General features: G+C 39.8%; 1 protein-coding gene across 2 annotated transcripts; it reads right to left on the reverse strand.

Annotated features, from left to right (window-relative positions):
• Positions 1-2,476: 2,476 nt before the first annotated feature.
• On the reverse strand, positions 2,477-239,475 carry CPNE4 (copine 4). 2 transcript variants are annotated; one of them, XM_075083384.1, is made up of 16 exons: positions 239,329-239,475; positions 190,966-191,153; positions 118,162-118,341; positions 103,939-104,010; positions 100,316-100,390; positions 94,536-94,619; positions 93,518-93,607; positions 57,784-57,882; positions 49,402-49,488; positions 48,739-48,798; positions 42,086-42,219; positions 25,946-26,000; positions 16,682-16,733; positions 12,062-12,195; positions 9,599-9,835; positions 2,477-3,065 (listed from the first exon to the last, which is right to left on the reverse strand). In XM_075083384.1, the coding sequence occupies exons 2-16, from the start codon at positions 191,143-191,145 to the stop codon at positions 2,934-2,936; spliced, it is 1,671 nt and encodes a 556-aa protein (XP_074939485.1). In that variant the 5' UTR covers positions 191,146-191,153; positions 239,329-239,475; the 3' UTR covers positions 2,477-2,933. The 2 variants fall into 2 exon arrangements, with proteins under 2 accessions (XP_074939485.1, XP_074939484.1); XM_075083383.1 differs by having other exon boundaries at positions 239,312-239,475.
• Between the last annotated feature and the right edge of the window lie 14,305 nt (positions 239,476-253,780).

Genomic DNA, 253,780 nt, shown 5'->3' on the forward strand with positions numbered 1-253,780 from the left:
ACCCTAAGTAGATAAAACAGGAGGAAAAAAGCCATTTCAGAGATATATTCATATACTTAATGATATTACCGTGCACAAAGCCCATACTATCTTACTGCACTGAGTAACTTAGAGCAATGAAAATAACATTCAAAGCCTCATTAGAAAGCCTTTACCATATGGCTAGTTTTGCCTTCTGTGCATTCTCCTACACCAGCTTGCCACACTATTATGTGTTTATTTAACATGCTGGAATACATATAGATTGAAGGAGATTTCCAATTGATTTTTCAATACCATGAAGGTGTCTTTTCAAATACCTTGAGGGCCACTACAGAACTGCTGATCTATATTACCACTGATAATGATTTGTTTTTAAGTAGACAACATTTATAATCTGGATTGTGTGAAGTAAACAGAAAGATCTGCAGCAACTGTGATTCTTTGGAGACACTTATATAGACCCCTACATACATGAATGCGTAATGATATAAATCATCATGAAGGATGATTTCTATAGCTCAGCATATAATAACCACTCAACAACCGTGTGTCGATTTCTGCATTTTATGTGATGGTACCTTGTAGAAGCACCTTGTAACACCTCTGCTAACGAAGAGCTGTCACTGCCCAATTCCATGTAACCATGAACACTTAAAAAATTAGCTTAGGCAGAGAGTGTATGTGCCAGAAGAACAATTTATCTGATTCCTAATTTTTGTTACTGAAAGCTTTCTTTTACTTTCCTTCGGTCTGGCAAATAATAAAGAGGCTTAACCCCTCCTCAGCTGTATATTACACCCCTAAATCCATGCCCAGGGTAATACTCTTTATGCAGTGAGAGTACCATCATGCCTCTGAGGATCTCAAATCACTTTTCAAAGTCCCCCAGTACCATTGTGAGATATTTATGAATACATGGCGGTGACCTTCATTTTACCGATGAGGAATCTGAGGTACAGAAAAGTTAAGCAACTTGCCCAAGATTACAAAATAAGATACTGGAAGACCAAAGAGCATGAAGTCATTGATTTTTCAGTTATGTGCTTTAACAGCTCAAAAATGTTCCTTCTGAGAATAGGGAAGGAAAGAAAAAAGAGGGGTAAATGGAAATAAGAAACTACAGATGTTGTAGATAAGAATTAGGATACGCTGGTAGAGTGGTGTATGAGATATAAGGGAAAATTCACAGTAGGCTCCAGCTGAAATATGTCCACAGAGGGAGAGATGTGCAGCCTGCTGGGGTAAGCTCTCAAATGAACAGTCAACCATTAAATGGAAATGTGGATTTGAGATCTATCAGTTGGGACATCTTCAGACAATTTATACCTATGACCAAGTAATACTGGCTGCTGTTCAATATCTGATCAGCTGAAGGAATCTTTGCTAGCAACCGTGAACGATTGCACTGCAGGATATAGATGGAGCAGAACTGAATGTGCTGGGGAGACAGCCCCATGCATCTTGGCTATCCCACTGCCTTCATTTTATGGTACAAAATCATCAATCAAAGCTGATCCCATGGAAGTTACTTCTAATGGAGAATCAGGGAGCTAGAGTTCTATGTTACCTGCAAACTCATTTAAAATACATATTTCTAAAACTGAACACCCTTGCTCACAGCTGAGATTTTCCAAAATTTGGGCACTGGCCCAAGCCAGCTTCTTCTGGAACCAGCAACAGTAGTGTTTTCAATGCAGAGGGAGCACAACTTGTCCAAAGCCGTGCCCTTCGGACAATCCCACACAAACTAGTTTTGGTCAAATTTTATCCTTAACTTCTAACAAGTCACGTCTTTCACTATTGTCTTCTAGCAAATGAAGAAGCCAAAATTCAAATACTAAGAATAACAATGATCTAATTTCACTATTCATATACTAATGTATATGGATTTCATTGGAAAGATCAATCCACTGCCACTCTGTCCATGTGTGTCCTCTCTTATAAAAAATTATTTTGGTACAAAACCAATTTTTCTGTCACGCACAGCTGATCTGTCATGTGCATGAAGTTACAAATCACCAGTTGTCACAAAATCAGGTTGTGCAAAATTTCTTTCGGAAAACATGTCATACAAAGTCGGACATTGGGTGTGAGATGAAAAAAATACAAATGAAACAAAACAAGAATTCCCAAACGTAAGAGATTATCAATTTGGGTAGCCAACATACAACCCGTTCGAAAGCCAGCCAGATTGTTTGGATTAAGTAGGCATATTTTAAGACATGCACTCCTGATGGATCATGCCCTGCATGCCAGATCTGTTAACAGCTACGGTCTGAACCCTTCATAACAGCTGGATGTGTCAGGCTTTTGAAAAATTGCTACTCAGGCCACAGCCTGAGTGGGCATGGTCGGGTGCCCATGTTATAAACTGCTAACATTAGAAAAGCCCATGCATCAGGCCAGGTATCTCTTGAAACACTTTATTACCCTTTTCTTGGAATATGGAAGTTGAAAGCAGGCAGCCTTGTGGCAGAGAAATGAAGACGACAACTGCAAAACTGTGTTGTTTTTATTTTAAACATGCAAAATACAAGTTCATGCATCTGCCATTTTGAAAAATCTCTCAGTTCATAGCAGATTAAACCAAAGACATTTTGGCTATCGACTCTCAATAAATATTTCAAAATGCTTTACAGTGTAAAGATAAGAAATTTAGCAAAATTTCAACAAACCTGTATAAAAAACAGATACAGATAACTTTTTATTTCAAGGCGACATGCTGTAATGTAAAGAGTTCACTTTTTTTTCTGGAAGTTTTTTTCTCATAAAAAGTTTTCAACAATACAACCGCTTAACAGATTTAAGCCTTTAGGCTACACATGCAAAAAAAAAGGTTATTTTAGTTAAAAATCACCAAAACGTGCTATTTTTTTGTTTCATTTTTAAGTACAGTAGTTGTAGACAGTAGCATTTTTCTTTTTTAATTTTGTAAAAGAGTGCAGGCAGGTTCATGGAGCTAGTGTCCTGGAAGACTCGTACTCTGACATACATTTTGGTTTTATCCCTTTGCCATTGTAATAGTCCACGACTTGGTTTGGAACTTCAGCCAAAACACTTTTTGCTAGAGCAGCTGGGGATGCCTGCAGGAAATGGTAGAAAACACAAGTGTTAACCTGTCTCTCTGCTAGAAGTGCCATGGGTTTTAGAGCCACTGGTGCCACGAGATCAAGGTAGGAAGTACGGTACAGAAATGGAAGGCAAAAAAGACTCAAAGTGAGTGGCACTATTGCTGGAAACACATTTTGTGAGTCAGTTTGGGCTTGTAGCTGTAGCTGCCTGAAAGTACACTAAAGCCAAAAGTGTTCTGCATGTTTTTCAGGCCCCTTTGGACTATTTTAAGTTCAGGGTAACTGAACTTCCCTGCGCTCTAGGAGAGCACCATACCACAATGAAAAGCACTGCAAAGCCTTCATTCGTTAGTACTCAGCAAGGAACCCTGCAGAGCTTCAAGTTGAACATGAATGGACATCACTGTAAAAGGGAGGCCTTCATCACCGTTCTGCTCTTCAGGATCTGGGATGATGTTATAATGGCTGGGAAAGTTTTTAATTCAACAATAAATATTTTGTTTTCATTGGAATTAAACCATGGTCATGAGAAAGCTTCAATCCTAGGCTTTGTGGAGGCTTTAAAGCTCTTCCTGCAACGTATAAATGGTGAGCGTCAACCAGACCGAAGAAGTGATGATCCTGAAACGTAGAGTTGGATATAAAGATGGCCACTGGCTTTCACGCCAGGAGGGGAGGAGGGCTACCCCTCAGTGCAATGAGAAACTGTGCCCTCCATCGACAGCACACAGTTGCTGCTTCACACGCTGACAGTGCTTCATTTTAAACAGTGGGGCCTGTGGATGTTTTGTGGGCAACCGTTACCTGCATGTGCTGCAGGGTTTTTCCTCAGCCCCTGCGCTCAGCAACTCAGCGCTGACAAAACTGGACTCCTGTTCTCCCAGGCAGCCCAACAGCACCCTCCTGCCCTGTGTTTTGGATTTGCTTGTTTCTATGTATTAGGGTAGAGCTGATTCCAAGCCCCCTGGAGCCAGCCTGTCCGACCACGTTCCCTCTGAGCCAAACATAAAAATGCAGTAAAAATGCAAATGCTTAAACGTCAGTTTGAGAGGTTTAAAACTAATGTGTTTATCTCCAGTAGAGCACACATGGATCACACATTGCAGCTCAGATGATGTATAGGAACTCCTCAGCCGGTGGCTGGGTCACAGTTCTTCTGCACACCAAGTACTTTTTCCCACACTAACGAACACTTCCCTCCTCACCATCTGTAATACTGTCAGCCAGTTTCAAAAATACCATGTCACAAAGTAGTTGTATTGACTGTTTATTGCTCTACCTTATTTCATGGGGTGGGATCCTTATCCTTCCAGAGTCTTAATATAAGGCTTACATAGGATGTAAATGGTAAACTATTCATAGGCAAGCTAATCCAGGGGTTCAGAAAGCCCCATGGCTATTATAAATTCCAGTATTAAATGTTACAATACTACAAATACAATGATAATGCTAGCAAAACTAGATAAAAAACTATTTTTTTGTGTTTTGAGTTACATATGTGATCAGTAACAAAATGAACCGCTATTTCCCTACTGTGACATTTGTACTAAAATATTTGAGCAGGCAAAAAAGCCTGGAACATTCTGCAGGAGCAAACTGGCAAAGCAGAGCCCATACTTTGCATGACAGCGCAGCAACTGTTCTCAGGTGTTACACTGTAACAGAACCCATTTATTTTAATTCTTCAAAGTGAAATGCTTGGTTTTCCACAGTTGCCCTGTTCTTGCCTAAACCTGTTTTCATTGAAATCAGCAGAAAATACCCCTTGCAATCAGGCAAATGGTTGATTTCTATGCTGCTACTGAGAATTACTTGTTTTTTTGATCTTCCCAATGTGCCAAAACTGTATATACCTTAGCCTGCCTCTGTGCCATCTTACCAAAAATACAACCCTACATAGAAGGTAAAAACAGGGAGTAGGGGAAGAGTCCTGGGCCATCGCTGCACACACAAGCCCTAGCAATTGGGAAACTTTACTCTGCTCTATCTTTAAAAATGCTGGGCAGGAGCACTTGTAGTTCACATGTCTGAACATTGGGCCAGCGCTTATCTCTGCATCATCCTCCTGTTGCCACTTCTCTCTGTTCTGACACGACATCCATTCTTCCTGAATGAAGGGTCAGCATTTTGGAACAGGCTCTGGCAGGGCTCAGATGCACAGCTCAATCATCGCCACTCGAGGGGTCAGCTGAGCGCAGCGTGCATGTGAAGTAAAAAGCCTTTCAACTGAGGTTTAAGCTAACACATTTACGGTGCCCACAGGCTCACAGGCAACATGTACTCCCACACAGAGTTGCCCTGGGGTAGCTGGCTTGCCTCTGTGCTTCAGCCTGAACCTGGACAGCTGTTGCTTTACAGTGTTTCATCATGCTGGTGATGTCTGTTGGTCCTGGGGCTCTTTCTAAAAGGGAGCATCCCAAAACCAGGGTTAGAGGTGATTTCCTGTCTGACGATTTGGGCGACCTGTACCTTACGTACTTTTGTGGTGGTAAAGCACTCTCACTTTTAGACCAGACGGTGCAAAACAGCATTTGTGTAAATAAGAATCAGACCCAGTAACTTTGAGCTAAAAACCAGCCCCAGTTCAGCAGTGCTGTGTTAGGGATACCTTTGCTGGGGTTTTAACACAGATGGTACATTAAGATTTTACTGTAATGTTTTCTCCATTGTTTAACTGCTATGCTTGAAGAGTATCTTAGTAATAAACACCTCAAGATGAATAGTTCTCAACTGGTGGCTAATACACAACAATCAGATCAGCCAGCAGCAGGAAAATAATCCCCTATGATGGTAATTGGTATATATTACAAATGACTGTTGATTCGGTTCTATAGCTTCACCATGCTTAATCTTTAATTACAGTACACAGTTCAAAACATTCCTCCTTGCAGTGGTTAAGAGCTGTTCTTTCCACACTCATTTGTAATATATGTGTTATTAAGTCACAGTTGTTAGCCTTTATGATTAAATACAATGCAGAGTGAAATACAATCTAGCTGTGGCATCAGATTTGTGCACGGTGAATATATTCACGCATCCTAAAGGCAGACATTTTCAGCTCTTAAAATATGACTGTGAAGTGATTGAGACAGGTGATTTTCTTCACCTACATTTCAGTGATTGTGAGCATCACTGTTCTGCAGTTTCAGGTGAAGGACACACACATTGCTGGGCTGGTGATAATTATAGAGAGAAGAAATTCACTTGGGTTCAGGGAAAATATTTTCCCTTTGTTTGTTATGTTTCCCTGTAGAGAATTGCACCTGTCACCCACTATACAATGTGACATTTTTTTTAAACAGTGATGGTTACCTTGATTTTATCAAGCCACAGCAACTACAGGATTTGCCAAGGATCACTACAATTATTATTATTATTTTTATAGCTTCAAAGATATTCCTTAAAGAGAGAGTCAGAAAGGTAAGACATTTTACTGAAGTACTCCCGATACACTACATCATGTAGGAGATTAAAACCCTATAATAAAGCTTTCTTTCTATGTTGAATCTTGAGCCAGTAAAACACTAAAGTGGGTAAGAGGTTTTAGGTATGTGAATAATTGTAACTAACTGAAATGTGTTAAATGCCTGTGTGAGTGCCATGCAGGATCAGAACCTTCTCTGAAGTCAAACATAAAATGGATTCACTCTACAGGTTATTTTTACAACTTCCTTCTCCCTCCTTTCAGTTTTCTCACAGGAGCTGCTTTGGGATATATTATTTTTGGTCTTTTTGGATAGATATGAGATTTTGAGTTCCAGGCTGTCCTAAGAATTGAAGTAATGAAAAAAAATATCGTTTGGGTTGACTCCAAATGAATTTTGTTTTACTGTTCCAGCAAAACAAAAAATAATTGCTCACAAATAGAATTTTCTTCCCTCCTTCCACCAGTAGTATGGATAATATGGATTTAGGCATAAATAAATACTTGATCTATCAGAAAAATCTATAAACGTTATACAACATTTTGTAGTCTTTCTAAAAAGAACCTTAAAATTTTGTTTCTACTTAATAGCTGAACATCCTCAATACCAAAACTAAACACAAAGTCATTGACAAAGGGGACATGATTTTTAACTAAATACATCTTTTACTTCAAGCTGTCAAATGTAATATGTTGCTTTATGGTAATTCTTGTGTGTGATCAGAACTGATATGGCAAAAATCTCCCAAATGGGTTAAATCGCATTTTTCTGTGGGGAATAAAAGTTTGATTCAAAACATCACGCTTGTTTCTACCATGAAAAATTATTTCACTAGTTGATGCAAAAGGCATGGTCTTTTGTTTGTGTTGAGGATAAGTAAGCAAGATAGCTGTAAATGTCACTTTGTTCAGAGAGAGAGATTATTTGGGATATGACGATAAAGAAATTCTACCAGAAGTGGCTATTGTTATGGGCACTCATCCATTACACTGACATTTGTTGAAATGGTGAAAGATCACAATAAACAGACTAAATATAAAGTTCATAAGATATATTGTCTTTTCTGATATAGCAAACGCATTATCTATATCTATATTATCTCTGCTACTGAGAGAAGGGGGGGAGAAAAATATCACTATTTAACAAGAGCAATAAATTTTTAAGATTGCTATCCTCTCCCAGTACTGAGGAAGTTATCTAAAACAGCTAAAAATAATATATGCTTGTCATTTGACCAATGCTAGCAATTAAAATCACACATAGAATCACTCACAACTTAACACCAGGGGCACAATATATTCAGTGCCCAGAACTGCAACTGTCTCTGTTAATCTCTTCAATCAAGGATGATTTCAACTTTATTATAAAATCGCAAAATAAAACTAAAAATAACAAATGCAGCTGGCTTTGCCAGTTCCTCGCAGAAACGTATTTTCAACAAACTGAAAGTAGGTCTAGCACTAGCCCATAAATAACTTGCCTCTCGACACTTTTACAATAGACTACAGTGCAGCACTACATACTTGTGATTATCTGATGAAGGAGAATCACAATCTATGAGCCGCTCGTCCTCATAGTTTGTTCCAGCAGATACTTAATAGGTGACTGAGTGGCACCATCAACATAGAAATGTATGTATCTACAATTCAGTGACAGATCTGCAGTCGTTTGGTATGGTATCACTGAGCTAATAGCACAAGGTGAGTTTTACATCATATGAGGATCCATGGTTTACATAAATGTAAGGGGAAAAGAAGAACAAGTCTGTTTCTCTTACTCCTCACTAGAGTTTGTGAAAGAAGTGCATCTAGATCTAAGACAAACATGGCAAAATTGTATTTTGAAGTGAGAAAAATGAACAATTCCTGAGAAGAGGAAAATAAAACAAAGGTCATTTGGAAGTAGCAAAACAAAAAAACAAATCTCCTGTGGTAACAAAAAGCCTAGAAAAACTGAAGGGATGTAAGCACTGCAAACATATATGCAGACCAAAACCAACCCAGAGTTGAAAACTTCTGTGTGACAAATCCAGATCTAAGGATCAGTAGCGTATGAGAGCAGATGGGAAAAGGCAATCTTGTGAGGAGAATGAGTTAGTTACACTGTAGGGTAAAGAAATTTTCAAATCGAATACCAAGGATATCCTTCTTAGACACCAGGGTGAGCAAAAAAACACAGACTGGAAAACCACTTAAATATAGCAGAAGGAACAAAGGGAAGGAAGGAAGAGAAAGATGGAAAGGCAGAGGAAAAGGGATGTGATCAGCATTGCAGAGAAACACAGTGGCCAATCCATGCCTCCATATGGAGGAAAAGGGCCCTGAAAAATCTGGCTGTGTGTGGGAAAGCTCCTTCTGTGGGTGAACAGTCTCTACCCAGTTGCTGAAAAAGTCTCTGAGGCAGATGCTGCAATGTAGGGCAGGTGACTGAGGAGAGAAAAGTACATGGCCAAGGGATTATTTAAAATTTGGCAATTTAATGCTGGGTCTCTCCCTTTCTCTCCTACAGAGTGTATCCTACACCATGCTGGGCTCAGACAGGAACAGCTGGCTGAGGGCACAGGGAAGCTCTTAGTAAGAGCGCTTCCTTGCATTTGTTCTTGTACAGAATTTGAGTAAAGGGTTTGGAGGCATCCAGGATGCTGTGGGTGGATAGTCCTGCCTTTGAGAACATAGGGACCTAAATTTCAATAAGGAAACAGCCTCTTGGGGGACACTGTGAGTACAAATCCACAGCCATTTCAGCTGCCCATGGAAATGAAAGGACGGAAACCAGAATACAGTAGCCCTAATAAGACAGATGCAAAGAGAATGAAAAACAGATACCAGGAAAAATAAGTCAGGGAGGGCAACCAAACTGAAGTCGGGGAGAAAGTGAAGGTAAGGACCGGCACCACAAGAAGCACATGGATTCTGCCCCATCACTTCTTTCCCCCCCACCATCTCACTAATGGAGCACATTTCATTCTGTATTAATTCTTTTCTCCATTTCTGACACAATAATGCCACTGGTTTACTAAACACTTCATGCCCATCCAAAGTTAGGCCCAGCCCCAGGGCCCATTCACTATACGTTGTATACATTCACCCTTCTGTGGAATGGATGGAAAAGTCAGCTTACATGTTTGAAGTTCCTAAATGGCACAAACTGGACAATGTCTCGAAGCACAGGTTCGCCCTTGGGAGACCTCAGGATCCCGTCATCGCCATCCAGCATCTGCATGTCACTAAAATCAGCATTCCCCACCCCAACGATGATGACCGACATGGGAAGGTGAGAGGCATGGACAATGGCCTCTCTGGTGTCAGCCATGTCTGTGATGACGCCATCCGTCAGAATCAGCAAGATGAAATATTGCTGAAGTTGTTGGACAAGAAATGAAAAATTATATCATTATCATTATTAAAAATTAATCTTCCAAAGCTGCTTGCCCTTTCCTGGTATAAGGTGTTTCTGGTAACTCATTCAAGGTCTTTTTTAAATAGAGAAGAGCCTTTATAGTGACACATTTCCTATCCAAACCTTCTTAGCTACTAATTTCTCCTCTTCTGGAGTTTAGCTGTAGTTCAGGTAATTTCCAGGAGCTGGAGGGAGCCATGGGATGCACAGTGTAGAATAGGGGGTTTCTAGCTGCTAGGGCTGGGAGAGTCAGGACTTTGGCTGGGAAGTCTGGAATACCCCTGAGGTCCTCACTAGCGCTATTTTCCATCTGCTGCGCAATCACTTCTGCTGACAGTTTCCTATTACATTTTTTTCCCCTTTGGGAACCAGTGGGAGGCAGGGACGAATGGGGTATTGAAGCGTTACAAGTCTGTAGCAGAGCTGTCAGGGAGGTTATGACAGCACTTTGCAGAGGAGCTTTGCTAACAGGGAAGTGGGGTGGGTGCAGCTGTCTGCAAGCTGGAGGGTGGCCCACTGCTGGTTGTGGGAGAAGCACCACACCATGGCAGGTATACTGCATTCTGCAGAGTAATGGAGTCCCTGAGGAGAGCAAGGGCATGTTCAGGGAAGAATATATCCATCTTCAAACACTTCATACAGAGCCCTGAAGAGAGGTTTTCTCATTCTCTAAAGGAGAGCAAGCAATTTTGCGCACTTGTCATTTCTTTCCCAAAACTCCAAAGTCCACTGAACTGGGATCATGGGCTATGACGTATCTTCACTTGTTAATGGGGAAGAATGACTCTCACTTGGATCCTTTATGAATTGTTTGGCAGCTGGAGTCATTTAACAAACGTGCATTAATAGGCAAAATGAACAGGTCATGGAATCATAGAATTTGGTCACTCTGCATGAGCAATACCAACAACACATCATTAGAGTTTGTGTATACACAGCTATACAAACTCAAAGTGTTCTGTTCATCACCTTCTGCCATGAATAAAACAAAACATGCAGGGAGAAGACTTTACCTTGAAGACTCGTGCTAAAAATTAATTTGTTTTTCAAACAGAAAGAGGGGAAGCTTAGTTTTAGAAGAATGAGGCAACTTTTTCAATATGACATACTAGTTCAGGGGCAGCACTGGGAACAGAGTGAGCCACCTCAGGATTAGGTGGGTATGGAAATTCAAACATAGCAAATCCCCATTTTAGTACTAGGACCCTAGGTACTATCAAGACCCTGGAAACAGCAGTGGAGCGACAATCATAAGCCCAGACTCATGAATAGAAATGTTTGGGAACTGCTGCCTTAATAGGACTTAAAAAAAGGCTCAGCATGTGAAGAAAGCTTAGGGAAAGCTCTAGACCTGGTGATGAGATGCATGCCAATGTACCGCTCTATTCTGTTCCTATACATAGGTATTTTTCTTGCTGCAGTATACAAGTTCTCTTTTACATCCTTTACTCCCACAGCACAGCTCTTGTAAATATTTCAAGCCTACTCACTCACATATTCTTTCCAATTCTCTCATTCTCCCTTTCTCCCATTCTGTCTGGAAGGCAGGATAAAAATATGCCTAATGCATTTCAAAGACATATATTTAAAACATGATCTATGCTTAAGTCTTTTAGCCCAAGAAATCTGTCATGGGTTTTATATCAGATGCAGGCTAACAGACTTGTCTCCCCGTTTCTAAAAGGCACATGATACTCCATGTCAGTAATAGCAAATTGAAAACTGCATCACTACAGTTTTCAAATGAATGGTTGGAAAAATCTGCTAGTTGAACAATAAAGTTTTAGTACAGCCTTTCCTAGAGACTTGGAATTGGGTAGTCTATGTAGGGAAACATTTGAACTCATCTTGTATGATCAACACTTTAGGGCTTGGCCCCTAAATTTTTGTAACCTTAGTGGTGCCATTTATATTTCCACAGTGAAGAACTGGGTGTGTTACGGTAAAACAGCTCTAAAAGCAGGAAACAGAACAGTGGGGGAAGAGTTTAAAGTTATGACTATCAAAGGTATAAAGGCTAGATACACTGCTCCAGCTGACACAGACTCAAGCTGCTTTCTGTGAAGGCAGTTAGTGAAAACTGTGAAGGCATGATTCACATACATGAAAAGGCCTTGTTTTGATGGCCTACAAGAGATCCATTATAAGACAAGAAAAAAGCCAAACACAGCATTATGCCCTTACCGAGGCCTCCTTGGTATTGGTTTCCTCTGATGCTGATTTTGCCACCTTCTGGATGATGGGAGCAATGTTTGTTGGCCCATACAACTGCAGCTTGGGAAGGCAGCTCTGATAAGCCTCCACAACACCTTGTATTCCTGGCATGAAAAGCCACACAAAAGGCAAATAAATGTGGAGTGCATCACCAATATCATGCTTGTTTAAAATGTAAATAAAAGGCAGGTTCTTAATGAATAAATTCAAAATATCACATGATTAGCAAGGACTAACAACTTCATATAATTTCCAAGAAGCCGTCTCTAGCTGTCTTGAATCTAATTTGTAATATATAGTTCATTATACCATGCTTCTCCTTCCCAGCAGTTTTTAATGTTTATTTTCCAGGTATTAGCTTGCAATAGCTTCCATCCTTTTCAGTTCAAGGTGTAAATGACCACTTCCTGATCACTAGCTAAGATTCATGCTAAAAGGGTAAACATAAATTAAAAACACTTCAATGCTTCTCTCTCCTCCTCTTCAGATAAATATTTATTTCTGTTTATCACGGTAGTTACCAACAAATTTGCCCTTTGTACTTACAACATAGAGCTGTCAAGGAGTTCAAACATCTTTTCAAATACCTGATTCCCCTCTGCTAAGAAAATAATTTTTCAGGGTGGATTTGCATAATTGCTCACAGGTTGAATTCAACTATGACCAAAAGCTGTGAAATCTTGGAATAAACAGCAGGATGCTTTGCAGTCTACAGAAAAATGAGCTTTAGTCAAGAAGTTATGATGGAGAACTAGCTATTTTTGGCTTTTTCATTTAAGGATATATAGCCAGACCAGGGAGAACAGACTTCCGCTGACACACTTGACAGATCACAGAATTGAAATTGGTGTTTTCAATCATTGAGAAGAAGGATTTCTTGAAGTGATGCACATTAGCCTCTCCATTCAGAACTCCCAGCTTACCAGACCTAAAGGATTAGAGGTCTAAAGTTGGAAATAAAGTGATAGACTGAAGAGCTCTGTAGAGGATGCTGAAGAATGAAATGACTTCAGTAAGATCCTAAGCCAGTTTCAGCTTCCACTGAGACTAGTTCACTCGTGAGGTTTTACTCAACCATGTTTACAGGATATATGGGATATATGGGTGCAGACCTGTTACTAACAGATCACAGGGAGTTGCAATTGCTTTACAACAGTACATCTGAACCTCCTATGAAAAAATGTCGGAGAATGCAGGCTTCTCTCTTTATAGATAGTTATAAACATATTTTTCCATTGCAGTGTGCACAGACAAAAGAACATGCTCCAAATATAGCTATGATTGGCTAGAATGTAGAGTAATGCTACAAGATTTCCCTTGGTGATTCTAGGGACTAAATTACATATTGCAAAACTGACCTTTTGTTAACTCTCAATTTTAAACCTGCTAAGGATTTCATTACATATACTTAATGATCTTGCATAAATGCCTCATAAATCTTCCCTAAGATGATGACAAGATACACTGCAGTTTTTTTCTTATGCATTAAAATAGTATGGGATATGCATTCCACACAGATTTAGCATGGTTCATGTCAGAAAGTTGCTTTCGTCTTAGAAAGAAACATATTCTAGAAACATAATTTCTTGTTCTCTATGTCAGATTAATATCTTTTAGAAATATCTACTGTCCTTATATATTCAAATCCGACTGGGTATGTGAGTGGTTTATTTTGTAGGGAGAGCTGATGTGCCTTCATCCTCACTATTCAAATCTAAATTTTTAAATGGAATCCACTTTCAATATCTCTGATGAAATACATTGTATGCATATATATATACGGGTTTAAGATGCATGTAAAATATATGCAGGTGTAGAAGCACTCATACAGATTAGAGGTTGTCACTTATTTTCTTCCTCAGACAATAAAGACTAAATGCTAATTATAGGACTATAAACATAATGTATTATAAATATACTAAATATAAGGCTATAAATACTAAAATTTTCAATAATGGACATGATAATAGGGGAGGAAAGGTGAGGATATCTGTATTTTATGAATTCCAGTGACCTTCATATCAATACACAGTCCTTATTCAATGTAGCATGATGCTTCACACTACCTTGTGCCAGCAGAAGCTCACTACTTCCACAGAGAAAGGGATTTCATGCCTCAAAAGCAAATTAGACACATACTTTTTTATTTTAGATCCAACCTCTGTTTCTTGGTTTAAAGCAAGATAGTTTTCAGCAATCTTCCTTTGTTTTCTGGCAAGTATGCTCAATAGTACAAGGGGAAATAGTGTGGTCACTAAGCACTTTATCTCCCTCTCACTCTCACATCCTCCCTCCACATGAAATGCTAGTGTTACTGCTCTCTGTGTCACCTAATACAGTGAAAGCATCTAGAAAACATCACAGGTAGGAACTATTCAAGCATCCATGACAGGCAGGTGATGAGCAAGCTGCAGCAGATGATTAAATAACAAGTTTTCTGGTCTGTCTCCATTTCTTGCTTTCATCCAGATGGACATTATTTTAAATGGTATCATTTAGGACAAAGAAGTGCTTTTAATATCTTGTAGATGCATGTGCGAGTACTGCAGAATTTCTTCACTGGCCTTCTTTCATGCTGCAACCATCTTTTTACGTCTTCTTAGCCCTAAAACTCCTTTTAGGCGATAGGTTAACTTTTCAGATAACTGAGTCTTATGAAAAGAACTAAATAAAGTTTAAATACATAACAAATATTAAGTGACATAAGCCAATGCAAAGCTCATAGAGCAGGTCCTTCCTTTTTTTCTAATCTCCTCTCATTTCCATTGTTACACTTTATTTTGCATACATAATTTGGTATGGATACTAAGTTCTTTACTTGCAGGTTTGTCTGTCTGAATTCTGACCTGCTGCTGGCACTAAACAGAGACAGCCATTTCAAGTACCAGTCAATCAATACAAATCATTACATAACAATATCAGCGTGGTAAAAGAATTAGCCTTGGACTCAAAAGAGGCAGCAAAGGGTGATAAACAAATGTGTTCTTTGCATAGAGTGCTAGGGCTTTTTTTTTGTCCTGAGGTATGCAGAAGGTCAGAAATGTCCTGCATTTAGACTGGGAAACAAAGCTATATTCTAACACTTCATGCATAATATGTTATAACCTAGTACTGACCAGTGTTAACTGAGATGTTTTAAATAGATCAGGCCCTGTGTAGACACCAATGTGTCTGTGTTCAGAAGCAGTCAAGCTAACTACATTTTGTAATATGACGGTCCAGACAATATTCTGAGGTCTGTTTTTCTTCCCCACCTCAACCCCACACTCTCTGTGTGACTAAAATCTCAACTTCAAGCTGGCTCACAAGCTTACAGGCACATCTGGATGCATACATGTAATTTCAGCTTCTTTTAAATCCATAAAAGCAATGTAAAAAGCTGTGTGAACACATCAAGCAGCTGTAGAACTTATGCCCAATTACATTTCAAGCATGCGAACTGCAGAGGCTGGGGCAGTCCAACAATCTAAATGCAACAACAGAGCAGGAATGCCCACTGAACCGAAAATAGAGGTCCTGCATTTAAGATGTGTAAACTCTGAATTCTTTTAATATCTTTTTCCCTTCAATTCTTGTCCTCTCTTCTTTTCCTCACTTCATTTCTTGGCATCTTAATTCTCATCCTGAACATATTCTGCTGACCATACCTGAACTAATAAGCCTTAGAAGGGCTGAAAGGAGCAGCTAGAAAATTTGAACAGGAAGAGCATTTTGAAACACCCATTTTAGTGTTTGGAAGGTAGCAGAAGGATAAGGAATAATAACAGCCTGTGGGTTTTAGACAGCAATGATCATCTGACCAAGACACAAATAAAGCATTAGTCTGGGATTACTTGTTAAACTGTTTAGAGATTATTGGCCTGTTATTCTCATCTTTTACAAAATGTGTGAATTGTGGCAGGAGATTTTAGAAAGACAGCATCAGTCACTGCAGACCTCACTTACAAATACAAGACATACAGCGAAATCTGCTACATGAATCTGGCCGCCGACTACTGGGGATTAGCGATTGTTGCTAGAACGCACCAATATCTTACGCTGTGTTAAAACAGCCTCCTGCTGCATTCACTGTCATGAAAGTATGCTTCCTTCTATTGGAGCAGTCTTCAGCTGCTGCTCTGACCCTTTGGTGCTGGACATCGCTGGGCTGATTTGCAGCAGGCTACTGTTGATATAGGTTTGGCCAAAGAACTGGCTTTACAGAGAGGGAGTCTGTGATCACAGAGGTGCACAGCCTGTTTTTGCACGCCCTGCCCTTCTTAGCTGCACAACCTAGGATGTTGCTGTAGCTGAAGATCTGGAATGAATCTAGAAAACACGGCTTTAGTTTTCAGAAATGCTAGTGATTTGGAGAAGTTCAAGTGCTGAACGTCCAAAATGGCATACTTTCAAAAGGACCTATTTTTAAGGAAATTAATGTGTGGCAGTTTCTAAGGTTTCTAAAGCTAAGCTGATGGCTTGGAGTCTGTCAGGTTTTGAAACGCCTGGCTGCTTTCTTTAAAAAAACACTTTAAACAGTACTCAGGGGATACAATAAAAAATACAAGCACAGAGCAGAAATACGGCAATCTGTCCTAATGTGAGTTTTACCTGCACATTCTGGGTTGTCTTCATTGAAATTGATTGCAAAATCATGAGAGACCTGCAGACAAATGGAAGGAAGAGAAGGCTGCAGTCAGAAAAATTATTCCAAGAGGATTTGTGGTTAAACACTCTTTCTTTCTGTGTTAAACCAGAGATCTTTCAAGCTTTCAGCCATTAGTATGAAATACAGTCCCAGCTAGAACTCCCTGCAGAAACAAAGTAAGAAAACTGGAATCAAACTTATCAATAACAACAACAAAACCGAGAAAGAATAGCACAAAGAAAAACCACCAAAGTACATGAGAAATCACATAAATATGGTGTCAGGATTGGGCTGTCAATGCCAGCCACAGAAGAGGGATTTATTGCTGAGGAAATTTAAATGCCAGCTCTCCCTAATTCAGCATCTGAGATTGCAGGAGAGAGAAGGCAGGTTCTGATACAGCACTGACAGCAGAAGCTCAGCCCCCTTCTGAATCCTGCGTTCCCATGCATGAACAGTTCCTCATTTGAAGGCCACGGGATTACCTGGTCTCCAAAGAGATCAAGGAAGTCACCCAGACCCACTGTGGAGTAATAACGTAAGAAATGTAAAGAGTCTAAGCTGCTTAAGAAATTGGATTAGGCTGGGGGGAAATAAATAAGAAAAAACCTGAAGATTCTTGTTTTTCCTCAAATGTAGTGAATATGCCATTTTCTGTCCTCCCGGCCCCCCCCAACCTCTCTGCAACAAAATACCAGAGCCATTTTCTAGAAGAAATGACTGTGAATATAAAAAAGTTGCTGTTTTTCTAGTAAAACAATGTATTGTATCTTTAGTGGCTTGGGAAAATAATACAGGACTTCTGTATGCACAAATAATGTAAGGCAATGTAAGTCTCAGGTTCCAGGCTTCCTCTGTCTGTCTGTCTCTTAGAGATCTGCATCCACAGCACAAATCTGTTGGGACTGAAACTTCCTTCAGAGGCTTTTTTCTGGTTTTAAGGTTTGTGCTTGCCTGCATTTTTCCCAGATTCATTTTAGCTCCTTTCTTTGATCACTGAGAAGACTTGATTCCTTTTAATCTCTTCAGCTCTGAAGCTCAGTATCTTAATTCTCCTCTTTGTCTTCAGTTGTCTTGAATGAAGCCCAACTTTTGTCTTGCAATGCACAACATAATAGATATATATTGGTTTGCAAAAAGTGGATATGTCTGAGAGTTAAGCAGACAATTTGCATAATTTAAAGTTGAATTTAGTTATATCATCTCAGATGCATGAAGGCATTTATATAGCTAACTGCAATTACATGCCTTTGAGACTTTATAGATATCTGTAGGACCTTCAGAAGTGCCAACAGTTCTAGTTGTATGGAAAGCAACCTGTTTACTCCCTGTACAATGGAACCTGGATTATTTGCAGAAAGAGATTTGTTTGCTGGATATCACTGCTTTATTTGCTATTTTAGATGACTTCACAGCACAGCACAAAAATTGGTCTATGACTAATGGACCAATAAATCAAATATGTGATTACAGAGAAGGTTCTGTAAAAGCAAAGTGGTATAAGTTGGCTAATTACTGCCAAAGAGAGCTTCTCATAGAGAAACTGAATTTCCAAATCATATGCTGGCCTTGACACCACAGTGATGCCTACCATTACTTATTAAGAGGTTAAATAAAGTAGGACTTTCACCATGATGGGAAAGGACTGATGCAAAAACTCACTGAAGAGTCTGCACCCAGCTCAGCCCAGCCAGGAGTCTGCAGTGTCTACACCAAGCATTAATTGCCTTTTACAAAAGGTTTTGTGTGAGCCATTCAGGCTACCCTACTCAGTCATGGAAGATGATGCAGAAAGTCATGATATATGTTCCTTGCTGAGCAGGCACAGAAGAGCGGGGCTGTCAGATACACTTCAGAGGTGCTCCAGAGCCCTTCTGTCTGTCTGCTCTGTAAGTCTCTTGGCACTCTTTGCCCAGCTGGTACCTGCCAGTCTCGTGACCAGCTGCAGGCCAAAGGTAATTGCAGCTGTCAAGAATGGTTATGTGAGTTTTCACTCACTGATGATTTTTTTGTTGTTCAATAGCCTTTCTTCTTCCTTGAGGCTTTCTGTATTTTGTACTAACTGCATCGCAAAAGCAAGAAGGGTGGTGATGCATGTTTATGTATTGCAGGCTGATTCTTCCAACACTGTGCCTCTTCAGTGATTTTATTTCTTCATTCCAAATGTATTTGAAATTATAGCTAAAGGAGTCTCACAATTCTTTTCCAGACCTATGAATACAGTATTTTATTCTCACATGCAAGCATGGGCTGGATGCTTTTGTTGCTATACCTCTTTCAGGATCACACCATGCAAACAATTTATGTGGTTCAGAGCTATGGCACCCAGGCTATTATTTAAGAAAAATGTAGACAATGGTTCAGGCCAATAAGAAAAGCCCAAGTCTAGTAAGTGAGCACAATGATCCAAAAAATAATACTGTCTGAGCAATGGTTGCTATCCGCCCTCATACATTGTCAACCTGACTCACCAAGAACAGTGTTAAAATGTATCGTGAAGGCAGGACAGGAAACACAATGAATGTGCAGAAGTATTGGGTTGATTCCTATGCTCTCTGAACAATATATCACAATTTAAACAAGATTTAAGTATAATGTGAAGGAGGGAAGTTCTTTGAGCAGCTCAGAGATGGTTCACCAACAGGAAATCATCACTCGAGGCAAGTCAACAGCAGTTGTTTTTAAAGCAGAGTGTCTCCATATGCTCAGAACTCATTCCCCACTCAGGTAAGTAAAACCAGCTGTGCTTCAACCTGCCCCTGTGCTTTCTCCCCTGTGGTGGCTGGAATTCAAAATGGTCCAAACCAGCAGAGACTTCAGGCACATGACATGTACTGAAAGCCTTACTGAACTTGGGCTACTACCTGATAGGACTCCATGGAAAGCCCACACATGTTAAAAGGCGGTTTGGATCAAACATTCAGTGCTTTTGTTTTCAAAACAGTGCAAGGTAATGAGCTTCCCTCCTTTTTTTTTTTTTTAAATAAACATGCAACGGCTTTTGTGACTGAAAGGCTGGTGATAGAGGACCAAAAGCCGGTACACTAAATGGCACCTTTCTGATATTGAATGACACATCCCTCATGCAGTCCCAGAACTGATAATCCCATGGGGAAAAGGAGAAAAAAGCGTGAACATCTTAAGATGCTGAAGACTGGGAAATCCTCGGGGGAAACAAGAAGACACTTGGCTGTTCAGAAGCAAGTATGTTTATATAATCTACCAGCATGGTTTGTGTGACAAACATTTCCTAACAGTCAGGAAATCCTGGAATATGTCAAGCCATGCAAACACAGAATGACTGCTTTACATTAGTACGTGGCACAGAGAACTTTGCAAAGAACTGCAGATCATCGTCTGTGGCGGAAGTCAGCCGCATGATAAGGAATGTCCTTACAAAACCGTGATTGTGTCACGGACCCTGGATTAAGTTTCAAACATGTAGCTGACCCTCTGCTCAGCCTTCCTCCTCTCTCTTAACATAGATCCATAAAATAAATCCATAAAAGGAAAGGAGAGAGAAGTTCTGGAGTGCAGAGGTGATTACGTGTGATCGGCCTGGCATTACCTGGGTTGCTGTATAAAACACCACTTAAGGACTCTAAATAAGGACATTTACTTCCACTTGGCTATGTACTAATCTTTTCCCTCTGCAGGACTCCAGATAAATTATTTTTAAACCCCTTTTTCTCTGAAACTTCAATTTTTTAAATAAAAAGCTTTGACTCAGAAGCCATGTTTTTCAGTCTTTTTGCAAATGTTGAATCTGAATGCCTCAATTCTGAAAATTAGTAATCTCCTTTTTCCCTCTCTAGATTGTTGAACTCATTTAAATTAACCTCCCTGTCCCAAATAGCTTCAGATTTCCAGAAACCTCTCTGGTGATGGTACTGGGACTACTTGACAAACAATCCGACAAATTCAGCCATGTTTAGGAACACTTTCTTACTAATCTAGAGATTGTCAAAAATCCGTGAACAACAGATGCATACAAGCGTAAATGCTGAGATGCACAATGTTGAGCGCTTATCTGTGAATAAATTGAACACTATTAAGACACTGCCAGTCTGAAAATTAAATATGAATGCTTGCATATTTTGCAAAGCTTGAGACACTAACAAATTTAAAAGCCATTGCTCAAAAGCTATTATTTTCAGAATGCTCATTAATCAAATAGTTTGGGAGCTGGACAGCTTATGTCTCTGGCTAAGACCACATTGTAGACACTTCTGCTTGGCAAAGCTTGGCCATATATTTTCCTTTGTACTTGATTTTTGAGCATGCTGCCCAGTTTCCATGTCTAAGTCCAGGTTATGTGTACAAGGTGACAAATTCTGTTTTTTCCCTTGGTCTGTTACATGTGCTTGTGTTGGTTCTTTTTTGTCAGGTTTGCATATATTTTTGCCCACAAGCTCCTGCAAAGTGTGGGAATCACAAAGACCACCACACTTTCCAAGTCCGTTACCTGTCCAGTGCACTAGACAGTGCAGGTTAGGGTCATAAAGATGCTGTACTGTTTCTGTTATTGCAGTAAGGTTCTCTCCAGCAGCTCTTCCCAGCATAAGCAATGAATGAAGCTCTCATTAAAAATGCAGAAATAACCAAGATTGTTTTAAAACAAACAGCAAGTTGTTTTGTACCTATTTAGGTGTCAGCCTGCAATTCTTTAGGAAAGAACACTCCATTATTGACAATACAGCTGTCATGATGCTGACACAATTTTAATGTTCTTTTCAGTTTAGCAGTAAGTTTTGAGCTGCTGTGTGGTTCTTCAGCTCCTCTGAGCTCTGCCTGCTAAGAAATTAGTGCGTGTGGTTCAGCTTTCTTTCCTCCTCTTCACTGTGACCTTTTGCAGCAGTGTTTGAGTCCATATTATCTGCCAACTCTTCACTTCACATCAGACTTTTCGGATATTTCTTCTCATTGTGAAAAAGAAGTGATGGGTTGGAGACACTGCTGTGGAATAACCAGCATGTTCTGCAAGTATCATGTGTTAGAAACTCAAGTTGGGAATATTGCTTTCAGAGGTTTACTTAGATCAAGGAGCAGGGCAATGTGTTTGTCAGGCCATGGGGAAAAAAGATCATATTGCTGAATATTGGATGAAAGATCTCTAGACTGATGAAGAACGTTATAGATGGCATGTCTTGCTTCCTTCACTCCCACAAGATTACTTAAACACTAAGAAACTGCTGTTTTTCTGGTAACAGCTGAAGTGTTTCATTTGGAGCTGAAATGAGGGAAAATAAAGTCAGCATAACATTACGGTGTGCTCTTGAAATGGAAATTCTGCAGAAAACATATATAAAACGATGTTTTTAAAGGGGTTGACCCTCAAGAGATTAATGAAGAGCCTGCAGAGGTTGATGCTGACATTTTTCTGAAGTGCTAATGTAAAATGGGGCATGTATTTTTCCATGGGGAGTAATAGTTGGCATAGCAAACATTTCTTTTCTTGTAGTATGTAGAAGTATGTGAGGATGCTGGAATCTCACTAAATAGACAGGCGGATACTGCCCTTCAACACATCTCCCAGGCTATTGGCAGGAGATCAAGACAGTATGATACCAAGGCACTGGTCTGATCTAACACCACAAATGGACAGCTTTCTCCTGTGTGCTTTGGGTGCACCAAGGAAACATTAGCAAAAAAAATTTGAGTTTATGGCCAGCCTGAAAGCAGCAGCTTTCACTGGTCCTATGTAGCCATTGATCATTAACCAGAGACTTGTTCATTCGTGCTGAATAGTGAGTTACAGGCCTCATTCTTCTACAGTTTGTGACTGAGCATGACATAAATTAGACTTGAGCCACTGGATCCACCTACTTTGCGTGTGCTTTTTATCAGGCTGCTTACCTATGGCTTTTCCTCACTGTGTTATTGCCATGCATACATTGGTCAGCTTTCACTTAGACTTTAAGGAAGCTGTATAGTTTTAGTCACGTGGAGGCTCTCATGGTTACTTAGAAAGCCTTGGCAGTGGGAGCAATTTCTTCCACAGCCCTAGCAACTTCTTGTCTTCTGGAAGAAATAAAAGAGCAGCTGCTGGTGTGCAGAGACCAATGTGCTATGAGCAGGTTAGATCATCTCATTAAGACTGAAGATTTGAAAGCAGGCACCTTATATTAAAATGAAAAGCTGATTTATCCACATGATGGGGTCAGAACTTAGAACTTCTCATTGTGGTTCAACCTAAATTTGAAAATGTGAATTATTACAGTTATGACATTACTGTTCTTTAATAAAACAAAAGATATATATGACTTGTTACACCTTTGACTGGAAGGTTCAAAAGAAACTTTGAATAGCGTGAGATCTGCAGTGTTGCTGTGATGTCTATAGTGTTACCATATTTTTGCAGCAGAAGATAAGAAGTTAAGGGAGACAAGTTGGGAGCACTTTTTTCTACAGACTTTGCCACTTTTAATTATATCAGTTTCTTCACTGTTTCCTATGCATCATGGCTATGTTGCACATCAAACACTAATCATTGTTGGCTCTGAATTAACTTTATGATACCAGTGTCCACTGAATCACTGAAGGATTTTCAGGTTTATTGGTCTTGACTTATTAATGCATCACAATGAGGCTGACTCTTCACTCTCCTAGAGGGTGTATCTTTCAATTTAGAAGTGCAGCCAAAGCCAAGTGCTGACACAGTTTATTTTAAGAAGACAGATACTTGTATGGACTGTGTAGAGTATCGCAGGGATGGTCTGAACAATAGCGCAGATGACTGTTAATTCCTAATCCAGTTCCAGCTGGATGTGCCCATGATAGACACCACGCTGATTATGGTCCCCATCTGTTGCACAGAAGGGCTAGTCCCCCAGCAACACGGTTGTTCTCTTCTTCAAAGTTTTATTACATTGGTAAGCTGATGTCATGTCATTTTGCCTTCGCAATTTTCTGTCACAATTTTCCATAGTGGATATTAAAGATGTTGTTCTGGCTCTCACTTGCATCTTCATTTTGTTTTTTGGGGGGCCTTTTTTTTGCTTACTCACACATGTAATCTACAAGCAAGTAGCCCCATCCCATCTTCCTAAGTTTACCCTTACTTTTCCTGAGCTTCTCAAAATCTGAAGGTCCTGACTCATCCATTTTCTTGTCTGAGAGGTTAGTAACATACAGACTCTTCTGTGCAGCTCATGCTATTGGGCAAGACCCTTCATCCATGCATGGGCTATTAAGTTCAATGCAAGCCTCTGACTTGCTTAAGAGTACTTCTCAGGAAATTATCCAAACACCAGTACTGCCAAAGCAGAAAATCAATTGGTGTTGGTGATTGTAGGAATTTCTGGTTACAAAGTCCTCCTGAAATCACTTTCTGGCAAGACATGTTTTTCAGCTGACATCTGAGATATGCTCTCACAATCAGGTGAAGAGGCTGTTGCTTGGGACTACAAAACTGTTACGTTGCTACTATGCTCATCTGTCCTGAGGCATCAATGCCACCAGCTGATTATTTTGGCTGAGAAAGAAGCAGTCCTGTACTGTGAATTGTGCTTTACTGCCATTGCCAGCAAACCAGGGAAAAGGCTTCATCTGGCACAGTAACATCTTCCTTCAAGCAGTCCTTTGGTAAGTACGGTTCTCTGCAGCTGAAGGAATTGTAAGTTTTCCCCCATGCAATGATGGTCATAGATAGTGGAACAACCAGCACCTGGCACACCACCAGGCTGGTACTTTTGTTTAGGACAATCACAATAGTACATGGCATTGTCAGTGATGGCCAGTACTAGGCCAGAGCAGTCTGGTTGTGATCAACTCACCCAGTCAACACTGCTGTATAGCCACGGGTAGGGAGGCACATAACCATGGCAAAGGGATGAACATTTGAGAAGTAGCTACTGTGGATCACTAATGTGTCTGGTGGTGGAGGCTGCCCAGTATGGTTATTCTCTAAAGCACTCCCCCTTATATAGCAGAGATGGTTGTCAGCTGCTGCAGCTGGAACAGACACAAAGTTCTGTGTGCATTTGCTAGATTAAAATCTGTATCAAAGTTCTGGGAGCTGTCTCTGATTTTGGAAAGCATTAACACTGGTGTTACTTTTCAGGAACAGAGCACTGTGAAACCACTTGTCAGGCACAGTTCACTTTTTTATAGCAGTGCTTTTTAGCTTAGAAGCCAATGTTGTTAAGACAGAGGTTGACTTACCTTAGAGACCCGTTTGCAAGACACTTATCAAATTTGCAGTATATCACTACTGTTATTATGCAGGTCTCAAACCTACAAGCCACGAGGAACACAGTGGTACTTTTTTTTAATCTGCTGATCCATGCTTCATAATGCTGAGTGACACACGATCCTCGGCACAGAACTATTGCCACCTGGCCAGTGTTCACCTCCCTCTCAGCCACAGCTGAGAAACAACCCAGAGCAGGGGACATGGGGATATTGGATGAAGTCTGCATGATCAGAAATACAGTGCTGCTCTTTCCCAGATAGTATCTGAGTTGCAGAATCCCCAGCTAGTTTTTGGTTACTTATTGGTGCAGAACTACTATTCTGCCCACACTACCTCTGCATGTGCAACACAGGATTTGAATTTCTGCCTATTTCTTCTTAGGCCTTTCTCTGTTGGATGCTCCTTCTTTTACTCTGCTGTCTTCACTCCAGCCCTACCAGACTACATATTTATGCTCACAACCGCACCATCACCGTGGATCACTCTCATTTTGTTTTGTTTATAAATACTACTTCTCTCTAGCATTGATACATGTGCTTATATTTATCTTCCTGGTACTGAAGGTGTCCATTGTGACACAGAAATTTGCCACAAAGCAAAACTCTTCTAGGGTCTTTATTTTCAGGAAGATGTTCAATCTCATCATCATATAGCATAGACACTAGGCCACTCACTGAACCACATCTTCCAAAAATGGGTTCTATCAAACCAGGACTCAAAAGCTTCAAAATATGCTTAGCAAGTGTTGTTCAAAAATTCAGTTCTCCTCCTACTAGACTGTTCTCTTACTAGACCAGCATCCATTAACAAAGCTTAGCCAATACCATTAAATATTTTGGGTGCAACACTGCTATTTTAGGTCTAACCTTGAGTTCCAGTTTTAGTGAGGTTATCACTGGATGAGAAAGACAGATGAAAGAAAACAAGCAGTAGGAATTGATCCTCACAACCCTTGCCCTGCACTGAACCATCCTCCCTTGTTTTGTGCCTCACAAACCAAGGAAACTAAAAAAATTTTTTTTTATGCACCTACTTTGTATTCTGGGGGTATTCTTGCTCCAAATCCAAAGGCTGGGAACATTTTGTCACTGGAAAAGAATAAAAAAAAGAAGTGTTTCCACAGAGAAGTGCATTTTGTTACAATAAGCATTTATTCTTCTGTAAGCTTTCATCAAAAATGCAAAGCAGTGCAACAGTACAGAAAAGGCGTTTAGGTCAAGAGTGTTGCATGGCAGACTGAAAGCATATCAGATTAGAGAAGGAGGGGTGTGTGCTGACCGGGTGGAGAGTATGGGACAGTATATGGGAGATTTTTCAGATGAACCCCTAATATTTTTGGGAAGTTAAAATCATTTGGAGAATACTGAGGAATCAAGATATCTTGCACTTCTCCCACAAATGCAGTATCTGGTCTGTATTACCCACTCTTTTGTACTATATGGCTGCAGCATAAGGGTAGTTGTCTTAACAGCCTGTAATAACATTTATTTCATATAAATAGGGATGTGCTCCCCCTGTTCATAAAATGGGTGTAGTGAAGAGATGAGTCTGAAATTAAAAGTGTTTGTAAATTATGGTTCTTACGCTTGTCCAGGTGCTAAAGAGGCTTCCTAAAATATCCAAAAAGGGGCAGCTTCACACCCCCAAACCTGCAGGTTCTGTAAAGCTTTCCACCTGCATCATTAGTAGTCCCACTAAAACATAAGATTATTTTAATTAGGCAGAGGTTGACTCATAACCTAGCAAATGCTGTGGCATGGTCAATTTGCTTTCAAACACTACATTGAGGTTGTTCTTCCCCACTTAGATCTTTAGAGACAAAAATTCCTGGTTCAGAGGACCTGGAAAGTTCAAGGCTGTTAATACCCTTCCAGAAACACAATAATGTCTCACACAGCCCACGTGCTGTCAAGCTGCCTCTTCCCAGATGGCAAAGTGGAAAACAACAAGCTGTAAGGAATGTCTCGTCCCTGAGTCAGCAAAGCACTTGATCACACACTTGAGGTTAACAAATCACCCAAACATATGCTTAACTCTAAACATACCCTGTAGCCCTGGTGAAGTCACTGAACTGTACTCCAGTGCTCTGGTGAACCAAACCCTCATAGGTTTATCCGATTCTGCTTACAGGGTTCCAAGGCCCTTGGAAAAGTTGAGTTCCTACTACCATTATTGGCACTTTCAAAAATTCCCAAGAGAGGCCAGAAGATTCAATTTTCTTTGTGTAGTTCAAGACATTACCACTCCAAGTATCAAGTGAATAATTCGCTTCCCAGACATACTCAAGAAAGATAATAGCACCCATTAAAGTTGCTGCCTGGCATAGGCTGTGGAAGGCACCATGATAATTCTGGTATAAGCTGAAGAAAAATGGAAGGGTTTAAAAGAAAGCAGAAATAAGTGCCCTACCTGAAGTTAGATTTGCCACCATGGGATAGAGAAATAATCACAAGATCATTGGGAAGCAGTGATGACTGTCATCTGATAGCTTAGCTCTCACAATTGTTGTTCTGCTATGAAATTTAGTTGCCACATAAATCTTGGTAGCACAGTTCTGTTTACCGTGTGCTACACTGTGCGACAATGGATCTTGGAAAGGAAGACTAACATCATTTACATGTTAATGAAATACTTTTTCCAAAAGATGTCAGAAACGAAGTAGCTGCTGACATTTGGTGCTAACCACCTGCTGATAGCCTTCTCTTTGATTAAACACTTCTGGAAGCGGGGAAGCCCTTATAAATAGATGCAGAGAATTCAAGCACACACTTAGAAGGCAAGAAATAAAAAGCTATTAGAAAAGAGTCTGAGGGGAGAAAAATATCTTGGTTTACATCAATGATTAAGCATGGTTGGATTAGAAAATCAAACCCTGTGGAGCTGCAAGTTAATTGATTTAGGGCAAGAACAAACAAAGTCTAAAAAGGAATTTTACTTAGGTAGAACATAAGTGTCTAAGTTCAATAAAGCAATCCAAAAAGCTGATGTTGGCAGCAATTACCCAACCTGGGAGATGCCTAAACCCATACAGTGTCTGCATTTGTACTGCAATGTTTCTCAAATGTAAACAAGTGTAGGCACTCTTGTATCTGCAGCTCCATCTTCTGCTCTGCAGCAGTTCAGAGCCAGCACGAAGTGATACCTCCAGTAGCCTGAATTCTCCTCCCGGTGGCCAGACTTCCACATTCCCAGTCACACAGTGGCACAGCCCCCAGTGTTATTCTGCACCCAGAATACCCTACCACCACATTCAGGACACCTGCCTTTATATCTGAATCTCCCATATCTCCTTTTTGAGCAAGCGGTAGTTACTGCTACTATTGCCTTGTGAAAGAGTAAGGCTTGATCATGTACACCCTCAAGATGGGATTCCATGTAGCTGCTTTTTAGAGGGAAGTGCATGAACTCTAGAGAGGATGGGTATCCTGGGGTCTACTCCTGTGCTTAGTACTTTCTCTTGCCTCAGAATAGCTCCACACTCTCCTTAGGAAGCTCCTAATTTTCCAGAATTTAGGTACATACTTCTGGTATTCTGATTCAAGCTGCTGGGACACAGGAATTAACTTTCCAGTGCTCTCAAAGCTTGATCTTTACGGTAAGAACCTTTTGATTATCACTCGTGACATTCCTTGCATACAAAAGATGATCATGTTATTCCCCAACCACACCTCAAAATTTGTTGCTGACAGCTTTCAGAATAAAATAAAATTTTAATGTAAGCAATACTTTTCCTCCTATCACACAAAACAAGGTGTTTAGCTAATATAAAGTTCTCACTTTTTAGTAAGCATGCAGTTTAATGGCTTAGTGATATTTTTACAAAGTAACCCTCTCTAGCCTTCCCATCCACCCTCACTTTGTCATATGAGAAAAAACCCAGAAGCCTAGCCTGCTGCCCTTTTTCTGCTTATCCTGCGCTACTGAGACACAGCAGGGAAAAAAGTGACCCAGAAGGGCAGCCAAAGGTTCTCGTGCTTCCAGGATAATCCCTTATGGTATAGAGGCATGACAGAGCTGCTCTACTAGACCCTGGGCTATAGCAGCAGCTTGCAGCAGAAAGCAGAACAGCTTCCCAGCTTCTGTAAGCTGTGTCAAGGGTTAGGCCATCCAGGGACTGAAACTGCAGTCAGAAAATGAAAAGAAGGTTTCCCCCTGCCTCAAGGGTGAATTGCATGCATCAGAGACTCCAGCCCTGTTTCCTAACCTGGCATTTCAGTAGGAAAGGGATCTGCTCTAATGACTTTTTTCTTCCTTTGTAATTTAAACTCACTCCAGAGAAGAAAAGTGAGAACTAGTTTTCTTTTCCTTTGTGTTGCTTGCTCAGACATTTGAGCTCTATTTGTACCAGAAAATAGGCTTGGGATCCTGGCTGAAGCACTGGGACATGGTCTGTTAGCACCCTCCCTGGCATAGTGCTGGCCCCTGCCAACCAGCAGCCCCCAGAAACTTCCCCAGGATGGTGCTGGGGACAGCTGTGCCTGAGGTGGCTCCCAAATGGCAGTTCAGGCATCACCAGTTTGTGCTGGGAGGAAGAAAGCTGAGACACAAGGACATGGGCAGTGTCATGTCCTTGGCCTAAGGCCACAATAGGATCTTTGACTTGTTTTGTTTAGACCTAGCCAGAGAGGCCTTGGCACATGAAAGGAAACTGCCTGCACTGTCCTGCTGAAGACAGATTGCTAAAGGGACAGGAAAGAAACACAGAAGTGGAAAACCAAGCTTTTTCTGTAAAACCTGAAATTTACAATATCAAGCAAGAAAAAGAGGATTGTGGCTTGGCATGATCTTTACAAAATTACTCCATCACATCTACTTCACATTTTATATTGTTCTTTGTTTTACATAGGTTCCCTTGAAAATGAAAACTTGGCATAATTTTCAAAAAGCTGAAGTACTTGAAGAGAAGATCAAGCAACCAAAAGCACTGGACTTTGACTTTTACCTGGTTATATAAGGGCCATGAGTAGTCAGATAAGCATAGATGTATATGGCTTCTGGTACTTTTTCCAGTCAAACACGCATATATTACTGAAAGATACCAAAAACCAAGCAGATCTAGGTTATACCCTAAAGGTAAAATCAGGGAGAGCATTCAGGTTCAGTGTTCAGTGTTCAGATTGGTAAATGTAAATTAATGCACACAGAAAGGAATTGTCAGGACTCCAAGACTGCATGCAGTCTTCTGAACAGAAATACAACCAGTTAGAGAAAAGTCCCTCGGTAACCTCAGCTGTAACATAATGCATAGCAGAAAATAAATTCTGACAATCTCACAGAGTATCATTTTGGAACAACACTCAGTTTTAGTCAACCGTCCTTCAAGCTATCTAGTGGACACAGAGGAAGCGCAATCACAAATCAATACATTAATAGGGGCAGAGACGAGAGGGATTTCAGTGAGCTGTGCTGCACAGACAGGAAAAGAGATGAATAGAAGAAATAGTAAATTTTTGTAAATTGTGATACAGATAATGATACCTTTACTGGAGGGTAAGAAATATGTTTAAAATAAAGATGTGGAGGCAAAATAAAGAACATTTCAAAATCTTGTCTCATTAACCACTGGTGCCCCCTGACATGTGGTATCATCGAGACCTGGTGTTCAGCTTTATTCTGAGAAGGATTTGCTATTCCTAGGAGGAGAATTCAGATAAAACTCTTCCACTGGGTGAAATTAATTACTCAGCCATTAGAGAGTCATTTGCAACATCCTCTGAAGCTGCTGGCATAGACAATGCTGGAGACAGAGCTAGATATTCACCAGTGTGGCAATACTTGTATTCAGAAAGGAAAACAAGAGCTGCCAGGACTATGATGTCTGAAATTAGTTCCTTTTTAAAATCTAAATTGGGAATCTAAGTTCTTAATTGTATGGAGTAAATGTAGGGGGGAAAAAGACCTGAGTCATTCTATATCCCATTTATTCATTCTGAAAGATGAACTTCTAGCTAGCCACTCACACAGGTTGTTTGGGACTTATTTTACTGGGGCTCGTGAAAGCCCTTTTGTATGTAGCTACAGATGTACCTACCTGTAAGCTCCTGAACTCAATGCAGCAATTTGTATGGACGCCACTGAACTGACCTTGGAAAGCATAAGCATGAAAACCTGCTTCCTTTATGCTGGAACAACACAGAAGCAGTAGTGGTACTAATGATGCAGTGAGCGGGGGGAAAAGAAAGAAACATGGGACCGGGGGGCAGGGAGAGGGAAGAAACACTAAGAACCCATATTTGGTTTCACATGACCAAGAATCTTAAATTTACAGCTCTTTGAAATTATTGCAAGGAATATGACTGACTAGGATCCCTGGATATTAAGATGTCACTTGTAATTTTGGTTTTGGGTCAGATCAGAATTAGCAGGGAGTTACTTTTAAAGTACTATGCTGGATGCAGCAAAATCAATTACTGTGCCTTTCATTTTCAATTCCAATCTTATAAGAATAAACTGTGAATCTGCTCTGCTCTACATACTTTTCCTGTAATAAAATCAGGTATCTTTCCTCTGTTGGAACAAAGTTTCAAACTGCAAAAATAAAAAGGGGGTGTCTGTTACACATGTAATTGAAAAAAGTGAATGTGAAGAGGGGGAGAAGGAAGGGGATGGGGCAAGGGGAGAGGAAGAGGGAAAGGAGAGAGGGGAAGGGAAAGGAAAAGAAAAAGGAGAGAACAGTAAATGCCACCAACAAAATAGAGTCATCTCTAAACTCAATTAAAATTGTAATCTTTCATGTTCAAGGAGTGAACTAGAAGAATATGAGCTGAACTGTTTCTTTTCTAAAGCATATGAATGAATCATGTTCCTGAGTATATTATTTAGGACTTATCTGAGAAGGGCTTGATGCCAGTAAATTCTGAGTCATAACAGCTTACAGGGATTAACAGCAGTTCCAAAGAAAATACAGAAATAATCTGAAATATTTAAACATTTTCAGTTCCTGCTTTGCAAGCACAGCTAGGTAAATAAAGGACATGATCTGTGTGATGGAATAGGGCTAAATAAAACCATTATGTGGAAAGGACTAGAGCCCATCCACTTCACCCCTTGCAGTCTTGCGCAGCCACCTTTGCTCCTCCAGGATGGGCCAGGGGTAGAGCCGGGCTGTGGTCCAGCTCTCCACCTGCCCCAGTCAGAAAGAGTCAGAAAGACTGCAAGAGTTCAGCAGCAGCAGTGTTTTCTCCCCCTAATCTGTACTCTTCTCTGGGGAACCACTACGCTGTCACCACATATTCACTGTGCGGTTGTGCCTGGTTCGATACAACCACATCTCTGGTTTTGGCCAAGTTACCGCGTGTTTAATCAAACCTGCACTGTACGTAACAAGGTTTGGCATCCAGTCCACAAAGCACAGTGATTTTTAATGGAGCAGCAGGAATGAACTGATTATCATACATCTTGGTTACAAAAGAGAGGTGGGAGCATGCAAATCAATGGTAAATCACTGCAACAGCTACATTTTTTGGTCTGTTGCAGAGATGCTACACAATTATGCAAAATCCTGATATTAAGATTCATTCACTATCTTTAATTACAGCTTTTAGTCACCTTTGGGGAGCTGGATTCTGCTGAATACTGAGAAACAGATATTGTCATGTAATTGGGTTTCAAGAATATGAGGGAATGCCGGTCTCACCTGCGGGGGAAATAATTAATGAAGCAGGGGAATATAAATTCCCTGAAGCTAAGCACTGAAAAGCATCAACTCATGAAATAACTATCAAAGCCAAATCCAGGTACAATGGATTTAAACTTCCCCTTGTTAACATTAAAAGAATTGCAAAAGGAGCTCTACAGGGTAAAAATATCAAGTGAACTTGGAGATTCCTAGACTGGGGAAAGGTAAATACCCACAGAAAAAAAAAGTCATCGGAGCTTGGGGGAGGAGTAGGTTAAGCAAAATGAAATGGCAGTGAGATATATCACTTGCTAGAAGGCTAGCCTAATAAAATGGCATACTCAGGAAGGTGAGGCAAGATGTCAAGCTTCCCTGCAAGATGACAAATAAATTGCAATGACCTGATTTATGCCAACATGAATGACCCAATTCAGTAAAATGTATCTCAAAAAAGAAATGGGACTTTAAAGCTGGGAATAAACTAGGGAAGGGAATGCTGCCAGAGGCTACAGCAAGTTATATTTAATTTCTCAGCCAGGCAGTTTCCAGAAAGTCCTATGTGTTTTAAGGGGTTTCATATATGTCCCTGTACCTTCCAAAATGTTAACTCTATAGTGAATTGGCATATCTGTGGGATCATATATGTAAAACTGTACCATCACTGAAAAGGTCATTCTCACACAGTCTGTAATCTCAGATGTTTAAAACCTGATATGACTTGAAGATGACACTGCAGGCAGCAGGCTGAATTCCATCATGCAAGGTGCAGATCGTGAAGAACCTCAAAGCGAACAGTGGCGGGGCCCTGCCCTCTTGAAACACAAGTGTGGTTTTCAAGTTTCAGGGTGTACTGCACAAAGCAACCTCAAGAACAAAAGCTTTGCTACGTATGCACATAATTTTGTCTGTTTTTTACAAATTACAGTGGAAAGGGTTGGTCAGAGACCTTCCTTTGCGATAATTTTCTATCAGAAAATATCTATCTCTATGGGATAGATAAGAAGAGGGGGGATACAGGCAAGAGAGGAATACAGGACTGCATTGGCATATGTATGCAGGGACATGTTGGGAGAGGAATATCTCATCAAATGCTCTCAAGATACAAATGAGGTTTCTAGGATGAGCAGGATAAAACCGTTACAGAGATTATGTTGTGATTTAATGTGACCAAATGAGCTGTTGATGTAATTTTACCAAAATCAAAATGACATTAAGTCAAAATGAAGAACACTATGAAAACAAGTTAGAGTAAAATTGTAAGTGAAACATACTGATGACTAGACATTCAGCTAGGCATCACTGAATATGCAGGAGGAAATGGGATACTACCTTCCATTCATCTGCTGATTTGGAATCTCTGATCAACGTTAATTTCACTATAATTCGGAGGGGATAGTAACATAGTAAATGGAACCTAATTCTCGAGAATTGCCTAGCTTTAACTGAGAGCAATTTGACCTACAAACATCCTGTTAAGGTCAACTCAGGCAAAAGGTGTCCACTTTCTGTAAAGGAGGAAACTTGCATGAGAAGGTTTAGAACATGATGTTTATTTATGGATGGACAGGTTTCCACATGGGAATAATCTGCTTCCCAGCTATATGCTAATATAATGGAGTGGATGACTAGGATAGTTACATCCTTAACAATACAGGGAGGAAAGTCATGCTTCTGAAACTGTGGAAGTGGTTGCATTGAATAAAGATGTATCAGATCAGTATCAGGTGACATCAGTGAAAATAGCAAGATAAATTGCTACCTCCTTTATTTATGCTTATGTACTTATTAATACTTATTTATTTACACATATGTCTAGTCTCTACAGCAGTAGGTGGTATGCAATTTCACATACAGTTTGTAGGGTTTTATACTTCAAATCATTTTCCTCAGAAGGAAATGCTGACAGAGAAATCCCAATGCTACCAGTCTGCACAGTCCTGAAGAAGTGTCAACTACTGCACAGAACAAAGACCTTCCTCAGAGGAGATTTCAAGATGAATTGAAAAATAGTAAAGACTGCCGAGAAAAGCCCTGTAGAAGGTTCAGATTTTGATATATCTACCAGCTGACAGAATGCAGCAGAAGTCTCTGAAAAGCACGGGGAGGAAGCAGTTGTTTTGCTAAGAAACTTGGAAGGGACCCTTTGTGACTGATACACTGACATAGGAACTGAGTTCCTGGAAGAGGCAGCGTAAAGAAGACACAAAGATAAAAACTTGGTAAGGGAAAAGGCAGAACTGTAAGAATTGACAGTATCTGCCCAGATAAAAGGCATGCAGATATATACATATATATACAGACACACACATATAAATGTATGTATGTACACATGCAAAAGAAACTGTTACGAAGTCACGTTCCCAACACAGTTGTTGTACTAGACTAATTCTCCTATACTATTCTTGGGATAAAAAGTGGTGATTATAGAAGTCCCTGTGTGGCAGCAGTCTGCAAATACAGGTTCTGCAAAGGCAAATACTAAATATGTGTATGTATATATTAAGTAATTGTGCCAGCCTAGGTCCTCAACAGTTAGATCCAAGGATTTTCAGTCCAGTTTGGTGATTAAAAGTATTAGCAGTTCCTTTTTCCCACTGCAGTTCTAGTCCTGGGTTATCCAAACACTTCAGAGTATGTTTACCCACACCTGAGCTCACTGGTCAGCATAAGCTACAAGTTTTCCTGTATAGGTTACTGTTTTTCTATTTTTCTTCTGTTGTATGTCTATGCAAATTTGGTCCTATTAAAGCACTAAATAAAAAGATTCATGTCTTTTCCCCCATGGTTTTTAAACTTGTTTAGATATGCTAATCAGCTTTTTTGCTTAACAGGCTCCAGAAAGGTTGTTTCTGTAATTAAAGTGATAAAGAAAGATGCTTAATAATTAAACATATATTTATTTATTGATCTGCATGGGTAGATTAAATTTTAACATCTATAGCTCTGCATAGGGATTTAATGAACTATTTAATGTTGCATATAGTGCCAGTTATTCTAAGCATCATTCTTTCACCCCTGTTTTAATGAACTACTATCAAAGCAAGTTTCTGCTTTTCTCCTTGTGTCTGGCAAAATTACTGAAGGTATTTAATTCAGATCCCTCCAGTCAAGGTAACTCTCTGAGTCTTGCCCCACAAACCCAGACATAGTTTCAGGATGAAGGACCTGTTAAGTAATTCCTGGGGTGAGGCCCTGATTAATAAAGCAGAATGCAAGGTGTAAACTCTGGGATCTCTTCTCCACTTAAAAGCCTCAATCCAAACCACAGCATTTAGGTACATACTGACCTTTGTATTTGGGAATCGCACTGATTTATGTATGACTTCCATAACATGTACTGCTTTATAAATACCTTGTGCTCTTTCTCCTCCCTAACTGCCCTCTGCTGGGTACCTCAGGAAATGTGTTTCTGGGACAGATGGACCTTTCATCTGACTTAGTTTTTTCTTGGATCTACGCTGAAAGGGATGTGCTGGACTAGGAACCCTGGACTTTTTATTTTCTCCTTTCATTTTTTCCTTTCTTAATTTTCAAGTGCACTTTACTGCATAAGGGAAGGAAGGTTTTATATACGGTTTTCAATCAGAATGAACACACTTGCTCAGCCCTAAAATACTGAAGAAGAAGTCATAAAGAGGAATTTCTGCATCTAGTCAGCTACTGCTGCAATTAATTGATTGTAGAAGCTAATGTTGAAACTCAGACTGACTTCAGGACTTGTATCTTTTTTGTGGACTGTGGCCCAGTTTTTAAATTTTCACTCTTAAGTATTTTACAGAGCTAATTACAGAAGTAATTTCTGCACTTTGCAGGAATAATGTACTCTTTGCTCATTAGCGGCCTTCGGGGAGGTTGCTAGACAAGTGTGTTTTACACAAGCAGTTTATTTGTTAACATATGATCTCAGTGTGAATGTCAGTTTTAAGGAGCTACTTGAGTATTTAGAATTAAGGAGGCTATTTGCCTAAATGAAAAAGAACATTAGTGTCAGGAAACAGAATTTATCTTCCATGTGTTTCAAGGGCTCTTGGAAATAAAAAAAAAGTCTGCAGTATCTTTAAGAGTGAATAAAAAGGCAGAGATTTAAAATAATTAAGAACTGATTTTTGAAATAGATTTTGAATACAAATAATATGAAGACCAATTTTATGACATCATTTTACAAAACTATGGAATCATGAATTGGGTGCATAGATAGAATGGGGGTGGCCCATCAAAAATGGGAACTTCCACAAATATCCAATGCAACAAATGCTTAAAAGTATTTGATAAAACACATTTAACCTTTGTCTTTTTCAAGGTATGAGTATTGATTTGACCACACAAAAGCTGATTCTTACACATGTTTGTGAGCGCTTTTTATTAATCCAGTGAAAAACTCTGAATGTATGCACAAATATAAAACTGTGTAAAAATTAATCATAAAGATCATTAATTAATCATAAAGATCATATCTGGGAGGCACTGAACATTTGGGTGTGGGGTGAACAAGTAACAAGAAAGCTCAAATTCAGTAAAACTCTTAACTCCGTCTTAGTACCATCCATATTTTGCATAATACTTTGGTGTTTGCTTGAGTCAGACTGAATTCAGTGGGATCAGATAATAAGCTCTAGTGTCTTGCTGAATCAGAACAGAGGTTTTAATGCAAAGATAAATCTTTAATGTAATACAATGAGATTCTTAATAAGCAGAAGAGAAAGGAAAGCTACTAACTGCAGAAATCAGATTTCAAACTGTGGAGCAGATTTGCAAGTCCTGCCATGGCCTTCACTCACCAATAAAACCTGTAATAATGTAAGCTCATTTAGGAGTGATCTCAGCCTTTAGCGCTGTGTGCATGTAACAGCATTTATCCTTACAAACAAGATATTTACATTCCCATTCCAGCCCTTTTTCCTTTGTGAGAGACCGCAATCACTGCAGAATGAAAGATGAGCTACACTCATTGCTAGCTGGTTGTATTTCAGCACTAGTAAAACAAATCATTAAGATCAAAGGACCAGCCATTTTAATAAACTGCGTGAACTGTTATTATTGTGACTTACGACTTTGCTCTGCAGAGAGGGAAGCTATAAAACAGCCTAAAAAGAAATAATTTTTTTTACTGCATGGTTAAGTGTTAACAATACGTATCATATATATGTAAGTATATATAATACTGATATATTATATGCATACCTATATTTATACACACATGAGTAAAACTCTAGTTGTATATACATATATATATATATATATATATATTTGTGTGTGTCTAGGTATGTTGCTTTAGGTGCTTACATGAGAGATTCATAGCACACCTGCACCTATCTTGGGAAAAGTACTTGTTTTAACTATAGATACTAGTTTTCGCAGATGTTTCCAGATTATAATAATGGAAACAGACGTGTCAATGTTCATGTATATGTGCTGAGGGCACATCCCAGTACTATTTGGTTGCTGACTTTCACTTACACAAGGCAGCTGTGTTGCGCTGTGTGGCTTGCAGGCATGGTGTCCCTGCCGTTATTCAAATGGCACATTCTCCTGCAGAGCACTGGAGCTCCTCCCTGTCCACGTGCCTCAGTTTTTTTTTGATGGAAGCCAGGATGTGTGAAGGGGAAGGGAGAAGAGGTAGGGCACATCCTGACTTGCGGTCAGGACATGGCCAGACCTTATGCTGGGGCACAGGGGAAAGGAAACATTCCCTGATTTCCCAGTTTAGCCATAAGCTTCTCTGGCTTACAAAGTAGTGTTGTTCCATGCTGAGCAGGGGACAGTTTTGTGACACAAATGAAAAGTATTCAGGGAACAGTTGCCATGGAGAACAGGACATGTTCAAAATTATTACTATATAACTTAAAAAGTTTCATGGCTTTTATAAGATTCTGGTTCACAGGTATGATATTTCAACTGATGAATGAATTTGTCTTTCCTTATATCTGCATTTTCAACCAGTAAAGACACCTGCCATCTATCCTTTGAAAATAGAGTTCTCTTGAAGGGGTCTCTACTAGGCTCCAAAACAAAAGGGTGGCCAAAAACACTGTTCAGAGTTGGTGAAGGTTAGAAGTAGCGCACAGAGAGCTCATTCGCCTTAAGTACACTTGCTGACTCATTGTTCAAAACATGCAGAGGGAATATACACACATTTGGTAGTGATCAACTGATTTTTTGAGGATACTGGCTAGGCTGATATTGCTGGTTATCAGAAACCACTTGATTTGACTTCTGATCCAGAGAACTCAATGCTGAAATTACTGAAGTAAAGAATAACAATGGACTCAGGTCCTTTTAATATTAAAAACTTCAGTGCCCAATGATTTTTCATCATTTTCATTGGTTTCCCTATGCTACAAAAAGGTGGAGTAGACTTGCTCAATTTGAAGGTAAAATTATGCCAATGATATAATTCTTTATATAAGAGAAAGCTTATGAAATTGTTCAAATGGAAATATATATTTCTCACTTACTGCTTCATGAAGTCATCTTTAAACATCCATGACTCATTTATCTTAAAATAAATTCTTCTCCATTGAGCTGGCTGCTTATTTTACCAAATGTTTTCAATAATAAGTTTTTAATATGTTTTCCCCTTTCCAGTATTTCAAACTACATTTTAGAGCCTAATTCCTTAAAACTAATGAATGCTTCTCCTTTATGATCCATTGCTGCTGTTGCTTAGCTACTGATTATATCACACACAAACTTTATCTTCTGTCTTATGACAAATGTTGTTAAAGCCTGAAACAATTCCACCATATAGTTAAAGTATTAAGTCTTTTGTGCAGGTGAACAACTCTTCCATTTCCTATACCATTATCAGATTGGCCTATTCCTACAGGAGTGCAGCGTTTCTACAATCAGGATAATAATCAAAGTCTATTTCTCATTCTCTGAATATTGCTGATAAAAGAATGAATCTTATTCTTTCACGCTTAACTACGCAGAACAGTGCTATTCACTTAACTGTTTCAAGAATCTCTGAACCATACAGATAAATGGGCTTTTGGATGAACAGGGATTATTCCACTGTTTCAAGGGATGTGAGGCAGCACTTAATTTAGAGCATTAATTACTTAGGGATACATTATGTGAGGCTGATATGTACAGAAACCTAGATTATGAGAAGATTTGGCTTGATCAACAGAACTAGAGTACATAAAAGAAAATTTTGGCTTTTGAGTATAGTATCCTATATATTACTTGCCAATCCAATTCCTCCCAAATTACAAATAAATTTGAATGTCTCTAATTACAGAAGTATTTTAAGTAATAGCCATAGGTGCTTTCCCCCCCCCCAATATAAAAAAAGCTGTCTTTTGGTATATAAGTGTAGCAAAAGTACTTAGCATTCAACAGCTGTGATACTGGAATGCAAAAAGCATTGCAAACAACAGAGTTTTCTTTATACCAACTATTCTTTCATTTGATGTAAATACAATAATCCTGAGACTCAATGAAAACTACTTCATTTTCTGTGGTTTGGATTGAAATAATCCAGTTCTGCCTATTAGAGATAATTGCTGGGTACAAACTATGAAAGTTCAGGTAAGAGCACTGCCCTCTTTGTGGGCTTATATTTTAATCATATTAAAGACATGCCCCTATGCAAATGATGACACTGGCTCTAAACAGCCCTTAGGTTCAGCGGGTCCAACTCTTTTCACTTCTGCCTGATCTTAACCTGGAAACAGAAATCCTACTCCAGTATTTGAAGCACAACTGGGATCACTAGAGCAATTATGGATCTGTGCCACATTTTTATTTTTAACTGAATTTGAAACTCTCTTTTTTTAAAGTGTATATACAGAAGATTTGCTTTATAGGTCATATATGCTCATATGTCTCAAGGCTGCAATTAAACAGAAAAAGAACTCCTATACAGAACCTGTAGATTATTTTGTGAAAAGGTTTCCTCCTTGCAATTTCTTTTCTTCTTTAGAGAAATTATAAGTTTTCATTTCCAGTTTGCTGGATTCAAAACATGCAAGTATAAAGAAAAGGTCCTCCCTTGACATTTTGATCAGAAAGCATTGACCGTGTTGAATCAACTTGCCCATGCGAATGTATTTATAGTGTCACAACTTAAGAGCATGTATAGGTCAAACACATGCCAGAAAGGTGATGTTTCCCTGGAAAAAGAAATTCTGGTTTTTGTTCAGCCCTGGTCCATAGCTCATACAACCTTAGATGTGCTGATTAGCATCAATAGGCATTTTCTGCAGTACAATAGAACTGAATGATGCTGATGATTTCATTTAAAAAATGGCTGGCCACTATTTTTTGTACTGATTGGAATATGCTATAATGGGAGGAAAATCCTGATTTGGGATTAATATCTCCATACAGGAGGGCCTGTGCCTCTTTACTATTTCATTTTCTTAAAAAAAACACCTTAAGTGATAAAATAAAAAAAGCTGTGTTCATAACCCAGGTCTTTTTATTCCTTTCCCTTTTTGAAGGATATTTAACCACTGAATTATTGCTGGTCATTATTAAATCACTGGATTATCAAATCACTTAAAATATTCATTTTCTCAAACTCATTGACCAAGTTTGATCATCAAATTCTTACAGAAATTGTATTGGGGAAGTATTTTCCTCATTCTTCTTTGAGAAGACATTTCATTACTGAGCAAATGGAGGTGCCTCTGAGCAGGCTAATTGTTATACGCAACATGTGAACATGCCAACCACAGTATTAAGTCACTCCACAATTTATACAGAAAGTATAATTCAAATTTGACTGGAAATACCATTGGTTTTTTGAGATCTGGTATTTGCATATGCAAAGTGGTGGGTGGATGTCTATTACATGTGCAAAGATTAGAAAGAATAATTGTGTAAGATACTATGCCTCACCAACAAAGAAAGAACATTTAAAGTAAATGCACTTGGTAATTAGATTAAAATGGGCAATTAATTTGATAGAAGCAGGCAGCCTATTTGAAAGCAACAGAAGTACATAATGTAATCAAAGCATATTTGGCCTTATTTGTTTATTTATTTAAAGGCATGTTGTATACACACATTATCACTATATTTTAATATTTATTTTAGAAGAGACTGTAATAGACAACAGGCCGGGAGAACACTGAAAAGGACCACACATTTAGTTCTAAGAATAGACATGGCCACTAAACAGTTTAGGCAGCTACCAATTCCATTTCAAACAAGAAATATCGGGAACACTTCTCTGTAGGATGGGACAGAACCAGACTTCCAAGTGTATCAGAAAGGATACTATCAGCCTCTGCAAAACGGGCTTCAAATTTAACACAAATGAAAAATCCACTCAAACATGCAATTTTGGCATGTGAATACAAACCTGAAACTTAACACACATATCTGCCAAACAGCCAAGAACCGGGCCTTTCATTACCATGAAGGTAACTGAAACCCACCGTCACTCTCAAAAGCGTGTTAAGGTACACTAATCTTTGTGACGTGCAGTCATTTCTCTTAAATGACTAAACATGGAGCTACTGCAGCTGGCAGCAGGCAGTCATTGATTTCACACTGTGAAAACACTTTCTAAAGGCAACTCTGTTATCAAATGTGGTTATTTACCTGTCATAGTCTTGGCAAATCTCTCCAACAGCTACCAATGCTTTCAAGTACTCATTGGGTTGGTAGGGGTGGATGTAGTGCAGTGAGCAGCTGTTCCTAGGATCACCATTTGATGCAGTGAAATCTATAGCTACCTGGAAAAGAAGAAAAGTCAATGTGTTGTGGAGCTCTTCTGGGCACAAGTATACCCACGCCAAACAGAAACAGTTTTCTGCAGAGATTGCAGCCTTAAAGCAATGGTCATTTTATAGCATCCTGCTTCAAATTTGAATTAGGATAGTATTGATAAATATGTCTAAAAATAAATGACAGCTTATAAAATAAGAGATAATAAACCTAAAATGGCATCATTAGAAAAAAATGAACTGCATTATTATTCTGTGTGGAAATTTATGTTCTAATACAGATGAATCAAATTAACTATCTCTAGGTTCTCACACTTAATTAAATTATTCCAGCTCAGGTGATGTTTAGGACATAAAAGCTGTGCAGCAAAAATGTCCCAAGGCAGTTAAAAGCCCTACTAAAACTAAAAATTAAAGCTCCAGTTAGGAACATATCTCAGCTATTTTAAACCTTACTGTCACCGTAGTAATAGCAGTAGATATTGCCTGTCTGGTATTTTTTATCTTCAAAACACCTAAGGATTAAATAATTAACCCTCCCAATTTCATAGATACTAGCAAGTAGCAAGCTTAAAGGTGAGCTGCAGGGTAAAATAAAGCTTGAATCATGTACAGTTTTTTGTGTTGAAAAGGCTTAAAGAAGACTGTGGGAAGGATTCAATGCAAAAGCAAATATTAATGAATCATCTTAAAAGTCATTTCTCCCTTTTAAAATTCTCTTTATACTTCTCACTGAAGATATATTCTGGCATGCTTCTTAGAATCACAGAATGGTTGGGGTTGGAAGGGAACTTTAAAAGACATCTAGTCCAACCCCCCTGCAGTGAGCAGGGACATCTTCAACTAGATCAGGTTGCTCAGAGCCCCGTCCAACCAGACCTTGAATCGTTCCAAGGATGGAGCATCTACCAGCTCTCTAAGCAACATGTTTCAGTGTTTCATCACCCTCATTGTAAAAAAAGTCTTCCTCATATCTGGTCTAAATCTACCCTCTTTTAGTTTAAAACCATTACCCCTTGTCCTATTGCAACAGGCCCTGCTAAAAAGTTTGTCCCCATCTTTCTTATGAGCCCCCTTTAAGTACTGAAAGGCCACAATAAGGTCTCCCCACAGCCTTCTCTTCTCCAGGCTGATCAACCCCAACTCTCTCAGCCTGTCCTCATAGGAGAGGCATTCCATCCCTCAGATCATTTTTGTGGCCCTCCTCTTGACCCGTTCTAACAGGTCCATGTCCTTCCTGTGCTGAGGGCTCCAGAGCTGGACGCAGCACTCCAGGTGGGGTCTCACCAGAGCGGAGCAGAGGGGCAGGATCACCTCCCTCGACCTGCTGGCCACGCTGCTTTTGATGCAGCCCAGGATACGGTTGGCTTTCTGGGCTGCAAGCTCACATTGCTGGCTCATGTCCAGCTTTTCATCCACCAGTGCCCCCAAGTCCTTCTCCATAGAGCTGCTCTCAATTGCTTCATCCCCCAGCCTGTATTGGTACTGGGGGTTGCCCCGACCCAGGTGCAGGACCTTGCAGCACTTAGCCTTGTTGAACCTCATATCTCCCTATGGTATGACTGTCATGGAACAGAAAGCCCTCTTCAGAATTTCTGATGCTGCTTTCTAGGAATTCCTAAAAGTAGCAACAAGAAATCCAAAGGGTGTCATAGAGGGAACAAAGCCATTTATAAACTTCCTTGTGATTTTTTCCAATGACCTCTTCCTCTAAAACACCCTTTATACCTGGATCTTCAATATATTCAAATGCACAGAGTTCCATTTTCAGTTTTACAGTGCAGTTGACAGGTAAGGGCCTTGCTGAATGCTGCAAAAAGAACTTTGAAGTCCCAGCTTGCCTATGCGAATGTGTAGCTTCCCCAGCTGGAGCCTCTGCTTGGCACAGGGAAGACTATTTTATGCAGCTATAAATTGAAAACGAAATATGACATTTTAATTCTCCCTTAAGAAAATGATAGTCCTCCTGAAACTTATTTTTTGTTGCTAAAAACTAAAAGGGAAAAATCATACTGGGTCAGCCCAACATGGCTTTTCCCCACAATTTCTGATTTCCCACCTCTAACTCTTGGCTGAAGACAAATATTTTTTACTGGGCTCTAGATAGCTTGGAAAGCCCTTTGTCGCCTTGATCAACTATGAACCTCCCATACCTCACCACATTTCGGTCAGGAGATATGAGATTGATTTGGCTTGCAAATAAAGCAATCTTTTACCTCCACTTCCTTACTCACTGTTCATGCACTGAAGCAGTGAGTCTGTTTTCTACACCGAGCATTTTCCAAAAATGATAGCTTGATTTAACTTGAATAAATTAATGGGATAACCTCACATGTTCTCACTTGCATGCACATGCATAACTGAGGAAGAAAGAAACACTAGTGGTTTGTGAAACCTAAGTTAAATCCATAGACATTGATACGGAATAGCTTAGTTTTGGGACACTTATTTTTAAAAAATCTTAGTGTGCGTATTTTCCTAAAAATATGTATACTTTTTTTGATATTAATTTAGGGTTTTTTTGTTCAGATTATAAAAAGTGCAAAAATTTCACTGTATGATGGGGAAACAGAGGGCATTACTGTAAAATTATTAAAAGTAGGTGTTTTCACCGATAACCCCAAAGTAGACATTAATGGGGCTGGAGCGACACACGCGACAGAACTGGACAAATCTTCCTTCATGTCTGTTAGTCATGGCTAAATGCTTTTTAACTGAAAACAAAAGCACAGCGTAGGAATAAGCAGTGGGTTTCATGAGCTTGTAAAAAAAGTCTGGCTAGTTTTGAAAAAGAAAAAAACCCTCTGCAAAACAATCTTCCTTTTTTGGAAATGGTCCTTGTAGTAGAGATCTGCTGATAAACAAAAAATATCCTAATTTCCTATGATGATGCCTTTATGAATATTTGTACTTGGATGCACTGTACTTGACTTTGATCCAAATCTATGTCTGATTACCAAGGGAAGGACTTTTAAGATGTTTGCTGTTACTTGCCACGATTCAAGCTAACAATGCAGAGCATTTCTATTTTAGCATTACCTGGTAGTACCAAGGTCTTGTGTAAACGAGTAGGATAGGATTTGTAAAACTAACGTATCACAGAAGCTAGGCTAATATCACAACTGAGTTAATATGTGGGCAGCAAGTAGGAATCTTTCAAATCTTAAATGTATCAGTTTAAAGGTACCAGTCATCTTCCCACAGCTAAATAAGAACACAACATAGCAATAACTACACTTCTAGTACTTCTTTTTTCCTTAGCCTTTTAAAAGGGTAAGGAACTGAAAACATCCTATATAGCTTGGACCCCCTGCTAGATCTGTCAGCAACGAATCAGCCTGCCCAGCACTGTGACCTGCTTAAGAGAGAATCTGTCCAATATATCTTTCTATTACAGTTCCTTTTATGCATTTTACATATCCTTTCTGCTGTATTTCCTAAAGTGATGAAAATGTCTTCTGACTACAGACCCATTTGCACTGCCAACTTCTGAGCATTTCTTCTGCAGCAGGGATCTCTGTCTGATAAGAGATACAGCGTTTTGCAATAAGCAGTGCATAAAAGTAGGGAACTGGAATCAGCACTATTGATCTCTATGGATGAAAGCTTCTTAATAAATGGTTTTAAAGTGAAGGAAAAGTTTACTTTCATTTTTCTGAGACGTTCTTTCTAACTACAAACTCTATTCCTACAATAGATGTACAAAGTATCCCAAGAACACACAGCATGGTGTTACCAAAGCCTTCATTAGTGCCTTAAATTAGCAGATACATCATACTACAGCTTTTTGTTATCAAATATATGCTTAGCATCCCAGTTTCCCTCCCTCAGCAAGTGCTCTTTCAAATCACAATTGTGTCGTACTGCCTGTACACAGCATGAACTGAATAGAAATGCCATTAATATTAAGACAACAACAACAGTACATGTACCAGGAGAGTTTCAAACAATTCCAGATCCATTCCAGTTAAAAGAAATGGAGATCTGGGAAGGTAGAAGGAATAGGCCTCCTCTATTTCAGTGGTCTGAATTCGCCAGATTAGGACTATGTGGAAAGGAGAACGCATGATGTGTGCAGAAAGCAAGGGAGCATTGAATATTGCCCCTGTGGGCTGCACCCTTTTGCTTCAGTGCCCACTGGAGAATCTCTGACACATTTCTGGAAACAGCAACACATCTCACAACCAGTCTGTGCTGTCAGCACTGGGAACTGGTGCAACTGAGGTAGGAGGAAGTAAAATATGCAGACAGTCAGCTTGTGGTGATCATAAAGTAGAACCACTAGGATAGGCATGAACAGAGATATAGGCAGAGAGACATCCACAACAGCTTGCCCTGAGTCCATATAGGTTGAAAACTGGTATTGATGAGTTTACACAATTCTTTAGCTGGTGGATTTACCATTGAGGTCAGCAGTAATTCAGGGATCTCTGCAGTTCACAGTATAATGCATCTTTCATTTCCTTTATGCTGGTCCTTGCAGATGAGTTTACCTAAGTTTCCTACTATGAAAAGCTTTGTTTCGTTTCAGAAAAATAAAATATTAAAATATAGTAGAAGCAATACTATCAGTCATATATCAAGAAATCCATTTTAACACAGCAGTTTTCTATTTGTAGTTCACAGCGTGTTAACTAGGAAGTCTGCTAGAAGTAAATGAAAGGGAAGCAGACCGCTACGACCCTTCAGTGCACTGTATGAGGGCTTGCTCTTCCATTGGAAAACATTTGGGAGGAATCCAAAAGAGTTTGAAAAGCACAGCTATAACATAATAATATGTATATCCCTAGACACTTTCTTATTGTTACAATGCTCCTGTGCTTGTGCTAGACTTGTGGGAAATGTGTATTAACCAGTCTTTGCATATGCTTAAGCACCTGCCCTGGTTAGAAGAGGCTTTTAAATACTATTTTAAGACATTCTGCTAATGACCTTGAACACATTTGATAATTGAGTTCTTCCAGTCATATTTTTAGGGAGGAAATGTGAGGAAAGACAAATTAAAGGGGTTTCCAGGGATTAGCAAGTTCCAGGTTTGGAGCAGAAATGGGCACTGCAGGCATGTGGGGATAACAGAAGAAGAAACTGGGTAAGGCAGAGGTAGTTATACAGGATGCTTTGCTTGAGAGAAGACAACTATAAAGATCTTTGTCGACTACAGTAGGTATTTCCTTCAAAACCAGAAACAGGAACCCCAGTTCTGAGTGTTATCAAATGAGTTTGTGAGTTGTACTGGCAAATGCATGTTTTACACCTCAAAAAGCTGACTTGTACACAAGGAGACAATTCACTACTTTCTAAAGCTGCTGCTATTGCTGGAACTTTCTGTTGGGACAAAAGAAAAATATTTCTTTTTTTGTTAAATCTGTTTGGAAAATGAAGGCTTGTCTGGGAAAAGATAAATGGAACATTTCAGTAACATCCACTGTTTGACACCTGATACCTGGGAGCAGAAACAGGGCAGGGTGCTACAGGAAAAGAAAAGCCCTCCAGAAGAAGAATATTACCCTGTAGCTTTAGATTTTATCCTTGTAACTGGCATGAAATTAGAAGTCACATAAACCAGACTGGAAGTGAACCACAATCTGTACTCCTATGCTGTGGGAAATACTGATACTTTATTTTATTTTATTTTACTTTACTTCCCAGATTCAAAATACTCCCCCCAAAACAAAACAAAAAAAAAAGATTACATGCACAGAACATTAAATGTTTCTAAAAATGGTTATTTGGAAGTGCAAAATATTGTATTTCTGTTTATAGAGAGCTCTACAAATCACTTTATCCCCTGTTCCTTGAATTGGATAGCCTCTGAATTTGCTCTAAGTTATGACCTTGTCCCCCTGTAGTGCCACCTTACTGCTGGTAGTTATGGCTGAGGTACAAAACATCAGCATTTACCCTAGCATTTATGCCTGACTGACAGAGACAGGTCCCTGGCTGGACTATCTCTCTGCCTGTGACTTTATGTATGGCACCATTAGAGGGGAAACAGTTTGCTGTAATGGCAGATTCCTTCTGGAAAGGAAGACTGGCCCATAGGATTGATGAACAAGACATCTAACATTTAAGTAGCTAAAGGCAGATGTGATGTAATCCCACCCTGTGACACAGTCCCAGCAAGGAAATTTATTTGAAACTCTTGTGAACAAACTGAAGCTCAAAAGCCAAAGGCCAGTCAGCACTGTCACAGGGGCTAATTCAGTTCTCCAGCTTTTGGGACAGGGCATAGCTCAGGTGGAATCCATGGGACTACACCAGCTTAGCTTCTCATCCCTGTATGAAGTTTTCCTTACTTTTTGCAACATGATTGTCTTTGCTGCCAAACATAAAAGTAAATCAGCATGCGCAAGAAAAATCTTACTGCATTAGCATAGTTTTATTTTCCAGGCTTAATACATTTTGCAAGAAGACCTTAATAATTTACCAAGGAATGGCATGTAAGAATCATTTCTCTGTGGAAGTAATAAATCAGTATCTAAGGGGATTCCCTTTCTTCAAAACAACTTAGAGGAGTAAGACACTTACTGTAAACTGTATTTGGCAGCCTCCCATGATATAATCTAAGAAAGAATGCATCTTGTGGATCTGCAAACAAGAAAGCAAGACATTCAGATTAGCTGTGTACTGCTGAAACATCAGAGAACTGCCTGAAAAAAATAAATTGGAAGGAGGGGAGGGACCAACTGAAAACAAGGTAAAGGAAGAAAGCATTAAATATAGTTTAAGACAGAAACAAAAATGTAAACAGAGAAAATATCAAAATTCTAAAACTACAGAAAGGAAAATTCACATCAAAAGCAGAACCAAGCTCTGCTCCTTCTCAGTGGGAAGTCAGTGGAATTTTTGCTATTGGTTTAGGAGGAGGAAGAACAATTTTGTAGAAATGATGGGAGGATTAGAAGGGAAACACACAAAAGGCCAATTGACAAGCCTGTAGGTTTAAGAGTTTAGTACTGCCTACTCCATTGCACAACAGCAGGGACAGGGCAAGAGAAATGAAAAAGGAGAGTTGGGGACCGTCAGCTTACTTGTGGGGTTCAAATCCTTGTCTTTACTTTTTGTAGTGGATCAGTTTTCATCGCTATTCCACAGGCAGTTCCACTTTGTTGTCTACATTTCCAAACACCATTAAAACATATTGGTGAGAGGTTAGTAAAGAAACAGCCAAAGAACAAAACACCTATTTACCTTGCACTGGTTAAGGATGACAATGCCTGAGTTCTTGTAATTCTTCTTCTTTGCTTTGTACTTGGGGTTAATGCATTCCCATTGTACCTGTGAAAAATAGCAGTCACCGCTTGAAGGAAAAATTATGGACGAATTGAATACTTAACAAAAACGGCATTGTCTGATTTCCACGGTTGAATAAATCCTATCAAATAATGGTGCACACAGAAGAAAAAATGAAAACCATTCACTATGCAGAGAATGATCTTAATAGAAAAAGACCCAGGGCAAACATCTGTCTTCAAACATATACGTGTGGACACAGCACTGAGAGAGACATTCAGATTTGTGTGTTGTCGTCTTGTAGTCTTGTAGGTTCAGGTGTTACATAAGCAAGGTTGAGAATCTTTTGAGATCATTTAAGAGAAGAAAAAAAGAGGGGACTTAATACAAATGAAAATACTGGAGGGAGCAACCCAATGCATTGTATCAACTAAAAAACTGCTTACGCAGTAACAGTGGTGTTTTGTATTAAACTCATTAATAGAAAAGTCCTAATCAGAGATTGTCTCGCTCTCCCTTGGAAGACAGTCTGACAGTAAAATAAAAACTTATGAAAATACTAAAGTATGCATAAAGGTGCAGTTAACTAATTTCTGATATATTTGAAAAGTATCCCTAAGAATATATTAAAACTCCTTTTTGAAAATGTTGTGATTAATTTTATTTAAATAGTCAATTTTACAGCAAATAGTCCTACCTTGTTGTCTTTTTCCCATCATAACATCTCCTAGAGTCTTACTGATTTCCATTTGAAATGTTCTGCCCTCCTCCGGTTTCAATCAGATTGATAAGGCCAGGCTTTCAGACCCTGACCTCTAATGACTACACGTTATTCATGCATCTTACTGCAGGACTAAAATATATGTTTGTACATGCAAATGTCTACTGGCATTTCCAAATCCAGATTTGTACAGGTAATGTTATTAAATACGGTTAAGAACATTAGTATTTTCTTTCAGAGTGCTGTTTTCAAGCCGCTGGGAGAAAACACGTGAGCTGATCATGTTGTTGGGTAACATAAAGAATATATCTCCAAAGGGAACCAGGATGATCTATTATCTAAAAATCCCTGTTATGACATTTTGAAATGAAACATATCTGTCTTAATTGTTACAATACTTTGTCTGGAGTGAAGACCTTCATATAGGATCTGAGCAAAGTGTTTGAGCACATAAAATCATTTTTACTTTATGAACAGCCCCAGTAATATCATCAAGCTTTAAATCATTGCTTAACAGCAATTATTGGGATGTCTCTGAAGTATTTAAAACTTAGAGCTTTTGTCAAATATCAAAAAAGGGAAGGAAAACATATGGCTTTGGAGCAACATGAGACCTTTTCTGCACAGGAGAGGAGTATTTTTATCACTGTGTTACTGACACAGGTCACAGAGTGAAGAATGGGAAAAGACAAAAAAATGTTCCAACTGCAGGAAGCACATCTGCTTGCTTTCCCAGTTAGCCTACAGCTCAATTATTTGTCTTGTGAAATGAATTTTCCAACTGAGAAAACAGACAGACACAGGCCCACATGTTCAGGGGAAATCCTCCGTAAACATTTTTTCTCTACTCAAGAGAAGCAGTCAGGCTTAAGAAATAAAAGTCCTTCTCTCAATGTAAAGAGAGGCCTCTGTGACACAACACCAGAGCGCAATAAGCTCATATTTGGGGAAGCAATCTGACAGCGAGGCAAAAGCACTGCCCACTCACATCTTGATACGTTGCTCCTGGCAAAATGATTTAGCATACAGTTGTCTCCAAACTTACTGGAAGTGTTCCTACAGAGAAATTGTGCTGTCTGTATATATAACAAAACTGTAATATATCAAATAGTGAGAAAAAAATAGTCAGGATTTATATTCTTCCCTTTGACACTGAACTACACTGGAGAGACCTCACCGCTTTCCCCTGAACGTCTAAGGTGCACTTTCTTAATTTTATCATCCCCCAACATGAACACTTTTTAATGTGTATATTTAAACAAGGCCTGACCTATATGAATCCTCACACTATGCACATAATTCCTCTCTTCGGGAAAAGGATTATTTAAGCCTGATATATGTTCATGTAATTGGTTCCTGGAAGACGTTTACACTATATAAGGACCAAAGCAGCATAGAACACTACTTCAGGGGACAAAAATCTGTGCCCATGACCAGACTCCCAGCATCTCTATGCTAACTGTAAAATGCAGCTAGGAATGTTCACCTGCCTTTGCAATGCATTTTGAGATATACGGATAACAATTCTCAGCAACTATCTGAAGCTCATTAAAGTATTCCATGTGCAAGTCACTGTGCATGTGACATGTCCATGTGCATGTCACTGGCTGATGTGGATAATAAAGCAAAGGAAAGAACAGACTAGCAGGAAAACAGAAAGAAGGACAATTTTTCACCTATTAAATCTGTTGATGTGATAGTATAAAGAAGGGAAGGGAATAGGATAGGAGGAAGAAGTCCTTTCCCAATTTGTAGGTTTAAAAAACCAATAAGACTGTTTTACATAAAACTCTCAATCTTCACTTATCCACCAAGATCCAGTTCTGACCTTGGCAATTCCCACAGTTTGAGTGAAAGATGTGACAAGCATCATTTGAAGGAAATTCCCTATACAGGCCTTGTCATATCTCCAGCTCTTTTAAAGGGAACAGAGTTCAGAACACAGCTCTAAGCAAGTAAGTAACGATGAGAAACAATTTTCAAATATTTTGCTTGCACTGTGAGGCCAAGCTCAATTTTCAGTCTGTTCCTACATTTCCAGTATTGATTTGGTATCGACATTGTTTATTATTGATTCGTTTTTGTCTCTTAAATTAACTTTTCAGTGGAGAGGGAAACTAATGCAAGAGTCTGCAATCTGACACCAACAGTAAACATTGTGAAGTTTGAATTCATCATTCTAAAAGTGACTTAGCATTTCCTCCAAATGCCTGGCAGCTCTGAGCTATGCAAACTCTTTCCCTGTCAAACCACACAGTGAATCTGAAACAGAAAGCAACCTGGTTTTAACTATCTCCTGTTAATTTAATCTAAGTACTGTTGAAAATGTTGGCAACAGACTATACTGTTTTGGTGTTTCTTTCATACCCTGAAATTTAAACCACCGTGTGGAGAATTTCTGAATGTTAAACAAACTCCATCCACTTGTTCTTCAATGAAAGTCAACAGCTAATGCTGACACTTGTAAGGTCCTAATCCTTTCCTTGCTGTAAGGAGGAGACACAGATCCCTCAGTGGGAGATGTTACTCTCTGCAGTGAAGGTTGCTGCCTTCCCAAACATCCTTACCCCTTCTCTTACCAAACCTTCAGATGAGAAGAGCAAACAGTGCAACCACCCATGCCACACACCAGCAAAGGGAAGTGGAGGTGACTAAGTGTAGGTAACCGTTGTAGAACTTAAATTTGAGCAGTATTTGACTACCAATAGTGCAAGCTGTTATCTCAGAGAAAAAAATGAAGGTGTCAGTAGAGTTTAATGTACACTAAGGCAAGAAAAATCATGATACAGAGCAGTTGCTTCCTCTGGGACACTGTGCTTGCACATGAGGATGTCGGGTAGAACTGTAAGGAAAGGGCTAGAGAGCTTGGGTTATCATTAGCATGTTCGCTTGCCTCCCCTGCAATTCTTTTGTTTCTCTCTTGTTCCTTCACATACAGCTCTGCAACAAATTGCATAATTTGTAAATGACAAAGGAGGCATCATGGTCTAATGGACAGGGTGAAAGAAAATCCAGTCGATAGCAGGCAGCGTTATATCCTGCGTTATTTCTTTCTGATGCCTCAAGAAAATCAAGTCACATTTAGGTGAACTGTAACTCCTCCTGCCCGAAAGGCTAGTTTATTCCTGCCATCCCTTCAGGCAAGAGGACAGGATGTCGAGTTTTTTTCTCCTTCTGCCCCAGAGAGACATCCACCATGGGAGAAGAGCTGTTTTTAATCACTATCAGAGGTTTCCTCTGGAAACTTGCACCTGGGGAATGAAGTGAAAATCAAAGCGTTTCTTATTTCCCCAGCCAAGGCCCCCAGCCTCCTCCACACTCCTGAGGTTGCACCACTGGTTACCTAATCCCACGGATGTGGCAGGTGCCTGACATGGCTGCACCCTCCTCTGAGGCCTCTGTCGCCCTCCCTGGGGCCAGCAGCTGCTGATGTTGCAGACAGTCCTGGATGAACCTGCCTGTCTCCTCATAATACTAGACATGTCCACTGGTGTCAATAACGCCTTGGCCCATTACCAGAGGCTTAAAGGTCTCATCTATGCTCAGTTATTTGAAAAGCTACCTGATGCAAAGGCCCTGAGTTAGGATCATAGTCAAATATCTGCACAAACGGGGGAACCCAGCTCACATCCCCTCGGAATCCCATCCGATCTTGTGCACCTCAGCAGACCTCCTCACCCTGCTAAAGAAACCCTGAACTTGTGGGAATGTCAGTGGAAGTGGTAAGTAAAGTTTCTTCCTCCCCTTTCTGTTTTGTGTGTGTGTATACGCACCTGTCCATTTCTATGTAGTACAGGAACAGATTTTTCCCTTATGTAACTCCCATGCTGTATGGGGATCCAGGTGGTTTATGTTTCTATGACTTTTTCCCCCACAAATCCCTCTGGTTTTATTGCCTCCATTTAAAAAACATTGGGAATTTTCTAATGAGTGGAGGATTTCTCCTTTCAGCTACAAAAAGCTTTAATAGTCCTTAAATTTTTATCAAGCTTTTCTAATCTTAATTTCAAATGTTTGATAGATTAATATTAGAATACCTTATAAAACTGACACTGTACACACATATTAAAAATATATATTATACGTATATTTGGAACAAATCCTAAGATTATGGTGAAGGAGTAAATGATGAATTTTGGAATGGTGGAAAATTTTAAATAGAAAGTTTAGAAATGCCCACTTCAGACGTGCATTTGAACAACAGGATGCCTTTGTGCCATTTTTCATTGGTGGCCTGTATGAAACAGGCTGGGTGTCAGAATATGACAGTCTGTGACAACAAGGTAGTTATTATGGAACAGAAACAAACACCAAGCTATTACCCTGAGGTTGTTAATGATCAGGAAGTCTTCTTAAACAGTAAGAATTCATTTCACCTGTACTACCAGCCAAAGACCAGCAAACTTTCCCAGAATTCAGTCCTTTCAGTCACTGAGAAGCAACTGTCACTCTGAAGGAGTCATAATTCAAGACTTGTGAATCTCACCCGGGGTCTGCCACATTTAAGAAAGAAATTAATAAACTACTCATGCCATTCCTGATCAAAACAGGTGATGGATCATTCAAAGGAGGAATCTTCCCTCCTTCCTTCACACACTACTGGTTCAACCACCAGCAAGCTGCCATTGCTAGATTTACAACATTTATCTAAATGATGGCTGCTCTCAAACACAAAGTCCCAAGAAATCTTACAGTGGAGGCAAGCCAGCAAGGCAAATGTAAGCTCATCTGGTCAGAGGCTGACACTCAAAACTTGGGATAATCAGTACCCAGCCCAGGGATGGAACTGAAGCAGTCTTAGACGCACCACCACCTCCTTTAAGTAAGTAGGTGACACATATCCATTCTGACCATCTGAAGTGGTTCTATAGCAGTTGATAGACTGGCTACAAGATAAAAGTATCTGAGATGAAATTCCAGGTTTTGTTCCCCTTCTTCGACACTCACTCTTGTGATGCTATGTGAAAGAATGTTTAATGCCATGGGCTGAAGGATGTAGCTGGCAGTTTTAATCCTCTGACTGAATGCAGTACTACATGGAAAACAGAACATTTTCTGGTCTGAGGCTGTGAAAAAGTCTCTTCTACAAATGAAGGACTATGTCTAACCTACTCATCTCCTCACCCACATATAATTACATTTCTCTGATGCAGCCTTGCTTATTAGAAGTACTTAGCAACATATCCTCTTGAAGGCAAAACACCTTCCTTCACCTCTGCCATTCCTTCAAGGTTTACTAAAAGCCCCTTTATTCAGAGTAAACATAAATGCTCCATTGCACATGCTTTTTCTTTGGGGAGAATAAAACTAAGAAAAAACTGACAAATACTATTCACATTAATTAATGTTGCACAAAGGACGTTGAGATAAGCTATGCGCTAGGTTGTATTTATGGGGTCCACAACTAACACCATATGTTGCCTTTAGCAGCAGTGCTTATTTCCGAAGAATAGAGAAAAAGGAGAGAGGATGAGGGAGGGAGGGACAGAGAGAGAGCGCCAAAGAGAGAAAGGGAAATGGAAAGTGCTTTCTGGCTCCACCCAAGTGACAAGTGACATGGTCTCGTACACAAGCGACCTCTCATGTACCACGTGTTCACAATACTTTTTCCATAAAACCTATATAATTTTCACCAGGATTTGCTCAAACTCCCTACTGCTCGCTCTTGCCTATCATGCTATTAGTGCTCACTGAAGCCTGCAAGAGCCATCTAGCTTGTGCATGTATATTTTGGGGCAATATTTATTAGCCACTTAAATGACTATTACCTACTAAACTACCCACTAAATCTTGTTTTCCTCTAGAACAGACTACAAAACAAGGATTAGAAAAGAGATGGGGGAGAATGACTGATTCTCATTTTGGTGGCAAAACTGGCTATAACAACAGCATCAGGTTTTGCAGGTGCAAGCCCACAGACTAACTGAACAGTAACAACAGAATGAGAGCAACAAGAAAGAAATAATGCCACAATGCCTTAGGCATCTGGAGGAGAAAAGGTGCACTTTTGCAGTGAAAGGCAGAATGCATTGTTACAGGTGAAAGGCAGCCTGCCGAATGGCAAATGGCAAGTCCTTATCAAGACAAAAGTTCAGACACTTAAAGCATTGTGCAACATTAAAACATTCCTGGACTGCACTCCGATAATGCAATGTCAACCTAGAACAAGAATTGACAAATGGCTGTACTAACTTACGCCTCTGAAAGAGTAACCATCCTTTTTGCTAGCTGAGGATGAAAAGAGCACACTATTTCTCCATCATGATAAAAACCATATAGTTTATCCTTCACAGCCATTGCTGGCACTGCAGGTGTCTTGCTTGGCCAAGAAACTGTTTGTTTGGGAAGGGCTGTGATGCTTCTCTGAAGACATTGACATTGGAAGTATACACCGTTTACCACTCTCACACAGTCCCTTTCCCAGCCACAGGTATTTGTATACAAAATTGGAGTGTTGTCACATCACTGGCCTTGTTAATGTTATTTGCTCTGGAATCTGTTTACCTCTTTAGGTACCTCTTTAGGTACCTCTTTAGGTTTTATTTCTACTCCAATTCAGTTTGGTTTACATTTTCATCCTTTCACTTAATTTGAGAGAACAAAACAGGGTTTCATTTACACTCAGGTTCTGTTCAGAAGTTATTTATAATGGGTTAATATATGACTGATATATATCAACAGGATTTTACATACATGAGCAACATCTGCTAAACTCTATACTGTTCTAAGAACATCAGTAGAAAATATCGAGAAGAATCATTAAAATTTCTTGACCTATGGAATAGCTTGGCTGCTTACCATTAGTTAAACACCTTTTGACTCTCTGTTACCTCTCTATTAACACATTATAAACAGAACCTTAATATAAAGCCCAAATAAAGTTTATTAGGCGTTTGTGTTTGGTTTTGAGATCACCATGGAACAGTGAATATAAATTGTCAGCAGATTATAAAGTCAACATTTTTAACTCCCCCTCAGAGAGTTTATCAATACTAACACCTTTAGGAGTAAGTAAGAATAGGAAATGACAAATCATTTATCATGTTCAATAATTACCATCGACTTCAATTTGAAAAGATCAGGCTGACATAAAGAAGTTACATTATTAATAAGCTAACAATTTCATTTTCTCTTAGGACTGTAATTCATGAGATATTTAGCAAACGGATTAATTTCATCATGATGGTTCAAGCTAGAGCTGACAACATGAACGCAGCACATGAAAAACAGAGAAAGACAGAGAATGACCCTCACCCAATAAAGGCCTTTAGGCCAGTAGGGAAATGCTTTGGATATCCAGACCGGGCAACTGCTTTGCCATAACAGCACAGCACCTCATAGAAACCATTTACTTGGGCTCAAAGGAAATAAATGTTAGCAGAAAGAAATGCCCGTAGAATGTGAACTAGAAAAAGACTCTATGTATTTCAGGCATGGCTTCTTTTTGCATTTTCAGATTATTGTGTCCAGATAACAGTAAAATCAATGGGAGAGGACAACACAGCAACGAATTTCTGAGAGACAATGAGGCAATGCCACTTGCTTTATTACATTATTATCTAAGGAGCACTGCTCTACAAAGCTTACATATGGAGATTGCTTGGGTGGCTTCCACTTACCTGTCTTCCTTCCATAGCTCCTCGCATTTCCTTGAAAGTTGAGCTAAATTCTCCAATGAAGTCATGCTTTCCATTGGAATCCCAGTCCCAAACTATGCACTGGGGAGGCAAAGGGGAAAAGAACAAAAAAGCACTTTTTTTTTCTTCCAGATAGAAAACAGGTTTTATTGAAAAACACTACAGGAGAAATTATGATGTGCATTGGGTGGAGTGTTTTATCTAGAAGGAAATCACAAGACATATTAAAAACATATTCTTGTCCAGATCAAAATGAACTGACAAGTGGAATCTCAACACAGCTTGCTACTGACAGTTGTGCATTATGGAATTGGCTGATGAAAGCAAGTTCATGTATTTTGGAAAGAAAGGATTCCTTGACTCCATCTTTATGCTAGGTGTAAAAATACAGAATTATGTGCATTTGCATGTTCATGGTCAAATGGTGTCCCGAATTAAGGGTAACTTACCTCAGTGAAGTGCTTTACAAATATAGATTAATATTCAAACCACTACTTGCCATGGGCAAACATTACAATTCTAATTTTTATAGTCAGTGAAGGTGAGACGATAGTTACAGAGATTATTTTCTGAAATGGCTTTGGATTTATACATGTCAGTGTTTGGTGCCGTTTTGTCTGTTTTCCAGTGTTGTTCAACAGTGACTATTCAAACCAAACCTCGCTGGTAGTCATTCCTGAATTCATGCATAAACATGAATATTTCAATGAGTTTGAGCTGTAAGAATTTTATTTTACAGACATTGCTAAATACAGCTCAGCTAGCCAAGACTGAAGCACATAGCAATAACTAGATGCTTTGCTAAATGTTTATTTTAAAACTGGCCCAAAGACAACATAGAGGCTCAAATTTTAAAGAACAAAATCCCAAATTCAGCCTCATGGTCTCCCTAGATAAAGTTTGAGTACATTGACAGAATCAGGAGGCCTTTACTGGAAATGTCCTGCTACAAAATATCTCTTTTTCTTATTCTTTTTTAAGCAGAAATGCCTCAAAGCCATCTGCACTGTCACATGAGGAGTGCACTGACATTTGGCTATGAGATGTCTTTGAGGGTAACTTTGACTCTCTCCTGAGGGCCAGGGTCTTCTAGGTCTGTGTACGGGAGTGGGGTGAGGACTGGAGTGGTAGAAGTAGTAGAGGAGCTGCCTGCTGAGAAAGGCAGGAATGAAACATAACTGGGGGTGGTGGGGCAGCAGTAGTGGGGTATCAGGCTCAACAACAGCGGGTTTTATCAAGCCACTTTGTCTCAGTGAGGCTCAGTGCTTTTAACCCAGCACTGGTGCTCGGACAACACAAGAGGAAGAGAGAGGTTTGCTCCTCAGAGAGTCCTCAAGCCATTTGAAGGTTGCTTGATCCAAAGGGACACTTTGAGTTCACCCAGGAGGGAACTGAAATCACTGGATCTTGACTGTTAAATATTTCCACAAAAGCATTTTATTGAAACAGACTTCCATGTCCACCAGCTACGTTTTCTAACCAGCCTGAATAATCCAGTCAAAGCTGATATGTGAGCACTGTGGCCAATCCCTTTTCGCTGGACCACCAAACCAGCGGTTTGTAAATTCACTTTGAGGATAGGGGAAAGACTCTATAGAAAGCCTGAGATATGGGCAAAATGACTGAATTCTTTGAGTGAGCGCAAACCAACAAAAAAAGTTTCAGGAGAACAACTATGTAAAACAACATAACTCACTACAGGCAGGGTCTCTCACAAAGTCAGCCTTAATGGGTGTTCATCACCTAACATCCTCCCACCACAGCCATAAGTTAATAAACAGCCTCTTCCACACAAATGTTCGTCCATGTGAGGTCCGTTGACTTGAAGCATAGGTATGAAGATATTTGATCTCTGCATATAAGCCAATTACCTGAATTTATTATGCTGTTAAGTGCCCAGGCACCTTATTTGCCTGCAACATAGGTGGTGATTTCACTAAATTCATATCTAGGAGTACCCTAGGCAGTATACCACCACCCACATTATCATTTAGGTTCCTTTTTTTTTTAATAATGACTCTATCTTACTTTTGAACTTTCAACGCCATTCCACTTAGCCCCAGGAAAAGACTTCCCCTTCGATGCAAGGGGAATTCCTCTGATCCATACAGAAGATGTGCAGTAGATGTACAAAGGACTGCGCGTAGGGAAAGAGCATGAGCATATCTCGTATTGCTACAGACATTAATCAGTTGAAACAGTTCACTGGTCAGGAGAAGACCTGGTTCTTGTACCCTCTGTTACTTTTCCATCCTATAACCTGCAATTTTGCTTAATTTTTTAATGCAGAGATCTCAGACAAAAGGAAGATATCCTGATCACAAAGTAAAAATATTTTGTTCTAAGACTTGGAGATCCTTTTAGCAGCTTTGACACTGGAGGGGCAGGTAGAGGGAAAGCAGGGGGGGAATTCCTGTGTGTGTTTAGTTTATAGGCTAAATTTTATACAACAGTAATCAAACGAGAGTGGGCTTCTGGTTCTGAGAGTGGTAATGTTGCCTGTAACAAAACTAGACACAGTATTTTCATCACTAGCAGCCCTGGAGAATTCTTGATGATGAAATCTTCACTAATAATAATTCTGTGCTTATCTTCTACTGCAATTTTTAGATGAGCTGGTAACAAAAAAAAAAAAAAAGAAAAAAATAATTTTATTTACAAAACACCCCCTGAAACTGGTTTTGTTCCATAGAGCTTGAAAAAGCTTCATTTTCTTTTTCTGTGAAATTTCTTGTTAATATAAATTAGTCAGTTTTATTGAAATTACTTTCTAAATATTTTATGAATAAATGGATTTCACAGATGAAGCATGAATTAAACTGATTTTTTTCCTGTAATGACTGTGAAAATGATTTAAGATCCTAAAAGTAACACCAAGTAAAAAGATTTGTCAAAATGTCATGGCAAAATTGATATAAATATGCAAAAAGTATAGTTTTAGTAATGCTGGCAACTTTTCAAAAAATGCTTTTGAAAAAATGGCTGTTTCTCAAAGAAAAAAAACCAACCCTTATTGTGAAATTTTCCAACCAGGTTTACTTTTCAGGTTCTGTCTTTAAACTCTATTGGAGCATAAAAACAAGAACAGACACAAAGTTATCAGAGACCTCCAGCAAAAGGTACTTTGGAAAATTTCTGTTAGGATGCTAACTCTTATGAAGCGGGAAAAGATCCGAGTGCTGATTTGTGGTTAGAATTTTAGCTGGAGATGAGCAAAGTTAATTTACATTTAAAATGTCCACCCGACAGGGATCCAACTGCTTGTTTCTTTCAAGCTAGAGGTTTTCTAACTTGAGCTTTCAGAAAGCCAGATGGTACTTTAATCTTCATATTGCCTTCACGGACAAGACAAACAATTACAGTACACTCTCAGTGCTATTTGCACAATTAGAACTAAGGGAGAAAGGGGGTTCCTGCAAGTATATCCATTACAGCTTTTTTTTTTCAGAGTTTCACATGCGGCCATCAGAAATTAATTGTCACTCTCTGAAAAACACGTTGTACACAGTCACGATTCTGTATTTCAGCTGTATGTGGAAAGAACATCTGAAACATATAAATACTGGAGTCCAGAAGTTTTTATAAAAACCCACTCAGACAGATAAAATAAGCAGGGAAGGACCTTTGCAAATAATCCAGAATCAGGTGAAGGCCAGAGATGATAATGAAAGGATTATTTCCTTATGGAATACTTTAAAGTCGGGTTTCTTTTTAAGAAGGCCCTATGTGCTTTTCAAATCAAATTCTCCATAAATCATTCTTTATCTTTAGGCAAACCTTAATATGTTCTTTGGGTCTGTACTCTTAAAGGTTGCTTAAGCAGATGATTAACAATATACATTCACTCTATTAAAACTCTCATTAATTTAAGGAGGCTTTCCATATGCTTACTTTTAAACACTGGTAAGGCAGTGTTCAGATAACTGGTGAAAGAATTCAGTCTCCTAGCTATTGGTTACAAGCTTAAATGCAGGGAATAAAAAATTCTTTCTAATGCTGCATGGTGATGGAATAGCACTGACTGGAATGATGGAGAACACCTTCCACCCCTGCATGGTCCTTTCTCCCTCCCCAGAATACCTGCTGACTGCAGGGAGAAGGGACACTGCTTCAGGCCCTCTCAAGGAAGGGCACTTTGCCTGATAGATCTAACCAGCAGACTCAGTTAAGAGGACATCAGAGGGTCACTTCTGGGTATCCACATCTTCACTCCTCCAGCTTTTGTTGTAAATGCCACAAAATGAAAGATTTCCTTTCAGGCTGAAATTTAACTTTTCACTAGAGAAAGGAGGGAGAAATGTCCATTTTAAGAAGAAAAGGATATCTCAGGTGGATGCAGATGGAAATTTTCTATTATTTTATTTCTGTTCAGCTTTTTCACCAAACATAGGTTTTGACAATACTCTCACTACAAAGGGAACTTCTGAGCAGCATGCAAGAAAAAGTGCATTGGCATTGTAACTACAACAGCACAGGCTTCTCTGGCTGAATTTCCTAATGCTTCCCAGAAGATGACAGCCTGATTAATCTTGCTACCTCTGCATGAGCAAAAAACCTCACTTGCAAAATTTCTGATTTTAATTATATTTCACAGAAACATAATCTGGACCATCCTCCAGCCAATGCTGATGTTCTGTGATGTGATAATGCCTAGATAAGAAATAAACCAAATTTTCTATCCAGTGTCTCCCGTGGAGTGAGGCAGTTTTCTTGTTTGATAATCCAACAGCAAATAAAAGAATTCCTACCTCAGATACTGATCTTATGATCCAAAATCAAGCATTATTTTTTTTAAAGTTTAATTTTTGTGATCTGACTTGAGACAAGAAAGTGGTGTTCCAAGTCTCAATATGAGAGTCAAACTATGTTTTCACTGAGCAAAATTCTTGTACAATTGTTGAAAAATAATTCTTCCCATGCTCACCATCCTATCTAGGGAAAATACAGGGAAACTAAGTAAGAAAAAAGAAACTAAAGGGGAAACTATGTAAGAGAAAAGGCTGACTACTGTAGGTATGCATTTGTGTGGGGGTGTCTATAGGTACTGAGATTATTTTCCCTATATACCTTCAGGGAAATGCTTCAAGGGATTTGTCCCCATTAGTTTGTCATGATGAGAGAACAATTATATACAGCACCTTTGAGCAGGGGCAATGCAGAGACTTGTAACTTAACCTTGCAATTTATGAACCAGCCCAAAACATGCTCTGAAGGTTAGTTTTTAAAAGACTGGGATTGAGTCTCATGACTAAATCCTATCCTGAGGCAACTGACAGCCAGACCATGGAAATGTAGTTCTTGAAAATAATCCATTTAAGTTTCCCTCAGCTGGCCAGACACTGCAAATTATAGCATGCACAAAGCCAGCAAAAACTAGAAAACTCCCACTCTTGCCAGCCTGAGTTTCTCCAGCTCTGCATATGCTCAAAGTCCAATTATGAAATTTAGTATGGCTTGTGCTGGTACTACCTTGCCTCTTAGTTGGAGAAGTAGTGTTGGACGGCCCACCTGACAACATAAGAGCTTACTTAACTTAAAACACTTCACCAGCTTGCAACCAAAAGATACCAGCTTGGGTGGGAGAGAATACCAAATCCTTGGTCCACTGTCCAGCTTCTCTATGCTAGCAAAAGAGCAAAACAGCAGCCAGAGTAGTCCCTTGATTAGGAGGCTCCCTACTCTGATCTGGCTCTGATGCAGGTGAGATCCTAGTCCATATACTCCATAAAAAGGAGATTTCTCAGTGCGTTTTTACTTCAGTATCTATCCCTTGACACTGAATAAGGAGTCGAAGGGATACCTTTCAAGGAAAAGAATTATCTTTGTCCATTAATTGCCTGTATTCCCTAGCTAGATGTTAGGGGAACAGTTCTGAACAAGAGTGGCTTAAATTCTGAACAGAAACTGTCTTGGATGACTTTTCTTTACATTTCTGTGAAACAAGGTATCTTGTGGCTAGGCAAGAAGAACAACATTCATTTTTGGACTTTAATGTAATAAATTACAGCCCAGTCAGTTATAAAGTTCTCACCATTCAACTCTAAACCAAAAAAACACCACAATAATTTTTAGGTCAAGTTTACATGACACTTAGTATCTCTCAAAGAAATGAAGTCTTGAGGCAAATGTCAGTGACCTGCTCTGCTTCTAGAATCACTCTGAGCTGCAGGTGGCATGAGGTGGCAAAAGGCTACAAATAGAAACTCTTCTTTGGTTCATTCTATAGGATCAGTGACAACAGGGGGGGAACTCGGAAAAGCCAAACAGAGAAGGTGAAAAAAAATCTCAGAAAAAAATTTACTACTGGAACAATCTCTCATCAGGGTTATTATTACTTGATAATGAAGTAAACCTACTGTACCTCCCTAAAGTATATGTACCCCACTTGGAATACTTCAAAGAAGGTCTTTTTATAGGAAGGCCTTTGTCCACTACCTACCCATTCTCCCCTCTTGAGTATGACAAAAGCTATGCAAAACCTTCAGTACAAAAGCTAAAACACTTCAAGTTATCCTGTTTCTGTAGTCATGATGATTCAAGGCCAAATTCTATGTTGTACACATCACAACCCTGGGTTATGTGCTGGAGAATAACTGTAGAGAAATTTGGTCTTTCCTGCTGTATATGAAATCCTTCCCTCTGTTTTTTTTTTTTCATCCAAGCTGGGCATCAAAGTTTTCTTTTTTCACTAGCTGTGCTTCTCCAGAAAGTTAAAATAAACTTTTTATGAGTCATTTCAGATTTCCTTTGAAGGTGAGCTCCAGTGAGAATAGAGTGAACCAGCTGAAATGAACCCATGTTTCTTGCAAACCTCTCACTGGCTGAAGTAAAGCCTTCTTCAGAGCACTGTATGTAAAATATTTTAACTTCTTCCTCTCAGAAGGATTAACTCAATTCTTCAGTCTAAACTACTCAAAAAAACCTGGACTAATGGGGAAAAAAGAGGTCATACCCTACACTATTATGCTATGTGCAGCCTCTGCAAAGACAACCTAGAAGCAATTTCCAAAGTTTTCTTCTTGACTAGAGAGCCTCATTCTTTTTGAAAACTACATCTTCTGTTCCACTGATTTTGAATGGACCGATACTCATTAGTCCACCAGCACAGCTGAGTTTGCTCCATAAACATTAGGTGAAATCCCGGCTCCACTGCAGGCAATGAGGCTTTTCCTACTAACTCCAACAACTGCCGGAGTTTCATCAATACCTTTGTACCTCCTGTACATAGATAGTGGTAACTGATACATTAGAAGTTGACAGGGTTGTATTAGATTCAGGTCCTTTACCTACTGAAGGAGACTTGAGACAGACACACATTGATAGCTTCCTCTTGGTTAATGCTAAGTAGTTCAGCATTCCCTTCGACACACTGCAGTAAGGATAGCACCCAAGACACAGTAAAAACACAAATTAAAATAAACTTCCAGTGGATCTGAACACATGGGAAGTTTGGTTTTAAAATTATCTGCTTGGGAGAGAAGAGCGAAGGGAAGAAGAATTCTTATTTTTCTACAAAAAGTGGCAGGTCCTCTGATTCAAGATCCGAATGAGTCATATTTTATTGACGGCTGTGGTATGACACCAGCCCGAGCCTACTTCACTTCCTGCCAAATGAAAACAGGGACCATTTACAGAACCATCATCACCAATCCAGTCTCTCTACACCGCCACTGGAGATTCGAGCACATCGGCAGTGGCTCAGCAATGACGGGAAGCCTCACAGTTGGATGTTGCCTATTCTTGACAGCTCACAGCATGTAAGAACCATCAGGGTCATTTCAAAACCAATTACTAAAACCATAGCTTGTTTATTACCCTTATTTGTATTACAAGGGTGCCTAGGAGCCTCAGAAAAAGATCTTTCAACCCTGTTCAGTGCTAACAAATGAACCCCAGAGATATTCCTCTGAAACAGAGAAATATGCTATATAATAAGCACATCATTTGAGGGACAACTTACAACTGGTTTTTCAATGACTCTGTAGTTTGGTCATGACAACATAAATAAGCTTCTACTTTGCAGTCACAGGTTTATGCAACAAAATCCTCAGTACATATACAAGAAACTGTGCAGTTACTACAGATTCAGCATGGATGTGAATGCACACTTTCATTTGTACACTGGCCTAAAGTAGAGGTCTGTGTAGTTGTAATGCATGCCTATAAATTTATTAGAAACTACTTTCTTTATGTTGAGGGCAAAGAACTCCATGTCAATTACAACCTTTCTTTTTTTTTTTATTTCCTCACCCAAAAGGCCCCTAGCACCTTAATATGCAACAAAGAAATGGGAAAATTTTTCAGTATCCTGCTTGTGTTCTTGAAGACTTAGTTGTCCAACAAAGGAGAGCACAGGCAGGAACATTTTTAGAACAAATATAAAATGGTGATTTTCTACCTCAGTCAATGAGATTCCAGTTTTTGAGCCTATGTCTTTGGCCTAGTAGTCCATAACATGATGTGCAACTTTTTTTCACATATGATATGATAAACACAAAACCAATAGAAAAATATAATAACAGCAAAAACTTCTGCACGCACTACCCTAAAGCTCCTGTTGTGAGATTATCAATATGTCTCAGGTATTTTTCTCTATGTGTATCCCTCATTTTACTTCAGAGTCTGTTCTGCCCCTATGCAAAATAATCTGTCTTCCAAAACTTTTGTGAGAGGTGATAAGCTAGTGTACTGACCTATTACTGACCCTCTTGCTGCCAACAGGTATCTGATATTTCTGCTCATCTAACTAACTAACAATTTTCTGTGTACCAAAAAAAGAGGCATTGCTCATCGGCAGGCCTTTCTGATGTACCGACTGGAGAAGCTGCAGGCACAGCAGTGAAATTTATCATAATTCATGGGTGCGTATCAAAAAGCTCTCAGACAGAACAAGACTCTATCCAGTTCCCACTGTCTACTCTCAGTTCCTAAAAAAAGCTCAAGTTAACTTTATCTTGCACTCTGAAAGTCAGCAGATAAAAATCAACCATTGCCTTATATCTTGAGCAGGAAACGATGACGATGATACTTGGCAGAAAGAGTACAAAATGCTCTTCCCCACCAGAGTAGCATGAATCTGTCTCCAAACACCACTTGTAATAATGATAAGTGTTTATACAAAGTGACTGATGATACTGTTCTTTCTGTTGTCAATCAGTGGGGGAGTTAATTACATGCCTCTTGGATATCATTCCAAAAGAATGACCTGGCAAACAGCATTGGGTTTAATGGCCCTGAACCGGTCAGTCTATTCAGTGGATGATACCACAGCATAAACATCCGTGGAGGTGGATCTTCCCAATTATGGGTAATTTATAAAATTAAGACCAGCAGAGGTTTCAAACACAGAAACTTTTTAGTATAAAGTGGACAAAAAATCAATTAAAAAATGTGAAGCAATTTTAAATATTTATTAAAACAATATTCTAAACTGTGTTTCCTATGGAAAATGAAGAGAGGAAATATTTAGATTTCTAGATTAGGTAGAGACAGAGTACATAGGCCACTATAACTGAAATGACTAAAGCGGCATAAGAGGTAAAGTTTAAAGGTTAAACCTAAGCTTAATTTAAGGGTAAAGGTCTGAGAATAAAGGTCACAATTCCTTATCTGTTATTCACATAGTAGATTTTTAAAATCCATCCTTGTGAAGCTTCTACTGAATATTTTGCACTTGTTATAGCAGTCATCACTGGGTGTAAATGGTCTCATTTCTGGGTTTTTTTTTGTTTTTGTTCTGATCTTCACTTAATGCCTTCACACAGACACACTGTTGCTTCAAGGTGAACCCTCCATATATCTCATCTTGATTACTACACAGATTATGTACTTAAAAACAAAGCCTCCAGCCTTTTTCAGCACCGCTTTTAAGTTAGTCTTCTGGCCAGAGTCTTACTTTATCTCCTGTGTTGTGTTTAGTGTTGATTTCATCTCCTGCATGGATGCTGAAAGCATTTCCATGAAGAATCTAAAACCCTGCACTGCCACAAGCTCCCACGGCAATCTATTGTTGAAAATTTCCAGTAAGAGTTAAATTAAGATCATGACATGGTGTCTGGATCTTTCAAAAAAGATTACATATCAGCTAAATAGGAGATATTCCCCTGTTTCTTGGAAGCTTATGAACAAGCTAAAACTGTGAAACAGTAACGTTGTTGACATGTACTCTATTTTTTATGTAACTGCTCAGATCTTTTCTTTTTTGTACACGTACAGTAACCTAGTTTCTGGTTTTTGTTCTTGTACTGGGTAGAAAATAAGGCTTTAACAGATTACATTAACTGCCTGCCTAAATCTATACAGAATTCCTTCCTATTTGTATTCCCTTGGATCCATTCAAGTGTTTAATAAATGTTCTCCGTAATTATGAGTTCTCAGTAACTGCTCTATATTTCCCAGGTTTATCTCTTTTCATAACAACGGATGTGACACTTTGTATAAGCAAATATGCTGTGTGGTGGGATGGAAACTTGAGGGAGAGCTCACTGGGAAAGCTGGCACATGAACAGGGAACTCTTGCATTTGCCAATTAGGCTTGTTTCCAACATCTCTTGAAAATCAGGAAGGAACAGACTGGAAACCCAAGGTGCCAAGCACCACAGTTACCCTAGATGACTGGCAAATCTGAAGGTATGGGCATATATGGATGGGTTGAACACAGCAGCTTCTTCTGAAAGAACATTTTGTAAAGACAGGGGCATGGAAGAAAGGGAGAAAAAACTTAGCAGGAAATACACTCCGGAAAATAGAACCACTGAGGTTTCCACATGGGTGAAATGATCTGGAAACAAGATGAGAGCCTAAGCCTAAAGAGGTAATCGAGTGCTTTGCTAAAGCATCTAGTGAGGCCACATTCTTCCCCTGTGGAAAAGATGAGACACTGTGGAATATATGTATGTATATTTAATGTAGCATATTATAATTTTATATTAATGTAAAGAATACAGAATAAATTTCTAAAATATAGTATATGTAGTACCATATATAATATCACACAGATTATATAATATATATACAGTCCAAATCAACAATTAAAATAATATTGTAATCTTGCTTTTTATGAATCCTTCACTGCTCCTGAACAGGGAAACGTGATGTTATGCAAACATTGACTCATAAGGAAAGTCAGCTACATATACTGGAACTAAAAGAAGGAATCTGACAGCTTTCTGTGAGCATAACAATATTTCTAAAAGACAAATAGTCTGCTGCACACAGAATGCTCTAGAAAGTAATTGCCTTAAATCACTATTGTGACTTTTTCTTGCCAAATATGCAAAGCAAAGCATGTGCAAACAGTAATTTATTTGATTGATTTCGTCTCCTTCCATCTTCTGAACCATGTACGAAGAGAAGATGATTTTTGTGAAATGATATATTTATTCTGAAGAGTTTCTGTGCTTATCCTGTTTCTCGCCTGTGAGCAATTAGTTGTGACCAAGTGAAGATTCGAAGTTTGGTACTAAACAACCTCGACAAAATTCTGACATATTCGCAATGCAGCAAAATTAAGAGCCCGAAGTACCCAGAATCAGTGGTGAGAAGCCCAACGTTAAGATTTTCAGGAAGGATATACCCATTCAATTTCTGTTTCTTGGCATGTTTTCCAGTGACAATAAATGGTAGCATCGTTTAGTACCAAGTTTATCTTTGGTATTTCGGTTTCCATTGAATTATCACATTTCTAACAGATTTTAAAATAATCCGGTATCCAACCTCCTTTCCTCCTTCAAAATAAGCAAATAAAGATTAACGCCAAATGAAGAAACTGACACATGGCTATCATCAGTGGCATATGAATGAGGTGGCAGAGATACACCTTCACCCTACCCCAAAGATCCAAGATTTTGGCAAAAGATACTAGTGAAGACAGACACTCTGGGCTAGACTGTGGCTGGCACTGACGTTATTTGAGTGAACCCTTACGTAACAGGGTGGGTTTTTCAATACAGGGATGACTCTCCAGATTCAGGATGGGATCAAAGCTTGCTACAAAAAATTTCTGCTGCAACTCCAAGTGCTGCTGCTGCATCTGACATGTGCCAAAATACTTCTCCAAAGGACAAGAGAGCTGACCCTGTTTACTGGCCTGATTCCAGCACAAGCAATTAAATTTCTACCATCTCAACAACCCCTGCAGTGCAGACTGGAACAGTGTTATTTGCTGTTTCCTGCCCTGAAGTGTCGCAGAGTGTTTCTGTGTGCTCTTGAGGAGTTGCCACTGTTCACCCCCAGAGATGGCTGCCCAACAGCAGCGGATGAAGCCTCGCTCATAAGCAAGACTGCAATTACTGTGTTTAAAGCAACGAAGAGCTAAGACCTTCACTGCTTATTGTTTCACATCACCTCTCATCAGCTGAAGAAAACTTAAGTCTAGCCCCTTTTTGATACTGAAGTTACTAAGTTGTGAAGAGCAACTTAAACTACTTACACTTCATGGCATAACAGGATAGAAGAATAAAATGAAAACATTTGTACATATCTGCCCGTTTTCTGTTTCCTTCTCTGCACTTCAAATCAGTTCCCAGGGTATACAGGAGTGATGAGATTAAACAAAAGAAAATGGCTGATTGCCTGTGAACTTTCTGTAAAAATAAACCCCATACATTGCAGTATGCCTGCTCAGAATTTAAAACTACCCACTAACACACCCCAGATGAAGAATATTGCAAGGATGAATGGGAGGAAAATAGTATGATTATCATAGAATCATTAAGGTTGGGAAAGAGCTCTAAGATCATTAAGTCCAACTATCAACCCAACACCACCATGCCTCCTAAACCATGTCTCAAAGTGCCACATCTACACTTTTATCATGCTGGAGTATTTTATAGCATATAAAACTAGCAAACCGTTTTGGAAAAAAGCAGCAATGCCTCTTACCGTAGAGGGCTCAGGTGTTTTGGGAATGCAAAGAAATGCAGTGTTTTGGAAAAATGAGAACTTCAGTAAAGAATGTAGCGAGTACTCTAAAACCAGACTTTCAATAGCTGAGCTCTATGTTTTTACTCCAAATAAATGGTAGGAATTAACAGCGCTCAGATATCTAAGTACCTTCTTGAATATGCAATCAGGTAATTAGATTGCATAAATGACCAAAATTACGTCACAAATAACTGGAGGTGAATAACAAGAGGCCTAGTTAAAACTGATAATTCATTCCCTAATGTCAACATTTTGTCAGATTAATGCGCAATTTCCTTTGCGTTCAGGAAAATTACGTAGGTGTGGACATTCTTTCATTACTGTGCTAGGTAAATTACGGAGCTATCATTAAAATAATTACCAATGGAAGAAGAAGGAGAATCAAACATTTAATTCAATGTAATTATAAACCCTATTTCCTCCTAATGTGGGTGATTTATCTCACTATGATCAAAGGAAGTAAGGATACTTAAGTAAAACACATGCCTGTACCAATAGGCTAGCTATTAAACAATGTTCACATTTCAGTAAAAAAAAGACCCTACACAGAGAACAATAATCAGGCAGAATAAAGAGATTATTCTAATTGGTCAGCAGATATTCTCTGAAGACTACCCACAAAGAAAAGTAATTGAAAAAAAATCCAAGTCATAAGTACCAAGTTCATCCTATTAAACAACTGCAGCTGGAACTAACAGGATTTTTGAGTATCTTCTCTAATTCATCATGTTCCTTCTCCCAGTCTCCCAAACCATGTAGTATGTTGGCACATGGGCTCCGTACAGGCCATCACTTTTTAGAGATATATTTTCATACTTTTATGTAAAACACAAATGTACTCTAACAACTGTGAAAAGGAGATGAAAGAAAAAGCAATGAAAAGCATATAAAGATCCACATATTAACAGTAATAATAATAATAAAGAATTCATAGCAGAATACTTGTTTGTTGGGCACCCTTTGGCACTAGGAGACAGGTTTCCCTATTAAAAAAAAAAAAAAAGAGAAAACCCCACCAGACAGATGAGAAAGACCCAAAAGAAAAACGTGCATCAGTCAGTCATTCTGATTTTACCCTGCTAATAAAAAGAAAAATATCTCTCAGGTTCAAACACAGTTTACAGTGTACAAGCTTTCCTTATTTGTGATGGATGCGCTGGGACTGACATTTGCAATGAAGTATTTTAGCAGGCTGCAGCACATTTGATATCGTAAAGAGCTACAGAGAATAATGTTACTGAGCTTTATTGGATGCCCCTGACAAGTCAGCAGTGCAAAGATTTTAGTTTCATTGACTTCATTTTCAATGAAAATAAGAGAAATTTAAGCTCTTATTATGGTAACAGAAATAAAGCAGTTCTTAAAATGCAGTGACTTCTACAAATGACTGATTATTGTTATCCTTCCCATTACTGTGTTCAATGCTTTTATTATTGTGAACCACATTATCCGAAACCACTTGTGTAAGGCTCTGGACTGCAGGTGGCACCATTATGTCATTATGAAATGAAGCAGCATTATTCCTGAGACAAGTAGGCAGCACAGAGGACTCTAACCTACTTAGTGAAGTACTCTATGAATATAAAGTATGCAATCTAATACTAGTCATATACAGGAAAAACAGTTCTCTCTGCGACAAAGATTAGGAGGTATCATCTCATGCAAACTGCCAACATTAGCTGAAGTAAATGGAGCTGTATCATTTGCACCAACTGAAGATGTCCCATTGACCTTCAATGGCCTTTGGAGGGGGCCCTCAGAAGGAACACCTGAGAAAAAAAAAAATCTGCGAGCATAGTAGTGTAAGATCTCTATCTTTAAAACAACTGGTCAGGAGTAAAGCAGATGCCACAGTGCACTTAATTCTGCTCTACACTGTGATGAAATTAAAAGCAGATGTAATCATGGAAAAATCAAGCTGTAACATTTTCAGGAATGTTACTAAAGTGACAATGTTGCTTACAAAGTATCGGTGAAATTGTAGCAATATTATATTAATGTTTTACAAAAGCAGCAAGAAGTGTACCAGGAACACAACTACAATCCTCCCAAAAGCTGACCCTATCCTATGTACAGGTAACAAGATATTTGTGGTGGAGCTGGCAGGAACAGGATGCTGGCTTCGCAGAGCTGCTTGGAAAAAGAGGGAACTCTAACACCACTTACCTTATTTTGTTCTATGGTATATGTGAAAAAAACATTAGGCCTGTGTCTAAATCTAAATCACCCAACACAGCACGCTAACCACGGCAGCTCTGCAGTCAGCAACAGACTTTTCTCCGCCTTTTACATGCATACACAGAAATACTTCCAATTTGTGATGACTCTGCTATGTATAGAAACAGTGATTCCCAGGAGACTTCTGTGGAGCACTCAAAAGATGTACCTCTTGCTAGCAAGGAGACCAGCATGCAAGGTCTACAGCACACAAAAGCATTCTTTTCGACTAGGTGTGCACCAGCTTGTCAGCAATTAGCTTTGTTGTCTTTCAGGCTTTTACAGTACCATCGGGAGGAGTTTTGAAAGTCAATAATAGCTGTTGATCTTCCTGTAAGCTAGTGCCCACCTACCAGTTCGATCAGTTATTCCAGAGCTATGTGAACTGTCCCAGGGAGAACTCCTTTGGATATCGGCAAAATATTGCTGCTTAGCAGTCGGTCAGTTAACAGTCAAGATATTAGGTGAGGCTGAGTAGTCAGTGGGAACTCACAAGCAGAAAGATGAAACCCAGGGTAGAATCTCTCAGGAAATATAGAGAGAAATAGGTAAATAACCTTTTATAAGAATGGGCCTAAGAGTACTCAAGGGTCAGAGAAATCTGTATTCAGACAATATACAGGATAGAAATTTCTTCAATATTTGCCATACACTTTGCTTTCTGACTGCCCACAAAGCAGTGTTAGGCTTAATGCCAGTAGCGTATAAAGAGCTGGTATGGTCCTTAATGGAGATTCAAATCACTGAAAACGAGTCTCAGACTGGAATAGGATTGCTCATTTTGAAGACATAATTTCATTTCAGTATTGCACTATGCAAGTATGAGCTGACATAAACTATGAAATTCGCAGAAAGTTGTCAACTTGTTATGCATAATTAAATTCTTACCATCTTACTGCTGCATTCAGTCGGAAAATAATTGTACAAAATGCTTCATGACCTGTAGGTACTTAAGCACGAGATGCAGTGTCTGGAACTCCTAGAATAATTTGGGGCCAGGAGTTAACGTCTGTGCGCTTTTTTTTTACATGTCTGTTAAAAGGAGGTAACAATAATCAAGCTGGCTAAGTACTTTTTTTTCAGATAAGCCAATGCGGAGGTCTCCAAGAAGGAGGTGTTACTCCTTTTAAAGGGAATTGTTTTTGTTAAGCATCATTGGCTCCTTATGCTATATTCTAATTCCATTCCTTAGTCAACAGCCTGGCTATCCTGCATATCTCTAAGATCCTGCCTGATACACCTGTCCTCGATAGAATTTGTAAATAAGAAACCTTTTTCTAATGAGAGCATGGGGGGAAGTGTTTTCCTCTCCCTGGTGGACTTTCAGGATTCAGAAGCCTTCTTCCTTCTGTGTCAGGACAAACCCGAGACTGTTCATATTTCTCTTAGGGACTGAGGGAAGGAACAGAAAATAGTATTTCTGCCCTGTGGGTGGGGCACTTTTTGTTTTGACTTCCTGCTCCACCATTTTCCCCACTTTCCAGTAATGGGCTTAATCCACAGAGATAGGAGCTATTCTAGGCTTCTGCTCAGTGCCTCTCTCTTATTCTTCTCTGTTGGAGCTGCTTCGCGTTGCATAAATATTTAGTAAGGCAAGGTTTTGAACCTGGGTTTCCCACATCAAAAGAGAGCATTTAAATATCAGATGATAGCATCAGCCTTTAGCTTGTTCACTCCCCCCAGTTCAGTGATACAATGTGGATTTGCTTCAACAGAAAAGACTGGCAAAATCAGCTTGCAACTGGCCAATATACGAACGGTTTGTATTCAAATGGCTTTTCAACATCTCAGCCACCTGGTCTGGGCCATGGGCTCTTGCAGTGCTAATTGCTTACCCTCCTTCTTTCTCTCTGTCATTCTAACCTGAATTTCCCATCCTGTTTAAAATATTTCTCAAGGAAAATTTTTGTCACAATAGGTGCATTTCCATGAGTTTTCAGATGTAGTTAGATCAACCTCTTCTGGTGAACGATTATGTACGGAAAACATCTGCTGATGCTTAGTAGCTGTCTTACAGCACTGCTGAGTGTCAAAGATCAAGTGGCAGTGCGCCCTGGTTCTTACACTGATGGGATCTCAATCAAACAATTTACATACATGTTATTACCCTTCCCATCCACTAGTACCAGAAAAAAATGGATGTAAGGTGTAGAATTTCTTGGTTATGCTGCCTCTGGGATGATGGCTTTGCATTAAACCAGAAGTGTGTTGTGACTTGGCCCAGGTATCATAACACTTTTTAGCTTGACCTCCTGGAGTCCCATGCCTATATCTCAACTCACATATTAAAAAAGTGAGTCTTTGTACATATAAAAAAGTTTGAAAACCTGAACAGAAGGTAAGCAATAGTATTTAAAAATGTTACGCTTTTATTGCAGTTGTGTAACTTGCTGAGATCTGATTCATTATTTTGAACAATGGTGCTTGGCAGTATTATCTGAGGTAATGGCAGGGTCTAGGCTTTACTTTCTCTAGCTCTCTCCAGTGTAGTTGCATTGTTATTAACCAGCTTCACATCACAAGTATATGAAATAATTCATTGTAAACTATTTAAAAATCCTTGAAGGAAATGCTCTGAATAAATACCGATTATTAAATCTATTAAGTAAATGTATTAAGGAAAGATACATTAATTCCACACATTGAAACAGGGAAATAAATAAATGTATGCACAAGAAAGCAGGAAAGAAAAGGAATAGCTCCTTTCAGCGGTTATAACACTAATCTTTCATTCACTTGCATAAAAATGGCTATTTATTACAACAGCATACTGGCTGAAGTTACTAAATTAAATACAGTTATCACAAATGTCTTTTAGTGATGTGCTCTCACTGTGTTAGAAGGTCCTGTCTTTCAGAAGTTCTGAAAAATACCATAGAGTTCATCAAACACAAGAATTAGCTGGCCTCCACCAGGAACAATGATCTCTGCCTGTTTTGTAAAATTTAATAAGTCAGTTTAACAGACAGTTTAGTACAGAGGAGGCCTAGATGTATATCTAGACAGAATAATAAAGACAAGACACAGAAATAACTTCACAAGTGAAAATTTTTCATTGGAGACTTGTGATTTTGATTCCTCCAGCTTAAGACACTTAAGGAGATTTTTCAGAAAGTGCTGAGAACATACCCCTTTGAAAAGTCAGATCTTCCTAGACTGCCTCAGGTTAGGTGCGCAAAAATAATTAGTGCTTTTTGAAAATCCTAGCCAAAAATCTCCACTGTATTTGAGTTAAAAGCACTTCAATCAGACTTAGTTTTCAGTTTACTTTCAGTTTAGGGACAGGGCTTGGAAATAAAAACATCTTTCATTCTTATTCTCTAGTTCTACGTATTCATCTAAGAGAAATACTGTTAACAAGGTCATTTGAATTCAAAATGTTAAGGTCCCTTTGAGGCTAAATTATTCTATAATTTTGTAATCATCGATGGGTATCTAGATCTAAAATATTAGCAGAAGGCCATGCAATTAGTCTCATTTTCCCCAGGGGATGACTCCTGAAACTTAGGGAGGTCTATTATTCAATTACTTGGTACAGACCCAGGCCTGAAGAACACCTACAATCTCATCCCAGCCTTTCTATGGTTTTAGGCCACTTCACTGATATGCTTTATTTATGCTATTAATATAGTAGATATAATAAAATACTTATGGACTTTTGAAGGGGCTTTGGAAGTAAATGAAATGGTAAGGTACCATTCCTGAATATTACAATATATTATCCTTTTTGGATACGTGATTATCCTCCCTTGGTTATCAGTGAAGAGAAAAAAACAAACAAAAAACCCCAAAACAACAAAGAAGTGATGCTCAGACCTGTATCTGCTTTACAGTAGGTTTGATACAAAATTTAAGGTAATGTAGGACAAGGTCAGATAAAGAAATTAAAATCAAACACTTCTTGACAGATTGGGATCCACCTGTCTCATTAACTGAGATGTAATAGCCATTCTCAACAACTGAGAAATGTATGAAAGAATTAAGCCCCTTTCTGGAAATCACTAAGAAGCAATAGAGACTCCAAATGAAAAGAAGATTCACATCACCTGTCAAAAAAGCAACCTTGAAAAGAAGGAGTCTTACTGAAATGTCTCTGGTAGACGTTTCTGCCTCTCTGTGAAGTAAGTAGGGAGAGCAGAGGAGAAGCTGGGCTAAAAAGCACTGGAAAGCGAAAAAACCAAGAATATCATTCTGGCTCAGCAGAAAAGAACTTGAAAGCATGAGCAAAGAAACTGCCTGCTGCTTGACTGTTGTGTTCAGAGTAACAGGATTTTGCACATTTTCTGTTAAACAAACCAACCAAACAAGACTTAATCAGCAACATTTGAGTTCTGAAACAAATGCCCCTCTCTAAGATGCTGAAGTATAACATGGGCCAACAAGAACAACTTTTCATTACTTGTAGTGCACTGAAGATGGTCAAAAGCTAGAAAGAAATTAGAAAGCAAGCTAGTGGCCATTTTATTTCAGAGCAATTTTTTTTAATTGGGACTGAGAGGAAGGAGAGAAAGTAAGCTGATAGGCTTTTTTTCCCAGCTACTACTACCTCTTTTTATATATAAAATCACTGAGGTCTGGAACAGGAAAAAGCACTAAGCAGTTACTACTAGCATGGCAATGCCACATGAAAAATTGATTCTCAAGGAGAAGAAGCTTTAGGCAGCTTGTTCATCTTTTAAAAAATCGAAGTGGACTTTAAAAGAAGTCATGTATTAAGCTGTTTTTATAAACTCCATGCACAATTGATTTCAAAACACCATCCTGTTCGTGTTCATTGAATAAAAGTATCCATGCTCAAATATGGTTATGTTTCTCCATTGTAAGAAAAGACATTAAATGTAACATGCAGTTGGCCCCTTGCAGTGCTGTAACATTCATTTTAATAACACCATCTCTTGTAGATGAAAACAGTAGTTTATCACAAAGCCAATGGCAGTGTAACCTCTCAACTACCATTCCAAATTTACAAGGTATTTTAAGATCTCCAGAACATACTCAAGATACTTCATTTAAAAAATATACCAGGTAGAAAATTAAAATGACTGATCAGTGATCCCTTTTCTTACATGACAGCTGGGAAGTGCAGAACATCTCTATATGAAATGTATTTCTCCGAAATACACTTTTCTACAAATTGTGAGGGGGCTTGAATCAAGCACCTGAACAGCAAAGATGCTGGCTGCGTACTGCCTGTCCTCCAGGGACGTTGCCCTGCGTTCACCACTATCCTGTCTCCTTGCTCAGGACCAGAACTATGTGAACTGCTAACTTTACTGGAGGTGGTTTGGGGGGGTCACATTTGGTTTTGGGGGGGCTTCTTTTGATGAACAGTCTGGCAAAACTGTGACAGATTCAAATTGTTTCAGCTGAACCAAGCAGGAGGTTTCGGTGAAAAAAGTTGGGATGAAAATCCTGACAAACTTTGTTCAGCCCTTTTTATTTATGCTGGGTTTGGGAGATGTATGTGATGCATAATGGTGGTATGAGCAGAGGGACAGGTGAAAAAGGGAGCGAACACACTGCTATCCATAGGCTCTCCTTCAGCACAGCATTGTGTTGGCATAAATAGGCTATTCACTGGGTGGTCTTGTGGGATTGCTACTGTAGGACTCTATTGCAGACTTGCACAGATATTTGTCTCTCTCCAGAACATCAAGTGGAAGCACATATCTAAAAGTCACAAAAGGATCCTGGCATGATTGGATTTTGTGCAAACTTTCCTAAAAGATACAGAACAATAGTTTTCAAAAATGATCAGTAATTCTGGACGTTCCTGACAAGTAAAACTTGTACAATGTTGAGATACTGTAGCAATGGATATCCTGTGAGCAGCATAAATTGATGGACAGATAAAATATGGGAGGTGAAGGAAGGGGGGCAGGTCTTTCTTGGCAACTATTAACAGAATAGTGCTTACAAAATGTGCATCTTTTCATTTTTCTCAGTCCTGGCAAACAAGTAAGGGAAGCTTTCAGTACTAGAAATATACCCATGTTTTGCAGACATGCAGTCATATGGAATATGTAGTGTTTAGGGTTGTAAAGGATCACTGCATCTGCATCTGCAGTTGGGGGACACATAACCTACATCCAAAATATCACAAGATTCCAGTACTGGCCTCTGCTAATGCTGTACTCCCTGAAACACAAATATTTAAAAACCATATTAACCACAGGCAAACCTCTGCATGCCTTTTAAGGTGAAAGGGTGCTTAAAAGTAATGTCCTGTAAAGGAAACACTTGGTTTTACAGGAAACCTCATCTATTTCCCTTCAAAAGAACACTCACCTGCACAAGACTAACAAAGGAGAATCTTTCTTTGGCTTATTCCTCTTCCTCAAACTTCACCTTTATCTCTGAATATCTATTCTATAACATATCTTGATCTCAAACTCGGTGGCAAGTCTGTCCCTGTGCCCACAGCAATGACAGTTACATAGTGGTGATCAGAATGATGTGTTACTTTCTGTAGGAGGGCAGGAAATTAACAACCAAAGAAATCAGCACAAGATGATGTATATAAGACAGATCAGGCCCTTATTTCTGTATCATTAAAGATGGAAGAAAAAAACCTCAAATGTCAACAACTTTGCAAGTACATGCCTAATGCTTTGAACAGCCAGGAAAATGGGAGTAAGTCAGTCTAGGAGAGCATTTGATGAACATTACATTACCAGGATCCTATATTTTACTTTTGCAGGTCACCTTAAAGCTATGTAGTGTTGAAGATTTAAAGCTCTTAAGAAGATTAAGGGTTCAAGTGCTGTGAACAAACAAATTTAGGCTACTAAAATCACAATTCTAAATTCTTAAATGTGCATGAGATGATTAAAAGTATAAGTTAGTGATTTTTAATTATTTTGTGCAAGTTTTTACATATTCATAAGACTGCTTGGAGAAGCACGCACTGCATTCTGATGAGGAGTGCTATTATCTCATGCTCTTAATGCAGTTTTAGTATAGCACAAGACAAGGTTTCAGGGACAGAACATAAAATAACTTTGCAGCAGACTCACAGTTTCAAATGTCCATAGTATCACTGGGGGCTGATACTATCACAACCTCAAATCTAACCACAGGTGGCACCTTCTGCTGCCCAGCTCTTGCTCATCCACTCTGCTTCACCTCTGCCCTCCCCAGGGCTGGTAGGCTTTAATCTGCATGAATTGCTTGTAGACAGACTGGCACTAGGAATGGCTAGAGCCAGGCCATGCTTCTGCTTCCCCCATCTCGGCCAGCCCCCTGAGTGTGTCAGAGCTGGTGTCATCCAGGAATCCCAGGAGAGGAACAAGGGGTGGAGGAAGGGCCAAAGTGTAGAAGAGGGATCCCATGCTCGAAAGAAAGTGGAAAGTTGTATAGGTTTTCTTACCATGCTCAAGACAACTACAAGGTAGAGTTCCCCCCCGAGCAGATCCTGGCTCTTCCCAGACAGCTCAGACTGGTTGGAGAATGGGCACCTAGGGAGGAAGGAGACACTTTCCCCACAGGAACCTCTGTTAGATAATCTGATTGTGTCCTGCTACCTTTCTTTCTTAGTGACAGTATGACAAAACATTAAGTGATAACTTTCAGCACTGCTTGGATCAACACGACTTATTTATTAATAACATTCACCATTAGTCTGCAGCAATATTTTTCCCCCCAGGCTCCCTTTTATTCGTGAATGGTTGCTTGTAGTATTATGAAGAAAATACCCTTGAAATCTGACAATAGGCAAATTTTTTACTCCCACATTTTAGGTTGGTCATGAGTCGAAGACTCATTTTTGGCACAGCTCTAACAAAGTATTTTTTTCAATATTTTGAAGAGCAGGAGTCTGAAACATTGTTGTCTGTCTAAGAGAAGAATCGTGACTTCCTAATGTGAGTAGCCTACTTTTTAATTAGCCTGTAAAAATAGGCCTGCCTTTCCAGACATCTAGTCATCAGATTTTCAGATGTTTGGCTTGCAACTAAGAAATGGATTCATTAAAAAACAGAAATAGCTGATATCAAACAGGGCTTCTGTTGAAGGGTACTATTTTTCTGAAAGATATATAAGCTAACATATACAAGAAAGAAACGCAAGCAGACGGCTCTGTGTGTGTAACCAGGGTCAGGGTGAGTATTTGAAGGCATACACAGAATTCCCTATGCTCTGCTGCAGCTGCCACAGAATAGCAAAGGACTAGGCTGGCTTATCTATGTGTTTATACACAGCAAACTAGACACACTTCAGGTCTAAATAATCCATTTACCTTTCACCTTTCCATGAAGTTGCACTGGAGAAGAAACCTTGCACCATAAGCCCCTAGCAGTATGTGTATACCCTTGCTATGAATAGGCACAATTTCACAAATAATGAAACCCTAACCATTTAGAGCTTTTTCAGATGAAAATCAACACTTAAATTTCACCTTGAAAGCTACAAGCATTCACCATAAGAAAATATTAAAGGTACATGGCACCAGTATCATCTTTCTGTCAGATGCTAGTGAATACTTAGAGAAAGACTATGTAAGACAAGGAGAGGTAAATTCATCTTTACTTCACCATATTCTCCTAGTTACTGGCAGTCAACAACTTTACACTCTCCTACAGCTGGAGAAAGCATCTGATATATGCCTTTAATAGCCAGCCAATACAATATTAACTCATTAATTTGTCTAGTCCCATTTTTAGCATATTTACAGTTTCTGGCCTCCCAACATCCTTTGACAACATATCCCATCATTGAACTCTGTTGTATGGAAACAGAGCTAGCTTTTGTTTTAAGCATTGTGCTGGTTGTGGTGACTTACAAGTTCACGTACCCTGAGGACAAATAATCCATTCATTCCCTTATCATTTTCCCCAAGTCATTCATAACTTCAGAGCCACCTCTACAAGGTAATCTTTCTTTCCAGTCTCAATTTGATCTGTTCGCATAAAGAAGCCTTCCTATTATTATTTTTGTTGACTTTCTTTAGCATTAGCGTTAAGATCCTTTTATGACATTTTGAAGTCAAAACAATCCCAGATTATTTGGTCACCTACAAAGTTTGTAACCCTATTTGTCCCTTTCTCCAGGTCATTTATGACCATCTTAAACACTATCTGGTCCCAGCAGAGATAACCAGAAACCTTTCTGATAACTTCCTCCATTTCTTCCTGTCCTTTGTTTCTTTTGTTTTCTTCCATGAAATGCTGGTAACAGAAACTATGTTACTTAGTACACATTTAACTGCATTCTGCACAACTGTATGAATGGACCCAGCATTTTCCCTTTTTGGGGACCCAATACAATGGTCTAGTATCTTGGCTCCTGCACCTACGTAGGAGGTCTGATGTGATTCAAGGTCCCATACATACCTCATTTACATTAAAACTGCAAATGATACTACTCTGAGATGCTGGTCTGTAAAATGCCATGTTATTAATTCAAGAGATGGGCATGAATGACAGAACTTGTCCTGCTGTTGTTGTCATTGTTTAAGAGGTATCACAAAGTCCTTGCCTGTCCAATACTCCTTCTCTACTGCTGAACACTTGTTAAGTATTGGCAAGAGTGTGGAAAAGTGTGTGAGACTAAACAGACCTTGCTGGCATCCCATGAGAAGATTTCCTAGTATAGAAGAGAAACTGCTGTCAGTAAATCCTGGAATTTCTCAGAAAGAAAATAAAAGAGGAGACTCAATAGGAACTCTAGGCTAGTAATGCACTGGTCAACAATGTAACAGGTGATTAGTAGATCTGAACAAACCTTAGGCAGTTGATATCTAAAGATTCATCTAAGAGACCCATTGCTGACGTTGTTGCTGTTCATATATTGTAATCTCAGACCAAGGCAATTTAGAGTGTAGGGGGCAGGTCAGCCATAGTCGTCTTTATCATCTCTTTTGAAAACAGACTAGAAGACCTTATAGTCTGTAATACTGCCAATACTGAGAAATTATTGCTAACATTACTTGCATTCTCTTTCACTTAACGATGTACGGACAATCTATGCGCTTTTCAGAAGGGGAAGGATTAGTATGAAACACTATGCCTTTGTTGATCTCAGGCAAAGCAGACACAACAGCTGTCATGCTCAGGACACAAATCAGCTCCACGGTCACAGAGAAGTCTTACCCCCAGAACACCTTGCACATTCTTGGAGGTGTTCAGCAGCAGCAATGAACTGGATACACTAAGCTTGGCAGCCTCTTTGAACAATTCTGTTGAGCAAGACTTGTATGAGTAGTACAGTAGAAATAGCCACACGAAGAGGGGAAAGGATTGCTGCACTGCAGCTGGCCAGAGTCAGTGAGGACCCCTGAAAAGCGTAACAGCTGGGGCTGCCATACTGGCAGCTCAGAGTAGAGGGGGACAAAAAAACACCTTCCACCCAGGCTTCCTGAAAATACATTGGTGGCATTGCTCTTGGTGAGCAGACTATTGAAATAACTCCACTGTCTCTACTGTACAAGCAAGTCTTGATTTCTCATTGACTGAGGGGGACTGGGAAGAAGGTGTTGCACGCAAGTTTTATCCTAACACTAAATCTTGTCCAAAGCTCAGAGTTAGTGGTGGCCAATCCTATGGTAAAACTTCCCTGGCCTGTTTTAGCAGCTGTAGCACACAAACAGAACAAGTATACACAAAAACACTGAAGTCTCCAATCCCAAGAGCCTTGGTTTCTAGTGTTACCACAAGGAGGGCTGTGATCAGCTAAATGCTTTTTCTCAGGAGTCCTATAAAGTATAGCTATCGAGCATTTTCAAAACCATTTGGAGATCCAACACACATGATAAACAGCTTAATTTAGATTTGTAAGGCAGATAAAACATTTTTATTACAAAACACAGCTCCATTCATTATGTAAGATGCATATACATTATGCATGTGTATGTACACATTACAAAATGTGTATGTCATCTAGCTGGGAGGAAACATTTTTGGAAAATGGAAAATACAGACCTCCATTATTTTAACAGAATGTGTGGTAGGTGAGATCACTGTGTCTGAAAGGGCTCGATACATATTTCCAGTGTAAGATAAAGTTCAAACTTTTCAAGTAACCCCTATGGACTGAGACATCTTCTAAAATATTAAAGTTTAGACACACTTAATAGCTATTTCTGGAGTGTCACAAACATTAATTTATAATTAGGTCCCTGAAGATATTAACAGTAATTTTTTTAAAAAAATTATATATATTATTTTGCCTTAAATTTGACTTGGCTATGTTCCCTGAGAGTACTACTATTTAAAATACACATATTTTATTATCTGCGATGTGTAACCATTTTTGCATGGCAGTATGCTAGTGTATAAACTATAAAGATACAATTTATGAGTAGAATTTTAAGGCAAGCTTTCTATTTAAGTAACAAAAGTATATTGTTCATAGCAAAGAATACATTTATTACAAGATTTAACAACAAGAGAAGAATTTCCATGAGTGTGTAATTTTCAGTTTACCTAGTAAAAAAAGATACCCGAAAAGAAACTAAGCATCCCTATAAGTTGGTTATGTGTCAGCCAATGTGAGGCTTTGCTACTTTATGAGAGTCTGAAATGAGATTTTCTAGAAACTGTCTTCACTATTCTTTCCAGTCTCAACTGAAAGAAATGAAAAAAGAATATGAAAAACTGGTTACACTTTCATTTTCTCTCATTTTTAATATCATGAGATAGTGTAAGTCACACAGCAAAATGCCCTGTAGACACAAAGGTATGAGACTGATGGATTTTCTTTAAGATATGCAACACTAAAATACTCTCACTACAGCATTCAGCTGCTTTACAAAGTTACAGCTAAGCCTTAATCCTGATCTGTTTTAGTGACAGCAGAGCTTCATTTTAGTCTTTTAATTCACTGGTTTCTCAACTTCTACAGTAAGCAGCTCTGCAACTAATACTGGGCTCTGTAGGGTGTTCAGTGCATTATCAACACAGTGATCTGAAAATCGGGAATACTGCAGAGGTCACTGAATTCATCAGCACCCCCTATGCCCCACCCTCCAGTGTAGAACTGATCCTCATTACCAGAGCTTTGCTTTGTCTCATTTTAAATGGTCCCAGGGATGGACTTTATTACTTTATCAGCTACTGTCCTGTGAAAGAACCAGACACCTCTAATTTGGATTATAGTCAGCAGCACTTATAGGAGCCTCTGTTTCATTTCAGGGGATTAAAGCTCACTTTCAAAGACAGCTCAAGAGAGGTGAGAGCGAGCCCGTCACATTTCTCATACTGATGACTTGCATAGCAAAGCTGCGGAAGGCTGTATTTATTTGTCTTGGGATGGAACCACAGAGACAGTAAGCAATTGGAAGAACGCTCACAATAAATGCAATGTACAAATTATTTTGAGGCAATCCTCTCTTATTTGTAAAAGAGAAACAAAGAAAACACTCCTCGGATCCCCTAATCCAGGCAAACAAATTCACATACAACATTTTTGCTTGTTTGTTCAACAATATTGCTTGTTTGCACAGTAAATGCTCCTTGCAAAGTCAGGAGGAAGTTTCTTCATTTCTGCCCCAGGGCTCATGGAATCAGGGGCTCTGGTAAGGAATAGGAAGTAAAAATATCCTTTGACAGGGTCAACTCTGAAATTCTGTCTGTCAGAGTCACCCAATGGATAGGAGGAAGATTCCCGACTCTCACTATCCTGCCCATTTATATTCATATGTACCAGCTCTTCAGCCTTCTATGACCATCTTTATCAGCAGCCTGAGCCCTTGAAGATATATCAGCTCTTTTCTTTTTAACCACTGTATATCAGATGATCTCTCCCTTGTGCAATCCACTTGCGCCCCTAATTGTTGTGACAACACTTGTCATTTAGATAGCTCTTTCATCTTCAAAGCACTTCAAAAACATCAATTAACCCAAATCTAGATTAATTAATCTGACAATTAATTTGCTATATATCCAGCAGTTACAATAATGGAGAACTAGTGCCTATTAAAGTAATCAAAATTAGTTCCTTTGACTCTAACAAAACTAGCATCACACTCATTTCTTGAGTCTGTTTCTCTCTCCTAAACCTTCACTGTAATCTGGTATTTTCTTCCTTGGCATCTTCAACTGCTCTACCAAGCATACAGCCAAGGAAAGGGGAGAGAAGGAAAAGGAATCTGTGAGCTGAGATCACACACACCAGGAGTTAATCAGTTTTCTTTTGAGGATGATCTTAAACCTTGCACCCCACCTGCACACAGTTTATGAAGATTGATCAGATCAGTCCTTGACATGCTTCGATAAATCAGTGTTCCAAACACACTGCTGCGATTAATATATTCAGGAGGCACTCATATTATAAACCGATTTCTAAATTATAGATTAACACAGACTGACAAAACAGGGTGAGCAGTTGCAGCAAATTCCCCACAATCACTGTAGACCTTGTGAAGTAGGCCACTCGAGTTTTTAATAATCAGTGTAGTGTCTGCAGCCACAGGCATGTAGAGAGAACAATGGGAATATGAGAGACAAAGCAAGAGAAACATTTAAGAAATGTAGTATTCTAATGAATCATTTACTCGAAAAGTAGGTCCAATGGCATTTATGCAAGGAGGTCTCAGAAACTGGCTTTTATGGTGTCTAATTTGCTTTAATTCTATAATAATCATCAAAATAATGTATCATCCTCTCAGAAGACTTTTAAAACTCCTACTCTGGTTAAGCAGCATGCACTTATTCACATGTTTCTGTTATCTTACACCACATCCCAAATATTTAAGCCCAATTTTTTGTGGTTTTTTTTGACCACCAAGAAGGAACTTTTTATTATCTAAAGTTATCAGCTGCACAGTCAGTTTTACAAGAACTTATCTGGGAATTCATAACATGATAATATCCTTAAAATGACTAATAAATAAGTACTATTCAGATTATAAAGAAAGATCTGCTTCCAAGAGTGTGGCAATTATTCTAAAGATTCCAGGAAAATGTCCTGAGCTAATGAAAAAGAAATGACTTCTTGAAAAAAAGTTATTTGAAGTATTTGAAGGCATCTTTTTAGTCATATTAAAGACATTTCTTGTTTTCAAAGACTTTCCACAAGAAGGACTCCATATGCAAATACCTCTTCAGTAACATCAGGGTAAGCAAGCAGGGAATGACTGGCTCCACTGGCATTAATTTTGTGCGTAAATTGAAGGGGAAAATGTAGAACTGCATAGTTAATGAGGTATAACGGAAATCACCCAGTCAACTAAATAAACAGCAAGTCTAGCCTACGTTGTAATTCATGCTTGGCTCCAGTCTCTTTCTACATGGAATTAAAAGACCAAAGAAACAGCAACCACCAATGAGTCTTCTCTTATGGAACAGTGTGAAATCCTTCAGTTCATGCTTTCCTGATCATCAATTGACACTGCTTGAATTGCCCTTTGTGCCACATGCTTTTTAAAATCCTGCACAAATTATTGCTGTTGACCGTAAACCATATCTTTCCACATTAATGCTTCACTCTATGACAGCTAAACTGTGAAAGAATAAAAGCACTAATGGATTTGTTTGAATGTATTACTTATTGCTTGTCTCTTAAGCTTTACGTGGCCTTCTCAGGTTCTGCTTAGTTACTTTCACCACTGGCTTTCAGAGATACTGAGGGCTTATTGAAGGATTACAGTTTATAATATACCTGTATAAGCAGAGCTGTAGTAAAGTATTAAAGGTCACTGAAAGCTTATTGATCTAGAGAACACTGCAGTAATAACTCAGAGAATATCAAAACAACCACTGCTACTTGCTTTTCCTTAACTCAGAACGCAGCAACCAACACACTTACAGACCTTTAAGAAACCTTTTTTCCCCTAACGATTCATCCCTTTGCATAAAAGATTTGACACTTTGAAGAAATCAGAAGGAAACATGGTTACCACTGTTTGAGGAAGACCCAATCTTCCACACAGCAAAATGCCATAAGAGACCATGGGGAAGAGGTTATTAAATTAATAATAATTTTTAATGTAAATGTTCTAATTAATAAATTTAAAATAAAGTGATTGCCTATTTCCAACCAGTAAAACATCAAAATCTTTCTGTTAGGCTGTGGAGCTTCTTCTATTAATAATGTAAGCAAGGATCACATTATGTAACAGTAGCAACAAGGCAGAAGAGGCACTGCATAGATTATTAATTTAAGCAAGGTGCAGATCTGTCAAGAAGACCTTGTTAACAATGATCCACCACAAAAATGTAGAAAATTTGTGACCTATGAAAATTCACATTGGAACAGCTAATGTGTTGCTACTTATAAAGGTCTTTGTACAGAGATTAATTGAAAATCACATGACCTTTAAACTCCTGAATGAATCTCAGTAGCACTAGAGCATCATAAGATGTACTGGGGCCTACAAGTATATGCAGATAGACCCCTCAGCAGAAAACCAAACATATTATTGCGCTAAGGCACAGCTACTCCAACTGATCAGACGGACAGAGCCAAGGAAGTCAACTGGACATGAAAGAAAATGGGAAAGAATGGCAGAACGAGCTTTCAACCTCATTAGAAGTGCACGGGAAGAGGCAACCTTCTCATGATTACCCTAAGGTAAGCAACAGTAATGTCTCAGGACTTCATGCTGCAAAGAGCCATTCATACACACAGAGGTTTTATGACAACAATGATACAGTTGCAACATCCTAATTTCTGAGAGGTGGAAAAATATCTAACATTTCCCCTATGTGGGTAGAAGATGGTAAGGACTTTCTATATAGACATGACACATTCTTCCCTCTCTCTTTGCAGCTTATTACTTCACCTGCAGCAACAGTTTTCTACCAGGTTTGCTTTTTTTTTTTGCCTCTTTTCCTACTTTTCCTGTACATCCTCAGCAGAAGATATTCTTAGTCTATGCCATGTGCACTGTTTGGCCATGCCTCTACACCACTTTGTTAGGTGCTTATTTCCCAAGTATTACAATATCTAATACCAAAACAAAAAGAGATTATTTTTCAGTGTACATTACCAGCACTCCTCTAGAAAAAGAGGAATGTGGCAACTATTAGAATGGATGGACAGTAGATGACCCCTATGAGAGGATACTCACAATGCCTGCCTGGATTTCAGATGAAACTTTGATGGCAACATACTTCACATGCTGAAACTAAACTTGAATGCCAAAGTTCCACAATTTACAGGACCTTCAGCACAGCAGACTAGGATGAAAACAGCTCTCAAAAGGATTATATCCCTCACTCAGATTTGTCAGTAATTACCGTAGTGAACTGAATCTCTTTACGTATTAGAAAAGCAATGCACTACTTGTGAATCTAAGAGGTATTTCATTCACTTCAACGCATACACAAATTATCTGTACCGTTAGCACTAAAAGAAGTTATGACTGGCACTGAAGTGTGACCAGACTTCTCAGATGGTTTCAATGTCTGGGAAGTAAAGCTCAGTAGGTTCATGAATCTAATATATCTTGTTCATAATAAAACCTAGAGCAGCAATAATTGCAATAAAGTTTTACAAGGCGTCCTGAGAGGAATAAAAAAGTAACTGCTCTCTGCACCACTGCTAAATAAAGCAAAATTAGATTTTTTCTAAAAGCCAGTAAGGAATTCAAATTAACAGACTTTGTAAAGGATGCTAGCAAAAGACTTTTGAGGGAGACCCTAATTATTCATTGCTTTGATTTTAGTGAACTTGCTTATCTTATCTTTCTAAACAGACATTTTAAACAAGAAAGTTTCAAATGCCCAGACAATGTAAAGGCTGCTTTGGGTGCAAGACTTACAAAAGGCAAACTTTTGTAAGTTAAACTGAGTTGTTCTGGTGTATTTTTTCCATGTTAATCCCCATTCCTCATAACAGAAATCAGACTGCTAATCTCAATACCCATATAATTTCAGTGGCAGACATGAAAGGCCAAGACTTCAGAGCTCCAAAAAGCCTACAGAGGCAAGCCAAAGGGAGTGATGGTTGCAACGTGTCTGCTGTTAAGAAGTCTCCCTCCACTTGCAGAACTTCCACAAGCTGACGTTTCCCTCCAAGCATTTCTGGTGCCTCTGAAAGCCTTAACTTAGATTATGCCTTACAGAGTATGTAAAAGAGAAACAGCAAGTACAGGTACAAAACCACCCAGCCTTATGCAATTACTGTTCACAGTGATCAAGCAATCCTGGCGCGAAGCTGATGCTCCCCAAGGCAGCTGGAATACACTAAATCTCCCCACATTAAATATGGCACAGGGAATTGTTCCAATGCTTAGCAGTAACATATTGCTATATACTTTATGAAGTGAAACAAAGCAACTGAAGTCAAATGTTCCAAAACATGGTAGGGTGAAGACTGGAATGCTTAGTCAATGTAAATCAAAGTATAAACGTTCATACAGTGCTAAACCCATCACAGACACTTCACCTCTCTAATTCTTACAATTTCTGCTCTTCTGTCCTTGCTGCCATCAAATTCCTAAATTATAGTCCATACAGAAAGCAAACAGAATAGTCATCTGACAAGTACTATATGCTATCTGTCAAACACAAGTGATTTTAGGGGCTGCTCTACCATAGCAGCCTTATCTTACACCCACCAAAATGTATAAAGGGCCTGAATTTTAAAGAAGCTTCAAGCTTTTTTCTTCTTTTACAGCCACAATTAATTTTAAAATATTTCTGCACTCATGAACGGTCCGGTGCAAATCTTACTACTTTTAGCTTTTCTGCAAATGTCTGAACTGCAGCCTCAGGCAAATACTCAGATATCTAAATCAGGGTCTGCAAGCACTTGTATACACAAATAAAAATATGTATTCCCCAAAAAAAGAAAAAAACTCCCACATAATCAGGACTATTTTGAAAATTGTCAATAGGTTCATAAGATCCATCTTGCCCTGGTTCTCTTCTTCACCCATTCCTTCACTGACTTTCACCTGATCTTCTCTACAGGCAGTCCTTAAGGACTGTTCTTGTTCCTCTTCACTTCTCCCTCCTCAGCCTCTTTTGGCAGTATTACCTGCAAATAAGTTCAACTACTGTCTCTCTGTTCATAGCTCAAAGACACCCTTTATTCCCAGACCCATCTTCTTCCGCCCAGGCTGAAATCTCTGCCTTTCTCATACATTCTCACCTCAGTTTCAAAGAGATTAAAGCATGTTTCTCCCTCCAGAACCACACTTCTCTACCCTTACAGGCTTGCCACTTGCTCTGACATTGTACGCATCACATTTTGTTTGCATCTCTTCCTAGGTTTTTCTCGTCTGAGTGATTTAAAGGCGGCATATACACAATGTAGTGAAGGCAGTGCTGTGCAAATTCTGCTTTTCATCTGAGTGGCAGAAATCTGATCCATCTTGTCTCAATCCTATATAGTTGCATTACTGTGGGAGGTTACCCATTTCAGTTTAAGCTACCTCAGGAAGCAGATCCTATAAGGGCAGGCACAACTGCTTGCTCTAAATGACTGTCAGATATAAGCTGGACTAGGTTATCTGGACCCTGTGCCAAGGAAGAAGCAGGGTGCAACTTTCTGCATGTGGTTGTGGAAGGTGCACCCTCAGAAAGGCTGCATAACACAGATAATCTGTCACATTACATCTCTTCTCAGCATCTCACATTTAGAGTATACCATGTTCTCTAGCATTGCCCCCTTCCATTCTGCTCCCTTTCACCTTCACAGAATGCTGCTGCAGCTACAGTACTGTACCACCACTTTAACCATGTCGCCTCTGTCTATATGTCCCACCAGTGGCTCACCCTTCTCTAGTGCATCAAAGAACTGCTCACCCTCACTTTCCAAGCTTTTCTTAGCTCACTTCATGCAAAATCTGTGACACACATCCATGCCTAAGCTGTGATGTGAGCTCATTGTCCAAACAAGCACCTTCTGTGCTTTTTCCAGTGCTCCCTTCTGTCATTAAGTAGCAGCCCAGGCATCAGAGCCACCAATAGAGGCCCCAGCCATGGCAGTGCTTTTTGTCCTTGGCCATCCTTTCAATCAGTCATGTTACTACCTCTGGAGGGTAGCTGCATTTTGTTTTTCTTTTCCTCTCCTGGAGACCTATACTGCTTATACAACACAGAGTAATTTGCTTGTCTTTTGTGTTTCAGGTAACTAACTTATAGATATTTAATCTACCCAGGAAATTTATAAAATTGCAGCCTCCCAAGACAACAAAGTCATTATCCTGACACTTCACATTACTGTCATCCTACACATGCTACAATAAATAACTCTACATTTCTTCATTTGCATTGGAAATCCTCTTTAGCCAATACTGTTAATTTTGCTTGCAGTTTAAAATGGAGGCTGTTTTTTCCCTACACCTCATTCTCTATTTCATCTGCTACAATTCTGTTTCAATCCCATTGGACATGCCAAATACAACTGGTTTGACCATTTACCAGCTAAGGGGTAGATGGAAAGATCTTTCACAAGTGCTCCCCTGTACCACCTGAGGTACTTCTCAGATGTAGCTGTCACAAAGACATCCTCCACCTGCTTCACTTTTCCTTGCTATATACCTCATTGTTTTCTCTAACTTCCTCACTCTTTTGGTACTTCTTTTGCCCTTAGACTCATCTTGTTTGCCCAACAGTGCTACAAGGTAACAAAAAATATATAAAGACAACCATTCATACCTCTGTTTTCCTCGTGCATCCCCAATACCATACAAACACTGTGTCGGTACCACTGTTGTTCCATAACAACGGTGTTGATTTTGTGAAGTTATAAAACACAATTGGCATGACCAGTATCAATCCAAGTATTCATAAAACTCCTTTTTGCCTTTTCCATCCATTTGTCACACGCATTGTAACATGTAGACACCAGGCATTTTATTTTTTTCTATCTGCACAGCACACCCTGCAGTATGTAATGAGTGAAAAAAATGACAATACCGCTTCTGCAGGGTTGTGCAGCTATAATGATGAAAGAAGAAACGTTTGCCAGGACAAGGAAGAATTTTTATTAGACATTTTGGTATGGTAAGGAAAAAAAAAACCACATACTTTTGGGTCCAGTGCCTTTTCATCAGGTCCAAGAGGCTGAACAGACACTGGGGACAGTGCTCTTCATTTAACATTTTTTAATTTAGTATTAAGCTTAAACCTGATTAGCAGATATGAACAATTGATTTAACCCAAATTAGCCAAAAGAAGACTAATTTTTCTACACAAAGCTCCAAGTTCCCAACCATCAGTCTTTCTGCAGACTAGTAACACTGTCATTGCTATGGCACATGTCTTTTTGTGGCCACCCTATTCTTCATATAGAATAAGAGATCTCATAATTCAGTGTTTCTTTTACAGAGGGTCTCCGGACACAGAAGTGAGGAAACAGCAGTTAAAATGGTGACAGGGCTGCCACCTCCCTTGAGTATACTTCCACCAAGTAAATGATGCTGTGTTCAAATAATCCGATTGATTGGCAAAAACAGCCCCATAATTTTTTGAGGTTACTGTAAGAAGTATAGAGCATAATCTACTGATTACAGTGGATTACTTCTCTGCATCCTTAATTTGATTGTGGTAATCATAAAGCAGCTGTGTGATCACCTTTTCCATCAAAGAAGAGGGCAGTGCAGAGTAACAATCTTCAATTGAAAAAGGGAGACAAAGTTTTGTTTTCTATGAGTAAAACTATTCAAAAAGTAGGAGTGACTTCTGACCTTTAGCCTGCGGTCCTGGTCTCCACTGCACAGAGAATTTACAGACACTTTAAAGGTCTTCCAGGCTGGATTTAAGTTATTCATGACAACCTATGAGTGAAAAGAAAGGAAGGCAACCCTTAACATTTGCACATCTCCAAACAGAATGCTAACAAGAGCCACAATTTTCAATACAGTACAATGACCAGATACAGAAGAAAGCCAAGCTCAGCTGGAGGTTTGCAGAAAAACATGCATGGGATATGTGCCCTTGAATAACCTGCAGTTTGCAACACTCCTCTGCTGGAAAGCCCCAAAAAGGCGCACAGGTGGGAAGTGGACCCATACACAGATCATGCTACAGAGACTTCCCCAGCACTGCCATGCCTCAGTGGGGGTGTAACTTGCAAGGGAGAGGTTGTGGAATACATCACTGAACTGGAAGCCATTGAGGAGATGCAGCACTGGGCAATGGTGAAGGGCAGCATCAGTTTACAGACGCATGGTCTGCTTTGCCAAGAAGACTTCATGCAATCCATAAGAGACAGACTCATAGCCCCAAATACCTGCCACAGCTCCACCCTGTACACCTAAATGCTGCTTTTTAAGACAGTGCCAGTCATTACCATGAAAGCAGTAATGACGCTGGGACATAGGAAACAAATGTAAAGCACCCAGTTTACAAAACCCGTTATCACCAGCAACGTGGGTGGAGATGGAGAAGATGCAACATAGTATTAATGGTAAAATATGATACAGTCTGTAGCATGGTTTGGGCTAAATATAATATGTATAACTCCTGACCTTCAAATAGAAGATCTGCTAGTTTAATTAAATTTGGATCTTTGGCTTCAGTATCATCTTCCCTTACTCATGTGCATGTCAAGACCCAATACCCATTAGTCAATAATTACACAAGAGAGAGAAGTGTTTTTAAATGTGGGTGCTTACAATACCCTTTGTGACATGGGAAGAATAAACTATTCCTCCTGACAGCCCACCTGTGTCCTTGGAAAGTAAATCCAACCCGATTCCTTACCTCAGTCCTGTGAACAAGTTGTTGGGTTGCATCATCATTCATCCGGAAAATCTCCAGAAAAGGATCAGATTTGCTGAAGAAATCCTAAAATAAAATACAGGACAGGTTACTCCTGAGACTTCTTTTTCTTTGAGCTTTTCAGGCACAGTGCACTGGTGCTTCCCTGACTGCTAATGAAAAAGGAGAGTGAGTGTGGTTTTAGTGAGACCTCTTGGTGTCTCTCAGCAATATTTAATTCTTGTCCTTGTTCCACAAGCAATTCCATGGCACTGCTGCTGTTCTCAGTTTGGCTATTCAATCATGGCAGGCATAACGGTAAAATGTCATTTTACAGCCTTTTTCTTTCTTACACCCAGTCCAGATTCCTAAGCTTTAGCTCCTTCATCCACCTAGCTTGTTTTGTTCTGTCTCCATACCTGTTTGGTCTTTTGACGTCAGTTTTATCATGCAAAGCCCTTTGAAGCATATTCTACAGTGGGGTTGAATTTCACACGAAATCACCCACCCTCTCAAAACAGAAGTTAATTGGCCAACACACTGTGCTGCTACCAACTAACAAAAGTACTAGCAAGATGGATTAGAGAAGGTTAGAGAAGCAAGTCCTCTTTAGGATGTGACAACATGGCCCATGTTACGATGATAAACAGAGCAGGGGAATGCAGGAAATTACTTGATATTTCTTTGTACAAGCAAATCTGTGACAGACATTGAGGTTCATATACTCACTGCACTGCAGAACACCTTCCCCTAGTCTTGCAATCCAGCTAACAAGCTGAAGCATTCTTACACAAACCTGATTAAGTAACTTTCTATAGCATTGCTGCAGTCTGGCCACAGCCTCTTTTGGTTCCACAGCAACATCTCATTTCTTCTGGGGACAGGCTGGCTGGGGGGCAGAAGAGTAGCTGGGTGTTAACCCTCCACAACTGGAGGGGGAAAAGCTGACTAATTGAAATTTTTAACTGCAATGCTGCAAGAGCAGGATTCAAGTGGACTCAGCCCATTTGCTATAGTTTCAACACCTTTCTTCATTTTCTTCTTCAAAAGAGCCACCTGATTAACTTTATGCATATGAACGTCATTCTTCTCTATAGGCCATATCCAAAACCACAGACCTCCACATCAGTTTGGGGAAGTGAGGAATTCTGTTTGTTCTGCTGGTGTTTCTATGAAAATGTTAGTGTAAAAATGACAGTAATACGCATAGTTCTACATTTTTCTCCTCACCAAATGCTCAACATACCTATTTTTGGCTAGCTGGATAGCCGTTGGGATGGGAACAGCTTTGGATAAGATGCTAGCCAAAGTCTGGGCACATAATTTTGGTCAAGTTAGCCTTACGGCATTTTTACAATTCCACAACTGGAAAAAAAGCAAAGAAATCAGGACTTTCAAAAGGGACATCTGAACTTGAATGTCTGGAGGAGGAAGTGAGTTCCTAGGGACCGTGAAAAGCCTTGGGCAAGGCTCAAGCAACCTAAAGCCTTTCCCATGCCCTAAAGATTACACATATCAATGTTGTGTTCAGAGTGCTGTTCTGTGAATGATCTGTTTCTTTTCCTACTACAGAAAAGGTAATGGTATGTTTAGAAACTGATGCAAAGCATGTGCATATGTATTTGTGAAATCTTACCACGTGGAGTTCTAAACAACAAAGCTGTATGTTTGCCTATTTGTTCCAATGACAGGTCACAGGACACCAGCACAAAGCCCAACACAGTCTGTAACTAGCACTTGAAACTGCTAGTATACGGGGGACTTTGGTGATCACATTCTTCCAGATTACTACTGCGTAGCAAAAGAACAAGCAGAGAGTGAGGGTGCTGGTTTAATCATGGAAACACCAAATTCCAGAGTGCATAGGGTTTAAAAAGATTGATCTGCCTCTTCTCACACATAAGTACACTGATTGAAGCTGAGTAAAAGCTTAAGTAAAGTTAACAGATTCCTTATCAAACACAAGGTTTGATAAGAAAAGTTATCTGAAAGAAAACACCTCAAAATGATACATCTAAGAATGCCCCCTGGCATGCAGAAAAATTCAGAAGGGAAATCAGGATTTTGTATAAGACTCAAAATATAGTACCATTCCCTGTTGAGTATCATAAAAGCTGAAACAGCAGATCAGTACAAGGGAAGTAATTTTTAATATCTGTTTTTAACTACCAAGGCAATACCACCTAAAGGGAAAGATTGAAATGCTGGATGATAGCTTGTATCACACACCCCCCCCTTCAATGCAAAAGCAAAGCCTAATTCCTTTCAGAATGAAGGCATAAAGAAAACATCCTTCAATATTGAAGACGCTTCATAACAACTCAAAAATGATATGCTGAAGAAACATTTTATTTCATAGCTATTAAGGCTTCCAAAGCTTTTTAGTTGTTATGCTGAATCTAACAGCTTTGCATTATCACACAAAAACATCCTCTGAAAGAATAGCAGCAATAAAGGTTTAATGTTTTGATATTTTAATAATGTTTAAATGATTAATGTAATACATTTGCTAGTGGTATAATGCACACTGTTCTTTCAGTATATGCAGCAGTTACACAGTAATAACATAAGTACATAGCTTAAACTAAAAAAATTAACTACTTCCATTTCCAATAACCTAGTCTGACACATCTTTTAGTATATTCATTTTCAGAGCATGATACTTTTTAAAATTCAGGTTTGGGGGTCAAGTCAAAGGTTGATCACAAAAGGCCTGAAGTAGCCAAAAGACACTAATAATTTTGAAAACTCTTCAGCAGCCAGACAGGGCATTTAAGGATTTTTTTTAGTAGTTTAGTACCAGGTAAATATATAAAAAAGCAATATTAGCTTGTATTTTGCAGATATTTGCAGGCAAATCTTTCCCAAGCACTGATAACTGCCTCTCTCAAAACAGGAAAAGCAGTTTGTCTGCCTCAGTGCTCATAATTTATTATACCTATCATTGAAAAGTAGCTGCATGTTATGGTAATTGTGACACAGCTATTAATGCAATCGAACCTTTCAAAAAGATATTGTTCCACTGTGAAGTGTTCTCAGTGGATCTCCTGAGACAAACATGTGCCATCTGAGCTGACTGGGCTTCAATAAAACATGAAAATGCAGTTATACCTTCCCAACAAGCGCTGCAATAAAAACCTATAACCTTTATCTCTGCAAAGTCACTTAACTAAAGGAAACCTTCATACCTGTGACTTTCCTATAATTTTTACTGAATGTTTCAGCCACCACTTCAGGAAAAATTGAGTAGGCTTTACTTGTTTTATGGCCTCTCTAAAACTCTTGCAGTTTTATGTGGGGGGAGTAAAAAAAACACAACACACATATACTACCTGTTAAATTAGACCAACAAATTCTGTTTAACCTGCTAAAAATGTGTTGTTCAGACCTTTTTCCTTAGTGGAGAAAACTTATATGTTTAAGGACCAGAATCTGGATCCTCTTTCACGGAATTTTCCTTTAAAAGGTGGAGGAAGAAAATGCTTGTCCGTTCAAGATACTACTGATTGTAATGGATGGAAAGAAATTTTTTATATATATATATCCTTAAAGCATATCCAGAATCTCCCTCCACCCCTTTCTTCATCCCCAAGTTGTAAGACATTTGGATGCAACTCGCCTTCTGTCAGCCCTACAGCTACCAGTGCAGGAACCCCTAGGAATACAAAAGTAACCCTGTGTAGCAGAGTGTGAACAATTGGTCCCACAGGCTTCCTCTGTCTTTCAGGAGAACCCAAGGCCAGTTACAGCCCTCAGTCTGCTTCTCTGATGTTACATCTCTACTCAGTTCTTCTCTCCTCTGAGAGAATCCATGCTTAGGATTTCACAAGATGGGCTCTTCTCAATTCTCTGACCTTTTTTGGGGTCTTTATGTGACATCAGGGCACTCATGCTTTTTCTCCAAGGGCTGAACGATTCAATTTAAGTAATTTCAAATCTTAATAAGAATAATTACTAATAATGCCTTGCATCTACTGACATCAAAGTTCATTATAAGCCATACCAAAAGCCCTAGCCTTTTCTTATGAACGAGGTAAGCCAAGGTTCAGCCAGGTTTAGAGATCGCCTCTAGCTGGAGGAAACTGAAAGACTTGTTTCAACTGTAGTAGGCTTCCAGTGATTTTCATCAGCTGAAGACAGGAGTTTTGATTCAGGTAACATGCAATGAGTCATTGCATGAGTTGCACCACCCAGGAATTTTTTATTAGATGAAGCCCACCTTGACTGGACGTGTTAAAATGGTAAGAATGACAATGTTCTTGCAATATCTCAGAATGATCCTCCTTAATTTATCTCCGTGAAGTGTTTCAACCACTCTCTAAAGCTGTTGCCCAGACAACATTGACCTGGCTCAGAAGCACACACTGGTAGTATTCTTTTAATTTATACCAACAAGAGCCATAAGCAGTCATAATATCTACACCAGATTACATTTTACATTTGTGGAAAAGGAATGACCAAGTGAAGTCTTAGTATGTTATACATTTCCTCTCCTTTTTCTAGATGTGACAGCATGTGGAACAGGAAGAAACTTGTGTACAACTTTGGAAATCAGGCCCGAAGATGTCTGTCTGAAGAGAGGTTGTTAAATCTACATTTTGGCACTTAAATAAATTACGGGATTCAGCAACACTAAGACTCCAGCAACTCTGAAGGATGAGGTAATTCGTCTTTCAGATGAGAAGCAAATTAAGGTCCTGATCATTTATGATTGTTAATGATGCTGAGCACAGTAATGTTATTTACCTGTATATTCTAAATAAATTCTGGTACCATTAATTTTTCTGGGTACTTTCTGCTTGCCTGAGTTTTCCTCGCAGTTTCAGCTGAAAATATTATTCATCAGTTACAGCCTGATTTTGAAAATATGATATATATATCTAAAAATACTCTTACTGATTTGATTTTAAACTATTCTCAACAAATGTTCACAAGCACATGTTTAGAGCATTAGAGTCATAAACTTTTGTATAGTGTTACCATATAGCTCTAATTAGAAGTAGCTTTATTTATAGGAAGGGACTATATAGTAATGGTAGATATTGTGATGGAGTACAACTGTAAGCATCTGATCTTCAATTATATGTAAAGCCCTATTCTCTAAAAAGGGTCATAGTCTTACGACATCTATTAATTACGAAGATATTCCTCAGATTACTTCAAATAATTATGTCTTCTGTTACACTGAAATAACAGTATGCCTTACAAGCAGCCATCTCAATTTCTTGGGCTGTGTATTGCTTGAGGTGCTTATGATATATATATTGCTGAACAACAATGGATATTTTCAGAAAGAAGTAGTTCTGATAATTAAGAGCAGTGTTTAAGTCAGTGGAGAGTTTTCTTATTAAAGAGGGAAAAAGTTTTGGACAAATATGCAAGAGTCTTTCTCAGGTTCAAGCTACATTTTATTTAACAAAATGTATTTACGACTGAGTTATGAAGTTTTCTAGCTTTATTTTAAGACGCTTCTTTCAACTATAACATCTTTGACTACTTATAGAGAGCTCACTTCTCTAAGCAATTCTGATCTGTGGCATTTTAAATAATTAAATTGTCTCGGTTATAGTGTAATTAAATTGTCTTGGTTTTAATTAGATTCCCTTGAGGTTTTTTTTTTAATTACTTCGCAACTTGAGGAAAGCCTCATTGTGAACATTCATCTCAAATCTCTGATTTGTATAATAATATAAGGCAAAAAATATCTGTTGGGGAAAATCTAATCAAATTATATTTGCAAGCATTCTTATATCTTTCAGTAAGGTTAATATCAAGCAGCTTACCTTGTCATCCAATTTCCGTGCACTGAATGAAAGTTCAACATAGTCGTCATTGCCAGACAATTCCTCAGCAATCACCTAAATGGAAAGACACATTTAGTTTTGCATGGTGTAATGGAAGGGGAGAAAGATGCCATTTTCCAGCGTGAAGACTGTAGACCCCATTAGGATACTGAAGTGTAGTACAAGTTAATATGTTTCTCTTTGCAATCGGGAAGGGCTAAGAGCATTCAGTGAATCCCTTACTGGCATCTTGTTAAGCCTACAAACCTGAATCACTTTGTATCAAGCAACCATCCATTGTCAATTACTTGTCAATGGGTAGACCTCAAGTTCCATCAGGGATCCCTTTCCTCTGACCAAGTACTTTTCCTCAGATAGGACAATAGAGAATTCCACAGTGTCTCAGCATCCAAGGGGACAAAAAACCTATACAACGGTTGTATTATTTGGCTCTAAAGCTTAGATTATTTTTATGCTGCTTCAGCATCATTTGGCAAGCTAGATGGAAAAAGAAGTGAAGTCACCTGTCATTAGTTGCCATGAAAGGCACATTTACAGCAGGAAAGTTCTCCTGGTATAGTTTTTCTGCAATAGCTACATTGGCAAAACCATTTACTGTAGACTGCATCAGAGGAAAATAACACTAAAATAATGTAATGTGATTCTTTCAGATGGCGTAAGCTATGCTGATAATGATGCCTGTCACTGTGTTGTGCAATGTTGTTAAAAAAAACCCAACAAAACTGACCAAAACAGCCTTCCTGACTAGGCCATTAAAATGCTTCAGTGGAGAGAAGGTATTAACCAAACCCGGGATATTCACTGAAAAATGTTCTTTGAAACAAACCACATTATATTCTATCAGACAGTTATAAAATCTTTCCCTATTGTAAATATTCTCCCCAGAAATTAAATCACCCAAAAGAACCTATTTCCTGAGTGTTTTGTGCCCATGACCACATACCTGGCAGCCACAACAGCTCCCCAGCCAGGCTCAGACCATCTGCACCGCACAGATCCCAGGTCCTTGGGGAGCTGCTGGGACACCCCAACTATTCTTCAAACCAGCTGAAGGCTGCTGAGGTTAGAGCTGCAGTCGGAGCACTGCAGCGTGGGATGCTTTTACTGCCCACATGTGCAGCTCCCAGGAATTAACCAGGCTGTCTATAGCCTCAATAAAAATCAGTATCTTTGGGATTTTTTAAGACCTTTTTTCTTTCTTTGACAGAAACTAACAGATTCTGCACTGGGCGTAACTGGCAGGGTTTTGGTAGCCAGAGCTGCAGGGGTGACCTGTGTGTGGAGGCCATGAACTGCCCCATGCTGGTCACAGCTGGCTCCAGTTGGTTTGGCAGTGGGCAGCAGCAACTGCATCCCAAAACATCAACCCATCAGAGGTGCGTATGGCGCCTCTGTATGAATGCATTTAAGAAAAGTGTGGCAGCTGCTAAAGGCAGGCAGCACAAAGGGAGGTGCAGTAGGAAGCCCGCAAGGCCACCCTAAAGAAGATCCAGGAGGAGACACAGGGAAGGGGATGTTGCTGAGGGAATAGCTGGAGGTACATTCTTGGAAGGAGGTGCTCTATGCCAGAGGAGGTACCTATGAGGGTCTACAGCCTACGGGTAAGCCTACATTGGAAGAAGGACACCTCTGAAGTGACTGTGGGGTGTTAAGACTATTCTGGTTGTGACACCTCACAGCAGTGAACTGTGGGGTTTCCTCACACAAAATATTCACATGCAGCCATGTAGGGGCACAGATGCTTAACTGTGCCTGAAAGTACCATCACAAAAGCATGTATGTGGTGTTTCACATGATCCAGGCAAACATGAGCTTGCTGGAAACTTGGCTTATAGAGTCTGATACAACATTTCTCTTCCACGTAGTTTGATGGTTTAAAAGGTCATAAGCTGTATATGACAAACAGTGCTCTGGGATTTGCACACCAAGTTTCACTAATATTTTAAACTGAAAATAATGAACCTTCTCTTTGACAGATGTCCAACTGGAGAAGCTGATTGAGGTTCTGCTTATATCCTACAGTCATATAATAAAACTGTATTGATGAAACTTTACACAGACAAAGGGCTAATAAAATTCCAGCAAAACATGCTGAGACAGGAATTTTCAAAATCCTACAAAAACCTCATAATTCACTACACTGAACAAGTTAGGAAACTAGCATTTGTAATTTCCGTACTTGACAGACAACTGGTATGTACCCCAGGTCCAGAAATAATTATACGTATCAATTTTGACTTATTCTGTTGAGACAGATAATTCTCACACAGTATTTTTTGGTTCCCATTTGAGTACAGTCGACTTGCTTTTTAGTACCACTAGCTGGAAGCCAAAGCAAGTAATGAAGGTCCATGGTTCATGGTTATCATCCAATGTTAGGCCAGCAGGGACTATTAAATCATTCGCTCTCATCTTCTGTATATCACAGAGCATTATTTTTTGCCAGAACACTCTACTAGTGAGCCTAATGTTTTTAGTTGAGCTAGAGTATTTGTGTTTTCGCAAGACTAAACTCCTTTGTGTCCCTCACAGAGCAGGAGGGGAGTCCAGAGCACCATGGGGATGGACAAGATTAAGTATGCCCGGATAATCACAGCAGGTAAAGCATACCAAGTTCTTTAGGGAGCAAAACTCTCTGCTGGTTTTATTCAGCCAGAAAAGCAGGGAATTCCTTTCCAACCCCACACCAAAAATAAGTTTCACCTTATGCATTTAAGCAAATCCCTTCCCAGCCAGGCACCAAGGAAGACATCTAAGAAAGAAAATTCTCTGGGCTCTCAGAAAGCATTATTTCTTACAGTCTGCTGTCTCTTCTGTGGCTGAAGGCAGAAAAAAATTCCAAACAATTAAGCTAAAAGAAACCCATCTGGCTAATTGCACATCAAGGAACATAACCTTCTCAACCCCATGAGGCAACAGAGCAGAGATCCCCAAAGCAGAATATTTTATTATAGTCTTTGTCTTAATGCAGAGCTGCAAATGTCACAAGCTTGCCAGGTTCAGTGCAGACAAGCTTGATCTCACAAACAAGCCAGCAAAGAGAAAGATGAAAGATGAAAGAGAGGTAATACATTGATTTGCAGATTTCAAGATACACACAGGGCTGCTATAACAATTCAGTCTGTAATTGTATTACAACACAGCTAAAATACCTAATCTTATAAAACTTCTGCATTTGGTGTTGCTGGGTGCATGTGTGTGTTTTCTGAGTTGGGTTTTCTTTTTAAGAAACTGGAAAAAGCCCCAATGTTGAGAAACATCTGACTTCTTTGTGTGTCAAACAGGGTCAAAATGAATTTCTGAAGGTTCTAGAGCTTCAACTAAAAGTAATCACACAACACAACTTTCTTGCTGTCATCAAAGTACCTTAAAAGTGGTAGTAGTAAATATTGTAGCTTTTGTACAAATCATACACTACTTGTTCCCATTTCCTTAAAATAAGCATTTATCAGAAACAGTACAAGTAATCTGTTAAACAATTTAAATACATTTCTCAATCAAGGGTTGTTCTGGTTACTTAGCAGGATGCTTTTAGGGAGAATTACTCACATTAGATGTTTCTAAACAACAGGAAAATAAGAGTGTATTTAAGACTGACTTACTGTTATAGATGACTTTCCTGCTGTGTTTCCATGTTTGAGTAAGGACTTGGATAGTTTCCTCTGAGAAACAATCTGCACAAAAATAAAAACAAAGGCAAAAAATTATAACCTGTAGTAAATATATGGCTTATTGGGATTTCATTTTTTGGTGCCTTTTTTTTTTCATATCAAGGTAGTGTCTTAATGCATGATCACAGTTAGCACGATAAGACCATGACTGAGAAGAAATGTTCCCCAGCAAGCCTGCAGACAGGATGCAATAGAAGGACAAAGCAAGCAGATGGGGTCAAGTAAAATGGGAAGAACACAATTCACTCAGCTGAGCAGAATAGTGGAAACCACATCTCAGATTTTCCTCAACTATTGCCATGATGGTGACAACAGAACAGAGGTAAGCTTTAAATGGACTTAAAAGACAATAAGATGGGACTTCTACACAGCAGATGCATCAGAGATGCCTCAAAACCCCATTTATTTTTATAGGAAATTGGAGTCCATTTCAAAGAGGAGGCATTTATTTTATTCCAGAATAAATATTTTGAAATATTTTGAAGTATATTTCAAACTCTAAACTCAGAACAGAAGCAACCAATCTGCCCCATAGTTTTAGTTCCAAAATTGTCTCCTTTCCTTACCAGGTACCAGACCTCCCCTGGAACTCAGCATTGCAAATGAACTTGTCCATTGGCCAATTTATAAAAGTACTTCAAATAAATGTTATCAGAGTGACATTGACAAAAGATGTTATTTCCCAGAACAATAATCATTAACTTTCCCTAACCATCTTGAAAGATTTAAAACTAGACCAGTAAAAATATTAGAAAAGGAAAAAACCTTACAATAATGCATTAGTAAGCTACGGTGATGTCCCAGCATATTAGGTCCCTCTTTTCTGTGAAGTTAATGCTGTATTAATTTATTTATTTTTTAATTGGAAAACTTCAAAATGTAGACAAATGTAGAGGTAACTCCAAACACAGTTTAGGAATCACAAACGATACTATTTTTAATATGACAATACTGCAGCAGGATCATGCTGTGCAGATACTAAGCAAAAGATTGCTTCTGCCATAGAAAAAACCCTAACCTCTGGAATGTGGCTTTCATACTAGAAACTGTCCTTTCCCACATCCAACATGACTTGGAGAACTTCATCTGGATGGCTAATCTATAACACTTCAAATAAAATGATTCACAAATAGACATCTTGGGCAAAATATGCAGAAGAATTAGTTGTAAAAGAGAGGCAATCATCAAGGGAAAAGAATGGCTCCAGGCCCTTCATTAGAGTCCTGGGCATCCTACACATTTCAGCAATGAACCTCATCAGCAGTTAATAGCCAGAGCCAGGGCAGTGTGAGTTATGCAAAGTCATGGCCAGGCAAAAAAGTTGCTGTGAGACAGGACTGAATAGGGTGTAAATTTTGGTCTAACATCACCATGGGGAAACATATTTGTCCTGCCCATCAATTTGCTGAATTGAACAGAAAAGCAAAAGTAGCACCTCAGATTATCCTCAGCTACTGTCACGCAGAGGCAGCAGGACAGAATCAAGTTTTAAACGGTCTTTAAATGTGAGATAGGAGAGCCATCACAGGGCTGGACAGGACATCCAGAATCACTTTGTCCAGCTTCTTGGTCCTAATACAGGACCAGTTACACCTTGGTCAGCTATACCTGATAGATGGGTGTCTAATTAGTTCTTAAAGATATCCAGAGAGAAAATACCCTCCTCTGGCAATTTATTATGGTATTCGTTATCCTTACTGTAAATATATTTTCCTAACAGCTATCCCATTTCTCTGCAGTTTAAGCCCATTATTTCTGTCTAATGCACCATGACTAAATAAGACAATCTTTTCCCCTTCATCTTTCAGGCAATCTTTATATCTGAAGACTAATACCAACTCTCCACAGTCTTCTTTGGACTACAGAACCTAAGTTTGACCTATCTTTCCTTTTGACTAAATTTCCTAGCCCTCAAACTATTCTCACTGCTCTCTGCTGAGCCCTCATGGACTGGCCCATATTCTACTCTTAGAATAATACTTAAAATTGGACATAATACTCCAGGTCCTTCCTACATAAGAGCTTCTCATGTCTTGTGAACTATGCTGCTGATACACTCCAGAATTGCATCTGACTTGTTTAAAGAACACCATGATACTGTTAACTAATGTTAATTTTATGATCATTCAGATTCCCAGCTGTTTCTTACCCTGCAGTTTTGCAGCTGGCTATTACTTAAGTGAATAATTTAACACTTGTCCTTTTTGGACTGCCTTCTATAAACCAGCCTGCTGCCATCATCTCATTCACTTTTCCAAATTAACTTTTGGCTTTCACCACTAGTATTGGTCAGTGGCAACAACAGACAGGAGTACAGGTAAGATGACCGGTACTGCCAGGATTCAGATATCCCTTTTCTTCCCTAGAATCTTGGAAAGATTGTTTGCTGTGACCCCTTAAGTCACCCATATCTCTGTTTTCTTGCCACCTAAACAGCTCACTTGGCTGCTTTGAAAAGCGTCCCAGCTTCCAAGAGGCATTGGGCAGAAAGAAACCTGAAGCTTGGGAGCTCGCATGCAGGTGGCAGATAGATGGCTCGCAGTTCCAGAGAAGATAATTTATTCTGACATTCCCGTTAGTATATCACATTAATAAGACTCGCCCTCTAAGCCATTATAATTTGTGACACAGTAGCACTCTGCATATGTAAATACGTGTATTTGGGTGCAACCATTTACCAGTTGTTAATTAAATGGCCATTAAAATGAATCTTCCATCTGGCAATAATGTGCCAACATCATTGCCTCAAACTGTAATTAGTGATTTAGGATCATCAGACTGTCATTGCAACAACTGTCAAGGAACCTATTTTCTTAGCAGTAAATTGCCCTTTTGGTTCATGCACTGTACAAACCAGCTCTCATTGGTTAGAAGAAATAACTTCTAAAGAAGCTGCCATCAGTTATATATCATACTTTTTGTTTATATATCAGTGTAAATCTTCTGAATATTATAATGAAAAGCGCTTGCTTACCTGATTGCTAGACAGCAAGCCCTAAACAACAATAACACAAGGGCCAAAGCACTCATCTAAGCTCAGAGTTACAGAGATGGCTAAGCCTGCAAAATGGCTTACAAGAAGTTAATGAACTACAGGTCTTCCATTTGTCAGGAGACTTTGGTTTGACTCCTACTTCAAAAACTTGCAATTTAAAACTCTAACTTCAGAGAAAAAGGTGTTTTGTCCCAAAATAATGTGAAGAAGTACAGAAAGTAAATGTCTCTCTTCTTTCCAAAACGTAGATAGTAGAATCCAGTTCAGACCTAGTAAACCTCATTACATCTCCAGAACATGTTTTTTCATGAACATTTTATTAGAAGCATGACCTACTGGTGAATGAATGGATGTAGAAACCTCAGAGATTTAAGAGGTGAGGCTAAGAGAGACTTAGGAAGTGAAGTTAAGTTCATTTGCAGCTACAGCCACATATAAACTACTATCCAGTTCTGGTCTGACACAGCTGTGTTTCCAGTGATACGTGTCATACTGAATACGTTTGCAAGAGGTGGGAATAAGAACAGAATGTAAAAGCCACTGCTCTGTGTCACAGAGGGAGGATATGCACTTGAAGTTATTCCAACTTATCAAATATGCAATCGTCTCAACAGAACATCATCTTGGCTAGATTGCTGGTGTCCAGTGCTAAGGGGTATCAGCTCCATGGTAAGATGGCGGTAGGAAATTCCCTTGAAGATTATCTTAACTTGCCTTATTACATACAAGCCTGAATAAGTTAAGGATAGATCTGAACAGATGCTCTATATTGCTGTAATTAAATATGGATGCACATGTTGCCATTTGATTCTATTTACAATTTAAAATATATAAAAGGTGCTCTGCTTTTTTTCTTATTTTAAAACTATGAACAGATGCAACACTTTGGATAAAATCACCCAGGCACTGACACCAGCTGTATACAGTGCATTGCTCAGCAGTCACTCAGAGACAAGGACTCTGATGAAGGTTTGCTCTCTCCTGTGTCTGAGCCATGACTAATCAGCACTGTGTAAGATGAGGTGTGAAATACAATGACCTATTTTCCCTGGCTTGTTTAAGAACCTTTTAAAATATATTTCTCTATGTTGTCCTTCCTTAACCAAATATAGGGATAAGTTTCAATAATATCATAAGGAATTCCCAATGCTTATAAATCAAACTAACGAGAAAATTTCAATATGGCTTTTTAACCTAGTGATTTAGCATTGGCAGGAACAGATAAATTCCATCTATCATACTGAGAAGTCCTGTTTACATTGACAGCTGGGGCTTGTCCAAGTTCTTTCAGCAATATTGACTCAGTTTTGCAAGGTGCCACCCTGAGCCAGTGGCCTGGTGGTCACACTCCACATTTTCTCTGGGATCAGAAAGCTGTGTGGTTTTGTTTATTTACTTGCTTCAATTAAATTGATTTGTATAATATCTAGCTCTGGACATAACACTAATATCCTTTTGTTAAAGTCTTCTTGAAACATCCATGGATAATGGCCATAGGTCCTTTTCTATTTATGTGCCATGACACTTGGCTTCTGTTAACTCTTGTGACATGCGAACCACTGGCCTCTGATTTTGACAGAACTACGGACTGGGCAAATACTCTTCTTAGTGACATGTAAGAGTGTACGCAACTTAATTTCATGGTTGCAAAACTAAAAGATTAGTATAATTTTAAATAACTTCTTCAATGTCTCAAACTCTTTATTCAGAATGGCCTCTTCTGCCCATTGGACTTTCTTACAGGAACCCCAAATTTAGTTAGTTAGACAGCCAGGTTAAGCACAAATTTTCCTCCACAGTACATAACTTGAAGAAGTCAAGTCATCTTCCTTGCCAGCTCTGATAATCAGACAAATAGCTTCAGCTGAACAATCATTTCCCAGCATCTCTCTGTTAATTCTTCTCCCAGATGTGTTATACCTGTTATATGGACTTGCAGTTGCTTAACTTTGTTCTAGCAGACCCAACTATTTTCAGGACTGCAAAGAGCACCCAGTCACATTTTACTAGCATTTTTCCCTTGATCCAAGTGCCTTTTACACAGGCTTCAAATGCATTCACTTGCCCAGTGCAGAGCCTTTGGTGCCACACACAATTCAACCATGAGTTTGCATAAAGAGTCTCCCACCAAACAGCAGTGGTGCCTGTAGAAACAGAGTGTTTTTCTGACATCATCCCCTAGAAACGTGTTCATATATTAAGGAAAGAAAAGTAGCTATCATACTCTTTCCAAAAATGTCTGTCTTGAATCTTTCACCAACCCTTGCAAAAATCTGCAAATTCTTCTCTAGGCATCTAAGTGCCCTCCAGTGGATGTTGATCCCTGATCATCTCTGTGGCTTGACAGGGCTTCTAACTCAGCAAGCATTATTTTCCCCTCCTCCCCTAGGCACAACTTCGATTTGTATCTTTCCAAATTGCAGTTGAACTACCTCTCTAACTGCAGAATGACCACTGTAAGCTCTCAGGCTTGTCCACGGTTTTGGCATCACATTACCTTATGTACCAGTCTCCAACCTAAGCCTCATGAATATTCCAGTTGCTTTTGGACTGCTAACCCATGCTCCTTTAGCTGTGATGGTACCTACTGATCATCCACAGATGCTGTCTGAGCTAATCTCCTCATCTATGCTCACACTATGCATGCACTTCCCATGTGGTATACTTCACTCAGCTATCAGTACCTTTTATTTAAATATGGCACTACTTCATTTATAACAGTGTGTACACCTCCCTGTGGTGGTGTTTGTGAGGCCAACTAGGAAGCACATTCTGCCCAAGCTGCATTTCTCTGTGATATAATGATTTACATTTCACAGTACCACGGGTCTGCTTCCTCCTCCCTCCTTAAACTTCAGCAGGGCTAATTCTGTGCCCGAGCTCCTTTTCCAAGCATTTTGCCTCGGTTATTAGTTTTGATTTAGTGTCTGAAAGTGGGCTCAGTTAATACCCCAAACTAACAAGACTGAGTCTTCAACCTTACATCAGCCTTCCATATTTTAATTTTGTTTTTCTCAGTATAGAAAAGTGAACAAACATTCCTTTTCAAATGGTATTCTTAAAATTTTTGTAATGCAGTCAGTTGTCCTTCTCCAGTTAAATTAACTAATAGCTAGTAAAACACTGAATGCTTCAAACCCATGTTATAAGAAGTCTGTCTCTATCTTACTGTCATCCACTTTACTTGCACCCCACTACTTGTAGAGAGAGGATGAATGACATTTAAGCCTTCTTGGGCTGTCCTTGACATTTTGGGGGACAAATCACTGTGTTGGATCTTTCAGTCACTAGTTTGGGGTTTTTCCCTTGTACCATGTTGTGCTCAGCACTTCTTCGGTTCAAATAGTGAGACAAGTACTTGTGAAATTTCAGCCTCCAAGTTCAGACGGCTCGGCACTATACAACGACCTGCCTTTCTAAAGCAACAGTTGACTTAAATGAGTTTTTCAGAGCCTCCTGATGTCACAGCTTTTTGAATTGTATGCTAAAAAAGGTGCTAAAATGCACAGCTGGCCTAACCTAAAGCATCTTTTATCTGAGTTCTGTTCGTTTCTTGACAAGCAATTGCTATCTTGCCAAGTCAGGGCAGAGATTTTAACACATAAAATGACTCGACTGTGTTTCCAAAACCATTTTTACCCTCAGCGTCTAGCAAAAGAAGGATTCTGTGATATGTAAAACTCAGGACATAACCATATCAAAAGTATTCAATAGTTATGATGCACACCCTCTTAAGCTCTCCCCTTCTTGCATAAAAATAAGTACAACTCTTAAAGCACCTTTTTCACAGCTACAAAGTCTCCCAAAAGAAGGACTATAATACTTTCATGATATTGCTGTAAGTAGGAGGATACAGCCAGAGTAGCTAGACAAATTATTTAAGATTTAACATTTATAAAATGTATCTTGAAGCTTGTCAGTTAAAATATTAGTGTGCTCTTGGTCTAATCCATTTAAGTCAAATACTGTAAGCTTCTAAACACCCTCAAATAAAATGACAGACTTTACTGACATTTCACCTGTGTGGGTAAATGACTGATTTAAGCAAGGGCAGTAGAACTGGGGTAGCTCTGGCTCACAGCATAAAAAACTCTCTCCTTCATGCATTCATCTTTAGCCTGTTTTTTGACAAAGCATGATTTGTACAACTTTGATATGCTTTTGAACCCACCAAATAATTTCCATGAATGGTGGCCAATAGTCAAAGATGCATCAAAAGCATGCTACATGTCAACATGAGAAGAGACCAGATGGCAGGTAGATGCTAGTGACCTCACTCTGCTTTCATGAAAAAAAGGTTTGGGAGATGAGTTCACCTCTTCACAGATACCAAGAAATCCCTGCAAGAGAACAAGTTCAGATGTACATGTCCATAATGAAATTTCATTCTGTCTAACTGCTCACAGAATTCTTGTTTCTTGGAAGAGCCAGTTTTATTGCTACAATCATCATCTCCATACATATGATACTTTCTCTACCATGTCTTCATGTCTTTCTCTACCATTCTTCAAGATTTCTTGTTCCCTCTAGTATTGATCAGCTCACAGTCTATTTACAGCTGAATTACACCTCTCCCTGACTTTGTTAAAGACCTGCACCTGAAAGCAGTCAATCAAAACAGAACACTAGGAAAAAAAGATATCCCTATCACAAGAGACAATAATGTTATTACAGGAAATAGCTTATCAATAGTATAAAATACCTTTGAGTTTAATTACTATGTAGTGTAGCAGCCCTTTTAGGATTAGTCATAATAACAACTCATTATAATACAAACTAAATTTTAAATTACTTTTCTAGACACTGCTACAGTAATTAATACAAAAAGATAAAGTATTGAAAAACAAAGCAGTACAAGTTGTACAAGTAATTCCATTAACTTTGGCAAGATTTATCTAGAACTGAAAACCTTACAGCTACAGACACCACATTATAATGGCAAACCAAGAGTTTCCTGGGGATAACTGAAGTGTTTAAATGGTTAGGTAAAGTTAGGGAGAGTGCTGCATTGACGATTTGCTTGTGCTCTGAGTCAGCCCTGGTAAAAAATGACATTCATATCTAATAAAGTACATTATTCATCCCACTAATGAGTTGAGCAACTTCATTTGGAGGAGATCAAAGGCCAAGTATTTAATGGTATTTAGATACCTAAGGAGGCATACAGATATCTAATGAGATTTAGGAATTCAAATACCTTGAAATAACTGGTCCTATACCTTTTGTACCACATAAGCAGTCAACAGTCTATTAAACAAATATTCTCATGCAGGCTACTTCAGTTTAGTTAATTCAAGTGCAATCATCGCTCTTTTAGCCTTTCTCCAATTCAGGAGCAAGGGAATTTGCAATGGCTGAAACCGAACTAATAATCAGTCAGCATTTTCAAGTGCATAATCTGCTAATGGCATATATTATTAAAAGCACATAAGAAACAATAATACTTATTACTGAAAAGGAAGGTTTTCAATATAATTTGTACACTAATGCATGTATGGGAAATACTAAATCTGTAAATAATATGTGAAAAGGTTCTTGTCAGGAAAAGATTTACATCTCTGCAGTTTTCTTTACTTCTGCTAATAGTTAAGTAAGTAAGGAAGCAGTGAATTATAATAATATTTTAACACTTCTGTAAATTAAAAGAAACCAAACAAGGAATGGAATCACAAATTTGAAAATGGCAAAGACCAGCCATGGTAAGTAATGAAAGAAAAGCCACAAAGGCTATTCCCACTCTGCAGACCTGGGATGGTTCACAGCATTTAAGAAATAACTCTACTGGTTCCTATAATTTAATGATGTTGCAGGCACAGTTGAGCAGTAATCAAGAATGACTTGGCTATATTTGTTCAGTTCTTGCCAGAAAATAATTATTCATTGAAATAATTGTTGTGAGTTCTTAAAGATCAGGCTGAGAGTTCTGGGTAAACTTCAGAGGAAAAAAAGTGTTCCTAAGCCACCCTCCTGACACTTAATTCCTGCGTGGTTAAGAACTTTGGCTATTAGGAAGTTGGAGCCCTAACTGTACTAAATGATGCAATTTCAATGCTGTATAAAGTTTATGGAATGTAAAATCGAACAATTCCAATAAGAGAGCTTTAGAGAACCTCAGAACACATGAAGGCACTAACACATAAACAGAAAAGGACACGGACTTGGCTTTTGTTATCCCAGCTGAATACCATGAAAATTAGGCCATCAAATCTCTGACAGTGTTTGTCCATCTAAGGTTTTTTTTTTCCCATTGTTTTTTGATGGACAAGACTCCTCACCCACCAAATTAAAAAAAAAAAAACAAAAAACCACAAAATTATCTCTTTTCCATCGAAACAAACAAGCACAGTTTGGTGTGAGCAGCAGAAATACAAAACCTTCAGTGATTAGATGGAGACTCAGCTGGAAGTGATTAGTCTGGGTGAGGTGAGTGCCTGAACACTTTTCCTAGGGATGAGGAAGGCGAAAGGGAAAAAAAAAGGGGCCAGAGGATGGGAAGAATTTACCTTCCTTAGTTACAGATAACATCTGTAAAACCACAACCTAGGATAAATTGATTCATAACACCTAAAGCACCTATAAGAAAGCAAGAAGTCACCTTTATACAGTGGTGCCCCAAAAAGGCAGTTAAAATATTACTGCTTGTGATGTCACTGCTTCTCACTACAAAGATATAAGGGTGGCTCTGCTTGCCAGTGCCTATGCAAACAACAGCAACTATTTAGAGTGAATCAAAGAGCTAGAAGACTAGTGGGCAGATGCAGAGCCTCATGGAGCATCCCAAGCCATTTCTCTTCTAGTGGAAAGCACGGTGCCAAACCACTGCTCTACCTCAATAGTCCCACTCCAAAGGATTAGAGCTGTCATCTACAAAGGCAGCTTGAGAAGGCTTCTATTACTGCCTTCCTCCCAAAGTAAGACCACCTATGGCTAAGCCATCCCTGCTTGGTTTACTTTTGATTTGCCAATTCAGACTTTCTTTTGCCAGTTGAAGGCTACTATAAGTATTTGTAAAAGTTTGCACACAACATAAGAGTGAGGGTTCATTATGCTTATGCTTTTCTCTGGTCTTGCCAAAGGTAGGCAAACCCTAGGGACATGAAGCCATTGCTACAGTGAGGGTGGCAAAGCACTGGGCTGAAGTCCAGAGAGGCTGTGAGATCTCATCCTTGGAAACATTCAAAATGGGACTGGACAAGCCACTGAGCAACTTCCTCTAATCTGTACTGAGCAGCAGCTTGAACTAGAGGCTCCAGAGGTTCCTTCTGACTTAAATTAGTTTATGATTTCAACAGGAAGAGCACATGTTCCCAAATATCTATGTTACCACCTTACATGGCATTTCAAGAAAATTGTACTAAACTTTCCCTCCAATTTCAGCTTTTCATTAGGCTCAGTTGAAACACATCCACTATTCTGTTATGGTTTAGTCTCCACTTACAGCCTCACATGGGTGTCTCAAAACTCTTCCTAGAAGTTATTTCATGTGGGATGAAATTATCCAGACTCAGACTTGAAGTGAAGAATTAACAGATTTTGTCAGAACAAGCTGGCTGCATGCTCAAATTCTGATAAATGTATTCCAGGTAGGAATTCTGTGTAGATACCTAAAGTTAGGGTAAAAACTAGAAATATTAACTTTGCTAGAATTCATCTGCTCTTTCTATAGCTGTATTCCTAAACCAAGCCAAAGCCAAAGGTAAAACACAAACAATTTCTCTCACAAAAGTATCTGGATAAAGGATATTTCATGCTCCATTGTGTTTTAGAGAACACCTATTAAAAAAAACAAAAAGTGTCCCATAATTTCACAAATATGCTTCAGATTCCAAATAATATTTGTGAGGTTACAAGAGCAACCCAGTATAGTTTCCTTGCTTAAATAGCTACCATATGACTGTACAACTTACCTGTTAAAAAATTGTATTATTAGATATTGGTTTTATGCAGTTTCTTAGAAATGAACTGTAAAACGAAAAATAATAACGTTTTTAAAAAATGTGTAGTTTTTAATGATGCACCTTAACCTACCATTTAACAATGCCACTTTATTTAAATAATAGAGCATATACAGCTTAATTGTTTGGAGTATGGTACATTCTCTTGATGTAATGTTCATTAAGAAAATCCATTTTATAAAGCACATATAATTGCAGACCATATTTTAAGATTATGCTACTAACTGAAGAAAATTTGTTGGAACTTTCAACTCTAGTACCTTCTCTAATATTGTATGGTTTTCTTGATCTGACTATCATTCCAATTGTACAGAACAGATTTATTAGCATTCTGCAATTCAGCACATTATTGGGACACTGTGAAGAAGCTGTGGAACTGGAATTTAAAAAGAACCTTTCTGAGTGGAAGGAGCAGACTTTTAGTATTTAAAAACACACTAAAAATCCCTCCCAAAACCCTGCATTAAACCTCCTCCCCCTCAAAACCCTTCAAGAGATAATCTGCTATTGTTTTATTTGAAATGGCAACTCTTGAGCATGATGGACAAACCAAACCACTTTAAGGAAATGGCTCTATTTAGCACATTGACTTTTTCTTAATTACACTCAGCAGGTATCTATCCACAACCATTTGTTCTACTGTGTTTAAATACTGCGGCATATGAAATGCCTTTTGTAGTATCTACTCTTTGCACCCAGGTATAACTGACTGCATTCCAGGATGCTGCTAACCACAGTGTTTACCAGTAGAGGCACAGAATTGGCTTGCCCGCAAGGGCAGTAGAAATCAGTCTTGCTGAAAATCCAGTGGGATGTCACTAGACCATGTATGTTCAGGATCTAACGGCCTACAAGTCACTGCCCTTATCAGCATTTTGGGACACAGATTTATTACAGCATTTGGGAAGAGACTATTAATAATGACACCTCCCAAAGGAACGCATTTCTCCATCATTCGCATCTGAGACCCCAAATTTCCAGTAAGCTCGTATCTATGGGGTAGGTTGCATGTTAAGATTTAGATAGACCAGAAGAGAGAGAAACTCACTTCTGTCTGTCAGCTTACTGCATAACTACGCTATTGCCTTTCCTAGTATTTATTATTCCTACTAATTTTGCTTTAGGTAGGAATGTTACATGATTCAGGTGAAAAGGCATCTAAATTATGATCTACAAACAGGTATGGGTAGCAGTGAATCCCTTGTAGATTAACTATTACCTAGAAGAGTGCAATACAAGTTGGCACATTTATGGGGGGTGGGGAGGGAATCAGTCTTTCAGACCATGCCTAAAAATCTGGAGCTTGCCTGGATGTCTCAAATAAAACCTACTTGCAATGGGAAAGTGAATTGATAGGCAGGCATACACTCTCACACAAAATCATGTTTTACTGATGCATTAAAATTATGTAGAGCAACAGATTCATGTCAAAATTATCTCAAGAAAAGCCATGGCTCTATTATCATCACTAAAAAAATGCAGTAATTACACCAAACAGCTAAGCATGAGTGTAAGCTCTGTACGTACAGCCTGTGCTGCAGGATTTTCAATGCTGGACTCCTCATAACGGCTTTGCTTGGATAACAATTCCAGTGCTAACATTTTGGGGTTTTAAATCAGTTAGGGAATTATGTACAGTTAAAAAAATAGAAAGAGGGGCGGGAGGGGAGGGGAGGAACCCACCAAAAAAATCTAAATATGAGATCAGAGTCCTCAAGGCTACATTACTGTGAAGAGATTTCACACTGTTATTTTTTTCTTGGTTACCATTAAAATTAAACTGCAACTAACCCAGCTGTGTGCTATTTATAGAGATTAAATCTTTATAAAGATGTTTATACTATAGGCAGCAGCAATGACTTTTTTCCCCCTTCATTTTCAAGCCAATTAAGTGAGAACATTGTAATAACTTTTTCTTTGTTTCTTACTCTCCTTATAGGATAGCTAATTTTCATTGATTAAAGCCACAAAAAGTCTGTTGCAAGGAATAGACTTTATTGTGCACTGTAAAGATTCTAAACACCAATACCTTCATGCTGAGCTTTCAGGTAAGTAAATAGATATATTTCATATTAATTCTCTCACTGAGAGGAGTTTTCCTTTCTCAGCATGTTTGGCCAAATGGCTTTGGGAAGAAAAAACAAGGGATTAATGTGCAGTGGGGCTGAGGAAGCAAGAACAAAAGGTAAGAAACTAGGAAACAAAAGCTTTACAACATCTTCCGTGCCAAGCTACCACATTCAGGCTACAAACTTACATGAGAGCACTGCAGTGGATAATCTAAATGAAAGCACTGCTTGCTCTTGCACACAAGCTATCCCAGACCACAAAGTGGACAGCAATTTACTCAGCTCAGTGAAACTGAGCCCGTCCTCTGCATTGCCATTATGGACAGAGCTGAGATCTGTGTTATGAGACCCTGCATAACAAGAAGTCTGCCAGTTAGAAATAAACTGTGATACCTGAGATGCTGTAGCGTGCTACCAGTCAGCAATATAGGAATTTGCTGGACACCTGGCTCTGACGACCTCTAGATATTGATCCTGTGGGTAGGACTCATCACTCTTAAATTTAGTCATCTAAAAGGTTAGGTATCTACTCTATGCCAGCTGTCTAGACTCTCTTGATAACTGATGGGGAAAGACAGGTATCTCCTGAAGACAATTTATCCTAATCTATGATGGGTGTCTCAGGTGGAATGAATCAACTGTTGGAACTGTCTGTTTCTCTCCACTGAGCTAAAGCAGAAATCAGAAGAGTAACAGTCTAGACACCTAACTTTTGGATGACTGAGAGTCAGAGAAATAAATCCAACTCTATCTCTCTATTTGCCACATCACCAGGCACTGCCCTATGTGAATAAAGTTTATATTTAAGCATTCCTTGGACTTGGAACTTGCTTTAAATCCCATATAATATTAAGAACAGTAACTTTCTCCCAAATCAGTCTATTTCTCGACACTGGTTCTCTCACTATACAAGGCCAATCACTGATGCTCAGTTTCCTATAGCAATGGCTGACTTGAAGCTATACTACAGCAGTAAATCAAACCAGCAGAAGTTCTTAATTATCTTGTTCAAAGCACTGATTAAGAATTTTGTCATGACTGACAAATCTCACCCATCAGTCATTTAACAAAGCGATATATTTCATATGCATACAAAAGATGAGAGACGAGGGGGAAAAACGGCAGTGGTACCTACTTGTCCAAGAGTGCACTCCATGCCACCAAGAAAATCGGCTTCCTTCAGCCCATTGTGATTGCTGCTAATGTCATGGACTTCAAACCGCAACCGCTGCACCTCTTCAAAATAGAAGTCCACCGTGAACAGCTTGGAGAAGACAGGATTTATACAGGTTCGAATCACTTCTGTCCTGTCAACCTGACAAACAGAAAAGAGGTCAGATGAGTGGTTTCTCTACCAGTGACAGACTACGATGAGCTCCTCAAATACAGTTTGTTCATTTATTAGGACTTATCAACGTTCATGTGACTTTGGCCATGGACACTGCCATTTCGTATGGGCAGCAGCAGCTGCCATTTCTGTGCAGAAATGCACAAGATACGCCAACTTCCCTTGCTTCTCCCTTCTAGCATATTCTTGGGCAGATATTGGTAGGAACACGGGGCACAGTCTACAGCCTCCTTTGCAGGGTGAACAATGACTGCTCCCATTAGGTATACTAGATGAGTCAAAGGGAAAGCCAGGAGGTGTGCATAGGGAAAACAACTGTCTGTTGTGGTGGACTAATAACTGCGAAATTAATTATAGCATAACTATAGAATTTACATCTCCAGCAGTACACATCCATCACTACAAAACAGCAGCAGAGCAATACAGTTCTATCAAACTACATCGAAAACCAATAAAAAACTCCAGTAATTACTCATTTTGGACAATTTGCATGATTAAGGAGTGGAGAACTGGATCCACGGCAAACAACTTCCCTTAAAAATATATCCATTTTTCCACGTTGCTAAATTGCATTACAAGAATCTGATGGATTATATTCTGCTCATTCCTACCTCTGAGCTTACAACTGCTAAAGAAATACCATCAAATCTAAACTGCATTTCTTCAAAAAAGTGCTCATATAGTACTTTCTAGTTCTCTTCAAATGTAGCACTTGTATTGCCTATTTTGAAGTAGGCCTTTGCTACTTTTCATTATGATGCATTATTGGTGACACCATAAGCAATGAAGCAATTTCCTTTTTTCCACTCTCTTTGCTCTGGCACAGAAAACCCCCTAATAATTCTGTAAGATTAAAGAAACTGATCCTAAAATGAGTAAGACTTGGGCATGTCAGTCACTAGGCAGGAGGTAGCTCGTGTGCCATGGAAAAGACAAATTAAATTGCTCAGAGGAAGATTGATAAGATCCTCTGTCTGATTCCTGATCAGGAACATCTGTTGTGCAAAAAACTGACAGCTGCTTGCTTCACTTTTCAGAGTTTATAATGCATTAGCCTTGCTAGTAGTTATCGGCAAGGACACAAAGAGTCAAGTAAATCAAAAGCAGAGGGGGGGGGGGAAAAAAAGTTAAGTTCCTGGTAGCACAGATTTATTTTAGTGCACATCAAAGGTGTCAGACTGACAGCTCTAACAGCTGAAATTCTTTAGTTAATCATTAAAGAGATGCTACCAGTCATCAAACAGATGCAAACCAGTGCTACCATTGTTGTTTCCTCACACAGCTCTGTCAATGTGCTCTGACTATGCCAAGACAAGGCCATCACAAAAAAGATAGCAGCCTTACTTACAAATCCAATTCTTAATCTCTTTGCTTAGACTAGCTGAAAATGATGGTTCTGATAACACTGATGTAAAGCATAATAAAATTATGTAAGTGAGAAGGGATATCAGCTACCTTCATTCAGGTGCTTAGCCTATCTCAAAAATTTTTTGATCTCCACTTGCAATCAGTGTCACTTGAAATCACCATTACTGCTACAACATGAAATATTCCCTATGTCAGGTGACCAGTCAGTTCAATGGGATGTCTCTGAAATCTCTTCTGAGTGGAAAGTGATTTGATCCACTTGCAGAAGAGCTATCATCTCATGAAATAGTGCATCAGCAGATCCAATAATCAAAACATGTAAATGATCAGTTTTAAATCTTTCTTCATAGCCACAACAATCTCCTAAACTCATTTCCTATAAGTGCATAAACTGATAATTTAATGGCATCATTTTAATTGCTTCATTAATATGGCAATGGACTGTTTCTCCTCTTCTCTACTTTGCTTCTGGAATGTGGGGAAATGGTTCTCCATTGTCAAAAGCAGCAGGATTTACACTTGTGCTCAATACAGGTTAAACATGTGACTGTTTAAGGCAGTGAAGGGCCTGAAAATGGAGGCACAGCTCTGCACACAGGGACATTAAGAATTTTAGTCTCACATAGTGATAAGACACTGTTTGCTTCTTCCAGCCTGTGATTGACTGACATCCTTCCCTTGACAGGCACAGTACTGAAATACAGCCATTTTACTGAATTTCCCCAGTCTTCTCACATTATTGAGATGATACATCAAGCCAGCATGTCAGAGCATGGGATTATGTGAGAAAAATTTGTATTGAAAAAGCAATGCTAACAGACCCACAAGTGACATAATATTCTTCATGCCTCTCTCAGCAGTCAGCAGTGTGCAATAGCATTAGGCTTATTAGTCTACCTTGTCTCCAGTCTGCTTTGTCAGCATATTTCAGTTACCCTACTTTTTGGCTAGAAAATACGGTAGTGTCCTCAGCATGGGAAGCCCAGCTCCATTCCCTTGCTTTGATTATGGTGCAGCAGGGTCAAGCTCTGATAACCAGCTGGAGTGCCCCATGATGAAGAAGCAGTGGTGAACAGAACAGTTCAAGAAATTCCTGCTCTCGTATTCAATTGTAAAGCCTTAATGTTCCCTTAGAAATGCTGGATAAGCATGAAACCTTAATGAAAACTGGTGAGAAGACTATTGCTAGGTGCAGTTTCACGCTGATAATCATCAAGGAGGTCACGAACTACAGTGTCACAGACACTTAAAAAAAAATGCTGACTTGTTTTTGACCACAACTCCTCCCAGTACCTGCAGAACCTGTTTCATTTCAAGCAAAATCTCATAACGTGTTCCATGCTAATCCGAAACACAGGTCCATAGCAGTCTGACAAAATGTCGACCTCATGCCACATGTCCTTAATCCCACTGTCACCCCAAAATCAGTAACAGCACTTCCACTTGCAAGGACGATGAAGGCTCAAATGCTTAAAGAAAACACAGTTAGGTTTTGCCCAGCCTCATCAACTGAACATTCAGGAAGTTAGAACTCAGCTTGAATGCTCTCCAAAACACAACACCAGCAACCACATTAGATCTCCATTACTTTTGCGGAAGAGAGCTTTAAAGTCCAACAACAGCATATTATAAGCAAGAAGAACTTACGCTTTTGGTCTTGTTACAGAAACTAAACTCTTGGGCAACCTACTCCTGAAGGCAGGTAAATTTCTCCACAGGATATGGACAGAGGTCGTGCCCACAGCTTTAGGATTTGCTGACGCCTGACATATGAGCCATCTGTTATTTCTGGACTTTGCTAAAACAAGGAATTTCTCCAATTCATTAAAGCAGAACAAATTTACAAAAGAAACAATTGACAGCTACATGCACCTTTGGGCTGTGTCAACAGTTAAAACTGACCTTAAAAAGAGCAGTGCTTCAGCTGACATCACGATCTGAACATCTGCTTCACGGTACAGCTTTACCTGCACTTTCCCTTCAAGGACAATTTATACAGAGAAAAGGACTTCCATCTTCACCTCCTGGGATGGACTCATGCTGTTTCCCCCCTTCATCTCTTTTGGCCCTTGTCACTCCACAGAAGGCGGCATCCTGCTGAGCAGCCAGGATTACTTGGCAGGCCCATCTGGATGCACCCACCCTGTGAGCTTCCCCTTGGGGAGCTATGAATGACATACAAACACCAAAGTAGGCCTCCACAGCATAAAGCACCATCTTAACAGCAGGAATTCAATACAGACAAGAAAAGGACTTCTTGCTTTGGGCCTTCTGAATCCTCTCGTCAAAACCAGAGGAAGCTGGAAGCTGGGTTTGAAAGTTGTTTTCTCTTTGTACTGCTCACCGTGGGTGGACAGTTAGCAAAAATGTTTGCCTGCTTTCCTGTTGACCCACCATCACTGCTGAAGAACTCCAAAACCATCTTTGCAGTCATTCAGCATCAAATTAAAGGAAGCTCAATCACAGGCAAACAAATACTAAAATTCAGGCTGCTTATGCTGTTTGCATCTTTTGTCTGTGAGCTACTGAAAAGCAGTGAGGTTTACAGAACTATGATAAACATGGTAATTTCAGTGAGGAAACAATTCTTCATCCTAGCTAAAATTTCATTGACAAAGTAGTAATTCAATGGTTGAAGTATGGGCTGAGGATCTCCTCTCCATCTTCCACCATTAGTTGAAAAGTCAAGTTGAGGAAAAATAGCCAGCCGGAAGGGGATTTTTTTCTTCTTCTATCAAAATTAGAGGGAAATATAAGCTATTGCATATACAAGGATGAACAATGATTAGGTAGAATCTCACTGTCACCTGCTATCTAAGGCTTTCAAGTGACCATAAACACAGCTTTCTCAGCATGCCTTTGGGAAACAGGGAAATGGAGAATTACCTACAGGACCTGAAGCTCTGCACAGATTTAGCAGAGTTTAGCACAGATCGACAGTGTGGAGAACTCAGTGTCCCACACAGATAACTGGTACCTACCTGCTCTCCATTGGATTTCTAGCAAACGTGTAACTAGCCCAAAAGAAACAAATTTTCAGTGGTTATTACCTGACGTCTTTGCGGTGAAGAGCAGCCAAGAGTCAAAGGGCCATGGGGAATTCACTGACTTCTCACTAAAAGGACAATTCTTTGGTGGAAATTTTAATCAGACTTATGAAATAGCATAGCAATGATATAGTCAATATATATATATATAACTGTCTCATGAACTAAGGAAAATCTTTGGTCTACAGAACTATGGTCTGAAAATTTATATTGGTGCTGCATTTCCTTAAGTGTTTTTAAAAAACTTGTTGAAAAGCCATAAACACGCAAATTCCATTAAATACAGAGTGGGTGCTGCTATTCAGCCCAAAGCATGCTTTTTGTGGCTATTACATTTCTAGCAAGTTCTTAGATCCACAAATAAACCCACTGTTCCCTATACATTTTACAGGCCAACAAGGGAAAACCAATAGGCTGTATTTTCAGTAGAAGTCATTATAAAATATTGATTAAAACTAGAAAAATCACATTTGTCAGCTGAGATGACAAAACGTACAGAGGTGAAGGGGTAGCATTATTTTTAGGTCATCTGAATTTTAACAAGACTAAAAATTTCCATGATACAGTACCTTACATGAAAATTTGATACCAAGCAGAAAGCAATTTACACTTTGCTTGGCAGCTCCTGAGGAAGCTATTAATAATTTTTTTTATTATTAACAGTGCATTCACACCATCACATCTCTATCCCACAAATGAAAAGTCACTGCAAAGGTCACCATAATTTATAGCCCTTCTTTTCAGTTTAATTGATGTTTGAAAACAGTGAAAAGAAACCAATAGGCCTTTAACTCTTTAGGCTGTAGAGCTCAAAGCTAAGCACAATCTTGTCAATGTTAGCAAAAACCTTTTGGCCTCAAGTTAGCTGGAAGAGAAGCGTTTAATGCGAATGGTCTGGAAATTATCTGCAAGTAGTTTCCTTAATTTATGTGATATAAATATTAGATAACTTGTAAACCCCAAGTCACAACCACGAAGACCTGCTTTTAAGCACTGGAAAAACTGATACATAGAAACAGCCCAGGCCTCCAGGGGCTCCAGTCTAAACAACTGGAATTATAGTAAAAGACGCATTATTATTTCTTAGTTGAAAAACTCTTCATTTAGAAAGCCCACCTCCCTCTTCAGGGCCACTGACTGTCCTCTGCTTAATTACTTTTACTTTCTCAGTACCTTTTCATTGCTCTGAAGCAGGAAAGAGATAATTTATAATATATACTGTGTATAAATTCTTTGAGAAGATCCTGGATGGGGTTTGCCTTATACGCCCATAGCTTTTTAAAGGAGAGAAATATGATTGTTGACAGCTATTTGCATATAGTTTATCTCCTCACTTAGAAAAAAACCACAACATAGTTACAATAGCCACAGCACAGACAGGCACTCAGTATTTGCACTTGAGGACCTATACTGATCCTTGGCAGATTCCCAGCCAGTACAGATTTCAGAGTCTCATCTGAGCAATCCCAAATTCCCACAGTTAGAAAACCTGCAAATAACTGTGGGTGCAATATAATGCTAACTACTAGTGGCAGGCAAATCTTGGTAACATTATTCAGGAGCTGAACAGAGAGATTGTTTCAGCTGGGATGGGAAAGAGTGATGCTTAATCCCCAATATGAAGAAAGGAGGACCTGAACTGGTTGGGAACCCTTGTGCCAAGGGTATCCCAGTTTTCTGGAACAGAAGACATCACTGGGGAAGCTACAAAAAGCTGCCATTTAGCTTTAGAACCACGTGCAGTTGTTGTCATTGACCTCCTTGCTAAAGTCTAGGCTTTCTACATTGCATAAAGATACTGTAAAGTACAAAGATATCCCTCCTTCTCACTGTCATTTAGGAAAGCTCAGATATGAAAGAAAAAAAGCAAGTGCTCAACTAATGCATTAATGTGTCCTGGAATGCACTAGATACCCACTTTTAGTTCACTCTCCTCTAGAAAGAAATATTTTCATTTCATTCAAATAGTTCTGGGAGTTAGAGGACAGAGACTTCTCAGCCTAATGTCATGAAACCCAAATCTTTTGGGCTGGAGTGATAATTTTTAGTGACTGTATGGACCGTAATGAAAGCAAACAGATTAAAATTGTTACTTTTTTTGGGAGACTTGCATGTAAACCCTTTGGATTGCCAACTGCTTTCCTGATAACATTGCTGATGGGACTCCATCTGCATTTGTCAGTGCTGGGACACCTGTTATGCCGTGATTCTGTGACATTTTTAGTTGGATAACAGTGACATAATCTGGGTAGATTCTGACCCACTATTTCCTGCCAATAATATTTTAAAAAAAACTTTCCAAATAACAAAATAAAAAGCTTGTAAAATATGAAAAACTCCATATACAAAATATTAAATATTAACATGCTAGTATTAATGTTAATGAATATTAATATATAAGATTAAAATATTAGCATGCTTAAATATTAAATCACACTTCAAATATTTTCTAAATTTTTTTTTACAAAGGACTAAAAGGCTCATTTGGCCTAGTGGTAAACTGTAAAGCATCTAATTTATACACATCCAGTAAAAAAATACACAAAAATACATCTGGTTGTATCACAGGGGATGAGTCGTACTTGTTGTGTCCCTATAAGGACAGAGATGGTGTGCTGGTTTTGGCTGAGAAGGGGTTAATTCTCCTCACTGTGGGGGTCGGCTACCTTTCCAGCTTCCCGCGCTCTGCCGTGTGGCGGGGGAGGCTGGGAGGGGCAGGGCCGTGGTGGGGGCGGCTGACCCCGACTGGCCAATGGCAGGTTCATTCCATACCATGTGACACCATGACCAGTATATTGGGGGGGGGGGGGGGGGGGGGGGGCAGTGGCAGCGTAGAGGCGGCGCGGCGCCGAGCGGCTGCGGCGCGTGCGGTTTGTTTCGGCGGTTCGTTCCCCCTCTCCCCTCCCGTCCCCCTCCCCCCGGGGCTTTGCGCCTCTCGTTGTTCTCCTTTACATTGCATTTCTGTTGTTGTTTCTTTTAATTTTAATTATTAAACTGTTCTTATCCCAACCCACGAGCGTTACCCTTCTGATTCTCTCCCCCATCTACCGGTGGGGGAGTGAGCAAACGACTGTGTGGGGCTGAGCTGCCGCTAAACCACGACAGATGGTCAGGTATTTTCCAGTGAAAGAGTGTGTCACTGGAACATGAACTTAGATTAAACAAGAAGTTTGGAGGCTTTGTCAGCCACAGAGGTTTGATGAAACTTTTGCCTGGAAGGGTTTGAAAATAACCCAGCTGCTCCTCCTGGACATCACAGGTTCAGACCAAGGTCTCTGCTCTGTCTGATTCAGACAGAAATGCTGACTTGGCTCCCTCACACCACCAGGGAACATCTTAGCCACCAGCCTACTGGCTATTTCACATGGAACCCTCTGCGTTCTGTTTTGTAAAAATTATAAAAGACTCACTGTTCCAGAGAAGCAGACTACAACCACGGCCCGCCACATGACTTCACCTTTCCTGACCATAAGAAATGCCTTAAAATGACACAGTCTTCAGTTTGCTTGACACATGAATACAGTGCCATAGTGTTGGTGGCACGGGAACACTGGCCAACCCCCAACACCAACGCCGGTCCCATCACACCGTGTGTAACTCCAGGAAGGGTCACCAGGACCCTGGCACAGCAGTGCCTCTGGGTCACACTGTGCTCATGTAAAAGTGAGTCCCGGCTGCCAAATGCATGCACACACATCACTTGCTAATTCTCCACCCGTCCTGGCCTCTTGACCTAGTCACTGTCTCAGCTCAGCTACCAGTGCTGCACTGACCCTTCTCCATCTGCTGGCCCATCAGGGGGAAGCACCGACGGGCAGAGGGGTTGGTGAACTCCTGAACTGAGCCCAGCTCCCTGAGGAAGCTCCTTGCCTGGAAAGGAGGAAACCCCAGACTGTGTCATCTGCAAAGGCTTTCACTTACTGCCTGGCCAGTCCAGGCTATGAGATGGTAAGCAAAACATGATGGCAGTTTTAATTTGCCTCCTGTAAATTAAGATTTGGCATAAAGCACAGAAGAGCCAAGCAGTCCAGCCCTGAAATTTTAACTGAGGACAAATATAAACACTGCAGCTTCTCTGAGCCTAATTGCAGAACTACTTCTGTATGTAAAAACTGTAAAACATGAAGCTTTTTATATCTATTGGCCTTGGGTTATAAAGGACAATACTTCTTGCACCAGCTGCTGTACTGTGAATATTCAAGCCAGTTTTGAAAAGCCAGTTGCACAACATTTCAGTGAACCTAAAAAGCACAATGTCGCTTTAGAGCACATCATTAGCGCAGCGTAAATTAAGGTCTTTGCAATGAACAATGATTAACTGGGCTGAACAGAGAGAGGACCATGATAACTCAGCAAGACAGCAATAACTGCCTTTTGTAGAAGATATTTTACATTTTCTTACATTTAATATGGGAACAATTATAACTCTGAATTTTTGTGTGTTACATTTTGAGTCCTGCAGGAGATCAGAAGGACAAGTCTGAAGAGAGACCGTCACTTCAGGTACTCATAAGAAACTTGGGCAACTTCTTGACAAGCAACTGAACTTCCTGAAAAGTGGCACAAGGATTTCACCTCACCTGGAGGCTCCAAGGGTGGGTTCCCCCAGGTGCTCTGGGATATCTCATCATTTGGCCCTCACTGCCCTGGGTAGTGCTCAGCTTCAGCAGAGGATTGTGCAAACTGTTTCATCTGTATTCCTGCTTAAGCCATGAAGTTGTCCTCATAACTAGCTATGAGGTATCACTCAGAGGTGAGGTAACACAATACCCTCTTAGGCACCAAAAATTTAGGTTTCTATTTCCAAATAACTAGTTGCTTTAAAGCATTGACTTTTGTAACAATGTTTATTATTTTACCTAACTTGAGGTATGCATGGTACTTTGGAGTGTAATATCAGTCTGTGAGCCAGGGCCAGCACCCGCCAACATGAGCTACTGCTTAGTGTATATGCTGTGCCAGACCTTTGATGGTCTTCATCAGCTGAGGGGAGTGTATGGCTCCATCTTCATTTACGAGCCTCTATACTGATTACATGCTGTGATCATAGTGTCATTGACAGAAGATATTCCAAAGATGCCTGAGGACTCCTCCCTTTTTATCTCCAAAATTTGTATGCTCCCCTTCCAGAAGTGTTATGAGCATATTTCTGTCCAATGTGAATTATCACCGTCTCTCTGATTTTACTGCCAGCTGCCACATACAGCAAATTACAACAGCATAAGAGCTACCTTTTGGCATTGACACCTGGCTGAAATGGATGAACATGAGTTAAAGTTTTAAAAAAACATTGAGCAGCCCCACACACACTCTTCTACTGAGGGTGCCCAGCAAACTCCCCAAGGCTCCATTTGCACAAGGCCAGCAGCTGCAGGAGATGATGTTCTGGGGGAGCCACCCCTTCCAGTGTGGCTGTGTCCATGGACTGAGTTGCATTGTGGAGCAGGCAGCAATAAGAGTGCTGCGCTCTTGTCTGCACTAGTTTACCTCCTGCAGAGTCATTGAATAGAGAAAAGCAATGATCATGCTACTCCTGCTAGAGTGCTCATCCAGTAAATGGAATTACTCACGTCAAAGCCCTTTATCTTATTCTGGTTAGACCTTCAGAGTCTTAAAAACCATACCAAATTGGCAGCTGTAGAAACTTTGGTATTAAAGAGTGCTTCTTCTGAGGTATTCAACACATCCTGACCCAGCTGTAAGTACTGCAGAAGGACCTCACAGAAATTGCTCGGTGGCAGGAGATATCCATGTGCTGTGCTCCCTGCATATTTAACAAGCACTCAGCAAGCATCAACACAAGTGGATAATGACCCACAACATCTCATGGGATAAGGTGCTGTAACCCACTCAGATGTGATTACACTGGCATAAGAAAAAAGAGAAAGCTCTTGAATGCTACCTGAAAGCTGATCCCTGAAGCCTGGATGCTATATCTTCCTTTACTTTATACCCGAAATACATCCCAGACATTCAAAGACTATGACGACTGCCATTTATTATTCCCCAACCTTCATTTGATGTTGAGAGCTTCAATCCAATCTTCTTAATTTACATGTCCCTGAGGACACAGGCTTTTTGTAGAGGACAAGACTGGTCCTTCGAAGTGGCAACAAAAATATTCCCATATTATGCCATTTACCTCCACTTTCGACGAGCCACAAAATGCTAATAAGCAATGCAGTGCCTGCCAGCAGTCTGAAGTCAGAGCACTATGCAGCCATTTGAAAGCTCTTCAGTTATATATTCTCCACACAGTTTCCCCCACAGATTAGAAAGTGAACCTTGGGAATATGGGTCTTCACTGACGGACTTTCAATTTCATTGTTATTTGGTTGCTCATGTTTAGTCTACTTGTAGGGAGAATCACAGTTTTGTTGGTTATTCCTGTGCAAGAAGGGACAGGTTTTTATCAAGGCATGTGTCAATTACTTGACTATTTTTCCCCAAACAGATGATATTTTGATGCTCCTGGTCAGCTAAATTTTAAGTTCTTTACTTTCAAAGGAAATTTGGTTTTGAATATTCTTTTGACTCACAATGCAATACATGTCCTTGCCTGCACAACAGCTACAAAAAAATGCTACAACATTACTACATTTTGGGATATGTTTTAAAATGTGCCAGGTACCTGGAGGTTGCTTTTTTCAAATACTATCACTTAGGAATCCTCAGCTGATTACCAGAACACATACAATTAGATTCTGCTGCAGCATTGGACTACAAAGAAATTAATTTGAAGTTACTCTAATCAGGATGCGAAGTATTTATTTGCTAATCCCACTTTTCATTACTCCAAAACTGACTTCCAAAATTAATTTTCAGTATTGCCACCTTCAGATAGTCTCACATCCTGGGCATCGTGCTTCCACAGCAACTAAAAACATGTTTCTTCTTTGCCTCATGTCCTAGAAGGCAAAGGATTTAGAAGTTGGACAAATGTGTTGTAGTACCGGCCTGTTCAAACAAAAGTACAGATCTTTGCTGCTGCTGCTGAGCAGTAACGAAGCCTGCAAAGAGGCCTTTAGAAGAGTGCATGGTGGCACAGGATTGATCCAGGAGAGAAATCCAGCATCATACCATTTCTTAGGAACTTAGAGGTAATTGAGAACAGAGAAAAATGAAGTAATGTGATGATCCTTTGCTCACTGAATATCAGTGGAACTACATTATACTAAGTAGGAAATCTACCCTGCTTCACTAATTTGCTCTTTAATTAACTGACTATAAATAGTGATTTGATAATTTATACCGAGAAAGATCTCCTGCCTCATACACTCATGTAAGTTAAGCGTAACTAATATGGATTCTCATACGGGTTAATGAATTATGTCAATTGATACAGGCCTAGTCAAGTTGTTAGTTTAAGAAATTCATTTGCTATCAAAGTGCTCATAATTAAATATTTATTAATTTACTTTTAAATTTATAATTCAACTGCTAAATCAATTACATCATCGAGGCTTTAGCAGCAGGAAGGCAATGCACTATCACACAACATAGACACTGCTGTAGCAGGCTTTCCTGAATTCCTGGACTAGAAGTAACAATCTGCAAGGCCAGCTCCAGTCTTTGCACACAACTGGGGAATCTTGACCATGTTTTGGAATGACTGCTTAGAAAAATAACAGATTCCTTGTGACTCATGTCCATTATAAGTACTCACATTCTTTCTTTCATCTTGTTAAGCTTGTCAGTGGGGTTGCCATTGCTGAAATCATAGCAGCCCAACAGCCTGATCCACTACCCAGGAGCAACAGTGGAAGCCTTTCCATGAACTACCACAAAAAATGGGAAAATAGAATATGATATTATTTGGTTTTCAGCCCAATTACGCCACAAGCACACATTCTCGCATTGAATTGGTAAGTTAGTACACAACTAACTGGTAAGAAACGGAAAGCAAGTTCAGCTGAGCTGTATTACAGTTTTGCAGACAGCATCCTATCAGACTCCTAGCTTGGGGACTGTTTGGTTTGCACTGCTCTTGAAGGATCTCAGTGAGTTACAATTCCTGTATTTATCTGGAAATATCTATTCTGAAATGATTTCTGGAAAACAAAAGCCTTGTAATCTAGCCTGATATACATGCATGCTACCCAAAGGTATACAACCTTAATCTGAGATAACCATGATTTTCCCTTTTCTGAGAATGACTGCAGCCAGGGATATGCTACATATAGGGACCATTTTTCACTAAATCTGACTTGCTTGCCCAACCACTTTGGGCAATAGGCAGCCCAAAGCAGCTTCCTGCAATGGCTGCAGGCTCTCCTGGAAAGCGTTATGCCTTTCAGTTGCTCACAAACAATGTGCCCGACATGTCCACATACATCAGATATATACAGCACACATACACATCAGTCCCTCTTACATTCACAAGGATTTATAAAATCGGTTGAAATATGCACAGCTGTGAAGCAGGTTCAAATGTGCAGACTACACCAAATCCAGCCCTGGTACATCACTCAGCAACAGCAGGAATGTTAAATGTTGACTTTTTCAACTAGTGAGCACAAGATTTGATCATAAAAGACAAGTGTTAGTCTTGTGGGTACTTCAATTAAGGGAAAGTAGTCTACCTATCTACCTCTATTTCCTACTATAATGTTCTACATATTGCAAATACAGGCTTATTGGTGTAAGTTATACATGTTCCATAATGATTCAATATTACACTACTGATCGATTGTATTACTTTAGAGGTGGAATTTTCAAGGGAGTTGGGTGCCTAAAGCATATACATTTATCAAAAGTTTTAGCACCTTGTTATTTGAGGACATAGGGACAGAAAAAGTAGGAAGTTCCTTTGTGCACAGGAGAGCTCTGAGCTTAGAAAGGAGGTATTCCTCATCAGTGATATATACTTTTCAGCAGCTGATTTGCTATTTTATCAGATGCCTTACCAGATGCAAAGCAGTACACAGAGTTATGTCATGTCTTAGCAAAATAACTTTGAATTAATTCAAAAATTAATTTGCTGTAAAGAAAAAAAATACAATTCAGCACTTACACTTGTGCATTTACAAGAACACCCTAATTATATAAATTAATTAAATACATAATTCCATTTCAGAGGGTGTTCTCATTATTCTTGGTCTGGGAGAGAAGATTCTAACATTAATCAGCAATATTTTTACAGTGGTCCCTCAATTTTAAATTTTTTTCCCCAAACTTCATTTTACATCTATGTTGTTATAATTAACCCATTTCCCATCTCTGCACATTCTCTCTTTATTTCCCAACTAATCTCATTGTCCTTCAGATCCTGTCAGTCAGAGCCATTATTACTTCCCACTTTACGGCACAGACTTAAGATGTGCAATACAGAGGGAAATCAGGCCCCAGACCAGCAATGAGCTAATTAAACCTTTACTTACTAACTTAATCTGAAAAGGTGGCAATAATTCCATAGCTTGAAGAAAATTCACTTCAAGGCTTTCATGTCTTATTTAGGCAGCAAGCCTAAGAAAACACAAGTCTAATGGCATGAAGAGAAGAACCTGAGACAAGATATATTCAATCACATTGAAATTATACCTGCCAATTTCTTTCTTCACCTCCTTACAGCACACCATAAGGGAAAAGGAGTCTGGGATTTTTACACCCGAGTATGAAGGGTACATAAGAAGTCCCCAACTACTTTAAAGGAGAACCATTTCACAATGCAGAAGCTCTGTATTCCACCATGAGAAATTTCAGCCCTGGCACTTGGGGGTTTCAACTTACGACAAAACAGCCAACAGACAGAGCACAATGTCCTGTGGAAGGTACTGCCTATTAGGAGAGTGGTCAGTATGGTTATACAAGAAACCTAGGCCAAAAATATCACAGAAGAGCTAAATCTGAGCAACCTTGAGGTAAAACCCATGAAACTCATGGTAAACCCCATGAAGCAGAAGGCATTAATGGCCACAATCAATGAGCAGTGTCAACAGGATTTGGTCTTCTTGGTGGACTGTAAAATTTAGTTACAATTTAAACTGCGAAGAAGCAGCTTGTAGCAATGCAGATTTTGATGGAGACTTGCCCAGGCTTAGTTCAGGGCTGCCCTTCTGAGGCTCATATTAAGGCTGGATACAGGCACAGGCAGACACGTAGGCATGAGAAAACAGCTTCAAAATAAAAACACTGCCCAGGTTGCTCCGGCTTAGAGTAGAAGCAAAAAGTTCAGCACACTCAAGCAGTCCAGCATGCTGAGACCACGTAGCAAGGTCCCAGTTCCCACCCAGTTTGCATACACAGCCCAGCTGGGGTTACAGCCTGATCATTCAGGAGGAGACAGTCATGCCCAAAGCTGCTAACAGCCCTCACACTTCCCTGCCCCTGGCTCCAATACCACCTGCCCTGGGGGCCACTGCAATGGAACTTGCTTAATTAGTTACTAAGTAATTCGTAAGCTATTTTGTCTTTATATATGGGGTCCAAAAATTTAATGTTGCTGATACCGCTGAAAAGCTATGAGCTGCCTCTGGGATGAAACACATCACTGTGAGACATTTTGGCTAAGATGTCCTGCATTTTATCCACTTTAAAAGAACAGAACGCAACTAAAAATGATACAATAATTTCTTCTCCCAAGAGGCTGCCATGCTGGACTCACACAGAAGCACCACATTTGGCAGTAAGGCTCTCCCGCCTTCACCTTTCAGTGACTGTAAACCTGTTATGAGCCAAAGAAAACTTTGAGTGGATTTCAGTTCTCTCTCAGTGTATCTGAGGTCTTTGCCTAATACCAGTAATTTTGAAGTCAAGAAAACTCAAAGATACATTCATGTCTTGCTAAAAAACAGAAATAGAAAACAATGTAAACCAGTAGCCCTGTTACGCATTTGCAGTGTGAAACGTGTTCAAGTTTTTTGCATAAAAAAGATGATGTTTTCTAAACTGGCCTTTCAGCATAGTAATATGCTAATATATTTCAGGCATGCTGTTTTTCAGTTGATATATTCAGAAAGTTTATCCAATGCTTCCAACCAAAAAAATTAATTTGAATACCGGCTGTCCACATATCTCCTCTGAAATTCCCTTTGACAAGGCTTCTTTTCAAAACCTCCTCTGTGCACCTTGGCATTTTCTATGAACAAACTGATGCAAAAATGAAAAATGTAAATAATGCTTGATGGAAGTTTATCTTTAGACCTGGAATACTCTAGAAAATTGTCCCTGTTATGCAGGTTTGGGCAGAAGGGCAAACACATTCTGGCATTTTTTTCCAATTTAAGGGTCTTGCAGCAATGAACTTATTCTTTTCCTGTACCAACAGTCCAACCCCAAAACACATGACGGTTGAGAGAGGATGCTCTCAGTACTAGGTTCAGCTCCGAGCCTTGTGCTGACCACACACTGGGCTCATTGGGACTAAATTTAAACAAGGAAGAGATGGGTTCAGGCACACAACAAGTATCCTCAACGGAGGTGCACTTTTGTGAAAACCTCCATCAGGCTGCCACCTACTCAACCAATCCTGGTGTTAGACACTCTCTGGTATGGCACAGCAAATCCTTAAGCACTTTTCAGTGATTGACAAAGTCAAAAGAAAACTTTCCCTGTAGCGATCGAGTACAAGAGGGATCTTGGCTAAACCACACAGAGGAAAGCAGGAGCAGCATGTCAGGGCAGAACTTCAATTGATCTTATTACTCTAAGCATATTGCCTGCACGTAGGTAACGCTGACAGAGCCCTTAGGCCATTTGATCATTGATGGTGATCAAAAACTCCCAAACTACTAAAAACTGGTAGGTTGCTCTACATGTGTAAGAAGTCCAGCCTGTAATCCATTCCCTATCAGTCTGTTGTGTGCTTGGAGCTCCAGTTGCCAGCTCTGAAACACACTTAAACATACTGCACTAAATGACTCATCTCAACATGGTGCTTATGCCCAGGACATTTAGCCAACTCTCAGAGAAACAAAACCAGGACGTGGTTCCTGCTCAGTTGAAGAAGTGGCATTAGTGGTCTAGCAGGGTGAAGTGCAGAGAAGACAGGTGAAAGGCTAGCATGGCTAGAGGAGAATAAAGGCTAGGGAAAAGCAACAGCAGTAGGATGAAGCTCCCATGAAACAATCAGGAGTGGAACATTGTTCATCCTGCTAACTTACTGACATTCCTGCAGAATAAAAAGGCAGCGGTATGAAAGAATAATTATCACAGACACACTGCTCTCTTCAGCTTCAAATGGAGACAACCAGGTGAAGTAGATACCAACCATGACAAATCCTGTCAATATTGAGATACAATAGAGACATAACTGGCCTTCAAACAATCTGCATCTCCAGAAGGCCAACTTGTTTTAAATTAAGAGCTACCCATTCTAATAAATAACTTCTGTTCTTTTTTGATAGGGCAATCCTATCTAATCAGAAGAAAGCAGCTCAAGGAGAATTCCTTTATCTAGACATGTTGAAAATCAGGAAGAAAGTACAGGAAGAAGTACAATCAATTAGTTATTCATTGAGATTGAGTCCTATGGTCTTTACCCCTCTTTTCTTTATCTACTTCAATTTTCTACCTTTGCTTTTATTTTATTGATAGTAAAGGACGGCTTCATATTTCTACCAGTTAGCAGATTTTATTTTGTCTCTAATATCACTTCCTGCATTTGCACAATGCAAATCTCTTAGGACTAAATGTATTCAACAGTGGCCTTTCATTTCAGGCGTCTTTGTTTCAGGGTCTATGCATTGAGATATGTGCAGTTGGATTTTTAAGGCTGCTGTGCTCCCAGCGCTCCAACTAATTCCAATGAGGATTGTAAGCGCTCAGCATTTTTGAAGGTCACATCTAAACCAGTGAGTAGCAGGACAGCCACAACCCAGCTTGGAGGTTTCCCACAAGAGAATTCAGCTCCTCTGAGGTGTGGGTCAGCACAGAGGGAAAAAAAACAAAGAGGATTGCATGGAATTTATCCTGGGAGTTATGCAAAGTTGTGCTGGGATGCTGCTGAGAGTGATGGGAGGAAGGTAGGCCAGGGAATTGGCAAATACATTGATAACTTAGTTGCAACAACTTTTTCGATCCTTTCCAAGTGTCACCAATTGTCTTGGTTTTGCTGCAAGTATCATGAGTTTTGGCACATCTTGTAAAGAACCCGAATAACAATATACAAGTTTTCTAAACTAAAGTTCTTTTCTTCATGTTTTTAGGACAAATTCTGCCATATAAGGAGAACTATCTAGTAATGTGAAACCTGGATGACCGCAAAAACCTAAAATGGAGGTAGCATTGATTTTTCTTAATCTTTTTCTTTTTAATGATCTCACAAGCTGGGAGAGTTGATGCAGTGCCCTGAAATGTGTGCAGTTGGCCTTGTCAACCTTTGTAATCCCTGCTGTAATGACATGATTGGTTGGGTCACATGTAGGGAATGAGTCCAGGATTTCATGCTTTTAGATTTTAGTATCCTGGGTTTGAATCTCTGGCATAAACTGCCAAAGCATAGCATCCCACTTAGTCCTGTGAGCAACAATATCTAGGACGAGCATGAAACTATTAGTGAAAATTAAAACACAGAGCTGGCAGTCATTATAGCTACACAGTCCTGCTAATAAATGTTTATGTATTAGGGCCACCTCATTGTAATTCAAATGGAGTTAATGCTAGCTATCAACAGATCAGCTGGAAGTTGCATGCAACTATCAGGATGCCATTAGTGATCTGATCCAGAGCAGTTTGATGGTTAATGAGCCTTTTAGAATGTAAATCACTTATCTCAATTTCAGAATCCGTTTTGGTGCAGGGAGGGGCAATATTCTGCTAATCCAGCTCAGCAGTAGAAAAAGTTGGGGTTTTTTCCATGAACTATTTAAAGATACTGCAGAAAGACCCAAGTGTTAATCTAATATGTGAAAGCATGGATGTACAGGCTGCTGACACAAAATTTTTAAGGGACAGGTGTACCAAAACACAGAGGACAGGTCAGAAGAGAACATTTCAGCCATGATTCCATTAGGGATAATGAGCCATGTGATCTGCACAAAACAAACTGATTTGATGAATCAGATACAGAGAACCCACAACTTTGCAGAATGAATATAGGTAAATGTACTGTTTATGGAAAAAAAAGACAACTAACCAAACAAAAACCAGCCAAAAAACCAAACCCAAAACTAATTCTGCATTGAAAACCATAAAACAAGACACATGAATGATAAACCCAAGCAATCTGTTTTTCATTTCTCCCCATCATCCCAGTGTAGCCTGTATTTTGTCTTCGTAACCATAGACTCTTCAAGGCAAGAACTAGCTCTTCTAAGATACTGTGGGGATATTCCTATAATCTAATTTAGCAGCAGACTATTTCACCACAGTCACTGATATAACAGGGGTGGGAAGCTTTAAGGACATCTGTGCAGCTGCACCCATGTCAGCTGATGTGGAAGTGCAGATCACACAAACCAGTGATAATGTGGCCTAAAGCTGTTTAATACTGCTTCCCTGCCAGTAAATCCATGCTTGAAATATCAATATTCAGAATCCATGTAAATCCCCAATGCAGAGAGATGGTTTTCAACCATTGCTAAACTTTTCACTGTTTCTACAAATACTACAAGAACAGATTTGCTGTCATATGTTTTTTTCCAAAAATGTCCTTTATTCATGAGCTGCTCTATTTATTCTAGAGAAATTGTTTATCAGTATATATATGAAATCTTCCAGTCTTTGCAAGGCTTGTTAGAAATTAAGTTCTCATGGAATAGTAGGCAGTGCTGCTAGTTTAACCCTGATTCAATAAAGCATTTGCACATCTCCTTTCATGTAGGTACAGAAACCTCCCCAGGTTTAATGGATGACCAGACTACAAAAAAGTAATGAAGGACCTAAGTGTTTTGTGAATTGGAGCACTTCATAATACTTTAATTATATAGCAATGTAAGTCTTAAATTAATCTCTGCTAACAGTTACAATATTGCTGTTTAAATTGCACAGGCCTCCTGTTTTCATTAGTCATTGCTAGGTGGAATTTTAAAACCCTCTCTGAAATGACAAAGCCCTAACAATTATCTCAATAGTTCAAATCAAGCTTATTTTTGCTTGCTGCAGTTATAATTGGGCCTTCAGTTAGTAATGTTACAAACAACAAATATCTTCCTAAATGTTCAAGCATTATTCAGTCTAACAGGAAAGCTTTGCTGTTGCTTATTTTCAGACACACATTATCTGGGATGAAAACTACTGCAGAAAGGCAGGATGTGTGAACCCTGGCTTCAGCACTCCAACTAGTATGGTCTATGAGGCAGAGAAACTCAAAAAGACCTGGGCATCCCTGAGAGGTAGCAAGCCTGCCTTTTGTGGCATTTCTTTGAAGGACCACCATAAACATACTCAGTTATACAAGAAAGACAAAAACACAGATAAACCACCACAGTTTTCCTCAGCAACAGAAAGTTACGGTTCTTGACATCTGCTCCTACTCCGTATAGAGGCAACAGGATTTTTAATCTCAACCTTTGAAAAAACTTTTAAAATCTCTCACCTGTATTCTAGAAATACTGTAAAACCCTACATGGAATTGGCATCATGCAGAATATCTTTCAGCATCTGTCTGAATCATGACACCCACCTTAATGAAAAGGGGCAGCAATTTCATTCCTTTATCTTCTGCAGGGAACATTTGTATTTTAAAATGCAATTTCTTAATTGTAATGTGGCATGGAATTACTGTAAGGCAAAGGCAAAAACCCCACCTAATTACAAATTCCTCAAAGCATTATCTTGGAATTTTTCCACCTGCAATATAAAGCCACCGCACTGTACACCCAAATTCTTAATATATCACTGATCTTTTCACAACGTGACATAGCTATGTAAACAGCTAGTCTCAGAAAAAGAACTTGGAAGGCCTAGGTCAAGTTACTTTTTAGAAAGTAACTTATGTAAAAAGCTCCAAATGAAAGTGTACTTTGCACAATTTTCCTCCAATATAAAACCAATCACAGAATGAAAAAGAAAGGAAAAAAAGCCAATATCTCTAGAAATAATCAGCAAGTTTCTGGAGTGGGTGTTTTTCTCATGCGACTCAATTGCTGAGATGTTCCTGGGTTCAAACTGAAATCCAGACTTGTACTGCTGATGCTTGGATGAAGCACCAGATGCATTAGGGAAAAATGCACAGGGTCTGTCCACTCCAGATTTCAAAATCTGTGTTGAAACAGTGCTTAAATTCCAATTTCTGTGGATAAAAGCCACATAGGTGGTGATTGCTATGGTGAATCATCAAGAAGCTTGAGATTCAGAGGGAAGGGACTGCCTTGACGTTATCTGCAGAGATGGACTCCCTAGAGTCACAAAAATAAAAATGAAAAACTAATACAGTCCCCATCTTAGATAACATGCAGTCTCTTCTAAGAGACTTTTTTTCCTTCTGTAGTTACCGACAGAGAACAGCCAGAAGATCTAAGGGGGCAAAAAGACTAGAATGCATTGTTGGCTTGTGATAGTGGCAGACTATTTACTGTCTACTGTAGTAATCTGAAAATCTACACCTTCCTGGAAAGGCACTGCTCATCTCATGAGAAGGTCTGAATTTTTTGTGAAATATTCTGAAGGGCAAAATATTCCCACATGACACACTTTGTTACAAGAAGTGGGAGTTATTTCAAGGTGGTATAAAGTGCCATGGAAAGCTTGTCAGGTGGCATATGGAAAATTTAAGCAGTGTGTGCAGGAGTGCACATATGGTAGGGAGGCTCTCAGCAGCACTAGGAGAAGTGGCCAACAAGGCAGCAAGATGATATCTCTGACACTCCACCTATCAGTTACAAGAAAAGACTTGTTGAACCTGGCTTCAGATACATCCTATGACAAACAGCAAAACAAACCATCAGGCCTGTACAGCATTCTCTTGTTCACAGCAGATGTACATTACAACAGAGGTAGCTCAGCAGATGCATATCCAATCCAGCATACGCTCTCCCGCACATACAGTCCGGCTGACTGAAAGGATGAAGGTGCTTTTCAAACACACTCTGGGTCTGACAGCGTTTCATAAAACTCCTGAAGAGCAGGGGGGCTGAACGTTCTCCTCCTGAGCACTAAACAGCTACCCACACCTTCTGTCAAGTACATCTGTTATTGCCAACCATATTGTCAACACCTCTATTTACAACTTAACACATTTTTAATTCATATCACTTCCAAACTGTGTACACGCTCTACTATCCCCACCTGCTTCCCCAAAACTCAACCACAGGCAACTCATGGAAGATTTTAATGTGAAAAAGAGAACCAGATTCCTGGGCAGCCTGTGATGGAGGCCACAAAGACCTGGGCTCCTCTACCTGTGCTCCAAGCTGGGTTAAGCCAGTTCTCATCAAGAAATCCAGCCTCTACCTTAAGGGCCCTGTAAGTTTCTGACTGACAAATGCTGAGAAGCTGCACAGAAGAAAGCATTAGCCAATATTTGTCTTGTTTCCAGTACCTTTCTCCATGCAACACATCGTTGGTCACGGTAGGAGACAAGCAGCTGAGCTAGGTAGACATTTGGTCAGACACTGGTCACTTTTTGTAGGATCTGTCAGTGGCATAAGGCTGTGGTAGCCAATCACAGCTAACTCTTTGAAGAAAGGAAGGCAGAATCTAAGCTTGTCCCATCAAATCGTGACTGCTCCAGGCAGCCCAGAAACAGAAGGACGTGCACTGACACTGGGGAGGAAGACTGTCCACTCCATCATTCTAAGCTGCAGACCTATGCTGAACACACTTCCAGCACAGGTTTTACTCCTCTCAAAGAAGTAACAGCATAGAGAAGTCAGGAGAGGCAGAAGAGCTGCTCTAAATCCATATGCACATGGAAGCATATTTAGATGGATCTCTAGATTTTCACACATGTAGAATCTGCTCTGAAATCTGTTTTCCTAAACAACTGCTAACAGAAGTGATATTAGCCATCCAATACAACACTTGCTAATTATACACACTGTTTACAAACACTGCATCTAAACATTGACATTTTTCTTCCCATTATTTCTTTATGGTTGGAGCATCCTATTGCCTGGCTACACATGTACTTCAGTAAGTGTCCACATAATATGAAGGAATTACGTGGGGGGAAAAGGGGACATTGTAAGATACCAAACAAACCCACATCACTGCTCAATAACATGCTCAAGAGCAGATGATGACTGCCCTAAAGAAGTGGTAGTAAACCATAAACCTTTTTAGTGTTTGGTAGATGTGTAGCCCACTTGCCCTAAAAATAAGACCATTTGGTTTGTTTTACATTTTAAAGGGCTGTACTTGTGTTGACTTTGCAAACATAAGGACCTTTCGATTCAATCCTGTGTTACAATTCCCTCTTCTACTTTAAGAGTAATGTTTTGTCTCACAGTGGTAAAGGGAAAATAGGCCATTGTGAAAATATTAAGCATACAATCATGAAGTTCATGTCAACAAGTTACAAAATATTGCTCCTTGCCCTCATTAATCTTCAAGGAGGATGATAAAAATATTTGCAGAAGTCATTTACCCACAATAATTTATTCTGATGCTTATCATTCATTAGGGAAAGAAATGGGCCTAAATCTAGATGTGAACACTATTGGCATCATGGGCATCAAAAGACAGTGCCAGATTTAAATGGGGTATTTAGCTTTAGGTGAAGTAATTCAAACAAAAGCCAGAATTGCTCTAGGGACACTCCTGGAAAAGCTACACCTTCAGGAAATGTGTGGTGTAGCTGTTATGAACTTCTGATTCATCTGCAACAGAGCTATCCCATTCAGCATGGAGAATTTCACCTCCAGTAACCTAAGACATATGTAAAGACATTGTGAAATAATAAGTGAGAGTCATTAGAACCAAAGAGCAACTCTGAGTGAATCTGTCCTTACTTCACCTTCCTCCTGACTCCAAATGCTATTCCTATAAGGATTTCTTCCATTGGCCTGTTCCTGGTAAATGAGGAGGAAATCCTGTGTAATGCAATACTACATGGGCAACAAAATGCTCATCATCGTAAGGCAAAAGATCCTCCACCACTTAGCCTGATGGAAATAAAAGGCCTGAATCTCTCAGGAAGCTTTAAGAAAATGGAACATGGAATACAAGGCTCTTTTTGAAAAAATGAGGACATACTCAGTATAGCTCAGGTTAACATGGTTATTGGGCTAGGGAGCTACTGAAAGTGACTGATATTTTCTGGTGTGTATTTATCAAATGACAACTGGAAGTTTATTCTACTACAGACAACTACTAAAAGGTTTTTTTTATTTCTTTAAAAATATATGTACATATATTTTTTTATATATGATTTTAGAAATATATACTTTAGTCATATTTGCAAAGGACTTGAGCACTTCAGTCAGAGGAGGAAGTTTTCAGTACCTCTGAACCAAACCATGCTTATAGAGTTTTTCCCTGCTTTAATATTTTGTTCCAAAACTACATTATTTCTTACAGGGATAAACTTCACCACAGTGCCCTTATACAGTGCACGTTATAAGCCCTTCCCAGGCTCAATTCACCTGACACATTTGCATTTTAGTCGGAAATGTATTTGAGATGCCAACAGAGCTCCAGACACTGGTCTTTATCTTTCAGGTGTGCTGCCATCCTGCCTTGAAAGATTTCTAGGAATTTTCAAAATCATTCAGAGAAACATACATCAGCTTAAACAATAATTAAGAAGTAACCAAAACACAGAGGGGGCCAAAGCCAGTCTTTCTTAGGGGGCCCAAAACCTTTCACCTATTATTTTCCATGCAATTATTCATCTCTCAGTGCTATTTGCATCTTATTTATCCCACACTGAGGGAGGAGAAATGCAAAGAAATAGCAAGCTGCCCGGTCCACCACCACCACCCATGTGTGCACCCCCATGTCTGAAGTGGGGTTATGGCCCCATGGAATTATTCTCTCCTCCCACCCCATCACATCCAAACACAAAGGACAGCAAGGCAACAAAATACATATAAACCTCTTCAGCATCAAGGAATCAAAGACAAGGTAGCAGGGAGAGGAGGAGAGGCATTTCTCCTCACTCTTCCAATCTAGCAAAGGTACTACCTGACTCCCACAGTGTTTCCATCAGCTGTCAGAAATATCTCACATATCTGACAGTTATAAGAGATACTAAATATCAGTGTGTTACCCAACTTGTAAGTACTGATTACAGGTTTTTCCATAACAGTAACAGGGGTTTAATGCAAAAGAAATATTATTGGGTTTTAGGTTCTTGATAAGCCAGTGTCATATTTGTTACTAGAGATTTCGAGAGGACTTTGAGCCCGAGACAAAAGATTTCCCAGTTTTGGAAATGTGAACAACTGAGAGAAACTAGAAGGGGAAATGTAATGAAAAGTTTTGTAAATAAAACTACTTTTCTCTGAGAGCTAAAGGGAGAAATGTTATTTCCTCTCGTTCCATCCCCTCTCCTGTTGCAGGAGGAAATTGATTTAACCTCATTTACTGCACTCTAGGAAGAAATCATTCAGCCATGAGCCTCCCAGGGAGCTTCCGTTCACTGTACAAAATCTCAAAATGTCATGCATTTACAACTGAACAGAGCTTCTTACTCAAAAGGCTTCAGTAGAGACACCAGGAGGAGCAGTGGCCCACAGATTTCTTCCTCTCAGGGTGAATACTTTATTGGCAGGATAACATGCATGTTCCCATCAGCAAGAAGAGGTGCCATGGGCTTGGCACATAAAGTAGTTCCTGGCCTAGGTTCAAACACATTTATAGCCAGGAGTGGCCTTTCATTTCTACCCATGTGAGCTCATTCAAGGAGCACTCTAATAATACACATCACATGCATGATGCATCCATGAGGTTATGCAAGAACAAACGTACTTGGTCTCAGTTTTGGAGATATGTTGGAGATATTTCCAACAGCCTGAGCCTTTTCCTAAAACTGTGCAACAGTCTATTCTCAGTCCCCTGGAGTAATGGTGTGGTGGGACCAGGTCACTCAAGAAATCAGGACACCAAATAGTGCTGAGCATCTAAATCTTCTCCTGGCTTTGAAAATCTGTTCCAGTGTCTACCTTAGGGTGTTATCCACCTACAGAGCTAACAAGCATGGGTGAGCTATGGCAGCATCACAGACCACCCCATGCACACACCTGACTCTTGCACGCATACTGCCTCCAGATATGCTTCGACCTTATCAGTACCTCTAGTTGCATACAAATGCATGATTGCATGCAATGGTCGAGCTGAGATACTGTTAGCCATTGTGCTCGTCACTCAGCATCTCTGCCCTTGTTATCACTGCCTTCCCCATGCACTTGGTTTTTTTCTGCCACTGAGTGTATGCACGCCACCATACAATGGGGTCACAAAGTGCAACCACTGGATGCTGCTGGTGGCTGTTTCCAGCTTGGTCTAGAGTCCTATATGGCTGTTTATTTTGTTAGGGGGACAACAACATTGGTGTACCTAGCTTGAGAGACGTACTTAAAGAGCTACTTAAACCTTTCTGGGAAAAAAAATCCACCTTTCTGAAAATTTTTTTTTTTTGTCTCAGACTTCCCTCCCTTGAACCTTTGCTGGCAGCTCTCTGCCCTGAGCTTGTGCTGATTTAGCCATATCAGGCGTCACTCCTGAGTACCACACATGGATCATCAAGTCCCACCAAATAAAGTTCTACCAACAAAACTGTTCTTTACCAGCAAGTAAGTTCACTTAGGATGTTGTCTGGATTTGCACAGGCTTTGCCAGCCAAGGGGCAATGTTAGGTGTACCCCCTAGGAGCTGTTTGGTGGTAAAGCTACTCAGGCAAATCACCGATTACATCAATCTGGCCTGCGTTCATTCCCTGCTGACATTGCTTTGCCTTGAAATGGTTTCCCTGGGGGTGAAGAGCAAACATATGTTATAGCAATATCACTTGCAGTGCTACACAGGTGGCTAAATCCATCATCATATGGCATCCACTGCAGGCAAACTAGCTGTGAAAAGGCACAATGCCAGCCAAATACAGACATGAATAGACAGAATGAAAAAAAAAATCCCCACACAACAACCCTCTATATAATCCAAGTCAAGAAAATATGCAATTCATGAAAAGTATATTTATAGTATGTGAATTCAAGAAAAGGTTTGAAGGAGGAGGGGCAGTGAGATGGGAATATAAAATTCAGAAGGTGCTTTTCACCACTTCCTGTTGTAAACTCCCAGTTCACCAAAATAAATACTTTAGTAGTGTGGTTTGGGCTTTTTACTGTGTGTACAGATGTGTGCATGGGTGTAAAGGGCATGTACAGGTGGCCATCTAACATTAAAACACTTAGAAATTTATCTGTGATTTCTCCATGAACTTGTGTGTGTATGTGCACACACATTAATAGTGTGTGCATACTTACGAGGATTCACACTTTGATTAGCTGTGTCTTTGAAATCTAGGAAGTCATGTGTACCTGGTGTTGGCTGAAAGTAAGCACGACTGCCAAAGGTAAATGGTTCACACAAAAGACAATGCAAAAGGTAAGAAAAAATGCTTACCACTATCTAACAAAGACTGACATGACAGCACTTCTTAGCTCTCTGTCAGAATAAAAACCAGAAAATTAAAAATTCAACAGAAACATAATAGGAAACAAAATGAGGCTTTGTAGCCTCTTCTGTTCAAGGGATTTCTTAGTTGACTGAAACATATATAAAGATAGTCCTCTCTTCACACATCCTTCTCCATGAAGTTCCTCTATACCTGCACAATGCCATTTTTAAAAGGAAGATTCCCATTTCTTACCAGAAAAAAAAGATACCTACAGCAGAAGCACACACCTAAGATTGACACTTTGCCATGAACTGAGAGACTTGTTGGAAACCTGCAGAATAGCATCAGTCATGAAAAGAAATGCAAAATGGTTACACTTTCTTTTATATACGATCTAGTTTAGCAACAAGACATTTCTAAATTGCCTGCTTTCTTACTTTTAACGTGGACAGTACATTTTAAGCATGCTTACTGATATTTCTCAACTGACAGGCAAGATACTGCACCACAGGTGTTTGCAAACAGCTTTGGTTTTCTGACATAAAAAAAGCCTCATGACAACACTCTTGACCAACATGAAGATTGTCAGAGAAGTAGCAGAAACTGCTTCTGACAGATCTTCTGAGATGAGTCCTCAACAGATAAGACAACAAGGAGGAAAATTAACCTAAATTTTATTTATTCTAATGTACTTTTAGGTCCTTTCTTTAAAATGTGAGAACAATTTTTCTTCTCACCTCTTCCAATTAGAAAAAAGGATGAAATACCACACAACTCCATGGGGATCATTTTCTTCCATTATTTACACTTAGTAGAGCATTTACTGCATGTACATTAAGCACTGAAGGTGTAATTCAGGTGAGTACATGCCCTACTCGTAGAGACTTTAGTGTAATGACTGGGGGATACTCGGAACACCTGAACTAGCTGATCCTATATTTGCATTCTTGAGTTTCTGCAAGCCAGCCCACAGTGTTTCTGTATGAGCAAAGTCTATCAGGCTTATTGTATCATCTTCCTTCCACAAGAATTAAACTGCAGTTTAATTTACTGCAATAGACCCCAATTCCACCAGAAAACTTATGCCCATACCACAGTATATAATCTGATTAATAAAACGGTATAGGATTGCAGCACGCAAGGACTTTATTCAAGCAAGTTCAGCCTCAAACACACCTTAAATCTGTCCCGATTCTGCACAGTATATACTCAAGCCCAACCAATACCCAGGAGGTTTAAATACACACTCTAAATTCTTTATGAAAATAAGTTGATGGAAAATACATTATTTAAATCTAAGATGAATTATTCTTCAGTTCACCCTGTGTTCCCAGGGCTTTGATTGGGATAGTTGACAGCTCCATGTTGAAAAAATCACACTACTTTTAAACCGAAAAAGCCCCTTCTAGGTATGTTCAGGAAAGAGCTGTTATTTTGGTACACATCTTAGGAAGATGAACTGCATATACACCAGCAGAAAAACACCTTTGGTGGGTCTGCTTTGCATCTCTGCTAAGGGGCTGTGCTCTCAGAGCTCTGCTGCCCTAGTTCTACAGCACAGGCTCCATAGGAATAGACAAAGCCCAGCATTTCACTTCGATTTAGCAAAAAGGAGGGGACAGATGCACGTGCTAAATCCTGAAGACATTCTAGTCAATGCTGGAGAAAAGAAATCCACAAGGATAAAGAGATAAAATCAGCCCCATTCAAATGGCATAATGAAAATCTGGATTAGTGCTTTTTACAGGAAGACAGAATTTAGTGTCTTCGCTTTCAAAGCACCACTGAGTACAAATGAGATCAAACTATAAAAGGTTCAGCCAGGTCACATTTTGAATTTAAATTGATCTTGTTTGGTTGGCTTTAATAATAATTGTCTCTGAGGTATCCTGGAAAGACAGTAACTCAAAGATTTCATGTGCATTCATTCCATTATCATTTTACATTTGCAATTTTCTTAAAGGAAACTCACTTGCAAAATTTATGCTGTGTAACCTGTCTGCCAGGCTTTCACAGCATGTGCTTCCCAACAGGCTTCAAGCACTTGAATCAAAGATTATGTAAAAATGAGCAAATAACTGCAGCTTTCAGTTCCTTAGATTTTGTTAAGTCTGTAGCCCGAAATCAAGAAATCACTACTAAATCCCATTTAAATATAAATCAGCCTCTGCTGAAGCCCCAGTTAAACCAGGGTTCTAAGTTGCATTTTAGTAACTTTTTCCTCAACAGTCAGTCACGTGCTCAACAATATAGATACGTCCCAGTAATAATATACATAAGTCCCAATGAAATCAGTATGGTTTAAAAAGCAGCATGTAAAACTTAGTGCATATTATAGCATTTTTCTATATATAGCTATTTAGCTGAAACAGATTTCTAAATAAACGCAATTTGGTTTATATGTTATTTACAGGCAGCTCACATAAGCAGTAGCTATGAAAAATCCTATTTCTATTAATATCACTAGCAATTAGTTAAATAGTTAAAAATCAGCATTACATAAACATGAGGTATTGTCATTGAGATATAAATTAAATCAGTTTCATAATTTTATAGTTCTTTACAGGCTCTTTTCCTTCAAATAACCTCCACCCTAAGAACCTGGCTAAACTGTCCTTGCAGAGATACCATAAATCAAACACTGCTGAAAGCTAGAGCAAGGATGTATCAAAAATTGCATACCCTTAAAGAGATCTCTGATCCCAAACAAAAACCTCTGAAATATCTGTGGAGTGTGAGTTTTGGCCAGATGTGCAGAACAGATGCTTACGGTTTTGTCTGAGCTCCTCTCCTCTCAAAAGCCAAATCAAACCAATCAAAAAGGACTTATTTGGAATCACAGATTTGATTCAGACATGGCTGAGCACCTGCCAGAATCCTGTTACAAACTACATTATTTTTTAATAAATGAAAGATGAAATATTTATTCCATCTTTTCCTAGAGCTGTCAGTTGCATTGAATACCTGCTGGATGACCCGAAACTCAAAAAGATAGTGATATCGTGTTCTCAGACCTGAAGGGAAAAAAAGGCAGGGATGTGGAACTGCAGAAATTGTAGTCTTGCCACAGAAATAAAAGACAGAAAAGCCTGGACAACATTTCCAAGCAAATGGACTGTATGCATTATTCTGTGTGGTACCTGCTGTTCCATTAAAGTCTAATAAAGCCAGTTCAGAGAAGCTTCTGTCTCGTGTCACAGAGCCTCTCTGAGCTCATATTTTTAGTCCTCAATAATTTAAATACTGTATTAGCACATTTAGTGGATGTTCCCTGACTGGTAGGAAGCCATAGGTCACTGGTGATTTCAAGAACAGGCAAGCCTAAATGGTTTTGACTTGTTTGAAGACAACATATCCACAGGACGGGGAAGGAGCCCCTACACAAGCAAATATAGCATACCTTAAGAGCCAAACCTCTTACCTTAGGGTCTCAAAGATTACTTTGATTTAAAGGAATCAGTGCCAGGTGCTGGTCAGAAGACCTTCCCTAACCCATTAACTACAGCACTGAGTGTTCAAACAAAGCCTGCAATGATCACATAAGGTTCATTCCCATTAAAGAGTTTCCAAGTGCCAAAAGGGTCGGAGAAGCTACGGAGAAGAGTAGCCTGTGCAGGGGACTGATTTCCACAAACTTTCACAGCGTGGGATCCTACCAGTTCCTTTTCTCCTCCCTTTCAGGTCACAGAGCTCGGCAAGCCAAGGCAGATGGGCGAGGGGCAGTTATCTGTCTGAGTAGAAGAGAGCACAGATCTGACTACATGGGGCGAGCCGTACCTGCAGCCACAACCAGCATAATGGAGAAGAGATTCAAGGACAGGTCTGAGTTGCTAGTGCATGCTGAAGTCCCTGTCACCCTTTGCAGATTAAAGCTACTGCTGCTAAGCCAGAAGAGCTGTCAGACAGAGTAGGATTGAAAAATGGGTCTCATTTACACTGGAAAATGAGTGCAGTACAGAGACCCGACTCCCCCCTCCCCAATCTAGTGGGTACCCAGCCCGAGATGTGCATGGATACACCAGCTTGGATCTGAAATCTATAGGGTCATGCTGATGCAGTGGGGCTTATTGGCTGGAATGGCTACATTGCTTCTTAATCCAATCTGTCTTAAACCTATATGTATCTGCATTATGGGTTAGCTGGACAGAACTGGCAGCTGCTGCTATGTACCAGAAGACAGGAAAAAGCAGCAAATTATTCCAGCTCTTACAGTCCACTAGCGGCAAAATGAGAGAAGCCACCAAACCCCACTGGAGGGCCACTCCCTAAACTGTACTTTCTCCAAGACATTTAAGTCAACGAGGCACAACTCTTACAAAAAGAAATGCTTATTCTGCAACTGCCGCTAGAAATGCAAGAGTTAATAAACAAACTGGTGGGTAGCTAATTATCACACCTGTGATAAGTGGAGCTGAAGAGCATCAGGAGACCTTTGGAGAGTTCAGAAACAGCAAAGAAGTTTCTCTTAAAGACTGTCCGTTTACAGCAATATTTGGGAACAGTGAAAATAGTAAGAAAGCAATCCAGAAAAGGCTGGAAGGTCCTGTGCATGGATAAAGTCAGGACACCTCTGAATTTCATAGTACAATCCATACAGACTGTGGAAAGGTCCAACATGGTGCTTTGGCACTGGAAATTGCCATATTCATTTCACTTTGGTTATCATTAAAAACCAAAGCAAAACAAAGAAGTTTAATCCTGAAATTCCCTTAAAGACTGGGTGTACTGCCAGCCACAGTAGAGCTGAAGGCCTCCAAGTGGGGACACACAACCCAAGCTCAGACCTTCCAAAGAAGCCTGGGATTTCCAGGGTCCAATTTCCAGGGATTTGCTTGTGGCAAATCCCATCTGAGGAAAGTGTCAATCTGAACCATAACTTCTTAATGTGAATCATGACACGTTCACTTTGAAAGGAGTGAAAAGCTTCTCTGAAACAAGACTGCCATTCTGAGCCCCACCAGCCTAATTCTGGGCAGCTCCAAAGGCTGCATTATTCCAAATACTGCCCTCTTGCACCAAAATTTTTATGATGCCTGGAGCATTGCACTGCACAAAAAAACCCATATAAAGATATGTGATCCCCTTAAGAGAGAGGCTGTTTATTATCTGCAGTGCCTTTTTTTAATCAAGACCTCCAAGATGGTTTATTATCTGCAGTGTCTTTTTTAATCAGTAGTAAGACTTCCAGTTAACTAACCCCAGGGCAAAGGAGAGAAAAGTGCGTGAAAAGAAAAATTGCACAGGGTAGCGCAACCCATTGTTGCTGTGTGACTTTGCTCTTCTGCAATACTTTCCACATAAAGATTTCCCTTTACAAATGTTAATCAGAAGGTTTTACTCTTGCTTTTAGATATTCAGAACTGGAAGGAAATTAGCAGACTGTGACATAATTTTAATTGCATTAATATGCAATAAAAGTATGTTCTTGGCAGAAAATGCTATTACTATACTACTTATGGGTTTAAATATTAAATACAGTTCTCTTCTTCAGAGCTCCTCTTCTAATTACACACTTTATTTTCTACCATGTATTTGTCTTCCTAAAAGCATTTTGGAAAATAATGACAACTTTCAGGTTGGCTGGATTCCATTCTTTTTAATACAGCCAAGTGAGATTTAATTTGAAATTTGACATCACCTTAAAATATCAATAAGATCAGGGTAGTTTTACAGTGTACATTCATCTCTACAATTGAAAGGAGCTCAATAAAGTTGGTGCAGGCTTTAGGTGTCTTAAAGTGTAAAAAAATTATGTGCAAGAATCATATCAATATACAGATGCATCTAAATCCCCTGTTAGTAGAGAAACAAGAATAACACAGATCAAACTGAGGAGCTAAAGCGCAGATTTTGTTGCCAATTATCATCAAAGCCAGAAACTCCTTGAAATCTGCCCAACGGAACACGGTTCCTGGAACTCCCTATGAGAGAAAAAGGATGTTATGTCCTCCCACAGGGACGTCGTGCCCTACCACCTAACTCCTGCAGCAGCTCCATGCACACAGCTATTGCCATGCCACACCTTCAACATCAGCTTCATTGCTGACAAAAGTTAGAGCTGGCCAAGCCCAGCCTCATTAGGTATGTGGTGTGTAATCAACTGAACTGTTGGCAACTCTCTTCCTGGGGAGATGGTGACATTTCCAAATTTGAACCCTCCTATTTGAACCCTTCCATTTTCATTAAACTCCATTTCAGTGGCTTGTACCATGGTGGGCCAGAAGTTGAGAAAACATTGCTAGTTGTGGCACAAGAGCTGTTAAGCCTGAGATGTTGAGCTCCTTTTTGAATAGTACAAGTTTAAACAATAGGAGCCACCACGCAAAAGCAGAGCCTGCATGCAGGAGCAGCAACGTGAGGGTGGATGGAGCTTCTCTGAATGGCTGAAAGAAAAGGTGACAAATAGGTTTTGCTCTGGTGGAATCGTGTGTGAACACTTGCTGCCAGAAAACAACACTGAAACCCAGAAAGGGCAGAAACCCTGGGACATCCATGGAAACACTTACACATCATGACCCCAAGAGGGGAGAGAAGCTAAAATACAGCTTTCTTCGTACAGTCCCAATACAGAGAGCAGAGTTTTGAAATCTGAAAGAAGGAAATGCCTGCTCTGATATGATTCCTAGTGTGTCTCATGAAAGCAAACTTGGCATACATTTTTTTCTGAGAAACACGACCAGATCAAAAACGTGTAGCTCTTTCACAGATTTTTTTTTCCAGAACAACAGATACCTTAGAACTGCAATAGCGACAGACAGCACAATGCACTCAGTGCAAGACAAGAGGGATGGCAATGGCAAGACATGAGAGATCCTGAGACCAGCAGGGTCAGAACTCAGTTCTATATTAATTATTTTAACCACATACAGTGATGATCCAAGCTGCCTTTGGAGACAATGGTGTTGCTTACTAGTTACAAAGCAGTATAAAAGTTGTGATTTGAACATGGTAACCAGATTAGTAGGAGCTTGTAGGGTCTTCCCTCAATTTCTGGAGGGTGGATATAGCTTCTTTTCCTGAGTGAAACAGAATTCTGTATTTCTCAGAAGCTTATGAGTTATCAGTAAAATTGTACTAGTTCTCCTGTATTGGGTTTGTGTGGTGAAGTTTTGGTAGTGGAGAGGTTACAGGGGTGGCTTCTATGAGAAGCTGCTACAAGCTTCCCCTATGTCTGATAAAGCCAATGCCAGCCAGCTGCAAGACAGACCCATGGCTGGCCAAGGCCAAGCCCATCAGTGACGGTGGTAGTGCCTCTGGGATAACATATTTAAGAAGGGGAAAAAACTGCTGTGCAACAGCAATTGCAGACAGAGAGAGGAGTGAGAATATGTGCGAGAAACAACCCTGCAGACACCAAGGTCATTGAGGAAGGGCTGGAGGAGGTGCTCCAGTGCTGGAGCAGATATTCCCCTGCAGCATGTGGTGAAGACCACGGTGAAGTAGGCTATCCCCCTGCAGCCCATGGAGGTCCATTGTGGAGCAGATGTCCACCCGTGGAGGACCCCATGCCAGAGCAAGGGAAGAACATGAAGGGGAAGGAGTGGCAGAGACAACTGACAGCAACCACCATTCCGCATCCCCCTGCACCACTAGTGGGGAGGAGATAGAGAAACTGGGAGAAAGCTGAGCCTGGGAAGAAGGGAGGGTTGGGCGGAAGGTGTTTTTAAGGTTTGGTTTTATTTCTCATTATCCTCTGATTTGATTGGCAGTAAATTAAATTAATTTTCCCCAAGTTGAGTCTGTTTTGCCCATGACAGTAATTGGTGAGTGATCTCTCCCTGCCCTTATCTCAACCCACAAGCTTTTTGTTATAGTTTCTCTCCCCATCCAGCTAGGGAGGGGAGTGATAGAGCAGCTTTGGTGGGTACCTGGCATGCATCCTGGCAGCAGGGTCAACCCACCACAACCCTTCATCATGCTTAATTTCAATATCATACACTGCAGTACTGAAGTTTCATCTCCCCAGTTCTACAGTCCTTGCTCTGAGCTAACCCACAAAAGGAAAACCATAATGCTTCCCATGTTACATGTCCTACTTCTACAAGAACCTTCATAATGAAGCACTCCATTGTAAACATCTTTATTCTCTCTTGTTATTATTCCTGCTTCTGATTCTGCCTCACTTTTGTCACTCAGAGAATGGACAGCAAATTAGTCTGTGTGAAAAAAACTAGAGAAATTATAGCATGGTGCCCATTATTAGCACTGAAAACTGCCTATAGGGCAACAGTTCTGAAGGGGAATTATTTTAAATACCAGATTTACAAAAAAGTAACCAAATCCAGACTCTGGGCTAGCTCAGTTTCCAAGTAGCATCACATGCAGTGATGACACAAAGGATCAGAGATTCCAGTAGAAAAGCAAACAGTGGATTAGCTACAGCCAACTGAAGATGATTAGCAAACCTCATTTGTCCTTGAATCTATTTTTGACCTTTTCTTCTTCTGATGCAAAGTCATGGACAAAAAAACCTAGCTGGTTGCCTACTGTTGTCAATTGCTGGTTCGAACACCTGAATTATTGTAGTTACTTTAAGGGTACTAATCGCCTAATTTATTGCACATTTATTCACTTTCTTTCCTCTTGAAAAAAATTTAGAGACATTTTCATGCAAACTTGTAAGCATCCTTCAAAATTTTTCATGTATCACTACTTCATTCTTGACATTTTTACCCATGTTATTGTCAACATTTTTTGCCTGCCAGAAAAGGAAACAGGTCTTGGTATATTAATATGCTTCAGTGGTACACGATCCTTATTTGCAAGAGTAAAATAAACGCAGAATTACACTAACTGCCCAAAGAAAGTAAAACCAGTAATACCATATTACTTCTTCCTTGCACCTTTTGCACATTAGCAAGAGATCCAAATTTAGAAATCTTGCTGGCAACCTTTCTCTCCAATATTTTCTGTTACCTGCTTAGCTGAAGTTCATATATAGTCTATTGCCTTAACATTTGATAATGTAGTCATCTGACCTACTGTTTTGAAAGTGGGAAAGTAATGGTACTTGCTCTTAAGAAGATCACTCCACTAAGCATGCTATTTGCCACCAGCTGTGTAAGGAAAGACAGCATGGATCTCATTAATTTCAACTAGATAGACACCAATGGACAGAATGTGAAAGAGCGAGGCTGTACAGAAAGGAAAAGATACTCATGCAACCTCTACTTTATGAGTTTTTGCATCAAAATAAAGCACAGCTCAGCTGATCACTCTTACAATATACTGGAGATGGATGAGAGAACACCAGTGATTTAACATCTCACCCTTTCTATTTAAGAACAACAGTGATATTTCATTGATGTTAGTTGTTCGGTTTTCACAAAAGCTTTCAACAGATGTTGATCAGACAGAAGCAGATAATTCATTTTTTTTAATCTAGGATGATTCTCAGTTTAGCTCACCAAAGCCAAAAATACTAGGTCTGCAAGGCCAGAAGTGCACAACGCCCTCGTTGCAGACATCCCAGGCCTACATCTATAATCAGTGTTAATTAATTTAGCTGCTCTGAGCACAACAGAGCAAGGACTGCTGAACATCAGGGCCAAAGAGCTGTCTAGGTAATCACTGTAGTTCTGTTCTGCCTGAGAAAAAAAAGTGTACGTCATCCTATGTATTCATCCGCCTATACGTCCATTTAAACTTTTAGTAAATGCCTGAACTCATTAAATGTAAATATTCGTAATACAGGGAGTTTATTTTAAGGCAATATTTAAAACTACATATTTTTTAAAACCAGGAAACAATTAAAAATCCTGGGAAAAAGTGCTATAAGATTATGCATTTAACAGACTCCATCTGGTTCCAAATACTGTATATTCAGTATTTAAAAAAGATATTTTCTCCCTCAGGAATGCCAAACACTGTTATTCATCAATATGTATAATTAGATGTTCTCTGTGAGTGAGAGGTAGTAATTAATTCAGTGTTAAACATCACAACCTATTACTTGAACTCCATGGCAACCAACATTGCCAAAAGAGAAAATGAAATTTCAAAGCCTATTTTTAAATTATTACAGTTACACATTTCCCAAAATTTCAAAGCAAGGTTGTACTACTTTTGGATACAGATAATTTAAGTTAACTTCTTTAATTGGTGCAAGATTGAAGAGACAACTAATGATTTTTGCTTTTATTTTACAAAGGGCTTGATGACAGTGAATTACTGCTTCCGTGATTCTCAGGGGTTTGAAGGCAGAGAAGAAAAGTAGCCGACATTCACAGTAGTCACGCTGGGGTATGCACAGCACCTTAGGGATGTAATCCCAGTGGTTTTCACAGTGTCAGACTCTTTGCTCTCACTGAATGCTCTGATTGACCCGGCCACCACACAGTGGTTTCAGTTTCTGACCTGAAAGCTCGAACCAGTGATTTTCACCCTTGAACTCACTAAGGATGACGGTAGGCTGAGGAAAGCCACTGCGAATCAGCATATCACCAAAATCTGAACAGCCTGGTTTAAACATGGATATTTGTACCATTGCATTTTCTTCCTATCCAGACAAAGCCACCAGAGATTACAAGAGTCCACAACCTTTGGCTTAGGAAAGTGGGAACAGCAAAATAAAAACCAATGGCATTCAAGGAAGCAAATTCCAGCACTTACAGAGATGTGACGACAGATCCCTAGGAATGCTGGTCTAAAGGAAAAGGGTAGTAAAGAGTCACATTTCCTTAGAGAAAAAATAGTAATGTCAGAAATACAAATCACCCTGTGGGTGGAGGTAAGATAGCAAATGTAGCTAGAAGATGGATTTGACTACACCCTGAGCACATCCTTTACCTTGAATTCAAAACAGTTTAAAAGCACCAAATCAGTCTGTTAAGGACAGGTGAAAAGTACTGTATGAGTTAATACTGTCAAAGTCAGGAAAGACAAGGCCAGTCAGATGCAATTAACAAAGACCACCAAGAATAACAAAAAAACTGTCCTATAAGTATTTTAATAGAGAAAGAAAACCAACAAAAGTGTCAGTCTACTACTCAGTGGAACTGGGACCTTGCTTAGGGGCGTCACCTGGAAAGCTGAATTGGAATGCCTTTTTTTGCATCATCATTTCATCAAACATTAATTAGCTCTCATAATTAATACCAGCAATAGATGGTAAGACATCAATCTCTAATCAGGAAAGAAAAGGATTAGAGAATACCTCGGTAAATCAGATGTTTTCAGTTTGGTCTGACTGTTCTTGAAGAGCTACTGAATGAGGTGTTGGCATTTATCTTTGAGGTTCCCTGGGATACAGTGAGTTACATGAAGACTGCAAAATGGCAAACAATAAAAAGGAGGAGCCACAGACATATAAACCCAACAGCTTAACTTCAACTCCCAGAACTGTAACAGAATAAATAATCAAACTACTTGTAAATACCTAGAAAAAACCAAGAAGATGAATAACAGACAGTGTGGATTTATCAGGAAGGAGCCCCATCAAATGAGTCTAATTTCCTTCTCTGACAGGATAATGACCTTTGGGGATAGAGAAAAAGCAGTAGCTGTCATATTGCTTTATTTAAGTAAGCTTGACTTTGATTTCATGGGAAATTCTCTTAAACAAAAGCTGGAAATACTAGGAGGCTCTAGAAATGGCTGGAAAAGGCTACTCAGAAAACTTACGTAGCTCGTTATAGAGTTGTGTGCATTCAGTGATATTCCACAGGGAAGTGTCCTAGGTGTTGCATTATTTAATATTTTTCTTAATGAACTGAAGGATGGGGGGAAAAAAGTTTGTTAAATAACACTCAGCTGGGAGGGACTTTAAGTGTGTTGGACAGCAGGACTTCAAACTATCTTTGTAAACTGAAGACTAGGCTGAAAATAGTCAGTGCTTGTTCTGATTGTGAGAAATCTAGTGTTCTACACCTCAGCAGAAACAATTAGGTATATCAGTGCAAGTCAGGGTATACCAGGCTACAGGAAAGGCAATCTGTAGAGCAGCAATGGACATGTGCCAACTGTTCCATCACACTGTTGGGAAGGAGACAATCTTTTTACAGCAACGTACAAGGAGAGGTACAGCTTGTGAGATGCACAAAGTAAATCTTTCCAGTCGACTTTACCCTGCTGGGTAAACCTGCTCAGTTTGGTGCATTTCATTTCAAAACAGGAATGACCACCTGAAGCATGCCCACAGGCAGAATAGCGAAGAACGATCGTAGGTTTGGAAAAAAATGACTTATGAGGAAACACTGAACAAACTGGGCTTGCTGTCCTGAAAAGACTGGCAAAAATTTACAAATAGCTACTTCAAAACAGAAGGAAAAAGTCTGATGTTCATGGTCAGAGGATTTAAGTGCTGAAACTGCAAAAAACAAAACTAAGGCTAGACGCAATAGAAAGTATAATGAAACAAGCTTAAAGAGTGACACAGTGCTAGAACAGGATGCCTGAGGAAGGTCTGGAGTCTCCACCACTGGAGGTCTTGAAAGAGATGTGAAACATACATCTGCTTTTAGAGCCCAGGAAATGGACAAGGTCCTAGGCCCTTTCCAGTTGTGAGGGGCAAAGGATCCTTCCCAAGGGGGAAAAATGGGGGGACATATCCAGAAAAGAACGAAATCTAGATAACCTTTTGAAACTACTCAGTATCAGAAATGCCTCCGTCCTTACCAGAACGTGGAAGGAACAGGCAAAATGGTTCTGTAAAGAGAAGTGCTTTCTTTAACACACAACTAAGGTTAAACCAGGCAGTGCTAGGCACCTTAGTGATGCCTACTGCCACAGTCAAAGCACGTTTTATGTGTCAGAGATTGCCAGATTAGGTTTCACTTAAGAATCAGACACAGTCAGAGAGAGGAATTTCATTAGACACAGGCAACAGGTGAGTATCTGAATGAATAAAATGCTCAGTTACCAGGGAGCTCACACCATCTGCTGGATTGCTGATTCTGTTTCGTGAGCAAGCACTGCCTAACACAGGCGGAAGCTTCTGCCTGCAGTGATCTGAAGGTATTAACAACGCACTCCCAGCCCAAAAGGCAGCTCTTAGGTCAAGTTCTCATTGCATTTCTGTTCTTTCTATAATATTTCTCAATAAAGTTTAAAAGATTATTTTCTCTTTCATGTCACAACACCCATTTTTTTCAAAGAAGAAAAGACATGTGACAATAATTGGCCAAAAGTGTGAGTTCCCCCAGCAGGCCACTGGATGGGATGAGAATTCACGCAGCTAGGTGAAACTTCCACCCATTTCCCCCACATGCAGATCTAAGAATAATAAGTTGCAGTAATTAGCCAGCTATTTGCATTTTGTTCAAAAGTGAGACTTCACACATAAATATTACCAGCAGAGGTTTAAAAGAGTGATCAGCATTCTCTCCTTTTTCTGAGAAGAAGCTGTTTGGGGAACCTGGGGTTGAAAGTGATTACATTATGGATGCACTTCTTATACTAGTGAAACAACAAAGCATACTGATCTGCAACTTACTGATACTCTAGGGCTGCTCCTCAGAGGATAGGAAATAGTCTGGATCTGCTTGCTGCAGGGGAGCTATGCAAGTTTACACTGCTGATGACTTTCATTTACATTTTCATTAGACTACTGAGGAAAAGAGTCTTTATGGGAGTAATCAATCAAAAAGCACACCTGCTGAAAATGCAAAGACACTGCAGTGGTTGATGCTGTACTGAAAAGGAGTGAATGAAACACTCATCCACATATGTCATTTGTGCTGTGATCAGCATTTTTTTATGCTTTTGTACCTAATCTTCTCTCAGAGTTTGTAGAGTAGGCAACACCTACAAAGTTGCTAACCTCTTGATGGTTAATCCCACTTTGTATATATTTCCATATATACAAAATGCATTGTGTCCACTGGGAGATATTATTAAAATTTACTACCCAAAATTTCATTTATTGTTACACACTGAGGTATCCTGGGAAAAGATAAGTAATACCACTGTCATCAAGGTGTTTAAAAAAAAAAAAAACAAACCACAAAAAAACCCCAAACCCCAAACCCCAAAAAACCAGGAGAAGCAAAAGAAGAATGCTGCAGTGCAGAGTCTAGCACTCTGCTGGCAGTGCTGGGGAGAGACAAGTATGGCAGTATGAGAACACCATCAGGTGAAGTGAAATAAACCAATGGGATATGTCATGACAATTTTAATACCACTGCTTCTGATACTTATTCTTCCATACCTGTGACTAGCTAAATAACAGTAACCATACTTCTTTCCCAAAGTGTGAAGAAGAAAGCCTTAAGTATGTAACTGGAGAATAAGAATGTAATGAACGCACAAGTTTGAGAGTGACACTCAAAGGTAATACCTTTTTTGTGGTCCCTGAGCTTAACTATTTCTGATCAAAGAGCAGTGCACTCTCTACAAGAGGCTGCCACTTCTGTGACACAAACCATTGCTTTCATGAGTGGATCGTAGCTTTCAGTTACCCACTGCTACATTAGCATTTAATTGGTATGACTCAAGTTAATTTTAAGATAAGATCTTATAACATCAATAAGATGACCTGTAATAAAATGTTGTGAATTCAAAAACATAATCAAAACCACACTGGATGTTTTGCAGTCACATCTCTGGCCCTCAAGAATTCTTCCTCCTAAATGCTACTTTAACTCTTACTGCTTGATTTTTCACTCACCTGGGCAGTTTGGGTGTTTAGGAAGCCTGCACTACACGGTCTGAGTAGCTTAGCCTTTATAAATCAAGAAGAGGTCATTACATGTGCCACAAACAGATCAAAAAGCTGAAAGCTTCTACTCTTTCTAATCACAAGATTTATTCTGTTTATACCATTCTTTCTCTTACCATGTTGAAGACATAACTCCGAATAATTAAAACAAAAAGAGTTTGTAAACATTGTACACATGAGGGATACAGATAAAAAACTCAGAAAAGACAGGGCAGGTTTAAAAGTCTTACTAAAAATCTTTCCAAGAACACATTCTCTTGAAATATAATTTCTCTCCAAAAATCACAAGGCCTCTGCATTTTAATGCATGTTTTTCAAACAATTCCTGATTCCCTAAATCAGTTTAAAGGCTATTTTAAGGTTAATTTGGTGTTCTGCTGCTATTTAATGACCACCTGGAAATTTGGCAGGAGTGCCTGAAGCAATAAAGCCATTTCTGGTGTCAGGGAACAAAAAAAAAAGAAAAAAATTTTAAATACTTCTCAGAAGATAAAAATTATGTTGAATTTCTGTTTTCTCCCTAAAACTAAAGAATGTTTGTTCATGGCACGAGGCACACAATGAAAAGTCTTCCACTGTCTTATCACACGTTCTTCAGATTCTTTATTTTTTTTTGTTCTGAAATACCATGCTACAAGATGTAGAAATAAATGACATTTGCTTAAAAGAAAATACCTCTTGCTGAAAAAAGTACTGAGAATATCACAGATGGGGAGAAAAAAATACAACAATTTAAACCCATAAAGTAATTCTTCAGTTCTTAGTTCCAAAGATGATGCCTCAAACTACAGAAGGCAGGAACTCTGTGTCTGCAGTGGTGGGATTTATCCTGAGATTTAAGACTTCCTAAAAGTTTGATGAAAATTAGAGACCTGAATTAGCACTCTGAGGGTCCAGAATAGCAAGGACATAAGTATTCAGTTTTCTTTTTATTAGTATTTCCATTTGACATGATGCAGAATTAATATCTCCTCTCACATAGTGGGAAAAAATTTAAATGGGAGAACACCAGATAACATGCTCAGCATTTTCTGATGTGCAACAGTGTAACTGCATATTAACTATGTTTATGTAACACTGTCACACAGCTTAAATACACACCCCCCCCCCATGCATTGGAAAAGCATTATTGAAGTTACTACATGAAACATACTTCTCTGCTTCCCAGCGTTGCCTGTACAACCCTAATTTTGGCCCTTTTGTCCATATGCATTATGATATAGGTATTAATTACATGTTCTCATCCCCTTTTTTTCTACCCAACCTTTGCCTCATTCAACACACAGAATAGAGGATGCTCACTTAATGAGCAGCTACTCGTTTTCGTCCTTTCTTCTGACTGTTCAATGTGACACCCCCATCTTATTCACTGTATAGGATACAAACTGGGCTCTCAAAGCAGCATTAATAATTTCATGGGATTTTCTGAGCTGTGTATCAGTGGTATCTACAATCAGCGACAATTTTATCCACTAAAGTCTAAGAAATATTGATTAAACATAAGTTCATAGTTTAAAACATGCTTATTAGTTTGCTAAATAGGTGCACATTTTCCTGGAGACAGCAATCCAGCCAGCCATCCCCTTCACCAAACTTCAGGTGGGAGGCACTGCCTCTACCCAAGAAAGTGAATGCATCTTTGAATGCAGGCAGTAAAACATACTGCATCATTAATTCCTCCAATGGAATGATTGATGAGGGCAGAGATGCACTCAAAGTCACTATGTTCAGTCTGGTGCAGGTTACATCAGGAGTATGTGGCTCAAGTTTGATTATGAATGCTGGTTTCCTAACATTATTTTGCCCTAGTCTAGTCATTAAATGGCTGAGCTTTTTAGGCCCAAATTTTCACAAGAGATAATTCACCAGGGGGCTTATACTGTCTTGTAACATGTCAACCCAAGCAGAACTGGTCTTTGGCAAAACCAGAATTTGTCTATGGCAAAACCATAAGAAACTGAAAACAATCTTTTAGCATGGAAGCAACAAAAGGTGTTTATAGTCCTAGTGGTACTTTCATTAATATAGGAGTGTGCTGCTAGAAGCTCTTGGTAAGCTGATTACAGTAGAGTATCACACCAAAGCACTGTGGTGGACTGAACCGTGAAGGCTTCTTGGCACAGCAACACCCATACCTAACCCAAGTGCTGTTCATGTGGTCAAATTAGAAATTGACTAGATGCCACTGAAGACAGCAAAGGCAAAGGGAAGAGCAGACCACAGGAAAGCATGACACTCAGAGAGCTGAGGACGTAAACACAAAGCAAAACTCACTTCTGGGTAAAGATGCCAGCTGTTACTACCAAACCTTGCTTGACTGGAACACTAGGCAAGTGAGGAGCTGAAATTTGCTCATCCTTTGACTTGCTAAGCTGAAGTCTGTAAAAAATTGCAGTCCAGTCCTCAGAATCCTAAATAGTAAATCTGGCTTTGTATTGTCATTGTATTAAAGTGGGTACATATTCAACAGTTCTAAATTTACACTCTTTTTTGTGACCTTATGGGTATACTCTCTCTGGCTTTCTCCACACAAAGCGACCCACTCATTTTTTCGGGGCGGGGGGTGGGGGTGGGGAAGTGAAGAGTCTGGCATTAAGAAAAGCAACATATTTAATGAGATCTTTTCCTGTGGGGCACAACACATCCTTTTTCCTAATTAGCTGCCCCTTGTTATTAAGTTGGCCTTTGCCATTCCACGCTGTTAGATATGCCAGTGATTAGGTTGAAGAAATCTATTGGAAGAAGATTTAGTAGCACATTTCTTCTGGCCTCTGGCCTGTTTTCATAAAACTCTGAACTATGCGTGTCTGTCACAGAGCAACTTGGAAGAGAAGCACAGGCACTGAGGTTCAGCCATTGCACTTCTGATGCGGATGCATTAATCTAGAAATATGGATGAATTTGAATCTGAACCCTTAAAACTCAAGCCCACAGCAGGAATCTCATGTAGCAGGAAAAATAATCTAGAAGAATTTTATTTCATATTCATTTAGATTTCAGTAGTTTCAGGACTGTACGATGAATTGGCTGTTTTCCAGAGAATACATCCTGGGAGACTATTCAAGAGGAATGATAAATAGATCAGTGAACTGATATTTCCATGTCAGTAGGAGGAAAACAAGTGAGACATCAGGCTGACAGTGTTGCTCGAGTGATAAAGGATATTTAATAGTAACAAAGTATAAAACCCAAATTAAAGATTTGAAAGCCAAACAGGAGTCAGTTTGACAAATAACAAGATAGCAATATAAGTGTAAATCATCCATTATTCTCATTTGCTAGGGGGGTGAAAGCTTATCTGATTTATGCATCCTCTTGATAAGACACTGTGCCAAACAGCAGAGATAGGATTTCTAAGCGGCCAGAACTGCACACTGCATAAAAGGCACTCGACCAGCTGCCCAAAAGTTTGCCACGCTCATTGCTGCAGCCTGCTTGGTTAAATCAAGTCTCAGACTGGGAGGACGGAGAAGCACTCCCCGCCTTGTAAAGCATGGGCAGCCAACTTTACACGGCACAGCTTATAGATCTTTGACAAGCTGTGATTTCTCAAGCTCCTTTCAGCACAAAAGATGTAGCTGTGGATTTGCATTGAAAGTGACAACTGCACAGTGATTTGCCAGGGCGAGCATGGGCAGCTCACTGCAGCTCTGCTGCCTCCAGTCCCAGAGGTGGCTCAAGACATGGCCAGACCAGGAACCCATGCAGCACACTATACTCCCCAAAGGAGGCCACTTCTCAGCTGCCTGGACCCCTGATCATCAGAGGTCTCATTTCCAGCCATAACACATGGAGTGAGCAAGCACCAGGGAGTTTGGTACAAAGGATGTGGGGTTACATACAGAGAACTTTCAAGAACATTTCCTGAGCCTTGCAACCAGACCCCTTCCTCACACAAAGTTTTTCCAGATGTGCACTGGGGAGGAAGGGTCTCTTCTCAGATAATGAAGCAAAATAAGCAGGGAGGATCAGAAACTGCTCTATGGGTTTTAATCCTAGTGATAGTGGTTATCAAGGACATAAGATATTAATCTATCTTATCTGATGCAAATTTTCATGTGTTTGGTATTTTGGGTATGTACCCAAATAATAGCATACATTATTTTTACATTGCACACAGCTATGTTTTCATCCCCTCAGGCTGCTGTATGAAATAATATACTCAATACAAAAACACTTGGCTTAATGAGTAGTCCAGGTCATGAGTGTGAGTGCTAATGCAAAGGATGATCAGCACGCATCCCCTTATTTGAGACCAGACGTGAATACAGATATGAGAAGGGAGCTTCAGGACAAATTTCCCCTCATGCCAGGACTACCATTTTTTCCGCCATGGCTCACTCCTGAAGCAGATGTACTGGGAACAAAACACTCAGCTCCTTCCCTGCTCCCATCTCTCCTCCCAGCACCTCCAGTCTGTGAGCAGTGGCTGTTGAAACCCAGTTTTAAATAATACATGTGGTGAAGAAAAGGTTGTATGTCTGGGGAAGACGGAAAGCCAACAAAGATAAGAGTGATGTGAAATGAAGTGTAATTACGAGGGAACAGAAAACTGAGCCTACTGCACTACTTGCTTCCCACCCAAAATCACATATTTTCATAGAATCATAGAATAGCTTTGGTTGGAAGGGACCTTTAAAGGTCATCTAGTCCACTCCGTCCTGCAGTGAGCAGGGACATCTTCAACTAGATCAGGTTGCTCAGAGCCCCGTCCAACCAGACCTTGAATCGTTACAAGGATGGGGCATCTACCACATCTCTGAGCAACGTGTTTCACCACCCTCATTGTAAAAAATTTCCTCCTTATATCTAGGCCTAAATCTACCCTCTTTTAGTTTAAAACCATTAACCCTTGTCCTATTGCAACAGGCCCTGCTAAAAAGTTTGTACCCATCTTTCTTATAAGCCCCCTTTACGTATTAAAAGGCCACAGTAACGTCTCCCCACAGCCTTCTCTTCTCCAGGCTGATCAACCCCAACTCTCTCAGCCTGTCCTCATAGGAGAGGTGTTCCAGCCCTTGGATCATTTTTGTGGCCCTCCTCTGGACATGCTCCAACAGGTCCATGTCCTTCCTGTGCTGAGGGCTCCAGAGCTGGATGCAGCACTCCAGGTGGGTTCTCACCAGAGCAGAGTAGAGGGCAAGAATCACCTTCCTTGACTAACTGGCCACACTTCTTTTGATGCAGCCCAGGATACGGTTGGCTTTCTGGGCTCTGAGTGCACATTTTTGGCTCATGTCCATTTTTTTATCCACCCCCAAGTCCTTGTCTGCAGGGCTGCTCTCAATTTCTCCATCTCCCAGACTGTGTTGATACCAAGTGTTGCCCCGACCCAGGTGCAGGACCTTGCAGCACTTAACCTTGTTGAACCTCATGAAGTTCCCATGGGCTTACTTCTTGAGCTTGCGTACTTTCCCTCATATTACTTTAAATGGGTATTTATTTGCAAAAAAAACAACAACAAACCAACAAACCCTGACAGTGTATTAGGCTACAGAATCATCTGAATTGCTGTTGATAGGTATGAAACCTCAGCAGCATACATACAGTATAATAAAAGGGCAGGAAGTGCAAGCTTTCTACAATCAGCTTCCCCAATCAAATGCTTCACTGACCAGAGCCATAAATTTTCCTTTCCCTTCCACTTCAATCACCAGGCTACTTTAGCCCTTCCTTATATTATCTGTACACTTACTAGCTCCAAGCTGTATGGAGGCTTCAGCAGAGTGGAAGCCACTAGGTGACAACTGCAATACTGTTACCTGCTGACCAGCTTTCTTCCAGACAGCACTGATGTGCCAAAACCTACGCTCTTGATAGCGCCTGATAGTTATCTTTCTACAGGGTATGCCCTTGCAGGAGGAAGAGAGGTTATTACCTGACATAGGTGGAATTTCATAGCCTCTGTTCCCCAGTTAAATGGCCTTAAATATAGACTCTCCTTGGCCCCAGGGCCTACAACCATCCTGCACTGCTGTTCAGAGTCATAAGACACCCCAGCAACAAAGAAGTTCACCCACCGCTGCGTGCCTGCCTGTCCTGCAAGAGGCAAGCTAGCTGGCACTTCAGCAATTCCCCACTCTCCCTCACTGACAGGCGATTATAAAGCTTTCCAAAACAACAACAACAGAGCAGGAGAGCACCCTCCTCCTAAGCCAAACACCACTCTGCATTGCATTTTTTTTCCAGAACAAACCCTACCAAATTCAGATCCTGCCCTTTAACTGGCCTTCTCGCAAAACATCCAGTCCTTCTCTGCTCAGGAGGCACCAAGAATTAGAACTTAATGTGTGATTACTTTTCCACTACTGCCAAGGGAGGAGGTGGCCAAAGAACTAGTGCTTTTGTACCTATCCAGGATACATTTTTATCTATTCAAATGGATGATTAGGAGACTTGAATAGTACAAAGCCTTAAAATGGAGAAAACACAGAAAGTCAGCAAACTTGATAAAGACACAATTACCTTGCATTTGTAAACCCCCCCATACACACCAATTTTAATTCTGCTTTTTTTGAAGATAAAATTCCAATAAGTATTCATGTATGCCATATTTTTGCAGAAAAACTGATGAAAAGTATTTGAGAGACAAGTAGTATTTCATTGCTCAGAAACCCATTCCATAATTCAGAAAAGCAAATTTTACCCTTTCCCATATTTATTTAACAGCCTTCAGGAGGCAAGTTCCTAGTTACATATTTGGAGAGCATCATTTCCTTGCTGCTTTTTTTGCTCAGTCTCTTTTGAGAAGGTAATATGGAGTGAGGGGAAAAAATAATCACTAATTATTTCCATTTCAGTGTGTTTAGTAATTTCCAACTGGGGATTAGATCTACAACACACTGCTCTGAGGACCGCATGTCTCTACATCAGCAGCACGGAAGTGAAAATGTGTGGAACAATAGCCATCTTGGTTTCACCAATAAGTTAAAAAATGAAACTGCTCAGGTCATTGCAGAAAGCTTTATAGGTATCATAAGAGACTTATTTTTGACAAGAAGTGTCCTCCTTCATCTTTAAGGCGTATGTATGAGAAGGAGGCAAATCTTGTTACTTGTTAGTGGTGCTCCTTCTGCTTGCGAGTCTTAGTATTGAGAGCGGGAGAAGGGGGAAACAACACTACCTCCAAAGATTTCCCACCCCTGTAAAACAAGATGTCAACAATTTTTATGACCTTTATACAAGAGAGCCGGATTTTGAAAAACTTTACTTATACCAGAGAAAACCCCACAAAATACATCTGCTCTAACATTCACTCAGACTAAACCTGGCTGAACCGCCCCCAAAAAACAACAGGATTTTTTCTCCTCCCAGAGAAAAGTACACATGGGTCAAGGGCCCTCGTCTCCACACTGTATAAAGAGGCGACATGACTACAGGGCACATGCCTTACGATACCGCAGCAGACACCTGACATACACCTGAAGGTAAAATGAAGGGCCGCACCAGTCAGGGCTGCAATGTTACTGGAACTCCTCCATCAAGGTTTCACTTTGTGCCAGAACAGTTCTTTGAAGCACATTCTTTGAACCTTCAAGTAAAAAGCTCTTTAATTTAGCTATATCTTTACCCATATCACAAAAAAAGTTCATGCACTGCTATTAATTTCAGTGACCCAATGGCATTTTTTGATTCAGCATTTGCCTGAAATACTCATGTCTAAAATAGGGTTTAAGAAAAAAAACAAAAAGCATAAGAGGCAGGTAAACAGGGAAGGGCTGGAAGTTTTATTGTAATTGTAGATTAGTCCACATTTATAAACAAAAGAAAAAGATCATGAACTCACAAACTCTAGTAGAATTTGGATCCAAAATCACATTCAAACTTTATGGGTTTGTCTCACTGTAGAACCCATTTTCAACCCAGGTCAGAAACAGCTCCTGAAATGCTGGGCTAGGTTTGGTGGCTGTAGCAATACAGCTCATGAAGCAGTTTCTCTGGGTACTGGAAACCAACCTGCAAATAGGCAGCCTGCCTATATAGCCCACAAGTAGAGGCAGACACAGTGTTAGATCACAGCAAAGCTATTCCAGGGCATATGACAAAGGAGCTCAGGTCTATTGAACCAGCAGAGCAGTCCAGGAATAGCCATTCACACATGCATTAGATGTCCCCACAAAAAACAGACGCCAGCTTAAGCTCTTCCATGCAGAATCCTCATCTGTCCCATTTCTTTTCTCTGTGCTACCCCTTGTAATCTCTCTTCCATTTCTGTCACCCCCCTGCTTATAAGAGGCAAGTTCCTGTGGTAGTTTGCGACTGGATTTGATACCCCATGAAGTCTCTCACTGATTGTGAAGCTGGGCACTCACAAGCTTCCCTGAGTGACATCTCACAGTATCTTTTCCACTTTCTGATTATTTAGAGTCTTTTTGGTTCTTGTACACAGAAGGACATGCACATGTACGGAATCCCTACCTAAAGTCATGGAAGCAACTCGACATTTGGCCTTCTCATGGTTCATATGCTTTCTTTGTAGCCACGTGTTTCTTTAGGTCTAACTTTTCAGGGTGAGGGTCATCTGTTCCTTTGGGCCTAAACAGGCTACACAACATTGCAAAGGCAAACAACTATGGATATTTAGATACCTCAGCATCTTAACACTAATTTGTGGCCACAGCTTAGTTCATTTACAGGTCAAAGAGACATAAATCCATCCTAAAATAAGTTATATTTCCAACTTGTGGGTGATAAAAACATCACCTAAAACAGGTCGTCTTGCTCATGCTGTATATTTATCTTGCCAGACTGGCATATCTGCCTTCACCTTGCAAAGAAACAAGGACATTAACAAACTTCAGTGTAAAGCTAAACCACTGCAGGATGCCTCTTCTTAGCAAGCAAACTTCATCTGAGAAATCTTAGCTTTAAGGCTAGTAAAAGACTATCATTTGTAAGATATTGGTTGGTACAAAGCCACAGGATTTGCAATTGAAGTATGCAAAACCAGAGTGGAATAGTGCTGTGTGTATAAATTATGCATGTTTCTTATTAAATCAAATCCCTTTAACTTCTCCTCCCCCCCTCCACTTACTACACAACTTATTTACATGCCATATGATACACAACCCAAATAGAGGGCAAACATCCACAATATGTGCAGGAAAGGGAGATATTTGCATTTAAGACATGAATATGTATTAGCAGGCAACACATTCCAGATACATATTTTAAAAGCGAGACTGTTTATTTTGACAAGCTTATTGCTAGAAATGCCACTACGTGCTTCCCCATGCCTTACAGCATGGAGTTGGTGCTCTGACTGAAAACACAAAACCCATCTTAGGAAGAGCTGGGATCCTACTAAGTCAGTTTCATCAAAGACATGGACTGAAAAGGAAGCCACAACACTGGCAGGTAGAAACAGGGAAGTCTTGGGACAGAGGAAGAAACCATTCATAGCATTCTTTCTTTCCTCCTTTATTTTCTTCTCCTTCTCTTTGCACACTGTAACCTTTCAGTTTTTCACAGGAATTCTCCAATTTCACAGACATCTGCTGGAAAAAAAATTACTATTTCTGAAATAGAAGTTGAAAATGACAGGTTTTGTTTCTGAAATCAAAATAGGAAATCAGTCTCCAAGGGAAAAAAGGTAACCCCCTTATGCATTCCTCTCTCTTTTTTCTCCACCTTTTTTTGTCTCTGCTTTTCTCTCAAGCAAATGAATACAGCCCAAAAAGATAAGGTTATTGCTTAGGATTTAAGAAAGCTTTATTCAGTCCCTTCTGTTCCATAGGTTTCTTGTGTAACCTTGGGCACTCACTTAGATCACCTATTCTTGGATTCTACATCTATACAAAGACCACAACAGTACTTGTCAGCCTCACAGAGGTGCTACAAGTATAAATGAACTAGTAAACAAATGATATGTGAGCAAGGTAGATAAGCTAGACAGATAAACAGAAAGACCAGCCTTCTGGTCAAGGCACTGAACTTTAGAATCCAGGGTCTGCCACAATTCTCAATTCTGTTTAATTCTTAATTTTTCATCCACTGGTGCAAAGAAACAGTGCTTACCTTCGTCTCTAAAATGTTTGAAGAAATTAAGAGAATTTGGGACATAGCTGGCCAAAGCTTAGACAGAAAATAGCTTGCTTTGTTGTTGTAAAAGGGAAACGTCAACATTCCCATTAGATTTTTCAAGCTTTTGTATAAAACTATAAAAAAAAATCCCAAACACATCCTTCTTTTTCAGCCAAAATGTTGCAACATATGGCTGCTTGAAACGCACTCAGTAGTTTTCAACTTAAATGTATGAAGAGAAGTGTTTTCCCCTCAAGTCTTTTAAGATAGCAGCTTCCTCACAAGTCCCCAGCTCCCCCTGCTCACGCACTTTGCTAACACTTTGTGAAATGCATCAAAAAACAAATATTCTGTTTCCACTCCTCTATTTTGTTTTTTTCTACTTTGAGTTGATACACGCTTAGAGCTCCCTCTCCTTTTTCTTTTCCCCTTTCCTTTCTACACACCTACATGCTTTTTGCAGCTTTATCCTGAGTTTCTGAGCAGCTGTCTAGAAAAAAAGTTAGTTAACAACAGTTATCGCAGTCAAATATGCTAGGCTTTGAGCAATGGGACTTGTAACATTCACCAGGATGAAGGAACCAAAGAGGTTATTCTGAATTTCTTATTATTCTGTTTCTTGTTTGGTTGGTTTTGTTTATTTCACACAAGGACAACAAAGATGAGATCTAGAGAAGGGGCTGGAATAGGAAAGACATGGTTTGCATAGGAATGCAACTGAGCCATTAGCTGAAACATAAGCAACATTGTATTCATACTCTTTTAAAATTTAAATTCTGCTAGGCTAATTGCCTCATCAGTATCCAAAAGAGTATATGGAAGTTCAGATAAATTCAAGGCCAGTCATCAAAATAAGTAGCTTAAACTGACAACATCTTATACTCTTTCCAGTTTCTAACATCCCAAAGCAACTCTCATTCTTCAGATGTGGCTTTTCAGAGCTGTTTTCAGCTGGGACAACAGCTCCTCATCCTGAACTCCAACAGATGTCAGTGGAAGATGCGGTTACTCAAGAACAGTGACAGCAAGGTCCTTCACATCTGTGGCCTTCAGTATTAAAAAAGGACTACCATGTCATCTTCACCTGGCTTACCCCCAGATACGCTGTGCTAACAGGGGAAGCTACAGTGACAAGGCACTAAACCTCAAATACAGTCTTCCATAGTAGCCATAACTTCAGCATGCAGAAAAGCATCATCTCATTGGGAGAGGATGGCATGGTATTTACATAGACAGGCTTGTGGTACTCTGCTTCCCAAAAGACACAAAAAGCAACAATCTGAATTATCTAAACTTTCTGGCCACCAAGAGAGAAATGTTGTGCTATCAACATTTGAGCATCCTTAAGAGAATAGCCGGGCTTCGGAAAATTTGGGTCACGGCAATGATTTCATATACACATTATTGTGTCTTTTGTCTCTCCACTTAAGAAGTTTCAAACTGTGTCTGACACTAGTTGTAATTCATTTTAGATTCACTGATACTTGCTTGCTAAATTCGTGATCCAGAATTAAAAATATGCAAAACAGCCAATACCATGCGACTTTCAAATATGTCAAGACACAAAAGCCAATACTACCTATCAAACCGGAAGACAACACAGTGCAGGACGATTTTCTCTAAGTTATGAATTCATAGTTAATAGTAACAACATCATATTAGGAAGACTTGCATTTTTAATGCTTTTACGTGAATGAATATGCAACGTGACTGACAAGGGGCTACACTATGACCCTCCCAGATGAGGAAGGGTTATTAAATATATCTTACAAGCATGCACAGAAGGTAACAGTCATTTGTGGTTGTGGCAACCCAGTTTAACTGATGGTAAACTTACGTTAGTACTTTAATTCAGCCAGGACTGCAATTCTTAAGCCAGTCACCTGGTCTTCTACTCTTACTATGCATTGGTTGATGTTATGGCACACATGGATCCACACTCCTTTCACATTAAATTTAACTGGAAGATACACTCCAGGAGTGCACCTAACACACTCCAGCCACTGATGGACACCCCCAGATGGACACCAGATAAGAAAAACTAAGGCTAAAAAAAAAGTCTAAAAATACACAGATGTCAGGTTCTCAGCACAAACTGTTTTGATTTACACATCCATTTTTATTGGCCTGTATCATTTACTAACACTTATATAGCCCAAGGGGTCAACAAAGTCAGAAAAAGAAAGTTAAACTGGAAAAAGTCCTAATTTCAAAGATAATTTCTGAGCTACAGAGGAAGAGTCCTGAGCCAGCCCAGCTGAAATGGACTTTTATGAGAACAGAAGCATAGAAAATGAAATCTGCTTTGGGTTTTTTCTTCTGTGATAGAGTAAGGAGAGACTGCACTTCACAATTCTGTCCATCCACGAAGTCCTTGAGCTATGTCACTTTAGATACAAATCATTGTTGTAGTCTCCTGGTGATGCTATGTTACTGACACTGGAACCAGGGCTGGGGCTAAAAGGTAAGGATGGCTTCTGTGCATTGAGTGATGTGCTGGATTGACAAGAGATTACCAAATACCTTATTAGTAACATCAGTCCTTGGAAAACAACAGGTCCTGAGCTGACCTAATTTACCTGGTACCTGGGGCTGGGTTCCTGATACTGGCAAAGGATGCAATTTTATTAAACATTGGGACTTCTGCTTCTCTGGATAGGAAAGAATATCTCATGTGGCTTCACCAGGGTCTCCAGTACATATAGACTACTCAGAGGAACACCACAATTAGCTTTATGAACTGATAAGAAAGGCCACTGGGTGACAAAATCCTTCCCTGCAGACACACCACATTACCTTCTTTTTATTTCAGTCTGTTTCACAGTACCTGCAATTCTGTATACAACGGTAACAGAAATCCTTCCACAGCTTTTGCTGAATCACGTATTTTTATATTAAACACTGTACAGCATTTCAAAAAAGAGAAATGGAATTAACTGAAGGACCATAAAAATAGTACGAAACTCCATAAGCTTTCAACTGTTCTTTGTGGTCAAAGATAATGAAAACTCTTAAGTTTTCTTACACAATTGATGTGCAGAATCTACTGTTATAGTCAATTAGACTATCAAACTAGATCAAAGCAAATAAGCATATGCTACAAGAAGAAAATCCTATGTGTAGCAGGTTTGCCTAAATACCTTTACAGGACTTCTTTGGCACTAAATTTACTACCTGTAATGAAACTGTTACATAATCTCAGGGTGCGAAATAATTTTGACATAAGAAACAAGGCATGGGGAACAAGTCTCTTAATGTTACTTTCTCAGGAAACTGGGAGAACTTTAAACCAGTACCATTCGAGAACATGCAATTGAGACAAGATGAATTGGCATTTTGTGTGTTTCTAGACCTAAATATCTCCTGTTCACCTAAGCATTGTGTTATCACACTGAATAGGATTCCAAAAGGGATGCAATTTCAGACTCTTGTAGCAGAAATTCAAAATCTATGTAAACAGTCGCTAGGAAATAAACTAGCAATAGCACTTTTTATATCGGCTCTTTCCTTCAGCTCACAATAATGTCCTATCAGCATAAAACTTGCAAACACAAGTTAAAATAATGCATTGTACCTACCCAGAAGAGTAAATCTACTGACTTGGATGGGACTATTCACAGTAATAGCATGGACATCAGTGCTACTAGCTTGTAAAAATTGAGGGTACGTCATTCATTCATATGATTTATAATGAACACAGGCACTTAAATGATATGACACAACAAAACAATCAACAGTAAAACCCATGATAAATATCTCTTCTGGGGAGGGAAAAAGGGATAAATTGGTAGTGCTTGTCAATATCCACGATAATTGCTCTATTTTTTCAAGTTTTTCTACAGGGAAAAGCAAAACAACCTAAACCCTAACAAGCCTAACCCATCCCAAGCCTGTTCTCCCGCACAGCACCAGCATTTTCCCATCCTCACTTCACTTCTCCCAAGCTTCGCAGATCATGTGTGTGGACAGCCACAAGCTGAACCAGATCCAGGATATGATCCCACACAGTCCACAAGAAAGTGAGAGCATGCTCTTCCCCACAGTTGCTACTCAACTGGGTCATTTTCCCATAGCAGGACCCACCACAGTAGTGCCAGAATAACCTCACAGAGAGGGTACAGGAGAAGCACCCCTTTAGAGACCAAGATACAAAGTGAGCCACAGAGGACATACCACCACTTGGTCACTCAGTTACTGTTCTGCAAACACCAGTGATTAAGGGTGAAAGCTGTCCCTTACTGAAGGCATCCCTAAAACAGTGGACTTGTCACAAATTCCATGGTCACAGAAAAATGAACCCCATTGATGAAGCTTAATTTGAGAAAGACCATTAGCTAAACAGAAGCTTCCTTTCCAGTCAATGGGATGTCATTGCATACACACTGATTCATGCACACTGAGCTAAGAGTGTGCGTAAATGTTTGTAGGATCAGTATCAAATAACCACATTCCTCTTCAAAAGCTCTCTATATAATCTGCAGGAAGATTCAGACCAATTATATATTTCATGAGTAATTATTCTAATTAAACTGACTGGTAGCACATTAGTGATTCAGACAGAAAACAAAATATTCAGACTTTATTCTCCTCCTCCATGCTCCAGTGAAATCTCTAACTATCTTATGATGTTTTATTTATCTCAACCCAAAGGTAAAAATATATTGAGCTTTTCCCCAAATAAATTATATCAGCTCCTCCATCCTCTTCCAAGAAATCCACCCAATATGGGGAGATGCTGATGCTGTTTAACATCATCCTCACTGTTTCACAGTTCCAGTTTATAAAACATTTCTATATTGGAGTATACTTCCCCATACCATCTCCAAGCACCACCATAAGTAGTCACAAACTGTTACCATAAGCTGCCTGTTGGCAGCTTCTTGTTGTATTGCAGCTATTGAATTAGACAGGTTCTTGCTGGTGGTTCACATCCTAGTGAATTTCCGGTGAGTTACTGACTCACTGCTATAGCCCCAGCTGCCCACAATCCCATCTGCGTATTTCTGCGAGGAGCTGAGTGCTCTATGGAGAACAGGAACAAAACCCCCTGTATTTAGGACAGCTACTACCTCTTGCTCAGAATGGATGTCCCCACATTTTTGAACCTTTGAAAGTAAAGCTGAGAAAGGAAATGACCATCTTGTGTCAGTTTATACATGTAAAGCATCATTATATCCCTGTACTTCCATAGGGCATTCTAAAAACAACCAGAAAGTATCCACTAAAGTGAAGACTTATGCTTCAAAGACAAGAGCTCAGGGTACTAATTTCCAGAACAGAGATTACCCGTGCAGCCACAGTTTCTCTTTTTGCCTGTGAATGATAAGCCTTAGTTACATGATGATTCCCTCCTTCCCTGCACCACATCCCTACAGGTCTGCTGTCTCACATGGGGCACAGGGCAGACCCTACTCCCAAATGGAGTACTGAATCTATCTAAAGCATTGTTTCTTGCCCCCTCCCTGTTTTACCCTGCGCAAATCAATACACATAATTTACATATCAATTACATCATTGCAGCGCTCATGAATGTTTTAGTGATGAAAACATTTTCTTCAAATATTGAACTGATATGGTACAATTGGCTACTTTTACACGACTATATTTTCTTTTGAAGCTTTTAAATGTTGTCTTCTATGCATAAGCAAAAGAGAAGAAATCCATGAAATAAAATCTTTGGCCTTGTAAGACCAAGAGGAGAAGATCATGATCTGCAGCTAAATGTGACTGGGAACTGGAAGTACTTCAAAATCTGAAGAGCTCAGCACAGCGCTGTTCAAATCAATTCCTCAGCAAGTACTCAAATCTAAAAAAAAATTAAAAAATTTAAATTACCTTACAAGGTGCTGGCCCAGAGTTCCAATTGCTTCTAAAAGAAGATCCAGGTGGTCTTAAAAGTCTAAAGCAGCCTTTTAATTTTAAATTGCTCTTCACTGCATGTGCCATGAATGCTGATCTTTAAAAAGCATGTCTAAATCAAAACACCCCATACTGCAGAATAATAGTTTTGTTTTTTTTTTAAAAAAAAAAAAACAAACAAACAAAAAACAACAACAACAAACAACAAAAACAACCAAAAGCTGCAACAAGATAGCCCTGGCCAACTTAAGTGACAAGCCATGTTTAGTATCCTCTCTAAGCAAAAGATAAAAACAAAAAAAAAATCTATGTATGTTTTGCTCTCTTTTTTCCATACTCCAAATAAAAACTTCCACTCCATGGTAAGCTACTACCTCACCTCAGCTATATCAGACCTACTACTACTCAGAGGTCTAGTACTATGATTATTTATATTGTGATAGCCCCTAGAGACCTAGATAAGGATCTTACTATCCTTTGCAAATAAAGCAGAGGAGACATGTCCTGCCCCTAAGAGCTTATATCTAAGTAGTTTATAAACACAGACAACAGTGTGGCAAGCAACAGGGGAAAAAAGTCACCACCACAAAAGGAATACTTTACCTTAGGTCTGAGTTTGCATGCATATATTTTTAGAATAAACCTGCAGTCTGTGTGATTGAATATAATGTCCCTTCCATGTAGGGGTTTAAAAGATCACCTTCAGCAGTGATATGTCCATCGCACCTATACCTACTGGAATCTGCCACATGGAACATCACTCTGCAGACACACCATGACCAATCACTTTCATACAGATATATTGCAACTGCCGCAAAAAGGCAAGAGTAGCCAACACAAAGAGTATCCATCCTGGTATAAAACTCAGGGAAGAATTATCCCACCTGAACTATGTGCCAAGATTTGGGTCCTGTAAGGTTATTCCACTGAGAAGAAAAACAGGTTAGAAGTCAGGTAGTTTTGATGCAACTATTTTAAAACATTCATAAAGAAGTCAAATGACCAAAGTTTTTCCTTCCTCATAGCCATAGGTGTCCTTTAGACAAATCTCAGATCTAAAAGCCTATTCTCTACACTTTTCTTGGGACCACCCACCACAGCTCTTGAGGCTGTATTAAAGTTTCCATGTTTATTGCTTTTTAGATACAATCTCATTTTGATTCTACATCAGCGTCTCTTCCATCTTAACTTGCTTTCCTTTTTCTCCCATTCACACATACATACAATCCTCAAATATAACTAGCTTGAGCCCTTCCAGCCAGATCGTTCAAGGACTTTCAGTAGCTCCCTGATGGGGCAGAACAAGGTTTCTCAGAGCTGCCGTAAAAGAATGCTGGTCACAAAGTGGGGTGTAGCCTGGGATTTTGAACACTGGCTGAAGGCAATAGAAGGCTGTAAGGAAATCAACAATCATGTTATTAAAAAGCTCAAACAAAAGCTTTTGGAACAAACTAATCAATCATGAACGTTTCTCTTCAGTACTATGTGAGACACACAAGCCTTTGTATTTCATTTAGTAACAGCAACTGCTGGCGCAAAGCTGACTTTTGAATGACAAATACAGTATGTAACTTGGTCAGCAGTTTACCAAATGGTTCTGCATACATGTTACATGACTGCCTCCTCCCCAGTTTTTCCTCCCCGTAACTGTAATGAAAGGAAGAGGCAGGCAGATGGTCAGTAAATTATGTATTCTCACTGCAAAGATCCCCAGGAGTAGCCAAATTATACAACAGTTCACAAGAGACATCGAGATAAAAGTGTACTCTTTAAATAGACTGACCTCCAACTCCAGCTGAAATCAGCAGAAAAAGCAGAGTGATACAATGAGAGGAGGAAAAAAAAATAATTAGCCCACACCAGCTGTGCACATGGCTGCTTTGAAAGAGGATATACAGATGGAAAGAGGCATACTATGACAACGTAAACTCTGTGAACTCTATCATTGTGCCAGAGTCTTAGTTAAAAATATTCCCAACTGATACAATTAAAATGTATTCAAAAATATGGACTTCCTTGGTTTCAAAGTTTATTAAAGATGCATGTATTCCTTGGGGTTCTCAGTATTACCCTTCCAAAAATAACACAAACAAACTGCTGATGCCCAGCTTAGCAGAGAATACCTACAGCTCTTCTACATTGTAAAGAAAAACTTCAGGCTTTTGAATGGTTCCTTAAAGTGCACTAATGATTCCTTTCATTCTTTAACTCCACGCTAAGTGAATTGAAAAGGTTTCCATCATAAAAGAAAAGCTCAGAGACAAAAATATTACCTAGTTGAAAGAGCTACACTAAGTGTGTTATTTTCCATTACAACTGTGACTCACTGCCACCTTCTTTCCCATAGAAAGCAGGGGCACCTGAAGGCCAGTACACGGCCACTTTAAATCATGATGACATTAGATCAATACTGAAAAGCAAAGTCTATTGAATAAATTTTTTAAAAACCAAGCATGCAAACACTTTCTGGTGCCAATACCGCAATTTGATGTTGAGCAGGAAATCCACAATCAGCCAAAATCTGGGCAAAAATCTCTAGAAGTTAAAACCCAGCATCACATATAGGTTGAATTTTAAAAATAACACTTTTGTGAGGAATTGGAGTTGCATGTAGAATTTTAACTTTTGTTAAGTATAGGTCTCAATCTGTACCACAGGATTAGTTAGGGCAACAGTTTCCAATATTATTAGAGAATCTCAATACATTCCCAGTGAAAAATATAAGTTATATAATTCAAAAATTGAAAATTGGGCTGTAATATTTTAGTCATGACTTCATCACGGAGCTATTAAGCTAAATATGAGAGAACATCAAGTAAGCCCCACCACCCTAAGGAAGAAGGGACACTCCTTACAAAATACATTAATAACTACTTTATTAAAAGAAAGAATAAGTTTAGTGCAAAGATGGTGAAGGAATCACCTTGGATTTACATTAAAGAGCCAAGGAAGCATGCAGGCAACCACAGGGCCCTGAACTAAAATAAGCACACACTGGGCTGTAAACAGACTGCTGAAACATCAGATATCTAACATCATAAAGGCAATACCTTCAAATAGAGAAACAAAGACATAGGAATTTATATTGTATATTCCTGTGCAGAACAGGAAAGACACACGCATGGCAGCTGGCATGCTCAATATAAGCTGGAGAAGTGCAGATATGGTTTTAAAACAGCAAATATCACTGTCAGTAAAAACAGTTCCTGCAGCCATGTGGAATCCAATGGGCAGCCAGGGCAGTAAGGCTATTGAAATTAGTCCAGTTCATGTGGCAGTGAAACAGCATAAGCTTTTAAGTTTACACAAGCGACAAAGCTACAGCAGACTAATCAGCCCTCAAACAGCATTTAAAGTTAAACACAACAAGGCACAGTGGTCATCATCACGTTTCCCTGAAGAAGCATAGTGGCATAGTGCACTTGATGCTACACCAGCAACCAGTTCTACACCAACAGCATGCATGTGTTGGCTGGTGCAATAGTAAGGCAATGAGTTTTTCCGAATGTTTAAAAAACAAAAGCCTGAAGCCTCATATTTTTCCTTCTGATTAAGTATATAATGACAAATTTGGGTTACCACAATGAGTAGTTTTCTGCTTCAAAAACAACGTCCTGGGTTGGTGGTGTGGAACAAAAACTAAGTGCCTCACAAAAAGATGAGATTTACCTCAGACAGTCGCACTTAATATTTTATTATGAAATTCATCCTGAATTATAAAGACACTGGCTGAACTATACACTGTAGGTTTTTGAAAATAGAAATGATTGATAGGGAGCTACAGCAATGATTCCAGTTCCAATGACTGACATGCTCTTCTAGAGGAGACTGTTCAAACAAGAATTGGCTTATCACATATTTTTATTTTGCCATCTTCAAGGGTGACATTTTGAACAAAAGGTGGGTAGATTTGTCAAGCCAGATCACCTAAGCAACCTATACCCAAGTAGTACAGACTTTGTATAGACTGTCCATAGTGCCCTGAAATTTTCTTAGGAAGTAAGCACCTTTGTCGAGCCATTACTGGTAAGAGCATTTTGCTTTGCTGTCAGCAGCGCAGTGGTGGTAGCAGCCACTGTAAGACCTCTGTCAGGAATAGGGGATTTTTTTCAGCTCCATTGCTTTACTCCTCTGAAGCAGTCCCTTACTAGTTTATGCATGCTACCCTCTGGGATCTTCTCTTGGAGAATACAAAGGGCAGAAAATAAAACAAAAGCAGAATCATGATTCTGATGTTTTACTTAGATGCAGTCTTAGCTTCCGAAGACAAACTGTGAAACAAAGGCAAAAATGCAACAAACGCACAAGAACATCATTTCAGGCAGTGAGGTGGTCTGCAGGCTGTGAGGTGTTGGGCAAAAAGCCCCTTTTTTTGAGAAGGAAGATTCAAAAGAGAGAGAAACCTACTTTTCATGAAGCAGTCACTGTTTTTTTTAAGTGGAAATCAGGATGGGAGGGAGTAATTTATCTAGAAATATACTCTTAGTATTCTGCTTTGCATATGCTCTGAGCACTCACCAGCAACACACAGAAGATGAATACCACAAACTATATAACAAACCTCAATGCAGAGCTATGCAGATAACTGATGCAATGTGACTCTGCCTGGATTTAATATTTTTTATATGCAAAATTGTAAAGTTTTCAAGGGGAGAAAGAAAAACAGAAGACATTGTTTAAACATGAAAAAAAATTCAGGCAAAGACTGAAAATATCTGTTAACAGATAATGTAAGCACATCTATATGGAAATGTAGTTTGGACACTGCAATTCTCAGATTTCATGGAGTCTACATTCTGGCCTGATTACAACGCAACTAAAGCAATATATTTTTAAGCTACTACCAAACATGAGGGAAGATTAAAAAAACAGTTCCAGTGAAATTGCTTTTACATTCCTTTGCATAAAGTTAAACCCCATCAATTCACATCAACAGCATGTTATCTTGTTATGCACTGGTTTTAAACCAAACCAGCTTAATGAACTTGGTGTCCCTGGTCAATCAATACTTGAACAGAAAACTTTCCAAAGAACATTTGCAGTAACTCAGACTGTTTTTCTAAATCAGCTATTCTCAGAGTTTCATAACTGCTCTTTCCCTTCAGGAAACAATCCATATGAGGCCCTAAAACCCCTTCCAGTAAAAGCAAAGGAAGGTCAAGTTGCTGCCAATCTCTCAGTCCCATTCTGACGCTATGGGTTAAGAATTAGTGTACTGAATCAATCAAGTGAATTATCTACTTGCAAACCAGCTCCAAAGATTCCTGTTTACTGTAGGTTCATCACAATCTGTCAGACTACTAAAGTCAAATCAGGCTTAAAATCTGCCCTGGAGATATGTGAAGTTTGTGTATCTGTAATAAATAGCTCATGAGAGGCAGGCATATCACTGAGCTAATCTGAAATGTGCATCTGCCTGCCCATGATAAAAGCAGCCTTAGACTCTTCATCTAAGTTTAAAACATTATGTATCTGATGGATAGATAATTACACTGCAGGGAATTTTTTTTTAAATGTTCAGCTGCTGGTGGCAGTATGGCAACTCTTCCCATGCAGAACTATAGCATTTTTCTTTTGGTTGATGCCAAAAAGTACTCAATGCAATTAAGATATGCTTAATGCTAAATGTAGTGATAATGCATCCCCCCACTTCACAGATTGGGGCTGGATTTCTGCAAAGTTCTCCCTCAGGTTGTTCAGCCACATGAGCTACTGGTATCTGGTATTCTGTGCTACCTTTTCATCAGGAATTGAACCTTTTTTTTTTTTCTTTTAGTGGCAGTTGCATTTCTCTAGTTATATCTCATAATTTTATTTTCAGCTTTTTGGTTTCCTTTACTTCCTGAATGCCTCTGAGAAAGCTCTTCTGAGGATCTATATCTGCAAAAACCTAGTAGAGTATTGCATGAGAAAACATATCTCAGCTTTTATTTTTCAATCTCTCTTTTAATTCCTGAGTGAAAGGGAGAGATGGAGAGAAAGCAAGCTGTTTCTTAAACTCATCCTTCATGGCAGTCAATTCTTTTATCTTGACCTGCAAGGGAGCCACAGCTGAAGGTTTACCCACCACCTGTACATTTTCAGCCATGTTACCTTGTCTCTGCCCCACAGGGACACATGAAAACAGAGATACCGCTCCCCTTTAAGCACCTCTGCCTATAAGGGCGTCATTCTGCTTAAAGGCTGTCCTTACACACTTATGTACAGAAAAGCTAAAAATGTCCTTTTTTGTTCAATCAGGGACTACTGCTACAGATTTTAGAGAAAGGCTGATTTCTTTCTACAGTAGAAAATAATCACTCTCAACTAGCCACATAAAGGAGGGTATTTGCAAGCCCTCGGATCTATTCCTGATCCTCTGGATAACATGAAGAGTACTGCTAATAAATACCATACACCTGTATTCAGTATTACAGGTGTGACTGACAACTTCATATCTATTCTATAAGCATATAAACCGTGACAGATTACCAAGCCAGTTATCCAGCATTAACAAAGCAGTGGGAACACTGTAAAGCTTTCCTTTTCCTGATATCTTCCTTAGATAATTTCAAAAAACACTTTGAATAGTCTTTTTTTTTCACCCTACTCATACAACAAAACTACAAGGACTGACCTGGTTTAAAAATTAAATATTAGAACACTCTTGTTTTATTAATATGACTCAGAACACCATTTAAGAGTCACAGCTTTCATGGAAAGTTATCCTGAGAAAAAGTTGTGAAAAGTTAGCAAAGCGTGAATTGACAACCGTCAAATAGACAGCATGGCTAAAGGCAGTATTTGCAAGCATGTCTTAGGATCATTAGAAATACTGATGAAAGTGCAATAATAACAAAGAAATACTCACAACTGGGGCACGGGGAAGCAATTTAAGGGCCCTGGTTTTGAGGCAAAAAAGCCTTTATTAAAAATCCTATATTTTGTCAGCCTCAGTATTTTGACCAAATGCAATAAATACAAGAATAAATGAGAACTCTGAGGCGTTGTTTCTTGATATTTCATGTCTGCAATGAAAATACTCAACAGTTAAGATGAAGGCAAAATTTTCAGGCACCTTAAAACTATTCAAGATGTTTCTACCATCAACAATACACAAATGTTTGCAAAGGCATAGAGTAATCTGACAACTGAGCACCCAGCCCAGTCCCCTTCTTCACAGGTACAAATTGGAACATATGTGTATAGTGCTGCTTGCAAAAACACTGATGTGCACCAATTGAAGATGGCTGCTGGAGTATGGTTATAGAGAAATTGTTCGCAAGAAACTAATGTTAATTTCGTCAATCAATTTCCACAGTCCCTGATCCACTGGACACTGAAACGGGATGGAAGCAAGTACAGGTCACTCAGATTTTCATCTAAGCTACCAGAGTATTAAACTGATTTTTAAGCAGGTAACTATTTCCTAACATGTCAAAAATTACTATGTGATCCCATGAGTCTTTTGATTCCTTTTTCATTTCCATGGCTCCCCCAGAGGCAGACAGCTCCTCTGCCCAACAGCAGATCTTCCCAGTAGATGATGGCCCACACCACAGGATCAGTGAGAGACCATGTAGCTTTTACCACCTTTCTAGAAGTGCTCCCTCCTGATTTCCCAGGATTAAACTTGGTTTTATTCATTTATATAAACTACAAGAAAAACACTCTTCACTCTGCCATGATATGAAGACAGAGGACCTGAAGAGGTTTAGTTGAACAGATACAGCCAGAGGCCAGCTTCCTGCTGCTGCTGTGGAATGGGATCCCACAGCTCTGTTAGAGAGGAAGCAGCCAGCCCAAACATAACCACTCTCAATAGGAAAACAGACTTCTACAATGCAAGTTTTCTCTTTCTCTCCCTTGCACATGCATTGTGTTTCACAAACTGCACTACAGAGGCAAAAATTGCTATTTGATCCTGCGGAATATTATGATAGTTCATATATATTGACTCAAAGTGACAGCATTTGACTTTAAGACAATCCGTCTGATTCAAATGAATTCAAGTTTAAAGACTAGTTGATTGAAAAAGACAAAAAAAAGCACTATGGCTTTGTTTAAATACTGAGACAAGGAGGTGGCTCAAGAGAAAGCAGCAGTGATGAATGAGATAAAAGCAAAAAAGAGTTACTATAAGATGGATTTCAAATAAATAGTCACTTCTTACTACCTGGGGTGTAAAAAGAAAAATATAATCAAAACCTAATGATGTTCATGTTTCTGAACTAGGCACAAGAGGAAAAGCAACAGCTTCTAATCAAGTATTGGCCAACACAGAATATTTACAGCCTTTAGTTTTCATACTTATGGCTTTGCATAAGAAGATGGAAAAGACTTGGGAAAGGAAGAGAGTTGTCTTCCTTTCTAAAAAGGAGAGTAATATAAAATGCAATTCCAGGTTTTGAGTTTATGCATATATGTTTGTAAAATTTTACTCAGTGCATTAGGAGTTGAACAGAATTTTGTAAAAGATGTTCTGTAGGATATGGAAGAAAACATCACAGTAGATTCCCTCCTGTCGTGATTATAATGAAACGGTCTTTCAAAGAGCATATACTTTTTAAATACACGTGTAAGGCTAAGAAATCACAAGGAAAGACACCAAGTCTGTTTTTCTCAGAAGACAGCTGGTGATTTGCTGTCTGCATCAGGGCACTCATCTGCTTAAGTTGTTGTAGAATGGGACCATGTCCATGTGGAGGACTTTTCTTTTTCCTGAAAGAGTTAGTGACAGGAGTTCTTCAACAGGCAAACCCTTAGAACAGAGGATGCCTCCAAAATATTAAGGTTTGGAAAGTAAAATATCCAATTAGATTAATTCAGGCTGAGAATGGACTGAGATAAAATATTCAATTAGCCTTCAGCCTGACCCCACAGACTTCCAGTGGTGATTGAAAAAGATGAGCTTTGTCATTCACACCATACAGAAAGACTTCAGGGAAATTTACCAGCAGCAGAAAGCAGAAGCTAAAAGCAAATCTTGGCAGCAACAGAGGTTACCAAGTAGTCTTGAGCAAAGAAGCACTGATTAGCATCAACATACACTTAACATAAAAGGAGAAAGAAAAGAACAATATTGAATTCTGAGGCTACAATAGGCTATAAAGGCATATACACAGGCACACTGCTGTGGTGTAAATAAAATCACAGAATCACAGACAGGTTGCAGTTGGAAGGGACCTCTGGAGATCATCTTGTCCGACCCCCCTGATTCAGCAGGGACACCCAGAGCAGGGGGCACAGGAACATGTTCAGGTGGGTTTTGAATGTCTTCAGGGAAGGAGACTCCACAACATCCTTGGGCAGCCTGTTTCCCTGCTCTGTCACCCTCACAGTAAATAAGCTTTTTCTCATATTGAGGTGGAACTTCCTGTGTTCCAACCTGTGCCCATTGCCCCTTGTCCTTTCACTGGGCACTACTGAAAAGAGTCCAGTCCCATCGTCCTGACACCCTCCCTTCAGATATTTATAGGTATTGATGAAATCCCCCCTCAAACTTCTCTTCTCCAGGCTAAAGAAACCCAGGTCTCTCAGCCTTTCCTCATAAGAGAGATGCTCAAGTCCCCTGATCATCTTGGTAGCTCTTTGCTGGACTCTCTCCAGTAGTTCCGTGTCCTTCTTAAACTGGGGGGCCCAGAACCGGACGCAGTACTCCAAATGTGGTCTTACTAGGGCAGAATAGAAGGGGAGGATAACCACCTCGACCTGCTGGCCACAGTCCTTTTAATGCACCCCAGGACACCATTGGCCTTCTTGGCCACAGGGGTACATTTCTGGCTCAGGGTCAACTTGCTGTCCACCAGCACTCCTAGGTCCTTCTAAGCAGAAAAGCTTTCCATTTGACGAGTTAGAACAAGAAGGGTCTAATGGCATCTGAAAAACTCTTAAGCATCATTTTCTAGGAATACTCCTTGGGAAATTAATGCAGCAGGACTGCTCCCATTTCTTCTTAGGTCCAAAGGTCAGCAATCAACACCTGTGCTAACAGATTATCACCTGCAAGATGCGCAGGGCGCAGATCTGTGCACAAGACTAAGTGCTCTAAAGACATGAAAGATATGGGCAGTAGGGATCAATCAACTAGATTGCCAGCTCAATGTTGGGAATGGTAGGACCTTGGACACACGGTGGCTTAATTAAAAAAAATCTCATTGCCTTTCCTTTCTGGGATGAAGTTCTTGAGGACTTTGGTTAAAGACTCCATTTTCCCCCGTTAGCTTTCAACAACCAAGATTTGCACAAATCCAAAGGTTTTTACAATAAATCTAGGAATTCATTAAAGACACTGTCCCAAGCTTTGGCCAGAGAAAATGCAGGTAGCATTTCCAATTATCAGTTCCATTCTACATCCAGAAGAAAAGAAACCCTAAATCTGCAAATAAATCAGAAATTTCTTCACAATGAAAGGAGCTAATTTCATAACAGCTATTCAGTGAAAACATCTCCCTGCCACCAAATTGTGCATAATCTGATACAAACCATCTCATTGGAGCTTTAGAACATTGGAACTGCCTTTCTTTGTCAAAGAAAAATCTTCATAAAATGGTATGTTCATCTTACTGCTACCTCATTAGTTACAATTAAATTTGTAAGGGGTGTCTGTTCACCAAGTTGAAATCTTAGAGTGAAATCAGAGGAATAATATCTATAATCTGCTCTAGCATTGACTAATATTAAAAAACAAAAAATCCAAAAAGTGAACAAGCATCCAATAAACCAGCCCATTGTGAAGCCTTGCAGCTCTTTAAAGCAGAGGATAAATCCCAAATCACTGCTTGAAAATCTCCACGGGAATACAACAATAGCTTTTGGTGCTGCATCCCTAAAATGTTCTGAAATAAACATGGTTCAAATAACCATCCAGACTAACCCATGTTTCTTGATAGGATAGATATGCTTAATCTTCAAAATGTAGGACATAATAGTTGCTACCTTATACAGTCATAGACAAATCATATGACTAAAATCCCAAATGGCATTGAGAAAATGAATAGGTACTTTCACAGTCTCTCCTCCAATACAGGAACAAGGGACTTAAAATGAATCAGCAAGCAGCAAGTTCAAAAAATAGAAGTAATATTATTTTATTCAACAACTACTTAAGCTGCCGAACTCTATGTCACAGGATATCATGCAAGTTTATTTTTTAAATACAAAAACTTTTAAAAATATTTGAACAAAGTTATCAGAGTTAAATCTACCAAAGTTATTTAATTACAAAGACACAAACTCTTGTTTAAGATCTCCCTGAGTTGCAGACCTCTGAGGACTGTCAGAGCAAGCTGGAAAGACACTTTTTTACTTCCCTGATCTCACAGTTCTTCACTGTCACCAACTCGCAGATGCAAGATGGGGTTAGAGAGCCCTTAAGTCTGGTTCTGTATGGCTGCTGCTGGTGGTGGTTCTTATTTCTGATCATTAAACTTTCAGCTCCATTCCAACACTTCATTATTACTCTGTTCATCTACATGAACTGAAAAAGATGTATTTATTTGGGTTTATGTATATATGCATATATATTTTTTTCCTTCACAGTGCTTTTGTAGTTATTTTGGAACAGTTTGGTAGAGTCATGGAATATGTCAACCCACAGATTCCCCTATTTCATGGCTTGTTGGCTTCTGCAGTGGGCTGTAACAGCCACAGATGGATAACATGAGAGACACTTTTGGGTATCTATGGTAACAAGTAGCTGAAGTCTGCCTCAAGGTCTCTTCAGATCCTTTCTCCATGCTAGGAAGGGGCAGGGAATCTACCCAGCTCTCCAACATGCAGAGAAGCAAAATGAGGCAGCAGGTGCTTGGAATGGAAATTGAGAGCTGAGGCAGGAGACAAGGCAGAGGAGGCGGCGGGAGAAGGATGCTGGAATTTAGAATTAAAGAAAAAGAGAGAGCAAGACTAAGGGAAAAAGCAAATAGAGATGAAAAGCAAGACCATGGCCTTCCTGTATCTTGATTCCTAGCCTGTAGGCTCCACCAGTATTCTACACGTTAATCAGTTCAATGCATTTCCAAGCTAACTGGTCTCTACTGTCTGTTTACAAGAAGGTCTGTGTGGATGTGCAGGGTTAGTGCTCAAAGCAAAAGAAAAAAGAAAACTCAGGTTTGTTCTTTTAATCATGCCAAGCTGATTTTCTTGAAGTCATGCTAAGTGACAAGTGACCTGGACAGGCTGGGGGAATGAGCCAACAGGAACCTCATGAAGTTCAACAGAAGGAATTGCAAAGCCCTACCCTTGCAGTGGAATAAGCCAATCCATCAGTACATGCTGATGGTCACGATCAGCTGGAAAGCAGCTTTGCAGAAAAGAACCTGGGGGTCTCAGTGGACACCAAGTGGAACATGAGACAGCAATGTGCCCTTGTGGCAGGACATATGGTAGCCTTGGCTGCAATAGACAGAGTATTGCTCGCAGATCAAGGGAGGTGATCCTTCCTCTTCTCAGGATGGGTGAGGCCACCCCTGGAGTGCTCGGGGGGATCTTATCAATGTATATAAATATCTGAAGGGAGGGGTTCATAGAAGACAGAGCCAGGCTTCTTTTCAGTGATGGCCAGTGCCAGGACCAGAGGCAATGGGCACGAGCTGAAACATAGGAGTTCCCTCTGAATATCAGGAAACACTCTTTTGCTGTGAGGCTGACCAAGAACTGGCATAGGTTGCCCAGGGAGGTTGTGGAGTCCTCCTCAGATATATTCTCTGGAAACAGCACCTACCCACTCTACAACAGCATGGATATTTTCATTTCATATTTATGTGTGCGGGTGGCATAATTTACACAAACACACACATGGACACACAGTACTGCAGAACTGAAAAATTTTCTCCTCAGGCTGACATGTTTTATCAAAATTTTCCCAGAGGCAAATACGCACAGATTTCTCACTTTCAGTGACTGTCTGCATCTCTAGAGTGAATCCATCACAACCTAGCATCTCTAATAGCATGAACAATGCACTCCCACCAGCTTCAGCTGCATCTGGCCCAGTAGGGGATGTGCAGTCAGTCCTCAGTACCTTCCATGCATTTTAAAAGCACCTATTTGCAAGAGCACAACCATATACAGACCACAACCTGTATTTCAGGCTCCCTGTATTCAGCTGCTCCCAGTTCATGAATCCTTCACACAACTAGAATGTGATCAGTATGCATGTTTCAGTAATACTGGATTTTACTATAGACTGTTTGGAGATATCCAACCTCCAGGGGGTTTAAGGTATCTGGAAATTCAAGACAAGTTTGTGAAGTCACTAAATCCATAGATGCAAAACTCTTAAGTTCCACTCCTCTTTGGATTGTCGTTTAGTGATTTCTATGTTGAATATACTCACTTCACTGGTAACTAGATTTTTTTAAAAAAATTATTAGTCTGTCTGCTGTCTCAGGTCTCACTAGATCATTGATTGTCATCAGCAGAAGATTCTTCTAGCCAATTATGTCTTCAGCTATACCTGAGTGACTTTGCTCAATTTAACTCAGCAATTGGAACTTAATTAAAAATTCTGCTGAGAATGTGTGGGCCAGAATAGAAAAAAGCTCAGTGTGTCAGAGCTGTATTAGTTCTGCAGCACCGGTAGGAATATGAACTAATAAAAACTTTTTGTTCATGCTAAAGTGAGTACCCTGGACTTTCATTAGACAGTAGGAACAACTGATGTAAGATGAGAATTGTATCAGTGAACAGATCTGTTCTGCAAGAACTACTCTATTCAGACTATCCCTTTCCAAATTAAAACCCACATCAAATAAAGGGAATCTCCATTACAACATAAGAATATATGATTCAGAGCTACTTACCCTGCTCATAACTGGCCACAGACGAATTGTGTGAAATGTACTCACAGTTATTCAGAGAACCGCAATGGCCAAAAAGATTTCAGTCTGTTCTTTCCAAACAGGGGTGTTTCACTTATTTTGGCCTTTAATCCATCGCCTGGTTAATTCCTACTATTTCAGTGATTACATACAGTGCAGTTAAATGCTCCTTTCTACATGGTTAGCTAGAATTACCCTTTTTTTAGCTAACTGTTATATCACCTTAAACTTCAATTACATGACGATGTTGATTTTGTAGCACTAGAAAATTCGTGAGAGTTTTATTGTTATTTATAGTGTGGTTTTCTACCAGTGCCCTATCAATGACTCCACAGCAACAAACTAAGAAAAGAAGACAACTACAATCAAAAAACCTTAAGTTTGCTATGCTTGTGCTGACCCTGCACTGAAAAAACTTTACATGTCCACAGGTCAAAACCACACAACTGGAATAACTGGAAGAAAACCCTCCAAGATTGACAGACTTGGCTGAAAATGCTAAATTTAAAAGCTCTTCAATTTAGGATTTTGCTTTCTGCATATGCTTACAGCTATTATTTTTATCTTTTGATAGATAACACAATCTTATTCTGAATGCTGAAACTGTTGAAAAGAGGGGGATGTATACTCATTCAAAATAAGAACTGGATCTAATACATTCCTAAATTTCTCATGCATACTTCCATTAAAACTCCCATCTTTTAGCTTGATTAACCACAAACACTCAATTGTAACTTTTAAGTAAAATAACTACCAAGATTTAATTCAAAATATAATATTCCATTCTATTATTCTTTTACAATTTACATGTCTCAAAGACATCCTGTTTCCATTTACCAATTAAATGGTTTCTAAGATTAGGTAAAATTACCTGAAGTGGTATTTTAATCAAACATGCAATCTGCAATACAATGCAAATTGATAAGGCAAATGCATTAAAGTTACTAACTTCAACTGTGAATCCCACTGTAACGCTCAAAATTTGCACAAACTACTCTGTCACCAAATTCCTTGCCATATAGTAATAAATACTCCTCTCTTCCACAGCATTTTTATTCTTTAGATTGGAAAGCATGACGTTCACTATCATTATAAAAGGTATATAATAGCAGAGATGAAACAAGAGGGCCCGAAGGAAGAAGTTTTATGATTCTTTAATCATCTTCATTTTTAATCTAGACTCCACAGAGAAGTTCAAAGTATCATTAAGAGTCTGGTTCAAAGCGTGTTAGAGTAAATAGAAGATCTCTCTCCATTCTTGCATTTGCCACAGCCTTCAAATTTCTTCTTCTATTTATTGTTCTCGCTATTTGAATTTTGCCTCAGTTTCTCTATGCCATCCTAAAGCATCAGAAGAATTTTTACTTTATTAAGAAGATTTTTACTTTATTAAACACTCACCTCAAACCACTGGCCATGTGACTGCATTTTAAGGATGACACAAGGGTCTGGTTTTGAGAGGGCATCCCTGTCTGATATGCCTTTGCATGCAACTCGCAGCTCCACTTTAGTCAGGCATGGGCTGTTAAAAATTCCCAGGGTATTGGCTGCTGATTCATAGATGTTGCTCATTTTCTTCATTCCTTTTTCTGAAAGAGAGAAAAGGTCCATTAATAACAGCGCACGCACTGCACAGTACAGTCCTTTTTTCCATGCAAAGCCAATGCAATGTTCTGCTAGCCAATAGAACTCTATAACTGCGAACAAGATTCAGAGCAAGAGGGGAATAAATAAAATCAAAGGAATACCTATGGAAGAAATAAATAGATCATCTATGTTTAGAAATAAGTCAGCTTCAAGATGAAACTTTCCACCATGCCTCTCAACACTGGGGGTGAACCATGACCTCAACTTCCAGCTCTGTTCCTGCTTATAAAGCCACATTTTCCTAGGCCAAAGGATAGACAGGATGGTAAATCTGAATTTCTCCTGATAATACCTTATTCCAGTAACAAGGATAAATTAAATGTGTTCAGCACTCGTCAATCTGCTTTTATTTCTACATTCTCCATCTAAAAAGCATGCGTTTCATCTTACACAAAATTTTTGTGTAAATGAAAGGAAGGCTCCTTTCATATCAGCCTTAAATTCCAAAATACATTTCCACACCTACTGCAGAGGATGAACTCCCCCATTCCTAAGCGAGTAGTCAGGATTGATGGTCTAAGCAGAAGAGCAGGATATTTATAATGTCAAATCCTGTTATTATACAATGTCTGCTCTTTTGGGTCAGGAATCACAGTTACATGAACACAGACGGCTGGAATAGTGGCAAACTCTGGCCCTTACTTCATTACAAACACCACCAATCTTGCAACGCCAGCCTTTGCTCTCAACAGAAGCAACAAACAACATTTTTAACACAGAGCTTCACAAAAATCACTATATGATCATTTCTGCCACAATGAAGAATATAGGAACACTTTAATTTGCTGACTTGTTCCGAGCTTCACAGTCTGACCTCTAAAAATCTGTTTCCTAATACATGGATTAGTGCCCTCACCCCCACCTTACTCCATATAGAAGAGCTGCAAAAAATTAATTTCACACTTCTAGAGGGCAGAATTATCTTGTTGTCTGTCTCAAACCTCTTCACTCACTCTCTTCCACAACACCCCATTCTCACAGGTTAATGATTTTTGAGAACTGTTTTGATAGAAGTTACATTTTGGCAACTTGGAAAGGAAAGTGAAATTTTCCTTCCCCAACACTGAGAAGTTAAAAATAAGAACAAAAACCACAAAACCACACCTTCAGAATATCCAGTTTCCCTATGATTTAAAAAAGCAAAAATAGAAAGGTATTTCTTAATTCAGAGTAAAAAGATTTGGCAATGTGGTGTGGACCTCTAATACATACAGATAAACTTCAGGAATGTAAGTGTGAATCATGAGGTGGTGATTTGCTCTCCTTGCAGATGAGAGAAAAGCTTGTTAACAATTCGCAATTCTTCAAATCTATTCAAATCTAGATAGCAACTTACTAAGTAACCACTGGTTTGCTGTGAAAACCCCAGCCTTTTGGGTTCAATATGTTTTTAAGTGAAGTGGGTGTGGATGGACTCCAACCACTTTCTCTAGCGCAAGCTCTGCAGGCACATTTCCTTACAGAAAACAGGCTTCTTGCAATGTGAGCCACACCACGACCACTGTGCCCGACATTCTAAGAGCAAAATGGCCACCTTCAGCCCTTCCCAGTTACCTGTAAATGCTGTCACCTAGAAGTATGTTCCATTGGATTTACCACTAGAAAAGAAACGTGACCAGGAAAAGGGCAAAACTAAATAAAATATGGAAAGGTAATGATATTCATGATATTAGGTTTTATTTTAAGGCCCAAAGAGCATACTCAACTTCTACACAATTTATTCCTATACTCTAGTTCAGTTTTTCATTCATTTAGACACTGCAAATAGACCATCACCCCTCAAATCTCAAAATCTTTTACAGAGCGGAGAACATTTTGTGCTGGGTCAGCAATGGCAAGATCACAGTCCTAGCTTGAAATCAACAGCAAGCAGGGGGAACTGGGCTCTAGCCTAATCAGAACCACTATGATAAAATCATAATTTGAGAAGCAGTGATCCATATGCAAGAGGGACCTGACACCTGATACCTCAACTAAGCATGACAATAAGCATCTGGCAAAAGTGCTACCAAAAGTGATGATTCAAAACAACGTTTGGGAGACTGGTTTCTTTTTGTTGCTTTTTTTTCCAAAGAAAACAGATTAAGGTGGCAGTAACTTTGACAAAGCCACTGAAGGCTACTATTTAGCTAAAAATTACAGAGAAAATTATATGTATTTATCTATATTTTGCTAGTAATCATCACAAGTCTGTTTTTTTCATTCTATTTCTAATATATCCGTGATATATGATGTCAGGTACCTAAACTTCCATCAACTGGGATTACAAAAAGACTGTTAGAAATTGAGGTGGGGGGAGGGGCTGTTGTCTAATTATTCGTCATTTTATAATCCCATCTCCTTCAGAAAGCTGCTCAACAAGCTCATCCCACACATTTACAAGACATTTTTACATGTTGCCCTTTCCAAATTGAAATCCATTTGAAAATTGGGTTAATTCTGTCTCATGCACATCTTATAGCATTAATGAAATGTCATCCTTTGTGCAGAAATAGGTTGGTGATTTAATTAAACCGGATGATTTCAACACTAAAGAGAAGGGGGAAAAGTAGCAGAGTGAGGGGGAGAGATGTATTTTTCTTCCTCCCACAATAATTATACACTGTTTTTTTAGAACAGCGGGTAAGTACAAAATTATATTTCTTTTTATCACTACAACTATTACTTCAGCTTTTACATGTTCTAAATTTATCAATGGAAAAGATCAAGCCACAGTCCTATTCTTTTGTCCCATTATATTCTTCTTTTTATATAATCACCAGCTTGGGCTGTTGTACTGATGTCATGTTACCAGGAAGCTGGGGGTCTGGAAAATAGATTTTGAGCCTACTGAAAGTGGCTAAAAAAAGTATTATTTTACGTAAACATAGACAAGTTAAATTGCGTAAGAAGTTTTTTTGTCAATTAGCTACGTACGTTACTGATGAAGGAATAAATTGTTCATTTTTCTTTGCTACAAACTCTTCCTTTTACATTTCATTAGAACCTCATTATTCCTGCAATGGCTTCCTACATGGCTTTAATATTCACTGGTATAAGAGCTGTACCTCTGAGAGGAAAGCGATAGCACAGATATGAAAGTAAATTAACTAAGTGGTAAGTCATATACTACTGAAGTTTCCAGTTCATTGCTACATACATTCTCTTTCATTTCCTCTGGAAAAAGAGGAAAACAGCGTATCATTGGACACTTCCCACACAAACTCATTAGCCAGTGCTAGACTGCACAGAACAAGGAGGCATGACAAGGCCTTCCAGTTTCACCTCTCCATGGTGAAACAGCAAGGAAGATGGCAGTACAGACTGGACAAAAACCTTAAAGTATACTGTGCTGAAACTGAAACACATACTATGTTAACAAACAAAAAAATTTGGGACAGTTCCGCTCTCCCAAATATATTCCACATTGGCATACTTAGAGCTCATTTAGTAGAAAATAATGTGCTCTGACATTTTTGAGATTCATGGCTCAGAAGGATCTTATGGATGTATATACATTCCTGATGAGAAGGGAATAAAGAACATGAAGCCAAATTCTTCTCAGCAGTGCCCAGTGACAGGAGGCAGTTGGCACAAACTGAAATACAGAAAGTTCTGATTAAAGAAAAGGAAACTTTTTACTCTAAGGTTGGCTGAACACTGGAATAAGCTGTTCAGAGATCTTGTGGAGTCTCTGTCCTTGGACATACCCAAAACTTGTCTGGACAGGGCCCTGAGCAGCCTGCTTTGGGCAGATGTTTGGATGATCTGCAGAGGTCCTTTCCAACCTCTACTATTTTGTCAGTAAGTGGGACACAATCAAATTGTAAGCCTTTTAGGGTACAGATTGCCTCTGTGATATCTTGTTTTTCCTGTGCTTAGCACAAATGGGTACTGATCTGTGATTTGGGCCCCTTGGCTCCAAAACCATACATAAAATTGAAATACAGACATAAGCCCAGCATTTCTGGTAACTAGTGCTATAAAGGCTCCTATATGTAGATATTTCATTAAAAGCAACAGCACACAACTCCAGAAGTTTGTGCCTGGCTAGATAACTGGATTACACTGAAAATCAACATTACATGTTTGCCAGCTATGTATTTCTCCTCTCAGAGGCACTGAATGGCTTAAAAACATTTAGTCGTCTAATGCCTACCGAAGTAAGGATCTCTGTGGTGTGAAACACAAACAGTACGTGCCTCTCAGAGATCTAAAAGCCTCGATTTCAGCTCACACAATCAGATCCACTCTGTTACAAAATGATGATCCACACAGGGCTTTAGAGTATCTCACCACAAAATATAACCATGCTCCTTAGATTCACCATTAAATAAATCTAAGATTTATCTTATCTGAATTCAGATTTCAAGTTTATTCCTCTGCCCACTCTGTCATTTTGCTCTCCTACATGCACACACACAAAATCTCCAGAAGTTTTCCTGCAAGTTTTCTCTACAGCACCTTGGAAAGAATCAGGGAAACATGCACACTCAGCCTCAGCTTCAGGTAATAAATGAGTAGGGAATGAGAATGATGCTGAAATGAAAAGCAGTAACCAGCATGCTCTGGATTTGGAAACAGGGCTTGTTATTTAGAAACTGGTACTCCAAATCAAAGTACACACAAATGGGCTTGGGGGTTGCAGGTTTCCCATCACCATATCTTACGGGCTGTGTCTGAATCATTTGTTTTACTGGCACCCTCGTCGTGAAATTAAAATGAGACAATAGCATCTGTAAGTTTCTGCAAAAGTAAATAGCAACACTCTGCTCCTGGAAAAGTAAATGATGTTTACAGTATGCACATGCAGTAGGAAATACTAATGGTAGAGTTATATGAAATAAGAGCTGTGAATAAGCACCTCCAAGAGAGGGCAAGACCTAAAAGCACTGGATGCTGTAGCACTAGCTACAGCTCGCTACTTATTTATACCTATAGACAGGAGAGACATTTAGCATTCAAAACACAGGAATAGCTGAACTGTCTATACTGAAAGCTTTGAACCTACAGTTTCTGGATCTTCCAGGGTTTACAGTCTCATAAAAGTAAATATGAAAAACAAGTTTACAGTTAGCAGCTTAAAATTCATAAACTCAGACTAGCAGTTTCTGCTGGAAAAGAGCTAGTGCTGCACAGTTTAGAAGACACAGAAAGCCATTTTTCTACATTATTAAGAAATGCAATCCTTGTAGAACCAAGAAAGTTGTTTCCTCTAGTTTTGTTCTAGATGCTCAATTCATGTTACAAGTCTGGAAAAATCAAAATCTAAGTAGTCATGTTCATTTTTAGGTGAAATCACTAGCTTTAAGAGACAAGGAGAATGTGACTGATCCACAAAAGTCAACGAGAAAATAACCCATTGATTTCAATAAAGTGGGTGGCTGTGCAATATAGTGCCCCAAGCAATCCTGTCTTCTCCCAGTGTATTTTATCATTTGGCAACACAGTAATGAAAATTAATCATTGGGCACAGAAGAATCAAGCGCTTCAGAACTGCATCTTGGGGACTGACCCAAACACCACTAGACTTATTCATTGGCTTCAAACGTTCATTTCTCAGGCCTTGAATATTTTACATGCTTCTATCCTATCTCCCATTACAATGCAAGATCAAGCTGCACAAAATACAGTAAGAGCAAGATGTATAGAAAAGGATGAAGTTATGTTGGGTGTTCAGGTAGAAGTTTTATAAGGTTATTCTGTTTAGTTACCTGTTCAACTCCAGCAGAATGTAGGCCACGGACCCCTTCAGGGAATGATACTAATTAAGATCAGGGAATATTTTTTCTTGAAGAAATTTTATGTGATTGGGAATTCCCAGTTTCACTGAATTACTCAATTATTGGCATCAAAGCTTCCTTGGTTGTGAAAAACAATCCCATTCCTTCTCATTCAGCTGTGTGGTTGGCAAATAAACTTTGTGCAAATGATGAAAGATGGGAATTCATCAGGAGGTCCTGATTCAACAAGTTGATTAAATTAATATTCCATATACTTAATCAGGAACTTGCTAAGATACCTGGCTGGCCCAGGACTGAAGACAGACAAGCAAGAGCTCAGTGTGATAGTGGAGAAAGCAGACCTATCTTTATTACAAATTTATCAATGATTGGGAACCAGTGATCAGACACAGAAACTGGTGTTCATTGTCCTCCATTTCCTCTGTAAAGCATCATTTTTTTTCACTGTAGCATTTCCACAGCATCAGGTTTTCTGTAACCCCTGTTAAGTTGTTTGACCAACCTCACTACGAACTATTTTTTTCCTTGCATCTAATCCTTGTTGCAGCTGTGACCATTGCCTCTTGGCCTTTCTCTGTGCATCTCTGGAAACTTACTTCTCATGAACAATCTGTACTATCTTAAAACATGGTCATTCAAATACTTTGACCATGCTCAGAGACTCCTGATGATCAGCTGTATCTCTAATCACTGCCCAAGACTCTCCTCCTATCAGTACTAAAAAATTATTCTAGTCAACATCAACTATGTTATAAATTACTAAGAAGTCTAAACGATCACAGTTAATGCAGACAAAATGCCAGCTGTCAACATTAATTTGAATATAAATTACCGTATAATGAGAAGTCAATAGGTTAGCTAGACCCCCCTCCATAGGATAGTTTGTGCACTTAAAAATATTATTTTTCCTGCTTCCCTTTGATTCTGTGACTCATACAACAATTAAGGAGGATTATTTAAAGTTACATCTACTGAAGTCTCAAAGAGCCCTTTGCAAAATGAGCAATAAACTCAGTAAGCAAGGAGGATCTGGAGAATCCACAGCAGCGCTATTTTGAACAATGAGACAGATCTGATAGTGTAAGTAATTTATTTGGACAGAAGGGGAGAAGGTTCAGAACGAAGTGCCAGCAGTGTAAATGGAAATATACACACACTGACAGTTCAGAAGGACTCATTACCATAGAACCAGCTGGTTCAATTATAAGGGGAGAAGGGAAAGTCACTGGAAAGAAACTAAGACATCTAACGTAAGACAGAACACTGTACAAAAGTGTGCTGCACCTATATAAATAACCCCATTTCAGTTAAGGGAGGTGAAAACCCCATGATAACTGGAGCGCTGGGAGATGCCTCAATGTGTTTGATTCTGGGTGTTCTGAATAGCCCCCACTGAAGTTGGACTGACTTGATGCAATGCAAAGCACCTGTAAGAATCAGCAGCTAAAACACACATATATATTCTATCACCCTCTATTAGAAGTGCATATCTTTCTACCTTGTTCCGTTAGCATGTAGTTAATGCCATCAGACACCACCTTCTTCCCCAGGTTCCCACTGTCTTCCCGCTTACAATGTTGTAACATGCAGGAGAAGACAAAACTAAAAATCATTAATACAAAAAGACAGGATATTGAACAGGTAAGAGATCAAAGTAACTTCCCTAGGGATGGATGCAGACAAGAGGGACCTCCACTACTGGAAAGCAGCACCAATATTTTTTAGTGGACAGGAGGCAGAGATTATTCACATAATTAACCAGTCTGCTTTACTTATGTTCACTGGATTTGTACCAGTCACGAGGAGTCTGCCTCTCTTGTGGCAAGGCTAGCTTACAGGCTTTTGTACAGAGGGTGCGTTTTTTTGTGCTGTTTACAAAATGACACCTAAGACAGCGTGGTGTCTTCATAGGATAACACAGTATATTTTATTGGGAACAGTGCAGAAAACAGGGAGAAAACAGACTGACTCATCTATATACTGACATGCTGCAACAGCTAGCCCCACAGTTGGCCTGTCTTACCCACAGTCTTGTTTCCTTAAATATGCCTGTCCAAATCCTTCACTTACAACTCAACACTACCAAACAAAAACATTAAACAGTCCCAGTATTCCTCTTCCAAATCATGAAACTGGCATATTTTATCTCAGGAAACATGAAAGAAAGTAGATTCTTTCTTGATTTCGCTTCCATCTTCAAATCCATTAGAACTGACGTTCTACAGCCCTTTCTCACAACTGTGAGTTAAAATGTATTTAAAAGCAAAGGAAAGAAATGCCAAAGTTCAAACTGTCCTATAAGATGAATCCATGAGCATTACGAGCAGGACCAAACAACATGAAGCCCTAGTAAAATTCAGGCTGCCAAATAAGTAAATGATTTGCCTACTGGTTTAGCTATTGGATCTCAGGAATCTGCTGTATTACTGTTGAGATGATATCTGAAGCATAGGTAAGCACAGGGATTAGGCACTGATACACAGAAAAGCACAGGACCATTGAATCTACTTTGAACACCATATTGAGGATTTTTTTAAAAACCAACCTATTATATGCAAACCACATGTAAGATATATAAGAATATAAGATATGTAAGCATAGTAAATCACAAAAATAACTGAATCTCTCTCTAATCAACAACTTCAAAGTTACTAGCATGTGATACATATTTGCTTATCACTAAAAGCCATTACAATTTTCTTAGCTTTGCCATTTTAGTTTGCTGCTTGTACGAAGCAATATGTCAATTGAAATATAGGAAAAAAAATTATTCACTCTGAGCATATGTGTTTGCCCCTTTTTTTTATTTTTAAATCGGTTCTCCCAACTAGGTATTAGAGGGAAAATAAAAGTCTTTGCCTTAACAAGAACTCTGAAGCCTTGTGATATAGGTACTTATCCAAGAATCGTAAATAACTCCAGCTGAATTGATATTCCACTATAATTCAGAGAAAGATAAGCCTGGAACAAAATAAAATAATCCAGCACTCCAAGATATAGCAGTCACAATTCTGCTACCAGATAAACCCAGCTGAGTGCCTTCAGAACAGAGCTGAGCCAAAATAGTTGTTTAAGTAAGTAGCCAATGCTGAACGATGAGAAAGATTAAGTCTACTATGTTAATCCTTGCATTATCATCTACACATACATAAAATATATTTGAAATTACAATTATCCACTATCCACCTTGCAAAAGCACACTGGCTACCAGCTATAGGGAAATGAAGCAGCAAGTTGTGTTCCTCAGTTATACTCAATTACATCGAAGTATGTATACAAACACATGCAATGCTTGGAAGAATTTATCCATTTACAGATGTAACATATTGCAAACTGCTCATTTTTCTCAACAGATGGCCATAACGGCTTTTCCTGCAGCATAAAAATGATCCTACAAGAGAAGCTGCTTTCCACTGCTAATCCAAAGATAGGCACATCAAGAACAACAGTGAGGAAGAACTTCCCATTCACCACTCGGTTCCTGCATTTGCAGTGCAATCAGAAGGTATACTTACTACAAGTTGGCTCAGGGCTTCTTAGCAGTGTGAGAAGAACTGAATTTGTCTACTACACAGGAATGTTCTTTGGGCCACACAGACCCCAAAACTGGGACAGAGCTTTAATGTCAAGTTGCTCTGTCAGGTAGGACAGCAGCAGAACAAAGGGAGTAACTGATAATGCGCTCTCACTTCATAACTGCTTCCCCAACATGCCTGATCCCTTTCTCTGCAACAACCAGAACTCCTACGGCCTTCCAGGACTCTGATATACCCTTAGGAGGCTGCTGGGCAATGGCCAGTTTTGCCAGCCAACTAGAGCCAGTAGCGAGTTCGCTCCCTTTACAATGCAGGTTGTATGACAATGAATCAGGCTTGTACCACTATTTTAAGTTACAGCATGAGCCTTTCTTGTCTTCTTGTCATTTACTTACTTTCTATTTTCTTTTAAAGGTCCTTGATCAAATGTTTGAAGAGTCACCCATGTGACTTAGGCCAAGCACACATTGTCAGTGTCTCAGCTAAATCAGCAAGGAGGCACCAGAAAATCCTAAAGAAGAAACAGCTCTGCCAGCCAAATTATATTTTTATTGGAATTGTTCATTTCTTTCCTGGATTCATTTCTACTAGCTTAGTCCGACTTTCCTCTATGGAGCTATATCCTGCTCCCTATTGGGAGTACTTTGCAATCACATTACCCCCATACCATGACAGGCTCAGTCTCTGTAGAAACTAGTAGCTATTTTTGGTATCAAATTGATTCATAAAAGAATTGCAGCACGCTGTCAGCAAAAGGTCTTATCAGTGCCAAGTGCGCCACTGCCTCATCATTCCTCCACCGGTATTTCCATGCTCCACAGGAACAGTGCTCTACCAACCTACCAAAGCCGGGTCCTAACGCGTCAAGACACAGCGCAGCCTCACACAGATCCTAACTTGGGCCTTGGAAGCAACACAGCTTTGTCAGCAATGTTATAGTGGAGCTACTTTCTCCTGACACAGTGCCAAGGCGTGGGCTTAACATCATTTTTGAAAACAAGCTCTAGGAATCCGAACCACCAAGAGTTTTCAAATATTTCTCTCCTTCAGGAATTCTTGGGACTTGAGAAACATCACTGTTGTCAACTACTACTACAGATGAGAAGCAAGATACTTGGAATGTCTTTTATAAAACTTTCTCTGACTCAAGACTGTTTCTTAAGTTCTTCTACAAAGAACCTATAAGTATACACAGGAGTTATGTCTTCCTTGTGAAATCTGCAAGTCACCATCAGTCTTTGTTAGCATACACTGAAAACAAAAGGGTAAAACAATTCAGCTCTGCTAGTCTGGAGGTGGAGGGAAGGGTTTCTCAGTTCCTAATGCACACAAAGAAAAGGACTCGTATCATCAGTGTTGATGGAAGTCCTACTGCCAACTGCCACACACAAAGAAACAGCCTAACAAGTGCTGATCTTGACATCGCTGCCTGGTAGGAGAGCATTTCATGAAGTTCACATTAGGCAAGTAATACCCCTAAGATTTGGGCACACATTCCACAGGGCTTCACCTACATTCATCCATCTTTAAAGGACAAATTTATATGAATTGCAGTGAAGTAAATGAACTACCCACTGCAGTTGATAGTTAAAATGACAGAGAGAAATCAATGCCAGTAAGCCAGCAGTGATGGCAGTCAGTGGAGAGAAGACACAAGAGGCTGCTATTGAAGCCCCAGCCAGATGTTTCCACTTCACCACTGCAATAGTTCTGGTCAGATAAGGCATGGTGCTGTATGAATTGAAAAGTAAAAGGCATTCCTGAGCTTTCTCTCCAAACCCTCCCCTACCTGCCCTCTCTTGAATATGATTACTCTCCAAACAGAAATTTATCAACTCACACAGTTTCTTAAGACAGCTGCAAAGCATCAGGAAGATTACATAGGTAAGGAATGAGCAAAGCCAGGTCACCATGATGTAATAGTCTACTTTACATGGTGGTGGAAAACCTCAGAGGAAGACAATCTTCACTCTAAGGATAAATTGCAGCAGCAAAAGTGAAGCACAGAGGAAAGAAAACAGGCATTTCCCTTGAGCATAGCTTAGGTAGATGTCCAAGCTGCTGGTTTGTTTGAAATACCAATAGTTGCAAGATTTATAAGCCTAAATAAAAGAGCTGTCAGCACTTCACTCAAAAGTGATGCTTAAGAATTTTGGTAAAAATAAAGGTGCAAAGCCAAACTGCAACATCTGGTTGTACCTGTAATTACTTCCACACTAGCTGCACACACTGCACTTGACTGACAAGAACTTGTACTGTCATGTTCTCACCACCAAGAGACAGAAACATCAAAATAAGCCTCCTCAAACTCCTTATGCTGATGGAGAGATCAATATTTCCTAAGAGCATAGCAGAATATAAGGCCACGAAGACACCTCAGTAGATTTCCCATGATGGCAAAAAGGAGTGGTGATAACTAAACTGGGTTCCAAGTATCCACGAGAGTGGACAAGAAGTAAAGGAAAAAAAAATTGAGAACACAGCCACAACCTGATCATTGGCTCAGAGCACAAAGCAATGTCTTCCCTGTTCAAGTATTTATAGCTGGATTTTAACTTTAAAAGGATAGCCATCGGGCTCTATACCTGCATATTTTTAGGATTAGGAATATGCATGTTGACAGTAACCAAAATGCAACTGTACCAACAGATGATACTCAAATTGGTCTTTGAATATTCCAACTATACAAGGCATTTAATATGTACTCTGTATTTAACCATGTCTTATCCCTGATCTGCATTGACCCAGGGCAAATTGGTCCAACAGTCAAATTTTTTCATAACTTTTCAAAAATGACGTTATAAGTTCATATAACTACTGTCTAATGCATGAACATGCTTCAGTCTACACGAATGTAAGGGGACGCCAGACAGAAGATATTTGAAAGACTTATGAGTATGGAATGCAGGATCTTAATTTTTGTTCCTCTTAACTAGCAGAAGAGGTTTTTTTATTTTCTTCTCTAGTGCCAGCAATCCCCATAGCTAAATGTGCTTAGAGAAGAAAAGAACAAACACCACCACCACACAAATGAACGTTAGAGAACATGGCTTATAGTAAATGCATGTCCTCAAAATATCAAAGTCTCAGTGACAGACCTTTAAATACTTCTTTATTTAGATCTGTAGTACCAAGTCCAACCCTGGATACATATGGAAAAGATGTACTAAAAAGTTCTAAAACATTCTGAAAAGATATGTCTCTTTGACAGCATCTTGCTGTTTCAGTCATAAGCACTGTCTGCCAATTACAAACATTATAGACCTTCAGATCTGACCTGGTGAATGACGTATGACATTCTTTATACTCTAGAGCCAAATGCAAATTTTATCTATAATTTCTGCCCTTTACAAAATTGTATTATACAATAACCATGTGCTTGACTGCTGTTGCACTAAGTCTGTAATGAGATGGAATACACAGTTATACCATTTAGTGTTCTGAATTGCTTCAACTTTGGAGTAAATACATCAACAAAGATTGAACTGGAATATTAAGTTAGAGTAATACATCAAAGCAAGATGTTAATTTGCTGATGTTACATGAAAATTATTTCTATATTTCACTGAAGAATTCTTCAAATTATTCACTTGTGTAATATGTTATTAAATGAAGCACATAAAGAGAGACATCTTAAACATTAACTTAACTGAAGGTAGAAATAGCACGGACAAAGATTTAATACTTCCTGGAGGAAAACTCCAATTCTTCTCATGAGATTTTTTTATCATAAGCTAAAAAGCCTGGCATGAAACTACATCTCCTACCAGAATTACCCTTTGTGCTGGCTCTTAATTTTCCCATTTTCAGGAACATGGGCATTTTGCAACATGTTAAGAAAACTATTTCAGTCAAGCGATTACTGCAGCATTTCTTATTTAGCTACTATTTCAAATATGAAGTTTCAGCTTGCTTTTTCCCATTCCTCCTTTTTCAGCCTCTGAGCAGTTATGTTCTTTCCATCTATGGTAAGACATATCCATGACCATCTTTTCCAACTTAGGCTTCTGCCAAAATTATGCTTCCAAGTGAGATCAGTTTTCTAAGAAAAATCTCAGAGCAGTTTGAATATACCTACATCATGTTAGACAATGATACTGCAAAGGAGCTCTTTAATTCTCACTCACTGACACTTTGACATCTGACAAGATACTGTATTGCTAAAGTAAAAGTACACTAGGTCTTCAATTCAGTTATTTCAGGCAAATTGTCTGATAAGAGTAATTTAGGCTGAAAGAGACCTCAGGGGGAGTCTGTATTCCAAACCCTAGCTCAAAGAAGGTCCAGTCCGGGTGAGCTCCAAGTATCTCCAAGGACAGAGACCCCACAGCCTCTCTGGGCCTCTACTCCAGTGTTTGACCACCATCTCTGTGAACAATTTATTGTAATTTTCCTTGTTGCCACTCAACCTACCACTGTCCCTCCAAAAAGAGACTAGCTTTATCTTCTCTATACTCTCTTGTAAGCTGACACATTAACGTTGAACAAAGCTTGTTCTCAGATCCTTCCAGGAGTCCCTGTGACTTTACAGACTGACTTAGCTGGTGTGTATCGGGAGGAGGTCTGGTTAACTCAGTTAAAGCGATTTAGGACAAAGAAGGAAAAGGATCACTGCCATGTCCTGCATGTTATGGGCAGAAGACAGGCTTTAGAAGACCCTAGTTACAACAGATGAACAGCATATACCAACTGGGAGCTGCATCCATAGATGACTTTACAGGATTCCATTTGCAATGCATGACAACTTTGGCTGGTCAAACCAGATGAACAAAACTGCAAGCTCTTGAACATCTCATTAACACATTGCCTACAGAGTAACTATTAATACAGAAACAAACATCTTTTATGGGGGTGTAGTACTTCCCATGCATTCCTTAAAGGGACACTCAAGAAAGGTAAAACCAATGAATGCAAGTTGACTCTAGGTTGTTACAATGATGTTTCTGAGTAGAAAGGTGGCTTAGTAGAATACGGTGATAAATAGGGAGGACTCCTTAAAACCTTATCTTTTACTCCTTGGTATTTTTGAATTTCTGAATAACTCCTTTCAGTCAGCAAACACATCTGAACTCAGACATATAGTATCTGGAGATTCCCCCCCCTCAGAATTTTGTTCAGTCAAAAACTGCACTAAGAAAATTAAATATTCAAAGCTTCTTTTACCTTCTAATTGTTCAAAATGGGTTATAACTTCTCCCTGCTGTATTTTAAAATTAAAACTTTAATTAAAATTGCTGTGCAATTCTAAGGGCGTTAAACTTTCTTGTTTCCTCACCTTATCTGCAGACCTTTCTTGTTGCATGAAACTTAGCAGTTTGCTAGAAAAATAACTGGTTTAGCTTCAACCTGATGTCCAAAATGAAAGCCAAAAGAAGTTTGGAAACAAACATTGATACAGACTCTAATAAAGGCTCTTAGTTTGTTAACAATATAATGGTTTTCTTACTTGCCACGTACATTGTATTCTTTAACTTTGCTGGAACCTGCATGTCTGATAGATGCTGGCCTTGCCTTTCCTTAGTAGTTAAAGCAATGACCAAAAAGTCAGCTTAGAGCAGAAGCTGTAATATCTACAGCCTTATCTCTAGTATTCTCATCTTCGATTCCTTATCTCTGAAATTTCTTCTGTTTTGTATCCTTTTCAAAACAATAGCCTCAAACTCCCATAACAGTAAGATAAAAGCTCCAAGACATCAAAACTTAATTTTGTTCTCCCCGTCTAAAAACAGAAGTTATACTATCCTTAGAACTAGGTAGAAGGTCACACAGAAGTTTCCTGCCAAAAAAGTGGCAAATTCTTCCTCAAAAATGACTTTAAGTTAAAAAAGGAAACTTTTAAAAAAATTGTATTTCTGATTACACTAAGTTTAGTCTAACAAAGATTAAAAGGCCACAAAACCATTTTTAATCTGACTGCAGGAAAATATTTTGCTCAAATATCACTCCAGTTCTCAGTGAGTACTCAGGCATTTCAATTTTTGCCATTAAAAATTAATTTTATTAAATCATGTCATTTGCAGTGGTATATTTCAGGAAATGCTAATCCTTCATTTTTAATAACCTAAAGGCAAGGAACCTTTGATATTGCCCCTCAAGCACCCACAGGCTGAAAACTGCTAAGCTGACACTTCAGAGACCCCAAGCAGGAGGACCTCATCCCTATTCCATCAATTCCAATGCCTTTTTCATTTGCAATACAAAAAACACAATAGTGCATACAAATATCAAACAACGTGGAAAGCTGCATTACTTAACTAACAACTAGCTGTCAGTTAGCTTACATAAGAACAAACCCAAGTGTTTACAGAAAACTATTTCAATCTAAGCCTGGCTTAGCTAGTTGTCTAGCCTTATCTTACCTGGTACTGAACTGGTGAGTACATACCACTGCATCAGCAAAATCAGGACCTGCCATCAGAAGAAACCGAGCACTTCTTTGTATTCAAATAATACAACACATTTTCTTCTAAGAGGCTGAAAGCGGCTACCCAAAGTGTAAGCTGATTTAAACTACCTCAATGAAAAATGCCAAACTGCACCTCAGCTTCTCAACCATACATCTCTGCATGTCCAAGAACCTGACATCCCCAAACAATAAATAACTCAAAGACCACACTGTTCCTCACCTTTCTCATCTGTTAATGAGGATGGAAAGGACCTGCTTCTATCCTCATCTGGTGCTGTTAGAAGACTAGGCTGGAGAAGCCATTGATGTGTTCTTCACTGTTACTTTTTTTATGTCGTTCTAGTCTTTGCACACAATACACTTTCTAGCTGTAAGCTTTCTGCTTTATTTTTCTTACAAAGGTAATTGGGAAAGGATGTCCCATCATGCATAGCTCTCATTCAAGATCAAACCACACAGTCAGGCAAATCCCTTAGACAGTTAAGTTTGACTCGATATAGCACTATGACTATCAGAACTCAAACTTTTGGTTAACGCAATTCATGGTGGAAAGGGTGCGGAAAACAGGAGCTACATATTAGTTGGCAGCTTGTTGCACTTTAAAACTATTAGCACTTACTTGTGACTGTCCAGTTCATTCCAACTAAGGAAGATCACAAATGCTTATACACCCCAGTGTGCTTATAAGCAGACCACAAATACACCTCTGAGTATGGGGTTTACCAGTGACCCAGAGAAAGCAGCACCTCTGGCTAGCTGTCTCCCTACTGATCATAGGGAATCAAGACAGACATCTGTGCAACAAGCATCTTTTAAAATAAGGGAAAATATCTTCAAGTGGAAGGCAAATTCCACAGGGAATTTCCTTCTGCCATAGCATGTTGCCCTTCACACAGTTTGTGCTTAGCCAAACAACAACCTGTAGGATTTCCTATACTCCTCCACCTTAGATCAGCAAATTCTTCAGTACACATTACTGCACTGGCTCCTACTTCACTAATTCCAAGTCAAAACACAGTGCCATACCAGCAATGAAGCTCATTTACGTTGACTGTGGAGGTCATCTTTGAGTCCTAAGTAATCAAGCCAATGACTCTGCCTATTCAAAAAAAAGAATGACAGTCATTCCTAACCTCAGAAGTCAAGACTAAAGCCCTTCTCCCCTTTTTGCCTCAAAAAAAAAAAAGCCCAAACCAAACCCACATGTAATTCAAGTCTTCAGAGCAGATATTATGGGGCCTAAATGCACAGTTGCTGTGACTGAACAGAACTCCTGTGAAATCGGGGAGGGGGCACTCTTTTTCCAGCAGCCAATGTTCTGTCCTAAAGGCAAGAGTTGGGATACTCATTTTGTCCTCTACTGCCAACACAGTAAGTCTTCGGTTAGAAAAGAGGTATATGGCATGACCTACAGCTCATCTTGCCAATAATCAAAACAGACCAACTTCTTCCCTTTCGGAGTAACGGTGAGGTTTGAGTGGTTGGGAGTTCCACACCCAACCCACAGTCATTGACTGACCACAATCAAAATCCTGGCACCTCCAGAGCCAGAAGCTTAGATCTGATAGTATTTTGCCAAAGGTATTTTGTGCAAGAAAAGCACTAAATACCCAAAATGCACCTTTTAAGGTCCTTAGCTCAATTATTCTATGGTGTTTAGTGGGATAACTAATGTCACCGTGGCAACAGCACAGTCAAGGAGGACCACAAAAAACATGAAAGATGAAAGAAAATTATATGGATCATATGAAATTGGTTATGAACACAGCAAAGTGTTCCTGCCCTAAACATCCCCTTAGTGGGACTTCAGACACCTAACATGCTGCAGTATTGAGACTCGTGAGAAGACAGAAGCCAGCATTGCCCCTCAAAAAATCACAGCAAGCAGCAGGTCTCATGAAACCCTTTTCAAAACTGTGTACCTCTGACTTTCCCTTTGTACTTATTTTTCTTTGCCAGACTTACCACGGCCCTTCTGTACTGTCTCCACTTTGGCCAGCTTCCCAACCTTTTTTGGCAGCACTGCACTGTCACTCACATTGCCAGCTACAGGCAGCTGAGTCTGCAGCTCTAGAATGAGATTTAATGCATGAGAAGTGGAACGCAGAGGTCGTACACAGTGTGGCACTAACTGTCTCCAACGTGAAGAGGTGCTTTTTGAGTTGGGATAGGATTCATTCAGCTAGCAAGAGGAAGAAGAAAGTAGACCTGGACTGCTGAGTCCAATGTATCCAGTGAACTTCTCTGCACAAAGTCTGCAGCTCCTCCGAATTCAGGTGATCATAATTATACCAGGCCCACCTATCTTCTCTCAGAAAAGGGAAGAAATCTCTCCACACTTCCCCTTCAGAGCAACAAGGGACAAAACTTTATTAAAGAAGGCATTTTCTATGCCACTCAAAGAGAAAATCCTCTCCATGAGATTTCGGTCATTTAAGGTCAAATCAGAAAGAAGAAATATCACTCGCTGGCCGGTCACAAGTATGTAATAAAAATGGAAATCAATATTCGTTGAAGAATGTTGTTTGCTACTTAAATTCCATTGAACAGCAAATACACTGAGCACATTACCACCTTCTTCATGGACATTCTGCAAACACTGGGAGAGACACAAATACCCATTACATAAAGTATCCATTCAAAACTATTTGCTCAGTTTAAATCATTTTATGGCTACAGAGTGGCATTTCCCCAGTGTTTCTACAGGATTCCAGTAGCTCTCCAAAGCAGAGCCTTCTTTCATTTACCAAGATGTTCCAACAACCTATATAGGAGTATTACCCCTAGCAGAGCTGCTGTACACTGAGAAAGAAGATCAGACCCTTACAGTAAATTTGCAAGGAGTGACCACATGTCAAAGGAAAGACTTGTTTTCAGTAACTGTTTTCCAACCAGATAAAAATAACTTTATGTTTGTTTTTATATATTAACATTCTTTGATTAAAAGATAAGCAGTACAGGTATGTAGATTTCCAGACCCTTAAAATGCGCTCAAGCGATATCACCTAAGGCTGAAGTGTTGTGAATCTTCCATCACAATTACACACAGCTTGCACTACCAAATGCTTTGTTCCTTGCAATTCCCTTGATTATAAAAGGAATGGATTTTTCACCTAATTTTAGATCCTTTACAACACTGTAAATTGCATTACTAGATTGGAACATAAATCTTTACTCTTCAGGATGTTTTTCCACCTAAGGAGAAGTCTAATGAATTACATCAAGGATCACACTCGAACAGTGAAGCATCCAGACAAATATTTCAAAAAACAGAAAAAACAACTTTGTTTTGTATTATTTAGTGTCTGAAAAAAACCCAAACATGCTTCTAAAACTAATGGAGCTACACTGAAGCAGTTCTACATGTCTTCCCATCAATTAAGTCATTGGAGAAGGAAGAAATACTGGTCCAAGTTTTGTCTCAATTTAAAACCTACTCTAAAGCCTACTGAAGTCAATGTAAAGGTGCCATTTACTTCAAAGAACCATGGAGGCCCCCTAACCACTTCCTTTTGCAGCATTTGATCTTTGGTGCAGGAAAGCTATGGAGTAAGTCACCTGCAAACCCACATGCTCTCCAAAAGAGTGGTAAAATTGCCACCTAAGATGCCCAAGGCCCTCCTGTTACAGGCCTGTCACAGAAAAAAAGGCGTATGGTCACTTCATGAAAGACAGCGTCATAACACACACAAACTAGAAGGCTCAATTAAGTCCACATGGCATATTTTGTTCTGGCATTTCCTGATCCTCAAGTGCTTGGCTTTGCTTTTAAAAGGGGGGCAAGCTACATGAAATATGTCAGAGTTATTTAGAAACCAAACCATAAGCAGATAATCCATTCCAACAAACACTTGGTGGTACCAAACACTGGCAGATATCAACAAGACAGAGGAGGTTTTATTGCATAGATATCTGCTTTCCAAGCTTAAGTGGGATGTCACAGCAGACTTTCCTGTCTACTGTAGGCCACAGCAAAGTAAAAGCTGTGATGAAACACAACCTGTGGCAGTGGTCTCTGTCTGCACAAAGGAGCTTTGCTCATCCACTTTCAGTTCATATCACACAGCGGAGCAATTACTCCTTAATGATGGTTACTGGCATAGGCATACAATACTCAGGTCTTTGTAGCGAGTACGCTAAATGCAAAAGCTCTTGTGCCAGAAAGCACAGCAAGAGCAGCAGAGGTGATGGGAGGCAAGTACTTGGTTAACAACCTTTTTTTTTCATTGGGAGCTCTGCTATAAATTATAGATGTAGAACAATTATAAAATGAAAAAAAGAAACCTCAGGTCCCATTCCAGACTGTAGCACAGCTACACACTGCTCCTTTATTAATCCTTCCTGTTTTCTGCCACCTCTGCCTACCCTGTCTCTTTTCTACCCTTAGCTCAGTCTCAATTTCTGCTCTTCATTTGGGCTAAGATCACCAAACTTCTACCAAATTTCCTTGTTCAAGTAGCTACTGTCCTCAAGAACTCCTCAACCCACTCTACTCTCCCCACCGCAACAGTTCTTTTATCTTGGTTTTGGGGGTTTTTGTTTTGGGATGGGGTAGGGGCAGTGAGGGAGCTGGTTGGTTTTTTATGTAAAAAAACCTCTTCCTCACCTTTTGCTCCCCTCACCCAAGCCTTCTTGCTCAGGAGGCTCCCTATCATCCTCCTAACCAACCCTTTAAGCCTGTATTTCTTCAGCTCAGTAGTCCTCCTTACCACTCTGTTTCACAGCACCAGTCTCTTCCCTGCTCTCACCTCCTCACCCAAGCTCTTTCCAAATCCAGCCAAATTGCTGCTTGGCCCATCCAATTTCCTTGCCCGGTCTACAGCTCTCCTTCTCTCCACCAGAAGCTAATCTTTCTTTCTCTTCTCAAACACAGCTCTTGCTCCATTTTGCCAGGAGATGAAAGACCAACTTGAAGAGGTAGAGAGGCTAGATGCTAGGGAAGCAGCATTCACACAGAAAGCCTGACCTGCCCCTGTAGCTCTAGGCTGAAGTATGTCGAGTGGCTCTGAAGCAGACACATGTGCAGTCTGGTGAGACGTCAGAGCTATGAGATACCCTGGCATACTCCACAAAGGTTCAGATTTGATGGGTTTCATTCTGGTCTATAGCAGTTCTCATATGCACCTATTTTTAGCTGATATTCTTTGGAACAGAAGATTGAAACTCTGCCAAATTTCAATTCCCTCATCTACAACACAGAAAACCTAGCTTTGTTCAAAGAAGACCTCTGCATTTTATTTTAAAAGTATAAAAATGTGACTTTCTTGGAACCTTACTTGAGGGATGTTTTGGCTTTCCTTTGCAGTTAGGAGGTTGCACAAAAGTAGTATGGAACACAAATCCCAGCATAAAAGTTTGTCAAAGTCAGCAGCAATTCAGAATGGAGTATTGTATCATGAACTGTCAGATGACCTTAATAACTGGCACTGTACTCTTCGCTTCAGTGGAGAGGGATAAAAAACAGTGTCTGAGCTCCTGTAAGATCATAGGTACTAAAGACAAAATATTGTGAAATCTGCAGCAAGAAAAGCATACATTCTGAAGAAAACAGATTAAGTTTTAGATTAACATCAGATTATGCCTACACTGAGAGAGGCATTTGTCTCCCCCCATCCAACATATCAGAAGATAACCAACCCCCTGGAGCTTACCAGTATTTTCGTTCTTTAAAATAACATTTAAACTAACTTTCAGCAACCACGAAGATGAACTTCTGCTGGCATTGCTGCCTGAAATAATTTCATGTGACTCATCAATTTGCACAGGACACTGTGAAAGGCTCTCCACATTCTGAAGAAATTAAGTGCTTAATTTAATCCACATGTCTTTCTCTGGGTTTTTTAAATTATTCATTTACCTATGAGAACAGAAGGTTGCAAGTCTGGAGTTTATTTAATAGACATAGAAGTAGAGAACAGGACAGAAGACACTTGCCACGTTTGTTTATTTCGCTGGGCAAACTCAACACCTGCATGAAGTGAGAAAGCTGTTAAGATACTAACTCCTTTTCCCCTCTCCTAACTCAAAAAAAAAAAAAAAAAACACCACAAAAAAATAACCACCAACTCAGTCAAGCAATCAGATTATGTAAAAGCACAGGATCAGCTAATGCTGGAATTGTCACAAACTTCTGTAATGGCACCTGGCAGCTCAGTCAGTACCTCTCAGACCAGTTCAAACACTTATTCACTGGGAAGCACCAAGGGATCAGTCAGTCTCAGTGGGGCAGATCAAATGGCAGTGATAAGAGCTATCTAAACCCTTCACAACCACAGCATAACTCAATAAATCTTTTTAGTGTTAAGGTGTTTGACAGTTTGGTTTCTTTACAAAAGTAAAAAGGAGCATCTCATCCAAATAGTTTTATCATGGAGGTTTGGCCTGGCAACATCCACCCTGTTAAAGAGCTGGTCAAGAGGACAGCCATCTTACTCATTCACAAATACTCAGTGAGCTGTAATATTAGTTCTCACAGTTATGTCACAGCATTCTTCAAAGAAACCATGACAAGAGGAGATGTAAAAGAAAACCATGATTTGTTTGTTAGATGCTATATTATTTTTTCCCTTAGTGTAATGTTTCACCCATTGCATTCATCAATAAACTTAGCAGGACACTGCCTGACATTTTAAAAAATGCAATCAATTATGAAAAGTCATGCTGTTTGAGAAAAATTTATCCCACACTGAAAATATTAATTTAGTGACTCTCTCCAAGCATTTAAGCTAATCTCATTATTATCCACATAATAATGTCGAGGGGCATAACAGTGTCCAGAGGCACCAGACCATTGTGTTAATCACAGTGGAGTAAATCTGTAGGAAAAAAATAATTGCCTTGACCTTATCTAAAGTTTTCTGATGGAAACATCTGAAATCCAGTCCATCAGTGTTTGTTCAGTACCCTTCTTTTACAGCAACTGAAGGACAAACAGGATCCTGGCCTCTGCTCTCAAATCCACTCCCACCACAACTGCTAACCCACAGAGCTTACTTAGACTACCACTGGCCAGTCTTCTCACACAAATCAAAGTAAGCATATTCTTGGATGATTTGGATTCCCTTCCCCACAGCTGGGAGAGACTCCCTAGTTCTAGCTCTCCCAGGTGCTGGTTACAATGGCTGAAATGCAGAGCAAATCCTGAGCAAACACAGGGGGACAGAATTGGAAATGGCAGGTACCATTCTTGTGAATCATGTAACGATCACTTTTCTTTTTGAAACCTTGGTGAAGTTATCTTTTCACACTTACACTAAGAAAATATTATTTCTTTTTTAATTTTGTACAAAGAGCAGACAGTGAAGTTAAAGAAATTATGGCTAAAAGCATAACCCTGCATCCATACACCCCCATTCTTACTGTATCCTATTTCATAAGATCAGCTGTTTTTTATATGAAAGTGTTAGCAGCAACTTTCACCTGAAGTGAAAGGAGCCTTATCAGCACAACTGTGGCCAGGTTTAAACCTTTATGCAAACAACTCTTGCTTAGAAGAATCTAATTCCAACCTCTTTATTGCTCACCTAAGGCATTTATTGTACTTGATAGGCTATGAAGAAGGGCAGCCAGACTGATCCCAAGATTAGTTCCAATCCTATAATGGGAACTGTTATAAAATTTTAATATATGCCATCTTCCAGACGAAAGGAGACTCCAGGGGGAACTGACCTTTGAGTGCAGAAACCTTAATAACATGTCAACAGTGGGGTTACATTTTCAATACAAAAATGAATGACAAAATTAGGGAAATTGCACTACAGTTGTACTGTATAGAAATAGATCTGAAAGCAGAGGTTTCTGCTAGACTTAAGTGAATTTATGGGTTATATAAAAAGACTGAAAAAACACAGGGCCAAAAACTGCTGATATAGTTGCCATTGATTTCAAGCAAATCTGTGCCAAACACCAGAATTCTTTTCATAGCTGATGCAAGCGTCATCTCATCTTAACTTCTGATTATACACCCACAGTATTGACACTCTTTTTAGCAGCACAATCCTCCTTCAATTTGTACCTTTCCATTCACAATCACTATTAAAAAGGGGGGTGGGGAAGAGAAGCAACCTCCTGTTCTAAATAAGCAGTACATTATTAACAAAATAAAATTTCATGGAAAACAAGATTATTTGAAATCAAATTTACCAAGTAGTTTTGGCCAGAGGAAAAAGGCCAGAGAGTCAGAGTAACTTAAAATCACAAGGGACTTCTGGAGGTCATCTGGCCAAACTCAAAGGAGGGAATATTTTAAAAGTCTAAAAGCCTAATTTTAAAATTTCTGAAGCATTTTGCAGGTGAAGCAGTCTGTGATTGATGACATTTGTTTTCCAAACATGCCATTAAAAACAGGCATAGGAAGTTGGTACTTTCAAACCGATCCTGCCGTATTTTATCCTAATCGCTCCATTCAGAAAGCATTCAGCAGCATTATTCATCATTTCCCACCATGTCTTGATTATGTGGCTCTACCCAGGCTTGAATGCACAATGACTTTAAAACTTTCCACAATGCATTTAAACCCTATTCTGCATTTGGTGATAAGAATGGTATTTAAAAAAAATAAAGATGCCATGATCCTCAGAAGTGTCTTTCAAAAAGTAATCCAGTGTCTTCAGTGTAACAGCATTCAGGAAATGGATAAGCTTCAGAAAGATCAATAATTCTGATCACGTTAAGAATATTTTTCATCTAGCTGCTATACGGAATATGCTCCATAGCATTGTGCAGTACAGCCAATGGCTTTTATTAAAAATTCAGAATATAATATAGAAACTTTTCTGAATCTTTTTCTGGTGTTTGAATTTGCTAGAATATAACTGTCTGGCATCCACCAAGCTGGAGGCAGCAACTGACCTGTGGTAGTAAGTGAATTACACAAGCCTATATAAAGCATAGCCTGTCATCCATAACCACCATACATTTAAATCAATACTGACATGGAAAATACTCAACATATCAGACCTTTTAATAACAATAACTAGAATACTCAACCTTTTACTACAAGGTAACATCAAGACAACAGTTGTTTCACCTTACTCCTTAAAAACTTTTCAAAAAACACTGGAAAGAAAAGGTGTGTGCTTATATACAGCTTTGGGGTAAAGCCATGCACTTTCCTGTTCTTACCAACTTTGCACTGGTTGTCATGTAAGAGACAACAATGACCCTACACTAAGTCTGTATAGCAGACATATTTCTGTCTTTGCACTGTGTGATACCACTTGCTGAGGTACTTCCCAGATCTATTATTCAGCCACAAGTGCCTGCACAATATGAGACTTTTTAAAGCACACAAGGCCTAATTATTGTCCTACATTAAATAACTAAACTAGGATTACCAGAATGTTTATCCAGGCATTCTCAAATCAAGAAAGGCTGCTGGAAAACAAGCAAAACCCAGATATCCTCCAAATAAATCATCTTCAGGAAATGAGGATAGAAGTAACTTTGAGGAGCCTACATCCTTTCTGTTCTGCCAGCTCTATCCTGCCAGGCCTCAGAGTCACAGTAAAAATTGAGAAAGCCATGAAAAAGCCCTTATCACACAATAGGCAGCAGGAAGATCAGTTCTCTGCTAGCTCTATTTAAGGCACTCCTGAGAAGGATGTGATATGCGCTACTCGTACTTAAATATGGCAAGAACGAGATGCTAGGCAGGCATAGATAGGAATAATAATATAAATGCCTCTATTAATCACTTTTTAAAAGTTACTTTAAGAGCTTGATCTATTAAGATCACAGAGCTAAGACTGAAGTCTCCATAGCAGGTTAAAGCAGAGCTCCTCCATGTTTTATATGTTGTTTGATGAGATGTTGCTAAATAGATTTTTGTTTTCATCAACTCAGCATAATCTCCTGGCATAATTAGCTTCATTTTCCTATTCTGATCTGGGACTTCTTGAAATTCTAGACTATTTTAAACCTTCCAGCATGCTAGCAGCAGCATCCCAAAAATGATAGTAGTCCTCAAGATGGCTAATAGCTGAAGCAATTCTAAAAAGACAACGGAATCAAGCTTGCAGTTGTTCACATTCTTCCTCTAAGTTAAATAAGATATAACTTCTATAACAAAATATCACAATTACAGTTAAGCTACTTTGCTCCTATACCTAGCACTTGCCTCTTCTTATGGTCAAGGTGCAATGATACATACCTCAGGATTTGCTAAGCAGAGCTTTGATGCAATCAGCTTCAGGCGGCTGGTAATATTTTTTTTTTTAAAATCAAAGACAACACTAAATATAGAGCTAGGGACAGCTCCACACCATTTTGGTGTCTATCTTCCCATGGATTTCCACCAATGCAGATGCAGGAATCAGGTAAGAAGCTTGCTGTTAGGTTTTCCCTTAGCATTAGCTTAGATTAGAGAAAGGTGTTCTCAATGATAGGTCAGCGGAACAAGATTTTGGAAAGTCAGATTTAAATTCCCAGTGCAACTTCCCAACAGAGCTTCAGCGAATCAGCCTATCTTATTTGTGGTTTGTACATTTTTTGTTGATTTGTTTTTTTAATCACACTAATGATTAAAATCGGTGGTGAGGAATAAGACATATCCTCCAAATGACATGCTGAAAAGACGGTTCTTGGATTTGGACCTTCAATTTTGGAGGCGACATAAGAATTTACCTCTTGAGCTGCCAGTAACCTGGTATTTCCAAGCCAATATTGTAACACAGCAATAACTTTAGCCATTAGCCACAGTGAGCAATTCTCCAGTAGGTTTTCAGTATGTATCTATGCAAGGGCATTAACACAAGCAGTGACTCAGAGATCATAGTGTTTTGCAGTGTTTTTATTGCATGGTTTATATTCATTGTTATCTCTTTTTATTCCTAGACATCCATTTGTTGTGGTTCAGCCTCAGTCGGCAACAAAACACCACACAGCCGCTCCCTCACTTCCCCCACCCCTCTGGGATAGGAGAGAGAGTTGAAAGAGCAAAAGCAAAAAAAAAAAAACACAAACCACAAAAACTTGTGGGTCAAGATGAGAACAGTTTAATGATTAAAATACAATAACAATGATAATAATGATAACCATTCCTATACCTTATCTAGGAATTTCAGCAAGAATTTTTTCTATTCTTCACAGCACCAGGCAGACAACACGATCCCCTTCCACCAAAAGGGTGCACAGCCTCCGTATTGCAGAGTCTATTGAGCTGAGAGTGCAGTCTCAAATAACCACAACAAACTTCCCAGGGTGACTTTTGCACAGCACCTTACCCTATTCTACAGAGCAAACAGAACTGTAAAATCAGCCATATAAATAAAAACCTTGAAAACTGCATTACCTTAATACTTGAATTTGCCATGAAAAATTGCCAAAGCGTATTTGCAGACTCAGTAATTCCTTTAAAAATTGGTTTCTCATTATTTACTTACCTAAAAAAGGGTAAAATTGCTATTCTGATCATAGATTATTAAATTAGAATAGATTTAACATTTTCTTCTTCCTGCAACCAAGTTCCTTGAGACTCAGGAGACCAGACCATGCCTGATGGAACATAGCAGTTCAGTAACTTGATTAAAAGGACTGGGCTGTTCAACAAATAGGCCCAAAGGTCCTGTGTTGAAGTTTTCATGCACCAGCCTTTTAATTTCAGAATTTCATTCAATAAGGGCAATGATTAACTAATCAAAAGGACTTGCACGAGTGAGTTAGAGGTGGCTGAACTTGAACTGAGAAAGCATGCACATAGATTGAATAGAAAGGATTATAACCATACACTCACTCTTTTAAAAGGACAGTACCTGCTTGGATGGATACCTTGGATACCAGCACTTCAGAGGTATACTGCCACCTCTTGTGGAGGGAAATAGGGTAAAACAAGGATATATGGGAATCTCCCTCAACTCTGCCACTTTTAAGTATTCACACCAGCATTTCCAGATCCTCATTTTCAAATCCTCCACTTCATCTTTCCAACTTATATTCAAGATGCCCTAATAGGGCTGCAAAGCAAGCAATGCACTGCCAGCGCCAAAAAAGGGTCAAATCAGGCATGACCACATTGAGAATCCTATTATTGCGTGAATTAGAAGCAATTCTCCCCACTATTAATCTAGAGGCAATGCAATTCAATAGTATTAGGAACAGCACGTTAGTAATAACAGTTACTGTACCAGTCCTATAATATTCTATGATCATTATCTAGGTGTGCTTTGAATGAGAAGAGGTGTGATACCAGCACTAGAGGCATTCAGAGCATGCCATTCAAACACTACACAGATCTGAGAAGATGGTGTTCAACATATAACGGGCATTCATATGCCCGTCTGACAGGGTCATCAAGGGCACCCACTGGTCTTTTGCACCCATCTCCTCTGCCAAGCAAGGGGCATTGCAGACTTTCTGAAGCAGAGACCAAAGCAAGAACCAGGGAAGAAGGGAGCTGGAAACAATTCAGAGGTAAAAGACATTTTTCAGCTTTTGGGAAAGTGTTTTCATTTGGTTGGTTTGGGTTGTTTTTTTTTTTAATAAATAGCAAGTCCCTACACTTTCATGCCACCCCAGAGTGAGTTACTTTGTTTCGTTCAAGGATTACTGAATCGCAGCTTCTTTACGTGACACACCCAGCAGCAGCCTCACTGCATGCCCCCAGCCACAGCCCACTGCAAAGCCCCAGGGGCAGGCGAGCAAGCCGTCCGTTGCCTGCTGACAGCTAACCTACAAGCTCCCTTCTGCAGCCTGTTACACAAATGCACGAGGAGCTCCTGGCACCTGCAAATTCACTCCAGTGCACAGCACTGATGAGCTTTCATACAAGCACCAGTGACCTGAAGCAGAGCTCTACCTCATCATTCAAAATTCATCTTGTATGTATTCCATTTTTTAGAACAAGCCATTTTAACAGCTACCCATCTCCTTTTCTGATTCACAAGCAGCATCTGACAGGGCTATGATACTCATTGAGAATGACAAATTATATCATCACAAACTAAAAACAACCCTTCCTAAAACTACTTTTTCTTTTTAAAACACCCACCAGTCATAACATTTCTTCAGTTACTACAGTCTGCATGCTGTTTGTACTTTACTTACATCCATTAACATAAGGAGAATTAAATGATGTACAGGAGAGGCTGGAAAAAAAAAAAATTCTTTGGGCTCCATTAACTTTAATACAGCTTTTTCTTAGAGGTGACAGATTCAGGTCAGGGAAAGTCTAAAATGGAACACTATTGCCATGTATAACATAGTGAACCAGTAGTTAGTGCCCTTCCCCCCACCCCAACACACCCTCAAAGAGACCTGACAAACACATTTGTTTCTGTGATGCTTCGGAAACCTTTGATGGCAACATATATAGAGATTTCTTTGGCACTTTTATCTTCCCTGTTGCCCTGTTTGGCACAGTCCCATAAAAAAAGTGCTGACTCTGAGGTAGGCTTGCTTGACTTTACTGTAACCAGCAAAGCACAAGGAGTGGAGAACAGAGTTGCAGAAACACAGAATGACATGTCAAGACAATAGGGAGGAAATATACACACATAATTATGTATATCCACAAATCTCATATCACTTTACAAACTAGTAGTCTTTATGTGAGATGTTTTCACATTTTATTATCCACTTTACTGTAGACACAGTAACAGATTAGAAACTAGAAATGTAGGCTCTCAGATCTATTTCTATGGCTGCCAGAGATGAAAAAATGAATCATTGTAGAAGTTGTTTTCTGGTTTCTTGTATCATTGTGGCTAAATCATCAGATCTCCCCTAGTCCAACACCTAAGCAGTGCAATGTGCTGAGCTTTTTGTCAACTTCATTTTCCCCCAAGAGCTGCAAGAGTTTGTTTTTACTGTGGAAAACTAGTAGGTGTATTAATTACACCAAAAACCGGATATGATTTAACTAGGTGAGAGCATTACAACAAATGTAGAATACAAAATACATAGATTCCCCAACCCCTGACAAAAACAACAAATAGAAGTCCTGATTCTGCAACCAGATTCTTATCTTAAGGGCAGAAAGGATCACTGTGAACAAGCAATTTGATATTCCGCATCAGAAAGTGAATAATGTTTTACCTAAGTTTTAAAGCAAGCCTATGATTTATCATTGAGTGACAGGACAAACATCTAAAAAGACAGAAATTATGAATACGACTTACAATAACAATTACTTCACTACATCCACAGTAGGTGTTTCCAAAGGTTAAGTACTCTTGTTATTAAAACAAACACCTTACTGCAAGACTCTGGCTTATTGAGTATGCTCAGCTGTACATAATTGGATTGCAGCATTAGTTTTGTTGTTTTTTTTACACAAGCTTGAAATTGCTTTGCCAAGAGATCTGCTACTTCCTGCTGTAAATCAACTTCTTTATAACATATTTCATGTATAGAAATAGGAATATATGAAAGAATTAGGGATTTTAAGAAGTTATTTGAAAAAATCCTTCCAAATTGCTGCTACTTTAAAGTGTGCTTGTAGTACTTTAAGGGGGAAGGAGGAGAAAAAAAAAGAATCAAAAACCTTTTTCAGCTACAATCCTATGTGGCATTAAATAATGTGCCACTGATTCCTGTTGAGGAAAAAAATTACTTTTAGCTGGGAAGATCGGGTCCTAGGGTTCAGTTTGAGTATTTTTTTTAAAGATAGGTGGCAAAAGTATCATGTGAGAAAACAACAAGTAGAAAATAAGATAAAATCTGCAGTTTGACTGCCAAAACACTACCAGTATAGTACACAAAGTGGAGAAAAATAATAATAAAAAAAAAACCACCAGCAATTAGCCATTTTGGGACCCTGGCTTGAGAAGATGTAAACATTCAGAGATAAATCTTTCTTACGTAGATCTGCCTACTTGAAAATAGCTTAAAACTTGTTCGGCTGCACTCAGAATTATAGCAAGCTAATGCTGCATTACCTAACAAGGGTGGATTCTTTTTAAGCAGAGATGTTAAAATAATCAAAGGTAGATGAGGTGGATGAATCAACACTCTGCCTTTGTCTGCACTCAAAAGACATTGCTGGGACACCAAAATGTAAGAATTTTCTACCATGGTCATAACAGGTATAAGCCAAGCTAAACCTGCTAGTATAGTTTGGACCTCCGTGAGCACTTTTACACACTTTGACCAATACTGATGTAAAATATATGAACTGGCAACAAATCACAGGCTCTACAAAGAAGTCTTCAATAGGTAGCTGTGCTACCTGTCATTGTCCCTTTCCTATGGCTCTGATGGTAGAACGTACTCTCTAATCTCCTTCCAGCAAAGTCAGCAGGCTAACTCAAACCCACCCCCACATGCAAAGCAGGTAAAACTAGTCTCATAGATCTAGACTGAAGCAGACTAGAATATTCTTATTCTGCTCGCAGGGCCGTAGAGGAACAATCTCTGGCAACATGGCACTGGCAGGTACCAGCAAGCGTCATCAAATAGTGCAGCAAAATTAATAACTTTGCAGCAAAGATTTGTATTTCCAACATGCAACTAAAGTAGTCTAAAGCAGATGCACTGTAGTTAAGAGTTCAGAGCATAAACATGGAAAGTTAGCATGGCTCACCTGATTCACAGTAACTTGTAAACCCTCCTTGACTAAGACTTCAGAGCGTGGTATTGGTAACTTGAATTCCCTTCCTAAGTTCAGAAATAGCTGATAGTGTTTGGGGAGCATGGGGAGGGGATTCACTGAAGTACAGGTAAATATTACTTTACTGGACAACTGTAGCAACAAAAGCAATGTTGCCATTTACTGATGGGCTACTGGTATTCACCTACCCTCTTACAATGATGGATAATTTAAAGTTGAATTAACACACTTAAATGAACAACGAATCTTTGCACAAAGTCCCCAAACAGTATTTTTTGTTTTGTCTCTTTAAAAGAGCAGACCCTCTCCAACAACCACCCAACCCTGAACATGAGCTGAATCCCTCCAGCTTCCCACCATCCCACCTCCTATGCAGATCTCACCTGCATCATCCTTCCTCCTACCCACCTCAAGCTTTCAGCTCAGCTGCATCTTGTTTCTTACCTCCAACCCAAAGCAGCTGCTTGCCTTCTCGAACAGTAATCAAAGGTGATGCTAATTCTCAAACGTCATCCATATGGTTTTAAAAATACCATGCAGTATTTAAAATAAAGGATAGACTAACTGTATATTGCAACATGATTTAAGTCAGTCTTCAACATTATTCCAAACATTCATTTGGCTGCCAGGACAGAAAATGCCAAAGCTCTAAAGATTATTAGACTATTGTTTATGACAATGGGAGTGTGAGAGTTTGCAGTCATGATAACATATTCAACTTAAGAGAAGAAAATTGAAGACATGAATAAAAAAAACATCTTTACACACAAAAGCTCTGACTGTCCCTTTATGCAGCTGACAAAGGAGCTTTCTTCCCTCCTTCCCTGCTCCCTTATAAAAAAAGAAGAATTAATCTCAATATATAATAAAGACTGAGAAGAACAGAAAAATTAGTAGATTTTTCTACGTGCATTATGCAAAGCAATTTTTAGTCTAGAAAGAGGTACTGCAGTTTACCTAAATTGACTCTTAAGGCTGTTTTACTTAGAATGAATGTTTAATAGATGTTGGCTCACCTGAAGAAGTAAATAGCTCATGGAAGAGAAATGGCTCTAAATCTCTTTATAAATAGTAATTTTTCCACAAGTGCTCTACATGGGCAAAAAGCATACCTGTGCTACTGAAATATCACAAGCAAATATTTCTGCCTAGCACTTAATTTGTTTGAATAGAAATTAATCAGAATATTGAGATCAAGCTTTCTGCTCTTTTCCTCCAACATACACAAAACATTGTACAAATGCTTTTTTAGGGGAAATACATATAATTGTGTGCTGGACTGGAAATCCAAACATCCCTCTTCTGACGCCTCACTGCCACAGATCCCTAGTATGATTGCAGACAAATCACATATTCCTGCTGTCCCTCAGTTCCCAGTCAGTAGACTTGGAGTAGTATTACTTCCCCTCTTTACACAGGATTTGAAAAAGCACAGCAGCAATCTTTGAGACTCATTCACCAAGCCAGAGGAGCAACATTATTCAACATTTGTAAGAATCCATAGGCTGGTTAGACTGTCACTTCAAAGGCAGTTGTTCTTTTTAATCTTCCCTTCCTTTTCTTCCTGCTTCAACCTTTCATATTGCCTCTTCCTTCCCAGGGGGTTAAAACCTGCTCCCAAATACACACCTCATGTGAGAGAGACCATGACAGAGAACACAGGCAGATCTGTCAGCCTGCATTACTGCCCAGCTGTCTGTCCCTGCTTTCCCCAGAATACCTCAGTCCCTCCCTACAAGAAAAAGAGCAGAAAAAGCTGAGGGCCACCACTTCCCCCTGACAGCTAGTAATACCCTGGGCAATAGCAACACTGTTTGGAGTTCCACGTCAAACTGGATTGGATGAGGCAAGAGCTACTGAAAGTGTTTATTAGGAAAAACTACCCCAAAACCCCAGAGTTTTCAATCTCTCTGTCACCAAGTTACTCATGATTTCCACTCACTTTGCCAAGTGTTTTCAACTCAAAATTGAATGACAATCTACAGCAAAGAGTTGCTACCAGCTACATCTTTTGCCCAAAGGATATTGGCCCCAGACGAGAAAGAGAGATTCAAGTCCTTCCTCTAACCAAGAGGAATTCATATGCTTTCCTCTCCCCTTCCAAACATTAGTGCTATTAATCCAGTTTACTGAGGCTGCCTTGGTCTCTCCCATAGACAGTGTGCCCCTGCAAGTGATGTACTCCAATATGACATGAAACCAGGCTGAAGCCAGAGGCACTGCACATCCTCTCCATACCGCAGCTGCTGAGTGGGGAAGCCAGATGGTTCTCTTGTCCTCTGGCCCAGCTTCGGTACAAACATTTTACAGAAAAATAAAAGTTTCAACCTACCCATAAAAAGTGCTCTAACCACTGGCCTCTGCACCAAAGAGCTGGCAATTCTTGCTGTTTATTTTTTCAAGGACACCTGTGTGTTCTTCTGCCATGAAAAGTACTTCAGATGAAACAAAATTTTGTTTCCAGGGAAGGAATATTTAATTTGTCACTCCCACATCTAAAAGAAAAATTCTTCATTTTCATTCAAAATAAAAAAAAAGTTAGATGAAGATTTGTATCAGAACAAACTAGACAAGCTTTTGTGGTCACTTGGTTCAGTGGCCAAACAAACAAACAAAATACTTTATTCACCCAACCCTGCAAGCAAAGACAAATGTTTCCTGACACATGAAAGGCAGAAAGCAAATCTGCTTCAATCCAGGTCAATGGATTAGAAGTATAATTCTAGAGTTTGAAAAATAAGAGTTATTATACAGATCTGAAGTAATTAGAAGTTTATTTTTTAAAAAAAGTTTTGATCTTAACAATACAGTTAAAGAGAAAAATAAACCCCTTAAATTCTACTTCAAAATACACTGGCAGTAAGAGTTGAGTGGAACTGAGAGCTAGGTATTAAATGAGTACTAAAGATATCCTTTTTATCCCTGAACACAAAAAACAATACTTAGTGAAAATCGAAGTAATTTTTTTAAACAGAACACCAAAAATCCTCATTTTTCAGATGTTTACACTTAATTTTAAGACACTGCTCATAACTTTTATATTTTATTTCCACTTCTAACAAGAAATCAAGATGACTATACAATGTATAATGTTAAACTGTCACCAAAAACCAGGAATAAAACTCCTTAGCACTGCGTGTATTATATAGCAGGCATTACTTTATTGCAGCATTGGATGCATGTGGTAACCTTCCACCTAACATGCACACCAACTGGATTTCATTTTTGACATTTATACATGTAAGTTAACACACCATGCCTATCTAATACATAATCGTTGACTGACTGAGCATCCTCTTCTTCCATTGGTCTGTATCTTCTTCACTCAAATTTAAAGCTACAGTGTGATTTTTCATTCACTGCACATGCTCAAGAGGAGTAGGGTAGAGGGGCAGTCCTTTCATCCCTCAATTGAGTCGGTGGTCACAATCTCCCCCTGATGGAATTACCTTTCCCCCAGTTATCATGCTTCAGTGCCTTCGGGGCCAGTATGTTCTCTTTTATCACTGCTGACTGATTGTGGTCTTCCCTTATCTTCACAACCTTCTTTGTAGCAGGATGTTTCCATTGTCAGTCCTTGAAGTTTTACTGATTTGTATTCTTTTGAGGAGGTTCTTGTTAATGAGGCATTCATTGCTAATACCCTCTTATCTGGCCTAAGCATTATTTACTACCTTGTTAAAATTCTCAGGTGTTAGTTTCTACTCCTAACTGTGATCCTTTCTTAACTACTAATAATTCCAGTGCTATTCCATTTCATCCAAGAATATACACATTTGAGGCAAAACTGTTATACCATAGTTTGTTTGGTTTGGTTTCTTTACTCATTTTCTACCCAGCTCAGTGTTGTTTGATGCTTTGTGAACTTTTTCTGAAGGAAAAAAAACAAACAATGAAGTCCCAAAAGTGGGCCCTGCCAATGCTGTAAATCTGCACTAAGTACCAGTTCAGAGAAGTGACTAGAAGCCAATAGAGCTTATGGCTCACAAAATATACCAATAGCCATTTTATCCTAGAACAGTTAGGAAAAGCAGCTAGGTCACAAACCAGCTATGTTTTTGGAGTCAAAACCCCATCTATGCATTACATAATAAACTCCCAGAGAAAACACATACCCAACATACCTGTCTCACTTTCCATTTTCAGAGCATTCCATATGCAAGAAATACTTAAACCTCATACCCTACAAAAATGAATCAATGAATTAAAACACTCTTACCTTCTTTGCCTCATGTTTCCTATTCATGAGATGTCATGAAAACATAGAGTGAGGCTAATGCTGAAAATGAAAGGACTCCTGGGTATAGACTACTAAGTCAGCAAAAATGCTGTCAGCAGTGGAGCAAGAACTGTGTCTTAGTCTCCTGTTTCCTTCAGACCATTTGGTTTTATTTTTAAGCATCCTTACTTCTTTCTTGCAACAGAGAAATGTTCTGATCATCTCCTTTCTACTAATCAGGAAAGGAAAAGTCACCAAATCAGTGCCCCTAGTCCCCACAGCCTTTTTCTGTATACCCTTAATACCTCGGCTGTGACTAAGTGCAGCACAGAGAAAGCGTCAAGTGACAGCTGGAGAAACCTATGTTGCTAAATCACATTCATACTCAGAGCTCATTTAATCTTTGCTGTTTAAAGTCTGAGTGGATCTTTGGAAACATATCTGGATGCTTGCAAGCATCAAATATGATCTAGCAAACTATTTAAAACCTGTATGGCCAGCCTTCCTAGTCTTAAGAGCCTCACACCAGCATCCTCGTACATACCCAAGACACTTCAAGAGAAACCCCAGAGATCATTCAACAGGAAAGACATGACGAGCTCTTATGAATCACACCTTGGTAACACAAGGGATTTTCCTGTGGGAGCTGCCACAAGGGGCCCTTTCAGACACTCACCATCTATATAAGCCCCAAAGTACAGGCAAGTGGGTATTAACAGAAAATCCAGGTAGAACTTCCTGCAAGGAGCACAGCAGCTCCATCCATCTCCAGCCCTACTTAATAGCTTTCAGCATCTCTGCTCCAAAGCTGCTGTTGCTCATGGGTCACTCTGTAGCAGGCACCCTGGCAATGCAGTCTCCAAGGTGGATTACAAACCAAACAAACCAAACTACCTACCTTGCTCTTCACAAGGCTCACAAGATATTTTATACTGACAGCTAATGCATTACCTTCTCCACAGAAGTCAGCCCCTGTGTTTTCCTCCCAACTACATGGCTAGTAGGAACATTTAACACCAATCCCTCACTTACTCATAAGCTTTTAGCTGCATACTAATTTTTCCTCCCCTTCAACACATGAGTGACTTGAACTTCTACCTTATTTTCCAACTGCAGTTCCACTGGGTGGTTTCCAACTGCTTACAGATTTCACACTCAGTTTTAAAAAAATTTAAAAAAAGCAGCACAAAATCCACACTACAAATGTTCTTTGCTATTAGAACCAGGTACAGGTCACACCAGAATCGGTTTAGAGAAACTCAATTTATGGTCCAACTTATAATCATCACTAAAGCCAAGGAAACCACAATCAATAAGAGATTACATTAAACCAAAGTTTCTTGGCAACAGCTGCATGAGAAATGTTAGGGCTATTCTCTTCTTTGTTTTCTCGTATCTTTCAGAAACCACCAGGCACTGCCACTTTTGCAGATCTCATGCATTCTGCTGGCAACCTACACAGCGGTAATTTGTGAACATTGCTTCAGTGCAGCTCATATTTTGTCAGTGAAGTTAAGGAGATCAGCTACATTGTAAGGTGCTTGCTGCATTCATCTTCCCTGATTCTCTTGAACTGTAGGAGAAATGGAGCGTTTCAAATTAATCAAACCTTCAACATTCTCTTTTCACTATTTCATTGAACTCCAATTTAGCCTCTGGTCACAGATATAAAACTGCACCCTTTGAAAACATTAGTATCTGACAAGTCATGGATGGTCACTTGAAAATGGATACAGCAGCATGAAAGAATTACTCACCTGCTAAATGGGTTGTTAAACATAACTACTTCCACAATAAAACACCATCAAGACATAAATGCAAATAAGTAAATTAACTGTTGGTCATCACTAGAGAGAGTGATTATACAGTAACTATTTGCCCACAACGAAATGTATTGTATCAAAGTAGTTAATAAAATTCAGGTTGTATAACTCTGCTTTTTGCTAATTAGGATCCTGAATGCCTACAGAACACATTTGGCTTCATCATCCACACTTGTAAAAGTCATGCTTCATCTTATACTTTCTCAGTACAGACCAGGTTTAGACTTTCTTAATACTACATAGCTATTATTTAAGAAAACTGTCAGGAACAGATTTATTTCAGTAAAAGAAGGCCAAATATAGCATAATAGAAAGGAAACCAATGCATTAACATCACAAGTCACAAGGTGTAGAAACTGAAGATCCATTTAAGGTGGGAAACAAGCATCTTCACTGTGAAACTACTTTCTGTGAACACCAGTTAAGCATTGGTTCAAACCAAAGCCATTTCCATTGCAGACTGAAATAGCTAACTTTACAAACTCCCCCAGTCAAACCTCTTGAGAATCACTGCTAACTTCAAACACACCTCTTTGAGCAGTTAATTCCAAAAAGCTTCAAGGATGATTCCTCAAAAAAGTTTTCACTGAAATTCAGAACAACTTGTATCTGATATTCTTGACTTTAATTTGAACAAACAAGGTAAATTGGTCTCCTTCGGCAGCAAAATCAACCCATAATTAGGTGAACACTTGGAAAGAACACTGCTGTAAGAAATTGCAACTGAATGCAAGAACCACTGCAAGTTGTTGTTTTGCTAGAGCAGGAAGTAAAGATCAGAGATGCATGGCCTTCCTCTGCATCACATTCTGATAAAAACTAGAATTTCAGAAAGTATACAGTCTTGTCATCCATTCAGTTGATTTTTTTCCAAAAACAAAACTACCAGAGATTGCCATGTAAAGACTGCTGAGATTTAATTGCTCTCAAACTGAATACTTGACAAAAAAAACCACAACGAACTACACACCAAACAAAAAGCCCACAAGCAAACACCACCATTCCAGTGCATAAAATAATCCTTAAAAATCCATTTACTTACATTTTACTGCAGAAGTATTTAGAAAGCAACTGACATGCCAGCCGCTTTGATAACACTTGATGAATGCTTATGACACTACACCTCATGCTGCAAGTGACACCTCTTAGATGAAGATACCACAGCCTCTGTACCTACTCATAAGAAGTAGCAGGAAGTCACATCACACTTTACATACCTCTAGCAGCATAAGAGGGGTGGCAATTTTCAGAGATGTCAGACCAATATTTGCATGTAATAGCAAGTCATAGGGGAGACTTAGTGTTGTCGAAATAAATACATAAATAAATAACTCTAAACTACAATAACAAAAAGATCAGAGAGCATTAATCAATAGATAGTTTACAAATTAGTACCATTACCTGCTGCACACTACCAGAAATCTTTGTTAAAGGAAAAAAAAAACCACAAACAAACCACACTATTTTCACAACTTGTTAACTCTTGTGATTTTATGTCACAAACATGTTGGCTTCATTGATGCACTGCACAGAGATCAACAATTTAAGAAAGCTTTGCCTCCTGTGTCGAAAGGATCAAACATATTTGAAAACTCTACTTTCTGGAAAATTTTACAAAATCACAAGCATGTAGCTGATATATCAACTGCCCACAAAACTGAATTAACTGTATCTCAAAAACTCACGGTAGACACTCTTTGTTCTTAAAACTTCCAGATGACTGAAATTTCACCTTCTTTAGAAATTTTTTCCGGTTACACTACTGTTCCAGATAAATTGTTTTTCCCAGTGTTTGACCTGATTTTCCATTGCAGATAAAAAATGTTCCAAGCCTGTAAACTTACAAATACAAAAAAAAAAGGTTCTTTCCTACTGTAACGCCCTTTTCTGTCAAATAGCATATAATATAGCAGGCCTGTGTACTGGTTCTCGCCCTCAGTCAATTGCTCCTTTACAACTCTTGTCAACATCTTGAGCTTCATCTTCCTCTATTTCTTTCAATGGCTTTTGGGCTATTAAAAAAAAACACATTTCCTTACCATAGGCAATCCATATCAGCACCACTTGTCACCAAGACCAGGCAAAGAGCCAATTATAAACCACATTTGTGTTAGAAATACATACAGAAACACACTGATGGGAAAAGTCCAGTGCAGAGAAGGCTTAAGTTACAAGGCTTCTCCCTGCAGGCATCCAGTTATTCTGAAAGTAGTTCAAATAACCTTGCAGCTACTATTCACTGTGTGTGCTCCGAAGGGAACTGGCACAGCATAGCTCATACTGATTTCACACCTCAGCTTTGTGTGAATCCTCCTCCTAGGGGTTCAGCTGTCTGTGATCCAAGGCCTAGTTTTGACACAGCAGAACTGCATAACCTTGGATGAAACTTCTCAGGAAACTGCCAGCTTGCAAGAAAGCTGTGTGACAATACTTAGACTAGGGCCATGATAGATAAGAACAGTAAATTTGCAGCTAGACATAAGATCCTTGAAACATAGATTGTTAGCAGTTCAAAGGCTCAAGAAAAAACAAAATCCCATGAGAACACTGAAAACCTCTGGTGGAAAAAACACAGGGAGTCAGAATATAGCAACTTGGCAACACTGAGAATCAGCCCATCCAAGAAGCAGCAGAAGTCAACCTTCCCCAGTACTGATAGCTGCCAGAATGGGTGAGGCCACACCTGGAGTACTGTGTCCAGTTCTGGGCTCCTCAGTAAAAGCACAACATGGACTTACTGGAGAGGGTCCAGCAAAGAGCCACAAGGATGATGAAGGGTCTGAAGTACCTCGTGTATGAGGAAAGGCTGGAAGAGCTGGGAATGTTCAGCCTGGAGAAGAAAAGGCTCAGGGGGGATCTTATCAGTGTATACAAACACCTGAAGGGAGGGCACAAAGATGACAAAACCAGGCTCTTTCCAGCGGCGCCCAGTGCAAGGACCAGAGGCAATGGCCACCAGCTGAAACACAGGAGGTTCCCTCTGAACATCAGGAAACACTTTTTCACCGTGAGGGTGACCAAGCACTGGCACAGGTTGCCCAAGGAAGTTGTAGAGTCTCCATCCTTGGAGATATTCAGGAACCATCTAGACACAGTCCAGGCAACTGGCTCTAGGTAGCCTTGCTTGAGCTGGTTGGTTGGACCAAATGACCTCCAGGTCTCTTCCAACCTCAGCTATTCTGTGAACCAGGTGTCTTACCCAGAGGCCGTATGGCAACGCTTTGCCTGGTTGCTCACTAATCCTAGTTATCTACCACACATCTCTGTCAATAAATAACTAAAGTTATATATACCTTGTTTTCATAGTATCTTCATGTACAGTAAAGGGTGAATAAAGCAAAAAAGATAGAGCATTACAGTAACTGCATTAGCTTTTCCCCATGGGGGCAGTTAACAGGATCTGGATTTATCCGACAGGATCTATGCTGCTGACCAAGCACACTGAATAGTTCTTAAAATTCTACTGTTATGAGTGCACTGATAAAATAAGAAAATCTTTGTTCATAACAAGTCCCTACGAACTAGACATTTTAACTTCGTGTGCAAAAACTGGAATACCATTTCCCTTACCAGTCCATGGAAGACATTTAAGAACTAATCGTCTAAAGAGTTCTCCTTGCAATCCATTTTATTTAATGTTGCAGTTATAGTTATTTTTCAAACTGTTTTGAGGTGATGGTGAAGCATTACATCAGCTTGTTCACGTCTGTCTTGTGGTATTCTCTTCCTTGGGTCCATAGTTGAACACAGTCCATCTATAAATAAGACTAATAAAATTGCATCCCAAAAAAGATTTTCTTGTATAATCAGTCACTTCATCATTTTTGGCACTTATAATAATTACAGAAGTGAGACAATATTTAATACAAAGGGATAATCTCAAAAACATTTGTTTAAACATTTTTCTACGCCTTCTTGCGTAGACTTTGTTCTAAATCAGCCTTCATTACAAATCCATGCTCAGAGAGATGAGGTTTTAGTCTCTTGTTTCTAATTATAAGCTGCATCTGACATTTAAACTGCAGTTACAAATGCATATGACAAACACTTACGTTGCAGCTTCATCTCCTAGCCCTTCAACAGAGACACATACAAGGTATCTGAGCTTGTAAAGAAAAAGCAACTTTCAAATATAGTTCACCAGCTTCCCCAGTTCTGACTACTCTATAGTCCTACAGCAAATTCTTTCTTCTGGAAGATAAGATTGTGATGGATATGAAGAGGAAGGGCTGATGCTGTCATTTTTTCCTAAGTTGCAAGTAATCTTTCATGATATCAAATCAAAACTAACATAAATGTTTATTTGGAATCTACCCAAGTTAGCATGGCTGCGTTTGTCACAACGAGAAGCAAAAATAAAGTTACTCAAGCAGTATTTTATCTAGGTGAAAAGACAAAAGGCCTTTTCCTAAATTCAGAGAAAGTTACACATGCCTTAAAAGATTCTGCTTGCTTTTTCTATTCTTGCCTATGGCCACCTCCCACATGCACTGTCAGCTCCAACACACGTGAGCTGATATTGTATTTTACACATCTGCAAAATAGCCAAAACCCAAGCTGTAGCACAGAAAACCTTCTTCTCTTTCTTCCACACAGGCAAAGCTGAGGCTCAGCCCAGACCATTAATACAAGCTTAAGACTGAAAGCCTTTCTGCAAGTTCAAGAAGAATATACCCAGGCAGTTTAGAAGCTGCCTGCAATCCCTCATACAGAACTGGACCCTACTGAAACCACTGACAGACAGGCTAGCCCAATTTTCTATTTCCCTTTCCCATACTCCTCTTCTTTCCTACATCTGTATGTTAATTCCATACAAAAACTTTCATAGATTTCCCCCCGCACCCCCTCTTTTCTTTGATTACTATGCAAAGCTGAGCCTATCTGGCCAAATGTCTGTCAAGATCTCCAAGTCATTTTGAGTCTCTGTCAGTGAACCTTAATGACCCCATAAAACTTTCACCATAAATTAATAGACAAGGCAATATTTGCATCAAGAGTATACAAGTGATGTGTAACTTCATCAACTCACAAATGAAATGCTAACAGCAGCAGCAATTAGCATAAAGCCAAATACAAAACAGCTGTCTACATTACTTAGCACACTGTAAGCAGTGGATTATTCATTTGTCCATATTTCCAAGGATTTAACTGGCATTGACATCAAAGTGCCAGTCACTAACAGCCTTCACATAACTGTACAGATATCCTCTTACTGCAGATATTTTACAGGATAGTTTTTAATTCAACAATCCAATTCTGCATGTATCAGAATACCGAGTTCTGACAGAATCCTTCTAGATAGCAACTAACATATTAACAACCCTAGTCCTTCACATTATGCTGAGGCTCTATGACAAGTATTACTAAAGACGATGATCTTGGCTGAAGGCGCTAGACAACATAATGCAAGAGAAGAAACTCCCCGAAGTAAACAGTCAAAAAAGAGTTAGAAATTCATTCCGAATACCACCCATGTACGCCCCATAGCCGAATTATTGGCTTTTGTCACATGTGAGGAGGGTGTCTTACCCTCTCCAGATGTCCAGTGAATGTCTGTATCACTGGCTGACAACTGGCAATCCACATAACATTTAGCAATCAATTCATGTAAATAATTTACTAGAGGAAATTACAGGAGGCAGTAGATTAAGAGAGCATGGATTAAGTACACAGGTGTCATGCCAGGGCAGTTCTATAGCTAACAACGCTTTCCACCAAGACAAGTTTTCTTGCCTAGGCTGCATCTGCTTTCCATTTGACAACTGTTCAACTAAAGGGAATCTTATTCCATACTACCCCAACTCTCCATAACAGCCACTTAGACTTTGCTGACCCATGAATGACACTCATTACCAAATCAAATGCTGTAGGTACTGCCCATCTCAATCATGCATCTATTCAAAATAAATAAGGGATCAAAGTCACATGGGTAGCTACAGCTGGGAATCACCACTAGACACAGTCAGCCTGGCCAAGCACTCTTAATACCCCATCATGAGGTGCTTCTTGTATTCTCTTCAATCAGGCTACCAAAGAAGCTGGCAGCAATTTTATTCCCAACTTTGGAGCACCTGGGCTGGGAAAGTAGGAATGGCTAGTGGTAAGAAGATGTCAAGGAAAGGGGTGGACAAGCTAAGGGATGGACACTAGTCAGGAGGGCCAGACAAGCTCCTATACATAACCAGGCCCACAATGAAAGGACTTTGCTGTCTCTTCTAACCTGGAGAGAGACCCCGTGGGTGGCAAGACACAAACAGCTGCTGAAGCGGCATTTTACTCACTCCACACCCCTCTTCCAGCAGCTCACCCACCATTGCAAAGGGCCCACTCCCCATGGGAGCCAGACAGAGCACTCGGCTACCACCTCCCCAGGGCCCAGCAACAACCCACTGCTTTGCACTGGGATGCACTACAAAGTTCATCTGAGCACAACTTCGACGTGGATCACTTCGAGTTCACTGACACCTCTGTGTGGATCACCTACGCTGACTGCACTTGGAGCGGCCGTATTTCGGCCGACTTTACATCGCTATTGCCAGTGAGGCAAGACACACGTAACGCACCCATCACTGTGACCAGGAGAGCGCCCAGGCAGGTGAGGCGGCGTACCGGAGGAACGGATCAGATACATTGGGATTAATGTCCCCGCTCCGCGAACCCGCAGGGACAGGGATCCCCGGGTCCCGGGGCGGGGCGGGCGGGAGCCCCCCCACCGGCATCGCCGCCGCCGGTCCTCGGGCGCCCCCTGGCGGCTCCGCCCCGCTGACGCCCCCGCGCGTGTAGTCGTTTTCTTAAGGAAATCAACGGGAATCTGGCCATTTACCGCATCAGTTTTCACCCGGTATTTCAGTATGGGAGAGAAACGGAGAAGCCCCGGTAAGATTTCCCAGGGAAGCCTGAATTAAGTCACTTGCAATGGTACGTTTCCATTCTTGCCTGGTAGCATCTATGATCCCTCTCCTCATTCGTTTCTGCAGTTCAGATAGTCTCCAAACACCTGCACTGAAATACAAGTACTGTAGTCAGCCGTAGCAGACTTTGTAGGTATAGTATTTCTGCACGCTCACAGCTGTGATTCAGCAAAGCATTCAAGCTTATTCACCAAAACACTTCAGCAAGTGTTAGTTTTTAAGCATGCACATAGCTCCCCTATCTCTGGGATTTGTGCCCTAGAAAAAGCTACACTTCCAAATTTACCTTTCTTTGAGAATCAGGCCTGTTTAAGGACATGCACACCACCTTGAAGGAGAATATGTTCCTAAACCAGAGCTAGAAGGCAACTTCACAGCTGTGTAGTGTTTGCAGCATAAAAGGGCAAGCAGACGCAAATTAACACAACTTCTTTTTGTTAATTTGCAGTAAACACAGAAACTACAATTGGCTGATTAGTGGCAAACACCACAAGGGTCTTCAGCTACTCAAATCTGAGTTTATACAGAATAAATGCCTCCCACTGCCAACAGCTAGCATCAGCAGCACGTGCAACTGAATCGGCAAGGGACACTTCAGTTCCAAGTGCAGATGAAAGCACAGCTCCTTTGAGCAGCGTCCCTTGCTACACACAGGTTTTGCTGTCGGGCATCCTGTAAAAAAATAAAACTATTTAGCCACTCTTTAAAATTGCATGTTGCAGTTTTTAAGAGCAAAAATGGACTTCTGAGTCACAAACACTTAAACCCCAAAGACACCATTGTCACAGCAACCTGAGCACAGCTCTTTGCAGGCATGTATTCTTTGTCCTCAAGTTAGAACTTCCTGCTTGCTTAAAGTCACCTTTCCGATGAAGTACACTATAGCGGATGATATTAAATTTTAGTTTGGATACTTATGTGAAGTGTTGCTGACTAATGGTTTCATTGGGAACCATAATGCTGACCGCTGGCTATCTCACATTCAAATTCCCCACACAAACAATCCATTAACGGAGCATTGTTTTTGCATGGAGTCTACTAGATGATTTTAAAGCATTAAAATAACAAACGTAGGAAAAGGGGAAGCTATGACAGCATAATAAAAGCACCAATGCCTACCAAAGACCACATGCATGCAAAGACACAGAAAGCCATATAATAGAAAAACTCTTCTTAAACTTTGAACGTTGTCAGACAACCATTGGATGCAATACCTGGAAATATCTTTATTTACTATAAATTGTTTGAATTATGCTAGAAAACAAGGCAGACAATCCAGGTAGGACCGCCAGTCTAGACCTCTTTCTATCTGGCTTCAACTCCTTGCTCTTTCAGAATTCCCAAGTGACTGGGCGAGGCACTTAGTCCCTCCACATCCATGGCATTTTCCTATCCCACCCTATGAAGGCAAATCAGCAATTGTGATATATCACTGATAGCTGCCACGTAAACAGCTGCTGTAAAACAGCACTGAACACATAACACCACAACACGTGCTCCATTAGCTTTTCTGCAGATGGAGAGCTCCAAGCTTTGGCATGCTGTTGAGAAGATAGTTTTCCTGTCCAAGGTACAAACATCCAATCTTATGAGTAGAATTAGTTCACCATAATTCATCACACTTCAGTATTTGAAACTGGGGTATATTTAAGCACCGTTTTAGAAAAGTCTCTCCCCAAAGATTAGGACATCGACAGTTAGGCATGACAGCCCAGCTAGATGCTGGCTACTGAGCTACACAAACTGATAATGCCCTTCACTTGCATATTAAGAATCTCTTTTTGAATGTTGTTAACACCTTCCTGAACACTTAACTTTCACGATACACAATCTGTTTCCTACCATCCTAGCCCAGGAAAGCTGTTCAGCACATGCCTTGAGTTTTTCCATAGACTTATGCTTAAGGATATCAGGTATCCAAGCCTCCAATGTGGCCATAAGGTTAGCAATACCAACACATCTATCTACAGACACTGAGTTTACATGCGTGTATTCATACTGGATTGTGGTCTCTGTTTGGGAACACCAGTACTGAAGTACCAAAGCTAACAGAGTTAGTATGCCCTACTTCTGAAAAACTGCCTGTTATTTTAAAACCAAATCCAATTGCCGCAAATATAGCAAATACACTGATCCCACTAAGGATTATTTTAAGACTATTTGAAACTTTCCACTAATGTGCATTTGAACTCCACAGACCACAACACAGCGCCTTTTTCTCACTCAGAGAGCTAGAACAATCAGACTTCTGCCACCTGAAATTCCAAGGACCCGAAAACGAACTTGAGAAATGCCATCCCAAAGTAATTTTCTCATCTGAAAGTAGTTACAGCACAAAGAAAAAGTGTTGGGTTTTGTTTGTTCCACCCTCCCCAAGTCTGGTCCTATATTGCTGCAATTTGAAGCGCAAGAAAGTTTCCATTTTATTTGACTGACTTTCACACCTTAAAAAAAAGAGCAAATTTTCAGCAACATTTGCAGTTGCAGCAACACGAAAAGTTCCACAAGCAACTGACTAGAATCCATAATGTGCTTACTGTCAGATATTTTAGGAACACAGGAAAAACAGAACAACAATAACTGAATAGTCAGATCGCAAGTGTGGCAACTGCAACCTGCAAGCTTTTCTGGGAGCAATGCTGTTTTCTGTAATATTTCTGCATAATTACACCAGAAAGCATACTCTTTAGTGGACAGACTATGGTTACACACATTCCTGTACATCTTCTATCGCAGCTGAGTCTCTGGTTCTTGGCTAGGGCTTCTGAGGCTCAACTGCAACACAAGCAATAAGGAATAAAAAGCATTCAGGATAAAAACTTTACCTGGGACAGCCATCAAAACACACAGAGCACTTTGAAATCTCAATCACTATCTCCAACGGGTGTCACCCATTTCTCTGTTTAACAACAGGTTTACTCTTCTTTAAAGCAGTTAAAACAGTCCTCCCACTCCCTCGGGCATGTCAAGTGGAGAGGGCTGACTCCTGGAAAGGGGAGCACTGAACCTAATTTGACTTGAAAGTGCTTCAGCTAGACCAGTGAAAACAAGACCCAGATGCAAAGTTATCTAACTGAGCCCTACTGCACATCTACAGCCAGTTGTGTAACAAACCTCAGCACAATTTTACAGGTCTTAATCAGGCAAAACTCCCTGCTGATTTCCACGAGGGAGCTCTAATCAATCAAAAGCTATAAGAACTTGGATCTGGATCCGGTTTTCTCCCTTTTAATGAAAATACTTTTTTTGAGCTATGAGAACACCAGATTATATGAATTCGGCAAGCCCATAACTTTCGCTGTAACGACATAAGGAATTTGCCCTGCGTTTAACCTACCAACCACAGAAATGAATCTCATCGGCATTCTGTCTTTGGTAGCATGCAGGAAAAAAAAAAAAGAAAGAAAAACCAAACCCTAAACTGACATAAAATAATTTCATAAATAACGGACCTGTTCTCCGGCTGCGACCTTGGTACGAAAGCTAGAAGAAAAGGTAACACGGGCGGTGGGAGCTTCCCGGGTCCCGTTTAAGCAAAACTACATCACCTTTGGGTAAAGGGGGCAGAGCCGCGTCCCCGCTCGGGTTCCTCCCCGAAGTCGCGCCGCTCCCCGCGGCAGCCGGGCACCTGCTGAGAAGAGAAGCCACCGGCCACGCGAACCGGGGAAGCAAAGAGCCCGGCTCCCTCCCCGCGGCGGCGCCCACGACCACGCCGAGCCCGCGGCGGGGACACCCGGGCGCCAGGGGAAGGAGGGAGGGAGGGAGGAGAGCGGGCTGCGAGGCGCCCGCTCCACGTGCGCCCCACTCTGCGCCCGCCACCAACCGCCGCCGCGCCGGGGTGAAGCCTCGCGCCGTAACCGACACCAACTGCCGGGACGGCAAACCCCGCGCACCTCGCCCGCTCCCCAGCTTCCCCTCAGGGGGGTTGCCGCCCCTACCTGCCTGCCTGACCGACCTGCCAGCGGCGGGGAGCCCCTCCGCCCGCGCCGGGTCCCCCTCAGCGGCTGGCGGGAGGGTAGGAGCGCTGTCCCTCCAGCAGGGCGAGCCCCATGTGAAGAGGAGCGAGGGAGCCCAGCGGCTCCACCACCGCCGCCACCGAGGGGAGGGGACTAAGGGAGGAGCGGGCGCGCCTTGACGCGCCGGGCGCTCCCCCCCCCACCCCGCTCGGAGCCGCCCCGGTCCCGGCGGTGCCGGAGCGGCCGAGCCGGCGGCAGCGCCGCCTGGGGGCTGCGGCGGGGACGGAGCCTCCCGAGCCCGGCGGGCGCCGGGGTGGGAGCTTGGCCATGCCCGGCCCCGTACCCCTGTGTTCGCCCACCTCCCGCAGGCTGCGGCAGGGGCCGGCCACGCCGTGGAGCGAGGGCAGGGGCCGTGCTGGAAACGCTCCGGGTCTCTCTTGTGCACGTCTCTGCCCTCCCAGTCGGGGGCGCTGAGTTCTCCTCTGGGGCCGTTTCGGCTAACCTGATCACCAGGGGAGGAATTCCGGCTTGCTGAGAAGCTGCGAGCACGGTGTTAACTCAGTCCAACCAGTATTTCCAGTGCCCCTACTGGTTCAAGTTAAGCATTTGGTGAAACTTGGGCTGTAACATCCACATGCTGGCAAGCAGTGCAAATGCATCAGGGCCCACAAGCCAGGGAAGCAGCAGTGCCGGCCTGCACGAGGCAGCAGGCTTGGTTGGCTACCGAAGGGTCGCTGCTCCTCCTGGCATCAGGGCTATCGCTGATTCTGCAATGCCTCTCTAGGTGTCCTACCATGGAGAAGGGATAGGATGACCCTAACTAAGCAGAAAAGAGTTCTTACAGTTAAAACACAGCACAAGAACTTGGGATATCAGGATTCACTGTTTGACTTTGCCCACCCATGGCAGCCGCTCAGTTCTTGGTCAGCTGTGGCGATGCCAAAGCATGTTCCTGTGAAAAGCCTGTCTGGCTTCCCAGAAATCCTCAGATTACACAGAGGCTTGGATTTGCACTTGTCAGTTAAACATGTGTTAAATGTTTGTGGGATAAAGCATCTTTGTGCCACAGCTCCCCACCTGTAATATCTAATTTCCCCTCCCTACCTCACAAGGATCTGATGAAGATAAATTCATAAAACTCTCCAAGCACACCAGTTTGACAATGATAGAGCTCCTGGAGCATATCCACTGGGAGACAGATACTGCAGTTGCATTCCATCCTCCCCCAAATAGGCATAAAGATATATACCACAACATTTCAAAAGGAAGATCTCTCTGGTCGTGCAAATTTTCCAGGAAAGGAAAGGAGTGCAAACCAGAAACAAATCAGTCTTATGCTGTGAATTCGATGTCAGGTATTTGCTGAGCTAGCAAATCCTGGACTAGTGCTCCTGAGCACTGTGAGGTGTGAAACTGAGAGCAGGCAATCAAGCACATTTGTTAGCCCAAACCAGGAACACGCATTGCAAGTCTTCCAAATTAAAAATAACAACAACCACTACTTGGGGTGTAGCTGAAATCTTCTGCCAGAAAGCCCTGGATCTCACATTAGAGACTTTAACATCATTCTGCCACCTATGTTAGAATTATACACTGAAAACCTGAATTGTTTTTACAGTGCAGATAAAGTGCAAATAAAAAGCAGCATTTTACTGAGCATATTATGCAAAAATACTGCTGATCAGTAATTTGTTCAGAGCATTAAAAGTAAAGATCAGCCATTCTATTAATGCATCCACAGAAATAAACTTAATTTACTTTTATAGTACAGTGAGATTTAAGTAAAAACTCATCTGAATATAATTTAGTGTCATAAACAGTACAATTTCCCTTGTCTTTTCTGCTTACCTCTTCTGTTACTATTTTTGTAAAATCAAAGCTGTGACTTCTTTCCTTATGCACCCAGTGCATAATAGCCTAACCACAGAAATAATCAAGTTCTCCTGAAAGCCATGGTTTCCCTTAGTTTTACTTAGATCTCTCTAATCTTTCAGCCTAATAACGGCAGAGCCTTATTGCACTGAAATATATTAGTGAAGCCAACAGGGGAAATCCGTGTATCAGTACAAAGGCAGGTTCGTGGTATCCCAGAATAACTGTTGGGCAAGGTTGCTTGGTATCCAGACTCTCCGTGCTGTGTCATGGCTGGGAGCTGTGACAGCATGCTGGACCTGCTTCCTGAAAGCAGGACACAGCCTCTCTGCACACCGGGATGTTGGGTGTTCAGCTCAGCTCTCTAGAAAACAGCAGGAAACCCAGGACGCCCTGCAGGGACGTGGGAGACCTCACACGTCTGTGGCTTTGGCAAGATTTTCACAAAATGTACTTGTGGTCTAGCTGTAGACCAGAGCCTACCACTTGGGTATCCTACAGTAGGGGACCATGAGAAGAAGGAGCAGGACCCAACCTCCATCTACAAGTGCTTAGCTGAGTCCAGATGAACACTTAAGTGTGAGATTTCTGTTCTCTATCTTATGCTCCAGCACTCAAATCATACTTCCCATTCTGAGGCATGGATACAATAAGGGCCTTGAATGTCACCCTGTAGTTATGTGCCCACGCAGCTACATGCCTTGACGCTTCCTCTGCTTGCTTATATTACCTGCCAGTCTCCTGCTAGTATCGCTAACGCATCCTTAATAGGAGAGAGAGGTGCTGTAAATTAGGAGAAATTCTGAAAGTACCTGCGTCCTCCTGTGGGTGGCATCAGAATATCTTCAGTGGACAAAGGCTTGCTCAGGAGAGAGATGATATTCCTGCTTGCCAACAGCTGGTATCGTTACAGTGCAAGTCCTACTTTTGCTAAGAAGCTCACATAAACCAGCAGATCTTTAAATTAAATGAATGATTTAAGGTAGTAAGAATTAGCATCACTCCAACAGCCCTTTTAATTCTGACAAAGAAAGCTCTATGACTTTTGCAACCATGTCCTGTAAACGTTGCAGTTACCACAAGAGGAGGATGCAAATGCATGATTAAACCTCTCAGCTTCTACTACTTCAGAAAAATCAGAACTTTATCACCATGAGGAGTATAGTTTCATATCTTTTCCTGTAGGCCTCAATGAGACGATTACGAACAGATGAACACAGGTGAATCACCACAATCAGCCAACAGGACACAGAAGTGTAAGTGAAAGCCAGGATATCAGAGGCTACAGATTTAAGGTCTCCACTTGTACCAGAGGCGGGTTGCTCCGTGTTTTTAAATTGGCGTGTTACAACTGTCATGCTTGTTTCTGGTAGCTGTATAGATCAGCAAAGCCCTTATCACACTGAGACAAGTCAGGGCACACCCCTAAGGCAAAGTGCACTCTCAGACACTCAAGTGCAAATGTTCAAAGCTGTATGGTGTAACTGCTGAGCAAATGACTGCCTTACCCACAGAGTATTACACAGCCAATATTTCTTAAGGCTATGAAAGATGAGAATACAAAACACATTCTTGTGCTAATTTTAGAATACTTTCTTCAGAATTTGAGAGAGTGCCTCGTATTGTTCAGTTGCCCATATGACTAAATTACACAGCCTGAGACCATAACCACAATAAAGCTTAATCAATTTATGCCCAGCAACCACCACCAGTTGTAAATGGGGGAAAACAGGAACTTCAAAAACACATCGGGAAAAGTGGGGGGTTTTTGGTTTTTTGGGTTTTTTTTCTTCCCTACCTTTAAAAGCATTTTAACTGATATAAGTTGGTGTTTGTTCACTTTGCAAGCATTGGTCTGCTCACCTAACATTTATAGTTGACTTTTCTACCAGACTTGTAAGAGAGTTTCCTTAGGAACTTCATTGACACTGTTGCTTGCAAAAGGCATGAATTAATTGCATTACAGACCAAGTACTTGATCTCCACAAAGACCAGTGAGGTGGGACCCCTTTGTTTTAAAAGTGTGTGAAAGAAGGCTGAGTTCAAATAATCTGCCTTCTGAAAACTTGGTTCTTTCAGGGTGTCTCCAGGATTAGAAGTCACATATGCTGCCCTAAAACTCATCTCTGATCTATGCTGATATAGGATCAACTCCAATTTTCCATTTCCTCCCATGAATTTATTCTTAATGAAGTTATTACCCCAAAAAAGCAATATTTGTTCTCCTGAGATTTAGAGTTATGAATCTGTCTGTACAATAGTCATCGTGAGTAGGTGGCACAGAGACTGGGTGTTTTTTTCTTGTCAGCAGTGATGCTATTCTTAGTTTTGTATGTGGTCCTTATGTGTGTCATAGATAGGCACAATAGATACACATTGGCAGCTTTGATAGTATTCAGAGAGGAGCTGATCTCCCAGTCCAGGAAATTATCCTAAAACTCTCATCATGTTGACAGCAGAATTTTAACCAGCCATTCCCAAGAGCCTCTGCCAGCGCATCATTGCCTTTAGAGGACTCAGAGCTACTGAACACTAGAGAAAATTCAAATGACACTGGAATTATAAAAAAGAAGAAAACCAACAACAACTGGGGCTACAGTTATAGCTTTGGATCTCAATGATTATACAAATCAACCAGGTGATCTTGTGATCCATGGCAGTATCTGAACCCTTACACTGGATTCTCTTGGCTTCAATTCCTAATCATTCTCGGGGCTCATAGCAGAGCTTTGTGGCACAAAACAGCCATAAAGCTGACACCATTGCTGTCAGTAGGATGGGGTACTGAGTAATGTGAAAAAGGAGAAGGTACACATTAGCCTGAAGGCAGGCACCATGTTTTCTAGCAAAGCTCCTTTGGCCCTGCTAAGCAATATCATCTCTTGCTGCCTGCCACTGCCACGTCACAGTCACTCATGACTTGGCATGACCGTAAGGAGCCTGAGTAGTGCCCAGCAGTTCCTGGGAGACAAGAGTTATAACCCAAGCAAGACAATCACCAGCAATAACTGACACAGAAATTGATGCCACTGACTTGGAAAGATTGTGTTATCTTCAGTGCCACATGCTGAGCTATCTGACATCTCTAGCAAGTGAAAGACTGGGAAAAAGACAAAGATATCCTTGTTTCTTTAAGAAGGAATCCTGTCTTGAAGAAAATTATTAAAAAAGGAAGATAATCAAAGAAAGTGATAAGGGCTGAAGATTCTGAGATAGAAAAAATAGCTTCAGCTTTGCCTTCACAGTTTGCTAAGGTGTTCCCAAGCCATTTTGCCATGGGTGGTACTGTTAACCTTCTCCAGTGTATGCATCCCTGTCGTGTAATCTCACAAAGCCAGGCCCACTCAGTGATATCAAGTCAATCAACAGAGAAGAGAATAAAATAATCCTACCTCTGAATAAAAACTTTTGTCACTGCCCAAAACTTAACAAAGGAAAATTGCATCCTTCCTCGTCCTCCCCAGAAAAGCTGTGGGGGATTTCTTGTGGCTACAGTGACAGGGGCCACCAGTGATGCCAGAGAACATCTCCAGACTTGTAGCAATGCAATTCAGCTATGACTGTAAGTGGACTGAAATGTGGAGCTTATGGCAACTGTGCTTCCACCTGTCAGCTTAGGTCTTTAATTCTATTGATTTCAGTACCTTTGTGGTTCTGGCCTGAAGGCTTTACCTGCTGGTTTTATTTATGAAGAACCATAAAACTCAACAGAGATCAGAGTAAGCAGCCAAGCAAGCACTTCATACAACTTGTGGAACTTGTGGCCACGTTCAGACTTAGCGCTGCTTAAAACAAGGGAGTTAATTACAGAAGGGAGCCTGTAGCTCCTCTACATGCTCTGTAACCACATTCAAAACACATCCAGCTCCAGCTACTTTCATTTCGTTCTAATTAGATATTACAATGACCCAATGTTAAGTGCCCTACTGCAAGTCCCCCTGGTACCATACTCCACATAGTTCATGAATCTTCACATTACCAGATAAGTAGTTAGGAGAGGCTGTGTCCCTCTGTCATTACATCACTATTTTGAGTCCATTTAACCCTATATGGATTTTCAAGCCCAGTACAAGTAACCAATATGGCCTTTCACTGGCCAGTGAACTGGTGATGTAAGACCTACCCAACATGTAAGATGCTGTCATGGTATCTGGAAGTGCTGCAAATAGGCATTGGTCAGTGTGACATAACTATACTCCCTTCCATATGGTGACAAGGGATGGAAGATGCAAGATCACAGTGTGTGGAAGGAAGCTGTTTGCAACCTTTTTTGTTATATCTGAATTTAATGGGGGTGAATTTAAAAGACAGTTAAAATGTAAACTAGCTATATGAAGACCATGGAAAAGTGAAAACTGAAGACAGATCACAGCATCTAGGCAGAGAGATACTGTTTTAAAGTGGTATTGCCTTATTGAAGAAAGATCTTATAGCAATGGTGGAACTGGGAGGAATTACGGTACGCCTCATCTAATATACTTTGGTGATAATTTGGCAAGGATATGCTAATGTACCAACACTTTGAATCAAGAGTCTTGTAGTCAAGTATCATGTTTCTCTTTCCAGCCTCTTCTGTGTTTTGGCACACCCCACCAGAGCAAAGTAGAGATTGCAAAAAGGTCACAGCCTAAAACAATCTGAGAATAACTGGTCCATTGTAGCCTTTTTTCTGAATGAAACATGACATTTCACCTAGAAATAAAGATTCAGTTGAACCGCATTTTGTTCATCCATGAGTTAAGAAAGGGTAAAGATTATGTTCCGTGCAACACTTTGGCCACACTGTGGCTGAAATGTGCTCAATCATTTACCATTCTGGCTGCTTCCTGACAGATTTTTAGCTGCTGCGTAGCATGTGCATTTCTATCACTCTGTCAAATAGCAATTGATTATGCCAGCCTCATGCTATTTTCCTGGGAACGGAAAACTCTAAAGCTTGTTTAACAGTAAGTGTCTGTCACTTTCTCCCAACAATTGATGAGAGAAAAAGTGCCTTTTGTTAGAAATAATGGTTTGCTTAAAAACACCCAGCTCCTTTTGTACTGAAGTTTCACACACAGCAGGAGACTATCTCAGAGTTTCAGTAATAAGAAGTCTCTACCATCAGGGTCAGAGGTGTTTCTTTCCTGGCAACACTTACAACCCTGATATCACAGAAGATGGTTAATATCCCATACTCCCTGTATCCTACAGATGGTGATTTTTATTGTTTTTATGAAAACATGAATAAGGAGATACTGTACCAAACGGGAATTTATCAATAAAAGTATGTTCAGAGCCCTTCAATATTATATTATCTTCACAATTTAAAGACAGTTAAGCCTGTTCTCTATAAATCAGGCTTCCCCTGTTGCAACAGAAAACTCCTCTCACACATATCCTCCAAGCATGAAACAGGAAAACAAAAGTTTAGTGTCTTCTGATGCAAAGCTAAGACTCCTAATTGTTCTGCATGCTGTTTAACAGAGAAAGGAGACATCTTAATGTAGCTGATGAATTCCAGTTGTATTGATGATTCTTTAGTATTTCATTGCAGAAAAATGCTAACTTGTCCCACTTGTTCCTACATTCTGTTATTTTTTTATTTTAAACCTCAACAGCTGCTCTCCTAGGCCAAAATGACTTCTAGTGCAACTCTCTTGCAATCATGCTATTAAGTAACGCCTTCTTTTTAGCAATTATGATTATGGAAACTATCGCTCCCACCTTCTTACCCTTTGCTGTGGAAAGCCAGTTGTGATGTCCATAGCAAGCAAAGAGAGGCCATGAAGGTGGTACTCCGAGCAGAAGGGCTGGCTTCACTACTGGAGGAGAAGGAAGAACTCCCTGGCCTATCTTCTCTCTTTTATGGGTAAAGCTAGAAAGCCTTTGAGATTCCCTGCAAAACAGCTGGGGATAAATGTGGAGAAGAACGTAATTTTATCAACGACCCATGCAAACCAATTAAAGAATCAGAAATAAATCCACTAACATCTGGCTGTGACCGTTCCCAGACTGGTCACAGTGACATCTGTTTTACTGCTTCTTCCAATAGTTGACCCAGAAGCAGCCACAGCCTGGTTTTCATTTCTGTATTGTGCAACGGTATCAGTATGTTCACCTGGGATGTTATCATTACACATGGCTGCTTCTGCTCTTTAAAGAGACCCTCACTCTTTAAAGAGACTACTGGTGACCTGGAAGAAGTACAAGAAGGCAGATTTTCAGTGAATGAGTAGCCAAATGGACAGTTTCAGGAGCTCATAAATAAATGCATTAACAGGAATCACAAGAGAAATTAAAGACTGCTGAAAATTGATTTTCTGTCCTTTCTTAAAACATTGGATTTAGTTCTGCTAAACTTGAAGTTCAATTTTTATTGTTGCAGAAGCTGGCCTGGACACAACCTCCACTTCTTCAAAGCATAAACTGGTGAGCTGAACTGCTGAATACTAGTATTACAAGTAGCAGCCAGGGATTCCAGCTGAATCCGAAGCCCTCTGTGTTGAGGCTTTACAGGAATAAAATAAGCAGCCAGTGTCTGTCCCAAAGCAGATGAATAGAGAAGGTGGACGTGAGAGAGCAAACAGTGGCTCAGATTAAATAAGTGATTCATCAAAAGGATTTGTTAACAAACCAGTGTCAGAGCCAACAGAAGGTCCATAGCTTCCAACCACCCCTTCCCAGTCCAGCACCTGGTATCCTAAACTCCCATGAACAACCAAATGGTCACAACTCACCTACTGCTTTTGAGCATAGGGAAGTACTTACTATTAAGCAGCTGCTCCTTATTCAAGAAACGCATAAGCTTTACAGCTGGAAGTGCATAGCTATCCCAGTGAACATTTCAGACAATGTGAGCCCCGGATTTTCAGGAGAGAGACACAGAATTATGCCCAAAATGCATGTATACACAATGTATTTTTCACATTTGGGTAGGGAGAGCTATAGCAAGGACAGGGTGAGGAGGATGTCAGACGTAATCAGAGATGCCTGAGCCACTCTGCTGGTTGTTATGGCTAGAGCTAGGAGAAAGACTTGCAGATCTACAACAGTGGCAAGGGTGAGAGAAGCCTTCAGGGGTCATGAAAATATACACTAAAAGCATTTTACCCAAAAGGATGCATGAAATGAGTCCTTTGCAATGATTTTAGTGAGTAACACGTGAAGCAGGATGCTGACCATTTTCTTTCTTGTTGTTTCTGCTCTCCTAGCAACAGGAGAAATATTTTAAACAGGTATGAGTGATGGAAATTCAAGAAGAAATTAAAAACACACAAAGTGAAGCCAGAAGAAGGTGACCCTTACAGGGGGATTCTTGCCCTGTCAGATTACAAGAGTGTTCTGCAGAATTTAATGGGGATCAGTTACAACAAATCCCATGACAAGACAGAGGCTTGGAAAAAAACCCACCCACTATATCTGTAGCCGCACTTTTTAGAACCCGTGACTATATAAAAATCTAGTTGTTTAGAAGGAGTGCAGCTTGTCATGCAGCACAGCAAATCCCAACCCCTGACTGACAAGATTAGGAAGAAATTTTGCCTATGCACAGGTTATTCTACATTAATCACCTGCCCACTGAGGCAATGTCACCATTCGCAAAGATGTTAGAACAAGATGGTCTGATTCAGCATGAAAGTTCTTACGTGCTGCTGCTTAAGGTTTTCCCCAAAGTGCTGACTTTTATCCCACCTGACTGTAGTTCATACATTAGTATAAAAAAAAAAAAAAAAAGAGGAAAGATTGTCATCCTCCTTTCTTTAGTCCGATGCATGTGCATGTCTTTTTTTCAGCCTGTAACAGGGCTTCCAAAAATGGGGTCTGTGATGTTTCAATGTTTCTGTCATTTTTGCATCATAAATAAAAGGACTGAGGAATCCTTAGATTTCCTACAGGAAGGCTTTCCTTTGTACTGTGGCTAGCACTGCTGAGCTGATATTTTTCTGCATAGTTGCTGAAGGTGGAGGCTGAAGGCAACGAGAAGAACTTCAAGGGCACTGTGATTTATACATAAGTTTTAATGAGAAAGGGTTATCTCCTGGCATGCCCCTTTTCAGCAACTTCTTTTTTTTTTTTTTTTTCAAGTTAAAATATTTCCAAGAGCCTACCCTGATGCACCTGTGAAGAAGACACTCAACCATCTGCTAAAAGGATTTTTATATAGCATCTTGCTTAAATCATAAATGTTAGCTGAAGTTCTAATTCATGGCCAAGGGGAAAGGGTGCATGTGTGCATCCGTGCCTCAGAGCAGTTCTGATGCTCCATGCTAGAAGCCTATGGAAAAAAAAAGAAATTCATTGGTTTATCTTTTCAAGGCTCCATTTTTTATCTTCCCTGTATGTGTCCTGCCTCATTTCATGCATCTTACCTTTGGCACTTCATCTGGGCTTCCATACTTTTCTCTTCTGTATCTTTCCTCACCCTCCATCTACTGACTCTTCCTTTCCAGTTCTATCTTGCTAACCTTAGGTTTGGCTTTCTTTTCCTTTCCAAACAATATTCAGGACTATCAACATTATCGTTAATGACATATTTTATCATTTTATTAACAATCTTTCATTACGCATCTGCTGTACTGCTGAAGTCGATTAGGAAAATAATTACCTTCTTGCACCTGAGCAGCAAATTGGCTTAACTCCAGAAAAAAGGTGTTCCCCAGGAAGGCTTCCCACTAAAATGTAGCTTACGGCATACAGTAGTCTGAATGCTATTGATCCTATTTACTGAGTACTTCATAGCCACAGTGTTTATTTCCCATAGCAAATACATCAGTGATGAATCAGTGGGTTCAGCAGCTGCTGTCAAAAGATTTGCACTTGCTTACTGAAGGGGAGCCTACATGATCTGTTATCCACAGACTCCCCTCAAGGGTCATCATTAGCTAAGAAAGAGCTCGTTATTTCTTATATGCTGTACTCTAGCCACACACAAATCAGCTGCTGAAGTCTTTCCAGCTCCTTGGAGATCATCCACAGTAACAGCTAGGCCCTGAGGGCACCACCAGCCCTGACTGTCTCTCCCCAGCCTTCTCAGGGCTCTCCTCACCCTGCCCACTGTCCAGCACCCCCAGGACCATCAGACCCTGTCCCAGCAATGATGCAACAGGGCCAGTCTCCAGTATCCCATAGCCCTGCCCTGCCCAGCCATGGTTCCCACTGAGCTGGGCCCACATCCCATCCAATCCCATCCCTGTCCCCAGGTTGATGCCTGATGCCCAGAGCTGAAGCCACCTCACTCCCCACTGGGATGGTGGGACGGGCCCTTGTTGGTGAGGTCCTGCCCTGCTGCCCCAGGAAGTTCCCTTGGGTCCTTTCCCTTAGGGAGTAGCTGTATCTTGCAGCACCTTGTCAGTAACCACTATAAAATCTGTACATGCCAGACTCAGTAGAAGAGTTGGTAACACTGATACTGACAGACTAAACAAATAATCCCACTTCTGAGCATAGAGAACAAGAGATTCTCCTCCCAGAGAGGAGCTAGTAAGTGAAGTATTTTCCCCAGCTATGGACAGAAACAAATACAGATCACCAGGAAGAAATAAAAGGGACCAGTTCAATAGGATAACAGCAGCATGGAGGTATTGCAGCCCTCATCTCTTCTCCTGCTCCCATTTGGTCCAGTTTTTATTCCTGACTGCATGCAGCGGGCCTCCCTCCCAGCCCCATGCAGTCCCCATTTCCTAGCTGCAAGGGCAACAGGACCTGCCACTTGGAGGTCTCTAAGAGCTCTGTCCAGCTGCACAGAATCGGATGAGCCACAATTCGGTGTCTGTACAATTGCAAATATTCAAACGTTGTTTGCTACATCTGCTCTACCGCCCAGACCACTATCTGTCTTGGTTCATCCACAGATTTGACCATCAGCTGGAACATTCCCTTTGTCCATGAGAGGGGAAAAGCACATCCACCACACCAGCCACCTCACAGATATAGCCCCCACCCTGGCTGACCATCTCCAAGCCTGGTGCCAAGGACCCCCAGGACTCCAGAGCTTGACCAATAACCAACATGAGCCATTTACACAGGAAATCCTAGGCTTTGCTCCTGACTGTGTGAAACCAGAGGACAACACATTCCTACCTGGGCTGGAGCTCTCCTCCCCAGGCCATCCATTTTCTGCTTTCTTTTCTGTGACTCTTCCCAGGACAGTGGAGTTGCAGGGTCTTTCATCTCCACACTGCCGCCCATCAGCCGCATCCCTACATGTCCTTTTTGAGCTTCTTTCCAGCCCCATGCCTGCTGCTCTGCTAAAAAACCTCATATTCTGTCAGTGTTACACAGCATATTTTGAAAGGTGAGCCTTTCATCTCCCTGCCGGGGCCACCCTGCACAGCTTCCTATCAAAGTGGGCTCCCCTCTCCATACAGCCCTCCCCCTCTGTGCTTAGAGAGCACACATCAATTACGATGGTGACAGGCAAGTACGTACCACCTCTGAATCAAGCACTTTTTGTGTTGCTTTCACATTTTATTAATGTTTGCTATCTTGCCAAAAGCATTTTTTTGGAGAATGACAAAACAATTAGAAGGTATCCACACTCTTTCACACTTCCCTCCCCCTCCCCCTCCCCCCCCCCAAAGCAGCACAAATTGATTATTAAGGGAAAGACTAATTTATTATCCACAAGTAGCTCATAACCCAAATACACTGCCAGCTGTACACATCTATTTTTGGTAACCTATTGAAGTATTCTGCCTCATAAAGTCCTTCACTTCTGAAGCATGACAACAAAAAATTGCTGTGGAAACCTGAGGGCAGAGGATGACTAACGCCTAACTCCAGCACTCAGAAAGGTGACAAGTCTGCATTTTATTTTATTTACCAGCTACAGTATAGCAAGAGAAGAGTTTACTCCCTTCAGTCTGGAGTTGCCACTATAACAGTAACAGCAGCACTTAGCTCTTCCAATTTCTAAGGCACTTTACATCCATTAACACTTTGAGCCCCACAACCCCTCGGACTAGGACAACAAAAGGAAGAAAACTGAAGCAGCTTGCCATTGAGAAGTCACCCAAGCCAGAATTATCTTTCAGGAACTCAAAATGTGTCCACACTTGTGTCTCCACAGTCTGCCAGTTCTGCAGATAATACTGCATTTGTTGTCTTCTTCCTCTTCCATATAGAGAGCCACCTCATCTCCAAGCAAAAAAGATAATTAGGTTCTATCAAGGAATCTGGAAAAAACACCTCAAGAAACAAAAACATAGCCAAGTACTAATGTAAGAAAAAACACAGCTGAGTATAACAAAGCCAAGACTTTGCCCCACAGTCTGTAGTTAGTTGTCAAAATGAACAGGTGTCTACCACTCCAACATAGAGACATTTTAAGCACGTGCTTTGCAGATGGGGGCTGGAATATAGATCCCAAGGAGACTTTGAAATATCCTTACTTTTATATTTCGTTTGACCACTAACTAAAGGTATTTACCTAAAACACACACTTGAGCGTAGAAAACATTTCCCATTATCAGTGCTACAGAAATCTAAATAGGAAATCCTCGTGACTACTTTAACTCTAAAGATGCCATAAGAAGACTCGATGTATAGCTCATAGGCAAATTTCTGATGAAGAAGCTAACATGCCTCCCATCCCCACACATGACATTAGAGAATGACCCACTAGTTCTTCCTGGCTAAACTTACACACTGATAGTGTTGTTCCCATAGATCTGTCCTGATTAAAGCGGATTGCTTCTTGTTTCACATTATTATTCTACCAGGGCATGCCTAACTGGTGAAACTGAGTGGCAGAGGGACAGTTACCTCAGGATAATTACCTCCGTGTACAGTACACACCGGAGTAAATATAATATTTTTCCAAACTGTTATGTCACTCCTTCTAAATGGAAATAGGGATTCTGAAATACTGTAACTTTTATTCTGTAGTGGGGGGTGCCCACAGAGAGTTATTCCAGTACAGCTATAAAGGAATAGTTTATGCCAGTTCTGCTGGGTGAATCTTAAGCTTCTTGTGAATTCCCTTCTGCAAACAGAGAGTAAGCTCAGGATACCGTCAGTGAGTGGGACACCTTTCACATCACCTCTTTGGAACAAAAGTAACACTTTTTGAGGCTGTCCAGAGAACACATCTAGAGACATGAAACAATAATAGAGCATGACCGGGTTATGCTGTTTTGCAGTTCACTATTAAACCTTTACGTTCTAACAGTAAAACTCCACTGCATGCTCTCTGAATAACAACAAGAAGCAAAAGCAGATTCTGAGGGCCCCAGGGAAAGGTTCTTTTTCAAGAGACAGAGAGGGGGCCAAAAAAAGCACAGAGAAAATGTTTTCTCTCAAACTGACAACACTTTCCTTAATACTACAACAATGCAAAGTTTCAGTCACTCTAGAACTTCATTTTTTGAAACAGTGTGTTCCTTTTCTCAGCCATTTTCTAAGAAAAATGGATTACTTGTTTCATTAGTAAAGCAAATCAATGAGGTTTAGTCAAGTTATTTAGTACATTAGTTTTAATTGTTCTAACACCAGTCAGATCAGGAAACTCTGACAATAACCACTGGTATGACAACAATACAGGTGCATCCTGTGTGCTTATTACCATTCCAGGACAAAGGTCTGTAACTTGTATGGCTT

The sequence above is a fragment of the Phalacrocorax aristotelis genome, chromosome 2 (assembly GCF_949628215.1).
Source record: "Phalacrocorax aristotelis chromosome 2, bGulAri2.1, whole genome shotgun sequence".
Lineage (NCBI taxonomy): Eukaryota > Metazoa > Chordata > Aves > Suliformes > Phalacrocoracidae > Phalacrocorax > Phalacrocorax aristotelis.

What these genes read in the sequence shown, in the direction of transcription:
- CPNE4 (XM_075083384.1), bottom strand. Translation starts at nt 191,145, where the DNA reads ATGAAGAAAATGAGCAACATCTATGAATCAGCAGCCAATACCCTGGGA. An exon ending in CAGGAAAGTCATCTATAACA is followed by an intron (nt 100,391 to 103,938) that starts GTAAGTCAGTCT and finishes CTTTCCATTTAG; the next exon opens with GTGATTGCTGAGGAATTGTC. An exon ending in AGACAACCCAGAATGTGCAG is followed by an intron (nt 12,196 to 16,681) that starts GTAAAACTCACA and finishes TTTTCATGCCAG; the next exon opens with GAATACAAGGTGTTGTGGAG.